The 288358-nt window shown below is 39.6% G+C and overlaps 4 protein-coding genes across 5 annotated transcripts; 2 read left to right on the top strand and 2 right to left on the bottom strand.

Annotated features, from left to right (window-relative positions):
- The first annotated feature begins 66492 nt into the window (after window positions 1–66492).
- On the top strand, window positions 66493–74362 carry hyi (hydroxypyruvate isomerase). Its single transcript, XM_072683945.1, has 8 exons — window positions 66493–66921; window positions 69183–69294; window positions 69912–70026; window positions 70163–70241; window positions 70574–70623; window positions 72084–72153; window positions 72908–73042; window positions 73873–74362. The coding sequence occupies exons 1-8, from the start codon at window positions 66723–66725 to the stop codon at window positions 73974–73976; spliced, it is 864 nt and encodes a 287-aa protein (XP_072540046.1). The 5' UTR covers window positions 66493–66722; the 3' UTR covers window positions 73977–74362.
- A 51-nt stretch (window positions 74363–74413) lies between these two features.
- szt2 (SZT2 subunit of KICSTOR complex) lies at window positions 74414–188154 on the bottom strand. The gene is made up of 77 exons (XM_072683946.1): window positions 188005–188154; window positions 187036–187161; window positions 186330–186503; window positions 185738–185908; window positions 184787–184909; window positions 184346–184502; window positions 183778–183884; window positions 183243–183453; window positions 181612–181782; window positions 180918–181149; window positions 180201–180330; window positions 179480–179625; window positions 179139–179291; window positions 178598–178712; window positions 177501–177706; window positions 176603–176839; window positions 176399–176492; window positions 176174–176262; window positions 175212–175380; window positions 174958–175072; window positions 174743–174862; window positions 174134–174337; window positions 173788–173885; window positions 173316–173454; window positions 172491–172751; window positions 171467–171668; window positions 170330–170377; window positions 167045–167172; window positions 164484–164748; window positions 164014–164185; window positions 156550–156642; window positions 156315–156393; window positions 155603–155911; window positions 154397–154535; window positions 154185–154301; window positions 153836–153905; window positions 152785–152967; window positions 152392–152661; window positions 151911–152205; window positions 151114–151188; window positions 150881–151019; window positions 150129–150252; window positions 149644–149764; window positions 148940–149092; window positions 148645–148747; window positions 147435–147549; window positions 146266–146353; window positions 142702–142820; window positions 140542–140706; window positions 139819–139902; window position 138983; window positions 130670–130720; window positions 127177–127350; window positions 125763–125951; window positions 125101–125312; window positions 123280–123440; window positions 122924–123033; window positions 121620–121752; window positions 120532–120659; window positions 118804–118854; window positions 117165–117286; window positions 116723–116905; window positions 109734–109995; window positions 109322–109401; window positions 104025–104150; window positions 101391–101584; window positions 99724–99829; window positions 98462–98545; window positions 96877–96951; window positions 90499–90561; window positions 87964–88177; window positions 85975–86158; window positions 84711–84833; window positions 83083–83638; window positions 77898–78011; window positions 76922–76990; window positions 74414–76766 (listed from the first exon to the last, which is right to left on the bottom strand). Exons 1-77 carry the CDS (start codon window positions 188026–188028, stop codon window positions 76623–76625), a joined length of 11337 nt encoding a protein of 3778 aa, XP_072540047.1. The 5' UTR covers window positions 188029–188154; the 3' UTR covers window positions 74414–76622.
- A 752-nt stretch (window positions 188155–188906) lies between these two features.
- Window positions 188907–192412, top strand: med8 (mediator complex subunit 8). Its single transcript, XM_072682948.1, has 7 exons — window positions 188907–188972; window positions 189876–189997; window positions 190219–190363; window positions 190447–190587; window positions 191209–191296; window positions 191472–191708; window positions 192211–192412. The coding sequence occupies exons 1-7, from the start codon at window positions 188967–188969 to the stop codon at window positions 192279–192281; spliced, it is 810 nt and encodes a 269-aa protein (XP_072539049.1). The 5' UTR covers window positions 188907–188966; the 3' UTR covers window positions 192282–192412.
- Window positions 192413–206016: 13604 nt separating this feature from the next.
- On the bottom strand, window positions 206017–285294 carry pbx1b (pre-B-cell leukemia homeobox 1b). Of its 2 annotated transcripts, XM_072683943.1 has the most exons (9): window positions 284677–285294; window positions 283297–283370; window positions 221960–222204; window positions 220109–220299; window positions 217445–217580; window positions 214681–214840; window positions 213673–213785; window positions 212985–213074; window positions 206017–209475 (listed from the first exon to the last, which is right to left on the bottom strand). In XM_072683943.1, the coding sequence occupies exons 1-9, from the start codon at window positions 284862–284864 to the stop codon at window positions 209383–209385; spliced, it is 1290 nt and encodes a 429-aa protein (XP_072540044.1). In that variant the 5' UTR covers window positions 284865–285294; the 3' UTR covers window positions 206017–209382. The 2 variants fall into 2 exon arrangements, with proteins under 2 accessions (XP_072540044.1, XP_072540045.1); XM_072683944.1 differs by lacking the exon at window positions 213673–213785 and having other exon boundaries at window positions 209386–209475.
- Window positions 285295–288358: the final 3064 nt, after the last annotated feature.

Below are 288358 nucleotides of genomic sequence, written 5' to 3'. Positions count from 1 at the left end.
ATAGCTCCTAACCATAAAGCTCTTTCAATCCTATCCAAGTGAAAAAAGTCAACTCAAGAATACTAATTTCAATGGTGCTACAGAGCACTATAGTGTCATTTTTGACAAACTAATGATTATTGCGCTCAAAAAGTACTAAGAAGCTACAGCTATTTGTGGAGTTATAATACTCTAATTGGCCATAAATTGTGAAAAATTATAACTTTGAGTTAAGTGTGCTTAACTGTACTAAACTGAAGTATGCTTAAGTAGACTTTAAAAATACTTCTGCATATATCTGTAAACAAACATTCTACACATTGTGAACTGAAATCAAAATGTAATATGCATTACAAATGCTTTTACTATTATACACTGATTAGACTTAAAATATAAAAAAAACATACACTGAATACGTCTTTAATAAAACTCCTAATCCAGTATCCAGTCTTGGATTTAGTTTCCACAAGAAATCACATGTCATATCAACAACTACAATGTTTATAAACACAGTTAGCCTAATTCTGATTTATCTATCACTTTAGGATTCAGCCAAGTTCTTGCCACATTAAAAAACACAGAAAATGGCAACTGGCTTTTATATTTTTGAACACTGAAACCAACCACCTACAATTTTACACAAAATATATTGTGAAAAGTTTGGGGAAGGTAGTTAGGGGCGTCATTCACAATGATGGTGAGTAAAAGGGAGTAGACAAAGCCAATATGCAAATAGGAGGCCTTAAGAACCAATGAGAAAAATGTGAATTTTACTCAAATATGTGGTATTCCCCACACAAACCCATTGTATAGCACTAACCCAATATGGCTGACACAGTTACTGGAATTGTTAAGAAATATCAAAATGGAAGAAATGATGACATACATTTTCTAGTATAAATACTACATACTTAGACAAATATCAGTATGTTTTAAATACATTTAAATGCAGTTTTTGTTAACTATGGTAACCCTATATTTAACCCTCCAGCCCAAATACTAATCTTAAACCTAGCTTCAAACCCTTAGGGTCTCATAAACCTTAGAACAGATCTATACTCCAAAGCTATACTGACCCTTATCCTAGCTCCAAACCCAAAAGCTCCCTCAACACTAACCTCACCTCAATCCCTTAATGCTGTACAAATCCTAGTTCTAGATAAAAATCATGCAACTTCTTAAACCTTACATTTAGCTCCAATCCTTTATCCTCTCCAAACCCCAATCCTAGATATAACCCTTAAGCCTGTTCTAACCATGGAAATAGTCTTAAACTCTAAGGCTCTCCCCACTCTAACCCTGAATCCATACCTTTCACCCCTACAAACACTTACCCTAACTCCAAACCCTAAGACTCTTCTAAACCCAACCCTAGATCTAACACTTAAGCCTATTCTGAACCTAAGTCTAGCTCCACACCATATGGTCTCACAAACCTAAATATACCTCAATGATCCATGGCTGTACTGATACTAAACCAAGCTCCAAACCCTAATGGTCTCACATGCCTAAACCTATTTCCATCACCTAAGACTGTACTAACCCTAACACTACCTGCAAATCCTAAAGCTATCATGACCCTTACCTTAGCTCCAAACTCTAAGGCTAGCCCAGCCATAACCCTAGATACAACTCTTAAACTAATATTAAACCTAACCCTAGCTCCAAAGTCTGAAGCTTTCACATCTCTAACCATAGCTCCTAACCATAAAGCTCTTTCAATCCTATCCAAGTGAAAAAAGTCAACTCAACAATACTAATTTCAATGGTGCTACAGAGCACTATAGTGTCATTTTTGACAAACTAATGATTATTTCGCTCAAAAAGTACTAAGAAGCTACAGCTATTTGTGGAGTTATAATACTCTAATTAGCCAGAAATTGTGCAAAATTATAACTTTGAGTTAAGTGTGCTTAACTGTACTAAACTGAAGTATGCTTAAGTAGACTTTAAAAATACTTCTGCATATATCTGTAAACAAACATTCTACACATTGTGAACTGAAATGAAATCAAAATGTAATATGCATTACAAATGCTTTTACTATTATACACTGAGTAGACTTAAAATATAAAAAAACATACACTGAATACATCTTTATTAAAACTTCCAATCCAGTATCCAGTCTTGGATTTAGTTTCCACAAGAAATCACATGACATATCAACAACTACAATGTTTATGAACACAGTTAGCCTAATTCTGATTTATCTATCACTTTAGGATTCAGCCAAGTTCTTGCCACATTAAAAAACACAGAAAATGGCAACTGGTTTTTAAATTTTGAACACTGAAACCAACCACCTACAGTTTTACACAGAATATATTGTGAAAAGTTTGGGGAAGGTAGTTTGGGGCGTGATTCACAATGATGGTGAGTAAAAGGGAGTAGACAAAGCCAATATGCAAATAGGAGGCCTCAAGAACCAATGAGAAAAATGTGAATTTTACTCAAATATGTGGAATTCCCCACACAAACCCATTGAATAGCACTAACACAATATGGCTGACACAGTTAGTGGAATTGTTAAGAAATATCAAAATGGAAGAAATGATGACATACATTTGCTAGTATAAATACTACATACTTAGACAAATATCAGTATGTTTTAAATACATTTAATTGCAGTTTTTTTTAACTATGGTAACCCTATATTTAACCCTCCAGCCCAAATACTAATCTTAAACCTAGCTATAAACCCTTAGGGTCTCATAAACCTTAGAACAGATCTATACTCCAAAGCTATACTGACCCTTATCCTAGCTCCAAACCCAAAAGCTCCCTCGACACTAACCTCACCTCAATCCCTTAATGCTGTACAAATCCTAGTTCTAGATAAAAATCATGAAACTTCTTAAACCTTACATTTAGCTCCAATCCCTTATCCTCTCCAAACCCCAATCCTAGATATAACCCTTAAGCCTGTTCTAACCATGGAAATAGTCTTAAACTCTAAGGCTCTCCCCACTCTAACCCTGAATCCATACCTTTCACCCCTACAAACACTTACCCTAACTCCAAACCCTAAGACTCTTCTAAGCCCAACCCTAGATCTAACACTTAAGCCTATTCTGAACCTAAGTCTAGCTCCACACCATATGGTCTCACAAACCTAAATATACCTCAATGATCCATGGCTGTACTGATACTCAACCAAGCTCCAAACCCTAAAGGTCTCACATGCCTAAACCTATTTCCATCACCTAAGACTGTACTAACCCTAACACTACCTGCAAATCCTAAAGCTATCATGACCCTTACCTTAGCTCCAAACTCTAAGGCTAGCCCAGCCATAACCCTAGATACAACTCTTAAACTAATATTAAACCTAACCCTAGCTCCAAAGTCTGAAGCTTTCACATCTCTAACCATAGCTCCTAACCATAAAGCTCTTTCAATCCTATCCAAGTGAAAAAAGTCAACTCAAGAATACTAATTTCAATGGTGCTACAGAGCACTATAGCGTCATTTTTGACAAACTAATGATTATTGCGCTCAAAAAGTACTAAGAAGCTACAGCTATTTGTGGAGTTATAATACTCTAATTAGCTAGAAATTGTGCAAAATTATAACTTTGAGTTAAGTGGGCTTAACTGTACTAAACTGAAGTATGCTTAAGTAGACTTTAAAAATACTTCTGCATATATCTGTAAACAAACATTCTACACATTGTGAACTGAAATCAAAATGTAATATGCATTACAAATGCTTTTACTATTATACACTGATTAGACTTAAAATATATAAAAACATACACTGAATACGTCTTTAATAAAACTCCTAATCCAGTATCCAGTCTTGGATTTAGTTTCCACAAGAAATCACGTCATATCAACAACTACAATGTTTATAAACACAGTTAGCCTAATTCTGATTTATCTATCACTTTAGGATTCAGCCAAGTTCTTGCCACATTAAAAAACACAGAAAATGGCAACTGGCTTTTATATTTTAGGATACTAAAACCAACCACCTTCAATTTTACACAAAATATATTGTGAAAAGTTTGGGGAAGGTAGTTAGGGGCGTCATTCACAATGATGGTGAGTAAAAGGGAGTAGACAAAGCCAATATGCAAATAGGAGGCCTTAAGAACCAATGAGAAAAATGTGAATTTTACTCAAATATGTGGTATTCCCCACACAAACCCATTGAATAGCACTAACCCAATATGGCTGACACAGTTAGTGGAATTGTTAAGAAATATCAAAATGGAAGAAATGATGACATACATTTTCTAGTATAAATACTACATACTTAGACAAATATCAGTATGTTTTAAATACATTTAAATGCAGTTTTTGTTAACTATGGTAACCCTATATTTAACCCTCCAGCCCAAATACTAATCTTAAAGCTAGCTTCAAACCCTTAGGGTCTCATAAACCTTAGAACAGATCTATACTCCAAAGCTATACTGACCCTTATCCTAGCTCCAAACCCAAAAGCTCCCTCAACACTAACCTCACCTCAATCCCTTAATGCTGTACAAATCCTAGTTCTAGATAAAAATCATGCAACTTCTTAAACCTTACATTTAGCTCCAATCCTTTATCCTCTCCAAACCCCAATCCTAGATATAACCCTTAAGCCTGTTCTAACCATGGAAATAGTCTTAAACTCTAAGGCTCTCCCCACTCTAACCCTGAATCCATACCTTTCACCCCTACAAACACTTACCCTAACTCCAAACCCTAAGACTCTTCTAAACCCAACCCTAGATCTAACACTTAAGCCTATTCTGAACCTAAGTCTAGCTCCACACCATATGGTCTCACAAACCTAAATATACCTCAATGATCCATGGCTGTACTGATACTAAACCAAGCTCCAAACCCTAATGGTCTCACATGCCTAAACCTATTTCCATCACCTAAGACTGTACTAACCCTAACACTACCTGCAAATCCTAAAGCTATCATGACCCTTACCTTAGCTCCAAACTCTAAGGCTAACCCAGCCATAACCCTAGATACAACTCTTAAACTAATATTAAAGCTAACCCTAGCTCCAAAGTCTGAAGCTTTCACATCTCTAACCATAGCTCCTAACCATAAAGCTCTTTCAATCCTATCCAAGTGAAAAAAGTCAACTCAACAATACTAATTTCAATGGTGCTACAGAGCACTATAGTGTCATTTTTGACAAACTAATGATTATTTCGCTCAAAAAGTACTAAGAAGCTACAGCTATTTGTGGAGTTATAATACTCTAATTAGCCAGAAATTGTGCAAAATTATAACTTTGAGTTAAGTGTGCTTAACTGTACTAAACTGAAGTATGCTTAAGTAGACTTTAAAAATACTTCTGCATATATCTGTAAACAAACATTCTACACATTGTGAACTGAAATGAAATCAAAATGTAATATGCATTACAAATGCTTTTACTATTATACACTGAGTAGACTTAAAATATAAAAAAACATACACTGAATACATCTTTATTAAAACTTCCAATCCAGTATCCAGTCTTAGATTTAGTTTCCACAAGAAATCACATGACATATCAACAACTACAATGTTTATGAACACAGTTAGCCTAATTCTGATTTATCTATCACTTTAGGATTCAGCCAAGTTCTTGCCACATTAAAAAACACAGAAAATGGCAACTGGTTTTTAAATTTTGAACACTGAAACCAACCACCTACAGTTTTACACAGAATATATTGTGAAAAGTTTGGGGAAGGTAGTTTGGGGCGTGATTCACAATGATGGTGAGTAAAAGGGAGTAGACAAAGCCAATATGCAAATAGGAGGCCTCAAGAACCAATGAGAAAAATGTGAATTTTACTCAAATATGTGGAATTCCCCACACAAACCCATTGAATAGCACTAACACAATATGGCTGACACAGTTAGTGGAATTGTTAAGAAATATCAAAATGGAAGAAATGATGACATACATTTGCTAGTATAAATACTACATACTTAGACAAATATCAGTATGTTTTAAATACATTTAATTGCAGTTTTTTTTAACTATGGTAACCCTATATTTAACCCTCCAGCCCAAATACTAATCTTAAACCTAGCTATAAACCCTTAGGGTCTCATAAACCTTAGAACAGATCTATACTCCAAAGCTATACTGACCCTTATCCTAGCTCCAAACCCAAAAGCTCCCTCGACACTAACCTCACCTCAATCCCTTAATGCTGTACAAATCCTAGTTCTAGATAAAAATCATGAAACTTCTTAAACCTTACATTTAGCTCCAATCCCTTATCCTCTCCAAACCCCAATCCTAGATATAACCCTTAAGCCTGTTCTAACCATGGAAATAGTCTTAAACTCTAAGGCTCTCCCCACTCTAACCCTGAATCCATACCTTTCACCCCTACAAACACTTACCCTAACTCCAAACCCTAAGACTCTTCTAAGCCCAACCCTAGATCTAACACTTAAGCCTATTCTGAACCTAAGTCTAGCTCCACACCATATGGTCTCACAAACCTAAATATACCTCAATGATCCATGGCTGTACTGATACTAAACCAAGCTCCAAACCCTAAAGGTCTCACATGCCTAAACCTATTTCCATCACCTAAGACTGTACTAACCCTAACACTACCTGCAAATCCTAAAGCTATCATGACCCTTACCTTAGCTCCAAACTCTAAGGCTAGCCCAGCCATAACCCTAGATACAACTCTTAAACTAATATTTAACCTAACCCTAGCTCCAAAGTCAGAAGCTTTCACATCTCTAACCATAGCTCCTAACCATAAAGTTCTTTCAATCCTATCCAAGTGAAAAAAGTCAACTCAAGAATACTAATTTCAATGGTGCTACAGAGCACTATAGTGTCATTTTTGACAAACTAATGATTATTGCGCTCAAAAAGTACTAAGAAGCTACAGCTATTTGTGGAGTTATAATACTCTAATTGGCCAGAAATTGTGCAAAATTATAACTTTGAGTTAAGTGTGCTTAACTGTACTAAACTGAAGTATGCTTAAGTAGACTTTAAAAATACTTCTGCATATATCTGTAAACAAACATTCTACACATTGTGAACTGAAATGAAATCAAAATGTAATATGCATTACAAATGCTTTTACTATTATACACTGATTAGACTTAAAATATAAAAAAACATACACTGAATACGTCTTTATTAAAACTTCCAATCCAGTATCTAGTCTTGGATTTAGTTTCCACAAGAAATCACATGACATATCAACAACTACAATGTTTATAAACACAGTTAGCCTAATTCTGATTTATCTATCACTTTAGGATTCAGCCAAGTTCTTGCCACATTAAAAAACACAGAAAATGGCAACTGGCTTTTAAATTTTGAACACTGAAACCAACCACCTACAATTTTACACAGAATATATTGTGAAAAGTTTGGGGAAGGTAGTTTGGGGCGTGATTCACAATGATGGTGAGTAAAAGGGAGTAGACAAAGCCAATATGCAAATAGGAGGCCTCAAGAACCAATGAGAAAAATGTGAATTTTACTCAAATATGTGGTATTCCCCACACAAACCCATTGAATAGCACTAACCCAATATGGCTGACACAGTTAGTGGAATTGTTAAGAAATATCAAAATGGAAGAAATGATGACATACATTTGCTAGTATAAATACTACATACTTAGACAAATATCAGTATATTTTAAATACATTTAAATGCAGTTTTTTTTAACTATGGTAACCCTATATTTAACCCTCCAGCCCAAATACTAATCTTAAACCTAGCTTCAAACCCTTAGGGTCTCATAAACCTTAGAACAGATCTATACTCCAAAGCTATACTGACCCTTATCCTAGCTCCAAACCCAAAAGCTCCCTCGACACTAACCTCACCTCAATCCCTTAATGCTGTACAAATCCTAGTTCTAGATAAAAATCATGCAACTTCTTAAACCTTACATTTAGCTCCAATCCCTTATCCTCTCCAAACCCCAATCCTAGATATCACCCTTAAGCCTGTTCTAACCATGGAAATAGTCTTAAACTCTAAGGCTCTCCCCACTCTAACCCTGAATCCATACCTTTCACCCCTACAAACACTTACCCTAACTCCAAACCCTAAGACTCTTCTAAGCCCAACCCTAGATCTAACACTTAAGCCTATTCTGAACCTAAGTCTAGCTCCACACCATATGGTCTCACAAACCTAAATATACCTCAATGATCCATGGCTGTACTGATACTAAACCAAGCTCCAAACCCTAAAGGTCTCACATGCCTAAACCTATTTCCATCACCTAAAACTGTACTAACCCTAACACTACCTGCAAATCCTAAAGCTATCATGACCCTTACCTTAGCTCCAAACTCTAAGGCTAGCCCAGCCATAACCCTAGATACAACTCTTAAACTAATATTTAACCTAACCCTAGCTCCAAAGTCAGAAGCTTTCACATCTCTAACCATAGCTCCTAACCATAAAGTTCTTTCAATCCTATCCAAGTGAAAAAAGTCAACTCAAGAATACTAATTTCAATGGTGCTACAGAGCACTATAGTGTCATTTTTGACAAACTAATGATTATTGCGCTCAAAAAGTACTAAGAAGCTACAGCTATTTGTGGAGTTATAATACTCTAATTGGCCAGAAATTGTGCAAAATTATAACTTTGAGTTAAGTGTGCTTAACTGTACTAAACTGAAGTATGCTTAAGTAGACTTTAAAAATACTTCTGCATATATCTGTAAACAAACATTCTACACATTGTGAACTGAAATGAAATCAAAATGTAATATGCATTACAAATGCTTTTACTATTATACACTGATTAGACTTAAAATATAAAAAAACATACACTGAATACGTCTTTATTAAAACTTCCAATCCAGTATCTAGTCTTGGATTTAGTTTCCACAAGAAATCACATGACATATCAACAACTACAATGTTTATAAACACAGTTAGCCTAATTCTGATTTATCTATCACTTTAGGATTCAGCCAAGTTCTTGCCACATTTAAAAACACAGAAAATGGCAACTGGCTTTTAAATTTTGAACACTGAAACCAACCACCTACAATTTTACACAGAATATATTGTGAAGAGTTTGGGGAAGGTAGTTTGGGGCGTGATTCACAATGATGGTGAATAAAAGGGAGTAGACAAAGCCAATATGCAAATAGGAGGCCTCAAGAACCAATGAGAAAAATGTGAATTTTACTCAAATATGTGGTATTCCCCACACAAACCCATTGTATAGCACTAACCCAATATGGCTGACACAGTTACTGGAATTGTTAAGAAATATCAAAATGGAAGAAATGATGACATACATTTTCTAGTATAAATACTACATACTTAGACAAATATCAGTATGTTTTAAATACATTTAAATGCAGTTTTTGTTAACTATGATAACCCTATATTTAACCCTCCAGCCCAAATACTAATCTTAAACCTAGCTTCAAACCCTTAGGGTCTCATGAACCTTAGAACAGATCTATACTCCAAAGCTATACTGACCCTTATCCTAGCTCCAAACCCAAAAGCTCCCTCAACACTAACCTCACCTCAATCCCTTAATGCTGTACAAATCCTAGTTCTAGATAAAAATCATGAAACTTCTTCAACCTTACATTTAGCTCCAATCCTTTATCCTCTCCAATCCCCAATCCTAGATATAACCCTTAAGCCTGTTCTAACCATGGAAATAGTCTTAAACTCTAAGGCTCTCCCCACTCTAACCCTGAATCCATACCTTTCACCCCTACAAACACTTACCCTAACTCCAAACCCTAAGACTCTTCTGAACCCAACCCTAGATCTAACACTTAAGCCTATATTGAACCTAAGTCTAGCTCCACACCATATGGTCTCACAAACCTAAATATACCTCAATGATCCACGGCTGTACTGATACTCAACCAAGCTCCAAACCCTAAAGGTCTCACATGCCTAAACCTATTTCCATCACCCAAGACTGTACTAACCCTAACACTACCTGCAAATCCTAAAGCTATCATGACCCTTACCTTAGCTCCAAACTCTAAGGCTAGCCCAGCCATAACCCTAGATACAACTCTTAAACTAATATTAAACCTAACCCTATCTCCAAAGTCTGAAGCTTTCACATCTCTAACCATAGCTCCTAACCATAAAGCTCTTTCAATCCTATCCAAGTGAAAAAAGTCAACTCAACAATACTAATTTCAATGGTGCTACAGAGCACTATAGTGTCATTTTTGACAAACTAATGATTATTGCGCTCAAAAAGTACTAAGAAGCTACAGCTATTTGTGGAGTTATAATACTCTAATTGGCCAGAAATTGTGCAAAATTATAACTTTGAGTTAAGTGTGCTTAACTGTACTAAACTGAAGTATGCTTAATAGACTTTAAAAATACTTCTGCATATATCTGTAAACAAACATTCTACACATTGTGAACTGAAATGAAATCAAAATGTAATATGCATTACAAATGCTTTTACTATTATACACTGATTAGACTTAAAATATAAAAAAACATACACTGAATACGTCTTTATTAAAACTCACAATCCAGTATCCAGTCTTGGATTTAGTTTCCACAAGAAATCACATGACATATCAACAACTACAATGTTTATAAACACAGTTAGCCTAATTCTGTTTTATCTATCACTTTAGGATTCAGCCTAGTTCTTGCCACATTAAAAAAAACACAGAAAAAGGCAACTGGCTTTTAGAGTTTTGAACACTAAAACCAACCACCTACAATTTTACACAGAATAAATTGTGAAAAGTTTGGGGAAGGTAGTTTGGGGCGTGATTCACAATGATGGTGAGTAAAAGGGAGTAGACAAAGCCAATATGCAAATAGGAGGCCTCAAGAACCAATGAGAAAAATCTGAATTTTACTCAAATATGTGATATTCCCCACACAAACCCATTGTATAGCACTAACCCAATATGGCTGACACAGTTACTGGAATTGTTAAGAAATATCAAAATGGAAGAAATGATGACATACATTTGCTAGTATAAATAATACATACTTAGACAAATATCAATATGTTTTAAATACATTTATATGCAGTTTTTGTTAACTATGGTAACCATATATTTAACCCTCCAGCCCAAATACTCATCCTAAACCTAGCTTCAAACCCTTAGGGTCTCATAAACCTTGGAACAGATCTATACTCCAAAGCTATACTGACCCTTTTCCTAGCTCCAAACCCAAAAGCTCCCTCAACACTAACCTCACCTCAATCCTTTAATGCTGTACAAATCCTAGTTCTAGATAAAAATCATGAAACTTCTTAAACCTTACATTTAGCTCCAATCCCTTATCCTCTCCAAAACCCAATCCTAGATATAACCCTTAAGCCTGTTCTAACCATGGAAATAGTCTTAAACTCTAAGGCTCTCCCCACTCTAACCCTGAATCCATACCTTTCACCCCTACAAACACTTACCCTAACTCCAAACCCTAAGACTCTTCTAAACCCAACCCCAGATCTAACACTTAAGCCTATTCTGAACCTAAGTCTAGCTCCACACCATATGGTCTCACAAACCTAAATATACCTCAATGATCCATGGCTGTACTGATACTCAACCAAGCTCCAAACCCTAAAGGTCTCACATGCCTAAACCTATTTCCATCACCTAAGACTGTACTAACCCTAACACTACCTGCAAATCCTAAAGCTATCATGACCCTTACCTTAGCTCCAAACTCTAAGGCTAGCCCAGCCATAACCCTAGATACAACTCTTAAACTAATATTAAACCTAACCCTAGCTCCAAAGTCTGAAGCTTTCACATCTCTAACCATAGCTCCTAACCATAAAGCTCTTTCAATCCTATCTAAGTGAAAAAAAAGACAACTCAAGAATACTAATTTCAATGGTGCTACAGAGCACTATAGTGTCATTTTTGACAAATTAATGATTATTGCGCTCAAAAAGTACTAAGAAGCTACAGCTATTTGTGGAGTTATAATACTCTAATTGGCCAGAAATTGTGCAAAATTGTAACTTTGAGTTAAGTGTGCTTAAATGTACTAAACTGAAGTATGCTTAAGTAGACTTTAAAAATACTTCTGCATATATCTGTAAACAAACATTCTACACATTGTGAACTGAAATGAAATCAAAATGTAATATGCATTACAAATGATTTTACTATTATACACTGAGTAGACCTAAAATATAATATAACATACACTGAATACGTCTTTATTAAAACACACAATCCAGTATTCAGTCTTGGATTTAGTTTCCACAAGAAATAACATGACATATCAACAACTACAATCTTTATAAATACAGACAGCTTAATTCTGATTTACCTATTTGACCCATACCTTAGCTCCAAACTCTAAGGCTAGCCCGGCCATAACCGTAGTGTTCATGTCATGTTTAGTTATGTTCTGGACTTTTATGTTGAAAAGGACTCTTGTGTTGACACCCATCGTCGCCATCTTGGTTTTAGGTTGTGTTTGTCATGTGTCTGTTCATTGTTTGGTTTATGTGTTACACCTGTGGGCTGGTGTATTTAAGGAGGGCTAGTGTCAGCTGCCGGTTGCCAAGAATTACTCTTAGTGCACCGCCTGCGCCCAGGTTATTGAGTTCACGGTAGAGGCTCAGGATTCATCGGTCTAGTCTGTAAAGTCCATCCTTGTACGGAGGACTCTTTCAACCTAGCTAGCTTAGCAGGGAAAGCTAATTAGCTAGGCAGCTCTCGTCTCAAGGTCCATTAGGGAGCTACTGCAGGTCTGCGGCGATCTCTCGCCAAGCTTCATAGGTTCACTCTCCAGCTCGCTTCAGCAGTTAGCTCTCCTCATCGTCGGACCGGAACAGTCGTCTAGGTTTGGCGGCTGACTCCTCACGCTCTCAAGTCTAGTAAGTTCAATGCGCCTGACTAGCGCTACTCTTTATGTCCTAGTTCTTAGTTTTCCCAAGCTCGACTTGGAAGTTTATGTTTCTGAGTAGCGGTATTGGCTCAGCCCCGGCAGCTAGCACAGCCCTAGTGCCTCACCAGCCCCAGGTGTGTTCTTTTGGTTTGCCCAGTATTGGTTGTCACGGTTGTTGTTTCTGTTCCTCCTTATCCCTGGTAATCATTGCTGCATTTCTGTTTTGTTTACGTTTTATTGTGATCAATAAACTCTCTCGCCTTGGTCCATCCCCTGTGAGTGTTCACCCATTCTTGTCAGACCGTGTGGATCATGACAGAATCCTTGGCCGAATACCCCCGAACAGCGGGGATGGATGCCAGAGATCTAGCTGCTCGCACCCAAGGACCAGTCTTGGGGCAGCAGCAGCACTCTCTACAGAGTGTTTCTGAGGCTGTGGTCGCCTGAGGCAGCAACATGCGAACCAACGGCAGCTAGTCGCCCAACTAGTGGGTGACATCCAGAGGCTCACGAATCGTTTACAGATTTCGTTGGAGCCTGCTAGTCTTCCCAGCCAAGTCACCAGTCTGTATCCGATGGACATTCCGGATACGTATTCAGGCGATCCAGAGCTTTGCGAGGGGTTCTTGTTTCAGTGCTCGGTTTATTTATGTAGTCAAGGAACCAGCACTGACCAGGCGAAGGTCGTCTTTCTTGTATCCCGTCTCACTGAAGAAGCTCTGGATTGGGCCATAGCCACCTGGGAGGAGCTTAGCGTGGAGCCCTTCTCGTAGTACCTGAAGCACTTCAAGGCAGTGTTTCAGCGTCCTCGAGGGGGGGCTCACGCCGGGCGAGCTGTTGCTGTGGCTGGAGCAGGGCAGCAGGTTGGTAGCCCACTATGCGCTGGAGTTCCGCTCCTTGGCTGCGCATAGTGGGTGGAGTCACGCCATGCTGGCTGCCCAGTTCCGCAACGGGCTTACCCCCTGTTTGCAGCAGGAGTTGGCGTGGGTGAGGTGAGTCGCTTGAGCTGGATGAGCTCATAACGCTCGCTATCAGGCTCGACAAGCTCCCAGGTCACCCTACCCCCACCATGTCACAGCCCAAGTCACAGAGAGCTGGGGGTTTAGCTGCTGGGCCTGGAAGGCAGACCGGTCCGGTTATGCAGTGTCGGGGTGGGTTTACGGGTCCAGAGTCGTTGGCGTCGTGGTCTGCGGTACCTGTCAGCGAGCCCATGGAGGTCGGTATGTGCCACCTCAACCCGACGTCTGCTTCCGAGGTACATGGCATGGCATGCCCAGCCCGCCAGTCAAGCCACGGAGGCGCCCATCGCGCCGTCCAAACTCAAGGCGGCGCTTCCCAGTAAAATCGAGGAGGCGCCCAGCGCGCCCTTACAGTTCAAGGAGGCGCCCAGCGCGCCCTCACGGTTCAAGGAGGCGGCCCCGTCCACCTCTCGCGTCACGTCAGCGGCCCCGTCTGCCTCTGTTCCTGTCTGGGCAGTGGCTTCTGCATCCCCAGTGCCTCATCAGCCCCAGGTGTGTTCTTTTGGTTTGCCCAGTATTGGTTGTCACGGTTGTTGTTTCTGTTCCTCCTTATCCCTGGTAATCATTGCTGCATTTCTGTTTTGTTTACGTTTTATTGTGATCAATAAACTCTCTCGCCTTGGTCCATCCCCTGTGAGTGTTCACCCATTCTTGTCAGACCGTGTGGATCATGACAGAATCCTCGGCCGAATACCCCCGAACAGCGGGGATGGATGCCACAGATCTAGCTGCTCGCACCCAAGGACAAGTCTTGGGGCAGCAGCAGCACTCTCTACAGAGTGTTTCTGAGGCTGTGGTCGCCTGAGGCAGCAACAGGCGAACCAACGGCAGCTAGTCGCCCAACTAGTGGGTGACATCCAGAGGCTCACGAATCGTTTACAGATTTCGTTGGAGCCTGCTAGTCTTCCCAGCCAAGTCACCAGTCTGTATCCGATGGACATTCCGGATACGTATTCAGGCGATCCAGAGCTTTGCGAGGGGTTCTTGTTTCAGTGCTCGGTTTATTTATGTAGTCAAGGAACCAGCACTGACCAGGCGAAGGTCGTCTTTCTTGTATCCCGTCTCACTGAAGAAGCTCTGGATTGGGCCATAGCCACCTGGGAGGAGCTTAGCGTGGAGCCCTTCTCGTAGTACCTGAAGCACTTCAAGGCAGTGTTTCAGCGTCCTCGAGGGGGGGCTCACGCCGGGCGAGCTGTTGCTGTGGCTGGAGCAGGGCAGCAGGTTGGTAGCCCACTATGCGCTGGAGTTCCGCTCCTTGGCTGCGCATAGTGGGTGGAGTCACGCCATGCTGGCTGCCCAGTTCCGCAACGGGCTTACCCCCTGTTTGCAGCAGGAGTTGGCGTGGGTGAGGTGAGTCGCTTGAGCTGGATGAGCTCATAACGCTCGCTATCAGGCTCGACAAGCTCCCAGGTCACCCTACCCCCACCATGTCACAGCCCAAGTCACAGAGAGCTGGGGGTTTAGCTGCTGGGCCTGGAAGGCAGACCGGTCCGGTTATGCAGTGTCGGGGTGGGTTTACGGGTCCAGAGTCGTTGGCGTCGTGGTCTGCGGTACCTGTCAGCGAGCCCATGGAGGTCGGTATGTGCCACCTCAACCCGACGTCTGCTTCCGAGGTACATGGCATGGCATGCCCAGCCCGCCAGTCAAGCCACGGAGGCGCCCATCGTGCCGTCCAAACTCAAGGCGGCGCTTCCCAGTAAAATCGAGGAGGCGCCCAGCGCGCCCTTACAGTTCAAGGAGGCGCCCAGCGCGCCCTCACGGTTCAAGGAGGCGGCCCCGTCCACCTCTCGCGTCACGTCAGCGGCCCCGTCTGCCTCTGTTCCTGTCTGGGCAGTGGCTTCTGCATCCCCAGCTGTCCCAGGTTCAAGGTCTGGTCTGGCAGTGGTACCCAGGACTGCCCCAAAGCGAGTGGTACCAGCTGCCCAAAGCCCATCGACGTCTACGCCGGCCCCTTCGAAGACTGCGTCCTCCGCCTCGGCTCCGGCGTCTGCCAAAGCGTCCTCCGCGGCAGTGCGTGCGGTGACGGCGCCCACCGCGTCAGTTGTAGAGCCTGCAGCCCCCAGGATTGCGCCTGCCTGGGGCACTGATCATCATCAGCGAAATCTTCTAAGGCTTAACCCCCTTAAATCAACACTAACTCTACAAACAATAAAATCTCCCTAACCCTAATCTTTCCCAAGACACTTCTTGTTTGGGGGGTTCACCATGGTCATTCTTGTCTTTCGGCTGTCCTGGACTGATTTTGACTCTAGCTCAAGTTTTGATTCTTGATTCTGACTTTGCCTAGCCAATATCTGTCCTGTTACCTCAGTTGTTTTGGTTAGCTTCTTTTTTTGTTACTTTTATTCAAGCTCCTTGTATTTAAGTATTCCCCTTTATTTTACATCCACGAGGATGTGGTTTGTTTTCCCAGCCTCACAGAGCGTATGAAAGCGAAAATATGGATGAGCATTTGTGAAGCATTACTCCACTAGGAAGTTGAAACTCTACCCCGCCCTGGGGTGAATACTGCATTTATCTGGGGCTCTAAACATGCCTACCATTTATACCACAGCTTGAATTCACTATGCTATTACTGTTCTGCTTAATTTCTGTTATAATTCAAATGAACCCAAACTTAAACAAAATGCTTAACTAATTTTGGCTCTGTAATGAAATGGAAAGAAAAGGAAAGCCAAACTTACCTACAACATGAACATCAACAGTGCCAGACGAGGAACAGAGCAAACACGGGTATAAAATCAAAAGACACAAAACAGGAACAGCTGGTGAGGATAACAAGAAGGCAGGCTACTGTAAGGGTCTTTTATTGATTGGTATTAACCTAATTTTACATTTTTTTATTATTATTACTTAATTTATGAATCAGTTATTTAATTAAAATTGACATGCTTTCATTAATTAAAAAAAAAACATGTAAAAGTGCATGTAAAGTTTTGAGCTCTACTCACAAACCCACAATCTTTCGTCCTGACAAAATAGTGGCCTAGCTTCATTTTCTGCATTACTAATACTTCAGACCACATGGAGACCAGGAAAAGAGACTCCCCTAAGAAGAAAAAAAAATTCATCTGTCTAAGAAATAACATACGGTTAGTGGGTCTACTAGAAGTAGTTGAAGGTTCAGATGCTACAGGCTATGTTCGTGCCAATATTTCCAACTGGATTCCAACACTAAAAGGCTGGGACATTGAAATCGTACGAACGCTGCTGTATTTCCCCGACTTCAGCCCAGCAACAACAGTGAAGAGAAAGTAATACAGTCATTAAGCACAATGGCACAATTATGATGTTGGACAGCCCACAAAAAGCGGAGAACTGTTAAAGCGCTGTCATGGCGGGAAATCCGACACAACGCTGCACCAATTATTAGCAACAAGATTTAACCTAGAGTGCGACCGGATCGCAGACAGCAGCTGACAAACACGTGGGGGACATGGATGAAAGTTAAGTGTCTGTCAGTCGACCTTTTTGCTGTTTTGTTGGTTCACCTCTCTCTGAAAACTTTTTTTTCTTTTAAACTTGTTTACTTACTTTTATAAGGTGAACTATGAAGGCACTTTTGTGTTTGATTACATGCTGGTTAAAATGGAAGCAAGACTGGTTATTGGTGTTGAATCTTCTTTTTTGTGGGATGTGCGAGTTGATCTCAGCTACTGTGGGTTACAGCGGACATGCTATGGATCAGTAAACATTTTTGGTTTTCACAGACCTGTAGAATTTCTTTCTGTGCGGCCTGTGCTCTTTTTGAATATAGTTTTCCTCCTTCCTCTAGCAACAGACTTCAAACTCTTTTAGAATGCGACAGCTGTGATTGTGGGTGCATTAATATGACTTTACCCTTCTTGTCTATTTATGTTTCTATTTCTTTCTAAATTACAGAATCAGCACCTTAATGATTTAGAAAACAAGATTAAATCATTAGAAAAAAAATAATGGTCATCCTGATATCTTTAAAGGAAGAACATAAGCTCTCAGATCAATTTCAATTTCCAAGGCTGAATTTATTTTGAAAAGAACAAGACATAAGTATTACCTTGATGCAGAGAGGCCTAGCCATTTACTAGCTCTCAGATTAAAGGAATTTGAAACTAAGACTTACATCAATGGAGTTACGAATTCAGATGAATTCACTGATCCTTGAGGTATTAACTGGGTGTTCAAAGCATTTTATACCAATTTATACAAATCTGAAACACTTTTAGATGCTTCTCAATGTAAATCTAAATGAGTTACAGCTTCCAGTTATTTTGCATTCGGATAAGGACCTCCTTGATGTTTTCTGGATTTACTGCAGCTAAAAGTGCATCCCTACAAAACTGGATTATTCCTGGACTTTGCTTAGCAAAACTTGAATGTACGGCTGCACGACTTAACCATGCTAAGCATATGACTTAAAACATTGCACATTTTTATATTACGTATTTTGGATTTCCTGCAAGGTATATGTTGAATATGGACATTTCATCCCTTTTTTAATTTTGTGAGTTGTACCTATGATCATTGTAACTGTCCATGTCTCTGGTGTGTGTTTTTTGTTGTCTGTTGCCCCCTATCCCCTTATTTTTTGTTGTTTTGTGAAAAAAAAATCTTGATCACAAATAAAAGAGACCTGACTGAAGTAAACAAAGGCTCTTGCTGTTCACATGGACTGAGGAGTCACAACTTCAACAAGGACACACTGATCACCCTGAGGCCTGGTGCGGGTTCCTGATAGTCCATCCCTCTTCCAGTCAGTCTGGGAAGAGGGATCTAGCTCTGTCCCTTGACATTTTCTACTAGCATGGGTTCCAAGAGTTCCAAGTTTAATTAAAGATAAAAAGCCCCCTTCAGCGTGTTGTTCAATGTTGTACCAAATTTGCTGCTTGGCAGAAAAACAAACAGAGAAGCTGCTGTCAAAATACCCACCCAATTCAGAGTAAATGAATAACAAAGCTTAAAGTAAATGTTCTTCAATTTAACAAATGCATTAAAAAGAAATCAGAGGGAAATACAATGTATTCTTAATACAAAAATACAAAATCTGGGTTTGTTTGTTTTTTTTTTTGTTGCATTATTTATGATATTACTGTGGCTTGTACAGACAGCCACCTCTATTTCCATTTTAATGAGTCCAACCACACTGAGCTCCAATGGCACACCCCTGGATCCAATTCAATTCCACCCAGTTGGTTATTAGTCTCCAGGAGCACCAGATGTGCATCCTTGTAAGGCAAAGAAGTCACATCTGTGTTTTGCATGTAGAGTACATTGAACAATTCCATCAGGTAGAAAGATTAAAAAAAAATTAACACAAATTACAATGCCGACTGACAAGGACACTATTTCCGTTTTTCATTTTAATCTTTTGAGATTTAGAGACTTTAACCTGAGATATTTCAGTGCTTGTTTTTACCTTCTTGTTTAACTTCCATCACAGCAATGTCTTATATAATAATAATAATAATAATAATAATAATAATATTGTGTTGTTGGTATGGTATGTAACAATGTAATATTCACATCATTGTGGAAGTCTTTATTCTTTACAGCGTTGAGAGGGTGCATCCCAAGTTATCTTGGTTGCACAAACTGAGGTCACTAGTAAGTTCAGCGCAAATATGTTGTTCCAAAGTTGAGTAAGGGATCCATTAAACAGTAACTGTTTGTTGTTCCATTAGCTGTACTTAGCAGAATGGTGTCTTGCTAAGTGTGCCTTCAGATTTATTGTGTACTTGGAGAAGAAGTTTTGTACATTGCAGGAACCTAACTTTCAAATTCAGTGGGAACATTGGTGGAAAGTTTACTAGTCACCCAGGTTTGCTAATGCTAACATTAGCAGTGCAGCCTTATGGTACTTACTGTGTCCGTTTATGCTGTTACACTGGAGTGGAAGAGGCAAATAGGTAAAGATAGATTACAACACTGCAACTGGGGTTACAAGTTGGAAACCACTGCCGGCCATGAATCTTTACATGTAAACTGTTAATTAAAAATTGATAGTATTTATAAGAATCAAAAAATAACAACATAATCTAACAATAATCAAAACAAGCCAAACATATAGCCATTTGCAAACTCAAATGGAAAAGGGAATGTTCATGAGAAAACTAAGTTGGCTTAAGTGTTTTTAGATTAGTGTTTTAGTTTTAATTTAGTGTCAAAAACAGTAAAAATTTAGAAAATTTTACATTGTTGTTAAACAGGTTAAGAGTTTCAAGGTTTTTCTTTTGAACTGTTCATTTTAACTGTAATGTTGTAAATATTGAAAACATTATATAATACTGTTAAACATTTAATATAGTTGAATGTTATTTAAAAGTTTGAACAAGAATGTTAAAAATGATGAACATATTGAAAATATTAAATGGCAGGGGTGTCATGTGACCCAGGAGCCAGAATGCTGCATAAAGATCTGCTATGCTCATTTCAGTCTACCTTCTTAGAAGGGCACTTGAGTTAGGTGATTATGTCTGACACTCTGAAAGACAAAGAGTTTTCGACTTTTACCACCAGCTGCTCTCAAAAAAGAAAAAAAAAAAAAAAAAGAGAAAGCCCAAACAGCTAATTTTCAGGTTACAGAATTCATTTTAATTAATCTATGGCAATGGGTTTAAACACTCCCCTAACATTCTATTGAATTGTCTATTTCAGTCAGATTCTCTTAAATATCTGAAAATTCCCATTACACCCAATCTCAACCAGCTCTTTAAAAAAATATTCCCTTGTGATGAAAATAATTAAACACGATTTGGCTAATTGGTCAGCATTACTTCTTTTTTTTTTTTTTTGGTAAATTTAAGGGCATCAAATAAACTAGACTTCTTCGGTTGACTTACTTTTTTCAGAATCATCCTTGTTATTTGTCATCTGATTTTTTAAAGAGACTCAAGGTCTCAAAAGCCATTAATTAAACTACTTAATTAAAACACACGGGTTGATTTCAGGACAGACATGATTCACTTTTATATGCCTGCCAAGATTGCTTGCCACACTGCTGTTTATTCAGGTACAATATATTTCAGGTAATTTCATTTTAAATACGCTTCTAGTCTGGAGAGATGTTAGACAATATCTAGGCACTCCACCTAATCTATCTTTTTGGTCCCCATTTGCCCTCAATCCAGATCTTCCCTCTCAGACACATTGGTCTCTTGGTATGGATGTGAAAAGGAATTAAAGTTTATTTAGTTTAACTTACAAACATAGAGGAGCAGTTAATGTCTCCTGGCAGTCTTATGGGCCAGATCTCAGATTTTTATAGAATCCTGTCAAGTACAGTGAAGTACATCATGAAGAATGCATCATAAAGAATGCAGTGCTTTCCTTTCTCCAAACATAATGCTTCTCATTTAAACCAAAAAGCTATATTTTGATGTAATCCGTCCATTAAACATTATAGCCGCCTGACTTGTCCATGTGATCTTTAGCAAACTGCTGACAGGCAGCAATGTTCTTTTTGGAGAGCAGCGCCTTTCTCTTTGCAACACTGCCATGCACACCATAGCTGTTCAGTCTTCTCCTGATGGTAGACTGGTAATGACCATTAACATTAACCAACAAAACCAAAAGCCATAACTGAATTTCAGAAATTCTATCATGCTGTTATGAGCTAATTAATTACATACTCTGGTTTCTTATTTACAGCAGCTACATTCTAGCAATAGTACATGTCTGATACTTGAACAGAAATTCATATATGAAGCCAACATTTCTCTCGTACATAGAGTAGCCTCCAATATGTGCTGTGCTGTTCACCTTCAACTCGCTCTGCGATCCCACCCACAATCTCATCAGATCGTTTTTCACTTTTTTTTTTCATTTTAAGTCAGCACGAATGGCTGCACAAATCTGTGTCTGCTAGGTAATACAAGCTTCAGGGAGGGTTGAAATGTGATACAGTAATGGGAGCTCACTGCCTACCTTTGCTAATTTCTTTTATATGAACTCTTCTAAAAACATGCATTATTGATTGAAATGGACAGTATCTTCTGTAATATCACTTAGAAGCATATATTGTATTTGCATTATAGTTAAAGAAATACAACTGTTCACATTAGCATCATGCATGATACTCTCTAGTTAACCATTTTCCTGCCTCTGTTCTGCTTACTGTACCACACCCCATTATCCAAATCTGTGAAAAAGTTAGGACACCCCATTAAATATATCTTTTTAAATATGTTTAAACATATGGACTTGAATTGATCTACATTTGAACAATATTGTGAGATGGAGGCAATATAAATAAAAACTAAACCAATAAAATGAAACAAATGTTTTTTCTTAAAATCATTTGTAAAATGTAATTAATAAAAATATCAGATGTGCAGCATATTAGCTGCGGATGATTTAGACATCATCAGAGGGGATTTTATAGATGCCTGTCTTCTTTAAAGCTCAGATATTTAGTTTGGTTTGGGCTTAATTGGTAAAATGAGTGTCCAAAGATCTTTGAGGCCTTTAGAAAGAAGGTTGTAAATGCAGATGAGACTGCAGCAACTGCCAACATGGCCAGCCCAGGCCGTCCTAGCACGTTCAGTCTAACAGCAGACCATAAAAAAGTAAAGAAGTCTCCAACAATCCTAAAAGGTCATGATGGGATCAATAGGTAAATCTCAAGATCTGATGAAGCTTTGGGTCAGATTTATGCAGAAATATAGAACATTTTAAAACATTAACATACATTGAGTTCAGCATTCAACACCACCATCTGATTGAAAAACATTTAAGGCATTTAGCAGATGCTTTTATCCAGAGTGACATACAAAAGTGCTTCACTATTTACTCAAGAATTACCTCAGCTAGTTTGTATAGACTAAAAATCAAAGATACCTCTAAGTTTAGATACTACTAAACACTATATATAGATACCATAATACAATATATGGTCAATATAGAGACCATAATACTCTACTCTTCACCCAAGTACTCTCAGAAGAGGTGGGTCTTCAGTCTTCAGGCGAGAGAGTTTATTGATCACAATAAAACGTAAACAAAACAGAAATGCAGCAATGATTACCAGGGATAAGGAGGAACAGAAACAACAACCGTGACAACCAATACCGGGCAAACCAAAAGAACACACCTGGGGCTGGTGAGGCACTAGGGCTGTGCTAGCTGCCGGGGCTGAGCCAATACCGCTACTCAGAAACATAAACTTCCAAGTCGAGCTTGGGAAAACTAAGAACTAGGACATAAAGAGTAGCGCTAGTCAGGCGCATTGAACTTACTAGACTTGCGAGCATGAGGAGTCAGCCGCCGAACCTAGACGACTGATCCGGTCCGACGATGAGGAGAGCTAACTGCTGAAGCGAGCTGGAGAGTCGCTCACTCCCCGGGCTCCTGGACCCAAGCTCGCTGAACCTATGAAGCTTGGCGAGAGATCGCCGCAGACCTGCAGTAGCTCCCTAATGGACCCTGAGACGAGAGCTGCCTAGCTAGTTAGCTTTCCCTGCTAAGCTAGCTAGGTTGAAAGAGTCCTCTGTATGAGGATGGACTCTACAGACTAGACCGATGAATCCTGAGCCTCTACCCTGAACTCAATAACTTGGGTGCATGTGGTGCACTAAGAGTAATTCTCGGCAACCGGCAGCTGACACTAGCCCTCCTTAAATTCACCAGCCCACAGGTGTAACACATAAACCAAACAATGAACAGACACATGACAAACACAACCTAAAACCAAGATGGCGACAATGGGTGTCAACACAAGAGTCCTTTTCAACATAAAAGTCCAGAACATAACTAAACATGACATGAACATGACAAGACTTTGAAGGGGGGGTTCTAGATTGCCTGTGAGCCGCGGCCCGAGACTGCCCCTGGGGCGGGCACGGCGGCGCGGGCGTGACAAGAAGTCTGTTACATCCTTCAGATATTAAGAAAATAATAACTATTTCTATTTTGTAACCTAATGTCTCCTTAGTGTTAACATCATGAAGATTACTCCTTCATTTTACCCATGAACTGGTGCCCTCTTTTTAAAAATGCAATAATAATTAATAATAATAATAATAATAATTATTATTATTATTATTATTATTATTATTATTATTGTTGTTGTTGTTATATTGTTGTTGTTGTTAATATTATTATTATAAATGTTTATGTCAACTAATGGTAATAACCTGCCCACTTTTGGTGCCCATGGGAGTACAACCAAAATGTATTTGCAAAAGCAATTGCATGAGGTCTCCTACAGTCATGTCAATGAAACACAAAGCTAAAAACCAACATATATTTCAGAACAACAGCAAGCTGCAGGCTAACAAAACCACAACTCCAGAGTATGAGCTTTACAAGGATCCAGCAAGTAAAATGTAAGCTAGCTGACACCCAGAAAGCATGAATCATAGGTGACTTTTTAAAAAGCTGTTGAGGAAAAGCTGTAGATTGGCAGGTGTCTGCCACTGACACTGACTAGAAATAGCTCACCTCACATATCGGCAGCAGCCATCACTCTTGACAGACTGATATATCTCTTTATACCCTCACTGCCACTGCCGATGTCAGACAGCTGATATGTAAAGCAAAAAAGCTCTGGTACAAAAGCAAACATGCCACAAATTTGTTTGTTATAATCCACTGTAGATGCTTTGAAGATGCTCACCCTGATGCATATCTAACATTTTGTGTCATTACAAATCCTTTTTGCTATTAAAAACCGACAGTCCTCATTTGCAATCCCTTGCTTCAGGATTTGTTGCAATTGCCCTTAAAAATCACTCCTTTTCTTAAAGGAAAAAATTTGTAAACTCCTTTTTTAGTCAAGCTTCCAGAAACAGTTGTAACTTCTCAACTGCAGTGTACCTCAAGTACTCCCAGATGTCTCCGAACAGACCTCTTCTTCCAATACTCTAACCACCCAATGCCACGCACACCTTTCACAGGTAAGCACTTTCTTTTGTTAATATTTTGCTGAATAAGGCTCAACAGTGAGGTCTGTCATCCCAGGTGACTAAGGCCATACCTAGCCCCACTGGTACTGGTAATGCATGCTCAGCGCCATCAGCACTGTGAGTAATGCTATGTTCAAATAGTGTCAGAAAATGAGAAATACCATTTATACCACCTTTAAATTGCACTCAAAGAGTCAATGAAGTGGTACTCACAAGTGAGAAAGTTAGTAGTAGGTAAAGAGCAAATTGGTGGTTGTGGCTGTGTTGAGCTTTTGCCTCATAGCATTTAGTTTTCCTAACAGACACACAATACAGTTACACTCCAAGTGCTATAGCCAATACCCCAATAACCCAACCAAACCAAAATACAGTTACATAAGATACATTTTTTTTGTATCTGGATAGCAGAAGGAGAATCAAAAGAACACAATGGAACAGCAAAGCACAACTGAAAGATTTAGTGAAGAAAGAAGATATAAAATAAATAAATAAATAAATAAATAAACTACACACTGTGATCAAAAGCATTCTGTTACAAAAACCTTATCGCCTTATACCACATTACATTGTTTTATGGATCTCAAGGTACAATGATACTGGCTGTTCAAAAGCTTCTTCTGATCCTTCATTGCTCTAAACATTTTAGTGATTAGTGTAAGGCTGATCAAGCCCAAATTTCTCCACTGAAAATGTCAGAGTGGAAAACTAGAGTCGACTTAATATGCTAGTCAGTGGACTCCACTAAGCCTTCAATCATGTCTGATTTGTCAGCAGTTCCACATCTTGAACAACTGGCCTGCCCATTATCAACAAAGCAGATGGTGCATGAACAGAAGAGAGCTGTGAGGGCCTTTCTATTGCAGTTTCAATAGTACACAGTAGAGGTCGACCGTTATATTGGTTGGACGATATATCGGGCCGATATTTGGCATTTTTTTTATAAATAATCGGCATTTCGTGCCTCACTTTAAATCAGCAGCATATCTGTGTTTAGTAGCGCTGATTTAAAGTGAGACACGTCCACGAGCAGCCCAGTTTTATTGGTGCAGTGGTGTGAAGCACCCCAACAAGAACAATAGTCCTGAAAGATAAAGGTAAGGAAAGGGCAAGAGTAAAACTGAACAAAACCACAAAGCTGAGCTTTGGACAGATTAAGGCCAAATCAAAACAAAATCAACAGGGAAGCTGACGATTTCCCTTAGAGCAGACCAAATGCACTGAACAATGTGGTTGACAGGCCTAATTCAAATAACAAGGTTTAGTGTATTTATTTATCAATAACCAAGCAACTACCCAAGTCCCATAGCAACCGCCTTGAATAAAACACAGAAACACCCTGGTAACCATTATACTGAATTGGAAATAGCTAGCAAACTACCAAACACCTACACCAACAACAATACGGGACACCATACCAAATGCTTAGCAACAGCATAGCAAACATGCAGAACAGCACAGCATTTACCTGGAATACCATAGCAACTAATAATTGAATAATCGATTCAATCGATTATTGAGCACATTGAGTAAACATCCACAGTGCATGCCAGAAAAAGTAGACGAACCGCTGTATAAACTACTTCCTAGAGCTAACTGGCAAACTGATTTTCAATTTAGACAGGTCTATCCTTTTCAAGGAAGATTTGTTATTATGAACTATGCCTTGATACGAACAACTGTGAGACATTTTAGTAATAAGGATTTGGAAAACAGTTGGTTGGAGGTTGGCCTGTGACTGTAGTGCCAGGATGTTAAAAAAATGTCAACACCCATTGCACACTAGGTATATTAGCATTATATGTAATCATTTTATGTCGGTAACATCTTCCTTGTATAATGACTGCGTTTTAACCGCCAAACTATAACTAGGTAAAACCAACACAGTGCTTCTAGCAGGTTGTCAGAACGGTCAGAAGAGCACATCTAGGTAAACTGTTAAGTAGGTCAGACCAGCTTAGCACTGCTAGTATAAAGAAAACCACAGAAGTTGCACACAAGCAAGTTATCACTGGTTATGAGCAACAATAGCCTAAACAAGCGAATGTTTGCTATTCTGAATGTAATTCACAGAAAATAACAGTAACATTTCAGGTTATGAATTTGAAACTCGCTCACCTTGAATTCTTTGTACAGATCTGGATGTCTGTCATCATTCAATGTGCTTAGATAAATTTGAGGTGTTTCCTCCGTGGGTTCCAAACGCCTTTGTGACATCGTTCCTGATCATCTGACTCAACTCCCAATACCCAATATGTTGTTGTTATGGTTACCTTTCTTCTGTAGGCTTATTATGCTGCCCATGTCAGTTTCGGAGAAATTATAAAGGGACATGTGGTGGCTGCAGTAGTTTTGGTCCTCTCTGTACCATTGAAAACTAGTACAGCCACATGTTTGTATCGACTTGGTTCCGAAGTGCCGGGATCTTGAGACATCCATAGTTTGCAACAGACCAATCCAACAGGAACAATTGCATTAACTCAACACAACTAATAACAAATGGTTTCTCTAAATTCAACACAAAATGCCACTTTTTGTGATTACTGCAGTTTCAGAATGATTTAACCCCTCTGAATAGAATCCCTTATCCACACGTTTGCTAATCAGGTATTCATTCCTAAGTTCATTAGTTGCATCAGAGAAAAACTTTTTGGTTACCAAAACACAACATCAGAACTGTTGCATCACTTAACGTGGAGCGAAAAGTTCATATGCTTAGCTTAGCACAGAGCCTTGTTGTAAACGTGATGCAAACAAACAGTACACAGAATAACAGTTAAAAGCAAATGTTAGTTAATGTTAGAAAAGGATGACTACTCTTGAATTCCCATGTGCTTGCTAAGGTGTTTCTAAGTGGTTGCTGTTGTGTGTGTGGTGTACTGTGTGGTGTGCAGTGTGAGTAGTGTAAAATGTAGTGTGGACCAGTTGTAGCCAAAATATGAGGTGCCAAAACTTTTGCCCACAAGCTCACTCGCTACATTTACAACAGTCCACATTACACACCACACAGTGCACACCCCACCCCATACACAGCACACTCTACACCACACACACACACAGTAGATACTCCACATGATAAGGTCACTCTCCCACAAATGAGCTGAGGCACCCTTTCTCTCCATTAATCTACAGCATTCTCTGTGCTTGGAGGAGCTTAGACAAATATCTTTTGGGGAAAAGTTTTGGCACCTTATATTTTGTATTAAGTTGCTAACTGAATAATTTAGCTTATTATGAATATATAAGAGTGTTGTTAACAAGGGTTATTAAATGGAAATATTTAATTATTTTTTTTAAATATTTAATATTTCAGTTCATGGTGACATATTTAGTTACTTATCTGACTTACATTAGATAGACTTCTAACATCACGTTAGAAGTAATTGAATTAAAATATTTATATTATGTTTTAAAACGTTGTCAATGCCTTTAACTTGTTTTATAGATAAAATATTAAAATTCCTGAAATTGCAACAATGGCCAATTATATGTCTAATAAAACACTATACAAAAGTATATTTCCATACTGTCAATATATTATATATGATAATATACATAATATATTATACTTATTATGATTTTGGAAAAGACTGTAAGAGAGGGGGAACTCAGGTATACTTTGGGCTGGATTTTGGGTGGCTTTTGGAAATAGAATAGTTCTAAGGTCCTGGACATTATGTAGGGTACACCTGGACATCGGCACATCATAGTTGGACTGTAATCCAAACGTTCATCGGCTGTGAGACTTACTGATTAGACTGAGGACAAAGAGAACAGTCCCTAGGAAGAGAACTTGACCCGAGAGTCTGTGTAGTTCAGGAGTAAAACACCTAGTAACATCTTAAGGTGGCTGATCGTGCAGTTAACAGTTTACTATGGATGGTGGCTCGGTCATGCAGGTAACAAAAAACTGCTGTGATTGAGTCCCCAAAGAAGTCACAAGAGAACAGATGCAGTGCCGAAAAGGTCCGCAGTCAGCGAGGCAAGCGGCAAGATGCCCGCAGGGTGTCACAGGGTCCAGGGTGAAAGCCATAAGGCACTGCAACCCAACAGTTGTTTGATCCAGGAGAGGGGGAACCAAGATAATTCAGTAGGTAATGCAGTAGGAGAATGTCAAGCCAGCACCCAGGTGCCAGGAAAAGAGATGAGTGAAGGACGAAAGGGAGGGATAAAAGTGGCAAGATCATAAGGGATAGAAGGGGATGAGACCAGCTGAGGACCTGAAAGAGAATGCAGGAAAGAAGCTATTTGAGGTGGAAACAGTTGAAACAGTTGAGGTGGGTTCAGCTAATATATAGCTGTAAAGTGTATCTAAGCCAGATAGAGTGGAGTCAAATTAACCTGAGCTAAGCAGAGGTAAAGGGGACCGAGCTAAGTAGAACAAAGTAGAACTGAAGTGGGGTCGAGGCACTAAACTGAGGTGCACGGTAGATTCAAGCCGAACACTGATGTTCATTGTTGAGTCTAAAAGAGCTAAATTAGGTAGAACTGAGCTAGCAGAGTCCTGTCAAGGCAAGCAGAGCAGAGTTGAGCAAAGATGAACTGGATTGAGTCAAGTCAAGTGGCTTTTATAGTCATTTCAGCTCTGTACAAGTACACAGTGAAGTGAAATTACGTTTTTCCAGAATTAAGCTCAACTATGGATTTGAAATTTGCACTGAGTCGAGGAGAATGAGGCGAGCTGAGTTGAGAAGATGTGAATTGAGCTTGGTTAAGTGAATCTGAAGTGAGTAAAGTGGAGTCAGGTAAGTAAAAGGATCTGTCTTGAGTAGAGTGGAAAGGAGCATAGCCAAGAAAGGAAGGCAGCGGGCAGAGGAGAGAAGTGAACAAGGAAGCAGGATATGCGTGATGAAACTAGGGACGTGGGGAGGTGACTGGAAAAACAGAACCCCCGCTTGGACGGGAAAATGGCAGCAGACTGTTTCCATGCAACAAATCAAGAGAAAGTTTGATGGAGTTGAGTACACAGAGTGAATGGTTGAACGGGGGCTAGCCAGAGATGCAGGCAAAGCTCACAGTCTGGGGTTGGGCAGACCAGCACCTACAGCAGCAGTAGCCGAGGCAACTTGATTGGAGAAACGCAGAAGGCAGACAAACCGTGAGTAGAAGTCCACATAGGGAGGGAGCAGGGGATTGCAGAGGCAGATCCGAACAGAGCAGCAGCAGAAAAGAGAGAAGGTGTGTCTGGTTGGAAGTCAGGCGGAACAAACCCACTAAGAAGCAGACAGAAGGACGACAGCAGGGGTAGACAACACAGAGAACTTTGAAAAGTAAAATATGGTGTTCCACAAGGATCAATACTGGGCCCATTACTCCTTATTCTTTATATTGTACCACTGGGTAAAATAATTCGTAAACACGGTATTAACGTTCTGACAACGTTAACTGTTGCCGATGCCGATGATATCCAAATTTACATATTAGCTAAACCTAAAGACAACCTGTGTCTCAGAAAAATAACAAGACTGTATTAAAGAAATTAAAAACTGGATGACACTCAATTTTCTTTTACTTATTTCCAATAAAACAGAGGTCCTTCTGCTTGGGCCTAATATAGCTAAAAATAAAAATAATGCAGTGGTAAACATAGATGGTCACTTAGTTGTACCTGGTAAAACAGTAAAAAACTTGACATTTTTCTCTAATTTGATGCACATATATGCAGTATAGTTAGACAGCTTTTTTTCATTTACGCAACATTGCTAAACTCCACAGCATACTATCCCAGGGGGATGCTGAGAAGCTGGTGCACTCATTCATAACCTCAAGGCTGGACTACTGCAATGCGCTGTTGGCTGGAAGTTCAGGTAAATAAATTCATTAGCTCCAGCTTGTTCAGAATGATTCGTATAGATTATAAAATACTTCTTCTAAAATCTCTCAATGGTCTGGCCCCACATTATCTGGAGGAACTTCTTACACCTCACAACCCTCCATGTGCACTCTGCTCGCAAGATGCTGGCCAATTATCAGTCCCACGTATTAGAAAAAATGATGCAGAAGGAAGAGCGTTCTTTTATAAAGCCCCCCAACTTTGGAACAACCTCCCTGGTAATATATATGGGAATCAAACACATTCTCAGTCTTTAATGCTTCATTAAAAACTTTTCTCTTTACAAAAGCTTTCGGATAACTCACCAGTTCTACATTACATTACATTACATTTCACCACTGTTCTGTCCCACTCTGATTACAGACTTTTTATTACTATTATTGTTGTTGTCTCTCTAACCATTTCTGCTACAGGTCACTCACTAAACGTAAACCTTGTTTTAATCTTCATCTTTTTGTCTCTCTCCCCCCATGTCCTGAGCTGCCTGCCTGTGTTTGCCCTTTTTTGGTTCAGTTCCAGTTCATATTTATATCAGGCCTGTCCCACTATTTAGCAGAGTTTCAAAACAACCATCCTAACCCCTTTCTTTCTCTCTCTTTTACATGTACTGAGATGCCCTGCCGTCCAGTCTGGAGTCTCCTAATCCTCCCTCCTCTCTCTCTCTCTCTCTCTCTCTCTCTCTCTCTCTCTCACTCACTCACTCACTCACTCACTCACTCACTCACACACACACACTCACATCTGCTGAGGTGCCCTGTTACTCCTGCTGTGCCCTGATGTTCGCTCAGCCCAGCTCTCCACTGCCCTGCTGTGTTACGGTTCTGCTCTGGAGTTCTGCAATGATCCACTCGTACCACACTCCATTGATATACATACACATACTTAATAAGCATGGACCTTAACATTACCACTGAGCATATGTCCAGCACCTACTCACACACATTCTTCATTACCTTCCTACATTAGCTATAGCTCTTCTAGCATTATCTATCTGTCTAGTTCTTTGTGTAATGTTATTTGTTTGTTTGTGCTGTGCGGGTCGACCTAAGGCAGATGGGCATCCACTTATATCAGCATACCAGGGCAAAAAAAAAAGTCTGTGGTGGCATGGTGACTTTTTTATCAATAATTAGTAGTTTTGACCAGAGGAGGATGGGTCCTCCTTGTGTGTCTTGGTTCATCCCAAGGTGTCTCCCTCCAGCCCTGAGGGAGCTTTCCTCATCACTGTTGCCTTCGGCTTGCACACTGGAGATTTTTATGTTTTATGATTTGGTGATCTTTTGTTCTATTACTTGATTCCTGTAGAGCTGCTTTGTGACAAGTCGTAAAAAGCACTAAACAAATAAAATTTAATTGAACAGAATATTTACCTTAGAGGTGCAAATGTTAAGATGCTGTCTCTGGCATTTCTCTGCTACTGTAGCTGAGCTGTTATGTAAAGGTAATTTATTCAGAAAAAACCTGCTTGTTAATCTCAGTAGATTAATGTAGTTTCTGACACTTGGCGGCATACTGTACACTGTATTTAGTGTTTGATTTTGCTAAGCCTAAAAGGGGCTACATTACTTTCATATAGGAGAGATGCACTGTTTGTGGACTCTAGGGACATCACATTTCATGGGCATTGCACAGCTGTTTTATGGAAGAGCACTTCAGACACCATGGATTGAAAAAAAAAAAAAAACTTAAACCAATCAATGTCAAAAGCATTTTTCTATTATATATAAATATAAAAATAAAGCAGACCTTTAAGTGACAGATGTAATTACAGTGCAGCTAGTTGCAGTAGTGATGGAGTATCCTTAACAGTAGGATTTCATGGCTCTAATGACATGCATAAACAAAAGCATTTTTTTGGTTTAGCTTAGTTTTTCAAGCAGTACCACAGTTGCTACTCATCATCAAGGTTTTGACATCTAGCTAATCCAGCCGATGAAAAGTCTTTTTGCAAACGCTTCACATTTTTCATATTCATTAGCAGGGAGAAGAAACTGCCAAAGTCACTTGAAATGTTTTGGCTGATTGACTATAAGACTATGTGACAGGATTCATAAGAATTTCACAAAAAAAACTGTCAAATGGCGTTTTAAAGTCACATGGAAAGTGACTCAACATACAACGTTGAACAAGACAGATCCATAGGAACTATTGCCAGCAGGGTATAAAAATATCCCTGTATGTGGCTCATGGTATGCACAGAAAAAAACAGAAAGTGACATTTTGACATCCTGGAAAAACCTTAAAAGTGGAATTACCATGTATCAGTAAGGCTATGTATTTTTGGTTTCAGAGAGAAAGACAACATACAAGAATGTTTATAATTACCTTCAGCCTTAGTCTCTTAGAAATACCTAAATATTTTTATTTTTGTTGACTTTAAAAGGAAAACTGTTAAGGACGAAAAACAGGGGGGGGGGGGGGGACTTCCCACACCTACAAACGTTTCAGACTGATTCCTTTTTTGGATACTGCTTTCTGAGAGGAAGATACAAACACATCCACTGGGCAAACTGCGCAAAAGTCGAGTTGAGCTAAAGTGCTGAATAGACTGGTGAGGGTTTGAGCAAAGTAGCTAGCACCTTGTAAAAGGTTTGGGACAGGGTTATTCTACAATGTTATATTTTGTACAAATATATATGCAGTATATGTGGTCTGAAATACTGTGTTTAATAAAGTGTTCAGAATGCTTTCCATGTTTTATTGTAAAAGAACAGGCTAGAATAGTGCTTGCTATTAGCCACACGATCATCCAGCTACTATTACAACAACAATATGATTGTGTTTATATAGTGTACACACACAAAATATATATTTTCATTTACAACATTATAGTGGGGAAAATGTACTGAATGAAGACTCTTGACTGGTGACACTTAAACATTAAAGGCAGGACTGAATTAATCTTTTTTTTCAAAAAAACAGATACGTACTTGCCACAGTACTTGTTACTGCTTCCATAGGAATTAAGAGATTAAGCAGCATACATGTGCTGCTTGTCAAATGCCCTTGATTAATTGATCATCAGCAAGTGTGACCACCCCATTAAAGCAGATGTTTTTGGCAGTTTGCTGGTCTGGAGAATTCAGGTATGTGGTACCACGATGCCAAGGAGGAAGGGCATCAGCAATTGTTGCTGCCTATCAGTCTGGGAAGGGTTATATTATAGATATATTTAAAAAATACATATATGCAAAGAAATTCCTTTCTCCCGTCATGTTATGCTTTTCAAAATGAACAGTGCAGAGATAGAAATTTCTAGATATCACATTGGCTGCTTTGCTGCAATACGTCAGCTCGACAGCCATACTAGATTGTAGTAGTATAGTACAATATTCTTCCCTGAATCTAGCCATACCTGCTGGGTCTTCTGGGTCTTTGTTTCCACATTATCTTTACTAAGGTTTGGCCATGGTGCCCCCTAATGGTGTGGATGATTAAAAAAGCACCAAAAAATGCTAGCCCCTGAGAGAAAAAATCCTGCAGCTATCTATAGAGAAGCACAGCTCCTTTCATTTCTACTCGCTTCTGTCGACTAGACCTTGAGATATGGGACAACAATCTTTAATATAAAGCCAAGCCGAGGCTGCTGACAGCCGGCAGACAGCTAACCCCCCCACCCCCTTTCCCCAGGCTGATGAGCCACTGATGGGATGTGAGGATGACTTTCTCTCTTGCTCCTTTTGACAGCCTCCCAATTACTGCTCTCCCAGCTACTTCCTCTGTCATCCCCACTGCCAGCTGGATGTGACGGGAACCCCCTGAAAAACACAATACCTGAATACTGCAGCAAACAAAGCCAGAAAATGACATTTCAATCCATTCTGTGCTCAATTATAAAGGCCAGGCAGGAATAGCTATTAATTAGCAGGCTGGTATGAGTGACACTGATGGATTTAATCACTGTTGTTTGCAATGACTTGTCTCTTGTGGATGGCCCACCTGTGAAAGGGGGACATCAGCCAGCAGTGCTAAAGTGGAGCGCTTGCTTTTCCCGATGACAGGATGCTTAAGGACAGTTCCCTGGTATTTTTCAGGAAAGCACACGATTTGAAATGCACCAGTGAATTAAACTTTTTAAACCTAGTCACCACATAGTTCAATTTGTACTATTAAACTGCACAAGCAAGTGCATAATTATATTTTAATTAATGTTCTACCTGGTTCTACTCTTAATCCAATCCTTAAATGCTGTTGATAATGAGCTGATTTAATCATTTGAGCATTTCTGGATGATCTATTGTGGACTTTTCAAATTAAGTGCAAAGTTTTTCATTCCTTCAAACACCAACGTCATAAGAATTCCACAGCAGAAGAGACAGAAAAAGGCATCAAACCTAGCCATGTCTCATGCCATTATAAAGCATCTTAGTACTGCCTTTTCCACTCTGTAGTGGCTGATTAAAATATTTATTTTCCTGCCCTGTGCTTCTAGCTGTGCCATAACAACTTTTCATTTATCACTCTCTACTCTGTGTCCACAGAGGAGCCAGGGGTGCATGACCAGAGGACAGCAATTACAATTTATAGCCCCCTTTGATCCAGGATTAATTAAAATGATCCGTCAAGGTGGCCTCCCTGTCCACTGCAGTAACTACATTATATTTGTACTGTGACTGCCTTCAAACAGGTCAGCAGAGCGTTACAGAGCCTCCTCCAGCCACTGACCCAACATGAACAGCCAGGAGAAATAGACTAGGCCTCAGGACTGAGGTGTTTATTTATCATGTTCAGTTGAGCATCTTATCTTCTTCAGCAAGAAAATGCACTTACTACACAATCTAGAATACCCAACCCTAAAATACATATTGCATGTATAGCAGACTGTTAAAAAAGGTTTTCAATCAGAACTAGGTTGTACAAACCTTCACAGGAAGATTAAAAACTCTTATTCAGTAGTGCTGAATTATTTGGCTCCATAGAGCATGAAAAAAGTAAATTAATATTTTCTATTTCTTGTTCTGGTCTTACTTCCAAAGCAGTGAGTGAAAGTACAGAGTATTAGAGTAGTTTATGGTTTTGTCACAGTAGTGAATATAAACAGGGGAACAGAAGATTAATCAGTTTACGAAAAGTTACCATCTTCAATCTTATACAGAGGTGCTGTTCATCAGAAGCACACTGTATACACTTTATTACACTGTTCCTTTATAAGCTCCATCTGTTTTAGAAGTCTGCTATATAGATATCACAGTTGTGGCTTTCAGCCAGACCCTTTAATTCAGATATACCAGTAGATAAAGAACATTATCCCAAAAGTTCATTCGCTTTTTTGCAAATGGTAGTAGTGTTTTTATGCCTTGTGGCTGTCATTTAAATGCCACTTTAAATTTACACAAAATAGAAAAGGAATATACAGAGCAGGAAAGAGTTGTCAAGTGCAACAAGTGTAAAGTGGATGCGCCACATAATGTCCTCCTAGGTGTACTCTCGACAGTGCAGGAGTAGAAGTTCCACAGCACCACGGAGGGCAGTCTGAACTGATCGATCAGCCTTCTTCACCAGGGAGTTAATGTGGCAAGACCGTAACAGATCCTGCAAGATGTAACTTCATTGATCCAGATGGGGTGGTAGCTCCTCTCCTGCGTTTGCTGTTGTCTTGCTGACGCTGAGGAGGAGATTATTATCCTGGCACCAGTTCGCCAGGTGTTTAATCTCCTCCTGGTGGGCCCTCTCTTTGTTGTCAGAGATCAGACCCACCACAACAGTGTCATCAGCAAACTTCACAATGGTGGTAGAGCTAGAAGTGGCTACCCAGTCATAAGTGTACAATGAGGGGAGAGAACTTAGGACAACCTTGGGGGAAGCTCCAGTGCTGAGGATAAGACATGTTAGCCTATCCGCACTGCGTGTGGTCTCTCTGTCATGACGTGCCGTCGCCACATAATTAGCATTGCTAAGTGCTTCTGAATGGAGCCTCAATGCCTGCGTAGACATTGCTCAGCTCATACGCCAGAGATGCGTCTGTACCCAACCATTTGTGGGAATGAGCTTTTATGCGTCATTATCCTCTGCCCCTGCCACAGGGTTCTAGAGCCACTCTGCTGGACCTGAGAGTCCGGTTTCCTTCCATAACAGTTTTGCCTTTTTTATCAACCTTCTTAGACCACAGTGTGCAGCCTTGTACTCTGTCATGTCTCAGCTGATCAACCCTTTGTTTTAGGATGTGGTGTGAGCGTTCAGAGTGTCACGGATGCTTTTATCCACCCATGGCTTCTGGATGGGAAACATCCTGATTTTCTATTTTGGGACAGTAGTGTCCACCAGTTTCCCAATAAAACCCACAACCATTTCCGTAACCACGCTGATGTCCTCAGAGCTGCGTAGGAACATGTCCCAATCAGTGTCATCCAGGGCGTTTCTCAGAGCGGCTACTGATTGGTCCGACCAGCCTGTGACCTCCCTTTGTATATTTAGGCATGATAAAAGCAACATTGTCAGACCTGCCAAGGGAAAACCTTGGGCAAGAGATTGAGTCTTGTAGCTGTCTTTTAATAGAGTGTAGCAGTGGTCCAGTGTCCTGTCGCCCCTGGTGGGGAAGGTGACGTGCTGGTAAAAGTTTCGAACCGTACTGTCAGTTTTTTGTGGTTGGTGTGGCGCAACAGATAGCACCACTACCTGCCACTGAGCTACCCCACCATGTTGGAGACTGGGGTTCGATTCCCGGTCTGGGTGACTATGATGCGCTACACCAATAAGAGTCGTTGGGCAAGGTTCTAACACTACACTGGTCCACTTCTGTAATACGAGTAACCTTGTAAGTCGCTCTGGTTAAGAGCGTCAGCTAAATGACATAAATGTAAATGACATAAATGTTTTTATTTCTTGAAGCAGGCAAACATATCTGATGTAATAAGTCAAATCATCAGACAATAGAATATTTTTGCAATGTTGTCACAAGCCTGCTAGTCTCCATGATGTGGCTGGAAACTGAAGTGTGAATGACGCACCGATTAATTACTCACACACAGACTGAACAGTCTAAGAGAAACACACTGAATGGTGGCTATAAATACTCTTTTCACTTGTCTGCACCTCAAGGACTTGCCATTTGTCCTGAAGTTGCAGGGTTAAGCTCTCCATGGCTATTGACCAAATCTCTTCTGCTCCCACAGCCACTTGCACAAGCTCATTTGCTGACGCCAGTTCTAATTGTTTTAAACAAATCACTATGGACCAAGGACATTATCGGCTGCCCAGTCCACGACTCAAAAATCAATAGGGTGAAAGGTCTTTGACATCAATACAACAAACAGCAAGGAACACTGTACACAAGGCCTGAAGGGTTCCCCAGTGCAAGCCTGCCTAATACTAATCATTACTAGTCAATTAAATTAATTCAGTTCACTCTTATTTGTACAGCAAAAACTTTTTACAAAGCAATTAAATGGCAAGCCAGATATTGTGGTCAGAATTTGAATGAAAAAGAGTCTCGCACAATAGTGGGTAAGTCAGCAAAGGCATGCGATATTTAAACAATGTGATAACATTAGTATGCAGTTTTGCAGAATATTAGTCGAGACAAACAAAAGCTAAACAATGGTGCCACATGTACAAAACAGCAAACTATGATAATTTGTTGAAAAAATGTTTGGTAAACATAAATGAATCAAATAAGATAATGGCCTAATGGGCTGCCAGCCAATCAGTCACTTGTTATGATGTAGTTTATGCAGTTACTATGCATTTGTTGTCATTGTAAACAGGCTAACTGGTCTAAAGCTTTTGTTTGTTATTATGATCCATGCAGTTGTCATTCTTTCTAGATGTACAGACAATAACCATTATAATTTCATGAGGGTACTGTGATGTAATTTACCCATTAGTGACATAATTAGACCATATCATTATCATACAAATGAGCTTTTATAGAATATTAGTCACATTTCCTCAACATTGAACAACTGAGAAAAAAAAAAAACAGGAGAAACCAAGACTTTAAAAAAACCTCCTTCGGGACATTTATATAATTTGTTTTACAAAGTACCTTAAGTATCTCCCACATTATTAATTAAAAAGTGGTTTTGGATTGTGTTTTGTAGCTGATAAAAAAAAAGAAATTAATTTTGGTGTAAATGAAGATGTAGGTTTAGGTGTAGGTTAATATGTGGCTTATGGTTAAGTTAAAGTTAGCTTGTAATGTAATGTAAATTAAAGTAATGAAATTAAATGTTACATTTGTTTAGTTTGTAGCTTGGTTACAGTTACATTGGGTTTGATGAGTTGACTCTTAATTGTGAGTCGATTCTTTGTTGTGAGCCTGTAATTTAATCTACTCTCTAACTTATATTAGAGAAGCAAAAATAAGCAAAACCATTTCATTTTGGACCAAGCTAACATGTTCAATTACCGTTCGGGTAGGGGGTTGGGCTGGACTTAGTAATTGTCCCAGCTTTTCCCTTCCACCCCCTATGCGACACACCTGGTAGTAGTGTCTGTTTATCAAGCTGTTTGCTGGATGAGTAGGGGTGCTCTCCTTCATTCCTTCAGAAGTCATTCCTTCAAAAGTATTTTTATGCCAGATGTATTACTTACCCACTTCTTGTTTTAAACAGATCTGTTTTGAGTACAGAATAAACATTATCTATAGAGCTGCCTGCTTAAAAGTTTAGCTCATTTATTCTAGCCTAAATACTGTGAGCAATGAGTGCATATTGAAAAGCTTACCAGGATGTTTGGTGTCCAGTTGATTTGGCTGGAGGTATGGCCAGCTGCAAAATATTTAAAACACATAGATAGCAGCCAGATAGCTTTGTGCTGCAAGAAGAGAAAACCTTCAGCCTAAAGCAGTGTCCTGTGCAAAATAACCCTCTTTTTGAGGGTTTTGACATGGTTTTAGCCAGTGTAACATAGCCAAATGCGCTTTAATGGAGTCTGCTATTGGGTAAACATCTTGTTTCACACTTAAGTGGATAATGAAAAGAGAAAGTAATATCTCCTGAAAATCAGAATCAGGCAGAAATCTTCTTTGGCAGGCTGTGGGAAATGTCACACAAATTTGCCTTCACTTTGTGAGCTTGGATATTGCTAAGCAGACCATTCAGGCTGTCTTGGTGAAGGGGAAAAGCCATTTTCCTACAGTTTTTTCCTACAGTATGCCCATTCAGCTCTCACTCTCACTGCCACCCAGATGTGCACTTCTATGCTCACTGGCTGCTTCTTTAGTAATATAGTTTATTCATCTGCAGGGCACAGCTTAGATGAAGGGACATATAGAATAACCATTCTGCTCTTTACATACATGCACACACACAGGTCACAAATACGCTCACAAAATGCAGACATTCAAATACACATAAAATTGCACATGCACAAACTCACATCGCATTTGCTATGCACATAAATGCAGATATGTATGCAGTACTCAGTATGTACACACAAGCCCTCAAAAACACATTTGCATGTTTACAAACCAGATACACACACACATACTCTATATACAGCATGCAAACACGGTATGGTGTTTGTTTTTACGTAGGAGGAGTTAAAGGTTCAGGAACAAATGTTCATGACAAAGGAAAAAAACTTCATCTGACCACCACAGGGTCCTTGTAGTTAGCAAAATAGTTTATATTTTACCTCCATACATCCTGAACTGAAACTATTCATAAATTATCAACAGCCATCATTAATTATAAGTTTTTATCACATATAAACAATCCTTTGACTGGTTTTAGGGGATGGTTACATCCTCTAAAGACATTTTCTCTTGTATTAACAAGGGTTACACAGACATACCAGCTGGGGTTCAAGTATTAAGCAGTATGATGCGGAAACAGAAGGCAAAAAAAAAAAAAGCAGATTAAAAGAAGGCCAAAATTAGTCCTTCTTTTCCAACATGGGAACCTACAGTGTTTATGTCTAGTGGCTAAAAGATGTTTCTAGTTTGTTTAATGAAAATATGATTTCTACCAGTTGATATTTTGATATTTCAAAACATTCAAAAACATATTTCAAAACATATAGGTAGTTACTGAAAATTGTGTAAATCGAGTATATATTTTTTGGATAACGTTATTCTTAAAGTATTTATCTTTATGCTTCAATTTCATCTGTCAGATGCTACCAGGTGGACAATGTCTGTTTAGCTACTTTTTTGTCCATCCTAGTGCTTAATATCTCAGCACAAGCTGGCGTGTCTGTAATAATCCAGCCCCCATCATTGTTCTGTTCTCTTATCATTAGATGTAATGTTAAAAATGTCATGCCCAAGAACAAGTAATACTTGATGCAATTTTACAAGTACAATCTAAAAATCAACTCAAGTAAAAGTTCAAAAGTAGTTTATTTAAAAGTAAGAGTAAAAATGGTGTAGGAGCAAAAATATATTTTCATGTGAATGTGAGGGTTTCTGGTCCTACCTGTTCTTAAACTGACTGTTGACTGTCTGTACACCCTTTCCAACAATGCACCTGTCAAGCTCTAGCCATCATGCTGTTACCAGATTATCATCACCTAAATACTAATCATGTTTACCTGCTTGTTTGGTAATCTCTTTGCAAAGTATTATCTCCATCTTCAGTGTGGCATTTTTTGTATTTGCCTTATCCATAAATCCACAAATGCCTGATTATGACATATTACAAAATACTTTACAGACACAACTTCATGGTGAGAAACAGAAACAACTGGCTCTCATTGCTAATAGTGTTAGGGAGCCACAGTTCCCAGCTACATATACTCACCAACATAGTTGGGCTCATCCACATAGACCTTAGATGTCAATCCTGCAAAATGTGGTGTTTGTTCCCACAACAGGGCTGGCTTTGTGCTTTTTCAAATGTGATTGACTCATGAGCAGAGGACAACTTTCTTCATGCTCAGCTGGTGAAGATCAGACTTCCTGTGGAACATCTCGTTTGTCTGCTGTGGATCGGGATCCATTTAGAGAGAAGATTATCAACAAGATCATTTAGCATGTTACCATGTACACTAGCTCCCTTGTAATAACATCAACGTATTCAGTTATCGTAGAGTTACCATGGTTATGTAAACATAGTTAGACCATGAGATTCACTCTTTGACGTTGTTCTGTCATGACTTTTATTCAGTGTTTTCAAAGTTAGACCTTCATTAAAACATGTATATGTCCCTATTCTAATAGACCCTTCCCGATTCTGCCCCAATACCAAGATTTCTTGGAAGATTTTAGTAAAGCCAAAGTCACTGCACTTCCTCCTTATGGCTAGGACTGTGCTGCTGGATTTTTTTTTCCATAAAGAAGAAGGTTGGGCTCCTAGGCCTTTTTGGGGCCTCAATGAAATTACTAATAAAAACACCCAACACTCCTTCTGTTAGTCCCTGTAGCCCAATAACAACTGAGGGTAGCTTCTACTTTCAAAAGACTAGGCCTTCATAGTGTGTATAATCTAAATGAAATGTAATGAAATGAAGACAATTCAATTATTTGGTATTATCACAAAGCAGCTTTACAGGAGTTACTAGAGAGCAAAGCGAGAAGTTTATTGATGAACAATAAACCGTGAAACAAACAGAAACAGCAGCAATAACTATGTGGGGCAAAGCAAAACAGAAACAACTGTGACAACCAAAAGGGGCAAAACAAAATAACACACCTGGGGCTGGTGAGGCACTAGGGCTGTACTAGCTGCCGGGGCTGAGCCTGAACCGCTATCTGGCAAACATAAACCACCAAGCCGAGCCTGGGAAAAACCCTGAACAGAGACAAACGAAGTGCGCTAGTCAGGCGTGCTGAACTTACATGACTCGTGGGAGTAGGGGGTCTGCCGCCAAACCTAGATGACCAAACCGGTCCGACGGAGGGGGAAGCTACCTGACAAAACGAGCTAGAGAGTAGCTCACTACCAGAGCTCCTAAACCTGAGCTCGCTAACACTGAAGCATGGCGAGAGATCGCCGCAGACCTGCAGTAGCCCCCAACCGGACCTTGAGAATAATACGGCCTAGCTAGTTACCTACTAAGCTAAACTAGCTACGGCTGGAAGAGTCCTCTTAGATCCAGAAGAACTCAGACAAGACCGGTGAATCTAGAGTATACAAGGTTAGCTGAGTATCCTGAGTGCATGGGATGCAACCAAGAGTAATCCTTGGCAACCGGCAGCTGACACTAGCCCTACTTAAATACACCAGCCCACAGGTGTAACACGTTAACCAAACGAGGAAACGGGCATGAGACACAAATCACAAAACACAAGATGGCGACGGTGAATGTCAAACTAAGAGTCCTTGTCAACACAAAAGTCCAGAACATAACATGGATATGAAGGAGGAGTTCATGATTGCCTGTGAGCCGCGTCCTGGGACCGTCTCTGGGCCGGGCGCGGCGGCGCGGGCGTTACACCAAAGATGACAGTGACAAGGAAAACACCCTTAGAGCTGGAGGAAGAAACCATCTTTCCTTAGTCAAAACTACTTCAGAAGTACTGATAAAAAGTCACAGTTCCACCACATAAGTTCCTCTGCATCCAGACCCATCTCAATTATTTGTTGTAGAAGTTGATGCCTCAGAGGTAGTGGTAGGTGCAGTTCAGGTATTCCTATACCCCAATGCTTATCACTCAACAAGCTTACGTCTGCAGAACGTAATTATGGAATCAGTGATTACGAACTAATTTCCATTAAACTTGGTTTTCAGAGGGAGGACCATTTCTAGTCCTCACTGACACTAATAACCCAGACTATCTTCGGGTTGCTTAATATCTTAAACCTCATCAGGCTTACTGGACCTTGTTTTTTGTCTGTTTTTATTTTATCCTCAATAATCACTCAGGTACCTGTGAGACTAAGGCTAATGCCTTTTCTAAAAGATTCTGAAGATTCTTCTGAAGCTTCTAGAATCAGAATCGTTTCTGTGTATGTATCTGCCACCTCAGTTCCGAGACTACTTTATTACTGGGCTCACAACTGGTCACCCTGGTGAGCCTTGTACGCCCTTTAGGCCAATATTTAAACTTACACACACCTATATACTCTCTCACACTCACTTTCATACTTTAACACACACCATTATACTCTCTCATACTATCAAACCTCTTAACACAGTCATACTCTCTCACACTGACTCACAATTTTTGATTGGCCTAGAGAATAGTCATGTAAATAGCAATTTCTGATTCGTTTATGGCCAAGTATGCCCCTACTCCCATGTGGTTTATTTTCTTACAAATGGAACCAAGAGCTGAGATTTTTTTAGCTAATTAATGAGGCCTCTTAACAAACATATTGAATTTTCAAACCTAATGACGTCAACACTATAACGGCAAATGTGTTGCACAGTTGATAAATAAATGCATTGATTATTCCTTGAGATAATATGATGGTGTGAATGAGAAGAAAGCATAAAGCAAGGAACTCAGACTGACCAGACTGCCTTCTTGGTCTTTATGCTGGCGTGGAAACAGTGGGTGATCAAGACCAGGTGATTCAATCACTGCTTTTCAGCCATGTGTCCTTGGGCTCCTCCTCGCTCTAGCTTTTGAGATGCTGAACTGCCATGTGAGCTATCAGCACCCTGGACAGCACACTTGCCCTGGGAAGGCTTCTCGAACATGCGGCTGCAGTGGCCAGGAAGTCCACCACAGACAACCAATTTTATGTGGATGTAGTTTATGTCACAATAATTATGTTATGAAAAATCAGAGGCTATAGAAGCCATATGCAAAACATTCCCAGGGGGGCCCTCCAACCAGCTTTCATCCCTATTATGTTATAAATAATATGGCACCAACAAAATGAGTTTCAATTAAATTATCAATTCAAAGTGGAATACTGAACTCACAGTTACTATTATCAACACCCATTTATTGTTAACTATTTACATTTCATTTGATAAGGACAATGTATTAGTTTTAATACAGAAGAATAAACGTATGTGCTGGAGCCTGCACTGGCTCCAAATGTACAGTTTTCAATATCAGTTTATAATCAAGTTATCTTGTGGTAAACGTCAAAGTTACAATTTCTTCTTTGTTTTTTCACTCCCAGAAGGACAATTTAACTCCACTGGCAATGGGAGTGAGTATAGTCAGACAGGGCCCCCTTAGGGAGGTCAGGTCTCTCCTACTGTCATAGCATGCGTATAGAATGTGTTATGTGAATTGTGTGGATATGTGATGTTTTTATTTGTTTAATACTACTTGTTATTACTTCTTTCCCACTCTATGCTTTTATTGGTTGACCAGTATACTTGTCCAGAGATTATGTCTATTCTGATTATGTCCAGAGTTGGGTTGGAAAAAATCACATTTCACATTTCATGAAATACATTTCATATACTCTGACTGCTTTGAAATAAGTCTGTGCCTCTCAAAACCATTTCTCCCAACTGTCAACTCTGACTGCCTCAAACTATGTGGAAGAGGCAACCAGACTTATCCAGACTGAGAATTGAGGCTAGAATCAGGCAAAACCCCGGCATTAAGTTTGCAATAAAGACATAAATAATCAATTCCTACCTTGGTCATTGTGGTTGCACATTGCATTTCTATGCTGTAATGAACGATTTCCCAAACAAAAATCAGGGTAAGCAATGTTTTCTAATAATTGTAAACAACTATATATAATTGTACTTATACTTAATAAGGTGGGCAGCACTGTGAAATGTCAGAATCCAAATAGAAAGCAGTTGTCATGATCCACTCGGTCTGACAATGACGGGAGAACACTCGCAGGGGATGGACCAAAGCGAGGAGTTTATTGATAACAATAAACCATAAACAAAACAGAAATGCAGCACCAATTACAAGGTATAAGGAAGAACTAAACACAACTGTGACAAACAATACTGGGCAAACAAAAGGAACACACCTGGGGCTGGTGAGGCACTAGGGTAGTGCTAGCTGCCGGGGCTGAGCCAATACCATTACTCAGAAACATAAACCTCCAAGCCGAGCTTGGGAAAGCTACGAACTAGGACATATGGAGTAGCGCTAGTCAGGCGCATTGAACTTACTAGACTTGAGAGCGTGAGGAGTCAGCCACCAAACCTAGACGACTGTTCCGGTCCGACGGTGAGGAGAGTTAACTGCTGAAGCAAGCTGGAGAGTCGCTCACTTCTGGAGCTCCAGGACCCCAGCTTGCAGAACCGAAGAAGCCTGGAGAGAGATCGCTGCAGACCTGCAGTAGCTCCCTAATGGACCCTGAGATGAGATCTGCCTAGCTAGTTAGCTTCCCCTGCTAAGTTAGCTAGGTAGAGAGAGAGAGAGAGTCCTCTTGTACAAGGATGCACTCTACAGACCAGACCGGTGAATACTGAGTCTATACCGTTTACTGAATAACCTGGGTGCATGTGGTGCACTAAGGGTAATCCTTTGCAACCAGCAGCTGGCACTAGCCCTACTTAAATACACCAGCCCACAGGTGTAACACATTAACCAAACAAAGAATAGTCACCTGACAAACAAAACCAAAATGGCGACGAAAAGTCAACCCGAAAGTCCATTTCAACATAAAAGTCCTTCCATGAATAAACATGACATGGTACATTAACAAATAGTTCATTCTTTCCTGTGAGCCGCGGCCCGGGACCGCCTCTGGGGCGGGCGCGGCGGCGCGGGCGTGACAGTACCCCAAGGTAGCCTAGGTAACACTGGTATGGGGTCAGGCCAGTGGTTGCGCGCCTCAGTGAGTTCTGGGCCATCTCGGCCCAGACCAGATACCGGGACCAGTCTCTGGGGTAGTCATGACAGTACAGCCGTAGGAACTTCCCCAGCTCCTGGTTAGTGCGCTCACACTGGCCGTTAGACTGAGGGTGATAACCCGAGGACAGGCTTACACTCACCCCCAGGTGTTCACAGAAGGCACCCCATACCTTAGACGTGAACTGGGCCCCCCGGTCAGATACTATGTCCTCTGGAATCCCAAAATTCCGGAGGACGTGGTCTACCAAGGTTTGAGCGGTCTGCATTGCTGAGGGCAATGCAGAGAATGGTATGAACCTAACCCCTCGTGAGAAACGATCCACTACCGTCATCACCACCGTGTGCCCCTCAGACTTAGGCAGGTCAGTAATGAAGTCAACAGCCAGGTGAGACCACGGACGTTCAGGAACGGGTAGCGGTATGAGCTTCCCCGACGTGAGCGTCTTCGGGATCTTACATTGAGCACACTCACTGCATGATGCCACTACCCGATGTATATCTGCCCTCATCCCCTCCCACCAATATTTGGGAGAGAGCAGATAGTATGTGCGGGCCTCACCTGGATGACCCGATGCCAGAGAAGCATGAGCCCAACCGATGAGATTCTCCCGGAAAGCCCCTGGTGGGCACGGTGGTGCGTTTGAGGGCCTCGTCTATCTCTGTATCCAGGTCCCACTGAATTGCCGTGACGGTGACACCCGATGGCAGGATGGGTGCTGGAGCGGTCTCTCCCTCATCCACAGACTGGTGAATACGAGAGAGAGCGTCCGCTTTGGTGTTGTGGGAGCCCGGACGATACGAGATCGTAAATCTGAACCTGGCGAAGAACAGGGACCACCTGGCTTGCCGGGGGTTCAGACACTTGGCATTTCTCAAAAACTCTAGATTCTTGTGATCTGTTAATACCAGGAAGGGGTAGGCAGCACCCTCTAACCAATGACGCCACTCTCCGAGCGCCATTTTGACTGCTAGGAGCTCCCTATCCCCTACCCCGTAATTCCGTTCGGCCCCAGTGAGCTTCTTTGAGTAGAACGCCACCGGATGGAGTCTATCGTTCTCCCCGTGACGTTGGGAGAGAACCGCTCCTACCCCGGTGTTGGAGGCATCCACCTCGACCACGAACGGCTTACGGGGATCGGGGTGGCGCAACAGCGGGGCCGATGTGAATGCGCATTTGAGCGCCTGGAAGGAGTCCTCTGCGGCCGACGGCCACGTGAGGAGCTCCTTTGAGTAACGACGTTATCGGGGCTGCCAATCTGCTAAAATCCTGGATAAACCGCCGATAAAAATTAGCGAAACCTAGGAAACCGCTGGACCTCCTTCACGGAGCCAGGTGACGGCCAGTCCAAGACTGCCTGGACTTTGGTCTGATCCATCTGAACCCCCCGCTCGCTAATAATGTACCCCAGAAAAGGGATCTCATGAACATGGAACACGCACTTCTCTAATTTAGCGAATAGCAGGTGGGCCCTAAGCCTCGCCAGGACCAGACGAACTTGACGGATGTGCGTATACAGGTCAGGGGAGTACACTAGAATGTCGTCCAGAAAGACCACCACAAAGCGTAAGAGGTAGTCTTTCAGGACGTCAATTATGAAAGCCTGGAAGACGGAGGGGGCGTTAGCTAACCCATATGGCATAACCCGGTACTGGAAATGCCCCCTGGTGGTCATGAATGCCGTCTTCCATTCGTCCCCCTCCCTGATACGCACCAGGTTGTACGCACTGCGGAGATCCAATTTTGTGAATATCCGGGCTCCCTGCAGCTGCTCAAGAGCGGAAGGCACCAACGGCATAGGAAACGGGTACCTATTGGTGATTGCGTTGAGTGCCCGATAATCTATACATGGCCTTAACCCACCCCCCTTCTTCCTGATGAAAAAAAACCCCGAAGCCACCGGAAACTTGGACGGAGTGATGTATCCCTGAGCTAAAGCCTCTGAAATGTAGTCCTCCATTGCCCTCTCTTCCTCCCCTGTAAGGGGGTAGATCCTGGCTTTAGGTAAAGTGGCCCCTTCAACCAGATCTATGGCGCAATCGTAAGGGCGATGGGGGGGGGGGGGGGGGGGGAGTTTAGCGGCACTGGACTTACTGAACACATCTCGCATATCGTTATACTCCGGTGGCAGGACTACCGTGTTTTCGGGCTCGGGGCTCTCTATGGAGGTAGACATGACCCTAAGGGGGGCTAGGGTAAGGAACTTGTCACGGCAATAAGGGGACCAGGATACAATCTCCCATTCAGGCCAGGAGATATGAGGGTTATGCTGGCTCAACCAGGGCAGACCTAGTATCATCTCATGCTCGGAGACAGGTAGAACCAGCAGGGATGCCACTTCCTGGTGGAGGAAGCTCACGGCGAGACGAAATCCCTCAGTTCGGTGAGTGATGGGCCCAAGACCCATGGGCTGTCCGTCTAGGGCGGTGATGGATGGCTTCGGGAGCGGCACGGTCGGGATCCGCAGACGCTGCACAATGTCAGCTCGCAGCAAGCTGCCCTCCGCTCCACAGTCGATCAGTGCTGAAACGACAAGAGACTGGCTCTGGTAGGAAACCCTGACTGGCAACGTGATCAACCGGGAAACGAGTCCCTGGACGGGCAGACTCACCGCATTGGCGCGAGGGGTCCCTTCCTCGCGCTCCTCGGTGAATAGGCAGGATTTCAATGGGAGTCGTCGAGGACAGGCCTTCTTTCCGTGCCCCACAGCAGTAGCAGAGTCCCTCTCGGCCCCGTCTACTGCGTTCTTCCTGTGTAAGGCCCCGGGAACCCACTTCCATGGGCTCACAGGTCGTTCCTGCCGATGACGTCGGGGCAGTTCGCCCCTCTGAACCAGCGAGTAGGTCTCCACTCTGGACAGCCGGACCGGTCTGCCTTCCCGGCCTGGCCGCTGAACCCCCAGCTTTCGGGAACCTGGGGTTAGTAGGACGACCAAGAAGCTGGTCTAACCTAATAGCGAGCGCGATAAGCTCGTCAAGCTCAAGCGACTCACCCCGGCATGCCATCTCCCGCTGCAGACGTGGATTAAGTCCGTTGCGGAACAGTGCCACCAAGGCCGGCTGGTTCCATCCGCTACCAGCGGCTAGCGTTCGGAACTTGAGCGCATACTGGGCTGCCGGCTTGGAGCCCTGCTCCATCCGCAGCAGGAGATCGCCCTTAGTGAGCCCCTCCCGGGGGTGTTGGAACACTGCCTTGAACTGCTTCAAATAGTCCGAGAAGGGCTTCTCACTGAGGTCCTCCCAGGTGGCTGTGGCCCAGTCCAGAGCTTTTCCAGCGAGTCGGGATAAGAGAAAGGCGATCTTCGCCTGGTCAGTGCCGGTTGGGTGATTATTAAAGAAAACACACACTGTAGCAAGAACCCCTCGCAAAGCTCTGGATCGCCATGGTACGTATCCGGTCTTCCAACCGGATACGGGCTAGGGGAAGTCGTGACAGGGCTGGGAGGACTAGGGGGCTCCAACGAAGTCTGAACCAGATTCGTGAGCCCCTGGATGCCACCCACTAGTTGGGCGACTTGTTGCTGCTGATCAGCCTGTTGCTGCACCAGGCGACCAACCGTCTCTGACACACTCTGTAACGTGTGTTGCTGCTGCCCCAGGAATTGACCCTTGGTCGATTCCTGGTCCATTGATCCACTCGGTCTGACAATGACGGGAGAACACTCGCACGGGATGGACCAAAGCGAGGAGTTTATTGATAACAATAAACCATAAACAAAACAGAAATGCAGCACCAATTACAAGGGATAATGAAGAACTAAACAACTGTGAAAAAACAATACTGGGCAAACAAAAGGAACACACCTGGGGCTGGTAAGGCACTAGGGCAGTGCTAGCTGCCGGGGCTGAGCCAATACCATTACTCAGAAACATAAACCTCCAAGCCGAGCTTGGGAAAGCTATGAACTAGGACATATGGAGTAGCGCTAGTCAGGCGCATTGAACTTACTAGACTTGAGAGCGTGACGAGTCAGCCACCAAACCTAGACGACTGTTCCAGTCCAACGGTGAGGAGAGTTAACTGCTGAAGCAAGCTGGAGAGTCGCTCACTTCTGGAGCTCCAGGACCCCAGCTTGCAGAACCGAAGAAGCCTGGCGAGAGATCGCCGCAGACCTGCAGTAGCTCCCTAATGGACCCTGAGATGAGAGCTGCCTAGCTAGTTAGCTTCCCCTGCTACGTTAGCTAGGTAGAGAGAGAGAGTCCTCTTGTACAAGGATGCACTCTACAGACCAGACCGGTGAATACTGAGTCTATACCGTTTACTGAATAACCTGGGTGCATGTGGTGCACTAAGGGTAATCCTCGGCAACCAGCAGCTGGCACTAGCCCTACTTAAATACACCAGCCCACAGGTGTAACACATTAACCAAACAAAGAATAGTCACCTGACAAACAAAACCAGAAACCAAAATGGCGACGAGGGGCGTCAACCCGAAAGTCCATTTCAACATAAAAGTCCTTCCATGAATAAACATGACATGGTACATTAACAAATAGTTCGTTCTTTCCTGTGAGCCGCGGCCCGGGACCGCCTCTGGGGCGGGCGCGGCGGCGCGGGCGTGACAGCAGTCTAGTAGGGTGCACGGTAGGGGGCTAACTTTTTTACAATAAATGTAATGTGGGTGTGACAGGATTCATAGACCTGTGCTATTTAATTGACCTCTATCAATTCAAGATGAGTGGTCAAATATCCAACTAAATTCTGCCAGAAGTTTGTTGATAGTGATCAAAAGCATTTAATCAGGGTACAACTAAATATTAGATGTGCTCTATGAATATTTCCGAACCTGTATTTTGATCCTGTGTGGATTTTAGACCCCCCCCCCCTTACAAACATAATATTATGAACTAAATTCTTGTTTTCTTTTCTATTACTTATGCTGTACAATCAAACCCAGCTTAAGTTTAAGTGTGCACCAACTGATGGGCTACATCATTAATGTGAAGAAACAAAGAAGGTGTTTCTAATTAAGTGGCTCTAGTCTGAATGCATGGATGAATAACATGGATGCTATGGAAAGAAGACAGTGTAAGAGATGTGTTAAACTACCAAAAAAAGGAAATAATACACACCACATGAAGAGAAGCTTATTTGCATGTATTGGGCCAAATCACAGAACCTGGGCTCCCCTTCATCATCTCTCCCATTATCTGCCCCAACTCTTTATGTTTCACTAACTCTCTCCATCACCCTTTCTCCTTGTGTATACCTTCATCTATCTATCTCTTCCACTGTTTTTTTTTTTTTTTTAGCTCATTTCTCTATAAATTACTTTTTACTTCTTTTTTCATTCATTCACTCCCCCTCCCGCATCTTTTTCTCTCTCTCTTCACATATTCCCCTTGCCATTCCATGTGTATATGTGTGAGGTTTAAGAGGTTAGGCAGGGGTGGGTAATGGGGGGGGGGGGGTGTTGTTAGGATTATTGTAAGTGAGCTAAAATGCATTAGAACATTATTTTGGGGCAGTGGGGTTGTGGGCCCAGCGTTATACATTTGCATGGGGCTTGAAATCACTGGCAGTGCCCCTGGTGTTCGGAGAGTGTTTTTGGCAGGCTGTTTTAGTTTCTGCTGACTGAGCCTCCCTCTGCTGTGACTTGGGAGCAGAAGGCATCACATTAGTTTTCAGCCCAGCCTTCCTTACCTCTCTCTCCAGCTTAACCAATCACGGCACAGCATTCTGTCCCATTCTGCCTACAACACTGTTACACTGACATAACTCTTCAGCAATTTAACCTTTAATACACACATATACACACACAGAGAATGTGTATGCAGACAATCAGACATTAAAAATGCAATAAACACTGGCAATAAAAATAAAACAAAAAAACCTATACAAAACAATATACTATAGGCTATGCAATGTACGATACAATGGTGGGAGAATACTGTTGTACATGTATTTTATTAGTGCACACTGACGCTTGGATCATTATCAATGCAGAGAATGTACAAAATAAAAGCATCTGTGCATATATAAGATTATTTAGTGTTATACCTTTCATGTAAATTGGGTGCATCAGGTAGTGTAATACATGAAGGTAAATAACAAGGATGGGGTAGTTGACTCTGAATGTAATTGAGAACTAGTCAGATAAAGGTCAGGCAGATAAAAAAAAGGAAAAAAGGAAAAAGCAGTTTATTAGGACTTGACCTGAATGTTCTATAGCCTGCATCCAAATGGGAGGGCATGTAAACAGTCCATATGAAGGGTGAAATAGATCCTGTTCTGATGCTGTATTATTATCGTATCCACTGCTCAGCATAGATATTCTTGATAGCAGGAAAATGTGACTTAGTAAAGAACTGGGCAGTCTTCACCATCCTGTGTATTTTTCCTTTTTAGGATGTAGAGTCACTGATGAGCCTTCTTTACTGAAGAGGTTGTGTTAAGGGACCAGGAGAGCAATGCAATGTGCACTCCCTGGAACTTGAAGCTGTGCACTATCATCTCGCTGATGTGCAGAGGAGTGTGAAGTGCTTGAGTCCTTCTGGAGTTCACAATCATCACACACTAGCTAATTCACACACTAGCTTATGTAGCCAGTGACAGATGATGTATATTCTACCAAGTTAGTGTTAGCTCCCACATGCTTTAACATGCTCCAGTTAGTATAACTAAAACAGTTTTGCAGAGCCAAAACTGCTACCTTTGGCAATTTGATGGATTGGGTCAGTGAAAAAACAAAAAGTGAAAACATTTTATAAAATAATGTCAATTAAATAAAAATATTAAATATGTTCACCCTCTATATAGTGACTGAATTCAACAGAGGTTCAGGCAGTTGGTGCTAGTAGTCTCACAATTAATGAAATGAAGATCACCTGAGTGCCACGACGGTCTCAAATGATTGTAGTATAAAGACACCTGTTCAGAAGGTCCAGTCAATGGTTAGTATTCAAGGTTTCTTAAACCTTTAATTCTTTGCCTCTTTCCCATACAGCTTTGTCTGGTGAAGAACACGGGCAACAGTTGCAATGTATGCAGAGTCTCTGCTATGTATATTGGTGGCCTCCCTCAATAGTGTCCTTCTTGCACGGTCACTCAGTTTGTGAGGCCGGCCTGCTCTAGGCAGATTTAGACATGTATCATATTCCCTCTATTTCTTATAAACAATTAATGTATAAACTTTCAGAGTAAAAAAATCCCCCTGGTCTTTTACACAAACTCTTCCCCTGTGATTTTTCAGCCATTGATATTGCCTCTGTCAAGCAGAGTTAGAAGTTCTTTAAACTTGTCTGTTTAATTTAGAGTTAGAGCTTCTCTAATGTACACTCCTCCACGTTTACCCTTCCATCACAGGTGATGGATCAGCTGAGATCACCACAAGTACCAAATCAAGCGACACAGACAATGATCACTGAGCAGAACAGGACAACTCAGATCCACATGAAGGCCGTAATTGTATTCCATCCACTGACCTTGTTTCTTTTGGACACACTCAAAAAAGCATAACCAAATCCTTTTTTCAGTTGGAGAGGCATTATAAATGGATGAGTTTAATTTTTTCCCAGCCAAGCCGCAGGTTGGCGTATAGCTACGTAACAGAAGCCAGTGACACACTCATTATCAGGCGCTGTCAGCAGTCAGCAGTCAGCACTGCGCTTAGCATTAGCATACATTAGAATAAGCATGCCTGCCTGTCGCCTTGCAGATAATAAAATCAGAGCCTTGAGATGGGGCACTTATAAAGGTGGGACAGAGAGCCTGCAAGGAGTCACTTCTCAAAAACATCAGGTCCTAACTGAGTTTATCAGAACTATTTTTCTTACTGCCTGAGCTAGTGGAAGTACCAAGTTCAGTCAGTGCTTCAAAACTAATCCAATAAAAAAAAACTCCACTGCTTTAAACACATGCTGAACTTCTTTCTGGCCACCTTCTTACATCTTACATCTGTCATGAATCTCACAATGTTTATATCTACCATACTGTATGGTGTGTTCCACCATGTTCTTTGTCTACCATCTGGTATAAATACCAACATGTACACTATATTGCCAAGAGTAATCAACTCTTCTAGGAGGGCTTTCTACAAGGTTTAGGAGTGTGTTTATGAGAATTGTTGACCGTTCTTCCAGAAGCGCATTTGTGATTCGTCACTCTAGAGAACATGTCTCCACAGCTCTAGAGTCCAGTGGCGGCGTGCTTTGCACTACTGCATCCGGCTTTTTGCATTGCGCTTGGTGATGTAGGGCTTGGATGCAGCTGCTCATTCCATGAAGCTCTCTGCGCACTGTTCTTGAGCTAACCTGAAGGGCACATGAAGTTTGGCGGTCTGTATCGATTGACTCTGAAGAAAGTTGCTGACCTCTGCGCACAATGCGCCTCAGCATCCCCTGACCCGCTCTGTCATTTTACGTGGCTTGGTTTACTTTGTGGCGGAGTTGCTGTCGTTCCCAATCGCTTCCACTTTGTTATAACACCACTGACAGTTGACTGGAATATTTGTTAGCGAGGAAATTTCACGACTGAACTTGCTGCACAGGTGCCATCCTATCACGGTACCACGCTGGAATTCACTGAGCTCCTGAGAGTGACTCATTCTTTCATGTTTGTAGAAGCAGTCTGCATGCCTAGATGCTTGGTTTTATATACATGTGGCCATGGAATTGATTGGAACACCTGAATTCAATGATTTGGATGAGTGAGTGAATACACTATATTTGGCAATATAGTGTATCTTTCGTTCTGCATGTGTTTCACCATGTTCTATATCTGCACCAACTAAACCCTATATAGGCAACCTACTAATTCCTGCAATTATGTAATTAATATAATCAAATTGATAATCTAAGCCATTAATGTGGCTGCACTTCAATTTAAAAAAAAAAGCAGAGACAGGTCAGCAGCTTCAGGTAATGTTCACATCAACCATCCAAATGGGAAAAATGTGATCTCACAGCTTCAGAGCATTGCATGATTGTTAATACCATAAGGGTTGTTTGGAGCATGTTATAACAGATCTCCTGGGATTTTTTTTTAGCACAACAGTCTAGCATTTACTCATTAAGGGCTAATAAAGAAAATACATCCAGTGAAGGGCAATGATGAGTAATATCAAAAGAGAATGGGAATGGAGTTCATCTTGTTATACCTTTCGTTTACATACACTACATACATACACACACTTTTGGTTCCATAAAGAACCATGGTCATAAAAGAGATTTGTGAGTGTGATGTGCTAAAGACTTACGTTGGTAAAGAAATGTATATTAAGTAAAGATTCTCAATTCTTAAAATGTTCTTTATACTTACATACTTTCTTTTACAAACATGGTTCTTTATGGATTTAAAAGTGCCCAACTGAATGCATTATGAGGTGCAGACCAGCAGATGATGTGCTGCCCAGTTAAGTTATAGTTTCCCTCCATGTTAATTCCTAATGCCATTAGGGAGCAACATTCATTAGGGGGGTTCATCCACAGGGCAATATTGTAAAAAGCACCAAATATATTGAATAGACTTCTACCGCCCATACAAGCCTCCCCTTTAGTCCTACACAAACTCATATATTGAGTTAAGTTCAGTCTTGAGCCCTCTGTTCCAGGATTGGGTAGTAACGGAGTGACTGACGTTACATACATCAGGACACAAAAACAGGTAGATTTAAAAAACTGGATTATATTATAGATTAAGAACATTACAACTTTTACTATGTTTGTTTCTAAAACCAAATGAGCAAGCATGTGTTTGTGGAATGCTGTTGTTTTGGACTTTTTCTTTCCTTTTTAATGACTCACATGGAGCTAGTTGAGAGTCACTGCAGCCCCTGTTGGAGAATCTTGAGCTTGCCTCAACTGTTTAAATGCACTCCCTAATGGACATTTTAAAAAAACATAATTAAAAAATATATATTTAAAAAAATCCTTTCAGCTTCAAAAGACTCCAATTTAGAAAAACAGGTAAGTTAAGAATGCCAGTGAATCCATGTAAACAAGCTTGTACTGCTGTAGAAATAATGACTGCTGAATATCGCTTCTGAATCACAATAACTTAAATCGTATATATCCTCACTGCCATAAGGAAGCCTTTTCAAATTCTCCATTCTGACGGTTTTTAGTTTCTTACATATTCAAAAAAAATAGTTGTTGCCCTTTTGCACAAATACAGTTAACATTTAGAATGTATCATTTGACAAGTAAATCTGGGGATGCTTGCAATGTCACAATCGAACCTCATGAGTGTTCTGACAAAATAGGGAAAAGGACAGTGTGTCTGTACATAATCCACATTCATCAAGCAGTGCTGGTTCCTGTAAAGTGCTTATCAGAGACCTCTAATGAAATCATGATCTGCCTCATCCTGTCTGATATATTTTCGGTGAGAGACTAGGAGATCAGTAAAAGTGGCTTTGCAGGGCCTAACATTTCATAAAACATAGTTATTTCCCCAATAGCACTAAAATTCATTCAGCAAGACATAGGCAGTTCACATACTCTATTAATTTAAAATGTCAGCGTTATCTTCATTCTGATAACATGTCGGCATTATACTAAAATACAGGTACTAACAGGGCTTTTCAAGCATGCTATATTTTAAAGTTTAAAGATAATAATAATAGATAATAATTCTTAAAATTCTTAGACTCAAGACAACTCAGTTGTCATTTTTTTCAGATCACATCATAGTGGGAGAAACAACAAAGCAGTGCATACAGATCTGAATTTTTATCAGCTCTGCCCATATCGGATTCTTAGCATTGCTCTTGTTGAAGCAGTAATTGTCAACGGCATGAATAATTGACATTACATGGGGCAAAGCATTGATGTGCTGCTAAAATGCACGGACTGGTGGAGAGCTGCCTAACAGGATGTACACTGTGAAATGAAGTTGTCCAAAATGTTCTGCTAACAGGAGTTGTTTGTTTGAGCCATAATTCTACAAAGTGGTTTTATCTACATGGTGTTTTATGTATATATATATATATATATATATATATATATATATATATATATACTGATATATTTCAAGTGTTTATTTCTTTTAATTTTGATGGTTATAACTGACAACTAATGAAACCCACAAATTCAGTATCTCAGAAAATTAGAATATTATACACCAATACCAATACAAAAAAAGGATTTTTAGAAATGTTGGCCAAATGAAACGTATGAACATGAAAAGCATGAGCATGTACAGCATTCAATACTTAGTTGGTGCTCCTGAGTAGTTTGTGGCACTGCTCAGGTGTTATGAGAGCCCAGGTTGCTCTGATAGTGGCCCTCAGCTCTTCTGCATTGTTGGGTCTGGCATATGGCATCTTGCCAAGTCCTGTCAGAAAATAAAATCTGCATCTCCATAAAGTTGGTTAGCAGCAGGAAGCATGAAGCATGAAGAAACTTCCTGGTAGATGGCTGCATTGACCTTGGACCTCAGAAAACACAGTGGACCAACACCAGCAGATGACATGGCACCCCAAACCATCACTGACTGTGGAAACTTACACTGGAGTGCAAGCAACGTGTATTCTGTTCATCTCCTCTCTTCCTCCAGACTCTGGGACCTTATTTTCCAAAGGAAATGCAAAATTTACTTTCACCAGAGAACATAAGTTTGGACTACTCAGCAGCAGTCCAGTCCTTTTTGTCTTTAGTCCAGGTGAGACACTTCTGACGCTGTCTCTTGTTCAAGAGTGGCTTAACACAAGGAATGTGACAGCTTAAACCCACGTCTTGCATACACCTGTGCGTGGTGGTTCTTGAAGCACTGACTCCAGCTGCAGTCCACTCTTTGTGAATCTCCCCCCCCACATTTTTGAATGGGTTTTGTTTCACAATCCTCTCTAGGGTGTGGTTATCCCTATTGCTTGTACACTTTTTTCTACCACACTTTTCCTTCCCTTCGCCTCTATTATTGTGCTTGGACACAGAGCTCTGTGAATAGCCAGCTTCTTTAGCAATGACCTTTTGTGTCTTGTCCTGTCAATGGTTGCCTTTTGGACAACTGTCAAGTCAGCAGTCTTCCTCATGATTGTGTAGCCAACAGAACTAGACTGAGAGACCATTTAAAGGCATTTGCAGGTGTTTTAAGTTAATTAGCTGATTAGAGTGTGGCACGAGGTGTCTTCAATATTGAACCTTTTCACAATAGAAAGAAATAAACACTTGAAAGATATCCGTCTGTGTGTAATGAATAACTATAATATACAAGTTTCACTTTTTGAATGGAATTACTGAATAAAGTAAATAAATAATAAACCTTTTCATGATATTCTAATTTTATGACCAGTACCTGTATATATATATATATATATATATATATATATATATATATATATATATATATATATATATGCTCAACCTTACTGGCATAAATATCAAACAGATTAAAATCTAAACAGAACCATTGCATTTGCTTGAAATAAATGGAAATAAGCCCATACTTGAAGCTCCTTCTAACTCCACTCAGATGTTCTATAAATTTCCATCTGTACCCATCTCCTTCCTGTCCCTCAGTCCACTCTCTCCACTAATACACTTACACATACATACAACTTGAAGGCACAATTTTTATGACAATAATGTTTCAACCAGCATTAGCCTTCTCCCTGTACTTTTTCTGTTGAACTATTAAAAATAGAGCCCAGCACAGCTGATCAGCAAACTTTAGGACAAAATGTAATACTATAATTTCATGACCTAACTGCTGCAAAATCCAATTCTTATTTATTATTGTTATGCTGTTTTATTTCATTTTTGATAAAAGTATATCACTTGCTTTTACACTGTTTTCACTTGCTTTTATCACTTGCCCGGTAAATTCATTGTCACCACATTAAGCTTTTTTTAGGTTGTATGGCCGAACCACTTATTACAGTTTACATTTAGACATATGTAAAAGAACAAATTTGTGTTCTTTGCACTAATTACAACCAAAGTGGTTCATTTTTTAAAGAATGTCTTGATGTACATGTCATGAAGCCTTACACAAACTAACTCCTAAAGGACCTCTTTTCAGTGGACAGTAATATTACTCAGATGAACCAGACACTCAAGAATGATTACAGGAATAATAGAAAGTGCTCCAATATCAGATGTTTGAGGACATGCAATGTTTAGCTACAGAGAAGACACAAATCTCATGGCTTTTAACCATCTTCTATATCCAATGAGGAAATTGCTCTATTATTCTGTTCTTTCTGGTGACATTTACTATGTATCAAATATGCCCCCTGATTCGCTGTCTCCCCTGCAGAGCAAATCCATTTCCGCTCATGATTAATTTCATTGTTGCTGTGGATATTATTATTCCCCCTATTCTGCTCAGTCTGCAGCTCTGGCCCAGGTCCTGTTTGTAATTCTGGTTAGGTTCAGCTGTTGTTACAAACCACATGCTCTGCAGGCTTGTGCTGTAATAAGATTCGATACTGAGCACCCAAAGCACCATTACAAAGCCAGCCTATTTGAAAGCACAATTTTCTGCTGTACAACAGATCAGAGTGGATCATTTCACAATAATTGCTGTAAAAATCAGAATGTAACAGTACCAGTGGTGTTGCTGCCCAAAGCACACATGTAATAATCGCTCAGGACCGATTAGGAGTAACTCATTTTCCAAAAAGGTGTTGAGGTAATTCCCCCTATTCATCCGTAACTGCTGCTTAAATGACAAATGAAATCAGCGTGGATTTTTACACTACACCAATTATTCAGTTCCAAACCTCCAATGACACCCTAAGATTTCACATCTGCACATTAAAGACCCCCATGGCATAAAATAGCACCTTTAATCATTTCTTAATTAAAGCAACATTATGTAGCATTTCACACTGAAAATTACAGCTTCAAAATCATGTTAATGTTCCTTTGACCTGTAATAGGGACAGCAGGGCCTCCGTCATTTTTACTTCTATCATTTCTGATTCTAACTACACTGTTAAACTCTGGTGAAGTGGGCAGGAAAATGCTTGCAAGAACCGAAAGAGAAATTACAGTTTGAAGGCTGTGAATATTATTAATAATTTGTTTACATAACAATTACACAACAACAATTACAATAAAAATTTACACACACACACGTTGTAATTTGTTGTTATGCCAATCAAAGGATTAGGATTTTTAAATCCATCAATCTGGCATGTGTTTACATTGTTCACAGACCACAACATACTGTCACTGCCACTATAAAATGCTTATACAAAAGGAAAGTTGTGATCAACTCGGGTCTACACACATTGCCATTTCATTCTTACATTTTGAGCTGCTGTGAACTATTAAGCTGCTTTGCTTTGATCACTGCTGAAAGAGCAAAATTACAAAAACGTTCTGCAATCTATCGATGCAGGGGTGCTTTCTGTCATTCCTAAAACAGACTCCTTAGAGCTCACATCTGACATGCCTAGGAGACTGTTTTCAATTTCCTGCTCCAGTGACCTCCTGTCTTTCTCAGCAGTACTAGCTGTTGCCTCTTTTTTTCCTGTAATTCAGCCCTCTTTAGTGGATCAGAATACCTGTTGAAAGGTGAAAATGTGTAATCAGCATTAATCCTTTGAAGTTGCTTTGCTAACAACAAAAATGTGCTGTGAATTATTCTTTACAAGATTCAAAACTTTCGATCTGAAACAAACACGTGTATTGTAAGTAGAACCATCTTGTTTTGTGGAGAAAAAATATTTTGTCATTTGTCATTCTAAAAGAGTAAAAGGAGCACCTCTTTGCTTTACTTAATATAAAATATGTACAAATGCATCCTAGAAATGTCTCACTTGCAATACCAACAATACTGCCATTGAAAGCAATAAATGAAACTGGAAGAAAGCTCAAAAGGTCATTTTTGTTAAAATTGTAATTAATTTAATTAATTAATTATATTTATTACATGTTAAGTGACACATTTTAAGCCTTTTTTGTTTCACTTTGTTTTATTTTTGATCAGCTCAAAAATCTGAATTTTGTAATGAGAACAAACATAAAAGGATGCACAATACAGAAGCACCCAACTTCTGACAAGTACGTAACTTATATACCCAATGCTTGGTTGAGGCTCCTTTATCACAAATTGCTGCATGAATTGAGGCGGAGATTCTACAGTTATATCAGTTATTATTATAACAGAAACTATTACAGCACTTTACATCACTGACTGTTCATTATAATTTATAACCTGCATATTTACAAACATGATAAATAAGTAATATCTTACCTTTAACATTAAAGAGGGGCTAGCAATAACTGGAAGCTTGCATGAAAAGTACAGTTTATAAGAAATGGGAGTAGCATTACAGCCCATACACCCAAACAGAATATTACTCTTTTAAGCCTGATACAGCTTGTTTGATTGGACTGAGTGGACTGTTTTGCCCTGTTGTCTTTAAAAACCTCTTTCTTAAAAGACTCTTTAGGCTTTTTTATGGCAATGATGTATAAGAATTCAAATTAACAGCTGTAAGTTAGTCAAAACTTTCTGTTTGAACATTTACCTTTTTGACAAATGCTTATGCTCTGTGCCGTTGCACAGTGGTATGCAGAGACTCTAGCGATTAGGAGTAACTCAAGGTGTTGAGGTAATTTCCCCTATTCATCCGTAACTGCTGCTTAAATGACAAATGAAATCAGCGTGGATTTTCACACTACACCAATTATTCAGTTCCAAACCTCCAATGACACCCTAAGATTTCACATCTGCACATTAAAGACCCCCATGGCATAAAATAGCACCTTTAATCATTTCTTAATTAAAGCAACATTATGTAGCATTTCACACTGAAAATTACAGCTTCAAAATCATGTTAATGTTCCTTTGACCTGTAATATTAGTAGTAATATAATAGTAATATATAATAGTAATAGTAATATATACTATTACTATTTGCATACTGCACAGTAGTGCAGTATGCAAATAGTAAGCAGCATAGAACACAGTTTCGTAGTCGGTACCAATACCGTTGGAATTCTACTGAAATACCACTGAGGTTCTCTATGCCATTTTTTACATTTTGAGGTTCTCTATGCCAATTGTCACTCAACTTGGCACAGCATGTCAACAGTGGTATCCAGCCTGGACATTAAAAATAAACAGGTAAAAATGTTGATTAGAACACAAAGACCACTGATCAGGTTCCTTGCAGTTGCATTTAATCATAAGGTGCCAATTAGCAATCTTTATATGCATTAATAGCTTCCTTGAAACTAGTGTCACAGTTCCAGCTAAGTGGCTTTAGAGCCCTTTGGCACAGGGTGTGGACGATAATGGACTACAAAAGCCCTCCCTCCAGACTGATGAGTGTGGATGTGTTTCTGGCAAACAGGCTCAACACTTTCTACAATCGCTTTGAGTCTGCAGCTGGCAGTGCTAGCAATGCTAAACAGTACTGACAGTGTGGTCAGCGTTTTCATGCGCAGAGCTAATCAGAACACAGCGCCCCTTCACCTTAATGGAGTGACAACAGCGTTCAAGGGAGTTAATACCAGGAACAGCAGAACCAGACAGGATCAACTGTCCGAGTTCCAGCTTGCTCTGGGATTTGCAGATATCTTTAAAACCTCCCTGGCGCTTGGCAATGTTCCAACATGCTTTAAACAATCCGTCATCATTCCTGTCCCAAAGAAAACCCAACCAGCCTGCCTATTTCACCCTGTAGACCTAGTCCCCTAGTCCTCATTTCAGTTGTGATAAAGTGCTTTAAAAAGCTGGTCAGAGACTCACAGCCAGACTCCATGGACCCACTACAGTTTGCATACATTTACATTTATGTGTGTCCACTTCTATCACCATTGTAAAGTTAGCTGATGACAGTGGTGGGTCTGATCTCTGACAACAATGAGAGGGCCAACCTGGAGATTAAACACCTGGAGAACTGGTGCCAAGATAATCTACTCCTCAATGTCAGCAAAGGAGCTGATTGTGGACTGCAGCAAGACACAACAAGCTCACCTATCATCAGTATGTTGCATACATCAATATAATATTTACACATTCTGTACAAAAATATCTAGACACACCTTGCAATGATTGAGTTCAGCCTAAAGACCCACAGCACTAGACTGTGGAGCAGTGGAACTGACCTCTCTAGATTGCTGGAGCTCTAGCCAGTACCTCTGGTATAGGTTTGGGAGGCGTGTTTTATCTATAACTAATCATCCATAATCAGTACCTGACATAATGCTTTAATGGATCTTTAATTGGATCTTCACAGAAATATTCTATAAGGCTGGTGTAAGGCCTTTGCAGAAGAGTCTGTCACTGCAACTCTAGAGGAGCTAGTGTCTACTGTATGTGTATCCAGTACTATATATATATATATATATATATATATATATATATATATATATATATATATATATATATATATACACACACAAGGCATTCACAGAGTCACTTTTCACTTTTTCCCATTTTCTTATGTTGCTGCCTTGTGCTAAAATAGAAAATCTCTGCTCTCAGTACCCCTTAATGATATATACTACATTCAGTGTTTTCCATTTTCATGTGGGAAGACCCCATTGTGATTTTGCTTCCAGTCCCAAAGCCCATAAATCAGCATGACTGTAACAACATGCCTGCTTTTCACTCACAGCTGTTTGTTTAACAGTCTGCTTTTCAGTTTTACACACTAACAAACCTGAACCACCTGAGACCTGGCAGCCAAACCGGCTTATTTACATCATGCTGCTGTCTGTATGCTGGGAGAGTAAAATGAACACATCTCTGCAGCTTCAGAAGGATGATGTCACACAGTTCTTTTTCAGATGTTCACTGTGATATACTGCCTTAATTAGATCTTTATAGGTCACTGCTTCAAACAGGTGCCTGCTGAAAACCATAAAGAAAACCATGCAAGTTAACAACTGCATCCATCTAGCCACACACATCCTAAAGAAAAGAAGAACACATCTTCTTTAAAACTTCACATTCTTCAAAGTCACGCCTAAACAATTTAATTTCTCTATAAAACCTTCGTAAATACTTATCTCCAAGGGCTCTGTGGGCTAGATCTTATAAAGGCAGAAAGAAAGCAAAGATTTCAAGGCTAGCTTCGAATACCAAGAGCTTAAGCTTATTTTATATGTGCATATTCTCCTCAAGTTTTGAACCAGCAACTCTGAAATTGGATCACTGGGTTTCCTGCAATGAATTATGTCAATATATCGTGTCAAAGGTACATACGCCAGCCAAGCAAGTAAAAAAAAAAAATCACGCTTATGCTGCTTTCATCTTTCTTTTCAATTATCAACCCTAAACATAAAGGAACATTGCTCTTTGGACAGTGTCGTTTCATATTTCATACTCATTCTTCAAATTCAAAGGATTCTGGGAACAAATTGCATTTTAGCTTGAAATTCAAAGGTAATGACATTTATAAACATTCAGGTAGCTCCGCTAACCCAGTCCAATGGCTCTATTGAGGGAAAGCAAGTGACTACCTGATGTTCATGGTTACGAAAAAGACTGCTGTACTGACTGCTCTTCCACTGTGCCCATGTTGCCAGCAGAAGGAGAGATTATCCAACAGCAGTGTTTCTTTGTCAGATAAATTCACCACTGTCAGATCCACAGCAAGCCTCAGGCAAAGAAATGTACGGATGATGCTCTCTACTGTATGTGCTTGGACCTCTGTTACGCTATCTGTAACAGAATTTTATTTTTTTAATTTAAGAGTTACCAGTTGTCAGACAGAGAAGAATAAAGAAATTCAGGAGGTGAAGATGTTCAGGAAGTGAAATATCTATAGCACTATATCTATTATTCACTGTTCATGCACAAGTCATGCACAAGCCATAAGATGAAATACAAATATAGTGGGTCAACAGCTTTTGAATTTAACCTTTAAGGCCACCTAAGCATAGAAATCTAAATTCTGGAGGGTTGCTTAAAGTAAACTTTAAGAACATGACATTGTATTATATCTATTTATCCATGAAATGGACATTCAAATACAAATTCAGGTATGTGGAATACTGCAGAAATCACCGTTCACTGGATGGCATTGCAGCAAACTTATCCACCCTGTTAAACATTGGGTTTACCAGTCGTAGTTTTAACTATAGCTATAGGTTAAACAGAATAGCAACAAGGCTGCTCCTTTCTTTCATGATTTCTATGAATTACTATTACAGACTATTAAGTTAGCTGTGGTTTTTTGACTGAAATCCTGATCCTTTTGGCATTGTTTAAGCAGCTCAAAAGCTTATTAAAGTATTTAAAAAATAGTTGTAAAGTAGCATGGTTTTTGTGTTTCTGAGCTGTAAGATGCTGAGGCTCCTCTCCTATGTTAAAAAGGGAAAAGATCTCTTCTAGAACAGCTTAGATGAATCTTGTGTTGTTGGGCCTTGCAGTCTTCTCTCAAAGTCTTCTTCAAATGATGGACTGTAATACCTTCAGCCTTACCCTGTGGATTAACCCCCTTTTCTCAGCTGCAGCCAGAGAATGAGGAGTTATGATGAAAATTGAAGGACACCATTTTTTTTATTGATACTTAAAATGTCTACGATTAGAATCAGGTGCACCACATCAGCTGCAAATGATTGGAACAACGTTCCATCCAGAATTCTGGATGAAGGGATTCAGATCTCAGACTAATTCAAAAGCACAACCACACAAGCACAAATCACAACCATTCAAATAATAAATACCTTTAAAGCACACCCAAACCTCAATTTTAGTATAAAGATATAATGTTGCAATTTTACAATAAATAAATAAATAATGATAGAATGTTTGGAATAATTATGGAATAATTTAAGATATTTCTAAATCTATTCAAATAACCCTCAGAACTAGTTGTTGATGAATCAAGAATAGCTAGTTTTTTTTTTTTTTTTTTTACATTTTCTGTCAGCTAGTTTTTTGTTGGTTGTACAGATAAAAGCAACAACGGAAGACAAGCATCAAGGCCTTTTTTCTGTCCTGGCACTGAAGTGGTGGAACGAACTTCCCCTGGGTGTCCGAACGGCAGAGGAGCTCGCTGTCTTCAAACGCAGACTGAAGACCCACCTCTTCCGAGAGTACTTGGGTGAAGAGTAGAGCATCATGGTGTCCTGATTGACTTGTGTTTAGTAGTGTCTAAGCTTAGAGGTATCTTTGAATTTTTAGCCTATTCAAACTAGCTGAGGTTTTCTTCGGATAAATAGCAAAGCACTTTTGTAAGTCGCTCTGGATAAGAGCGTCTGCTAAATGCCTTAAATGTAAATGTAAGGCAAAGATTTCGCCCCAAATACATTTTTTAAGTACAATTCTTCTCCCTTCAGACAATGCTTTTTTGAGAGGCTGAAATTGGATCTATCTGAATCTCACTTTAATTCTTTATATTTCATCAGTTGTCATTGTGGCCTGCCTATAATGTTAGGCTTTCGGTTTTTGTCTGAGACGTGCTCGCTTGCGCAGTGCGCACGCGCGGTCTATGCATGAGCCTTGGACTTTGTAAACAGTTTTTTTCCTGTTTGTATTTAAATTCTCCAAAGAAATGAAACCTTAACTGCCTTATAAGAAAGGGACATGACATCAGCTGGATAAGGTTGCTATTCGAATATCAGATCCGAGTTAATGATTGATTAGCGTGGTTGGTTCGTGTTGACAAAACGCCGGTTAACTTCAGTCAGTTTTGTCAGACACAACGCGAAAGAGGAGAAACATGACCGCGCTGAAATTCTGTGCCAACATCTCGTGGCTGTTCGCTGAACTGCCAGAGTTTAGCCAGCGAGCCCAGGCTGCCGCCCGCGCGGGATTCCAGGCGGTGGAAGCGGCGTGGCTGTACGATTCGGACCCGCGAGAGCTGCAAAGGGTTGCGGCGCAAACAGGGCTAGAGGTGGCCCTAATAAACACTCCCCCGGGTAAGAGTTAGGAGAGTTTTTAGCTAGCTGTTTAAGTAGGATTCCGATTGACTTTGTTCAGTTATTAACGTGCACAATTCGCTTTCCCTATAGCCTTCTTAGCTAGCTAGTGTGCTTTGCATTTGTTTTATTTGTAGTTTGAGGAAGTGAGACATTTCAACGCAGTCTGTTCAGAGGAGGCGGCGCAAAAAATACATTTCCCATGATGTATTGCGAGCAGCAGGCTGGCTTGCTTACGAAACAAGGGGATACAATTATCCGAGTTTTACATATATAAACGGACTGTATGTGATACAGTATCTATGTTATACGTTGCAATTTACGGAGTGTATGGCTGTCTAGTGCAGATATTATTGAGCTACGCTATAGTTTAGCTACGTGTTGGACAAGTGCCTTCTGAACAGTGGTCAATGTTTCACCGTATATTTAAGTAATCGATTTTTGTCTTACAACAACTGAATGAAAACTACGCTGCAAATCACTGTATGATTGATGACTGATACATTTAAATTCTCACAACATCATATTTCAACACAACGTGACACAAAAGACACTTAAAAAAACCCTCAGAGTTGCACCTGCTAGCGGACGTACATAAATGACATTTTTTACTTTAAATAGCATCACGGCCTGTATAAGAGAGCTGACCAACTTGAACTAAAACTCTGTTTTATAAATTAGTTTTCTCACCAAACTTGCCTACTTAATAAGCCCTTTCCTCACTGCCTCCTGGATTTTACTATCGGCCACGATTTTGTGGTACCCTATGTGAGGTTCACCCAGATCTGAAGCTCTGCCTTGACACTATCCACCTCAAGACAATTTCTCTAATTTCTCCATGCTGTGCTCATCATGGAAAAATGCACTGTGCATAGAATGGAGAATACCTAGGATCTCACAATCCTGAGGTTCTTGAGGGGCATCTCAGACTTTGTGAACTGTTTCACCTACCTCTGCTCACTGTTGCAGTTCTTTACCTTTGAGAACTGAGAGATGCCTCAACATATTCTCCATACAGTCCGTTTCCATCAGTGTCTTTTAGATAGCAGCTTTGAACCCCTTCACAAAATGTTTCAAATGATACACGACTGAATTTAGGTACTTAACTATGAAAGCTCTTATTACCATATTTTTTTGCCCTTTCATAGAAAAGGATGAAGTCAGCCTCATATTTTCTTGCTAGATCTCACACTTCTGTAAGAGTAGTAGTCCTTTGCAGCTTTATATACATTGCAGTTCAGCCGCAGACATCTTCTTGTTTAGTGGTGACCGACTAGTATTACAAAACGATTCCAGAGATGATGTACCTGTACTCTGCATGTTTTCATCAGGTTTGTCTGTATCAGCATGGTGTTTAATAGCACCATTTTCATTTGGGTATGAAATTCATCTTTACTTCTTTGCAAGATCACAGGATGTTGTGCTGACTGTTTCGTTTTCCTTTTCTGCATTTTATTTTTCTGCACACAGTTATGAGAATTTGTTTAGCATATACAGCTGTGAGCTATGAGATCACATGACAATGCTGTTAAACCAATGGAAGCAGAAAGCAAGTTCAACAGCAAAAAGAGGACTTTTATGTGTATTAGCACAGGGTCCGGCCACCCTACTGAAAATGTCAGCAAACGCTATGAAACAGTAAAATCATACATGCAGAGTGGTGTCTAAGGAAGAAGAAAACCACAAGGTGCTAAAAAAAGTGCATCTTGGCATAGATTATTTAAGTCTCAGCAACAGTACAGAAGGGATTCTTTTAGACCACAATCCTTCAGTTTGTGTTTTGATGGTGGTGGTGTAGAGCACTATGAACCTGTGAAGGTTCTAAATCTTATATTGGTGTTCATTTGGGTTGCAGGCCATAGTTTTTACATGCAAGGAGTTCAGTAACCCCTCATGTCCCATTGAAGGGGACATTGTTAAACTGGTAGATCATAATTTTTTTTATTATTACTTTAACTTTAATTACGTAGCAAAAGAGGTATATAGTCACAATAATCCATTGGACTGTGGTTTTCAGGAGTGATGGGGGATATCTTTTTGGTAATGTTAGAATGATGTGTGTGATCCACAACAAATGTTCTACCATGAGTACCTGATCTCACTAATGCACTTGTGGATGAATGCAGTCAAATCCTTATAACTGTTCAGATGACTACAAACATAATTAAACAGCCAGCATAATTGTCTAATTTATCATAATTTATTTTAAAATATATGACTAATTATGAGAAATGATGAGTAACTTGTGTGATATTTTTCAGGTGATTTAAAGAATGGAGATTTGGGGCTGGGTGCTGTCCCTGGGAGGGAGCAAGACTTCAGGCAGGGTTTGGCTCAGGCAATTGAGTATGCTAAAGCATTGGACTGCAAGAGGTATTGCTGTTTTGCAAAACATAAGCTAGCATTAAAATATGCCAGCTTGCAAAATGTGTAATGTAAAAGGGTGAGCAGACAGAGTTTGTTGTGACAGTGTATTTATTTAATTTTAAATATTTTAAGTATTTTATTTTTTAATTTTTATATATTTATTTTTCTTTTACTTTGCTGTTTGTAAGACTTCAGTAATTGCAGAATGAATCTGCTGATGGATTAGAAAGAGCATCTAAGATTGGCTTGTGTGAACTTAATGTAGCACCAAGGAAGAATCATCTTGTAAAGTTGTTAATTAATTAATGTTATTGACTTATTTAATTAATGTAATTTTTTTTTTTTGTCTGACAAAACTCTTAAACTGTTCTATATCTGTCGTGCTGTACCGGTATGGATGACCAGATTTTTTGCAAATGTTTTTTTGGAGTAATCATTCTGAGGGGGTTGATATGAAATCTAGAAACTGATCAACTCAAAGGTGTTCACATTGGTAATAGGAATGCTTTAATTCTACATCATAGAAAAATAACATGACATTAAATGGCCATGTATTTTTATTTTTTTTTATCCATTCATAGTTGAGAGGTAGATCAAATCTAATATCTAATATTTTGGTCCAGAATTCACCTGATGGCTGGGAGAGTACCTGCAGGGATGCCACGTTCTGCCATTGCTGTGGAAATGGAGGCTACATTTGTGCAAAACCTAAAATATGCTGCAGATGTCCTTGCAAAGGTGAACCACCAATCTAATTCACAACCTCCACTGCCTTTGGTAGAATAACACTGTCCTCTGCTTTGTTAATGTTTTTATATTGTATTTTATATGATTGAAACAACAGGGACTGCAGCATTTGTTGATGTTCTTTTAGGAGGGAATTCTTGGCTTGATTGAGCCAATAAACACAAGGATAACTGATCCCCAGTATTTCCTGGACACCCCACATCAGGGTAAAACTGAGAATTCTCTAGAGATGCCTAGCTTTGATTTGTGTGGAGTATGCTGTTAGTTTTAGAATATACAGTGCAAACACATCAAAAAAGTAATTTCAGCATTGTGAAACAGAAACATATGCAAATGTATTTAAAGTAAATAAAATGTGTACATGTCTGATTGATTTGATTTGATAACTTTGAAACAGTGCAGCTAAGGGGCATATCAAGGAAAATATTTTATTTGTCTTAAACAATATAGAGGACAATGTATGTCTCAAAGTCAAAGACTTTGCACGCCGATTGGTATTTTAATGCAGGCTTATTCTTTGGTGATGTGTTTCTTATAGCGGCTGAAATACTTCAGAAGGTTGACCGCCCAAACATCAAGTTACAAATGGTGAGTATATTTTGTCTGGTTTAGGGTTGGAGTATCTCTTCACAGAGTGTTTTGTGACACTGATGTGCACATTGGTGCTATGGCTTTTCAATTCAGGCCTTTTGTCAGAATTTGGGCTAAATTACACAGATTCTTTATCCTCAACAAATCTGCACCATTACATTATGTAACCAACTTCAGTAGGATGGTATTGACCGTATTACCACAATCTGCAGCATTCTGCAGTATTTAGTGAACTTTATTCCAATCATGTATTTTCAATAAGACCTACACTGGGAAGCAGAAAGAACATGAAGCCACCACTCTGCTCTTGTCTGGTCTTTTGTAGATGATTAATAAACTCTTAACAGTGTATCAGTAATGCATTAACAACATATCAGTGCAGTAGCATCTGGATACATTGAGTTAAATATCTTGAAGATGCTTTGTCAATGCCCTAATTCTAACCTTAACCTCAATCCAAAATTTAATCCTAACCCTAACCTTAAAACAAAACCTATAATTAACCCCCATCCTGATCCTAATCCTAACCCCAACCCAAAACATAATCCTGTCCCTCATCCTGGCCCTAATCCTAACCTTAAATGACCCGAATGATATGTTGTTGAGATGTTACTGAGAGTCTGATGTGTTTATTTCATCTAAAAAGGACCACTCCAAATAAAGTGACAGAATTTCCCCCCATATAGAGATGCTTAGCAATGTATGTTGTTATTCTGTTGTTTGTTTTTGAACTGGAGATACAAGGTGAAAAACTTAACAAGTACAAAACCTGAACCCAACCAGACAGCATCGTGCTCACTGCATGCCTAAATCGTCACACACTTGTTATTAGGTAAGCTCAGATAGACTTGTTCATATGCGACTGTATGCATTTTGCACAGTGTTTATTGGTGGGGTGTAAGCTTTCATTAATTGTTAGCTACATCAGCTTAATAAGTTTCTCTCATTAAAACCTTAAGAATGTTTTCCTTTGGGAATGGTAGTGTTAATGGCTGTGCCATGTCAAACATTTCAAAATCAGAATTTAGTGTCGTAAGCAGTTAATATATAATGGATATTTGTAAGACGGTCCAGACTGTCTTTTTCTTTTTTCAGAGTAATGAACTCCCATTTCGGTGTGTTTTCCTGTTTTGATTTCTCAGCTAAATAAATCATATATTGGGGACTTTGTTCTGTGTGTAGCTGAAGGGAGGCTGAGGGCACAAGCAGCATTGCAGCTGCTATGCCTGCATCCAGGCAGGAAAGAAAAGACTTTAATGTTTCTCTGTTGGCACTCTATTGTCAGCTTTACTTCGTCTAAGGAGACATAAAAGCAAGGGACTGCAGCAAAGTATGATTAAAGGCAGTGAAGAAATAACACCAGTTGAGAAACATGAGAGTTCCTCTAAATCACACGACTCTGTAGAGGTTGGTGTGTGTGCTTTTGACAGTGGCCATCTTTTTCTCCCCCTGCACAGGACATTTACCACTGGCAGATAATGGATGGGAACCTGACCCAGAACATCCAAAAATATTTCCCCCTTATAGGTAAGTAACACACTCCATATCAAGGTTTGACATCACCAGTTCACTAACATGGGAACATCATTTCAGGCTATAAAATGCATGCCTGGTACACAATGTCACGTTTATTAAGATCTAAATATAAACGGACAGCACAATGGGTTAGGTAGTGCCAGTCTGTCAGTCTACTGTTATCATGGGGAAACACAGGAGAGTCTTGACTGTTGACTTGAACTGTTGCAATAAAGTAGAAAAGATATGTAGGCACCAATTTTCATAGTTAATGTAAACATGGTACGTATTAGCGTAATGTTCATAGTTTAAAAAAGGACAAACTTCTCTTTTGATGGAGATATTTTTGAAATACATATTGTTTTTCTGTCAGTACCATTCAGATGTCAGCAGTAATGCAGATGTCTATATTATTAAAGACACAACACCCTAGTGTTGCTTTTCCAGTACTACAAAATGATAGCAATTATATCAAATGGGTAGTTATGGATTATATTAGGCTACATACAATTAACAGTTTTTTCATGTTCAGTTTGCTGTAGGAATGTTAAGTTGGGGAATGGAAAATTGTTTTGTGACAACCTTCACTACAGGTCAGACTTACCTTATCCTAATGGAGTAATTACTTGGTGCAAGAAAAAGTCATTCTGAGGGGTTTGATATGAAATCTAGAAACTAATCAACTCAAAGGTGTTCACATTGGTAATAGTAGACTTACCTTTTCTGGAAACTTAACAGCACTTCTAATTACCTCTCAACTTCACAGGTCATGTCCAGGTCGCACAGGTTCCTGATCGCCATGAACCAGACAGTCCAGGAGAGGTCAACTTCCACTATCTCTTTGACCTGCTGGAAAAGTTGGGTTACCAGGGATATGTTGGCTGTGAATACAAACCGAAAGGTGAGGTTGCAACTTCTGGCATTAGTCATTCAGTCACTCAAGTTGTTTTAAAGGAATCATAAAAGCAAAAGTAAAAATGACACAAAACAGGCACAGATAACTGTGTCTACTATATTTAGCGAAGTCCTGTACCATTATAAATAACAAGTCAAGTCAAATTAATTTGTATAACGTTTTTTACAACTGTTGTCACAAAGCAGCTTTACAGAATCGGTCATTACTAAAAGACAGAAAAAAAAGAAAAATAAATAACATAAAAAGACTAAGACCCGCAGTAAGCGACAGTGGCAAGGAAAAACTCCCTCAGAGCTGGAGGAAGAAACCTTGGGTGGAACCAAGACTCACAAGGGGGACACGACCCATCCTCCTCTGGTCAGAACTATTTAAACATTATTGATAAATGTTACCAAACCATCTATACTGTTGAGCTGTTCTGATCATAATATATTAATCATGCTGCAGTATAACTTAATATAGTCATGGCAGTGATGGTAAGAGTAATGCAAGTAATGATGGTTAATAATACCGGATAAAAAGACCAATAAAAATGATTTGAAATAAACTATTATTTAACATTGACTTCCATGCAAAGTTCAACATATTTTGGAGTCACAATTTTGGAGCTGCATGTTACTCATTGGACAGTGAAGTTATGCAAATAATACGCATATAATATGCATACAATGCAGTTGCACCTGTTCAGATGTTTTTCTTTGCGTTTATACTCTGTGTACATCTCATTTTGTATTTTGTTTATACTTTGTCTACTATAGAAACAATGAATCTTATTGTTAAACAGGTTTAGAGACTATGTTTTCCTTTCTTTTCAGGTTCTACAGAAGCAGGCCTGGGGTGGGTGAGAAAATACTGGGAGGGAAACTGTGAGAGAAACTGCAGTGTGTCAGGACCAGAATTGAGCTTTAGTAGGACATAATGGAACGACACTTCCCTGTCCTCTACTCCATCAGCAACATTTAATCATGGAAGAAAACTCTTAGCCACATAACTGGGTAAGAGGCACTGGGGGGATTGGGGCCCTTCAGCGTGTGCCAGAGTGTGTTTGCTTGCAGAAATCAAGACCAACAAATGCACGCATGTTTGGAGAAATTGGGCCAGTAATTACACACACATTTACAGATAGGCTTGGTTAGATGGAGCCCCTTGTCTGGTGGAGATAAGCCTGGAACTGAATGCTTCAGCAAGGGCTTCCTTTGCCAACAGCGTCATAAATACTCTAGATAAATACTAGGATGTTATATATGGAGTCCTTACTTGGACCTACTGGAACAATATAAAAACATAAAAAACAAAAAAACCTTCTATTGTGTCTCTCTTTCAACACGCTGCACTAAAACACCATCAGTTATTAACTTAAGGTTTGATGTTGCATTTTATTTTACATACAAACAGTTCAGTATATACATAATGTACAAGTCTCAGACATTTAAATCACTCTGATTATAATATTGCCTACATACACACCACAATTGCTAATGATTAGCATCTTGCATTTTTAAGCGCAGGTGTCCAGTGTCCTCATTTTAAAAAAACAAACAGAAAAACATGAACACACCGTCTCATTCAACAGCAGTTTTCAAAATCAGAAAAAAGCTCAATGACCCAATATTTGGTTTCCTTCTATGAAAAACACAAACATAAGGCTGTCAATGAACCACAGGGTGATGTAGACATCTCAGTGCTCCTGACAAGTGTGCATGTGTTAGTAGTAATTGTTTTCCTGCTGCACAGTCTGTAAACCAAGACATTAAATTATGATGACAAAATTCAATTACAACAAAAATGTAATATTTAAGGTTCTCCTCACAACGTTGATACAACAGCCATTCATTCACCTCTCTTTAGCAAATAAAGCAAAGAAAAAAGATCAGGCACTTCTGGGTTGAGCATAATGGCAGTAGGGGACGTAAAAAAAAAAAAACATGAAAGAAAAAAACGTTATTAGCCAACAATGCTAACAGTAATGCTAGCAGTGTAGCATCACACCTACCCACCCACAGTAATGTACAGTAGTCATCTGCTTAAAGCCCAACACACCACTGCACTCACTGAAAGGCTTTTTTTTTGTGTGCGCGTCACATAACCTGACCTGAATAATTCATTGAATAAATGGCAATATCAAGTCAAAATCTCTCTCACTCACATCCCTGACCAGACGTCTTGTAGCCACTTTTTTTTTTTTTTTTACTTATTTTAACTTTAATTTGTCATATTTAACATTAGAAAAATCAACTACTGCAACATACTGCTTGCTAATCTTTACTGTGATTAACATTTGCAGTACTGACGTTGCAAAGAAACTGCAATATGCAAATGTTTTTACTCAAATGATTCTGGATTCAGATGTAAAAGAATAATAATGGGAATATTCAGTGTTGAAATCTATTGTGCATGTTATCATCCAGCAAAACAAAAAAGGGAAAAGGGGAAAAACCAACACCTAGGGAACAATTTAAGATGAACAGTATGGCTTTGGCAAAACCAGCAAGGTGTGATTGACCGGTGCTGCTGGCTAAGCTTCCAAACTTTACAATTTGAAAAACACTCAGGCCAACAGAATTAGCACTTTTCACCTAAGCGTCATTCAGTTTGAGTCACTTCACTGTGAGGTAGTTTTCCTCTCAGTTCAGCCATAGTTGATCCATTCTGGAGTCACTCACTTGAATTTTCTGCATAATTTGAAAGCTGAAATGTAAACAAGGACATTCAGAGTGGGTTGGTTTAAAGCGACCATGTCAAATTGCTTTACAAGAGTAATGACGAAAAGTACAATTCAAAACTACAAATGAATATTTGCGTGTCTTCTGAGGTTCAGATGTATTGTTGATTATGGTAAAATGGTGGTAAATCTGAAAGATGGCCTGCATGCAGCTCTGTGCTCATATTTATGCTTTAAGCTAAAATCTTATGACAGAACGATTGTTAAACTCAGGCATCAGGCAGTGTATTTGTAACCATTTCATGTCATTTCTGTGGTGTAGATTATAGAAGAATTACACACTTTAAATGTCTGGTTTCTGTGAGCAGCAGTGTGAACAATTCTGACTCTGTCTCTGTTCTGACTCTGTCTCAGTTTCTCTAGAACAGAGTATTTTATACGAAATCACTCGGAATGACTGTTTACATCTTAACCATTTAATTATGTAGAATGTTAGAAAAATCGATGGAATACCCATCCTGACCACACATTTCCTAGCCAACATCAGCAGAGTCAGACACTGGGTTTAGTGTACTGTACCTTTGTATGATTGTTGAGAGTCTACACAACGTGGTCTTCCCTTAATATTATATAAATTAATTTGGCTTGTCAATTAGTTTTCTGCACCATTTTAAAGCCAAATGCTAGTTTTATGTGCATGCTGTTGAGTTGGGGTGTGTGTTGGGATTTATAGTTTGTAGCACTAAAAAGCACAGCTACAAGGCTTTTTTTTATGCAGATGTAGTCCAGATGTCTCCAATCTGCAGAACAACTTTTTGATTTAATAGTATACACACGTTTCACATCCTACACACAGAGGCAGCAAGCTTGTGTGCACGTTCTAGATAGTGTCTTTTTGCGGTGCTACAGCAAACCAGTCCAGAGGTTGTAGCAGGCTGTGTTGATCACAGACTCTAGGTGATGGTACATGGAAACCAGCTGGGGTGGGGGGCTGTTGCTAGGCTGCGGTTGTGAAGGCAGCGGCTCCCTGAAAACAACCTTGAGACTCTGGAGGAAAAGCAGGAGACGGAGGGGTTAAGGAGAGATCAGTATGAAATTTTATGCCGCAGTAAAAGTCCTGCCACTTTTACACATGGAAATGAATGTTATCAACAAGATTCAGGCTGGGATAAGAATAAAAAAAAAAAAACATAATGGCTCACCGTTTTCCCCGCTTGGGCGTCCAGGAAGACCAGCACAAAGCAATCTGTGAACTTCTGGTTTAGGACGGCCTGCAAAGAAGAAGAAAAAAAGAAGAGTGAGTTAATGACATTCAGAAAGAGCGGCATTTAAATTTCCTAATTCTTCAGCCCATTTTCCTTTTCATGTTCAAATTTAACCTCCAGTGTGCATGATCCATTTAATGTCAGCTAGCATTAAGGCATTGAAAAATGCACAGCTTTGCAGCCCAGACGCACAGAGAAGTTCTGTTTGAGACACGTGGAAGGAAAAAATTACAGTGCGTGTGAGCCGGCTGCTTTCACAGCATCAGCACGAAAATCTCTGAGAGTGCAAGTCCTTTTGATGTGGAGTCTCTCAATTACAGAATTAAGCAGGGAGTAACCTCCTGACACTCTGGAGGAGCGGACAATTACTCCCCATAAAATTCCCCTAATCCCCTGCAAGACTTCAATTTAACATTTTAACACCACATAGGCAGGCGTACACTGTGAACCACAAAGGTCTGAAAATGTTGAACAGATTACCTCCCCCTCCATCTTTTCTTCCCTTTTTCATTTAATAAGTGCTCAAAGTAAGTGTAATAATCTATCTCTAAGTAAGTTTAATTCTTGAATATGACAAAAAGTGGCTGCTGAGTGGATTTCAGAGCAAAGCTGTATACAACAAGGTGTTAAAAATGTAAATTAAAAGCGGCTCTTAAAAAAAAATCAGGCAAAAGAAAAGCAAGGTAGTGTAATTAAAGAGCAGTGCTGCCCTTGTGTTCCCGTCAAATGTTCAGATGTAAATAGTTTTTTTTTACTGTAAAGCAGAAACAATATTGTTGCCAGGTGGCGTGGGATGCTGGAGGTGGAAGTTAATATTTCTATGCAACTCCATGGTGCAGCACTGAAGTCTGTATAGAAGGACAACAAAATAAATCAACATACACAATCCACACACAAACTGTGAAGCTCTTACCAGGTACTGAATGCCGCTGTCATCCACAAAGTGCCGGCAGCTTTGAGGGAAGCGCGAGAGCAGCACTTTTATCAGACTCTGATACCAGGCTGGGCTCATGGTCAGGAAGCAATCCTGTCAATCAACACACAATCAGCTACATCAGAATTCTATGATTATATTTTTGTACTTAGTAAACACACTTATCCATAATGACTAATTGGGTCAGTGCACACACAGAGTTGCAATTTTTTTACATATTACTACAGTGTACTTACAATTGGCCTTTTTGAAAATCCACTCTTATAACCCACTCCTATAGTAAGCCTATTATAGGAGTGGGTTATAAGCGTGGGTTCTCAAAAACTGTAACAGTAACTGTTACTGACTGTGCTCCCTCTGTTTCTGCACCTATTAACTGCTCCTCACTATCCCTCAATGGGAAGGGACCAGCATAAGACCACTGCTAATCAGCTATTATGGGGCTGACCGACAAGGTACAGGAATGGACGTCTGCACAGCACAACCTTGTGGGGATTTTACACACTTACATAGGTGGGCACTATTCATGACATTTCACAGTGCTATATTTATTCTGGGTAATTCTGGGTGGTTGGCCACTGTGTAAAAAGCACAGCAACACTGTCTTACACCCTACCATGAAGTATTTAAAGCAGTGCAGTCCACCTGCAGTGCACAGGTGTTTTCCAGCTTGAACGCACCCGATTCAGCTCCAGAAGGACTTCATTATTAGCTCATGATGAGACTCAGATGTTGGAAAATACTGGCTTAAAGCCCTAGAAAATATAAATATGAGCTAATTAGGCTAATCTTAATCTTCTGGGCACCCAACATACAAAGAAATTATGCACAAAAAAGAATGTTCTGCTGTGCAAAAAAGCATTAATTCATTTAACCTAGTTTATCCCCTTTCAATGAACTGTGGACGGTCATAACCTTAGGTAAAGGAAGAAGGAAGAAAGAAGAACCATTCACCATTTGTGTTGCACAATTTTAAACTCATCGGTGTTGTGAACACACGTGCTGAGAGCGGTGGGCAACCCAAGCTGCGGCGCCTGAGAACCAGTTGGGGTTCAGGTGCCTTGCTCCAGAGCACAAGTCCTGTCAGTTTAGGAGATTGAACTGGCAAGCTTCTGGTCTCAAGGCCAAAGCTTGTGTAAACAGTACTCTCACACATCATTGAGCTAGTGCTTGGTTATGTCTCATTAGAATATTATTAATAATATATCTTGCTTTTTATGATTAACTTTGCTGCATGGGTAATATAAAACTGTAGTTTATATAGTTTAGTTTTGCAGAACAATATCTAAAGACATATTTAAGCATTGCAGCTCTACTATGCTATCCCTCTCTGTGTTGTTGTGGATGGACTGGTTTTGCCAACATATTCTGATCACATCCTGCATTAGTATTCTCATTCACCTGTTCCAGAACAGTTGGAACAGATTTTTTTCTCCGTATTTCACTAATGTATGAGCCTCAGGCTCACTGACTGAATTCTTGGTACTGATGTCTATAACACAGATCTAAGTGCAAAGGGCAGTTCCTAGACACTGTTCCCCTAGTCAACCCTAGTCAGTGGAGCCGTCTTTGTGACTGCAGCTCCTGCCATTCGTGTCCCAATAATGAACCCCCTTTACTTAAAGAACATTTTTTTTCCTCTCACTTAAACCATTTCCTCATCCCACTTTGAAAGTCCTTTTTCTGGGCACTTGCAGACTATTCGGGGTTATAAAATATATAACTGAAACAGCATGAGACACTTCAGCTAGAAAACAGAACCATTTAGCAGTTCTGAACATTCTGCTTGTGATCTAAATTTGATTCCATTTAAAAGAAATCTAATTTGCAGCAAGTTGCCCCTGATCTGCTATCACATGTGCGCAGAAACACCTCCGGAGGCTACGTCTATCCTTCTATTGTGAACCTGCCGACATTTGACAGCTGCGTATATCATCCAAATGAAGAGATTAGCATTAGCTCTCCCACTGCAGAGCTGCACATCTTGGTGAAACAGAGCTTAAATTTGCATGTGAAAAAGAAGCCTCACCAACATGTTCTCAGCCGTGCTGGATGTAGGAGGGTAATAAACACCGCGTTCACAATACAGGGTTACAGAGGCACAAATCTGATCATTTTGCTATGTAGGCAAAATATCTGATTTTTAGCCTCTTAAATTCATTGAATGAGAAATTCTGTGATTTTCAAATCTTTATATCATTTATGTATATAGTGGTGGCTCAATGGTTAGAGAGCTGGGTTACTGATGGTTACTGATGACAGAGTTGTGGGTTCAATACCCGGGTTCGCTACACTGCACACTGTGTGCTTACTGTTTCACTGTGTGCATGTGTGTTCACTCCATGTATGGGTTAAAGGCAAATTGCCTCTGTGTCCAAAACACATGGTGAATGTGGTTGTCTTTGTCTCAGAGATAAGACACATATCTGACACTTGGCACCGCAATCTAGTAAATAGAACAATCAAATCAGAATGTAAGCTATCTTCCCAATCACACTTCACAGCACATGCGCATATATGCAAATCTTATGCAAAAATCTGGTCACCCCTAATTATGTGCTACTTTGTGTTGGTCAACCACTTAAAATATCAATAAAATACATGGTGTTTTGTGGTTGTAAGGTGACAAAATGAAAATAAGTTAAAGGGGTATAGATACTTCTGCAAGCCACTGTGCGTTTTCAATGCAAACAAAGGGAAGATTGGGCCGTTTTCATTCCCTGTCTGCGTTTTGTTAACAAGAGACATTTGTCAGTACAAGTTAAAAGCCATTGCCCTGAACCTGTAGGAATGAAAGTGCTGCTGGGTCTCTGGGTCTGCACACAGATGATGGTGGGGGTTATGGAGCTAGGGGCAAATGTACAAAAGATGAAGATGATCAGGAGAAGAAGCAGGAACCCCCTGACCCTCTGCACTGCCAAAGAATAAAGCCTTTGGAAACTACATTCACCTGCTGGGGATCCAGAGCAAAGCCTACAGCAGCAGCTGTGTGATCAGATCACAGAGCAGTTACATGAACTGAGATGAGTGTGCGCGTGTGTGTGTGTGTGTGTGTGTGTGTGTGTGTGTGTGTAAAAAACCCAACAACACCCACAGCATCAACAAAACGCTCCAGAGTTTATAAAGGGCTCTTTACATCCTGAAAGAGGACAACTCACGTCTTTTTGTTACTGAAGAAAGGATTAGATTTGGGTTTAGGCTTTTGGTACATATGGAATGTATTGCATACAGAGCTGTGCAGAGTCCACCATTAATTTAATTTCTAATCAAAATAGCCATTAAATTTTACATTTTTCAGTGTTCAATTTCATACATGTAATATCCCCGGAAATATCTTCTAGAAAAATAATTTTAAGAAATAAGAGCTTACACTATGCCAGCTCTGACTGGAAATTAGATCAGAGACTGATGGTCTATATGACCTTTTGTCCTGTCAACATATAAAAACATGTAAAAATGTGTGTCAGGAGGTCATTGCAGGTGATGCCCTACTGGTGAAGATTACGCCCTTATCACTTTTAATGCCACACTCAAGGGTCTGTTCACTCACTGTGAAATCTCTGCACTCTTTCTGCTTGATGGACAGCATTTCAACCCTTCCTCTGCTACTCATGGCATAGCTACAGCATGCTTAATCAGACACACACACCTCCAGCAAGCCTCAGCGCTACTTAAATGCATAACATGGAATAAAGTGCATGAATCTGAGTGTAATGAGGAAAAAGTAGCATTACTGTGCTCACACTTATTAATACATGCATTACATCAATAATTTAGAGTAACAACTACATAACTGCTTTATATACTAAATGCATTAAAAGTTATTAAATATGCAAAAATCCAGTAATAAAAATTTGGATTTTCGCCCATGAGGAACCTTTGTTCTACACCTAAGAGACACATTGCTTAATTCACTGCTACATAACAAAACAAGTGTCTTAAAGTAGTATGCAGCTGTGGTGATTATTAAGTGACTGAAATGTAAGCATGAGCTGTATGAAATAAATCAGGGCCCTGCTGTGATATTATAGGGTTGATTATTGCAGCAATATTATAGGGTTGAGTTGCTGTCTGTGATTTGCTGGTTGTGTACTGCTATACTGCTGTGTGTGATGAACGTAGCACATGTTCCCCCCACCACCCCCAACAGTGCCGTGGGCTACGATTGCTGCTGCTGTCAGCTACCTGTGAAAACCAGTGTTCTGCTCAAAACACACTAAGACGAAACGGGAGAACCATGTCATTTTTCAGCCGTGTCCTAAAGACCAACTTCCTTGCATATGTGTGTGTAGTGAAAGACACAGACCAAGTGTCTCAATTCAGCCACTACATTTTTAAAACATAAACTGAACTGCCAATGGCCCCTATCTTACACTCAAAAACAAGTCTGTTATCAGCATGCTTTTACAGTTTGTCAGTTTGTTAAAGCCTTTTAACGATGTTTTATCTGAAAATGTGTGTTCACATTTCCCACGGAGGTGTTGTTAAACAGGATGTGACCTCTTTTGTATCAAGGGCCAATAGCTCATTCAATTCTGAAGCATGTACAATAAGAAGAAGATGATGCCAGAAGAAGAAGAAGAAGAAAAACCCTAAAATAGGCTTCTACACACTGCTTCAACTCTAAAAACTGACTGCAGTTACAATGCTGTGTCAAATGTGCAGTGGAAATGTATGTGTGCAGTGGCCATTCTAGATATATGGGACCCTTGGTGAACCCCAACCCCTTCAATCCCTCCATCAATCCAAAACAATGAGGACTGAGGAGAAGGTGGGAGACTAGGTACAGACAGAACACTTGGCCAGGTAACGTTAATAGAGAGATGAGGTCCAGAGAGGTCCATTACTGACACCCTCCCTTCATCTCCTACCTCTCAGTGGGAGAGGTCCATTACTGACACCCTCCCTTCATCTCCTACCTCTCAGTGGGAAGACGCCCACTCCGACCATATACACTGACCCACGCGTTGACATGATATTGCTGATGTCTTGTGCAAATTTAACCATTCCGATTTTTCGTGAGGACTTTGCCCCAGACAAGATGCCATTCCTGAGTGGCTGCCCATGTCGTTTATAGCTAATAGGGTTAGTTGCAAAGAAGGTACAACCTAATAAACTGGCATATCTATTTACTTTAAAAAATATATATATACTGTAACCATACCAGCTGCGGGTCAATCTCTCCAACAGATCGGCTCTGCACTGCATCCAGCAGCTCCTCTAGTTCAACGAAGGCCAGCTTGCTGAGTTTGAGCTTGTCCAGGGCGAGGTGCTCACCATGGAAGAGCCGTCTCCACAGGTTGTCCCTGCGACAATGGCCCATGGCCTGCTCCACGCTGCTTTGGATCTGCCTGCGAGCTGAACTGACCTCAGAGTTCAGGAGGGGGAACAGAGGGGATGGGTAAAAAAGGCTCGAGGAGTCCAGACCTTCTGACAGTGCAGCCTGAGCTCCAAGCAGGTGGGGCTCTGTAGCTTCAGGATCAGGGCTAGTTGTGGGCGTCGGTGTTGAACTGGTAGTTTCCTCCCACAGATCATTTTCAGACTCTCTGCCCATAGCGCTGCCTGACTCAGCCCGCTCCAGAGGGGCCCGTCCACTAAGGTCACGGTAGGGGTCATTTGGGTCACGGTAAATTTGAGGGAGCTTCTTGAAGCGCCGCATGTCTGCTGTCAGCCGTGGGAAAAGTTCTCTTTGGCTGGTCATGATCACATAGTAACGTAACCTGTGTGCATACAAATGCAAAAGAAAACAAAAATCACTACCATTCATTTTAATCACCATAGCAGCTGTATTAGTTCATTATAATTTGTTAGGATTTGACTGGTTAACTGGTATGCAACTTCCTCAAATTCCCACAAATATTGCAGATGTTCTTGTCAGCATAACACCACACAATACAATATAAACAATAAAAAAAACTGCTGTCAATTAAGTTTTAAAATTTCTTTAGCATTAAGGGACTGGAATAGCATATTGTTAAGGGTTTTCAAGGTACAGTCAATTACAGAATCAATCACGTTCACTGACTGACTATTAAAAAAACTACACACTGCAGATTCATGGTAGATTAAAGTCTCTGTGCAGTCCAAACTGTCAGACAACTACACAAACTGCAGATTCAAAGTCTGCACAATCAGTATAAGTCGTCTGTAAAAGCTACACACACTGCAGATACATACTGGTCTAAATCACTATTCAATCATTAGTAGGGGGTTTAACGAATCACAAAACTCGGATCAGACCACAGTCTTTAAGTCAAGGATCAGATCATTTTTGAGTCAGCAAAAAAGGAGACAAACCTGGCTTTCCACTGAAACACCAAAATGATGTTGCTTCTAATGTACCACGCTCAATGTATTCCCATTTTCATATACTCATTGTATCTAAAACAACAGCATGACTGCACTCCAAGGTCAGTTTTACAGTTTTACACAGCCATGGCTAATAGACAACTTAGATTAATGGCAGTCCGGAAACATTTAGTTTATTACTTATTTCATTATGACTTCCAAATAAGCAAACAAGCACCTCAAAGGCTGCAAAAGGAGTGAGAAGCTAAACAGGTGTGCTTTTGTGTTATAAGGAATAAGGGATGTAAGCATTAGCTAAACAAAATACATAAGGCCCTGCTGTGATATTATATAGCTGATTGTTACAGTAGTATTAGTTTCTCACTCACTACAGCCATTCATTAAAAACACCAAAAAACCTGTAACAAGTAGATTAGCACAGCACTCTTTCGTCTTTGCTAATTCATCTTTGTTCTTTCTAATCCCTCTGTCTGATGTATGTACCTCAGCAGGTGTCTCTCCCCTTCAGATTGCTCCTCGAATGGAGCTGCATTGTGACACACCAGCAGAGAAACGTCAAAGTCATCATGGTGACGCAGTCCCTCTAGGTCTTTATATGTGCCAGAGCTGAAAGAATACATGCAGTGTTTGTTCAGAGAAAGAGAGGAACATGAAAGCGCATCTCAAAAAACAGGGTTAATAAAAGTGTTTTTTAAACAGTGATGAACAAAAATGCTGTCAAATCAAGAAATGCTTGCTATGTAAAGTTTGTTTCTTTAGTTTTGCACTGGAGCTACAAGGGTAATGTAGCTATGCAATGGAAGCCTAATTTGTACATATTAACAACAGTCCAGTTACTCTTTATCCTATGCAGCTTGCGATGAGGCGGTACTATTCTACAGAAAGTGATTTTTTTTAAATGTATGCATACAAATCAGTAAACCAACATCCAGATACCTAGATTATCAGGTTGGTGTCAAGGGTCAATTCTGGGTCCATTGTCAGTTCATATGTTAATGGTATGCCACACTGTCCTCCTAGTATTATTTGTCAAATGTATGCAGATGACAGTTATATACATGTTTGCAAATGATAAGCAGCAGGCTGTTCAGAGCTTTCAGGTGCAGTAATACTCAGCAAATCTTTTTTACACCTTGTGTATGTTTTTCATAAAAAAGCTGATTGTGATCCAGAAGTATTTCTACAAGGAAAAATAGGTATTTCATAAAGCATGAAAAAACAAAAACATTTAAGAAACATGTCAATTTAATTTAGCAAACTTTAGATTCAGTAATAGTATGACTAGAGACTAGAGGCAGCAAAATTGTTTATGAATGCTTTAATTGTTTGTTACATTTTATCAAACAAGGTGGACACAGACATGTACGACAACTCTTTGAGACTGTGTATGAACAGGCTTTGAAAGTTTTAGATAAATAGTCAGATCACTGTAATAGTTTAGTTAAGACAGGTCGACTAAGGCTGTTGTAAGAGGTGACTGCATTATGTCAATAAGAAAGTGTTTTAGTCAGTCTGCATTTCCTTCCCACACTTTAAGTGACTGGAACTCCGTCAAGCAACTCCCCATTTGAATTGCTTGACGACCATTCCTTTACTCTGTAAATTACCATTTATTTAGTCTGTATCTTTGCAAGCTTGCTTACTTGTTGCCTTCATATTGATAAATGTGTATTGTCCCTGTTAAATAAATAATACAAATTCTAAGAGACTACAGTTTTATAAAAAAAAAAAAAAGAGCTGGTAGTACCTGTTCCACAGTGCCACTAAGGCATACTCATGCAGGTCTGTGCTAGGCGCTCCCTTCTTGTTATCAGAGGTCACTGCCGCTTTTGACATGCGGAGAGGCTTCATGCCATATGTACCAGCATGATCGGTGATGTAATTATAAAGCTGGTGGGCAGTTATCATTCCTGTCGAAATAGAGAAACTCCCTACGTGCACACACAAAAACACACACACACACACGTTTTTTTATGCAATCAGAATACACGGTCATACATATACATAAGCACCAATACATTATAATATTTCTAAACCCAACTTTTGGTTCCCCTGGTAAGAAATAGGTTTTGCAACATGTAAAAAAAATCACCATTGCTGTCACCAACACTTTGGAATGACCTGCATTTCTGCATTGATTACTAATAAATTGTGGTCTGATCCTTCTCTCTCATAATTATGGCCAAAACCCAATCTCAGTAAACTAATAACACAAATAGTTGTACTGTTTATGTCTTTATTGAGAACAAGAAGATGGGGAAGTGTGAATTTCACAGGTTTGCCCAAGAATAAAGACACACAAAGTCTGGTTATTGACAAATTGGTTCTTCTTAAAAAAAACAAAAAAAAAAACAAACAAACAAAAAACTGGTCAGTGTGAAACATGCCTTGATACTGGCAACTTTCTGAAGACCTAAGAAGACGTGTAGAAGGCAAGAAACTGGAAAAGGTTACAAAAGCATTGCTAAAGTCCTGGCATTGCTAAGGACACTCTCTAATAATGTGTTTAATAAAAGACATGAACAGCATCGTGTTTGTATATAATTGTAACTTTCTAATAATTGTAATAATGATCAGACCACATTTTATAAGCAAATGCAGAAGTCCAATGCATAATTCCAAAGAGTTCACTTACTTTTTCTTGTAAGAACCCTGAAAACTATGACAATGGTATTTCTAGCATCCCAGGTAAGAAGCAGCAGGCATTACAGGCATCTATTTGAAAAGTTTACAGAAACACTGAAGGAGAAAGAGGCAAAGAATTTGCATAGAAACTGAACTGTAATTGAATCAACTCTGCCTGGCAAAGCAGATATCAAATATAACCACATTTCTGCCCTGAAATCAAAACCAATTCCCAAGAACACTTGAACGAAAGTTCTAAAACAGACTTTTTTTTTGGTCCTGTTTGATATTAAGAATGCCTTCTTTGGCTATCTGAGGACAAAGAATGCTTGTAGCATTTAACACTGTTACTCTTCCACACTTTTCACAGCGTTATACACAGCTTGTGCAGTTTTATTTTTTAGACAACATAAAATTGTAACTGTTTATCATAAATGGAAACAGCACAAATAACAGACTTGTGTACTGCCTGGTTCACATATTGACAATCTAGGTTTGTTTTTTTGCAAGAGTAAATTAAAGTGCTAATATTGGTGGAGAGGATCTTTATTTCTTTTTTCTATGTTTGTGCCTTTGCTGTCCATGTTCCTTTAATCTCATCAATATTTTATATTAATATCTTTGCTGTGTTATTTATACAATATGGAACACTCTGAGGTGTACAAATACAGCAATGTATCTTGATGCATCAGGCTAATGGTTCAACTTTGTTGGTTATACAATTTTACAATCATTTTTAATTTTTTAAAATAATATTCAATAAAGGAGTGGTTATCAAACCAGTCTTTGCATATTTTATTTCTACAATTCAGTGATCATAAACTTTTTAAAATGTATGTTTTAAAGACTGCAGTAATGGCAGCTTTATCTACTTATTCTTTAGTGCTGTTTTGCACAATAAAAATATTTGATATATACTACGTGCATTAGTAGTAAAATAAGTCACTGGTAGCTGTACACATTCTGTGAACTCTTAAAAGCAGAAAAAGAAATAGAAGTCTCTGTCATGTAAAAATAAATAAATACAAAAACCCCAAAAAAACACAAATCACATTTTTGGTCATTTTGCCCAGCCCTAATGTCATCGATTCACAGCTAATATAGCTCTCACCCTGGAAGACGTGGTTGCGGCCAAACTTGGGGATGTCGGGATGATGGGAAATGAAGTCTTCCAGAAAGCTGGTGAGCTGGTAGCCCTGCCGTAGGGTCATGTGACAGCCCAGCAAGTACTGGTGCACCACACGCAGGTGAAAGTCATAGCTAAAGGAGTGGACATGCATCAGGTCCCGCACTTTATCACACTCCTCTGTGAACAGCATTGACAGCTGTGAGGCAGAAGCAGAAGCAGAAAAACACACAAACACACACAGGTTCAGACACAGCTTCGGACACATGTCTATGGTGTAAGAATTCAACTAGAACCAATAGGTAGAGTGTTTAGAAGTAGTAGCCAAAACAGAGACAAAGACAGAAACCAAGCATTAACCAAGCCCCATAATGCTTTAGGGAATCCTTAATTGTTATCCGTTCGGTTATACAGTCATGACTCATGGAAATCGACAATAACCATAAAACATACAACCATAAGATTAAATTAGAACATCAACATCACTTTATCTGGTGTCACATTGCAGTACTCAACAAGCCTTTCTTGAGCTGAGGTGAGGGTGTTAGAGCAGTACAAACACAACTGTGCAGGGCAGGGGTGCTCCAGAACCACTCATTAAGTCTCCCAAAGAGCCCCCTATTGACTTCGCATTGCTGCAACAAACTAAATCTGGCAAGAACCAAATGATTATCTGAAGTTTTCAACAGTTTTTAACACAAACAACTTCAACAACCATCTATGCCAAAAACCATCCTCTTGCACACTCCTTTGTTGAGATCCACGACATCAATCAACTGTACCTTATATAATTAGATCCAATATCAAAGACAGGCTTACAAAAGCTTTAATGACTAATGCAAATGACAGCAGGGAGGCATGAACTAGGAGTAATTACAGCACAATAGACTGGGGGAGGGGAGCTAAATGCTATTTCTGATGCTGCTTTGATATTGACCATTACCCTGGAAAAAAATGCAAATAGGTTTTTATCAAATCAAAGGCTTTGAGACTACACATTCACCACTACTGTAAATGATTGTGCTTGTGTGTGCATAGGAAACAGAGCATTTTTTCCACTGGCGGTCCTAGTTTTTACCAGACTTCAAGCGTAACACTGATAAATGATACGTTTTGTCTGTTTTTTTTTCTTCTTTGTTCATGAGAGTCTGTGCAAGTGGTTGAACTTTTGAAGCTAATCACAGAGAGTGTAGCCCAGATTGTAACGTGTTAAGAGAGGCTAAATGATAGCTGCTGTTAAACTTTCAGCACCCTTGCAGGTCCCACTAAACATCTGGAGTTTAATTAAAGCAAACCTTCTGATCCAGTCACACAATATACTATTTGTAAAACACAGAAAAAACATACTTCACAACTCCGTAGCTGATTCTGCTGTGACTAGGTTATTCACTTTAAGAGGGGAACGTAGCTTTTAAATGAAATTCAGTACACAGCTTTGATATATTTTCTAACACCTTGCATTAGTCAAAAAATAATGCGATGAGGACAATTGCTCAATGCATGAGGGACAAGCCCCAGAAAAAGGGGCAACCTACATTATTTAAAGAGATAAAAGTTGCTATTGTGCTACTAAATTGCTACTAAACACACTGAATGGGGTGGGTAATTTCTGGCCTTGCGGGCCAGATTCCTGCACAAGTTTGTACTTTTCCTGCTGAATTATACCTGCTGAATTCAACCTGTTAATCTGGTAACTGCCAGGTTTAGTTAGGTATGAGCAGGGAATTCAACAAACTGTGTCGGACTCTGGCTCCCATTGCCCACCCCTGCCCTAGAATCAAGGATCCCAATTCTAATCTTGTTTTGTGCTTTCTGTTATTTTGCTAAGATTAGCTCAAGCTAAATTGGTGTCAGAAATGGGAAAAAAACCAAAACAAAACAAAACAAAACAGAAATTATGCATTTGGGGGGTTTGCTGCTTTTTGTCCCACTTATCACAGTATTTTATCAAATTTCAATTCAAATATCAGTCAAATCTAAACATCTGGCTAATGTTAATAGTTTTCAAAACGTAAACATCTACAGATATGATGACATTATTCTGTATCAATATTTTTTGCAGATTCATTTTGTGTAGAAAAAACATGACGAGATGCAAATGAAGAAGAAGCAGAATTAATTACAAGCCGTCGTAAAATCCACTTCAGCAGAAATAAGTAGTATTCTTAGAAATAAGAAGTATGTGAAAAATGTTTGTTAGGACGCTTCAATCGCTTATCTGAGTTTGCAGAAAAGCGGAAACCTCTCAGCCCCTGTATCCCAGCTGGCATCACCATGGCATCCTTGAGAAAACGAGAGTGAAGTATCGCCCGAGAGACACGCAACAGGCAGACACACGATCACAGAAAGCTCTCTCATACCTAAAGCCATCTCAAAAACTCGCAAAAAAGGGAATTCGCAAAAGGGGCAGGGCTGCAGGCAGAAGGAAAGTGCCAATCATTATGAGGAGGGGGAAAAAAGACTGAAGCCTGATTGGTGAGAGGCGAGCCTGAGCCTGCCACTGAGGACTGTGGGACATACCGCAGAGTCTGAGGAGGCCTCAGGGGGATACGGCTTACTGCGAGGCCGCGAGAGCAGTGGGTCCTGATGAAGAGAGAGGATCAGATGGGACTGTACATACGCATGGAAACAAACACAAACACACACACACACACACACACACACACACACACACACACACACACACACACACACACACTCCAACACAATAGACACAGAATGCACTAAGAAAATAAATAGAGCACTCACACACGCACACACACACACAAAGATAAACAGAGAAGAAATGACACTGTGCAGAGTAGTTCAATATCACAGGAGAGAACAAACACACAAGGGCCCAACCAGTTACCACGAGTCTGTTACTGCAATTCAAGCTAAACTGGTCAATTTAAACACAACATACCATCACGGTTGCATCCAAGTTTAATCTTCACCATGGTAATGACATTTTAAAACAAGTATGAAAACAAGTAAGAATGAGATCAGACCAACAGTGCCTCCAAGTAGTATTTAACCCTTTGCAGATTTTGCAGGTGTACACAATAACTTAACATTGTAAAATTTCGAAAGTAGATGTGTAGTTAGGTTCCCTCAAGTATTAAGAACAATGAGCTTCACATGCTTGGATAAATTATCTGTTTACTGTCTTTTCTGACTATAAAAGCCCCTCCCCAAACAAGTCAACAGCACTCGGAAGTAGAAGGTTAATGGAACTACTTGTCTGAACGGTCAAGGATGACCTAACGAGAACAAGGGGGGAGCTCAGGAAAGATCTTATTGCGGTGGGGACATTGGTTTCAATAAATACCATAAGTAACATACTCCACCGCAAAGGTCTCCATTCCAGACAAGCCCGTAAGGTACTGTTACTTTCAAAGCGCCATGTTAAAGCACGTCTAAACTTTGCTTATGATCACTTGGAGGACTCTGAGGCAAGACTGGTTAAAGATTCTCTGATCTGATGAGATGAAGATTGATAATTTGGTGCCAGCCACACCTGGATTTGGCGAGAGAATGGCACTGCATACCATCCCAAGAATACCATCCCTACAGTCAAGCATTGTGGAGGCAGCATCATGCTGTTGGACTGCTTCTCAGCCAAGGGGCCTGGCCGTCTGGTCCGCATCCACAGGAAGAAGGATGGCACAGCCTACCTGGAGATTTTAGCCAAAAACCTCCGCTCTTCCATTTTAAGATGGGTCATAATTTTATGTTCCAACAGGACAATGACCCCAAGCACACAGCCAAGAAAACCAAGGCCAGGTTTAAGAGGGGAAAGATCAAGGTGTTGCAGTGGCCTAGTCAGTCTCCTGACCTTAACCCAATTAAAAACCTGTGGAAGGAGCTCAAATCCACAAGAAATGCTTAACGACCTGCGCTGACCTGATCAGGTCTTAAGCAGAAAAGCAGAAAGGGTTATTCCACAAAACATTAAACCTAGGGGTTGAATGATAATTAACCCTCATGTTTATGTTTAGATGCATTATATTTTAATTGAGCAACCTATATTTTTTGTTTGCAATATTTAGGCATCTGTTAATAAATGCTGCTCTTGTTCAAAGTTTTAAAGTTCAAACTCATTTGCAACGTGTTGCATTTGCAAAATCTACAGGGGGTTGAATACTACTTGGAGACACTGTAACTAACATTAACCAACAAACTGCAACATTGTATTGAAACTGCTGCATTCCTAGTTCATATTATTTAAGATTTCACTTTATGCCATTTGTTTATTTATTTAAGGTATTTTTATTGTCATGATATTCGTGCAGTACAACAAAATAGTTGTCTTCACATATCCTAGCTTGAAAAGCCAAGGCACAGAGCAAAGGTTAGCTGTGCTACTATCCTGTGATCCCAATAAACACTTAGTTAAGAAAATGTCAACTGATAATGGATCATTACAGGCAGCAGGTCATCAGCCAATTTTACTGCATTCCCTCAATAAAGCAATTCTCACTTAAAGCCCAGAAAAACTGAAATGTTCACAATGATCAGGCCCTGAAACACACACAAACACAGAGACACAAACACACACTACAGCTTACAGTAACATGAGAGTATATAGGCTCACCAGAATAGCAACAGGGTGCATCTATTTTTCCATATTCACACAACAGCCATCTTGCTCTCAGGGTGAAAAGAATGTCCTATTGCTATGTGTCAATGCAGACCTAAAACATCTTTCCATTGGCTATAGGTGGATATACAAGATAAAACTTTCAGTAGCCTAAACGTAATCTTCTAAAGGCTACAGGCTACAGGCAACCTTCTGTCTAATATATTCCCCTTACAGGTACCTCTATCCACCACAAATACAGCATAGCTGCTGTTCTGGTTCAGTGCATGTGTGAGGTTATTTAATCTGTTCTGTCATCACAGCCGTGTTCACTGTGGAAACTTTTATTGCAAAAATTATATATATATATATATATATATATATATATATATATATATATATATATATATATATATATATATATATATAAAAAAAAGCATTTGTTGATTGTGCAGCCCCCTAAAAACTTTCAATTGCCACTGTATTTCAGTCCGTCAAACTTTTCTGAACTCTGGCCTACACGTTGGTTTTGTTCCTCTAAAACTGACACTTTTTGTTTGCTCCGCAAGACAACACTAACTGCCAGTACCATCAAAAAAATATTTTTTTGCATCTAGCCCCATTCAAAGGGGATTCCAATAAAGTTGACCCCCAGTGGTTTCTGTCAGTGATAATTATTACCACAATTAATACTGCATACAACTTGCTGAATGAAGTTTCAGTCACTAATCCTCACTGAGAACATGTGTAACAATGACTGGCACATTCACACATGTAGAATATCTTTACACAATGTATGCTAATTTACTGGCATCCTTATTTGACTCACTTGAGCAATATGGCTCCCCTGATTACATTGTAGCCCACTGGGCTTACAGAGGTTAGCCTCGTTCCACCCTAGGGGCATTTCTCTCGGTTGCTTCATCTCTGCCACAAGAGACTTCAGAAAAAAAGCCAAAACATTCCCACGCAGTCATGGCTTAATTGTTCACTTTGAGCAGCTGTGATTGTAAGGCACCTTATGGAGCTTCTACACCGCAGGAGAAACACAGAAAACCTCCTGCTGAGCAACATCTGGAGAAGCTGGGTAAAGACGGCAGCCGTTTACAAATATTTACACCTAATTACTCCTCATTTGTAACCAACCTGGACCCACTTCACACTAAAAACTCAAAAGACAGGGGTGGGCAATTTGTTAAAAATTAAATACCCCAATATTCAATGACATTAGATATTTGGTTGTCCTGATGTTTTCTAACAGGTTGGCAAAATAAAAGGTGCCAGAAAAAGAACTACTCTAAATTAAGGAAAAGAACATTCTTGAATAGGATAAAAACTACATATCAGAGTATATATATATATATATATATATATATATATATATATATATATATATATATAGGACACTCTGGAGCAGATAACATGAACCTACTCACACCACACCTTATGCCAGGCATGGACTATAGGGGTATAAACCCCTTAGCATTGAGCTGTGGAGCTCTGGAATGATGGTGCTCTCAGATGGGGAATAACAAAACAGCAACAAAAGTTAAACTTAAAACAATGAATGAGCAGGTGTCACAATTATTATGGAGTTGGTCCTCCCTATGCAGCTCTAATAGCAGTTTTGTAACTCAATTACTGAGTCAGCAGAGCATACGTGCCTCTTATCCACTATGTATCTCAGTGCTAGGGGACCCCACTCTGTAACTTAACTTCATACACCTGTGGCAATGGAACTGAAGACTGAATGGAACACCTAAATTCAATGATTGACCCTTAAATCATGGTCCACCGGTGGGCCGAAAGAGTTATTACAAACATCTATTACCAAAGAAAAGCCCCACAAGTTTGTATAGATATCCCTGGAGTTAATGAGTAATAAGCCTTAGTGTGTAATAAGCCTTGATGGTATATATATATATATATATATATATATATATATATATATATATATATATATATATACACATATTGTGTGTGTGTGTGTGTGTGTATGTATATACAGTGCCCTCCATAATTATTGGCACCCCAGGTTAAGATGTGTTCTTTAGCTTCTAATAAATTGAGTTTTTTTCTAAATAATATAGAACCACGATGGAAAAAAGAGTAAAATCCAACCTTTAACTCAAGTGAATTTATTCAGTAGGAAATCCCACATTAAGAAATAATTGTTTAACATCAAATCATGTGTGCCACAATTACTGGTACCCCTGATGTTAATACTTTGTACAACCCCCTTTTGCCAACAAAACAGCACCTAATCTTCTCTTATAATGTTTCACAAGATGGGAGAATACAGATAGAGGGATCTTTGACCATTCCTCTTTGCACAATCTCTCTAAATCATCCAGCGACCTGGGTCCTCTCCTCTGCACTCTCCTCTGCAGCTCACCCCACAGGTTTTCAATGGGGTTGAGGTCTGGGGACTGAGATGGCCATGGGATGAGCTTGATTCTGTGTGTGGTGAACCATTTCTGTGTAGATTTGGCCATATGTTTTGGGTCATTATCTTGCTGAAAGACCCAGTGACGACCCATCTTCAGCTTTTGGGCAGAAGCCACCAGATTTAGTTTTAAAATGTCCTGGTATTTCAAAGCATTCATGATGCCATGCACCCTAACAAGGTTCCCAGGGCCTTTGGAAGAGAAACAGGCCCATAGCATTACTGATCCTCCCCCATATTTCACAGTGGGCATGAGGTGCTTTTCTGCATACTCAGCTCTTGTGTTACGCCAGACCCACTTAGAGCATTTGTTGCCAAAAAGCTCTATCTTAGTTTCATCTGACCAAAGCACAGGGTCCCAGTTGAAGTTCCAGTACTGCTTAGCAAACTCGTTTATGCGTTTGCGTTTATGACTGTGAGTGAGAAAAGGTTTTTTCTGTGCATGCCTCCCAATCAGCTTGTTGGCATGCAGATAGCGCCTGATGGTTGTTTTGGAGACTTTGTGACCCCAAGAAGCTACCACTTGTTGCAATTCTGTAACAGTGAGCTTTGGAGACCTTTTTATTTCTCTTATCATCCTCCTCACTGTGCGTGGTGGCAAAATAAACTTGCGTCCTCGTCCAGGCTTGTTTACCACTGTTCCAGTTGTTTTAAACTTCTTAATAATTCCTCTGACAGTGGATATTGACAGGTGTAGGTGAGTGGCTATTTTCTTGTAGCCATTGCCTGACTTGTGGAGGTCAACACACATCTGCCTTACTTGAATGGTATGTTCCTTTGTCTTTCCCATGTTGAAGAGAAATGGCCTCTGTGTCACGTCATATTTATACCCCAGGGAAACAGGAAGTTGTGAATTACTAATTAAATGTTCCTACATACTCTGATCAACTTCGTAAACTACTGTAGAACTGACAGAAATACTTTAATTACATTTATTTCCTAAGAAATGTTAGGGGTGCCAATAATTGTGGAACAGTTGATTTTATGAAGAATAATTATTTCTTAGTCAGGGATTTTTTTTCCCCTTAAAATTCACTTCAGTTAAAGGTTGGATTTTACTCTTTTTTTCCATCGTGGTCCTATATTATTTAGAAAAAAACTATATATATATAGTATTAATAAATAATATATATCATATAATATATATCATAGTGTGGACAATGAGTGGACAGAGTGTTTAAACACTCCAGCAACACTGCTGTGTCTGATTGACTCGTACCAGTGCAGCACACACTGGCCACCACTAGGTCAGTGTCACTGATGTGCAGAGAATGAGCCACCACCCAAATATTACCTGCTTTGTGGTGGTCCTGTGGGGTCCTGACCATTGAAGAACAGGGTGAAAGGAGACTAACAAAGTATGCAGAGAAACAGATGGACTACAGTCTGCAATTATAGAACTATACAGTGATATGGAGCCTTGTTTTGGTAGTGTAAAACTACTAGAACTTGTTTACATGTTATCAACCTATATATGCTCCGCTGACAAATGCATTAAATGGGATTAATGGGTTAAATGGGACTTTTGTCAATATTCTGTAAAACTTGTTTCTAAGAAATGAAAAACAAAACAAACATACATACTTACAGACAATATCTGTGTTTAGAAAGAGCATCATGATGTAATTTTACTGCATTAACAATATCATACTGTCATAGAGAAAGAGAAAGCAAGAGAGAGAGAGAGAGAGAGACAGAGAGAGAGCGAGAGAGAGAGATGCTGATATGAAGGCTTGTGACCCTTGTTAGCAAGGCAAGTGTTGATACTGATGAAGTGTGTGGAAACTGGCCTCATTTGAAACGCCTACTATGGCTTCATAAACAGAAGGGAAGACAGAAATAACAGAAGCATGAATGGCTTCTGCAAAAAAAACTAACTAGGAGGAGTTACCTGGGAATTAACTGTCTGGCCCATGGGAATCCGTGAGCACTCCAATGCATACTGCTTCACACAGAAGTAAAATCCCTGTGAGAGAGACAGAGACAGAGAAAGAGAGAGACAAAGAGAAAAAAGGAGATTTGATCAATGAATTAAAATTAATATTCAGTCAAATTAGAAACTTGAATTAGTCACGTGAAAAAGTTAGGACACCCCATAAAAACCCTTTTAACATATTTAAACATATGGACATTTTATCTTTATTTGAACAATATTAAGTGATACTCCAATGTCTCCAACGATCCTAAAATGTCATCACAGGATCTACAGGTAGCTCATGTCACAGCTGAGGTCAAAGTTCAGCATCTACCATCAGAAAGAGACCACACATGTTTGACTGTCATGGGAGGAGTGCAAGGAAGAAAGCTTTGCTGTCAAGAAAGAAATCTTACAGACACCTAACTGATGTTATTTGAGTTTTATTAGTTTAGTTAACTAAGTAACTTAATCTTGTAATGAAGAACAAATGTCTGTATATTAAAATACATTAACATTGACATTAACATGACTTTTTTTCATTGGGTGTCCTAACTTTTTCACATGACTATACATACACGTGTTGTGCAAAAGCCAGAGACAACCAATCATTTAATTTCCAGTCCAAATAGATCTTTTTATTATTTTATTATTAGCCAATTATTTTTACACAAGCCTCAACAACTACAGGTAATGTCAGATGGGAAGTGTCAAGTGTCTAAATATATGACATGCTGAAACAGGCAGCTTTACCCTGAATACCCTGAGTTGTTCTATTTGGGTGGAGAACCTACTTCCATAACTCATGTTGGGTGCCCTTTGAGACTGACTCATAGTGTGTACAAAATGCTATAAAAGTGTCCAGATGTCATACATATTCAAGAAAACAAAGATCATCAGGTAGTGTACATCATCATTCACACCTTGTACACCTTGTTTGGACCTCACAAGAAGAAAAAAAAACATCCAAAATGTTACTAGAAATTAGATTTCTTTTTAGTTTTTAATTTTCATTAACTTGCTAAAAACTTAAAATGACTCTTCTTTTGTTCTATATTTAGCTCTCCTCTTCAGTAATGTTTTATATAGATTTGGTTAAAAAATATATATAGCAATTTTTTAATGCTACAAAGCTGTTGAAAAATTGTGCTATTTATCTAATAGCTCTTACTATCGGCCAAAAAACAGCCACTGTAGAACTGTCAGTTCTTGAAGGTGTTGAAAGCAGGACCTGTGATGGTTAGACCACTGGGTCACATCTTGTGTGGTAGTGTGTGTGTGTGTGAGAGAGAGAGAGAGAGAGAGAGAGTGAGAGAGAGACCAAAGATCAAATGGGGTTTGGAGTTTGCTGCTCTTTCAGTCGATCTAGTGTGCTGAAATATTAATCGCCATAAATAGCAGCAAGGTCACTGGGCGATAAACACTCCTTTCTCCCAGCAGATCCAAGACTGGGGGCGTCTGGGGTAAAAATCTGACTTTAGCACCAGGCTAAAGTGCTAACTGCATGACTCTGCACCCCGTTGAGCAAGGGATGTGGGAGGAATTTTCAGAAAGCTTGTACCTGAAAGGCCAGCTCCATTAGCATGATTCCTCCTGGAAGTGCCCTCTGGAGGTGGTATGCTGTAGTGCCTGATCCACTGCTCTGCTGCAAAAACACAGAAATATTTTATTTTATTGTTATCAATAAACATATGATTAATTGATTATTGTTTATATACTACTTCAGATTTGGCCAAGTTGTGTTGTATCACTTTTAAAGAACAAAAGGCATTATACAGATTACATTTTGAAACATTTGATCACTATCTAGTGCTGTATGATATTCTGTTTCTTAGTAATGCAATATTAGTCTGTTAGATACTGACATTTAAGAAGGGTGTGGTACGCAAATGAGTCTCAAGCTAATTTCTGTATTCTCTACTGTATTGTGAGTACCCTGTCCAATCATAGACATGCAGAATGAATGTAGATGTTTGTAAGATCGAACAGGAATACATAAATTAATCATTAATATTTGTAAAGATCTTAAACTGCATTTTCAATGTCTCTCTCATGATCTCCCAGAACATACACATTCGTTTGATAGTTTTGTACATTTTATAATTACACAGATTACAACTGCAAGATTTTAAACAGATTACAACTGCAATTTTTTGGCAACAATCATAATGTGTGATTTTGTTTATAATAGCAACTCTAGCACAGCCCCTCATCTTAAATTATATCCAGGCTGCAACAGGTTTAGTGGCACACATTTACAACTGATAGGCTGATGAGTTTAATTCTTTAGTGCTTGAAAACAGTATGTACACCAAATGTGCAGCACCTGGCCCTCCAGCATCTGAATCTCACACACACACACACACACTCTCAAAGGTTGGCAGGCAGGCAGGCAGGCAGGCAGGCAGGCAGGCAGGCAGGCACAAGCTTGCAAGCACAAATGCTCACGTGTGTGTGTGTGTGTGTGTGTGTGTGTGGAAAAAAGGCAGAGAAAGAGTGTTTTTGATTGTAAATGTTTAATAAAGAGTGTAATTTATTTTAGCTCTAGTCTGTGTGTTTTAGTCCAAATTTACACATTAATTTAATAGTGTTTGCAAAATCATTTATAATAGTTACTGAACAATTTATAGCAGTGATTATCTATAATATAGCATTACTATGTAATTAGTTATAAGATGAATGAATAATAAACTGGTTAATAAACAGGGCAAATAATTGATTAGGCTACAGTTTAACCTCTTTAAACAATACATATTATTCAGTCAAGGTTTGTTATCAAGCATTAAGTTCTTAATTACAAGAGTGAACTGTGTGTGTTGGTACCTTTGGGCTTTCCTCACTCTTCTGCTTGTTGTAGCAAATGGAAGAAAACGAGGCCCTGCCTTCTGTGGAGAGAGAGTTCAGCATGGCAGCTCGAGCACGAGCAATACTGCAGAAAGAGAGGGGAGGGGGTGTAGCATACGGTTAAATCATCTACATACAGTCAGTGCATGTGTGTGTGCATAATTATATATATGTATAAAGACCTGTGCCGGTTTGACTATATAACACGTATGACAACAACAGAGACATAAGCACTATAGGCAACGCTTAATATAATAAAAACAACAAAAAAACTGTTGTGTCTGATTAACATTTTATCTGGCTTTTGTTAAATTTGACAGTTCTGTTGCTGAAACAGCACATGTTTTTTATTCTGTGAACAAAACTGTCGAGACAACTCTCATAGCACAATGTCAAAACAATTAACAAGCAGCTCTATTTTAAGATTAACAATTTTATTTGGACTGCTGTATTTGCAACCACTCATCTTAATATGATGTCTAATTATAAGTCCTTTCACAGAACAATGATAAATCATTTAGCAAGCTAACTACGTTTTTACTAACTAGCTGTTGACACGGCAGATTAAACAGAGCAGCACAACCATTATATTTGTCAAAGAGAGGAGAGAAACAAGTACAGACTTAGTGCACATGGCCTGGACATAGGAAGTCCTAACTGCTCAAAGAGCAAAGACAACTAAACACAACAGATCTGCACTTTACACCTATACAGCACACATTCTCCCCACTCTAATTTACTACATTACAATCATGATTATCATCATTATTATAAGAATTATTATTCTGTTAATACCCTAAAGGATACGCATTATACATTCCTGGAGGTGCTGAGAGATACAGAACGGTCAGTGAAAGAAGCATGTAGACTGAGGGGATAGAGTACTTTTACAGTATTTTACACCAATGTGACTTGCAGCATTATGCAGTTCTTGTAAGTGGCACCCTTCCTGCTCCAAGAGTTACATAGTGCAGTGAGCAGCGTGCCAAGACTAGCAAGGTTTGAAGCTTAAACTTTTTAGGTAAAATGCTTCATAATGTTACTTTAATATTTGTCATATCAGACAAAGAGAGAAAGAAAGAAAGAAACAGGAGAGAGGCAGAAAGAGAGACAGTGTGGGAGACAGAAGAGAGAGATAGAGAGAGAGAAGGGAGGGAGAGAGAGGGATTTTATGTGGGCTCATGGTCTGTTGACCCTGCGAGTAATGCTGCTGGTCAGCCTGAATCACACACACACACATTACCATACACAGTCAGCATCTGCACTGTGTCCACCAGCATTACATTTCACACACACTCAGGGAAATCCTCAGATCTAAACACAGCTGGTCAAGAGAAGTTCACTACAGTTCCATGAGTTCCTCTGAACTTTAGCATTTCCTGACAAAAAAAAGAAAAATTTAACTCTGTCAGAACAGCTTCAATACTGCAGCACACGCTTAACATACCAGACCCACTAACACACTTCCAGCCTGGCCAGCTCCCTAAGCAGTGTGTACTCAAGTGTTAGAAAGCAAATGTAAAATGGATGATGATGAGGGTGATGAGGGTGTGATGACTGAAGGCTGAACTGTTTCTTTAAGCAAACTGGATTGAATTCTGAGCTCACAGGTTACATCCCTTGTGTGTTTATGTGTGTATGTGTACCTGCGTGCAGGGGACTGAGGCCTGATTTGCACTAGTATGAAGCCCAGGCTCTGCAGGTATTGGACGTATTGCTGCAGGAATGTGTGTGAGAGTTCCTGCAGCCAAGGCTCCTCTCTCAGCCGCACATCTGCAGAGTCTGTGCTCAAACTGCGTTCTCTGACTGAGGCAGCAGAGTCACTGGAGCGATGACGCTTCTGAGAGAGAGAGAGAGAGAGAGAGAGAGAGAGAGAGAGAGGGAAAGAGACAGAGTGAGAGTCAACACATTTTTACAAACAAAAACACCTCATAGCAAATGTTGAGCTGACAGTTTGAAAGCACAGCCACTCATGCTGAAAAAGACATAACTATGCAAAATCCAGAGAGGCTGTGAGATAGCGGGTAAAAATCTCCCCACTATGCAGTTACATTTTTCTACATTCTACAGGAGTTGTTCTTTACGTTAAACATTTTTAAGGCTCCAAAATTAAATCGTTCTAACTAAATAAAACTTTCACATCAACTCACATTAAAAACTAATATTAAAACTTACAGTCAATCATACAGTACCCTGCATTAGTTTTTCATTATTTAAAATGTTTGTCTCTGCAGTGGAATTTTTGCATGTAAAAAAACCCCACAAGATCCCGTTAGAACAGATGCAAGTAAACAGGAGTAACAGGAGTTTCTTCTTTGTTGAGATTTTGTGGACTAGGCTGTAGGTTAATAAGGCTTGGTTCCAGATTTATATATATATATATATATATATATATATATATATATATATATATACACAGTCATGCCCGAAAGTATTCATACCCCTGTCAAAGTTTGACTTAAATTTACTTTTATTTAACCAGAAATTATATTTTTGCCTGGAAATGACACAGGCATCTACCAGGAGATAACACGATGATGTACAAGAGGCATCATTGTGGGAAAAAATATTTCTCAGCTTTTATACACATTTGAACAAAAAGTGGCATGTCCAAAATTATTCATACCCTTCTCAATAATTAATAGAAAAGCCTTTATTGGCTATTACAGCAATCAAACGCTTCCTGTAATTGCTGACCAGCTTTTTGCATGTCTCCACTGGTATTTTTGCCCATTCATCTTTAGTGATGAGCTCCAACTCTTTGAGGTTCGAGGGTCTCCTTGCCATCACCCTGATCTTTAGCTCCCTCCACAGATTCTCAATTGGATTCAAGTCAGGACTCTGGCTGGGCCACTGCAAAACATTAATGTTTTTGTCTCCTAACCATTTCTTCACCACTTTGGCTGTGTGTTTTGGGTCGTTGTCGTGCTGAAATGTCCACCGGTTCCCAAGGCCAAGTTTCTCTGCAGACTGCCTGATGTTGTTGTTGAGAATCTTGATGTATTGCTCTTTTTTCATGGTGCCATTTACTGCGATCAAGATCCCTGGTCCATTGGCTGAAAAACACCCCCAAAACATTAGGTTCCCACCACCATGTTTGACAGTGGTGATGGTGTTCTTAGGGTTGAAGGCTTCTCCTTTTTTACGCCAAATGGTGCACACATCATTGTGGCCAAACAATTCAATTTTTGTTTCATCTGACCATAAAACAGAACACCAGAAGTCTTCTTCTTTGTCCAGATGAGCATTTGCAAAGGTCAAGCGGGCTTTTGTGTGCCTTTTCTGGAGAAGTGGTGTCCTCCTTGGCCTGCGTCCGTGGAACCCAGCAGTGTGCAGTGTCCGTTGAACTGTCTGCCTTGAGATGTCGCCACCAGCAGAGTCCAGATTCACCAGGATGGCCTTGGTGGTGATCCTTGGATTTTTCTTCACCTCTCTCACTATTCTCCTGGCCAGCACAGGTGTCACTTTTGGCTTCCGACCACATCTTCTGAGATTTTCCACAGTGCGGAACTTGTATTTTTTAATAATACTTTGCACTGTAGCCACTGGAACTTGAAAACATTTTGATATGGCTTTATAGCCCTTTCCTGACTTGTGAGCGGCCACAATGCACAGCCGCAGGTCCTTAGTGAGCTCCTTTGTCTTAGCCATGACTGTCCACAAACCAACTGCAGAGAGCTGCTGTTTTTTCTCCTGTTGAGTTGATTAAAACAGCTGTTCCCAATGAATCAGGGTAATTAGGATGCTTTAAAACAGCTTGGACTATTTGGAATGCTATAGAACTTTGGATTTTCCCATATACTGTGACAGTTTTCAAAGGGTATGAATAATTTTGGACATGCCACTTTTTGTTCAAATGTGTATAAAAGCTGAGAAATACTTTTTCCCACAATGATGCCTCTTGTACATCATCGTGTTATCTCCTGGGAGATGCCTGTGTCGTTTCAAGGCAAAAATATAACTTCTGGTTAAATAAAAGTAAATTTAAGTCAAACTTTGCCAGGGGTATGAATACTTTCGGGCATGACTGTATATATATATATATATATATTTGCTGTTGCTTGTTTGTTACTCTTATTGCTATACTTTGGCAATATTGCCCATGATACTGCTGTGCACATCTTCAATTTTAATTTCTCCAACTTAATCTCCATGTTATTTTACAACTATATTACACTAGTGGAAATAAATAAGAAAGGGGGAAAAAAGAGAGGAAAAAGATAAATAGCGCAACTGACAATGAATGGGGAGGAGAAAGAGAGACAGAGCTGGCGGTAGACCTTTATTTGTGGCTGTACTATGAGCTCCTCTTGGATCTGCTTCCTGAAGACGGGGTCAAAGAGCAGTGGAGTAGCACAGTAATGAACTAGCCGAGATGACTGCTTCAGAGTGTCCAGATCAGCCACCTGCAAACAAATGCACACAAACAATATTACTAATGATTTTAGAAAAACAACACAACAACAATAATAATAAAACTTGTATTGCACTAGTAATATTTCCTAGTGTTGTAATTATATATTTTTTCCTTTTTAAGATTGACGCACTTGGGATATACAATATATAATCAGATTGTTATTGTTATCAAAACATGGAATTTAGAAAAGAACACATTCTTAAGGTCTCTTAATTCTTAATTCTCATAATTCTTTCATTTGAAAGATATTTATATATAAAAAGTGCTGCACCATGTCAGAACCATGGTGTCACACAGGCACAGAATCCAATTGCTTTGTCAAACATTCTATTTAATGCCCATAGTCATCATAATTGTATCTGTAAAGATTAAGTGTAGCTAGCAGAGGATCGCAAGAGGCAGAGGATACAACATGCGCAGCCCAAAAATCTAGTCAAAAACAAACCGATAACAATCTATCTGAAGAGACTCAATCTCCGTCTTTGTCATACAAACGTCTAGAGGATACACTTCAACCATAGCTAGCACTTAATAAACACAGTGGACACAGGAGTTAAATCCCTATTAGAATGTAATGTGATACTGGGTGAATCTGAAATTGCAGTGTGTTTATTAGGGGGGAGTTGCTGGGTGGGTTTTCAGGTGTTTGCTAAAGTGTTCCAGGACATTAAGAGAACACAGCATTGCAGGAACTTAGTACATTACTTATTCATAAACAAAGGTTGCCAGCCTGGTTTACTCGTTGCACAGTATGCAACACTACAGACTCTTCCTTCATTTATATGTATGACATTTACCATCCATAACAGAAAGCAAAATGGAAAATATCACGTAGATAAATTTGACAGTACATTTCTCACAGAGAAGCTGAAGTGGATTTAATAATAATTTTTTTATAACATTCTAAACTATGTCACACATGCAAGTCATTCATAAATTCTGCATGTACACATACTCAACTGATTAATTTTTTTAAAAGGCAATTTGTGATCTGGCTGAACACAGCATCATTACAACTGCACTTGAGATAAACTTGACTTTCATGAGGAGAAATTTAAAATCCAGCATACCTGAATCAATACAGAATTTGGGTATATTTACTATGAAGAAATCACCTCAGTCAAGCAGAAAATTCAAATATCGTTGGTAATGTTTATTTTCTGTATTTCCCAAAACAGTACTTTGTCTTTTTTTAGACTCTGTAGCTCTGTTTCAGAGATTGCCAGTCCATTCCACTCTCTTCCAATTGCCACTCTATTAATGCTTGGCCTATTGAAGACAAGCATTAAAATACAGAGTAAGAAGTCCTGCCATGGCTAATTTTTGACTAGGCACATTTTTCATTAAATTAATCCAGGCTATTGCTTCCATATTGTATCCTGTCATGTTTAAAGCCAAAACGAAGGCTGAAATGGTTGCATGTTCATGTACTGTGCTGTATGTTCTCTGAGGATGTGTTACTGCAGTATTAGTTTCTTTCCTTTGTGCAAATAACATGCAGAATTCCATAGTTTTTTTATAACATCTAACATATATCTGGAGTATTTGTGTATGCCAAGGAGCAAATTATGTATTTTGTTAGCAGGCATTTAACCTGGACTCTATATGTGTCTCTGGAGGAAGCAAGTTAACCGTTCAAGGCTGGTAAATGTGTGAAACTAAAGTATTCTAGTTTTACTAGTGATGAATTCCAGGGTTTAGAATGTATGAAAATGAGGAGGAATATGGTAGTGGACCAGTGAGCTGTCCAACTCTCCTCGCCCTTAGAGCTGCTGTGGGGATCTAAAATGAAGAGCTAGGACCTTCAATGATAGGTGCTACACCACATTGCTAATGCAGACTTGAAAGCTGAAATTCTCTTTGTCTCAGTCAAGACTTTCAGGAACATCCTTTGAACTTACAGGCATCAAGATCCACTCAGTTTTGATGTGCTCTGTTCGGTAGCCCTATTTCATTTCATTGTAAACTGATTCCATTCTGGCTGTGTGCATGGGTAAAAAATACACTATGAACTAGGAAATACCTAGATAAGGTTTTTTTTTTTTAAAACAGCTAGACAATTGTGAGTGACGCTAATTACCAAACTCTGTGAACATCAGGCAGGAGTGGTTTCCTCTCTATCAAAGTCCTTAAGGATCTTTACACCTTTTCTAGTGTGACTGCTTTCCAATGTCTGACTTCCAACCAAAAAGAACAGGTCTTGCATTGCCTAATCAAACCCTACAGGGCATTGACTGTTTTGATTTCAGCCACTTCTCTAAGAAATAAATTGGCCATATTAGGCCTGCAAAGACTGAACTGGTACTCAGCGTAATTAATACGCTGTTGTAACTTTACCAAATGATTGCCACATCAGCAGTTTTAATTTTCTCAGTATTATAAAACCATGATTGTTAGATGGAGACTAATAGGAATAAATGCTGTAATTCAATGTAGCGCCTATTAAACCTTGAGCCACAATTTTACCATTAAATTAAGGGTGTCCCTTGATTACATGTTTTTTTTTTAAATCTACTACAATTTCCTGCTAAAATGAGTATTCAACAGAGCCTAATTTACACAGCCATTTATATAAATTGTTTTTAAGAAGTCTTTCTAAAAAAGTATTACATTTGTGTTGCTTCCCATAAGTCTAGTTACATTAAAGTCATGCATTTAATGTTTACTTTATACCTTTTAACGTTTTTATCTTCATACAGTACTTAATAAACAACCCTTCAGAACTACTCTCATATATATTTACACACCTGGACAAAATTTGCTGCTACTTTGTGTGGAAGATGAACTGATCTCCAAAACTGATCTCCATGAACCTCAATAAACTAGAAACTGAAAGGAAGAATAGATAAAAAAATTAAAAGTCTCTGGCTACAAAACATGTTCACACTTGGCTATTCATAGAAACAGAACTTATGATCAGGTATGCCCATAAACCTCTGCATTACACTGTTTATTTAAACTACAGGCAAGGATTTTATCATTTCAGTTTTTTTATCATTTTACTTCTGTTCCATAGTGTTCTCTGGATTCAGAAAATTATTTCAACTGCTGTACTGAGGAAAGTCAGTCTTGCTGACTGTGTGCACCATGTGTGAATGAAGAAAGCATAAATCCTTGTCATGTCTATATAGTTATTTTGATTTGATTTGATTGCATACATACATTTCCACAAAGGGTACTTTGGGTCTAATGCTCAATAACTATTCTTTCCATACAGCTATCAGCCAAGGCTTTATAAGTCATGTAAATGAGACGTGTCTGACGTGTATATGCGGGAAAGGCTGTGAAGGACGGTGTATGTATGTGTCAATGTCATGGTTCTAATGCACAGCCTGCAACAGATCTGCCCTGTAACATCTATCCTGCCTGCAGAATGTGCCATTGATCACTCATGACCTATGGGCATAGAAATGGCTGGAAGACGGCAGCCTGAGGCCAGCAAGCGTACAGTGTAGCTGCAAAAGCTGAAGCACCGCTGACACTGCTATACTCGGCTTACAGAAAAGCGAATAGTTGCATACAGTGCCATTAAAAAGTGTTTGCCCCCTTTCTGGATTCAAGTATTTGTGCACATTTCAAACTGAATGATATTACACATTACAACAAAAGCTAATAATAAAAAGCAGCTATTTAAAGGAATGGGGCAATCACACACTGTTTTTCACACAGGAGGATTTTGTGGTTGTTGAGTATATTTTCTTAATAAACATGTCATGCACGTTGTGTTTTTGTTCCCTCATGGTCCCTTTTATGTATATAAAGGTTTTTCCTTAAGATGTAATGTCATGTAGTGTAAATCAATTATATCTTAAACCAAAACCTAATAATCCATAAAAGGGACCATGAGGGAAAAAAGACAACAATGTGATAGACATTTTAATGTAATGTGCACAAATTCAGGAATTCAGACAGGGGAAAACTTTTTTTAAGACACTGTATTTATAAACAATAGGAAAGCCAGTGTTAATTATAGTTGAGTGAGCTGCTTGTGCAATACTATGAATGTTTACTTGAATTTATGTACATTTCATATACAGCTATTATTGGCAAAAGTAATTATCTTAGGTGTCTAAAGCACTGTTAATTTTACATGGGGGAGCTGGGGGCGCATCACAGATGAATCTCTGTGATTTTAGTCCCATCCAAATCTGCCATGCTAGCCTTTCCAGCTTCCAAGTCTTCTTTTATTAAAAAAGCTTTAAAAACAAACCCAGGTTATATTATCATGTACAAAACTGACCTGTTAATAACTATTCTATTCCATCCTGTGGAAAAGTTTTTTGGAAGGTTTGCTCCAACATTGAACATTGTCCAACACTGCTCGAGCAGGCATTTAGTGGTGTCGCGTTTGAGCATTAAAGTAAAAGTCAAACCTTTGAAACCTGCAACATTAGACACAAATCAAGCAGGTTGTACAAGTCTGTTGCAAATCTGGAAGACCTTAAGCATTGTTCGAGCAAGATTTTCCAAAGCGCTTCTGACAGCTTTATTGAAGGTTTAGGAAAATGGTGACATGAATTTTTTTTTTGTGTGTGACAGTGATGAATAAATCAAGTCATTTATACTGAGATTTCATATCCTGTGTGGATCAGCTGTTAACAGTACAGACAACTACATTACCCTATCTCTCAACATAAAGCTAATTAAATCCAAATAGAGCTCATAACACATAAGTGTATGAACACACAGAGAACTTATGTATGGCACATGTCCTAATAAGGTACAAAAACAAACCGGTGTGTTTGTGTGCAAGAAGGGACAGTGTTATGTGAGCATGAAGAGCCGTTGCAGTAGCACCAAAGAAAATCATGCTGGAGGTGTGATGGAGAATACTGATCACAGATTATCACTCCACCACTACCCCCCCACACACATATCACACACCCTCACTCACGTGCACACACAGTCACACAATCTCTCACACTTTCTATCCAGCTAGTCTTCAGCAGATCTTTAGTGCTGGGTCATTTCTCTTGACACTGCGAAGTGTGTGATGTGAGTTTGACTGTGACAGAAAGTGAGTTTCCCTGGAGCTCACAGGCTCTGCAGAAGGGATTAACAGCCAGAGCCCCAAAGGTCTAAAGCCTTTTGGGGGTGCTCTGCTAAATGAAGAGCACAGAACCACACTGAGTGGCTAACGTGTCACTACAGGCCACTTACAGAGATTGGCATGTTGGACTGGGCCGACCTCTGCTGCCACGTCACAAACAGGTTTTCAATCTTCATTTGTTTCTCCAACTCTGCAATAATAATAATAATAATATGAATAATAAGAATACAAATAATATCAGTAGTGAAATGCATAATAAAGTTACTGACTTTGTGGATTTAGGCCAAACACTACAGCACCATTTTACAGGTCTCTACAACACACTTCAGTATGGCAAGCTGCAACCTAAATGGGTTGCTTTTCCTGCAGAAAAGTACCCACTCTGCAGTTAAAAGTAGTGTTGAGGGACTAAAAATCACCCTTGGTTCCAAAGATGAAAACCCGGCTTCAAGTTTTTGTGTCTGAGGAGGATAGGGCAGCGGAAACAGGCCTTATGAGATGTGTGGACACACAAAGCCTCACCTCTACGCTCTGCAGCTTTGACCTCCAGTAGCTGTGCCCCGTGTCGGGCCACAATGTCGGCTCCCTCCTGATTGGCCAGCAGTCGCCCAGTGCTCACATCCCTCAGAGCCTCATCGAAGGGCATTAGGTCAGCAGGAAAGGGCAGTGGGGGCAAAGCGCGGACACTGCTCAAACGTGCAGGGTCTTTATTGGGCACCGGGGGCACCGAAACACGCAGAAGAGCTTCTGCCTCCATTGAAGAGTTCAGGAAAGGGTTAGGCTCCTGCAGAAGGGGAGAGAAAGAAAGAGAGAGCGAGAGAGAGAGAAAAAGAGAGAGAGAGAGAGAGAGAGAGAGAGAGAGAGAGAGAAAAAAAAGAGAGAGAGAGAGAGAGAGAGAGAGAGAGAGAGAGAGAGAGAGAGAGGTGTTTAGAACAGTTTTAAAACGTCGTTCCTGTCTACTGCCTAATCCAGTGTGAAAGACCATGGCTGAAAACAAACGACATACAAGTATACAAGAGAAAGACAAACAGCAAAAGAAGAAAGAGAGAGCACGAGAACGCGAAATAGACAGAAAAAGAAACAGGGAGAGATTCCCTCATTAAAACACAGTTCAGATCACATGGTTCTACAGAGTGAGTTGCTTAACTAAATGAATTATATAATCCCGATGCGGGTTGCTAAAAGTGCTGCAGAGCGCAGGAGTGTAGAATATTTGCTTTGGCCTCTCTTCTTACACTTTCGTGTAAAAGATTGAAGTCTCTCTTTCAAAGAGCATTGCTGAAACACACTGCTTTTTCATGGTTAACCCTTCAGCAGCCAACTACTAAGGGAGTTCTTCACTCAGTTTAACTTTAGGAGAGAGAAGCACTACATCCCTCCACACAAAAGTATGTACATTAAACATGTACATAAAACCTGCTAGCTGGCAAATGTTCTCGAAAAAAACAGTATTCAGTGATCTCAAATGCTGTTTTTGTACAGACAGTAGGCCAGATTTAAGGGATATATATACATATAAAAAAAAAACTCTGAAATCCAACCCTGACAATAAAACATAGCATAATTTAGGTGTGCAGTTAAGACAAACAACTTTTTAAATGTAACTCATTAGTGCTCATCAATTTTTATATTGTGTCGCTGTCACACAAAAACACTATATCTTCATTTTTGACAGGCCACATGGCTTGGCAGACCGGCCTACAACTGCAGTCTGAGGACTACATATTTCCACAAAGCCAACAATATATGTCCGAGAAGAGATTTAATCTTAGGTAAGCTAAAGATAGGTTTCTTTGCATGAAATGTTGTAAAGAGAAGTGGTGTGAAAGCTATGGCTTTAATGTATGTGTCAAATGTTTCAAAGTCTATAGCTATAACAAGTTGACTCAACAAATCTACTGCAGCATTAGCAGCACGATGGCCCCCGGCCTCGTCCAGCATCGCTACAACAGTGTTAGCATCGTTAAAGGTTCAGAGTCCTCGGTCTTAAATCTAGTAAATATGTGGTCTGGATCTTAAAGCTCTGAGGGTAAGACTTAAGAACATTACCAGACATGTCACATGAAATGGTACATGAAACATAATAGGTCCCAAACGCTCCATAATTGAAATGCTATCGACGATTTTATGTGGCCTGGCAAAACCAGGCTTGCCTGATTTTTCTTAACTAATTGACATAATGTGAATTTTAAGCTGCTCTTTATATTGTTATATTTCATAATGAATGGACAAATAAAAATGACACAAAATGAAATAATGTTGCCCTGCACTGCTGCCTTCTCCATCTGTATTTTTATTTAAATGATGGAATGTTACATGGGGATTATGTGTGTTTTAAAGGTTTTTATACCCTTAGTCACAGTAATAGTCTTTTACAGCATTCAGCTTTAGGAGCATTAATGAGATGATGTTAGATGAACCGTCCTGGATCACAAACGCCCCTCATGCAACTCATGGTATTTTATGGTTTTCTATTACTTGGCATTAATGTTAAAGGTCCATATACAGCTGCTCCGGAGTGTTCTATTTTTTTGGCACTGCTCTGCAAGCTATGTGCGCTGTTGAACGTCTGTGTCCGAAATTGATGTATCAAAGTAGCTGAATTCACTGCTTAGAAGGAATGTGTTGTTAGTTTTCTGGACAAAGATTAAGTAAATTTCTATTCAGAGTGCTCTATAGTCCCTGCCTATAGTGCCTATTACCTGTCTGGGAAAATCCATAGTTTCACTTTTGAATAGGAGATCCACAGAAATAGAGATATATAGAGAGAGGGAGAGACACAGAGAGAGAGAGCACATCATGCTAGACAGACGGTTCATTATCTCTGTTCATCAGGCCTAAGCACCACAGAGTTCAACTGAAGCCAACATGGCGGCTTTCATTAAGGTGTCCAATTAAGAAGCTCTGTGTCTCCGACCTAGAACCACTTCAGAATACAATTACATGCTTCATGGTGAAATAGAACAGAACAACAGGCAGCTTTCAGGCTCTTATGGCTTAGGGGATGCCTGCTATGCCACCCCAGTATGGTCTTAATACTCCAACTGCGCCACTTGTGGGAACTTTTGGGCAAGTTAGCATTCGGCTCAGTGGCCAAAGCACTGCAGGGCAAACTGGACCTCAGAGGATGCATGAAGGTTGGAGAAATCCTGGATACGGGCCGTCCAGATGCCACAGAAAAGCAGAGCTTTAAACCCATGCACCAATGCATGGGGTTGGTTGAGTTAAGGGTTAGCTGGAAGCTACCTAGCACATGGACGTTCCCTCCCGGGAGTCTAGCAGATGATTGGCAGCAAGGGCAAATTTTCTGCAGCGTTGGATCTGCCTTCTGTCACTGCTTGTTAGCGGAAGAGTGATTAAATTAACTAAGTGGAACCATTGACGAGGGGGAAAAAAAATAACAGACTAAAAACAGAAAGGTCTGTGCTCATTTTCTTTAGGCATGGTACGGATGTTCCCATTTCATTTCTCTTCCACTGGCAGTGTTAGAAGTGTTCATCATCACAGCTCATTACGCTAAGATGATCATTGTGACAGACAAGAAAAAAAAAAAAAAAAAAAAAAAAAAAATGTATATATATATATATATATATATATATATATATATATATATATATATATATAAACATACACATACACATACATGATGAGAGATTTATTGTTTGTACTAGTATAAAAACATCAAGATTTTATCCATGTCAGCTTTAAATTTCCATAACATAGCAGTGTCTCTGTTGCCACACTCTGTTGCCTTTTCTTTGATGAAACATACAGTGAAAACAAGCAATGCTAGAACAGAACGAAAAAAACTTAAAAATGTTTTTAAAAAAAAAAAAACACTGTGGCACTACTGTTTTGGTTGGAGGTGATGCTTTTACATGATAAACATGGGCTCAGACATGGGAAAGCAATAGCTAATTGTACAAAACAAGCTTAAATGTACAAAACAAATCAGAGCAGAATACTGAAAATTCAGTATTTTTAGCCAGGAATGTCAGTTGTATTTTCTGTCAAACTGGGCTGTTTTGGTGTCATGGTGTGTGAATGAATATTGACTTAAATGAATGATCTGACCTAAATACAGATTAAAATTCATTTCCGCTCTGTTGACTTATTCTCGTGTAGAAGTTACAGCTTGTAACATGAGTGATTCTCCAGTCTATTTTTGCTGCAGTCAAATTTGACAAACTGAAACAAACGAGAACAGCCATCTTCACATTTTGCATTTGAGCAGTGCTCCTGCCAAATAGCTTAGTGACAAGGTACCAAGACCCACTTCCCCCTGCCTTCAACTTTTTCATTACACCCTCAGACTACATAAATTCTTAGACTGCTGAGATTATTCCTATTTGTTTCTGTTTGCACTAGGTTGCTAATATTTACTTTACCTCGAGTTCACATCACTCTCTTTCTCTCGCTTCACTCTCCCTACACTCTCTTTTTATTTTGCCTTTAAAGTGTTAGTTTGAAGAAAAAAAAAACTCTCAAAAATATAAAACCCTAAATGCAGTTAATTGGGTGGTTTGGTGTCTAGAGTCTCTTCTTTAGTTTTTCACTCACAATATGAGGCTAATGTAGCTAACACGCAATGGAAGACTCCAGCCACTAGCATTGTGCCTGACTTAATTCTCATGTGTGGAATAATGTTTTCTCTAAAAAATGGACAAAAACATTTTTTAAGGCATTAGAAAAATTGGAATTGTACAATTTTATTGTTGCGCTAAAAGCTTTAATACTTGTTAGCTACATAAGTGTTGGTGGCCAATCACTTATACTTTCTGCAAGGGCGAAATTAAATATAAAATATATATAAAATTATATAAAATAAAATATTGCGTAAATTATTATTTTTTTTCAAACTATCATTTTAATACGTTTCAATATTGTGGAAGTCAATATCAACAATGAGTGATCAGATCTGTAACAACACTCACTCCCTCTGTCACTTTCACACACAAGCAAAAATGCCTAGAGAACAAAAGGTACCGAAAAGGAGACATGACTGAAAGGGTTCATAGAGGAGTTGAGAACGAAGGCCTTGGTGCAGGAAGCGGAGCAAAAGATAACGAACAAGGAGAAAACAGATAGAGAGGGGGAACTAAACTAGGTCATAGCGTTTGTTATCAAAGGCCACAGAGCAGTCTATCTGACACTACTCTACACACTTGATCCAACACCGTGCAGCACACACAGTCCAGAGAACAAAATGCATCAAAACGCACCATCTGACACATTCGATGTGAAACATCCTCCGGTCTTTGATACACCAGACCCAGGATCTCGTAAAAAGCTCACCCTAAAATGCACCCTATATTAAGGACAAGTCTGTGTACTATCTTTGGCAGGAAAGATGCTGTGTGTTTATCCCAGGTTATACACAGCACAACATCCCAATAAACAACTCCAACTTCTGGACATTTTATATAATATAGAATAAATATTGAATACTGAATATGACCTGATATTTATACTTAATATGGCATGAAGATGATGAAGAGGTACATGTTTATAGAACCACACCTTTCCTTCCCTCACACAGGATTACAATGCTGTCTCTTTCGGAGAGAACACACAATAAAAACTGTGCACATGAGAGTGTTTTTTTTTTCTTCTGAAAGAGCATGTTACTGTCAGATGAAAAATAAATTAAAACCTATATGTGGGACACTTCATCCTAAAAACTCCCAATAAAAACCCATCTGGCTCCAGAAATACATCCTGACATTTTGGTGCGCAATCTTAAAAAACACCTGACATCTGAATTAATAAAAAAAGAAACAGGACACAGTGACAGATGCTGCTGAGCTGAAACTATTTCTGTTCAGCTGCTTTGCTGGGATGCGTAAACAGGTTCAAGGGGCTTCTATAAAAGACAACTACAACACCTTGATTTGATCATTGTGGATATGCTTAAAGGCTGAATAGTCGCTTGGTTTTAGGCCAGCTTTTTGATCATCCTGCTGGAGAGGAGAATGGACAGCTGTTCGGTAGGCTGTGTGTGTGTGTGTGTGTGTGTGTGTGTGTGTGTGTGTGTGTGTGTGTGTGTGTGTGTGTGTATATAGTGTGTCCTGCTGGTGTGGTTTAGTTTTTTAGTGACCAAACCCTTGGAGCAATGACAGCTGTCCATCACACTGATGTCAGGGAGCCTAAGGCACTGCCAGGGTTCAATGTGCAGAATACACTTCTATCACTTCTATACACACTATCTCTGTCTTTCAGTCTCTCTCTTTCTCTCTCTTTCTCTCTTGGCAATCAAAACACGAGTTTTCCTGTCCTACCATCTCGTTTTTTTATTTGTACCTTGTTTTTTTACCTTCTACGTAAATTACAAAGTGTAATGGACTCTCACGTCTTATAGTGTGAGGTGCTGGTAGCATAGAAAGCAGCCAATTTGATGCTTTTCTGCTTCAGACTTTACCTTGGCGACCAGCGGTACCAGTACATTCAGAAGGTTGTCACCCACCACTACACAATGCAGGGGAAATTCCCTTATATTTCCATTAACTGACTTACAGATGCAGCATAACTGAGTTTAAACTGAGAGTAACTGCTACTTCTACACAAAAGTAATATTTTTTGTTGGACAAATCATTTGTTTTACCCAAATGCTACAAACAGTCTACCAGTCACGATATTTGTAGACAAAAAATATCGAGTTCACTCTCTCTTTAATATAAAGCCTTAATTTGATGGACGAGTAGTTGCAAAGCACTAACAGCATGGGGAGACAACATCAAGACTGATTTTAATTGTGACTGCAATTATGTAGTGTGTGCAAAGTCATGATTTAAATCTGGTGTAAAACTTCTTAACTAAAAAGGGAAGGGAAAAAAAACTTATTACTATTTAAATTAAAATTAAATTATAATTATTATTAATATTTAAATTAAAAACTATTTAATTTATTTAAATTAATGTATTTCAATGGATTTAATTAATAATTTATGTAATATTTATTAGCATCAAAAACTTTGCATTTTTAGGCAAAAAATGTTTGTGGCTTATAAAAGAGGATGCTACCGAATACTAAATAGAGATTAAATACAAATATAACAAAAGAATACTAGAGTATTTCATTTATTTGAGCCAGCCCTGAGGACACTCTGTAATGGTTTTTACTTTTTGACCTTGTTTACAATCGCAGCAGTCCAGTTCCAAAACGATACAAAGGGCTCATCAGTAAAACCATTATAATACAGTAAAAATTAAGAGTTTTGTGCAGTAAACATTTCTCTTAATATGGTCATATCATTAGGCCCACAGTAGCCACAACAGTCCTGCTGGTTTGCATTTTGATGTAGTCCAACACCAGAGTATGTATATGTGCTATTCTGTGTGTGGGTGTGTGTGTGTGAAAAGCTCACTTTGAAATCAAGGCCATCACAGCAAAATTATAAACTTTTCAGAAGGACAGTTTTTTTATATGATAAAAAAAGGGAAAGAGCAAAAAGAATTCCTATTTTGGTCACTGAGTGTGTGTTTGTGTGTATGTACACGTGCATAACACAGACCTGTTTGAGGTCCTCCTGTGCGGGTGCATCAGTGAAGCAGTAGTGGTGAAACAGGCCCATTTTCTGGCTCAGCAGGCAGTTCACCACGTGGGCTCGAGCATTCTGCCACTGCACCAGCCGCACCAGGTCACGATTCAGAGATGCACCCAGATCCACAGACCAGTTATAGGTGTACAGGGTCAACTATAGCCAAGAGAGAAACAACTATCTAATGTTATCTTCCCAAAAGCTGCAAGTGTTTCTACATTCTAGCCCTCTCTGATTTTATTCCAAGTATTACTGTTTGTATATGCCTGTTGATAAAAAAAAAAACAGTACAAAAGTGAATATAGTGCAAAACGGTGTCCAATATCAGTTCCCCCTGATTTTCTACTGTTAAACATGCTTCATTTCCCAAACTCTACTGAGAATGTGCCAAACAATGCTCCACCCTTGCACTCACCTTTTTATCCACAATATGGATGTGTAGAAACCTCTGGCGTGGGGCCACACCCCTCCAGGACTGACCAGGACTCAGCCAATCACTGTGCTCCAACGCTTCAAACCGCTGAAGCCCTTTATGAGCTACAGAGAGAGAGACAGAGAAAAGAGATAGATACAGAGAGAGATACAGAGAGGGAGAGAGAAGAAGAAGAAGAAGAAGAAGAAAAACAGAGATACAATAAACAACAGCATCACACCCAAATCCCTCCAATCATATTAAGCAGTGAGGCTGATTAAAGGAAGAGCACCCTATGGTGAGAAAGAGATTTTGAGAATATTGTTGCTGAGATTAGATCATAACTAGGCCTCATTAAGTACACATAAAGAAAATTCTCAGCAGGGTTGCTTAATCCCCTGAGGCATCTCTGCTCCACGGGCGCTGGAGTTGGCTGCCCACCGCTCTGGGTGTGTGTGTGTGTACTCACTGCCCCTAGCTCACTAGTGTGTGTGAGAGTGTGTTTACTACCACAGATGGGTTAAATGTGGAGGACCCATTTCGCTGTACAGTGCACACTGTACAGTGACAAATACGTGCACCTTTGCCTTTTACCTTTTAAATATATCTATAATGTATCTACATTGGTATGTCTAAATCTATACCACCCAAAAACATTGCGCTTTTCGCCTTTTGTGGACGACAAACGCAGCCACATGGCAAGGGGACGGGGCCGCTCAAGGGTACAAGGCTGGTACCTTCTAAGGAGAGCACCTGCGCTCCATTCCCGGTTGCAGTCGCAGCCCTAAAAAAACCACCACCTCCACAGCAGTCAGGTGAGTAGCTAACTCCATGCTCAGCCTGAGAGCCTAATGCTGGTGTTTGTTTTCTCCCCACCTCTGTTTCTTTTGGCTCTCTATTCTGTAACCAACTGGCTCACACAGACCTGCCTCCTGCTCTCACTGCCGTCCTGTTTTCGGGCTGCCCGGTCCAGTTTACTGTGGACCCAACAGGAACCCCGCCTCTCGCTCTTTGATTGTTGTTTTGTTGAGTTAACCTAAATCCCTGATTTTCTTTGGAGAAAAAAATAATATTTCTGTTATATTGTACTCTTTTCCCCCTTTGCGTCCCCCTGCACCCCCTGGCGGCCACAATATCTATAATTGATGTATATTTATCCATATTTGTCTACATTTATCTATAATGAATGTATATTTATTTATAACCAATCTATATTTATCTAAATATATCTACAATTTATTTTGTCTACATTTACCTTTAATGTTTGTATATTTATCTATAACTTATCTAAACGTATTTAAATATATCTATAACTTATCTATGATTTACACACAGTCCCAGCTGCTACAATAACACTACATAAAGTGATTACATGTCTTGCAATACGCTGAAGGACAAATTTGGAGATTAATTATGCAAATTAATATACTTGTTTACATGACCAAGAAATTGCTTCAGACAAAATGACCTTGCATTCGTACTTGATGCTTTTGATTACTTTGGTTACTAGTATTTATAACTGAAAGTGTGTCATGTATGAGTAAGTGACTTTGTCTGTTTATTTGTGTGTAAGAAAGAAAGAGAGAAAAAAAGAGAGATGCCAGGCGGAACATGCTGGCTCTGCTCAGGGGGCCAAACTTACGTGTGAATTTTAAACAAAGCACAGGAGGGCTTTCCTCATCTGAACGCTCTTCTGTGGGCAAACAGAGATAAGCACACACTGCATGGCAACTCTACACACATACACACACACACTCATTGCTAATGTGACACACAAAGACACACAGTCGAATACACAACCAGGATGGTAACTCTAAACACACTGCTAATGTTAGACACATACACACAGACAAACAGCAAGGAACCTCAACACACACACACACACACACACACAAACAGAGAGCCAATCTGCATGTCATGGATCACTGACCCTAACTCCTTATTTTCAACTTCTATTTGTAATATCGTCTTTTAAAAGAGAGTGAGAAAGTGAGTGAGAGAGAGCAGTAAAGATGTGGTGAACATACATGTCGCCTCAGTAGGTTGCAAGTAAGTAGCAACTAAAAGCATTAATCAGGTTTTTTGGGGGGGGACATTAAGTGACTAGGATGCACCTAGACAGACAAAAAACTAAAACAAAACAACAAACAAAAACAAACAAAAGTCTGTATAAAGTGGCTGTAAAGTACTCACTATATATATATATATATATGTGTGTGTGTTCTACTACGAACAAGATGAACTTTTCTGCCGCCATCTTGATTTGGTTGGTCTGCAACCATGACAATGGAGCTCTGATTGGTCAACCTTACTTTAACAAATCCATAAATAACAGCAGTGTCGCAGTCTGTCAGTTTCAGACTCGGTGTGAAAGACATTATTAATATACATGTGTTTTTCCATGTGTGAGTTCCCAAAAAAATTATGAAGTATTAAGTATATCACAACTGAAAGCTTATTTTCTGTGCACTTTCATGGGCCTAATAAGGTTAAATAGTTTAAGCAGTATGGCTTATAACATATATAAATGAGTATATATAGAGAGAGGTTTAAAAACGCATTAGCTCTTTATAGCTCTATTAGTTCTTTTTTCCAACATAATTTTTGCTTTTGAAGCACCAGAATCACATTATTTGCCGATCATTGTCAAAGTCTGATTACACCATTCAGGACTAACACATCCACACGGAAACTCTATACCCTACACACAGTGAATGACAACACACACACACACACACACAATCCCACACACACACATATTGTGCACATATACACTCATACAGGAAACAGGAGACATTAGCAAAAAAATGAACATATGTTAGCAAGATCAGAAGAAAACAAGCAGAAAATCAAGCAAGCACAGAAGCAGCAGAGCAAATAAAGACATGGAAGGGGCAGAGTAGAAAGCAGGCAGGCTCGGGTCTAAACAGCTGCTGTTTAAAACTGAAATAATGAGCTGATTGAGAATAAATGTGGGCCTGTAAGGGGTTTGTTAATCCTTTCATCATTTATTGACTGCCTGATGAAAATGTGTTTCTTTTCTTTTCCTTTTTTAGCTCGATTACTGCAGAAGCAGCAGAGAGAGAGAGCTTAGTGAGGCATGCCATTCTACAGCAAGACCCACTCATCATCACGCAGCACAGCAGTCTCCATCTCAGAAAAAAAAGTATTTCAGACTCTCTCTGATAAGGCCTGTGCACTTCTAAAGATCACATTAAAAATCACAGCAGAGATAAACTTTCCTCATTCTTCACCCACATGTCTGAGCATGTCTGATTGAATTCAACGAAATTAATTCACAGAACAGGCGAAGGCCGCTCTGATTTGAGCTCAGGATAGATACGGAGATGACCTGGTTGGCCAAGCCTACCTTGTTCAGTGCTGTAGTGCCACTGCTGGAAGTTTCGGCCAATAACAATGAAGCTCCTGGAAGTGGCTGGCGGCTGGCTGACATGCTGGACATGCGACAGAGGGACAAAAATGTCTCCCTGCGGACAGCTACAGAGAGAAACAAGCAAAACGTAGCTGATCACAATTAAAAAACAATACATGATTGTTAGGGGTGTTTTATTTCTTGTCTAAATTTATGAATGAATGAATTAACATGAATGCAAATGTTGCAGTGGTAGACAACTGGTGTTTTTTTCTTTTTAGCTATAGTTCTTAATGCTTATACAGATACATTACACACAGAAAACATCCTCACAGGCAAATCTTGGACCACATTCATTTAAATCAATTACTGTTCCTTAGGAAACAGATGGGTTGATGGATCATGAAATTGCACATTTAGAACCAGTCCAATTAGATTTAACTAATTTTTTTGAAGATAATATTATTCCACAAATTATTCTACTAGATTGTTCTGTATGTAATAATTTATAATGATAACTATATTCAGCACAAATAACACTGCTAACCACTGTTACATGTAACCTCCAATGCTTTGTGTTTGATTGAAAACCCAAACTTCTGCCATACACCCACCCGTATTCTAGACAACTCTGTCCATTTTACTCTCTACCAGAGAGCAGATCTCATGTGCTGGAACTTCTTTACTTCATTTCAACATGGACTACAGAGCATTCTTTTTGAGAGAGAAAAAATAATTTTTCCCAGTAAAATATTTTCCTTGTCTCATTAAGTATGTACTATATGTGTGTAGTTAATATTATTATTTTAAGATTTATTTTTTATTTAATGATTTATTTTTAATAAATTGATTGTAGAAAGAGAACAGTTAAGTAACACTGAAGCACTAACAAGTGTCCTTTCAATGAGAAGATAAGAACAATACTTTTTAATAAATAAAATAATGTACAATAATAATGTTGAACATGAACATGAAGCAGTTAAATCCTGATTCTCAGACTGGTGTATTACACAACGTTTGCTTTTTCACATCCCTTTCCACTGCAATGAAGAAAAACGGGGCTGGATTGTTCTTCTAGAACATACCTGGTTCTCTCAAAAATCTTGACTGTGGTGTCTGGGGCCAAAGAGGTGACCAAATGCATGACTTCTGTTACAATGGAGGGCAGGAGGAAGAGTGAAGAAATTTCAGCTGTGCAGTGCTGAATGGATGGACAACCTGGAAGAAATGGAAAGAGATACAATATTGAAATGAGGATATGTCTCAAATTATTGTAGGAAAGATGATAAACCAATGAGTATTAATTCATCAGCAAAGTATGTAGATCAGCAAAGTATATAGATTTATCATCAATTTATCAGCAAAGTATATAGAACTGTTAGATTCTTAGAGTAAAGAGAACGGAACAGAATTGTAATCAAAAAGTATGTGAATGAAATGAAGAACTATTACATAAACAAAAATTATCAGTAAAACATGGCAATAAAACTGACTCAAACCCTGCAAAGCACTACTAAACTAACTCAATTACAAATAGAAGGTTTGTGTAAGTGTAGGCCTAACATACTCTTGTGCTTATTTAACACTAAGAAAAGCAGACCTCTTCTAAGTGAAATTATAATCTAATTTGGATTTAATTTAGTTTGAGAACACGCTGGTTTCTGATGAAAAGCAACTGGTGAGTTATGATCATACTTCTGGTTCTGGTCAGTATATACAAAGAATAAAAACATTCTGGAGAGTTTTTTTTAACAGTGCATAGTTTCCCAGTTATACAAAATATGTAAATCACACCCACACTCTGAACATGCTAAACCTAAATGAAAAACAAACATCAAATAAATAAATAAATAAACTATATCTATAACCCTAACTAAAACAAATACAAAAACTATTAAAACCTAATGCAAATGTAGCAAACTAAAATAACTGTAGGTATGGGCTCATTATGACATGTATATGTGAGATATTAGGGCTGTTAATCCTTGTTTTAACAGTTCATGTGTTTTTGTAACATCAGAGGCTTTTGAGGGATACTGGAGCTCCACTTTGCTGTTGCTTTTATTAGTTCCCTGCTTGTTGGTTCACAGGCCTCTGTGCACTGTGTAGCATAGTCTTGGCTGAAAGTAGTGCTTTCAATCATCTTTTTAAAAAGAACTGCAACATACAACCTAGAAGCAGCTGAGCTTCAGCCTGCACGGCTTGAAGGGTCAAACTAGGAAAATGTGTTAATATCATTTACCAAACATAACCATACATCAAATGTACCAACGTTGTGTATGAGAAATGTGTGTGAACAGATGTATTCAGTATTACTATCATCAATATTATGACATTAAATTAAATGAGTCACAGCTAACCCTTTGAAATGAGGGAGTCACAAACCTACCCAGTCTGGCCATAAAAATAACCCAGGGCTGAAAAGTAGACTGATAAAGCGGATGTAGAGAGCCAGCATCACCCTCCTCTAACTGAGTCACATGCCGTCTGTACAGTGGCCTAGAGTGAGAGAGAGAGAGAGAGAGAGACAGAGAAAGAGAGAGTGAGTGCTTCAGGATCAGGTCACATACACTTGCTAATATTTGATGCGTGTGTGATGTATTGTTGTGTCTTAGTATGCAAATGTATGCATTTGAGCAATTTTTTTTAACATATGTCAGTATGTATCTATGATTGTTGCCCTTGGGCTTGATCTAGCTCCGGTGCTGTAAATCTTTGTGTAAATGTGTGTGTGTGTGTGTTGACCTTTGCTCTAGCTCCACTGTTGCTGCTCTCTCGTGGCTCCACTGCTGTTTAACACTCTCAGTTTTGTGTCTCCTCCGGGCCAGCCGGCTGTCCTCCGCTTTTTCCTGCACAATGTCATCTGTAGTCTTTGGACTGCCCAGCTCAGACGAGTCTGGCTTACTCTAAACACACACACATACACAAATAAAGAATAAAGTTGCACTTAGCAGAGAAAATTGGTCATGCCCAAAAACAAATACTTCATTATTAGCATTAGCATCTGCTAATTAAAGGTTTACAAGTTTATACAAACATACACACACACACACACACACACACACACTTGCATCCTGTTTCCAGCTTGATCGGAGACCGGGTCCTCCAAGAACAGAAAGCTGAGGATGCAGTGGCCACTGGCTCACCAAAACTGAACAGTTGAAGACTAGAAAAAGGTAGCCTTTTCTGATCAATCTTAATTTCATACAGGGCATGTTTACATCTGGCATTAACATGTGCTTTTGGTGACCGGATCACATTCTGATTTCACTTATCCTCATGAAAAGCCAGATGTAAACACCACCAAGACGCATTATGATCGGATTAGGATCACTCAAGGTGATCTCTGTGGCTAGAGACAGACCTCATCCACATTCGACAAACGCTAGTTTGGACTGTGGTAGAATGAAAGATATGCAGCCTGAAAGTGCTCCTGAAACATCTGCAGATATTTTGTGATGCAATCATGTCAACATGGACAAGAAACTCAAAGGAATTTTCAACATCTTGTAAAATCCATGCCACAGACAACTGAGGCTGTTTATGAGAGCGAGGCAGGCTGTACCCAGCATTAGTAGTAGTACTCAATAAAGTGCTCAGTAAGTGTATACGTATGCACTCACACACTAAATACTTATGCTCATTTGCTTATGCCAGCTCCCTGGTCTGTTTGCGCACTGTCTCTGTAAATGGTATATGAACACAGTGGCTCAGCTTGAGTCACACAACGGCATTTTAGCCAATCAGCAACAGGGGGCGTTTGTATTCATACACATCTGTTGCGTTCTAGCTAGCTATGTGTTGAACTCCATGTACTGTAAAGGAGAGATGGCTGGAAAACCAAAAGGAAAGATCTTAGACCCGGTGAGAGGAGTGTAAACATACACCTACAAAGGCTGGCAGCTGGCGTCCTGACTCTCGCTAGTTTTTACTCTGTTGGGTTTTGGTTGCTGTGTTTGGACGTTGAGTTTTAGATGCTGTGTTTGTGTTTACTGTCGTTTGGTCCGCACGCCACATGTTGTTACCTTGGCAATGCATGTGCAGAAACCTGAGGGGTGAAACTTCTGAAGAAGCCCTGAAGGGAGGGGTGTTTTTGTTTTGCTGTTGAGTTCAAATATCAATCACTGTTCTCCAGAATAGTGTATACTGCCTTCAAGTTATTGTTTAATTAGGTCCATTAAAAAATTCGTACTACTTGATTAACCAGTAAAATGATCTGTAGATTACTTGAAAGCTAATAAAGTCGAAAGCGCAAGTCCAAGTGCACACTTGTGTTGAAATACATATAAACAAACACTCGTACACATTCACACACATCAATAAAAGTCCTAATTATCACAGAAAATTATCACAGAAAATTGGCAATTGCTAAAAACGGACGCCTCATTACGGGTTTCGCATTAGCGTCTGTTTGGGCCCAGAGCAGCAGGGCCATGCTGACCATCAGCAGTGTTTTGTAAAGTGAAGGAAAGCCATGCTGACAGCTTTAATTAATGACAGTCATTTGCTGCTAATGAAGACGCTCCATGCTGACTGGGCGTGTGTGTGAGTGTGTAACAGACGCACCAGGATTTCCCAGAAGCTGCGGCGGATGGTTTTGCCTGTGGGTGTGGTGGACTCCGGTGTGTTTGAGCCAGTTGCGGGGGTGGAGCTGGGGGCAGGGATGAGTGTGATGGGAGAGGGTCCAGTTTTAACCCCATGAGCACTGACCAGTCTCCGAGGGCTTTCCTTCACATCCTTCACTTCTTTCGCCTCCGGCTGCAGAAGACTCAGTGCAACTACGGCAACGACACACCATGTTTAAGGAAGCAGTCCAATGCCTAAATCACACTTTTCATCAGCAATGACATTGACAAGTGTTTCTCATGCACAGCTTTTATTTTTGTGTCCAATTTGTGTTTGTTAGAGAATGGCCATTTGATGTATAGTTATGGCAAATGTGAACGATGATCAATTCTTAGTACAGTTTGACATTTTATTTTATTACCCTTTTTTTACCGTTTGTACATTTGTAAGTATTATAAATGTTTGCTGTTTAGCAATAAGACATATCTTACTTTACTTTTCTGTCACATGTGAACTTATGTAATATAATCTAAATGTAGAGTAAACCAACAATAACAACGACTTCTAAGGACTAAAAAAAATGAAATGTTTATTATTTAAAGTGTTGAAAAAATGAAGCTGAATGGAAATGAGTTGAACAAAGCAGGGCATCGTCTTCTCACCATTTGCTTCGTCTCTTTTGGCGGATCCCGGCAGGCAGAAGGTCTCTAAGCACAGGGGGTTGGGCAGAACTTTCATCTCCATGATGACATCACAGAGTGCATGGCGCAGCGCTCCACGCAATTTGTCCATGAGCTGCAGGGGGCTAATGTTCCCTTGCTCCCAAATATCAAACCTCACACACACTGCACCTGCACACAGAGACATATTACAGAGTTGTGTGTGGTTGTACTTTACTCTATAGTCTAGTCTCAGCGCCTCTGTGATAATCTGAAAATATGCCACGTCTGTAACATTAATTATTAAGTACTGAATATGAAATATGTGAGTAATGTAATTATGTAGTGTTTAGTCAGGAACTGCAAACCAGAACTGTCAGATCAAGCAAATACATCGTCCAAGAATTTCAAACCAATGTTGATCAATGTCAGTGTCATCTTACTGTTACTAATACACTAAGAGCCATTATATTTAGAAACAGAGCATAAAATGAACATGCAGATCATCTACTGGTGCTCTTACTGGGACACATTGTATTTGCGCTACACTTTGAGAGATGCCACAGAACCTTTAAAAGGTTTATCAAACTCACACATCTCTATCACAAAGGTTTTTTTTCTTATTTATATATTTTTTTATTGAAAGCAATGAGCAAAAAATGGTTGTGCTATGGCATCACTCAAAGAACCTTTAGAAGCACATTTTGTGACATTACCTGGTATCATTTCCGATTATTGTACAGTAGCAGGTAAATAATGGGAAGTATACGTATTTTGTTGCAGTCAGCCAAACAATTCACCTCCAAAATGGTAACTTTACAAAAGGAAAGAGCATCTTATTTATAATTTAGTGTTTAACTTTAATTTTACTTTACCAATGTGCCTTTAGTTTTGTAATTTCCTACATCAAATTAAGACTAATGTAAGGGCACTGAACAGATGACCACGGTTGGAGAAGAAAACCAACTGATAAATGTCAGCTAACAGAGGTCTGCAATGAACAGCACTGCACTGAGTGAGGGGGGGAGCAGGAGGGGCAACCCCAGAGAGAGCAAGGCTAATGGTACTCTCATGGACTCCCAGCTCACATTTGGCTATCAATCAAACTTAAAGACTTCTGTTGTTTGAGCAAACATGTAGACAGTTGTGCCACTTGGGAGCACAAAACATTTTCTTTCCCAATTAAAAATGAACAAATATGTAGGAAAAGTTTTAACGGAGCAACAGCAATGGCAACCATAGTGATCAAAATGAAGACATTAACAGCACACAGTCAATATTTAATATTAGTCTTAGTGCATAAATTAGGTCCACAGATGCCCTGAAAAATCCAAAAATTCAATCACCCCAAAAATCTGAAAACATATTATTATGAAACTGCAACATATATATATATACACATATATGTAGTGCATACCTGTGCTCTGGCTGGGTGAATCTATTTTGACCACAGTGGTCAGGGCCTCAAACTGGTCAGGTTGGAGGGAGATGGTGGATGAATCACCTTTCAGGGCATTGTTGCCATCCTGAGCAGAAATCTGCAGGGGATAACCGTGAGCATCCATAAAAGACAGAGCGATGCACGCAATGCCTGCAAAAAAAGAAAAAAAGACAGGACACATGCACGGCTGTTAGAAAAAGAATAATGTGAGCTCTAAAAAATGAGATAACATTTCATTAAAATACACAATGCGAAATCCATTCACCTGCCAGCAGAGGCTTTCTACACACAAAAAAGAAATAAACTGAAACAAATTGATTTTGCTTATAAAAGAACACCAAGGTTTACAGAAATGCAGAGGAACAGCACAATCCATAAATCTGCACTTAAATAATAGAAATACAGCACAGAAAATAATTGAGAAGGCAGCACCTGTCATATTGAGTCTGAATTCTCATACATTGCGAGGTGGTTTTCATTCTGTTGTGTTAGATTCAATTCAGACTAGAGCTGAAGACCACATCACTTAGAAAAAGTGAAAAACCTTCTTCTAGAAAGGAGATAAGGAGGGATTCTCCTTCATTAAAATGGAAAATCATTTATCCTTGCTGTGCTTAAATGTAACAGTATGGTTGCTGGTTTTATTAATGTGACAGTTAAACCTCATAAATGTGACATAATGTAACCTAATTTTACAATTTTCCTCTTACTACGAATGTAGTTGATCAGTTAAGCCACAGTTTGTTGTCTGACGTTTGCTTCTTTTCTTTTTGCTTATTTTTTAGATAATGGATGAAATTATTCCTGTGTAAGTACTCTCTACATACTTTTCACCACTTATACAAATAACTGGACTTCGAGATCTTGGACTACTGGAGCTTCACTAGTCAACAGTAACCTCATATATTTAGTCTAAAACACTTTTCATTACTAACATTGTGGCTCCATATATCTTACTTACCTACCTACTTCATCCTTACAAACCCCTCATTCCACTTTGGTCATGTATTCTTAGACCATCAATCAAATGACCATCAAATGGCACTGCATTGAGTCATGGCAACTTTGTAGAGTCTACAAGTCTACTAGAAAAGACTAATCTGAGTGTCAATTTCAAAATTAACAAACTAATAGACTAATATCAACTAATATCTTCAATCACAACTCTGTAGTGTTCTAGCAATGTTACCTATTTAAAAAGTAAATCCATTGTTAAAGTTTAAGATATTTTACTATATCTATTTTACACTATTAAAAGTATGAGATTCTCAAGAGACTTTTGGAGGTTCTTCGGTATGAAACTGTGGAAAAAAATTTGTTTGGTTCCTCAAAGCACCTTAAGAGTTTCCTCCATAGTTTCAACTAAAGACCCTCTATAGGTTCCTCAAGGATCTTATACTTTTACCAGTGTTCATTTTTATCATTAGTTTAACTAACTGAAATGTGATACTGGTACTACTGGTAGTACTATTCTCCCTGCTAAAAAAAAACAAACAACCTGCTCTGCTCAAGCTGGTTGAATTGAATTGATTGAATTTAATGCTTTAGCTGGTCTACAACAATGACCTACTTGATTAAGCAAGACAACCAGCATGACCAGCTTTACCAAGCTGGTTGATCAGCATGACCAAGCTTGAGCAAATGTTACACATACTATGCTGGTCAAGAGCTGGTTAACCAACTAGCTTACCAGTATAGGGTATGTTTTTGCCTGGATGGCTAGTTTTTCAACCACCTTGACAATCAAAGACCAACATAGCCCATCAGAAACCAACTGCCAGCAATAGCTGGCTAGCTGTACCATTTCTATATAAAAACAGCTTCAAAAAGATCCTAATGCTCCACTGACTTAGGTTCTATCGTTGCTACCCCAGGCTCTGCACGCTGGTTTCTGCTCTATGCAACTTTCATAAAGTGTGTAGGACAATGCATGAGAACTGTGTAATGCTGTGTAACCAGTGTCATATCTACAGATGATAAGGCAAGCATATAAACAGTTAAATTTTCATACATACATTTTCCTGATTAACAAAATCCAGTTGTATCTGATGAACTACATTTTTAGTCAAGAGGAAAACTGAGTAAATGTCATTTTCTAAAATATATCTTCCAAAATATAGCTTTACCACCATACATCTCAGGGCATGTGTGTGTGTGGATTTATCTAGCTGCTGGAATAAGTACACAACATTAGCTCTATGAGCCATGATCCTTGTATGATGAATGTGTGAGAGGCACACACCGAATGCAGACAGACACAGACACACACACACACACGCCTATTTCACTTTGTGTCTTTCTCATATTGCAGAGGGACATGCTACAACGCTCCCGCCCCACACACACAACTAACAGCCAGCCACTGCTCATCCTTAAAGCATGAACATAAGTTCTGTATTTGTGATGTATGTGTGTATGTGTTTGTGTGTGTTCGTGTGTTCAGTACAATCACTCTGATGATGGAGTAGTCATCTCGACTCTGCGCTTTTGCCCTTTGTTGGGAAAAACTCCATTTACTCCAGAACATTAGAGGGGGCGTGATGAGGCCTATCCATGTCCTCAGCGACCTCTAGTAGTAGTAAGAGACTCTGGAACACTCATTTTCTGTCTGTTTGGACTGGTTTTAATGTCATACAAAGCTTATTAGGTACTTCTACCACATAGATGTACTCTGCTTGTACAATTACAAAGTGTAGTTCATCTATTGCTACACAATTTATCAGCCCCTCTTGTTTAACTTGCAAATGTTCTTTTTCTCTGCTTTCTTTTCTCATTAAGGGTGTCTGGATGAGCTGCACATCCTTTCAGACTCACAGGGTTGAATTTCCTATTCACAATGTAAGGATGAACAGAAACACCTGTGGATTTCTTCAGATGTGAAGTGAGAGTAGAGCTGGATATTCGCTCTCTCTCTAAATTTTAATTTAGTGTTTGTGCCCACTAGGTCTCAACGGTTGTCCCAACTTTGGAACAGTGTAGAATCTCCCCAGTACTTTTTACTATAATTTTGCAGGATTTTCCCAGTATTTCTCCAAATACTACAAACACAAAAAACCCACTGTATTTACTTTCTGAACAAACTGCTGAGAATGCTACACATATCAAAATTGATATTGAAATTATGCCCCTCTACATTTGCACATTCTCCTTAGACTTGTGCCTGATTTTTATAAAGTGGCATGATATGGTAATGTGATTAACGAAGCAAAAAATACCCCCAAATAATACAAATAAATAAATAAACAACACAAACACACACACACACACACAGATCTCCATGCAGACTGTTTCATGCAGGACTGAGCGTGAGACTGGCATTAAGAGAAGCTCATTGCTAAGGCCAAATGTTAAAATAAAGTGCTGCAAATGAACGCATGAACGCAAGTGCAGAAGAACGCATGAGCGATGTCAGAACAACACACAGCCACCAAGGGACGCCACAGCGCACAGGTAAAAAGGGGTCTGGTACCTTGGAACTGTGAGGGTGGGAAGAGGTTCTGAACAAGCTCCGACATTGTACCTGAGTCACAACACACACAGCCACGCAATGAGTGAGCACAGGACACAATAACACAAAGTCAATGAGAAGAGAGAAAGTAGAGTAGGGAGACATGGTCAATAAAACCACCAAAATCTTTTCAGGTTTTATTCTTTTCTATCAAGCTGTTTTCCTCAAACCACTGACCGCAGCACTGACAACAGCTAACTGTCTCTGTGATTTGTGCTGTTGTGAAACTAGTGAATGGCTGGACAACGTCTCCCTTAATGCCTAATGAGTAAACAGGGCACAGCACCACTTATTGTACTGAAGAAGCAACTGCTGAAAAATCAAGATCTCAATCTGCTGTTCCTCAAATATATCTCACTGACATTCAGATTTAGATTATTATCATAATTAAAATAACCAAACTGTGCTGGACACCAGATTTCAAGGACCAAAGCTGGACACCACTGCAAAGAACCATCTGGCTCACTTCTGCGGACATCCTAGGAAAAGTGAGCTTACATGGTTACCCCATATTTAAATGACTGCAGCTTGACGCTATTTATTCATTTATTTTTTTGTTAAAGCACCACACATCAGCCTATCACAGCAGAACCGGAGGAGAAAAGAGCAAAAGAGCAAGACTGGAGGACAGAGAGAAGAGGGATGTTAGTGAAGTGGATGAGAGGATCAGGGGAAAGATAAAGAGACAGAATGTGGAAAGGGCAAAGAACGAATCCACCTGATAGACAAGGTTTTTTGCAAGGTAAGGAGTGGTTGGTCGGTCAATCATGGATGTTCAGCTCAGTCTGATGTGTGAGGGTTTGTAGAAGATACTGTGGGCAGTGGTCTACTTCAAAACACCTAGATATCCTATCTACACTACACATATCATGAAGAAAAACACTGATCACATTACTAACCACATTACTTTACTAGTAAGTTAAAAATCAAATTGTCTCCCCAAATTCAGTCAACACATTTGCTCCTTGTCCTTAAATATTAGCCATCTTGATGATTCAGGCACTCAATTTGCATGATGTTAATGTTTATGGCTTTTAAATACACTTTGAAAGATTTTTATAACAGTTTTAGGTTAGGTCTGCCCAATTTATGTCTGGAAATGTTTAGTTACACTATATTGTATGTATTTAAGGATATTGTACTTAGTAAGATGCTCAAGAAAAATGGAGGAATAAAAATGAGTGCACATTTGTTACAGTAACTGTAAAAGTACAAACTACAAACATAGCTGCATGTGGGGACAAAGCATGTATCAGCCCCATGAGAGTTAATGCATTATAGTATTAATAACTGGAAATATTGTTTCTGTGTCTTCTATTGATATATATCTATCAAACCTTGTGGGCAATTTAAAGGTAAAAAAAGGTAAAGGTGCACGTATTTGTCACTGTACAGTGTACACTGTACAGCGAAATGTGTCCTCCGCATTTAACCCATCTGGTAGTGAACACACACACACACACACACACACACACACACACACACACACACACACACACACACACACACCTGTGTGTTAGGGGCAGTGAGTACACACACACACCCAGAGTGGTGGGCAGCCAACTCCAGCGCCCGGGGAGCAGAGAGGGTAAAGGGCCTTGCTCAAGGACCCAACAGTGGCAGCTTGCCGAGCCCGGGAATCGAACCCACAACCCTGTTATCGACACTCTAACCGCTGAGCCACCACTGCCCCCAAGGTGCACGTATTTGTCACTGTAGAGTGTGCAGTGCACAGCGAAATGTGTCCTCCGCATTTAACCCATCTGTGGTAGTGAACACACACTCACGAACCCACAACCCTGTTATCGATAACCCGGCGCTCTAACCGCTGAGCCACCACTGCCCACAGTGCAGCACTACATTTAGCCAAAGGACACCAATTTTGGTAACTATCAGTAAATGTATGTTTTCTGTTTTAGTACTGTGTTAAAAATATATACAAATTTACAACATTAAATTATTTGTGAAAGAGTTATTAAGAATGATTGTAGAAATTAGGTAAGTCAGTGTATGCTTGTTGTTGCTGCAAAACAGCTCTGCCCACATAGTTACATTATTTGACAGACGTTATAGTTATAGTGTTAAACAGTCATTTTTTTAAAATAATTATTTGCACCCACCTATTGTTTCATGGTCAATATGATTTTGAAATGACTATATGTTAATCCAGTGTTTACATTGAAATATGTGTTTTTCAAATAATGAGCAAATGTAATAAAATATAAAAATAACAACATGACTTCTATTGAAACGTTGCCAGACTTAAAAGGTAGTACTGTCTAAACTAGACTGCGTGAACATTTATTTAATGGCATTAAATACAGTATTTACGTGTGTTGTGCTTTGTTGTGGTTTGTGGTGTTTGCCTACTTCTAAAGGTCTAGAGTTAATTGTATTTTAAAGTGTTACATTTGCATTTGGTAGATTTAAGGCAACCCATCATTATACAGATACTTTAAAGGTGAAGCCAAATGGTTGATTTAGATTTATTAAAGAGTTAATGGAGATACTGCAGGTTGTCGTTGACGTAAAAGACAATTTTTTTTTTGTCACTATTGTCAAATGATTAAACAAGGGAGTCTTGTTGCTTTTTGCAGAACTAATCCTTCAATTAAAGACTGCAGATGAAACCGTCAGCGCAACACATCTTAAAACTGTGAAGTATCAATAGAAAAAGAAATCCACACCATGCTTATTAACAGAACCAACCGTTTGTGTAAACAAGCTTCAGATCTGCCACGTTTGTGACACATTGCTGCTTACTTTTTAAGACCCAAAGCTTGTGTGGCTTACGAGTGGCACCTGAAAGATCTACCTGGCAGGTATTTTAAAAAGCTGTCACTTAATTAGCTGAAAGAACATTTAACAGTAGTTCCAGGCTGGATTTACCTACAAAACTGTGGTCTCTACGAGACAATTATCCTTCAGGAGCCAGAGGTCAAGTCAAATTAGATTCCAATGCTGAGAAGTCAAATAGTTTTGTTTAAAAAAATTTTTATAGAATATACAGAACTGTCAACCTGTTGATATGCCACTATATGTTGTCTGTATTACAATAAGATCTCAAATACAAGTCAAAATTCATTTATTGGTTAGGCTAAGTATCCAGGTTACACACTGTTTAGAAGTGATTTATGTGCACAATTGAAGGTTGTGAGGGTGATGCTTGTGAACTAAAATTGTCAACTAGTGCCACAGGTTATGGACTGGACTGAGATCTGGACTCTGCTTGGAGTGTCACCATCCTGCTGAATGATGCAGACTAAAGCAGGTTGTCTGAAGCAGGACATCATAAACAACATCTGATCTATAAAAGGTTTTAGAAAGAAGTACATATAATCTCAGATGAACACAGAGACAAATTACACTGTGTCATTATTTATTCAATACAAACTAGGCAAAAATGCAAAAGTAGTGCCAGAACCACACCCTTACTGGTTTCATATGAGTACCAAGTAGGTACCATCCAGGTGCTGCTAATCAAATTCCCTTGAATAAATGATCATCAGCAAGTGTGACCACCTCTATAAACGTTTGTGTGTTAACACAATGCCAAGAAAAAAAGACAACAGAAATTACCACAAGATAAGCAATTGTTCACAAGTGGAAAACATTCAAGATAGCTGACATTCTTCCAAGGAGTGGGCGTCTCAGCAAAATCACCCCAACTTCCGACCATGCACTGCTCAGAGAAACTGCAAAAAACCCTGAGATACATCTGTTACTTTACAGGCATCAGTTTTCATGCTAAATATTCAAGTTCATGACAGTACAATTAGAAAAAGACTGAACAAGTATGGCTTGTTTGGAAGGATTGTCAAGAGAAAGCTTCATCTTTCTAAAAAGAACAAGGCAGCACAGCTTAAGTTTGCAAAGCTGCATCTGAACATCAAAAAAAAAAGATTTCTGGAACAATGTGCTTTGGACAGACAAGACCAAAGTGGAGTCAAATGCGCACCATCTACCCAGCAGCTAAAGACATATTTGGGTCATGCAACAGGACAATGATCCCAAGCACACCATCAAATTTACAATGAAATGGCTAAAAAAGAGACAAAGGAATCAAGGTGTTGCAATGGCCCACCCAAAGTTCAGAACTCACCCCAACCAAAACTCTGTGGTGAGACTGTGCAGGAAGGAATGCCCACAAACCTCAACAGACTGAATCAACGCTGTAAAGAAGAGTGGGACAAAATACCTCCAGAAAGATGTAAGAGACTGATAAGTTTATACCCAAAACCAAAAGTTTAAGTTACTGCTGCTAAAGGTGGTTCTACAAGTTATTGGTTTATGGGTGTACTAGTTTTTCACACATGGCTTTTCTATTTTGGCAAAAGTTCTGTTAAATTAATAATAAAATGATTCAATCTGTGTTGTTTGTGATTTTCCAACTTTTAAGATCTTTTAATGACTTGATGTTTCTCATTATTTCCTGATATGTAACACAACATATTTCAAGAGGGTGTACTTTGTTTTTTTACATAACTGTATGTCGATATTTATATATTTATTTCCATCCATCCATCCATCCAGTCCTGCTGAGAAAAATTCTAAGGTTTTATATTTTTATCACATCTGATGCTTTTGGGCAGACCCCAGACGTGCTTTGATACAATAGCTTCTTTCTAGCCACCCTCCCATATAGGCCAGTTGTATGCTCTTGCTTGGATTTTATTATCTTGTGCATGTCTATAACTTTTTATAGAATGCTAGAATTCTTTCTTTTAGATTCACTTTTATAATGATTCACAAGTGGAGGCCAATTGTAAGTCAACTTCCAATATCCTTGCTACTGAAATATGTTTAATCTGTGTAATCTTGGAGCTTGCACAGCACCAGCTGAATACTTTGAGTTGTTTAGCAGATCGGAGCAGGATGGCTTGCATTAATTTTTGTAAGAATATTTGCTTGAAGAAAAAACAATATTACTTAAAATGAACAAATTTTGATGACAGTTTTGAAATATGGTACAGCATTAAATATCACTGTCATTTGAAATCCAGGAAAATCTTTGCATGGAGCTGTTATTGCACAACACATCATTGTCAAGAGTGCAATAACGTAGTGGAAAGAGACCAGTTTGGGCATACATTTCTTACAAATTTATTTCTTCTACCATGAAACAGACGCTGAGTTATCTCCCATGAGGTTATCTTACTACTGTCATAATCTTGGCAAGGCTGTGAAATGTCGCTGCCTTGGAAACCTCACAAAAACCTCCTTTAAAAGAGATTTCGTACAAAGCACTGCTTAAGACACTGACTCATTAGACAGAAAATCTTCCCTCAGCTGTGCACACACACACACACACACACACACACACACACACACACACACACACACACACACACACACACTCACATACTCACATACTCACGCCAAGTTAAAAAGACCCAACCAGTAGAAACCAAGGTTTAAAGCGGTGTGATCAAAGTATGACAAAGGTGAAGTCAGGTTTAAAAGGTTAAGGATGCCCTAAATAAATGAAACTGTCACTGTGAATGTGAATGTCATATCTTAGTAGACAGTGTGTAATGACAGATGTGTCAACCTGCAGGATTATTTAAGAAGTAGAGAAGGTTCTCTTCCATGTTTACACTTTATTAAAATTAATCATAAATCTTCTATTACTCCTACATGAGAGCAATTTATCAGCATCCTATGTCATTAAAACATTTACAATTGCTTCAACAGCAGCTTATCTAAAGTGCAGAATAAAAACAGCAGTATTGTATGCCTGAAAATCCATGATTTACACAAATAGCTGGCAAATCCTGAGAGTTGACATGAGCCATTTTTAAAAGCGAGAATCCCCAAAAAACATTCAATCATTTGCATAAGCAAAGGTGTGTCAAGTTTATTTGTTAAGAATCTCTAATAAATTTAAAGAATACTATTATACCAAAACTATACGTTAAGTTAGTTAAAAGTCTTCAAACAATGTACTAACATCCATCAAACATTGGCTCCTCTAAGCAACTGTCTAAAGATCTGAAAACAAAAGTAACTGATGTCCACAAGGCACGGCAATGCTTTCAGAAGAAGCCAAGCGTTTTCAGATTTTCACGGTGCAGAACGCTATTAAGGAATGGCTGTTCAGAGGAAATATGCAGGTCAAGATGAAATCTGGAAGACTAAGAAGACTTTTGGAGAGAACTGCTTGTTCGCTGGTAAAATCAAAACAAGCAAATGGTTGCTAGAAACCTGCATGAAATCTTAGCTGAATCAAGAGTAATGGTGCAACGTTCCACTGTGCTGAATAGCTTTTACAAACTTAATTTTCATGAAAAAGTCATAAGAAAGAACAAGTCAGATGTCTGTTGGACAACCTGAATATCGCATAACTAGCGAGAAGAAGAATGGGAAAACATTGCTACAAAAACTGAACTACTGTTAGCTGGTTACAAAATGTTGAGAAGCTGTGATATAGGTCAATGGGTCCTAAGTCTGGGTCTAATGTTTTTTTTTGTTATGAAAGTACCTGAGCAGACAATATTATGTTTTATGTTTGATTAGCTACCAGGGCTGTTTACTACTTCACAATAAAACAAAAACGTCTGTAAGTGCGAGGTAGATTAGGTTTTAATGTAGGCTTGACCTACATGGCCCTGTAGTCCATGGTATGTGTAAACAAGTGACTTACTCATTGTTTAATCCTCTGTAAACTCTTTGGATGCCTCAGAAGTTCTTCTAGTTCTACTTATAGTAGAGGTGGCCTGCTCTATGGTGCTTTCTTATCGACAGCTCTTTCTTTCAATAAAACAGCTGCTTATTTGCTGGTCTTCCTTCTCTTAGCTCATGGCCTATTTCTGAGGTCTTTTCTCTGCTTGTGCCGCCTACAACCAATTAAAGGAAAGCAACAGCGCAGGCGGGGGCGTTTTTGTTGCTGCCAGGGAGACTACAGTTGTCAATGAGAGGAGCAACACTGCTGACATTTCATCTTTACTAACCTTTCAGCATCCACATTTCTCTGCAGCTTGCCTATAACACCAATACCTAATTTATTTACTGTAGTGACTGGCCTGTTGCTTTCCTCCTACCTAATCATGCCCTTCTCTCTGTAGAACTACCAGTTCTGGGCCCTATAGCTAATTATGGTCAAAAAGCACTGAACAAGTTTGCTATGGTACTTTCTTGCTGGAATCCTGGACTCCACCATCAGATTTGCCATGATGCTGTTACTGTTTGAGGTCTCCAGCATGGGACAAAGGTCCTAAGTTTAACTTTAAGCCATTTAGGCCCACATTAGGATATAAATATTTTTTATATATACCTCATCATTAAATCAACAACATCCAAGCTTCTAATGCAACTGTTTTAGCTGCATAGCACATACTGTATGAGTAACAGCATGTCAAACAGTTTCAGAAAAGACAGTCTGTTAGAAATGACTTAACATCACATGGTTTGAGGCAGAACTGTGTTGATAAAGGCATGCATTTTGCACAATGCTAATGAAAGGATTACAAGCTTTCTTTACTTCATTAGCTTTTCATTTAATTAAGTGCCATTAGCCTTGTAGGTCCAACACAAAATTCTAGATACCAAGCATGTCTTGACTACAGCAGCAAGCATGTATTGGCTGATTAACTACATTTAGAGTAAGGCAAATTGTGCCTTAATAAGCCCTTTGCATTTTTGTAAAGTGTCTTTTATTCACGACAATACCAAGTCTACACTTTAGAAAAGTATATTTTAGTCCTTACACAATCTTAGTAAACTCTTATATTCTAGAATAGATGGTTTTAGTCCATACAGAACCTGAAGAAACACATCTACACACCAGAAAAATGAAAATTAGTCCATAAACAAAAATAATAATAACATGATTATATCCTACAATAAATTGTCCCTATATAACTATAACACTCTTTTACACAAAAATAAGAGATATTAGTACATACAAACCCTCAATAATGTCTAAATAAGTCTACATTTAGATGAAAGGTAGATGAAAACTGCTCAACATACAAAACAACACAGCAATCAATGCAGCAGGCAGCAGCATTGTGACAAATCTGTGCTTAAAGAAGGAAGGAAATGACAACCTGGGACTTGCTGGTATCCCAGTGTCTCTAGTCTTGGTTGCTATTCCATTAACTGAATGAGGAATTGCAGTGACCTTTGCTTAAAATTGTTCCATTCATTTCAAGCTGCATGTCGCTTGGAATTTGAAAGCAGTGGAACAGTGGCAACAATTTACTTTTTAGTTAGTAGTTTTTAATGTAGAAAATGTAATAAAACAAATGCTTCTTCAGTGACCAGTCAGCAAACCCTTGATCACTGCACAACAGGGAGGGTGAGGGGATGGGGAGAGAGAGTGAGAGAGAGAGAGAGAGAGAGAGAGAGAGAGAGAGAGAGAGAGAGAGAGAGAGAGAGAAAGAGGGACAGTTCTAAAAATGTGTAATGCGGAACCCCAGCACAATTGCCAACAGAGGATACAAATGCAATAAGTGGCCAATTATCCCCACATAATCCTGTTGTCTCACCAATATGAGCGCTATGAATAGATGCGCACCCCACACACTCATGGACATTGCAAATTACTGTTAGCACAGAGTTGCAAACAGCAAAACTTAATAAAGATGTAAAAATCTGTACTCAAACTAGATTTACTATTTTATTCAGCAACTGTAACTGGCCAAAAGTTTGTCTGCAAACTTAATAAATGTAAATAAGATTACCGTTAACCATTTGTAATCACAAAAGTTCTCCCTTTTTTAGTCCCTCTGTTTGCATACCGCAATGTACAGGCACACAAATGTAGTCAGAGACACTGCTATACCAATATGAGCCAAGGTAAGAATGGATAAGTAAATAAATAAATAAATACATACATAAAACCAATAAATTATTGCAACAAGGTAAACAAGCAAGAAGAGTTTATTTACGAAGGGAAGGAATTTCAGGTGGGGAAAAAGATTTAGGGTGTATTCAATATGCCAGAGTGTACAAATTAAACAGAGGGAAACAGAGAGTGAGAGACACAGAGAGAGAGAGAGAGACAGAGAGAGAGAGAGAGAGACAGAGAGAGAGATAAAACGGGGGGGGGGGGGGGGGGGGGGGGGCAAAAAGAAAGCTAGAAGTAGTTGTCGAGAGAATTTCATTACCTTTGCCTCCTGTCCCTGGCCCCCAGGCTTATTGTAGAGGTAGATATCAGAGTCAGGCAGATCACTGTTCAAATGGAAGTAGTGCTACAGACAGAAAGAGAGAGAGAGAGAGAGAGAGAGAGAGAGAGAGAGAGAGAGAGAGAGAGAGAGAGAGAGAGAGAGAGAGAAAGGGGGGGGGTGGAGAAGGAAAAAAGATAGAGAACGATAGAGGAACAAAGATGGAGAGGTGGGTGATTGATTACAAAACATGAACAAAGAGTGGGCACTGGAGTTACCACCATCATTAAGCCGAGCGTTTTCCAGCATGACACATTTAATGATCCTTTTGAAACTCTGAATATTCAATTATTATACTTTTACAGCAGCATCTGTCAAGGACTTCAAAGCTCCATGCTGTCATTAGACATTACATGATGTTCATACTACATCGGACTATAAGCATCAGACTATAATTTGCTCAAGTACTGTATCTGTCCTGTAAATATTATAAAGTTATGTGGATTAAAAACAATTATAGATCTGTTTACTTATATTTACCAATTTAGTCATTTTCATTATATGCCAAAAATCTGCCAATATGAGATTTATTTTTGCAGCCAAAATAGATTAAATAAAATATCTTCTGTCCCTCTGAACTCACAGAAAATGTAAAAATTAAAATGTATTAAAACCAGTATGACAGCATTAGTCAAAACATCAGAATGAGGATCATGCTGAATGTACCTTGAAGTGGTGCTCCATGTTGCTGTCTGTGTATTTGGGGATATGGAGGAAAATGAGGAGATTCTGGCGCAGATAGTGAGCCAGGGCCCGGATCCATGGCAGGCTGTACTGTGGCAAGGAAAACTCCATCACTTCTGTAGCAGCGGAACCAGGAGGCTGAATAAACTGAGAGAGAAAGGGAGATTTAAAGAAAGAAAGAAAGAAAGATGAATAAACAAAATAAACGTGCAATGCAGAAATCCAGCACAGTTGCTAACATAGAAAACAAATGCAGTAAGTAGCCAATTATCATTAGGTAGCTGTCTCACCACTATGAGCTCTATGAATAGACATGCACCCCCCACACACACACTCATTGACACTGTGAATAAACTTTAGCACCAAGTTGCAAACAGCAAAACTTAATAAAGATGTAAAAAACCTGTACTTTTAACTAGATTTACTTGTGTAGTTTATTCAGCAACTCTAACTGGCCAAAGGTTTGTCTGCAGGCTTAATAAATATAAAAAAGCAAACATACATACGCATACAGCAAAGCAGACGTCTAAACAGTATCCGTCATTCAAAGTCAACTTCCATTTACAGTTATAATATAATATTAAAATCCCCACACATGCACAAACACACAATACTGTCTTGACACATTCTGCTCAAACTGTACATAGAAGACTGTAATGCTTTGATAAATACAGCAGAGACCAGCAGACAAAAATGGAGATACATGTTTTTCATTGGAGAGCAGTGATATGAACATTTGACCTTTATTTAAACAATATTAAGAAATGGAGGGAATATAACTAAACAAATAGAACGGAACAATGATTTTTAAAAAGCCTTTGTAAAATGCAATTAATAAAAATAATATTTTTCGAAAATTAGAAATAGGTGCACCACATCAGCTGCAGGTAATCAGATCATCATTGTAGGCGATTTTAATTAATTAAACATCAGACGTTGGCTTGGTTTGATCCTGATTGGTAAAGTGAGTGTTATTACAATGATGAGATCCAAAAAGCTTCCAAAGGCCTTCAGAAAGAAGACTATAGATGCAGAGGAGTCTGAAAAGTGATTTAAAAAGATCTCAGAACACTTAGAAATCAGTTTCACTGTCCGCTAAATAATTTCCATGTGCAATAACTGTCAATATGACCAGGTCAGGCAGTCCTAGCGAGCAGACCACTTCAATCCAACAGCAGACCATAAAGTCTCAACAATCCTAAAAATTCATAAGAGAATCTACAGGTAGCTCTTGCCACAGCTAAAGTCAAAGTACAGCATCTACCATCAGAAAGATACCACACATGTTTGCTTTTCACAGGAAGTGTGCAAGAAGGAAAGCTTTGCTGTCAAAAACATCAGAACAAGACTACAGTTTTCTAGAGAACACCTAGTCCAGGACCAAAACATCTGCAACAAAGTACTTTAGACATGAATGAAAAATGTAATTATTTGAACACAGTGACAGAGGACATGTTTGGCATAAACCATACACAGCATTTGAGCACAAGATATCAACTGTGAAGCATAGGTGAGGAAATGGGGCTTTTTCTCCTGTAGGGCCTGGATAGCTCTCAAACACAGAAATTACTAGGTATTAAATATTAGAAACTAAAGCTGAAAGAATCGTACAGCTGAAAGAATTCTGCATTGAGGAGTGGGGAAAAACTTTCTCTCAGTTAACGTTAGACACTAATAGATCATTACAGGAAACATAACTGTTATTTCAGCCAAGGGGGGAAACAGCTATTAAGACGTAGGGTGTCCTAATTTTTTCCTCTCAATAAAATTACATTTTACAAATGATCTTTAAAAGACATTCCTTCAGTTTTATTGATTTAGCTATTTTATCCCCAATTTTACTTCCATCTTTTAAATCAAGGAAATTTTAATTGCATGCTGCTGTACCAAGAATTCGTTCCATGCAATTACTGAGAAATTCTATCAACCCAATTATAATCTTTGTTTCTAGAATGTATGGGGAAATTCACATTACACAATTAGTGTCCAAATGGTGGACAGATTTTAATATAACCACAAGAATCCATATTCTATTTATTCACTTGTTACTTTATCTCAATGTGAGCTGACAACTCCATTGTAAGTGTTCTCATCAATAAAATCAGTTCTGACTAGAAAGTAAAGGAGAAGATTAAGGTGTACCTCCACATCTGCAGGGGTCAGTTTGCAGTTCCTGACCAGCATCACAGTGATGATGTCAAGAGTAGCCTCATCCAGCCGCTTCCTCAGAACCTTCACCAACTCATCCGTGATCTCTGGACCTGCCAATCAGAATGCAGAAATGTCTGAAGAAGTTGTGCTTATTATACATTCTGTACTGTAACACCTTTGCATGCTAATGTAGCTCAAAGCTATGTTTTACATTAAGATGCTGTGCTAGACTGCAAAGCAATCATAACAGTGCAAACGTGGTAATTCAAAAGACAAACAACTGTTTTCGATAAACTTTATTACATCACTTTGTCATCACTTCCTCCCTCCTTACTGAAAAACAACTAACAAGAATTTGCTTTTAAAACAAAGGATGAAATCACTGTCCATGCTGTGTCCACAATTTGCTACTATTGCTAGGATGGACAAGCTTCATAAAAGGTCAAAAAGTCCTATTCAATCTAATGAACTGTTTTTATATTTACATTAAATTTATATTTACAGTCTATTAAAAGTATTCACCCCCTTCGATATTGTCCCTTTTCAGGGGTGTTCAGTGATTTTTTTATTGTATCTATCCCCTGACATTGTAGACCTTTGTAGAAATCTATTTTGACTTTGACATTCACAAGATTTTTGTAAATTAACAAACACATTAACAATGATTCCATTTATACAAGCAATAAAAGGGGAAACCTCCAAGGGGGTGAATATTTTTTATAGGCAGAAGCTGGTTCAACTCTATTTCCTCTTGGAAGCCTTGTGCTAGCCTTTACCCTCCCAGCACTGGTGGTAGCATGTGATACATGGAGAACAGGTGGGAATCAGCAATGGTGAAAGTGGGGCGTAGCTATGCCATCCCTGCCCAATCAGTCCAAACAGCCCTCCACAGTGGTCTTGGTCTCGTGAAGCTCTTGGGTGAAGCTTATGAACACAGATTTGAGATCAGACTTGGCACTTGTGTTAATCTCTGTTTACACAACAGTAGCAATCACTTTTAAATGAAACACTCTCTGCATTTCTCTTGGTTGAACTGGGCTCTTGTTTTCAGCTCAGTCTATGGAAATCAGCACACTGACAGGTGTCTGGAGCACAGGCAGAAACTGCGATGAAAGACGAGCTTAAGGCGAGGAGGGGGGGGGGGAAGAGACACGAGAAAACTTCAAATCCCTGTAAACAAAAAAAGGCCTCATAAATAAATAAAGTTGTTCTCTGTAGTTACACTTCAGGAATGGAGCAAAAACAGGAGGAGCATAATAAATCACTCTTATTGTTTCAGCTCCCAACTTCCAGATTGAGAAAGAGAGAGAGCGGGCAAGTGAGTGAGAGCAAGTGCAAAGTGGGAGGTAGGGAGAGAGAGCGCAAGCGAGTGAGTGAGAGAGAGAGAGAGAGAGAGAGAGAGAGAGAGAGGGAGAGAGAGAGAGAGAGAGAGAGGGAGAGGGAGAGGGAGAGGGAGAGGGAGAGGGAGAGGGAGAGATGGAGAGAAAAGATGAAGAAAGACATAATGACATCATGGCCCTAGGAGCCAGAATGCTGCAGAAAGAGCAACAGTGCCCTCTATCAGACCATAACTGGTACTGCAGTGGGGAGTGTGGAGCGTGCCAAAATGAATTGGCCTTTTCATCTTTTCTGGGGTGTTCGCACAGTGGGATAGAGAGCAGGTACCTCATCACAGCTTTACTATTACAAAACAACAACCACTGCTCTACACACCCTACCAAACACTCACTCCTGCACACAATCTGCACTAAACACAAAGCAATCTAACACCTTGTGTCAAACACAAGTCCCTCTTATCCTTCATTCCTTCTACTTTTCAGATGTGTGCATGTGTGTGTGAAGATCCTTGGCCAGATTTTAGATTTCATTGTAACACACATCTCCTGTCAACAGCTATTTAAAGTACCTTTTTATAAGTTTTTATAGACTACAGTTTTATTATAGCGTATTCTTTCATGCTGTTCCTCCAGACTGACTACTATTCTTATTAGAACACATGAAATCAGTTGTGCATTAAGGCATGTACAAACAAATGTCTTGTCATGGAAAAAAATCAGCTTATTAAAACTAAACTGGAACGATAATGTATTGTGCAAAGGTTTAGGCATTTGTGGATATTAGAATTAAAAACTGTTGATGCTCAGCAAAACACTAATATTACAATAAATATAAACAACATTCAGTAGTAATTTTATGTCAATGTGTTCATTAAAACATCTTCAAAGTTCTCCAAAATCAATGCTTAATAATGTTAAATCAGATAAGCTTGTGACTGAACTAAATAAATCTGGTTGGCTGGAGGCATCCAGGAGAATCATAGAACCAAGCTTTGTTCTTAAAACTTGCTCTCAACTAAATCTAAATACGTTCTTCAAAATGAGAAATTCCTGTGCCTTTTTTACTGTAGTTGTTACACTCTTGTCAAGATAAATGATTTTTAATAATGTTTGGTGCCTAAAACCTCAAAACAGTACTGTATTAAAATCCTCTACAAGACACTCAGTTACAAAAAAAATGTAGATACATAATTTACACTATATACACAATATAAATAAGAAGTAAAAAAGCAATAAAAATATTATTTACAGATTATTGCAAATGACTCTAATTGCACATGTGGGAGGGGGGGTATTGCACATAGTATTTTTACATTGATGGACCTCTGTTCCCTGAACATGTGTGTGTAGTTTAAGTGTGTGTGTATGTGGTCCGCTGGGAGCAGTGCTGGTTGTGGAGTCTGACGGCAGCAGGAAGGAAGGACCTGTGATACCGCTCCTTCACACACTTGGGGTGAAGCAGCCTGTCACTAAAGGAGCTGCCAAGTGATGCGACTGACATTATTAAATATTGCCCTGCATTAATAACTTCTGACCAAAATAACTAACATACATTAACTAATTTACCCATTGTCTCCCCAATTTGGGTCGTCAATTACTCTGCCCATGCATAATCTCCCCCAAATTACCGGGCAACCATCAAACTAGGTTTGCTGTGTGCTTGGTTCTGACACATCAGTCAACAAGCGCCAGGGTCAGCCAGCTGTGCACTGGAGTGATATGGGGAGAAAGTGCCATCTACCCATCCTGGAGAGAGGCAGGCCAATGCTAGCAGCTTGCCCGGGATTGAATAAGTGCTTTTCTGGTCATAGGCCAGACAGCACTTTATTCTGTTGGACCACTCTGGGCTCTTTTATTTCTTAACTAAATAATAAAAGTTAAAATTAAACTGACAAATTATTTGGGCTATATTAACATCCTGATTCATCAAAACTCACCTGGAAACATGTTCACAGCACACAAAAAACACTGTCCATGGTTGAAAGACTTTTTTGCATAATTCAGCCTTCTGATGTAATAAATACTAATATAATTCAGATATAATTATGCATCCCTGATTAATATGACAAAAGCCAATATTGCTATAGAAATTGCAATTGCAGCCCTTACACACACACACACACACACACACACACACACACACACACACACACACACACACACACACACACAGACACACACAGACACACACAGACACAGCACTTTCTCTTTCTCTTACCTGCCTGACCCACTCCATGAACCAACAACAGGATGTGTTTGTCCACCTGTCCAACTGGCCTTGAGCCTTCCAAAGATGAGCGTGAACCCTGAAATATATATATGTGTGGGGTTATTTATTATTTTTTTTTGGTGTGGGGAGGGTGCATTATTTTTTTATATATATATATATATATATATATATATATATATATATATATATATATATATATATATCTGTGCAACCTCACACACAAATAAAAACACATGTACACTCACATACCAAACACACACACTCACACATAAATCCAATCACAACAACACACATAACCTTGGTTGCACATTTTTCAGTCCATGACGTCTGAATTGCTTGTAGTGTTTTCTGTCGTGGCTACACACCTCAGGAGGAGCAAGTGAGAGGCTCATAAAGCCTTTAAAGCCTCTAAAGCCAAGGACAGGCTGCTATTTGGTAGGCAGCAGGTAAATCAATGGCTCAGCACTGACTGGCCTTTCTCCTGGCAACAGAAGCTGCTGGAGGCATTCTGATTCAGTTTCCTGATGCTTAATGCATGGATTAAAGTAGAAACGATTCAGAATAATAATAATAAATAAAAAAAACATAAAAGAATCCAACACAAACTGAAATTTAAAGGAATATTTTAGCTTCAGTAAACACTCAGATTGACAAAATTTCCCCCTGATCCTACATGTATTGGATCAGCCTCGGCATGTATAATGTAGCTAACAAGTAATACATGCTTTTATCCCATCGATTATCAGGGTGCAATCTGCAAAATCCATGATTCTGAGATTTGTGGTCCATTCTGACACTCAAACGAGTGTTGGCAACTAATATTTGCATGGTCCATTGATTTTGTGGGGGTATTACACATGTAAAAATACTGCAAAATTAAATAAGCAACTGCACGGTTACTCTATGAATGGGAGTTAAATACCATGTCACACATTTTTAGAGGTGCAGCGACCTTACAGAGGAGTTTATGAATCTGGCCCACGGTTATCAATGCCCTTTTGATTTCAGACTCACACTGTAATTAAGCACTTTAAAAATTAAACTTTTACAGGCAACACAAAAGTTCTTACATAGTAGGTAGCTAGCTAACTAATGCAAGGTATATTATGTGAGGGTGGAAAAACTGATATTGAGCAGTGACTGTGTGTGCAAAGTACCGTGAGGTCTTCAGAGCCCAGTGGCTCCTGACTGCGAGCCAAACCAACAGAGTGAGTAACATGGAGGTTCCCATCTAAATCACTGTACTTCCCTGTCTGTGAGGTCTCTGAGAGCCTGAAGGGAGGAGGAGAGAGAGAGATAGCAAGAGAGATGAACAAAGAGAGATAGAGGGAGAGATGGGTTTCTTGTCATTTTGTCATACTGCAACTAAATATGGTAATCTTAGTGAAGTTGACCAAACTGAATCGAAAGTGACAGACAGAGAGAAAGTGTGTAAAAGAGCAACACTTTTCTATGCAGATGACCAGGTGCTGCTGTCACACACAAAGACAAAGTTACTACAACACTAGAGTTTTAGAAAATAAAGTCTGACAGTAAACATAGCTAGGGCAGCAAAAAAAAGCAGTTTGAAGTGGGGTTTTTTTTTGGACTTGAAAATATGAATCATCTTCATTTTACAATAAGATAACAAGAGATAAATACCTTACAGTGAGCAAACATGATGTTTGATTGAGAAATGACTGATTGATTGAGAATCTTATCTAAAGACTCAGATTAATTGTTCATTTTTTCTGTGAATTAGGATTGGAGGTCACATAAAGAATGTTGTATACATTAATGAACTGGCTAAGAAACTTCACTACAACTCATTTCAACAGATAAGCTAAGGTATGGGAATTCTGACAGGGTGAGTAATCAGTAAGCAGTTGTTATTATACTGCAATAGCAGCGGTATCTAAGATGTTTTGTGATGACTGTAAACACACATGCCTTTAAGACATGGTGTGGGTTCATGTTGGTTTCATACAAAAACTACTTGACTGCTAGAAGTTTCCCTTTGTTGAGAATCAGCCTTCTTAAAATGAGTTAAAGAGTGAGCTACAAGTTAAATCTAAGAGGTGTGAATATTTTATAATACTGAACACAGAATAAAAAGTATAGAGCCACCAGCAAGCAGATTAACCTAAATCTATACTTAGAATGTACTTCATGCATGTGTGACCATTCCTGGGTAATACAGAAGACCTCACCACTGATGCTGCAGCATTGTGGTGATAACTGCAGCCATACTGTACATGAGGTGCTTTATATTTCAGAAACATGCATTTAAACTCTAAGATTCCAAAATTCACAATGTTAGTAGATCAAAAGGCCAGAATGTTGGAAAAGGCAGCGTGAAAATAAAACAGTTTTGCATATCAAACTGACCTGAGGTAGAACACTGATTTGGTTGTGCGTTCCTGGTACACAAACATGTTCTTGCGGTTGACTACGCTGAAGGCACTCAACACTGAACGCAGGGCCTGTATTGCTGCCAGAGAAAATAGGAGAAAATGAAAAGAGTCACAATCAGCTACAGTCATGTGTAAAAACAAACTATACCTTTATTGAACCTTATTATATGGTTTTATGTATCAGCACATAATACACACAAAAATTAATTTAAACAGATATTGTACAGATACAAAGGGTATCATTTGGTATTGACCACTGTCAAACTCACCTCGAGCTACCCCCATGTTGGGTCCCATCTTTAAACGCGGGTGAATGTGTATGATGGTGCTCCACACCACATCACAGGCAAAGTGGCCAGGCATGAAGTGCATAGTGGCAGCCAAATAATCTCTTGGCTGATAGCTGTCATCTGCATTATAGTCTACAAGACATTAGAAGAGAGATAGAGAAAGAACATTAGGAAGAATGAGACAGCGACAGAAAGAGAGAGTGGGAAGAGGGGGAGAGATTCTAGCATAAGCCTCTATATAATAAGCAACACTATCTATTCTGGCCTGGCTGATGCAGCCCTGGAGAGCAGCTGAAGTTGCAGGAGCACAATTAGTCTTCTGAAACCAATTCATTTGCGCACACTGAAGCAGAACAATCTGCAGTATTAGGAAACTGGAGAGGTAATTCATCCCCAAACACAACCGTAAAGACACAAAGCCAAAAAGTGTTTAGCTGCGAAATACATTACAATGTCATTTTAATGAATTTCAGAGTGGACATTACAAACATAACCTTCAGTGTAATATGATAACTTATTCTGCTTAAAAAAACACTTATTACAATCAATAACTAAAAACCCTGTGATAGGCTATACAAACTCTTGGAACGAATCTCTTAACATATTCTCAATAGATATTAGCATTCAGAATGTGTGTGTGTGTGTGTTTTAGGAGCATATCAGTGTGTATGAAGAGTCTTTACCATCTGAGTTGGCCAGTCTCTGCCTGTAGAGAGACTCGTTTTTCCAAATGTCCTCTTCACTTTCAGCCACCAGGAGAGAGTTACACACATGACTGTCATGCAGGTCCTGTAACAGGAGGCGCTAGGGACCACAAGAGAGGTTAAATGAGGCTTATGAGGGCTTCTTTTCATAAACATCTCCTTCTAAACTAACAGTTCTGTCAATCTAAATTGAGCTTATTTACTTCATATTCTGGATAACAGTAGTAGAAAAAAAAATCCTCTTATTAGTAAAAGGGTCCTGTAAGGTTGCAAGAATGGGACACTCTCTGACTGCTTACACTTCATCAACATGCATTTCATATCTGGATAGAATCTGGATGTACTTGACTGTATACACTTCAATAAAACATGATGACCAGCCAAAGAAAACACAGGATGCACAATGTGTACAGTGAGGACTAGTATCTACTCAATTGATGAGCTAAAAGTATAGAAGCACTTACTTGATTTACTATCCTGCAGATTTCCCCAATCTTCCTCACAACATTCTGATGAAGACACAGGTACTCTGGGATTTCCTCCTCATCCTCTTCTCTCACTCTTTCCTCTTTCCCCCCATTAAAACTCCTGCCAAGATAAAAAAAAAAGGTACAAAACTGTATGGTGGGAGGGAGGACTTTTACACTAGACTTAAACTGCCACTTCATAAATAAGGACTAAGGTTTAAACACACATACCGACCGGCAGACCGGCAGAAGAAAAACTTTTATCAAAAATCATATTTTTGATAATGCACACTAGCTCAACTTTCCACTTTGATTCTCGAGCAGATTCATATGGAACCTTCTGGAATTCTTTTCCAAGCAGGCCTGACTATGTTACATGTGCTGAGCAATATGTCTCTGTATTGTACTGTGGATTACCATAGACAGTCATTTTGAATTGTGTCTTTGCATTTAGTTAAAAAGCTGTTCATTTGAATCACACTTAAAACAGAAACTATTTTTATATACATAATAACACATTTCTATTACAAATGTGTTTACTATGTTGCAAGTAAATAACTCATGAACCGTGGTAATCACACACTATAGATGAGTCAGAAGGAAAATCACTGGACATTAGGAGTTATTACTATTATGAGAATTATGAGAGAACAAGTTTTTGCACCATCAAACCCATTAAACTCTACTGCAATAGTATCTAAATGGTACCTCAGAGCTATAATGTGTGTATAACGTGTGTTCCAGCAAACCTGGAGTGGGAAAAGACCTCCACCCTGTCCTGGTGTATTCGAACAAAGAGCCAGAATTCCGGCATAAGAGGATTCTGAATCTCTTGCTCATCCATGGTGGGTCCATCACAATCTGAATCACTGCTTCCTCCATCATAACCTAATACACACACACACACACACACACAAACTCTGTTCTGTTAATTGTTTCACATACATAGTTATAGAGTATTTTTTGTGAAAAAAGGTCTCACCCAGCATGTCTGAGTCCAGGCTGCCTTGGCTAGAGACCACACTCTGGACTCGACTGGGCCTGAGCTTCCCACTGCCTGAGGAAAATAAAATCAGTTTAAACTGTTTCGGACAAACCCTGGAAATCTCTTTAACCAAAATAAACCTTACATGCTGTTGTCCACTAATGCCTGCAGAAACAATCAATACTACAATTTCCTGTATCTGTTCTCCACAGTCCAGACCTCCTAAGTCTTTATGCACTGCACATTTGTGTGCTCCCCTGCTCCAACACATCTGATTCAACTCATCAGGTAACTGTTAAGCTCTTCATGGGTTGAGTCAGCTGTTAAAGTAGGGACAACACAAAAAAGGCAGTTCTACTGCCCTGTATTTTCCAAACATGAACAAGTCATTCAGTTCAATGTATTAGCATTGTCACATGCTTATACACAACTTAGCACTTAGCACACTTAGGTGTGAAGTGAGGACAACATTCAACAAGCAGTCTAGCAATGTTATGTGACAGCCATGATGGTCCAATTGCCTTTAGGCCAAAAACGAACCTTAGTGTTTGACCTGAGCTAGGGGTGTCAAACATACAGCTTAGGGGCCCTAGACTTTGTTTTCAGGCGAGGTTGCAGACGCTCTCAAGCTCTTAGTGTTGGTGTATGTACATGGTGTCATCAAAAGGGCTATTATCATTACACAAGTTGTGGATAGTCACTGACTGATTCCACTGTGATGAATATACAGTGATCAGACAAAGTGTTAAACTGCAAGATAGAAAAGCTGTACAGACTTATTAGGAGAGACTTACTGTGTGTCGCAGACTGCACAGACTCAGCCAGGCTGACAGCAGAGGGTGTTTTAGGTGGGGTTGTGTGATCAGATGAGCGGTCAATGCTGCTGCAGGGCTGTTGACTTGCGCTCTGAGATCGAGGTTCGTCTGCATCAGTTGGTCTAACTCTGCTTGTGTCTGAACGCTCAGAGAGAGAGTCACTCACAGATTCAGCTGCCCCAGGCCTCACTTCTTCCTCAGTGATCTCATCCTGCTCTGTCTGCTCCTCCTGCTGGTGAATCTGAGCTCCCCCACCAGGCAGACTTCCTTCTACCTGTTGAAATACATAACCACAAATGACCTGACCATGCTCCACCCACAACTGAGGACAATTAAACTAAAGTGTATTAAAAAATATTAAAATATTTATTCATGAATGTAATTATGGCCATTTTATAACAAACAATAAACAGTAATACTATATATATATATATATTTGTTATTATTTTGATATTAATACCTCCAGCACTTTTTTCTCAGGTTCCACCTCAACATCCAGGCTTTTGGAAGGTGGGGAATGACTTCTTGCTGACTTGTCACAACTGTCAGCTTCAGGACAGTTACTGGCAGGCTGAGAGACAGAACCTGCCCCCTGAGAACAGGCTAAGGTCTGATTGGACTGTTGTGCAGCCTGTATTCTGTGAGAGTGTTGGCGGCTCAGAGAGATGTAGTGAAAATTCTGTTTCTCTGCATTCAGCAAATAACCTGGAAATGACAACCTCCTAAACTCCTGCAGAGACAGAGAATAATAGAATATAACAAGAATGATTATAGTGGAGAAAATAAATAATATAAAAAGAAATTCTGAAATGTATAATTGTTGTAAAAATAAGTCTTTAACAAGTTTTTTAACCTCTTTGAACTTCTCCAGGGACTGTTCAGGTCCGAAGACGAATTGCAGTGGGACGACCTCATGGTGGCAGCCAGGTCGCCCACTGGAGCGGCAAACATGATCAGAAACTTTCAGCAGAGTGGAGGAACTCACACTGGAATGTCTCAAAGCAGAAACGATTTCATCTTCCAACAACCAGCGGATCTGTTGCAGTCGTGAAAAGAGGAATAATAACAATTATACAGAGACAAATATACAGAATATGAACACATCTGAAACAAACAAAATCAGCTGAAACTGTAGCAGAAGCTGATCTATTGTTTGCAGTGAGTTCTTAGCTTTTACATTTCTTTATAAATATGCTAAATATCTTTGTTAGAAAAAGTATGTGAACTTTTGCTTTGAGTAACTAGCATGACTGGTGTGAGCAGTGCTAACCGAATGTTTTCAGCAACTGGTGATCAACCCTGCACAATGTGTTTGTTACCAAACATAATGCTTTCATTTAAACCCAGTCCTACCCAAGCTAAATTTTAGATCTGTACACAGAATATTCTTCCAATAGGCTTAAATAAATTCACACCCAAAGATGTTCAATATTATATTATATATTACTCTTAAATATATGTAAAAATATGTTGTTATTGCATTATTTGCATTATATAGATTTGGGGAATAGATAAAGATCAAATTACACTTCAGGTCAAATTAGCAGAAATCCCAATAAGCAGCACTGCATTTCCATTACACTCTGGCTAAAGTGGCTAAAGTCACAAAAATTCTCAACAAAAAGCCGCCAACAACTGATTAAGCTCCTAGACAACTATTCAACTATTTCACTTTTTACTGAAGCATTAATTCTTCTGTGGTTGGTTCGTAACATTCTTCCTGTTACAGAGCCACTATTAATCAATTACAGAAGATTATAGAGCACTTTAAAATAAAACAACAGAAGACATATAGCTCTCTAAACTTCCTGTAGTTTATTACAATCACAACCAGACACAACCAGTTTTTATTTAAGGCAAACAGCAGAGTTTAGTCTGGTACACTAGGGGTTATTCTGACTCACCTCATCCATGGTTGCTAGAACAGCCTGTTTGTGAAGGACTGGCAGTTTGGACAGAGGATCCCCAGTCATACTGCACATTAAAAAGAAGTTTCAGACTTCACAGTGTTTAAGGGTAGACTATATGTGCACTCTACCAGCAGAACACACAGTAAGCTTTTACACAGTGTGCTGGTAAATAAATACTTTGCCACAAATATCAAAACAAAATGTACACTATACAATACTTTATGATAATTTATGTATGTGTAGATTGAATGGGTTGTTATCGACATCTGATGAGAATTTCACGTCAATAGCACCTTTAGAAATATATTTACTTTGATTTTTTTTTTTAACAAATATAACTCACCCATCCATTCCAAACCCACGCAAGCCATCCAGATTTTCCATGAGTTCCTCATCAGAACGGTAGGAAGATGGCTGGCCGGGAGAACGGTTCATAGACACACTGCTCTCAGAGGTATACCTGCACGCATACACACATACAAACAAACACATCAGAAAACACAGATTTCCCAACTTCACAACAGAAATGTATGTTAAGAACAACAAAATTCTTGCCTGGTATGGTGAGGGTCATGTGGCATTGCCTCTATTTCTAGGGGTAACGTCAACACAAAGATATCCAGAGTAACCGAGAGCTCATTTAGATCCACCGACTGAAGAGACTCTGCATTCTCTAGACAGCTGATCAGCTCACCTGCAACAACATATCAAATCATCTCAGAAAAAAATAGAAATATATATATGTTCACTTTTAGAATTGAATTATTTTCACTTTTCTCTTAAGGGGGGGGTCATTCATGTGCTTGATGTCATACGAGTACATGCAATTATTTATAAAATCAAAGGTTTGCTCAAAAAGTAAGGAATCAAAATGACTATTTTCAAAAACATTTTAAGAATGTGCAAACATTCTTGGGGTATGAACCCAAAATACTGTCACCAAATCTAAATAAAAGTCATTGTTAATGTAAAATTAGCTTTATATAGCAACACTATGTAGCAATGTCATCTTAGAATGACAAAATCATGTTGATGTTCTACTGACTGTAATGGCAAGAATCGCATGTCTGTCATTGTCATGGAATGTCTGTAAATTTATTTCAGAAAAATCCTGTAATGTACTTGTTTCATGTCAGTACACATGCTTCTTTTACTTCAGATGCTGATTCTGTATCTCTCAGTGAACAAATGCTGCATTAATAGCCTGTATTATGTTTTCAATGGTTCTCCATTCACTATTACCTTCACTGTACTGAACAGTATAATAGGGAATAAATCTGTACATGTAAATAAATGAGTTTGTATGTTTGCACTGTGAACTGTGATTCATTCTGATATTATAAAGTTACAGTAACACTAGATATTTGTAGTCATATTTCCCCAAAATTGGTACTGCCAATTAACGCATTCAAAGCCAGCCACTGCCGCTTCCTGTAGCTGCCATACTGGGAGGAAAGCACCGGGTCCCCAGTTTCGTCACACCAGCAACAGATGTCTGTGCCCACCAACTTTGCTTAAGAGTGATGAGGGTGAGTGTGTGCATCTACTCACTCGAAGAGGGCATAGACAATTGTACTCTTTTGGACTCCGGACGCTGACGGCATATCTGCATGACCTAGGATTCGAATTAGTGACCCCCAGCCATAGTGGCAGCACATCAGATTGCTGAGTCACTGAGAGCCCCCTAACATTTTTTCTGTCACTACGAAATGATTTGCATGAAATGTGCAGTGAATATGACATAGTTTCATGGTTTCTTACCTAGGCAGGTGGGCAATGTCCTCATGGGCATGGAGCCATGGCTGCTCTTAACACTGACCGAGCACACCAGGTGCACAAACAGGGGGGGCATTTCCGGCTGAGGTCCAGAAGGCTCCAGCAAGGAATCTCCCTCCAGGATGCTGAAGGAGTCCTCATCTTGGTTCATTGTGTTCGAGTCAGAGAAAGACTCATCCTCCGGCCCTTCCTCCGCTCCTCCTCCTCTTTCTGCTTTTCCATTTCCTAGCTCCTGATACTCCACCTCCAGATCTGTGTCACTCTCTGATACAATACAGCAGCCAGACACATTCTCTGCAAATCGTGGATAACATAAGATATACAGACAGTTTATTTAGGTCCATTAGGTCCAATGTTCAGTTCGAAAAGAGCTAATTCACACAATTTATGCTAATTAAAAGCTTATGACCAGAAAACTAAATAGAAATATATACGTGGATTACCTTTAAAGATGGACAAAAACATGAGGCCCATTTTATTTGTACTTTTATAGATAACAATATGCCTTACAAATAGTGTCAGTTTCTATTCAGAAGAGTTTTAGCATCCTTGTTCACAGCATACTTGTTAACAGCAATAGCCTTGTAGCTTCAGTACAAAATTCAAACAAACAAAGCAAACTTCAGACTTAGCTACAGCATATAAATTAAGACACATTGTAGGTTCTCTCTCTCTGTGTGTGTGTGTGTTCTCTCACCATCTTCTGTGGCTAGTTCAGCCTCAGAGACTTCACACTCTTCACTAAGCCTTCTCTCTCCCTCTCCATCTGAATCCTCCTGGAATGAAGGATGATGGGAAAAAAAAGAAAAACTACTTTTGAGTCGCTGTTTAGACCACTGAAAATCCATAAGCCTTTTTCTGTGGGGATGCTGAGTCATCACCCAAAGAAACTGACAACAAAATAGCCCAGCAAAATGTCCTCCTGAACGTACCTCTTTCTTGAAAGATTGAGGGCAGTAGAAGAAATAATGTGGGTTGGAAGGAACAGTTTTGAAATATTGAGCTCCAATATCCATGAACTTGTCCTGTATAAGGTAGGAAACAAAAATGTTACTCACAATCCAACATATTGATGAGTGAGTTCACAAGCACAAAGTACTTATGTAATAACAAAACATTAGATTTAGGCAATAGTCTGGGCATTTATACATACTTAGAAAATAGTAATAAGTAAGTAATAGTAATAAGCAAGTAAGTAATAAAATACTTTAGTCCACATAAATAATCTTAAAAAAAGTGACATGTTTGTGCAGATGTATTGTACTCAAATGAGAAACATTAAGACTTTTCAGTAAAATGACTACATGCTCAGTATTATTTGACCCCTGTTGCAAATAGCACATTTTCAGACCCCATCATCATCCCCCTTGTGACCCCCATTGAAATACCTCAACACAACCTATATTACAAGTAGTTCCTTCAAATTCAAGACAGGTGGTCAAAAACTCTTGAGTGACTGCAAAAGACCAGCAGCAAGATTTGGTGATCAAAAACATATAATATTAGCTGTGTTGAGCTAATTCAATTCCTTGTTCTTGTTGTCAAGTTCTTGTCCAAGTTTGATTGGTTTATTGCAAATGACTGAAAATTAGTCAAATATGCTAATAAACTAAATAAATTTGCAATTGGGGTGAATAATTTTGATTGAATAAATTTGATTGAATAACAAATAAAAACAAATAAACAATAAAATAACAAAAAAATTAAAAAAATAAAATTAAGAACTAATAAAAAAGTACACTATTAATTGTGTAATTTTCTCAAAACCTAATTAGCTTTTTAGTCCTTAACTTGACTAGTAAGCACTGGTCAGGAAGGTCATGAATTGTCATAAGGAATTGTCAGCTGATGATGTGGGGCTGTGAGGCAGCCTGTGGCCCAAGAAACACATATACAGTGGGGAAAAAAATATTTAGTCAGTCACCAATTGTGCAAGTTCACAATCATACATGCAAGTTGACATCATAGGTAGACCTCAACTATGAGAGACAAAATGAGAAAAAAAATCAGAAAATCACATTGTCAGATTTTTTAAGAATTTATTTGCAAATAATGGTGGAAAATAAGACAAAAGTTCATCTCAAAACTTTGTTATATATCCTTTGTTGGCAATGACAGAGGTCAAACGCATGAAAAAATTATGTTGCCACCCCCATGCTTCACAGTTGATATAGTGTTCTTTGGATGCAACTCAGCATTCACTCTCCCCCCAAAACACAACGAGTTGTCTTTGTACCAAACAGTTCTACTTTGGTTTCATCTGACCATAAGACATTCTTCCAATACTCTTCCGGAACATCCAAATGCTCTCTAGCAAACTTCAGATGCACCCGGATATGTACTGGCTTAAGCAGGGGAACACGTCTAGCACTGCAAGATCTGAGTCCCTGGCGGCGTAGTGTGTTACTGACGGTAGCCTTTGTAACATTGGTCCCAGCTTTCTGCAGGTCATTCATTAGGTCCCCCCGTGTGGTTCTGGGATTTTTGCTCACCGTTCTTGTGATCATTTTGACCCCACGGGCTGAGAACTTGTGTGAAGCCCCTGATCGAGGGAGATTCGCAGTGGTCTTGTAGGTCTCCCATTTTCTGATTATTGCTCCCACAGTAGATTTCTTCACACCAAGCTGCTTGCCTATTGCAGATTCAGTCTTCCCAGCCTGGTGCAGGTCTACAATTTTGTTTCTGGTGTCCTTCGACAGCTCTTTGGTCTGGAGTTTGGAGTGTGACTGTTTGAGGTTGGTGAGGCAGGTGTCTTTTATACTGTTAACGAGTTCAAACAGGTGCCATTAATACAGGTAATGAGTGGAGGACAGAGAAGCCTCTTAAAGAAGGTTAGAGGTCTGTTAAAGTTAAAGTTAAAGGTTAAAGTTACAGGTCTGTGACAGCCAGCAATCTTGCTTGTTTGTAGGTGACCAATTACTTATTTTCCACCATTATTTGCAAATAAATTATTTAAAAATCAGACAATGTGGTTTAAAAAAAAAAAATTCAAATTTTGTCTCTCATAGTTGAGGTCTACCAATGATGTCAATTACAGGCCTCTCTCATTTTTTTAAGTGGGAGAACTTGCATAATTGGTGACTGACTAAAATAGTTAGAACACACTATGCTCTAATAGCTGCCCCCTAACTTAGTATTTCTATTAATTACATTTTTAATATGATTTTAAGGAGTTCTTCATGTTTATTGGTATGGTTATATCAACTCAACCTCTATACTGTTCACTGTGGCATTAATTATGGTATTATTTATATATACACTGCTCAAAAAAAAAAAGGGAACACTTAAACAACACAATATAACTCCAAGTAAATCAAACTTCTGTGAAATCAAACTGTCCACTTAGGAAGCAACACTGATTGACAATCAATTTCACATGCTGTTGTGCAAATGGAATAGACAACAGGTGGAAATTATTGGCAATTAGCAAGACACACTCAATAAAGGAGTGGTTCTGCAGGAGGGGACCACAGACCACTTCTCAGTACCTATGCTTTCTGGCTGATGTTTTGGCCACTTTTGAAATGTTCACACTCGTGGTAGCATGAGACAGACTCTACAACCCACACAAGTGGCTCAGGTAGTGCAGCTCATCCAGGATGGCACATCAATGAGAGCTGTGTCAAGAAGGTTTGTTGTGTCTGTCAGTGTAGTGTCCAGAGGCTGGAGGCGCTACCAGGAGACAGGCCAGTACACCAGGAGACGTGGAGGAGGCCGTAGGAGGGCAAAAACCCAGCAGCAGGACCGCTACCTCCGCCTTTGTGCAAGGAGGAACAGGAGGAGCAGTGCCAGAGCCCTGAAAAATGACCTCCAGCAGGCCACAAATGTGCATGTATCTTCATAAACGGTTTGAAACCGACTCCATGAGGATGGTATGAGGGCCCAACTTCCACAGATGGGGGTTGTGCTCACAGCCCAACACCGTACAGGATGCTTGGCATTTGCCAGAGAACACCAGGATTGGCAAATTCTCCACTGGCGCCCTGTGCTCTTCACAGATGAAAGCAGGTTCACACTGAGCACATGTGACAGACATGACAGACGTGACAGAGTCTGGAGATGCCGTGGAGAGCGATCTGCTGCCTGCAACATCCTTAAGCATGTGGGTCAGTAATGGTGTGGGGTGGCATTTCTTTGGAGGGCCGCACTGCCCTCTATGTGCTTACCAGAGGTAGCCTGACTGCCATTAGGTACCGAGATGAGATCCTCAGACCCCTTGTGAGACCATATGCTGGTGCGGTTGGCCCTGGGTTCCTCCTAATGCAGGACAATGCTAGACCTCATGTGGCTGGAGTGTGTCAGCAGTTCCTGCAAGATAAAGGCATTGAAGCTATGGACTGGCCCGCTCGTTCCCCAGACCTGAATCCGATTGAGCACATCTGGGACATCATATCTCGCTCGATCCACCAACGTCACGTTGCAACTGTCCGGGAGTTGGCGGATGCTTTAGTCCAGGTCTGGGAGGAGATCCCTCAGGAGACCATCCGCCACCTCATCAGGAGCATGCCCAGGCATTGTAGAGAGGTCATACAGGCACGTGGAGGCCACACACAATACTGAGCCTCATTTTGACTTGTTTTAAGGACATTACATCAAAGTTGGATCAGCCTGTAGTGTGTTTTTCCACTTTAATTTTGTGTGACTCCAAATCCAGGCCTCCATTGGTTAATAAATTTGATTTCCATTGATAATTTTTATGTGATTTTGTTGTCAGCACATTCAACTTTATACAGAACAAAGTATTCAATGAGAATATTTCATTCATTCAGATTTAGGATGTGTTATTTGAGTGTTCCCTTCATTTTTTTTTAGCAGTATATATATATATATATATATATATATATATATATATATATATATATATATATATATATATATATATATATGCACACACACACACACACACACACAGACAAAATTGTTGGTACCCCTCTGTTCATAATAGAAAAACCCACAATGGTCACAGAAATAACTTGAATCTGAAAAAAGTAATAATAAATAAAAATTCTATGAAAATTAACAAATAAAAATCAGACACTGATTTTAAACCATGCTTCAACAGAATTAAATAAACTGATTAATGAAACAGTCCTGGACAAAAATGATGGTACCCCTGAAAATAATGTGACCAAAGGGACATGTTAAATCAAGGTGTGTCCACTAATTAGCATCACAGGTGTCTACAATCTTGTAATCAGTCAGTGGGCCTATATAGGGCTACAGGTAGTCATTGTGCTGTTTGGTGACATGGTGTGTAACACACTCAACATGGACCAGAGGAAGTGAAGTAAAGAGCTGTCTCAGGAGATTAGAAAGAAAATTATAGACAAGCATGTTAAAAGTAAAGGTTATAAGATCTTCTCCAAGCAGCTTGATGTTCCTATGACTGCAGTTGCACATATTATTCCGACATTTAAGATCCATGGGACTGTAGCCAACCTCCCTGGACATGGCGGCCGGAGGAAAATTGATGACAAATCAAAGAGACGGACAATACAAATGGTAACAAAAGAGCCCAGAAAAACTTCTAAAGAGATTAATGGTAAACTTCAAGTTTAAGGAACATCAGTGTCAGATCGCACCATCCATAATTTTTTGAGCAAAAATTTACTTTATGGGAGACGACCAAGGAGGACACCATTGTTGAAAACAAATCATAAAAAAGCCAAACTGGAATTTGCCAAACTACATGTTGACAAGCCACAAAGCTTCTGGGAGAATGTCCTATGGACAGATGAGACAAAAGGGAACTTTTTGCCAAGGCACATCAGCTCTATGTTCACAGGCGGAAAAATGAAGCATATCAAGAAAAGAACACTGTCCCTACTGTGAAACATGGAGGAGGCTCTGTTATGTTCTGGGGCTGCTTTGCTGCATCTGGCACAGGATGTCTTGAATCTGAGCAGGGTACAATGAAATCTCAAGACTATCATGGGTCTTGCAACAGAATAATGACCCAAAACACACAGCTAAAAACACCCAAGAGTGGCTAAGAGGAAAACATTGGACTATTCTGAAGTGGCCCTGACCTAAATCCTATTGAGCATCTTTGAAAGGAGCTGAAACATGCCGTCTGGAAAAGGCACCCTTCAAACCTGAGACAACAACTAGAGCAGTTTGCTCATGAGGAGTGGGCCAAAATACCTGCTGAGAGGTGCAGAAGTCTCATTGACAGTTACAGGAATTGTTTGATTGCCTCAAAAGGTTGTGCAACAAAATATTAAGTTAAGGGTACCATAATTTCTGTCCAGGTCCGTTTCATGAATTTAGTTTTTTAAATAATTCTGTTGAAGCATGGTTAAAAAGCAATGTCTGACTTTCATTGGTAAATTTTCATAGCATTTTTATTTATTATTACGAGGGGTTCCAACAATTTTGTGTGTGTATGTATGTGTATATATATATATATATATATATATATATATATATATATATATATATATATATATATATATATACACATACAGTACAGGCCAAAAGTTTGGACACACCTTCTCATTCAATGCATTTTCTGTATTTTCATGACTATTTACATTGTAGATTCTCACTGAAGGCATCAAAACTATGAACACATGTGGAGTTACGTACTTAAAAAAAGGTGAAATAACTGAAAACATGGTTTATATTCTAGTGTCTTCAAAATAGCCACCCTTTGCTCTGATTACTGCTTTGCACACTCTTGGCATTCTCTCAATGAGCTTCAAGAGGTAGTCACCTGAAATGGTTTTCAGGTGTGCCTTATCAGGGTTAATTAGTGGAATTTCTTGCTTTATCAATGGGGTTGGGACCATCAGTTGTGTTGTGCAGAAGTCAGGTTACTACACAGCTGACAGTCCTATTGGACAACTGTTAAAATTCATATTATGGCAAGAACCAATCAGCTAACTAAAGAAAAACGAGTGGCCATCATTACTTTAAGAAATGAAGGTCAGTCAGTCCGGAAAATTGCAAAAACTTTAAATGTGTCCCCAAGTGGAGTCACAAAAACCATCAAGTGCTACAACGAAACTGGCACACACTAGGACCGACCCAGGAAAGGAAGACCAAGAGTCACCTCTGCTTCTCAGGACATGTTCATCTGAGTCACCAGCCTCAGAAATCGCAAGTTAACAGCAGCTCAGATCACAGACCAGTTCTAGCAGCAGACCCATCTCTAGAACAACTGTTAAGAGGAGACTGCACACATCAGGCCTTCATGGTCATAAGGAATGGACATTAGACCAGTGGAAATCTGTGCTTTGGTCTGATCCAAAATTTGAGAGTCTTTGGTTCCAACCGCTGTGTCTCTGTGAGACGCAGAAAAGGTGAACGGATGGATTCCACATGCCTGGTTCCCACTGTGAAGCATGGAGGAGGAGCTGTGATGGTGTGGGGGTGTTTTGCTGGTGACACTGTTGGGGATTTATTCAAAATTGCATGGCTACCACAGCATCCTGCAGCGACATGCCATGCCATCTAGTTTGCGTTTAGTTGGACCATCATTTATTTTTTAACAGGACAATGAACCTAAACACACCTCAAGGCTGTGTAAGGGCTATTTGACCAAGAAGGAGAGTGATGGAGTGTTGTGGCAGATGACTTGGCCTCCACAGTCACCGGACCTGAACCCAATCGAGATGGTTTGGGGTGAGCTGGACCGCAGAGTAAAGGCAAAGGGGCCAACAAGTGCTAAACACCTCTGGGAACTCCTTCAAGACTGTTGGAAAACCATTTCAGGTGACTACCTCTTGAAGCTCATTGAGAAAATGCCAAGAGTGTGCAAAGCAGTAATCAGAAAGAATATAAAATATGTTTTCAGTTATTTTACCTTTTTTTGTTAAGTACATAACTCCACATGTGTTCATTCATAGTTCTGATGCCTTCAGTGTAAATCTACAATGTAAATAGTCGTGCAAATACAGAAAACGCATTGAATGAGAAGGTGTGTCCCTTTACTGTATATATATATATATATATATATATATATATATATATATATATATATATACATACATACATACATACACACACGCACATACAAAAAAAATAATTTAAGTTATGCTGTACCGTGCAATCTTACTGGCCTACATCAAATAAAAATTACTTTTCATTTGCACAAAGCTGAGAAAAGTTTTTGTTGCTCTCTTCACATTATTTGTGCAATCACACCCACATCACACCAGCCTCCTTAGAAATCAATGGTAGGTGGAGCGAAAAATGCTTTGCTTCACTAAAATGGATGCACAGAAATGTTTACGTTATTTAAGTACAAATTTACTTCTTGTTAATGTTTTTGCTCTTACTCTTAACATTTTTGTTAAAAAAAAGTAAAAAAAAAAATTGAGAAAATAAAATCGCTAAAATATGTAATCAGGAGTTCACCGTAGAGCACTGCAGAGCATTTAAGGGCACTCTACCTGTATGATTTTATGTAGGTCAGGGTACACCTCACACTTCTGCTGAGACTGCAGGATAGACAGGGGAAATTCTGGGATTCGGGGCGTCTTGGGTTCATCTAGGGCCAGGGGTGACGCGGGGGCAGAGACATTTCCTCTAGATTCTGCCTCACTCATGTCCTCTAGTTCAATGCTAAACAGAAGACATCAACAGATCGTGGTTACAAACCATAATTATAAAGTGCAGAGTCACTGCTTTACTCTGACCCTTGTATAGTTTAACCAGCTAGATCAAAATTAAAGCTGACATTCTATGAACATCATCCTGCAAAGTGATTTTTACAATGTGCATTTTACATTTTCAATTTTGCAATCCTTTTGCATGATAACTGTGGCCAGAAAGTCATTTATGTTACATTTATGACATTACCTATATGTACAAACAAAATCACTTTTACTAAGTAATGCAGTTTTTTCAGTTCAGTAAATACCTTGATGAGGTGGCTAATGTAGCCCTGTCTGCTCCATCATCGTCACCCTCACCAATAGTGAAGGTAGCCGCCATGCCAGGAGTCTTCCTCAGGTTTTCAGCACCGAGGGGTTCGTGTCGTTCACGGAATGTGCGGATGTGTCCACATAATGTCTGCAGAAAGGAAGTGATGTCGATTTCCTGCAGAGACTCTTCACAGTAATCCATGGCTGTCAAAACATCCTGGGAGCTAATGCTGTACGATTGCTGGAGGCTGCGATACACGCCTGGGGGCAGACCAAAGAAGTACATGCCTTTCACATCTAGTCTGATGTTGATCTTTGGTATCTTTAGAGTTTAGTAACAGAAATGCAGCGAAATAGTCTAGTGTAATATATATATATATATATACGAAAAATACATAGACAAGTAAATAAATAAATAAAATTTATGATTATAGTGCTTTCAATTATAGCTACAAAAATGTTTTACAAAAGTAAATAAGCCCTCCTTGAACTGGGCTGTGGAGCACTGCCACTGCATTCTCCTAGACCTCTACTGAACACATTTGGGATGAGCTGGAGTGAAGTTTGTGATCTAGGTCTAACCAGCCAACACTTACTACCTTACTAACTAACCTTACTAATGCTCTTGTAGTGCAATCAGATCCTCACAGCAATGCTCTAACATCTAGTTTAAAGCCTTCCCTGAAGACTACAGTCTATTGATATCAAAGACAGGGGAGCAAATCACCTATTAATGCCCTTGAAGTTCGGACATATAGTTTACATTCATGTGAAACAATAAAAACACCCCATAAAAACATCCTAAAACATATGGACCATTTAATTTTCAAGAAAAAAAATGAAGAAATGTCTTATTAATTTGCAAAATGTAATTAATTGAAATTACATTTTCTTATGAGACAAAAATTGGGGCATCCCCACATGTATTAATACTTCAAATGACTATTTGAGTCAGCATGAGCTCATTAACTGATTAGAACAAGGTTAAAGGAGGAACCTGTCTTACTTAAACTTTTAGTTTGCTCTTGATGATGGAGTCAAGTGGTATTACCATGATCTAATGAGCTCTCTGAGGTCTTTTGAAAGAAGGCTTTAGATGCATGTTAGACTGGAAAGGCATTTAAAAAGATCTCAGAACAATAAGAAATCAGACATTCCACTGGAAATAATGCAAATAAATTATTAATAAATTACAGAGACAATTCTAGCTAATTCAACCGAAGAGCAGACTGCAAGGTGAATAAAGATGTCTCACAGGACCTACAGATAGCTTTTGCTACAGTTCATTTCAAAGTCAGAAAGAGATGGCACAATTTCATTGATGAAACTGAATTTTTATAGAATTTATATATAAATTACTTCATTTATGAGTATTTTTGGAGGTGAGAGATCCGTTACCCCAAATTGATATCTGACATGATCTTTCACCTCCAAAAATGCTCATAAATGAAGACTTTATATATAAATGTATATATAAATTACACAAACACACACACATACACACCCACACACACAGTGTGCTATACTTCTTGTACCAGCTATAAAATTGGTTTGGTTGTCAATTATGAGTGTCTTTTCTGTTCAAAATGTATAGCAGGCACCTTTTTATTTGTTCTGGCACTGTGAGGTTTCTGCAGAAAGAAAAGTTTGTAAATGCTACTACGATGAAAACGTTACATTTCAATTAAGAGCTGAACTCTGCCCTTTGTTTATTTAATGCTGGTGAGGCATTTACAGATAATCAACAGAAAACCTACTCTCTGGGTTATTCAGTTTTGGTTTACCCCCAATTTTAATATACAGTGATTCTGGCTCCTAAGTCTCAGTAGAATTGTGACTCTTGAAGGCATGACTGCAATGTTAAATAATTCCAAGCTATAAACAATAGAAGCTTGAAATAACATCTGCCATTGAAGACTGTTTAGAAATTAAAAAAAGCATGTACGGTTTCAGTGTGCATGCATGTCTCAATCTATGTTTATGTCTTATGTTTTTTTTGTATTATTTTTTTTTACAAAAGGGTCTATCAATTCCGTTTCCAATACATTGTTTTGTTTATTCTGGCCATTTATCATTGGATAAATAAATAAATAAATATTTAATCAAACAAGCAAATCCCTTTCAGCATTATGTGTAGGCCTTAAAGAGCTCTTGGTGATATCCATGGTGATACCACTCAAATGCACAAACAATCAACAATCAACAGCAAAATCCACTCTAACCATGTTCTAATAATCTGCAGCTGATGTGCTGCACCTAATTCTAATTTTAGACTTTTTAAGTGGTTATAAATGTTGGGGTGTTCAAACCCTTTTAGCACAAGAAAATTGCATTTATATGAATTATATTTTACAAAGACATTGCCTTAGTTTATTTGTTTTGGTAAAATTCCCTTGGTAATATAAAAATCAAATGTTAATATGTTATATATATGTTTATATATACATTTATAAAAACACCATTTTTCATGGGGGTGTCCTATGTTTCATATGACTGTATATACTGAGACTGACTGTTCACAGATACTAGAAGCCAACAGTATGTGTGTGTGTGTTACCTCTGACATAGCTCTGATAGTAGTGTTCCTGCAACAGGCTGCAGTAATTGGCCAGCTCCTTTTGTTTGTGAGGGTGAGCTATCAGGTCTGTCCATGACGAGGAGCTACTGCGATCCTGAGAGAGTGATCTAGAACAAAAACATTACACACAAACCACCAGTTGCTGTTAATGAAACAATAGTTTCACACACTTCAACTCAATGCAAAAAACAGTCAGTGAAACTAAGCAGACTTATATGAGACCCCATATCACAGAGCCACCGTTTTGCTTCACTCTAGGCAGGGGGTTCTTTTCAGCATATGCTTTGTTACAGTTTCCTTTCATCTTTCATCCACAAAACAAAATCCTGAACCTTTTCATGGCCCATGGATCAGATATGTTAGAAGGAAGTAAAAACGAAGCATATGCTGACAAAAAAGCACCCCACCTACAGTGAAGCATGGCAGTGGTTGGGGATGCTCTGGGGCTGCTTTGCTTCCTCTGGCATTGGAAACCTGCAGTGTGTGCAGAGTAAAATGGATTTAATCAAGTATTAGGAAATCCTAGGAGAAAACACCCCGAAGGAAATCTTTGGTGGGATTTGAAGAAGGCGGTTGCAGCACGCAAATTCAAGAACATTAGTGAACTGGAGGCCATTGTCCATGAGGAATGAGCTAAGATTCCTCAGGAGACTAAGTAACATTTTGTGTTGAATTTGGCGAAACCACTTGATCTATTAGTTAAGTTGAGCTATTTAAATAGCTCGTGTTTGATTTGTTAATTGAACACAGCTAAAAGTTGTGTTGAAATAATTTTGATACACTACCAGAATGCATTCAACAGAGTTAAGCTCTGACTAAACCAGTCATATATTCACATGTACATAGGTCATTACAACATTTGGACAATAGCTGGTGTAGAAGACCACACCTATCACCTAAGCATGCTGTGCCATGTCCAACATCACTGTACAATATACAATACAGCAACAAATAGCAATTGAATTTTGCTTTATACACCAAGGATTATTATTATGTAGAAATGGCTTAATGTATAAAGTTGTTTTATAATGCAGAACCATTTGTGCTGCATTGCTTTCATACATTAGTCAAAACTTGCCAGTTGGTCGGTACTATTTTGCATATTTTAACCTACTGACCACAGTATGCTCAAACGTATTATTTACCATGATTCCATTAATAAAAGCATTAAAATTCATCCAAAAGGGTGAATACATTTTATAGGGACTGTCTATCCAAATTTACTTGATATGCATATTGCCATTGTCATTCAAAAACCTTGTATACCCAAAATGGCAACTTTATAGAAGAACAAACATGTAATGTAATGTAATGTAATGTAACATGTAATGTAATGTAAACATGTAAATGTAGAACAACTGCCAGATTATGATTATGTCAAAATGTGAAAAGTGGCAAAAATGTAGATACAAGGTTTTTGTGCATGTATGTGTTCATAAGTTCATTTTGCAGGGTGCTCGGGATCCAAAGCATGTGATGCAATTCTTAAGCCAAAGCAAAGCAATGCCTGAAATGAGAAACAAAATGTCACAATAGAACTGCACATAATGTTTGACCAAGAACAGAAAACATGTGGAAAAAGTGTCTCTGAAAAATGAGCCTGTGTGTCACTGTTTAAAAGCCAAAATGAAACTTTGCACTCCACCAAAACAGTCAGGAAAAGAATCCAAGATTTAAAGTAATAGTTCAGTTAAAATCAAATTTATACCACTTGTCCCTAATGTAGCTGATCACAAAGGGATTTTTGCAGTAAAGCTATGAGGTTAATAAAACAAGTTATGAGAGTGCATTCCCTATCAGTTAGCACTGCATGCCAAAATCACTGCATAACCCCTAAACCTGTGTTAAGATGTTGCGCCTTTTTAAGTACCTGTGTGGTTTCTTACACAGTATGACAGGTGAACTATTGCTTTTAAGCCGCTTTTTGGCTTTGTGCATTTGCTTCCTGCACCCTGCCAGCCCAGTGCAGGGTACCTTATATCTAGCACAGTTTTTTCTTTTGTTTGTGCAGAACTAAAGAAGCAAACCTAAGACTAAATATGTCTTGGCTAATCAACTACATTAGGGGTACTAAGAAACCTGCCTAAATTCCATTTTTAGTTAATCTCAAAACTGCTTCTACAGTCACAGTGCACACCGCACACTCATTAGTTTGCAGTCAGTCCATTCTCCAGATGATCTACAGAGCCGAGGAATTACTGCAGACAGGCAAGCAGACATACAAAGAAGATCATTTTCAACAGGACAGGAGGTCTACAGATGGTTTCCATATACCCTCCGTAATCTTTCCGTAATCTTTAGGACAAGTCCCTCTGCTCCACAGTTCAAAAAATTCAAATAAAACCAATCAGACTTCATTAAAGTACACATTCAAAGTTTTCATTTAACCTCTTGCAGTTTGCATTTGCTTTATGATTACTCAGGTGTGTTCCATTGCTACACTTGTGCAAGAACACAATACCTAGGCTTGCTTCTAAGCTTACAAACACTTTTGGAGATTGTAGCTGGAATGTGTATTTTAGTCATGTATTTTTAATTTGAAACGTTTTAACTGCAGAGCCGAGGGGAATATCAAGCAAAAATGTGTCTCTGTATCGAGGTGAGTTTTATGCTGTATTACACTGTGGACTATAGACCTCATAGCCTATTGTAATGTCCGTAGTCCTTAAAAGCCACACTTTATTGACTGTACTGTCTTTTAAAAAAGACAGAGAGACAGAGACAGAGACAGAGACAGAGAGAGAGAGAGAGAGAGAGAGAGAGAGAGAGAGAGAGAAGAGCAACCTTAAAGTGACACTTAAGCAAAAAATCAAATTCACATACAAAATCTTCATTTACCCCAAATTCTGTTAAATCCATCAACACTGCTTGCTGCCATTTTTGCTTCTAATGGAAACTTACACCCCACTATTTAGCAAGCCTGAACACTTTTTATAGATAACAGTATGTCATATTGTTTCCAAAACCATGTATGCAGGTCTGAGAAGTATGACAAAACTTAACAACATGATGCAGTTAAATGCAGGTTGGAGTATAAGCTTCAATTACCTGCTAGCCTCATAGCTCATATGGAAAAACTAAAGCTTACAAAACATGTCTTGGCTGATGATTTGGGGAAAGGGCTATTTTGTACGTATCTGATTTTTTGCTTCAAGAGTCATTAAAACTCTGTAATGTGTAACCCAGCTCTTTGACCCAGCACTCTGGGAGAAAACAGTGCCCTTTGGCTTTAGGGTAGCAGCTGGAAGCATTAAGCAGTGCTACCTGAACTTCAGCTGCTGATTGAACTCCCACGACTCTGCATCTTGAGGTCTATCCTCATCCAAAGAAAAACAACACATTAGGACACACGTCAGCACTGCACACTGTCACTTTCAGTGACCTAAACCATGCCTGAGGTCAAGGTCCCTGAAGAATGTCTCAATGGGAAGCTAATCTAATGGAAAGAAAAACACCACTTGCTGACAGAATGGCCATGTTTGAGCTGGAATAGTTTCACCAGTGCTGCTTTTGTGATGTAAATTGTAAGGAATTCTGGTCAACTGGATAAAGGGGATAGAGTATCTCTGTAATTTCCGCAAAATCCTGCAGGTAGTCTGGACGGAAAGGTCAAACCAAGGATGTTTGTTAGTAATACCCCATTAGGACACTCAACCACTATAATTACATGGCCATTTCTATAATCAGGTTTTGTTACTGACTATTCCAAATCATCTCAACAAAGCCCTAACTGGCCATGCTAAATTTCTAAATCAAGCTGCAAATAGTTCTTTAGATTTAATTTTTTAGGGTTTGTTCCATCTGCTTAAAAACTGTAAATATTGTGTTTACAAAAAGTAACCACAAGACAGATTAAAACAGGACAAGTTTTACTAAGAGAGGTCAATTTACTTCGTATTGGGGTCAGCATGTAAGCTGTGTATACTGTAGATTCATATGAGATTAAAACATAGGGACACTGACACGTCCCTTATTGCAAACTAAATATGCAATGGCAGGCACTGCATGAGACAAACAGCAGATGGCAGCATACACATAACTGATTGTGAAGATTTATTGGCTTTTAATAGAAATGACTAATGTTTATGTAATGCTACATACAAAAACCAGATATTTACATATTTTTTACATAAGTAGTTTCTGAGGCTGTGTACAATACAAATACTTGCACATAATGCAAATTATAATATCCCATAGAGTAGCAGATAATGGTCTATCTCTTTAATGAACCTAACCTAACCCTAACCCTAACCCCAACCCCTTACTACTGTTGGGAAAGCTCAAGAGCAAGAAATGTGATGCTCACATAATGCTACTTGAAATTACAGAACATCCCCAAAATAAACCTATTCCAGCTCAAGTAGGTCTCATGTGAGTATATGCATGTGAATGCATTGTTACCTCAGAAAGACGTCCCTAGGCTGGCGGCTGGATTGTGGGTGGACAAGCTGATCTTTGAGGGACTCCAGAGAGCAGTTGTAGATGTATACTGGACAGCGTGGCCGGGCTGTGTCTCCAACACTCTGCTGGGACAGCTGCCGACCAAAGCTGATGTGGCAGTCCTGTCTCTGGGGCTCAGCAAACTGCACTCCATTATTCTCCTCTATTGAATATACACCAGAGTACAGACATAGATACGGGCTACACACATAGGAGGATTCAACATGCATTTAAGAATGTCACACAAGGGCCCATCAAACAACAACAACAATCTGCCCACTAAATGTATAATTTGTACACAATTTGTTCAAAGGTATCCAGACACGGGCATGCTCCCAAAATCAAGGGTATTCATAGGGAGCTGGAGCCACATTACATGAACTTCTACTCTTTCTGATGCTGGAGCTACTGCTACATAGCTACTGCATTTTACTTAATTAATCCATGAGACCAAAACTGACTTCAGCACTGATGTTGGCTAATTTTGAGCTGGAGCACATTGCACACCAACACATCTAAACACATTCAATGAAGATTTGTTACTCCAACACACTCCAAAGGTGTTTAATGGATCTTCTTCCCCTCAAAATTTCTACTGCTACACAAATCATAGGACAGTCATGGGATGTTTCCCATTGTACTCTTAATGAATTTCTACACCAACTGTATTTTAACATCTATGTCAGTAATGAATCAAATATAGTAATATAGTAATGTAATAGTGTGTGTCAATTTCTGAGGGGGAACAAAAGAACACATATGCCACTGTGTCAGCAATTCATGACTGAAAATCCTCTTTTCTGCTATGTTTATCACACACACACATGCATCTATTTCACCATCAAAATATCTCTTAGATTATACTACAAATTTAAGTTTTAAGTTGCAGTATTTAAGAAACAAACTATGTACTCTATGTATGTAAAACAAAAATCACACAGACACACACAGGCCTCTTTATACATTTAAACTAATTAATACCTACCTGTATTCCCATTGGTCTCCTCTATGATGCGTCTCTCCTCATTCTCCCCAAGACCTGATGTTGGGGTTTCAGGATTTGAAAGTAAGTGGCTATCTCCTGTTTCAATCATAGACTCTGTCTCTTCAGGACCATTAACCGAGCTGCTGACTGACTCACTCTGTGATTGGTTGTTGCCTGGAGTGAGTGTCTCGTCCTCATCATCACCAGTGCCATTAACATGAGGTTCGATTCCCAAACCAAAGGACATTAGAATTTGTACATCTGACAAAAAGACAACATATATATATATATATATATAAACACACACTTTAAACCTCTGAAAAGATTACTTGTATTATTTAATTATATATGAATTAATAATGAATCACTAATTGTTATTAGACATTACTTAATAAATAAAATCTGTAAACATGTGAAAAAAATGCAGACTTTAATTTGACATAAAATAATGCATTAACAGTTTTGGAATGACAGCCTGCAGTTTAGAACCCACAGACATCACCATCTTCATGTGGTCATTTCAGATACATTGTAGTGGTGTACTGTATCTACATGATAAGGCAAAAGTTTAGACAACCCTGGCCAAATGATGCTCATTAAAAAAAAAATAAACAGTTAACAAATCCTTTACAGGAAACACATTTAAATCATTTTCCTGCACGTTTGTATTAATATTCTAAATTTAACAAAAAACTAATCAACACATTTAATTTGACCTAGGGTGCCCATACATATGCATAAATATTTTAGAGTGTATCTGATTTAATATAAAAAAGCAGGATAGTTGGCCAGTAATTGTACATAAAGGTTGTTGAAAGAGCATACCAGTGAAAGTGGCTGGGAGGAAGACCAGCAGGACTTGCTGAGGGCTGATGGATTTAGCATAGCATTTCCATAAAGGTGACAAGCTTTCCCTATCCACCACAACATGCTCCTCATCCACAAGGTCAGCATTACTGAAACTCTGCCAATACACACACACACATGAAGAGACATAAACATCAGTATCATTTTTACATGAAGAGATAAAGACTATCCCAAATGCAATGGTCTATGCTGTAAAATTAACATGACATATTAAAGCAATAAGCCATACAAGATCAGGTGATTTAATTGTTTGTGTTAGACAAAAGCCTAGTAAACAAACAACAAAACCTGGCTCAGCCAATCAGACTTCAAAAACAAGTAATTGTTTACCAGCACTGTCTAGAAGGATCAGGCATTAGTTTTATAAGTGTGGTTTGCTTTGGCCCAGTTTGTTTTGTGACTAAGGAAGATGAAAATGGTGAAAAAATACCTGGAGAGTGCTGGTGGAGCCAGTGACTTCCTTACTGCTCCCTATTGTGTGTAAGGACAATACTGTATCCTGCCTCTCGGGTGGTTTCAGACACTCTTCTACACACACAGACACACAGAAAGAGACAGAGACAGATAGACACAGACACAGAGGCATGATTAATAACAAAAGCTCAGAATACTTTTTCACTTTATTATTTTTCCAACACCATTTGAGCCTGTCAGCTGTTCTTTATCGTATGTCTCCATTAAGTGATCTTATTTTTCTTCTACTTTAAAGTTTACATTTTTGAAATATGTGTTCCTGTTCTGACAGCAATGTTATATTCATCATCATGCTGCATTACCTTTGATTACAGGTAAAGAGAATGGAGCCATGTGGCCATCTCGCTCTCTCTCGAGAATATGATGCATGAAGGTAACATGGTCTCCATCAGCCAATGGTATCTCCCGGTCACTCAGCTCATTCTGCAGGGAGCTGTGGAAGAGGCTGAGCAGCAGCTCATTGGGCAGCGAGGGGGCACTCTGGAGCGAGTCTTCAAGCATCTCTGCTACAGGGGCAGAAACACATACAAGACACATGATTTCTTTGATGTACACCCGTGCATAAAAGCAACTGAATGGTCTGAGCTACAACATTTCTTAGAAAAGTTTGTGTTGGGGGAAGCCCACACAAGGGATGTGTGTGAGAATGAAGAAGAGGTGAGGTGTGAGGGAAGGCGTGAAGAGTGGTTTTAGGGCCACATGAGAGTGAAAGTGTGTGAGGGATGTAAGAGGGTGAGGGATTTGTGAAGGAGTAAAAGTGTGTGTGGGTTATGGATGTGTTAAGGAGTGAGAGTGTGTTAGGGTGAGGGATGTGTTAAGGAGTGAGAGTGTGTGTGGGTAAGGTATGTGTGAGGGAATGAGTGTGTGTAAGGGATGTATGGGAGAGTAAGTGTGTGAGGGAGTGAAAGTACCTTTGCTGAAGGTGAAAAAAAACAACTCTATCTGCTGGCACTTGGGCAGGAGCTTCATAAGGTCAAACTGAAAAGGCACCATGTGTATTCCATCAGCAGGAGCAACAGCTGGATCCTCGCCTAAACATAGCACACATTTACAGATGTACAAACAACCAAACACACACATGTAATTACGCACTACTCAGTTCTTTATCCCAGTGTGTACTGCTGACCTGGTGCGTCTTTGCTCCCAATGAGAGGGTGCACCTGATCTTTGTTCAGACACAGCTGAATGAGGTACTCAAATGTCATCATAGTGGACATACACGACAGATCACGAGGAAAAATCTACACAGAGGAAACATAAACAACAACAAAAAAAACATCCATCATCTTTCCATCTATAGTCTTCAGCGTATAGCTAAAAACAAGGACATTGGCGTTTTGTGTATATTCATATATATGTAAGGTGTGTAGTGGTACTGACGGCCTGAGGGATTTCCTGGTATGTGAGATTCCTGAAGTGTCTGTGCTGATCAGAAGGACTCCATACAGTTCCACTCTGTGGCTCCACCCAACACTCGGTTACCAGATTTAGCTCTGTGTCCACATCTATGGCCTCCACCTCGGTGTCATTATCATCATCTGTTGAGAAACTGGGGAGGAGGATAAGATTTAGGATTCAATATTTAAAATACACTACCAGTCAAAAGGAACTGCTCAGTTGTACATATAGCATTCCATAAACAGATGTCCACAACTGTTGCAGATGTTTGGATGTGTTCTAGGGATTTATTCCTTCTTTTGGAATAACCACTAAAAATGAGACAAGAACAAGACAATGACAACTTGTGGGAAATGTGCAGAGAAGCGCACAGAAGTGAAGAGTTTGCATGTACAATAATGACTGTTTCTGTTGGCAGACATTAGTCATTAGTCATTAAGAACCTACAGTATACACCATTAGCTGTCTCTTTTGATTTTTGATTTCATTTGATTTTGTTGTGTATCAGTGATCCTTAAACAAAAAACCCTTGAATAATTTCTTTTCACTGCCCGGGCATTATTTATTACAATTTAGTAACATTAGTTTGTACTTCAAAACTGCCTGTCAGATTTCTAGATATTGTTTAACTTTAGCTAGTAAGGATTTATCCTATGCATTTTTATCAGACACTTAACTTCTGACAAACACCATAAAATAAATAATATGGCAAACAAAAATAATGACAAGTGCAAGAGAGTTAAAGTTTCAAAATGCTACCTAAATAATAAATAAGATGTAAAGGTAATATTAGTGCTTGTAAATTAATCACACAAAACAAAGTTTGAACACTTGGGGCTGTAAATATGCAAATAGACTCAGCAGCAATGTTACCATGTTATTAAAGAAATTATTACAAATATAACAAAAAAAAGAAAGATTGGCAGTAGTTTAGGGGCTCTTACCTGTCCTTGGTGGAGGTGGAGTGGGGTGGGAAGAGAATGTACTGGACCATGCAGGTGTGATGCTCAGTGTTCAGAGCTGCAGGGATCCCCTGCACACACATTCATACAATGACATTAATACAGCTGGAAGCTGGAAGGATTGCTATGAGGCAACAAGACAGCAGACTGTTTTTGAAATATCCCCTGAAAATGTGTTCCTGTGTTTCAGTTTTGTTTTAGTACAACCTTGGGTGTTTGGACAGCCATAGGCAGTTCGATCACCATGTTGACGATTCCTTCCCCACTGGCAGCAAAGTGGAAGCCTTCAGACAGACGGATCCTGTACATAAGCAGCATGACACAGAAAACAATGAACCATTCGCACAAACACATGCTTAGATCAATGAATTTTACACCCCTGTGTGTGTGTGTGTGTGTAACTGGACTCACTCTGAAAGCATGGAGAGGATGTGGGCAACAGCCTGCAGTGACACGGCAGCCGATGGCCCACTCTGCACCGTCCACACCCAGCGCTGGTGCAGAAAGTAGCGGGACAGCGAGGCCAGTGTGGAGGAAGCTGTTCGGCTGGCTGCCACACTGAGGGGAGCAGCCATGCTGGGGGGCTGAGCGAAGGGCTCCATGCTTAAAATGAAAGGTATTCGGAAATCCGTTGGCAGCTTCTCATACCTGTCACACGGAAGAAAATTAAGAGTGGAGTTTACAAGACAGCATTTTCGTGCGGCCAGTCATCACTTACTCCTCACATTCATTTTATTAATCTCTTTTTATTCTTTAACAACTAAATAGGCTTTGTTTTTTTCACCTTGCCTTTAAGACTTGCCTTTAACACTGATTGTGGATTTGTTCCTGACCTCTGATTTGATTGGCTTCCTGATATTTAAAATGCATTAATGGCTGAAATATGGAACTGTGTGAGTGGAATCCTCTGATGTGCCTCCACTCCACCCCACTGTAAACATTCTACAGGAACAACACTCATGTTGACCATAAATAAAGGTGTTCAATAAAGGTGTTTTTTTTTGTACATGATCATCATAAACAACTAGTTTGCTTCAACACAATATATATCAACAGCCCAAGATACGTTTTGAGATATTTGTGTTTAAACAACAAGATGATTAACAAATCAAGTGAAGAAGACCATCAGAAAAGAACGTAAAAGACACATGTACTACTGTAATTAAACAGAAATGCCAGTCCGCATGTCGGATGTGCATCAATCATTAATCAATTACATTCTTCCCTTGCCTTCCACAGCATGTTCATAAATTTAATAGTATATTAAAACTGAGAGCTAACTGTAAAAGATTTGCGTTTATGCTCTCACCTGATCAGTAGTTTCTCCAAAGGCTTGTTGAAAATAACAACACATGTCCGGTCGGACAGTGCAGGTTTCGGCACAGGGAGAGGGGGTGACTTGGAGGGAGAGGCATTACCCAGTACTTTCCGCTTGGTTTTTGGCGTGGCTTCTTTATTCTGGACGCGATGAGGAAAACGCAGCCTGAGAATCTGCTCTCGTAAATCATCCACAATCTGGCGATAAGAATAGAGAAGGCTGTAATCTCTGTTATCTCATAGGTCACCCCCTACCCTGCTTTTCACTACCTCAACCAATTTTGAAATCAGGAATTAGGGGTGGGCAAAATTAGAATATGTTTTCATTATGGTTATCAATTACCATGGTACAGACGTAAATCAATCACATGGTAGGAAACATAGCTACTATGTTACACCAATAGTATATAGTTCTTCAGTGCTATCAAAACACTGAATAACGGCTACAGACAGCCGGTCAACAACCAGTATATGGCAACTGAATACAAATGCACAGTAAAAAAGTAGCTGAATGGATGTGAAATTCTGACAACCTTGTATTACTCAACTGTACTGAGGTTCTGGAGAGACTCATTACAATGTGTGGCAAAAAAAATTGAAAGGTTTTCCTTTTTCTAAATGTGAGCATTGATGTTAACAAACTCACTTGTGTCCCTGGATAAACTTGCAAAATGATTTTGTAGAAGGAAAAAGTCTCATACACCAGCTATAGGCCTATTGAGTGATAGTCTAAGAACCTCAGTGTTTTAGAAATAAAAGGTTCTTTGGAGTGATGCCATAAAATAACCACTTTTGTTTCCCTAACAGATCTATATATAACATATCCTGACAATTTATTTGTAGAAAATAAAAATCTACAAAACATATAAATGTGAGTCTTCTTTGTTAGAGGCTATTCTGGGCCTGGTTAGGTGCTTTCCATGATTTAACTCATTAATTCATTACCATGTTTAATTGATTTGCTAGAGGAGAAAAATCCAACATACTTGGCTGGACACTGACCATCCAGTACCAGAACTAATAACCACTGCCTGGTGATCCCTGTTCTACTGGACTGCTGCAAAGAACCATTATTTTGAGTGTGAATACCTTGTTCCTGGTGTGGGCCATCGTTCCTATAGGGAAGCCCAAACGTAGCACCATGCACGGGGCTTTGGAGATAAGACGCACCAGATAGAACGAGACCGGTGTTTGGTCAGCAGCACTGAGAAGAAATTATAACATTCATCAAAACTGCTGAACTTAATTAGATATCACTGTTTATGTGTTATCCCCACCACACACATTCAGTATTGAGTGCTGTGTTGGCTGTGCACCGTCCTGTCTGTTTACTGTGTCTAATGTCTGTTGTATTAATCATATTCCTTGTAGAGTCCATCTTTGCACATTTATGTTTGCATTTTATGTATCTGTACTGTATTGTTTCTGTCCTTTGTTGCACCATGGTCATGGAAGAACACAATTTTGCTCCACTTGCACTCAGATAGAATGAAAAAGCTTTTGGACTTGACTTGAGAAATAGGATAGGATAGTTTTTTCTCTTTAAACTGTTGAATACTCCATGTCCGTGTGTGTGCATCCTGCTTGTGAGCGCTTGAATGTCTTGCCCAGATGTGTGTGAGGGTGTTACCTGTAAATGAGCTTGACATAGGAGTAGCCCTCAACCAGCACAAAGCTGCTCCAGTCCCGCAACAGCGAAGTCAGAGCAGAGTGAGCTATCCGGCACTGAATGGTGCTGAACCTGCCATTACTGCCTGCATTGTGCACATGTTTTGGAACAGGGCTGCAGAATAAAGAAGAAATTAGATAAAATTATAGATATAGTTGTTATCATACAGTGTCTGAAACAACACAAGCAAGTCTCTTTGAGATTACTTAGCTACTCAATTTAGCACAATGCTAATTTGTGGGATATAAGCTTTCATTACCAGTGTCCACATTATCCTTGAAGTAAAAAAAATAATAACTCACATGTCGTGCTCTAGAATTATGGCAATTCGGTGCATATGTAACCAGCGCTGCCAGAAATTGGCGTCCATGGACAGGACAGGCTTCCAGTACGAGGCAAACTGTGACTGGCTGGAGTCTTTCGAGCCACTGTGCTGTAAGGAGAGGACCTGAGAAGGAACAGGTTCATGGTCAGAACTGTTTGAAGAACTAGCTCACAGTAATATTGGTGAGCTAATATATGTGGCACAGTATATTTTAAATATTCAAATCAGTGTTTAAATGCAATGTTACTACAATTCATACACAGTAATCTCACAAATTAATCTCATTACTTAATATACAAACACTAATTATATTTAGGCATTTCTGTTTGTATAAGAATTTATTAGAAATCAAACCTGAAGGTCTGTGTTTAAATCATTTCTGTTTACATGTAAGAAAAAATGGTTACTGCCTCATTGTGTCATTAGAATGTAAGGACTGTTTTTCAGACTGGGTACTGACAAAAATAAACAATAAATAAACTGAAACTTGCTTCAGTACAATAGTCACTGGTCACAATCCAATGTGTCAATGCATTTTTATTTTTTATTAGCCCCATATTACCACCTGGCAAAAGTTAAAGGGTAAGAATATGTAACATACAAACAAAAATAAATTCTGGAGATAATTAACCTTTTAAATTTACATAACCATCCTATCCCAGTAATCCTGAAACAGATAAAAGGATGGGAGAGCTTACCGGGGTGGTAGATCCAGGTGGGATGTAGAAGAGTGGCACACCATTTTTCGTGCTCTCAGGAATGGTGTAGTGTTCTGGGATGGAGTTAAAGGACTGCAGGTGCACCAACATTTGGTCTGTTTGATTAATGCTGCAGGTAAACAGGACAGAGTCACTAACAAACAGATCAAATCAGCAAACCAGCAAAACACTAAAAGTGTAACGATGCACACATTTTCAGGCTTGAGTTGATCAGGTAAAGATGTGAATGGATTTCATTTTGAACCTAAAATATTACACTATGTAATGTAGTTTGCCATGCTGTGCCCCACCCACTTTCCTCTACAGTGGCATTCAACAGTTTGGGCACCCCTGGTCAAAGGTTCTGATGTGGTGAATACTTAAGAGAGTAGTAGATGAACTGCTAAAGATGAAACATTCATTTCAACATTTAAGCAAAATTAGTGTATTTACACCACATTGCTTAGCTATTGACTGTAAGTGGCACTGTCCATGGTGCACCCAGGTGTCACGTTTTCATCACTGATAGTGGTCTCGATAATCAATGGTATATGAGAAATATTGTAGAGCAACATTTTAAATATATATAACTTAAATTGTTATATCAGAGGCTAATCTGAATATTTAAATAAAGTTTTTTTTCAATTCTCTAAAATAAATAAATATATAAATATAAGGCTTGTAATGTGGGTGTAGCCATAGTGTAATGGGACAGACCCCTGCAGTGTGTTCCAGAAGCGCCGTATGACTGAGGTGCGATAGGGGCTAGTGATGGGTTTGCGGAGGGTGCAGCTGATGTCATGCAGGATATCATAACTTCCCTCCATCGTTACTTCCACCCATGTGGTGCGCTTAGCTGGCAGGAGCGGCCAGCAGGCCACTGCAACATACTCTATACGCATGTTGTGTTTCCACAGCAATACCAGCTTCACTTCCAGCTGAGTGCCTCCTGAAGAAAGGGAGAGGGGAAAAAATTATAAAACATAAAATAAAGAAATAATACTAATTATCATCATCATCGTCATTAGTTTATTGTTATTTCTGTATTGTTTTTAATCATTGTTACTATTTTCTTACTGTTGTTATTAACTACAAATTTATGTTATTAATGTTATTACCTTCAATTGAATGTCTTCAGTTACAACCACTTACATTTATACAATACATTCCTCTCTATGCTTCTCTATTGCTCTCTATTCCTCTCTGCAGACAAAACTGTACTAAATACAGACAGTCAATAAAGCTGATCCGGTAAGAAAGACACAGATGAAGAGAAACACAAACACACCCACACATATGGTAATGAACAGACGTTACAGGAGCTGAGTTTTGGAGAGGCAGTAGCAGGTGATTTGGTGTTGTGATGTTTTGATACTGTAGCACTTTGGTAGCACTTTGGGGTGTTGCTTACCCTTGGTAAAATTGATCTCTCGGATGGTGTACCCTTCCCTCAGTCTGACAGACAACACACTGACCAACTCAGCATGAACTTCCTTCTCTGTGTGTTTTTTCCTCCGCAGCACCAGTGCAGGGTTTCCACTGGCTGACACCAGGTGTTCATTAAACAGCTTGTGCTGGGAGACTGGAAGCACACACAAACACATATATAACATAGATAGAGAGACTAACACAGACATGTACACTTATCAATAAAATACACACAGTTCAGTGTTATCACATTTTCATCTCCTATCACAATTTATTTCAAACAAATCTTGATTGAAGTAAGCGGTTGCTGAAATATAAACTCATGTAACTAATTTTCCCCATTACCCAAGACCCTGCTTTACTAATGTGGTTTCTGACATTGTAATCCATTAAAATGACCCTTAAGATTGCTGCTACAACTGGTCTACTGAAGATTACTCAACAGCTTTACATGGTGTGTGTTTGATACTTTAGGTGCACAGTTTTTAGGTGCACAAAACCTTTTGGTGGGGTACACGCTTCTATAACTTTTTAGCTACATTAGCCATATTTCTGTCATATTCCTCCCACTGGGGCCCAGGTGTGCTGACCAATTACTGGATGTGAAAGTAAAAGCAACCTTGGTTAGATAGACAGACATTCTCACTTCCTGCTAGTGTTTTGCAACTTATATGACTTATGGTTCAGAAAAGCACAACAGAACAAAACTTTACAGTCAGCAATTACTAAAAGGCTCATAACATTATGTTGTGATGCCAATTTCGAATCATCAGAATCTTTATCCAAAAGAAACATCTTTTTTTTAAATTTTGTAGCTGGAACTGTTTCCCATTCTTCTTTGCAGAAAGCTTCCTCTTTTAGCTTCAGCCTTTTAACAGATAGTCTAACATTTGTTCTGGTATTTGGTGGAGTCTATTCTCCCCTCCACTTGAGCAATATTGCCAATTCTGGCAACTCAACTCCAAAGCCTGAGATCCATTTTGCTTGCTTTACAATTGAAACACAATTCCTTTTTTCCCCAAATGCAAGTTTTATTTAAACTTCATCAGTGCACAATATCAATCATCTGGCTCCTCACAATGTTTTGTGATGATGTTTTGTAATGAGGTCACAGGTAAAGGTTCTTTTCAGAGCTGTGTATTAGGATTAGGGAAATATTGTGCTTGATTAGCTACAGAGGATGCGTTTTCAACTTCTTGTTAAAAAAAATGAAATAAAAAAAAATGGGATGCACAAGGGTGCACAAACGTTTGCATAAGACTGTATGTTTACGTTAATATTCACAACAATATGCTATTACTTGGATAGAATAATTTATATATTTGATTTTTTTTTTTAAATGTATTCTCGGAAACATTCTAAAACTACCAATTTTAAGCAAATCTTAACATTAGTCTCATAGCACCGGAGGCAAATTTCAGACTCCAAACCTGTCTTGGATACTGATTTAATTTGGGGAAAGGGAAGATTTGATTTAGTTTCAAATCCCATTCATGCCTATTCCTTGTCCTTTTACAACACTCCTAACACCCCCAAAGTCCAGAAGAGAATATATGATCTACCTCACAAAAAAAAAGAAAAAAGGCCAATATGGCTGACCTCATGTGCACTTACAACAGTAATAGTCCGGATTGATTGACTCGCTGGTGCGGAGGAAGGAGTAGGTAAGGAAAGCCCGGTGGTAGGTGTTCATTTCCTGCCCCACCTGAGCCGGCTCTGGGCATGTGGACATGTAGGAACCGAAGGTTGCCATGGAGATGAATTTCATCAGCTCCACATTGGGGATGTAGCCAAAACTGCAGTCGTAAGAGTAAGCTCCACCCACCTAACAAACACAAAATCTCTCTGAAATGATAACTATTCAAGTGCACCAGTCAAAGGTCTAGACTAGGGCTGTTTGTAATGATTATATTAGTAACTGAGTAAAGCCACAGTTGTGTATTATTACACACAGCAGTGTTAACTGCAGAAATCTTTAATGTTTTCAGACCCATTTTGATTTCTTCTACAATCCAAGCAAAAAGGATTCAATACAGTAGTGAGAAAATGGATGTAGTAACAACAGTGAACCCATATTTTTGGAGCTATATAGAAACATTTTTAATGAAAAGGTTTTACTAAGAATCATCTTAATGGATCTACATTCTACCTGAACAAAGGAGCAAGCGATCGTTCCACTTCTGAGCTGGTTTAGTAGAGCTTCACACACAGCCACATCTGGAACACTTGTCACTCCATCTGTGATTATTATTATACCTGTACACAATATTGTTTTTAATGTTCAACTGTTATTTTTTTAGAGATCAAAGAAAGAAGAAGGTTTTAAAATAGTAACCCAGTACAATAGTGTTTACCCATCCAGTTTCATACTACATGTATACTGCATTAGAGAACAGTGGCATTTTCCAACAACTTGCTCCAACAATATTCACTATTAAAACATATTTCCTACTCCAGGCTCCTACTTTACAAAGCCAAAATGCTATCATTTAGCTAGAGAAAAAAATCAAACCTGTCAAATAAGATAAGAGGAGTATCACCATAACTTATCCTGGTAGCCGAGACATTCAGTTTTGTGAAACACTCTCAGGTGAAGTGTAGTTAAATAAATAAATAAATAAATAAATAAGAAAATAAATAAGAAACAAGCTCACAGACCAGAACCTTCCCCAGTCTGATGTGTGGTGTGGTTTCAGTACAAGCGTTTTATTTCTTACCTGCGGTAGAGTTGGGGGGGAGGAGCTGAAGGGCCAGTATCCCCTGCCGGACCATACTGACCAGTCCCACGTCAGCTGTGACCATAGAAACACCCTGCTTCCTCTGCGGCTGCTCCTCCATGGAATCAACACCAATTGAGGGGGAAGAGCCATCACACTGTAAAAACAAAGAGCCATTGCACTTAAGAAAAAAATTCTAATACCCAAAAAAATAATACATATATACATAGCAGTTAATATGTTTATTAATGACAGTAGTAATAACACATTTCACAGTCTTGGATCTTTATTGAGTTGCAATTAAAATCATAATATATAATTATTGTAAGACTATAAATAACTTCAGAAAACAAGACTCTACTGTCTGTAGAGACTCTTAAAGGGAACAACCCAGACATCATCAACAAGACTTGGTTTGGTAAGATTTGGTTTGGTTCTTGCCTGGTTATGCTGCTGCTGTAAAACCTCAGCAATGCTGTTCTCCACAGCTCTGAGCTGCTGGTAGATCAGGTGCAGAAATTGGTCCAGGTCTGTGCAGTCCAGCTGGCTTCCCTGCACCAACACCTGAAGAGCAGAAGCAAAATAACACATTTTTATATTTAAAGATAACATTTATAAAGATATAACCTCAACACACCAGTAAAGACCAAACATACAGGCAGCACTAGTGTAAAACCATTAGTCTGACAACAACTGCAAATGTCGAACTGCTCTGAATCAGGAGAGAGAAGCTGCTTAGAATTAGCTAATTTAGCAGGATAACAGTCCGCTTTCCACAGAAATAATTTCAGTCTGGCTGACAGAAAATCCACTCCTAAACGTTTAGACGAGAATGACACAGATTGAGCGACTGCTGTTGAAGGACAGAAAGCCAAATTCTCACACTCCCAATTAAATCTCTAGAACTCACTTTCAAACCTCACACTCACTTTCAAACCTCTCACGCTCACCATCACCGTCAAACCACTCACACTCCCCATCGCGCCTCTCACACTGACCGTCACCATCAAACCTCTCACACTTACCGTCACCATCAAAACTCACACTCACCGTCACCATCAAACCTCTCACACTCACCGTCAAACCTTTCATACTCCCCATCAAACCTCTCACTTTTGTCACTCTCACCATGTAATTTTTCTCAATACTCATTTTTAGTTTCAAAGTCACTGTTCTTTAACCCAGCTTAATGTAGATTTGGTGCTTTTATCTCTAGTTTGTATCTGCCTGAATAAGTTTGAGAAGGTATTTGACCACTGATTATCTTAACTTTGTGTGTATTAGTATTATTACAGTGACTCTCTGCACTGACTGTCTGATCAAGACAAGACAAATATGACATTTTGAATATTTGACGTCCACATGATTAAAAAGGAAGAGTGATGTAATAACCTGGTGTGAGCTAAGGCCAACAATAGAGGAGTACGCAAGAATAGTGATGAAGATTTCTGGTTGAAATAGGAAGTCTGTGCCAGGAACTTTAAACGGAGCAGCCAGTCCAGCCAGGCATCGAGACAGGGCATGGAAGACTTCATCAAATATCATCTCTCCTGTACTGTCATCCTGCAGAACACAGAGAAAAACATTTGCAAAGTGCTTATTACCACTCAGTTTATTCTCTCCTCAGCCACAATCAGTGGTAATAAACACTGCAGTGACTTAGAAGAGAGTAAAATGAGTGGTAATAAGCCCTGCAGTGACTTAAAAGAGAGTAAAATGAGTGGTAATAAGCCCTGCAGTGACTTAGAAGAGAGTAAAATGAGTAGTAATAAGCACTGCAGTGTTGAAAAAGAGAGTAAATTGGTGGTAATAAGCCCTGCAGTGACTAGGAATAGAGTAAAATGAGTGGTAACAAGCACTGCAGTGTGGAAAGAGAGAGTAAAATGAGTGGTAATAAACACTGCAGTGACTTAGAAGAGAGTGAAATAAGTAGTGTAGAGTGTTCCAGGGTGTCTTTCAAAAGGGCTGTCAAAGGGTATTTTACCACAATCCCAGTGGAGGGGCTGAGGTCCAGCTCGATGATAAAGCGGTACCGCCGGGCCAGGAAGGTGACCCGCGTGGATGGCACCAGCAGGTACGGCATGGAGGTGTGAGGAGAATCAGGTTGCCATCCTTTCGGCAGAATACTAAGAACGTCCAGTTCATTCTCTGATTTGAGCTATAAACACAAAATCAACCCATTTCATACCCACTATGGAGAGCCTGTAAACAATAACCTCTTCTTTAGTATAGTAGCTGCATAGTAACAAGTAGCTAAGATATACAGATATGTTTAAAATGAGTAAATAAACAGCTTTAGAACATGCAGAAGTGTGTCTATGTAGAGAATGTGAACTTCTTTATTAAAGCTCATTGTATTTATTAAAGGTCAACATTATGCAATGTAATGTGACTGGGGTACCCAAACGTGCATAGGAAGTGTCCATAAAATATATATAGCATATATTGTCCATAGCATTACCATGGTTTCAAGATATCTGGAGGTATATTGCAATAAAAAAGGAGTAATAGAACTGCAATGTGATATTTTCTAAATATCATGCAGCCCTAAACAGAAATGAGGCTAATCCCACCCGAGCACACTTTCCAGTGCTATTGCTGTTTGTTTTTCATACTCTGTATTATCTATCACAATAACCTTCAAATATGACAGTGTAGCTTTCTCAATATCATTTAGTCCTATCACATACCAGCTCAGACTTTGGGGACGGCCGGATGACCTGGTTTAGCTTGCCGAGGAACCAGGACAGACGCACATTTCGTGATATGTGGTAGTCTTCTTTCATCAACAGGTACACCTGGTCTGCCTCCTCCACCTGCATGAGAAAACACAGCCCAATTTCTGCAGAAAGATCTATACGTCCCATGTAACAGCCAAGCATCCACAATATTCATGCTGCACTCCATAAATAAAAATGTTATGAGCATAAGCTCTATTTAGATTGCACTACAGCAACAACTAGTAGGACAAAAATAGGCACAAGGTGGAGAGTGCAAAAACAAAGCTCTCTGAAACGACAACTTCACCCTGAAGCGAATCTATAAAGAGACTGACAGTCAGGTGATAAAGAGATGAGGTAAAGGAAAAAGAACAGATAAGCAAGCAGCAGCAGATCTGCACTAAATGATGGATTAAATACCTCTTCTGCCATCACTCTGAGTTTATGGAAAGTAGATTAAATTACGTCTGGGTTCTAAACGCCACCATAACAGACTAACACTCAGCATGTAAAGCGACTTCTTGCTTTGTAAAAATCAAAAAATTGCTGTAAAATGTAGGAACCATTTCAGGGAGGGGCTGGTAAACAACACTATCATGACATGGTCTTTTTTTGTGTGTGTATTGGACCTAATAATATATTCATTTGTGTACACTTGTGCTTTTCTCCTTTTTTTATTATTAGTTTTTTATTCAGCTGAGCACTGATACATATTTAGCATTTGTCAGATAGAGTGAAGTCTGTTTTAGAATAGGAAACCTTATGACTTAAAACTTAAAGCCTTACAGAACAGGCAGATAGAATTGTGCATAGGTGGAGCACTGAAACAGACTTACAGTAAGAAACTAGCAGCTGACTTACGGAATCATTTTATAATCACAAGACTAAGTAAACAAGTTCCAGCAAAACAGAATAAACACAGCATTAGCGCGAATTTACCTCATTGTCCTGTCTTTCTGCCATGCCTTGTTTACCATTACTAGCAGATTCGTTGTATGCACCGTAGCCTCTGTCAACAGAATAGCTCAAATTTAGATGATATTTTTATTTTTATTTACCCCCGCCAACTTCGCCTTGCTGTCTGCAGTTAGCTTAGCCTAAAGCTAACCAACTCCTCCGGAACACTAAAAAGTGAACACAGTGATTTAAAGTATGTCAAAATAAAAGTCCTCGTATTCCAGCTCCCTAAATGATTTAAATGAAATTATTTAAATTAATAAATTAACACCAATAAATTAGACATGTCTCAGCGATAACTATTTACGTGTTGTATATGTAAAACACATATATGTTGGGTGAAGCATTTCTACACGAACTAATCATTTATATTGCACCAGCAACACATTGCATTTTCATAAAGAAGACAACGATATGTTAACATTAAATTATGATATTATAGATCAGCAGATTTGCCAAGTACAATAAACTATGTAGGCCTATTTCCAAGACAGGTATTTAGCCTAGTCTTGGACTACAAAGCACTCTGAATGGCGATTCTCCATTGAAAGTGAAATGTAGTTTGTTAATTAAATAACATATATCAGGTTAAATAATTAAAATATATATATTATATATTTTAATTATATAATTAAAATATATAATAATAATATAATAATTATATATATATATTATTTTTCAATTTTATATAATCTCTTTGAAATCAACTTCAAATCAAATCAATTGTGCAATACATTAATTTAGTTTACATTTCTTAAAACACTGATCAGAATACGTAATTATTTAATAATGCAATTATTTGATATGTAAATAAATTTGATGAACAGTAATATACTTGTTTCATATTTATATCTGAAATATTAAAGACTTCTTCTTGTGTTCCGTGGACCGTCCTGAGTGCTTCCGGCGCGTAGTGTTCGTAAGCTGAGCTGCAGTGAGTAAACATGCAGGTAAAATCGAATTACACTTTCATTTATTTACTTTTTGTTGTTGTTTATGTGATGCCACAGATCGACCCTGCAATAAGTTCTAGCTAGCGCTAACGGTTTGGTGTTCGTGTAAAGTGTATTCAGTGTTGCGGTGTTTGCGGTACCGTGATAAGCGAAACAACTGCCGTTATTTCCCTCAGTTTAATCAAATGTAACTGGTTAGCTAATCACTTTATGGTACAGATAACGTTAGCTGCACTGTAAAACACTGGCACCTGAATGTGAGGTTTGTGCTGACAGTGGAACTAACGATCCTGTTAACCAGTTTAGCGTCTTATGATGTAAAAGTCTCTATTGTTTTATGTAGCTAGCTAGCTAAGTTAGCTAGCCTTAATCAGTAACGTCAACTCAAACATCGATCATATTTATTCAGTAGTAGTAGTAGTAGTAGTAGTATTAAGACATACCTCGAATTTAGGGGTAATTTAGGTCAACTGTGGGCTAAATATAGTGTTAAGAATCTGAACCAAATATTTTGAATACTTAGCTAGTAGCCATGTAGGTTGGTGTAACTGTTGCTGCTATTTCGTCAAGGTGCTTTGCTACGAGGTCATTAAACCATTTAATCCAAATGTATTGAATCAGATAATTCTGCTTCACTAAAATGGCGCTATATTGATCTGAACAGAATAAAAATACATTGAATATTGATGATAATAATGCTGATATGCACAGCGAATGAGGTTCATGTCAGACCTGCACTACAGATAAAAATTATAGCTACATGATATGATTGCAAAAAAAAAAGTAAATGCCACATTTCTAAAGAGACCATTTAGTCAGAAATTCAATAAGTATTATTTTATTTGTTTGTTTGTTTTTTGACATGTTTGAGGCAGTTGTCCACTTGTACTTTTTTTTCAGCAAAGAGAGGAAAAGCTGTTGGAGGCATCTGTCGAGTCTCTGATTTCTCGTGTTGCGCATCTGAAGAATTCTTTGCAGAGCTTCATCTATAAGCTGGAAAATGAATATGACAGATTGACTTGGTGAGTACCAGCTCATGGCTTACATTACCTGTTTACATATTTAGGGGGTTCAGAAGTGTATTTTCAAACAAGGTGTCAAAGTAGGCAATATATTTTAGGAGATACTGTGACACTCAGGAGAGAAAGAAAATGATGGTATAGTGCCATCACTGATGGTTCATGTCTTTATCGCTTGTGTGTACGAGAGAGAGCTGTTGACAGATATATTTTGTTCATCACAGGCCCTCAGTGCTGGACAACTTTGCCCTTTTGTCAGGGCAGTTAAACACAGTGAATAAACTCTTACGAAATGAGAAAACTCCATCTTACCGGAATCAAGTCATCATTCCCCTCCTGCTGTCCCCAGATAGAGATGAAGAGTTAGCGGTTAGTATCAGTATTTCATTCTGATTTCATCACAGCTGGTGAAAAATCAAAATTACATCCAGATACATTTCCCTTCAACTCAGAAACTTACAGAGCAGAGGGTGCCCGTCTTCAGTCATGAGATCGTGCCAGACCACCTCAGAACAAAGCCGGACCCAGAAGTGGAGGAGCAAGAAAAACAGCTAAGCACAGAAGCTGCCAGGATTGGACCTGAAGTAGCTCAGGTACTGTGTTGTTAACCTTCAATGTAAATTCAGGTAAAATTAGTTGTATGAGGAAACCTGCTAAACAGCTTTGATTTGTCTCAGTTGGAAGGAACCATAGCTCCTTAAACTAAAATGAATTTAGTTTAAACCTGTTAACTCTGTTTTTACTGCCGTGTCTGAGTTTCAGATATACTATACGATTCAACTTACTTAAAACCAGCGAAGGTATTGCAGGTAGAATTAGCCAATTCCCACTTGGCTAAGGCAAGATCTCCCTCATTACGTTTACATTTATGGCATTTAGCTGATGCTTTTATCCAGAGCGACTTACAAGGTTACTCGTATTACAGAGGTGGGCCATTGTATGTTAGGAGTCTTGCCCAAGGACTCTTATTCGTGTAGCGTAGCGTAGCCACCCGGACTAGGAATTAAACCCCAGTCTCCCACATGGTGTGGTAGCTCACTGGCAGGTAATGGTGTTATCTGTGCCGCCACACCAACCACTACTACATAATGTACCCAGACTGAGTAGATGTGCTATTGCCAGGATTTTATCTTATGGTCTCCTGATGGTACTTGCGCTAACAGTTGCACTCTACTCTCTCTCTTACTGAAATAAATGTTTTAATGTTTTTATAGAAACAGATCCAGACAATGAATAAACTGTGCTCAAGCCTTTTGGAAAAGCTCAACAATCCTCGTGACGATCGAGAGGCAGAAACTGCAGGTGGGTGTTGTTCTTTTCACCTTATTTTAGGCGATAAAAGTCACCAACACTATCTTATCTAGTATGATGTACGTTTAGTGTGGAAACTATGGTGTTGCTGATTGATCATTAGCCTCAGTTACTGTATACTGTATTTTTTCTGTTTGTTTTTTTTGTTGTTGTTGTTGTTGTTCAGCCATGCGGCAGAACAAACCGTCGTTCAACCCGACAGATACCACTGCCCTGGTGGCAGCGGTGAGCTTTGGCAAGGGACTTTCAAAATGCAGGCCCCCTGGCCCAGTCACCCCTGGCCATCCAGGACAGCCCATGATGACAGGTGGACCCACACTGCAGCAGGTCACCATCGCTGGCAATTCTGGGCACCAAGCAGGCATGGGAGCATCAGTGGCTCAGCAGCAGTCTGGTCAACCTGGTATGTCAGCTAAATGAGTAAAATAAATAAGACTGAAAATAAATAATGTTTAATTTTCAATGCTGTGAAGTAAACCACTAACAAATGCAGCATCTTCATAGACATGCATTAAACAAGCAGCTAAGCATACAGTGAACTATGTTGTGGTATGCAGTGCATGTCTACTGTAATGTTCAAGATTAGAATTAATGTTTTCAATAAAATAAAAATCCTTTAGATTGTAGATAACTGTAGAACATAATTCTAATGACAATGTTGTGTACTATCACAGGCTTATAATGATTAGTAGAAAACTGAAAAAGAAAAAGTAATGATGGGTGTATTGAGAATGCTACATAGTCATAACTGATTCTAAAATCATTCTGACATCAAGAATGCCTTGTATTCCAGAAGTGGTTGACGTATAATGAGAGTAGCATTAATTATAACATTTGAAATCTACATTGTGGAAGTAATCAGTGGTGATAAAATAACCAATTTGTTGTTCTCTTTTTCTTTCCAGGGAAAATGCCGAGTAGCATTAAGACCAATATTAAGTCTGCTTCTGGTTCAATGCATCCTTACAATCGGTGAGGTGGTGGACACCATTAACTGGAAAGGCTTTTTTGTTTGATTGTTTTTGTTTTTTGTTTTTTTGGACATTTTGTTCATATCTGCCTGCTTTATCTAATGGTTTTCAAAATAAAACATTTACTGAAACAAAATTCACTGTTCCTGTCTTGGGTGCAGTCTTGTCCAATTTGTTTTTGGGAGTAGTAGTATACACTGACTCAGTAGCTAAACATTTTAATGAATGAATGTATCTTATTGTCATTCATAAAAAAATTAAAAAAAAATAGAAGTTTGGGGGAACTGTGGAGGTCAAAATAAGGTCTGAGAATATTACACTTCAGCAGATTTTACCCATCCGAAAAGTATGCCCAGGGTTATATACAATCACTTGGGTCAGGGAAGGCCTGTCGTACCTTCTCACTGCAGGACTAGAGCAAGGGCTGAAATGACTCATTTCAGGATCATCAAGGCCAGTTCCAGTGCCTGCTGGGGCTCAGGGTAACCCCTGAGAAGGCATGTGTGGTATTAAACAGCATTTTTCCTTCCGGATGGATCTTGAACAACAGCTCCTTTATAGGCAGCTTGTTCGTATGTTCTTACTGCTCCAAACGGAGCTCTGGAGGTGTATGGTCCCTCATCTATGTGTGATTTGTCAGTCACATTCTGTTGGAGCATAGTCTCACATGCACGTTGTCATGGCAGATTAAATAAAATGCCATGCTTTGTCTTCAAGACAAGAACTAGAGACATTTATGAGAAGACTCTGTTACTGCAACAGCACCATCAATTACTGTGGAGAGATGGCATTACACAAAAAAGGTGTTCAGACTGTATCAATAGATGGAGCAGTCCATAGTGTATGCACTAAAAAAAGGGGATAAAGTAAATTAAATTTCCTGAACCTACCTTGAACATAGGCACTCTGATGAGGTTCCTCCAGGAGTTCCATCAGTTATAACCCGGCCACTGTTCTGTGACAGTGCCAGTTCCTTGGCGTGTGTGGTGGTGGCCCTCCTCCTGTGTCCTCCTGTGCCTCATCCTTCTTCATATTCACTACATAGCCAGAATGAACTGTAAGTCATGCTTAGCTAGGCTACAAATAAGAACATTAAGTAGTGGATAGACCCCCGGCCCAGTCTCAAATCACTGACAAACCAAAACAGGTCTTACTCAAGAATTTCCCTGTATTTAGCACCATCCATCCATCCACCATTCCCCTTGACTTTGTCTGTAAGTAAAGGCTTTTTTTCTGGCCAGCTCTATGAAGTGTATGGCTTACTGTGGTCGTATTGACAGATACTCCAGTCTCTGCTTGGAATCTCTGCAGCTCCTTCAGGATTACCTTTGGTCTCTATGCTGCCTCTCTGCTTAGAGTTTTGGTGGGCGGCCCTCTCTTGGCAGGTTTGTTGTGGTACCATGTTCTTTCTATTTGATGACAATGGATTTGATGGTGCTCCAGTTGTTTATAACCCAGCCCTGACTTGTACTTCTCTACAACTTTGTCCCTGACTAGTTTGGAGATCTCCTTGGTCTTCATGGTGTTGTTTGATTAGTGGTGCCTCTTGCTTATTGGTTTTGCAGCATCTGGGGCTTTTCAGAAAATGTGTGTATATACTGAAATATCATGTGACTCTTAGATTGCACACAGGTGGGCTTAATTTCACTAAGCATGTGACCTCTGAATGTAATTGGTTGCACCAGAACATTTTGGGGCTTCATAGCAAAGGGGGGTGAATACATATGCACATGCCAATTTTCAGTTTTTTAATTTCCAAAATTTTTTATATATATTTTTTTATCATTTCACTTCACCAACTTAGACTGTTTTGTGCAGATGCATTACATACAAGTCAGATTTAAGAAACAGATTGTAATGTAACAAAGTAAGTAAAAAGCCGCAGAGGGTGAATACTTCTGCAAGGCACTGTATGCAACACAGCCCAAGAATGTCACAGAGCTCATCTTTTGCAAAGAACAATAGGTACGAAATTGTCTCTGTGTACACTGGATCTGAGATTCAACAAACAATAAATAACTGAAGTGTAGACTTCACCTTTATTTCAATGGGTTTAACAAATAGTCTTTACAAGTCACAGGCTCAAAGGTAAATGGACAAACTAATGCAATGTAATATTAAATATATGGATTGTTATTTTTAGTATTTGGATGCAAATAAAAACACTAAATCTGAGCAGATAATATACACTTCAAATTCATCCTGACATTTCTGTTCGTTGTGAAATCAACAATAAACACCTTCAGTTCTCTTGGCAACCATACATGTACCCCTGCTGTAACAGTATTTCCACCATGTTTGACAGATGTTGTGGAATCGAATCATGAACCCTTTTCTGCCTTCTTTAAAGGTTAAAGTGGAAAATTAGACTAGGTTTTATCTGTCCAAAGACTTTTTAGTGTTTTATATTACTTTATTCAGATGTCTTGGGTGTTACCAGTGGTTTGCACGGTTTGAAATAAACTCTTTTTATTCGCTTTCATTCAGGCGTGTCTTGGTCGTAGACTGACAATGATACACTTACCTCTTCAGGAGTGTTCCTGACTTGACTAGATGCTTTGACAAGATGTTAATTTGTTATGTGTTAATAAGGGGACAGGGAACTTCTAAGCAGTTAATGAAATATTTTTTATTAAACACCTTAAATAAAAGCTGAAAGCTCACACCTTAATCATACCTTAATTGCTTCAGATCAAATGTGGTAATAAACTGTTAAGCCGGAAAGTCTGCACACTCCTTTCAGCTTCTCCATATTCTACAATAGATGGAGTTCATTTGTTGTCACACAATTCTACATAGCTTACAATCACAAATATGTAAAATGACGAAATGTAAAATATACACAAGTGTGCACACCGTTTGATATGACCAGAGGTGTGAAGAAACAAAGTGAAGTAACCAAATACTTGGTTATATATACTTTACTGGAGTAATTATTTTTCAACTTTTTACTTTTTCTCCTTACATTTTAAAAATAGCCTCGTTACTTCATTTTGGGTTGTCTTCATTCCGGATTGTCCATTGTCCGTGGCAGAGACTCAAGAGAACTTGAGTGAAATGTCCTAGCTAAGCCCCACATTTACATTCCAGTGAAGATTATAAATAACACGTCCCTGAAGTTTGACTTTTTGCACCTTTACAATACTTATACGCAACTACTCATCATATTTTCCCTCCATGAAACACATGTTAATGCTCAGTAGTACACATAGATCCTCCTTTAATATACTGATCTTACTAAAATGCATTCATTTTCAATGCATATATATGCAGCTGACATATATGCAGGTAGCCTAGTGCATCCCAACATTTTTCAGTATTAAAATATTAATGTTAAAAAATTAACATTATAGTCATTATGGCTTTTAGAATAATGTTTTTTGGGGAGATAGTAGTGGACTCTAGGCCCCTGTGGTGCAGCTTGTGGTGCAGCCTGTGGTGCGGTCTAAGCTTCTGGCATTTGTTTTCCTTAACAGCGGGACTGGGGCAACTTGATAGAAGGAAAGCAACTGCAGTTAAGTACACCGAAATCCCTGAAGAAAACTTGCTCAAGAGTGCTCTGAACCTCAGGTTGAGATACACACACAGCCAAGTTATGTAACCCCTAAATAACCTATTTTTGTCAGTAAAATAAAATAGCAGATTTGCAGAACCTTCACCAGCCTGGACTGTACAAAGCAGGTTGGGAATTTTACCTTGTGGTGCCTCTGAGCCTACTGTTTGCATACTCCAGCAGAAATTGGGACTAATCAGACCAGGCAGCCTCAGCCTTCTGTTCTTGGCTGAGAGAATGGAAGTATTCTTCTACTGTTGTCGTCCATCTACCTCAAAGTTTGCCATATGCATTCTTTTCTGCTAACCACAGAGTGGTCATGTAGCCTTTCTGTCAGCTCTAACCATCTGACCCTTGTTCATTGACCTGTTTTATCTATTATTTACCTTTTCTGAGTCTCACAAAGACACGGCGGTTGGAACCAAATTTGGACCCATCAGACCAAAGCACAGATTTCCACTGGTCTAATGTCCATTCCTTGTGTTTTTTGGCCCAAACAAATCTCTTCTGCTTGTTGCCTCTCCTTAGCAGTGGTTTCCTAGCAGCTATTTGACCATGAAGGCCTGATTTGCGCAGTCTCCTCTTAACAGTTGTTCTAGAGATGGGTCTGCTGCTAGAACTCTGTGTGGCATTCAACTGGTCTGTGATCTGAGCTGCTGTTAACTTGCTGGTGACTCGGATGAACTTGTCCTGAGAAGCAGAGGTTACTCTGGGTCTTCCTTTCCTGGGTCGGTCCTCGTGTGTGCCAGTTTCGCTGTAGCGCTTGATGGTTTTTGTGACTCTTGGGGACACATTTAAAGTTTTTGCAATTTTCCGGACTGACTGACCTTCATTTCTTAAAGCAATGATGGCCACTCGTTATTCTTTAGTTAGCTGATTGGTTCTTGCCATAATATGAATTTTAACAGTTGTCCAATAGGGCTGTCGGCTGTGTAGCAACCCGACTTCTGCACAACACAACTGATGGTCCCAACCCCATAGATAAAGCAAGAAATTCCACTAATTAATCCTGATAAGGCACACCATTTCAGGTGACTACCTCTTGAAGCTCATTGAGAGAATGCCAAGAGTGTGCAAAGCAGTAATCAGAGCAAAGGGTGCAAAGAGCAATTTATTATAAAGAGCAATAGTTCCAACAATGTACCACTGGGGGGGGGGGGGGGGGGGGGGGGTATTGCTCTTTATGATAATGTAAAGCATTAAGGAAACATTAAGAGGGGGGAAAAGGTGACCACTGAATAACACATTGTGGGGAAGATGAATATTTATTTGTGAATAAACCAAAAACTTTAAAGAATTGACTGTGAGTTGGAGAACTGTCATTTTGACTGTGTCTCAGGCTCTCTGGCTGCTGAACTGCTGCGTTAGGGGGGCTTGCCAGCCGCAGCATTATCCAAGCACTTAGCAGTGAGGAGTTTGGACTGTGATGGCCTGCAGTTATTTTGAAGCCAGTCTATATTTTTTGCGTTGCCCTTAATGCAGCAGTTCTGAGGGTAACATAGCTGGACACTGCTGTGTCTGGCCTCATAATGTCACTTTAGCTAAAGCAAGGAGGGGGGAGAAAGTTGGTGCTGACCGCGGGGTGGGCGTGCACTGCCTGGGCTGTGTCCACTCTCATTCACATCCTGCCATGCCAACACAACCTGGGACAGCAATTACACACCTATTGACCTACATCCAGCCTCTGTTCTCAAAGACAACTAAGAGCATTGAGTATTAAAACAATAGTTTTGGGCAAAATTAATTTAAACTACTTTCCACTTTACCCTGGACAGAAAGGGTCAAAATTCAGGCTTCAAGATGGCTGCTCCTACTGTTATTGTGACATGATTTTGTCCATTTTAACTACGTAAGCTACCAAGCATGGTATAAAAAATATATCAGCATGTTGTTAATATAAAATAAACATTCTGTTGTTACAAGAAAACTTCTCATGAAATATTTTGTAAATGTTACACATCTTAATTATGACAATTATGACATACAACATATTGTAATTACTATTGTGATTCTGAGAATGTCTGAAAAATATCCCATATTCTGAGAAAATATTGTCGCTGTCCAATGAAAAATATTTTTCCATAATGGTGACTTTACAGGAGAGGGACAAAATGTTCTTAACTTTGAATGGAAGTCAATGTAAATTAAGAGTTTATTACAGGTCATTTAGAGCATTTATATTGGTCTATTCATCATTCAGACTTATTTACACAGTGTACAGAGCAGCTACAGAGTTTAAACCATGGAGAAAACTATAAATAGGCAGACATGGAGAATTTTTTTTTTCATGTTTGTTTTCTTGGCTTAAGTTAGACTGTATTCTCAGTGTCATTACAGCAGCATATGTGGTATTTCCAAGTGTTTCTTAAGGTTTCTTAAATCACAGCGTTTATGCAGATGTAATAATCAATTGAACCTTTTATGCATTGATTTTCCTAACTAAGCATATTAAACCAGAAAGCTTCTGCATAAATAATACCCTGTTCTCACTACAAATACCTTGTATCTCCATTTTTCTTTTTCATATTTTTCAGTTATTAGTGTCTCCCAAATTGCGAACTAATTAGTAATACTAACTGGTTATCGTTGAGTATGTAGCTAGTATATAATATAGATAAAATTGTCAATGTTGAGTATACTCAAATATCCATGATGCACACTCAGAACCTGTCGGACTTGGAGTTTGGTTTCCGCTGCCTTACACAGACAGGCCTCTGAGGCAGGAAAACACTCCGCCATGTCTGAATTGAAGATGAGCAATACTTTATAGTACTTTATATGTGAATTTGGCGGTAGTTGTGTCACACTTTCATGATGAATGGGTCATTACTTACTCCTGTACTTGTAAAGTTGCCATTTTGCAGATTTTTGCGTGACAGACGCTTTATGCTGATTTTATGGCACAAAAACAACGCAGTGCCAACGTAATTAAAAGATGTTGTAAGTTATGATTACATGTTGTATTTATCTCACAATAACAAGATATGATTCTTAGTGTTTATTTCATATCCATGACAGCATCTCAGAATAACGTCATGCTGCAGAAGTTTTTTTTTTAACTTACTTGGCAAAGAACAGGGCACTAAACTCTTAAATCTGAACTGTCGCTGTAAGTTAAGAGGTGGGAAATGGAACGTCTGGGAGCTATGTTACTGTGATAATTGTGAATAATTCTGTAATGTAAAGAACTTAGCCACAGTTCCTGGAGATCACACCAAAGGTTTCACAAGACGTGAGCGTGGGAGAGGGTGGCAAAGGTTTAAGTGAGAATAACGTTTTGACCCCGCTAACCCAATTAGCACATCTGCTCTAGAACATGCCACAGGAACTTTCTCTATACATTTCATTTACATTTAATTTAAAACAATTCTCCAGCCATCTTCTGAAATCCAACAAAATCAATTAGTTATCTCAGACCCTGTAAAGAGAACTCTGTGAAGGCATGCATGCTTTAAAATGGTGTACATATTCAGTACTATTACATTATGATGTAGAAACTGAACCAAACAACAGTGACAAAATCCTTTCACTAGTTGCCCACTGTCATGCTGAGGGTATCATATGGTTGAACTGGACTCTAGCTAAAGCTAGAAAGGCTAAATGGTGTATTTGAGTTAAACTGTGTATAACAGCTCACTGTTTTTCTCTGAATAGACCAGAGAGAGCGAGGTTGGGGAACCACCCTGCTCCTGGAGACCCACAGTACAGCACACCTGTGCCTGCACCTTCACACCTGATCCAGCTCATCGACGGACTACTCAGCTGGATTATAAGGATCAGGATCAGGAGTGATTGGACAGGGAATAGTTAAAACTGCAGTGTTGTGTATGTGTGGCCACGAGCAGGATTACGAAACAATTCATTGTATTTTTAATGGTGTATTGCTCAAATATCTGTATGTGTTAGATTAGGTATCTGAGCTGAGAGTGTTAAACAGAAGCGACATGAGCAAACTGCTGTTGTCTGAAGTGACGGACATTCTGAGGACACATGTGACCACTAGAGGTCACCATTGTTTCAGCCGCAAATAGGTTTTCCTCACATCTCAACCTCGACTCACATCATGGAAAGGAATATAAACCTCTGTGGAATAAAATACAAACAAACACTAAAATAAGGTCTCAATAATGATTCCTTTAACACAAATGTTTTAGGAATTTCTTGCACTGTTGAACTGTCAAATCACACGTTTTACTACATATTCCTGCTTCTCACAGAGTCAGATAAAAATATACATCTAAAGGAACAAACTTAAAACCTAATTATTTATTATTATAATTTATTATCATTTCTAATGAGCCTGAATGAGCTTGGCCACTGTGGCCAAACATTTAGTGCCCTATGGTAAAAAGCTATAAAAAAAAGAAAAGAAAAAGAAAAAGAAAAGAAGGGTAAAAAAGCAAAAAGCAATATTGCCTATGGTCAGAAAGGCCATGATATATAAATCCAGATTTGAAAAAGACTATATAATGCAGGCCTTTTTCTTTGTTCCACTATTCAGAGTAATTCATTTGTGCGATTTTGTGGGGGGCATTTTTTAGTGCCGGGCGGAGGGCTGATGCCACTGATGCCTTTTGGTTGGAGGCGGTTTGGTCGGCCCTGCATTCGGGACGATGGAGAAACTCATAGTGACAGGCACCTCCCGCCCTGAGTCTCAGAGGAGTCCCAGATGCGCCGCCTTCTGAGAAATCATTGCAAGGAGATGCAGAGTTCAGTGATTGACCCTGTATACACCGCCTTTCCTTATAGAAACACAGCAAACATAAACACACATGCACACGCACACACACACAGCATTCAACCATGACTCCAAGTCTCAACCACAACTCCATTGAACCCAACCAAAAATAACTCCTTCAGAATTAAAACTTGCAGGGTTCAGGGTTGGCTCATAAACAAACCCAACCTGACACAACAACACAGGTAAAATCAAAAAGGGGTCAACAATGTGTCATCAAATCCTCAAAATAACCTAAAAAAGTGTCATTGTATTCAGTTTCTCCATCATGTTCTCTTCTTATAAACACATAATACTCTTAGACATGTTGACCTCCAAAACAACAATTTTTTTTCTTCCTTTTCTTTTGAATGCAGTCAGTGCTGGTCTGATTCAAGATGATGTACAAGACAAATTTGGCTTTCATCCTGCACTTTTACAGTCTGGCTCCTTCCACGCAAGCAGATTGTGCCCATACCTTTGATCAACAACGCAACAGCGCTAACCTAAAGCATTCTTCCAATGTGTTTTACATTTTGTGTTTCAAAGAGATAAGTTGGCTTTTTAGTCTTCAGGCACCGTTTTCAAAGATGCTCACTTTGCATGTTAAAATGACTGGTGAGCGGTCCATGTCTGTCTCATCAGCACAAAGAGGCTTTAGGCAAATCACAAAAGCAAAACAACATCTAACTTAGAACACCCACATTGCGAGATTTTTTTTTAAGGTCGTAAGTATTGGCACTAGGAGGAGGGAAAAAGAAAAAAAAGTGGTTCTGTGGTTTGAACAAACATGAAAAGCATCAGTGACACTCATAGATGTGTGGAAATCTTCCTCAAATGGCAGAGAACACGTCGCTTTCATGAAAAAGTTGGTTCTCGTCTGAGATCAGAGGAATTTCTTATGGGTCTGTGGGTGGCAGAGGCAGTGTGACACTCAGAAAAACTCCAGCTCCAGCAGGCCTGGGTGCAGATAGCAATCCTTAACGAATCCATTTACGACTTAAATCTACATCAACTTCCATCTCCTCCTTGGCTGTGGCATAAATTTTCATTAAAGGAGTCTTATTTGCATCCTTTACCAACAGCTTCAGGATGAGTTAGACTTTTCTGCTTCAGCCCAACCGAACCCTGTCCAAAAACACTGATCCCGAATCATAACAAGTCAGGAATTACAAACATCAGGATTAGTTTGGGTGCTTTTCAGTAGGGGTGTAAAAGCTCAGCTTTTAAACGCAGCCCAAAAATCCACCTCTGAAAGAGCACAGGGCAGATATATAAGCCACCATAATGCCAATCACATGAGCCTCCACACACTGATAAAGCTGCTCAATGCTATAAGAACAAAGACTCCAAAATCCTGCATTAACCCCTGCCCTCAGGCACATACACATACAGGTTTGTTTTTCTACTATGTCAGGACAGGGTGTCGCATGTATTTTTGTGTGTTCCTATACTCATCACTGTTTTTTCCTATATCTCATCACTGTTTGAACATTTTTGTAGTTTTTTCACTTTCTGAGATCATTTGAAAGCATCAGCTTAGAAGAATTAGCATCTGAAATGACATCAGTAATAGCTCCATCAATAATAACTACAATGAATATATTCTCTTGATCTGTGGATAGGTAACACGTAGGAGAATATCAAGTGTCTGCTTTCTTATAACCATTACCAGGCCAGAGTAGATTTACATGAAGATAGCCAGCAGAATTACAAATGTCTGCTTCTGTCTAAACACATTTGAACTTTAAAGACTAAATGACATTACTATAACAGTAAACACAGGGGTTTAAGAGAACAAGACACAAGCAGGAACACATGAGGAAGATAATGAGAGGGCAGAGGTACAAAGCAGACACGGGTGGGAACACTAATGACAAGGTGGGGCTAGGGCGGAGACAAGAAACAAACAGAGACGTACTGATGTGTACATGGCAAAGCAAAATAGAGACATACTATTGACTATTTACTACATAGTATTTTAGACATTACAATGTCACGGTGACATGGAGCTTGAAGGCGGCGGTAAACGCAGGAGTTTTATTGTAAAGAAAACAAAAACATAGCTATGAAGAAACACAAACTGGGTTTCTGTGATCTAAATACTGAAACTATCAAAACAAGCAAAACAGAAACAGAACTATCAGGATAAGCTAACATAACCAATAAACTAAAACAAACAAACAAACACCAAACAGGCAGGCCAAGCCAACATACCGCAAACCAACATGAAACCATATACATGGGAACATGCACAACACCAGAAAAGGGAAGGCTGAAATAAAGGGGGTACTCATACACAGACAAACGAGAAACACCTGGGGCTAACAAAGGGGCGTGGCTACAGAGGAGGCACAGGTGGGAACACTAATGAACAGGCAGAGCTAGGAAGGACAAGACACAAACAGAACCATGTGCTAGGAAGCATACATACAAAATCTCTTATGTACATATATATGTACATGTAGCCTGTATTTAGCCTCATTCAAAAAGAAGTCTGGGGCTTTCTGGGAGGCACAACCGTCAATTCTTTAGTCCTATCATCAGAAGATTCTGCATCCAATAGAGCATAATTGGCCCTTCTCTGGATTGTTAGGTTGCCCCAACCTCCATCACACAGTACCACACTAGTCAGTGAAGGCATCTGTTAGCTGACCAAAATTCAACTATTGGTGTCCTCAAAAATTAAAAACAAGCAGACCAGGCTGAAACCCACTAGGCAGAGCTAACTGCTGTGGGCTGAATATGCAGATGTATGTACATGTTTTTACAACATCACAGAAACAGAAATTAATTATTCAGCAGAAATCAAACCGTGCTTTGCAGTTCTCCCCTTCTTGGAAAATATCAAAAACAGACCAGGAGTCCCCAAACTTTGCACAGGCAGTGTGTACTAAACACAGCCACAGATGAACCCTTACTTTCTACTTTAGGGAAGGCTCACGTTTCCCTTCCCTATGATTTGTGACATCCTCTGAGCAGAGATGTGAGTGAAATTCGACACTGCAGTCTGAGTACAATTCTGAAAAGCTTCCTGCTCTGAATTCATTTTCAAAACAAGCCCCCTCGCCGGCAGAGAGTGAAAAATGGACTACAGGGGGGCTCTAAATGGTGGCCATCAATAAACACGGCCCGCTTTGCTTTGCATTCGTCTCCCTCTCACTTAATTTGTTTCGCAGACGCGGGTCCCGCAGCGACTGACCTTTCAGAGAGAGGCTCCTGAAGCAGCAGATAGAGCGCAGGCGCTTTATTCAGAGGGGTCATTTATTTATGAAGCACAGCCGGTTAAAGGAGTGGGTAGAGAGAGAGTGGGGAAATGTCAGAGCACATTTAACCACGGGGGCATTTCATCTACACAGAACACACACGCGCACACACACACACACACACACACACACACACACACACACACACACACACACTCACACACTGCTGCAGGACAGCCACTTTACACACTGCTTCGTCTACTAAACAGCTGCTCTAATTGAAGCTCGCCTACTTCTGAGCCTACTGAGCAGTTCTCACCTTTCTGTGAAGTAGAGCAACATCGATTCTAAATGCTAAACTAGAGTGATAAATAATAAACAACAAAAAACAATGAATACAATTATAAACGACTTGCATTAACAAGCAGTTTAATTTTGGTGTATTCAACTCAAATAATTATCTCATAACAATAATTCATGAGGTATGCAGAGTTACAGCTTTACTCCAGCTGTGAATTCTGTCCATTAATGCAGTGAAGGAAAGTCCAGAGGATGAATACAAAAAAAAAAAACAACAACAACTAAACTTTCCCTAAACACAACTTTTCAGGTTTGAAGTGAAACAAGATGTTTGTTGTGTGATTCTGACATTTTTCACACCAGTGTAAAAAAAACTGCTGTCCATGCCTCTGAGCTTTGGCAAGGAAACAAACCCCAAAGAAATAAACTCTCAACACCCTCTCTCATGCATTGCGGATGAAAAGGGTGAGAAAGTCCCATTCCGGGAAACATTTGACAATAATGTGAGGCGTGTGAGTTTATGGCCTACAGTATCAGACTAGCAGTCTAGCAGACATAAAATAATTACAGTTCACTTAAACAGTAGCTTTACCACTGAGGTTATTGAAGACGTTTTTTATACTGAGGATGATGGAATGTGTTCCTACCTTTTACGTTACGTTTATGGCAAGTTACAATTTATGGCAAGTTACAATTTATTTGTGTGACAGATTAGTAGTGCACCTACTTTTTTAATCTATCACCAATTGTTTTTTATGCACAGTAAAGAAAAATTAACACAAAAATGTGGAAATCTGAACATTAATGTATTATGACTGTGTTAACAGACACTCAATAAAATTAGTTTTATGGCAGCCAGGATGCTTAATTTTTAAATTATATATATATATATATATATATATATATATATATATATATATATATATATATATATATATATAATATCTAATGGAAAAGTGGCCTATTATTTAAGTTTGTCACACACTTCATTTCATGGCATGGATTCCAAAGGATGCTGGAGACATTCTTTTGATATTTTGGTTCATGTAGACATGATTGTATTATGCAGTTTCTGTAGATTGTTCAGATGCACCTTAATGCTCTGAATCTTCCATTCTACCACATCCAAGATGTGTTCTATTAAATTCAGTTTCAGTGAGTAGAAAAGTAGAAAGGCCTCTGAAGATCCTGATTTGTCAAGTTCATGAAACCAGATGCGTTGTGACATGGTGCATTAACAGATGACATAAGATGATAGGTAAATTGTGGCCATGAAGAAAACAGACTTTGGCATTAACAAGTGTCTATGCATTTCATACTAATTTATCATTAATCCAGTCTTCAACTGTCTAGTTGTGGTGACCTTGTGCCCACTGCCCATTGTACAGAGTGGTTATCAGTTACCATTACACTGTCAGCTCCAACCAGTCTGGCCATTCACTGCTGACCTCTCTCAACAACCAGTTTCTGTTCGTAGAACTGCTGCTCACTTGATGTTTTTTTCTGTAATTCGAAGCTGAGAGGAAATTGGTTTGGATGGCCAGGATTGAACTAAACTTAAAGCTGATGGACAGTTTGGCTAAAGATCGCTAAATGGTTGAACTTGGAACATGATCGTCCTACAGGACAATGACCCCAAACACAGGGTATTTGTGGAATGGATAAAGCAGGCTACTATTAAGTCCTGAACTCAACCCCAATCTAAATATGCAGACTGTGTTTAAGTGACAGGTATAACTGTGGTCAAATATCCAACCAGAATTCTGCCAGAAGCTTGTTGATGGCTAGCAAGTGGATAAAATAAAGATGTATGTTGTACACTCATTGTGCCCTAGAAACTTCTCACAGAAATGACTGAAAGGCCAATTTTCCACTCATGTATGTAAACATTATTTAAAAGCACACAATATTTTTTACAAAACCCATTTTAATGGAACAACACAGAAAACGGCAGCCAACCAATCTTGCAACAAAAGAAACTATTTATTCGGAATATGCATTACCAGTACAAATTAAGAGACCAGAAAACCTACACCTTGTAATTTTTTTTTCTCCACAAAACAAGTTGGAATCAAAAAGACAATAATCTGCTGTTCCATTTTATTCCTTTTGTACATATGCAGAGATCTTAAAAGTTAAAACCTGGCAAGAGAAAGTCTCTGCACTTTTTATATATAAAAAAGAAGAAACATTCAAAAACACTGCAGGATTTTTTTAAAGAACGAAAGACATGCAACAAAGTAAACATTTGATGTTTTACAAATTGCTTTAAATGCAAAACCTAAAAGCATCATTACATGAAGCTTTCAACAACAATACGGTGTAAAACTGGACAGGCAATGAAAGAGGGTCTGTTTGAGCAAAAGTAAAACAAAATAAATAAAAAATGAACAGAGCTCACTCCTCCCTTTACTGAAGCTGGCGGGTCACTTTAGGTTCAGGGAGTCCAAGTGAAGTCCTTGACAGCTGGAGCTAAGTGTAGGGCTGCACCAAATTGCAATTATATTGCTACATGTGCCTCACAATATATTTCAAAGACACATTAGTGAATCAGTGATGCGACATGCTTAAAGATATCAAAATCATTTGTTTTCAGGTCATTCAGATCATAGAAACTCATCTGGAAGCATGGTCCGGATACTCATCCTAATATTGAAACCTTTTTGTGGTATATTACTATTGCAAAGGCCAATATCAGGATAATGGGTAACAAATTATATATTGTGCAGCCCCAAAGTGATTTTCATGCTTAAACAAGCCTGATTCAACAAACTGGTTTAGCATGGACATTTGTATATTAGCACACTGTTGCTGGCCAATCAAAACCCAGTTTCTCATTTATTTGTTTATTTATTTATTTATTCTAACATCACTGGAAAACACCAGGCACTTTTTACATTGTGTACATGAAAAGACCAATTTAATGGATCCAAATAAACTTATTAGATTAAAAGTTGTTACTTTCTTTTGCCTTATTCTGTTTCACCATTTCGGAGAAGGTTTTGCTCAGACAGCAACAATATTAAGTCACCAAACCATAGGTGTAGGACCACAGCTGGGTCTCCTCTAATTTAGGACAGAAGAAGCTGGACATTGATCAAACAAAAGCCCTTCACTTTGTGGGCTGTGTTATAAACCACACAATGCTTTCTCGATTAGCTACAAGTAACTTGAAAGGATAAATCATCTTGCAGCTTGATTTGCTGGGATAAGGTCAGTTAGGCTACTTTTTAAAGGAAAGGCCTGTCTGCACTGTCCACATGTGCTGCTCCAGCTGCCAACATCTGGCATCGTCACTTTTCTTCATAATTCTCTTGCCTCTACAAACGCGTGAACGTGCCGAGGACGAGAGCCCCATCCACTCTAACGTGAAGCACAAGCCATTATCTTTACTTCAAGATGGATTCTGCCTTCAAAAAGAGCAAAACAAGAACCAAAAAAGTGCACATCTACTTATATAGCGCATTCGTGGGCTAATTCACATTATGCTAGCGAGGAAAAAAACTTAACCTGAACTTGTCCCGTAACCAAGCAGAAGATGGAGAGAAACGCAGATTTAGGTTATTCACAACATGAAGACGTAAAAAAAGATCCAAACTTTTTCTGCATTTGTGTGTGCCATCTTTTCTTTCAACAAACACTACTGAAGTCTGACTGCATTTTTGGTTTTGAGTACGACATATCAGGCATTCGCTGAGGAATGATCCCAGATACATAAGATAATACATCATTTACAACATGGACATCGCTGATGTGGTGAAGACGAACACAACGGAAGTGTCTGTTGTTTTTGGTATCAAAGTAATGGCAAGGCTGATTTTAATGCTTGACAGCTGAATGTTATGGACCAAGAAAAGCATGAACTAAAAGCAAATCTTGACATTTTTAATTGCTTCACCCCATCTGGTGGACGGAAAAAAAAGAAAACGTGCTTGAATGTGTGATGTATGAATGCTTTCTGAAACTCATTCTGTGAACATTTAAAACACCAAATTATTTGAAGCTCTCACGCGTCCAGCACTGTATGCCTCAGTTTTCACAGCTCTCCGTACTCTACCCAGAGACGAAACGTCATAGCACCAAATCATGACTTTGGAAATCGGTGCAAAATGTGCACGTGGTCACATTTATTTGTAACAATTGAGGACAAACTGAGGAATTTCAAAATGCATTATATTTCAGATGTCTGCACTTACATGAGTGATTTTGGTTACAAGCAGCTTTTGGCTATTCATTAACACCAGCGCTGTTGGTATCAGGCGTCTTTTATCTAGAACTATTTTAGACCATCACCAGATTACTGGCATGAACGTAACAAACTATATTCTTAATTGTGACCTATACTGCATTGCCACTGGTGGAAATCATCAGGGGAAAGAACAACAAAGGTTTGCTGCAAATGATCATAATAAAGGTTTTTCTTTTTTTTTTTCTTTTTTTTTTTTTTTAGGATTCAAAGCAAAGCCTAATTAAAAACCATTTTCAAGTACCCCAAATGCATGAGTAAGAGAGGGAAATATAAAATATGTCTTTATAATACAGTATGTCTCTATATTACAACATGAAGAGTATGAAAAATGTGTAGTCATGTCAAACGAACATGTAAATCAAAAGACTGTCAAAATGTAGAAAAATACTTTGGCACTATGGACACAGAAACATGTTTTAGAGACTGAAGAGCCGTGGTTTATCACCACGATGAAGACATGAAAGGGTCATCTATGGGAAATGGTGCAATATGGCAGTGTGTATTATATTTTGGAAATCAAATGCTTCTATATGTCTTTTTCTTGTTTTGTTGTGTCGTACTTTGTTGTTTTCTTAGGAGGTAGTGTACATTTTGTACATACATATCAATCCAAGATGCAGACTGTTGATGCTCTTCTGTGTTTTTAAAGGTCATTTACACCCAAGAGATATGAAAACAAAGCAGACACTGTACGGACCTGTACAGACACACAAGCAATGCTGTGTTTAGTGGGTGTGTCTCCATGTTAACCTTAAGTCTGTGAGGGAAACCGTGGTCAGTGGACTGCACTAAAAAAAGCAATGCCTTGAATTTGTTTGATTTAAATAGTTGCATCATTTTCACATGAATAAACCACATTACATCAGCACAATCGCAATCACACTGATGTGATATTTTATTCATGTAGAAATTCTGTACACGTCAATCAAGCAAATTCTGTGCAGCTCTTTTGACGGCGTGGGAGACCCTGCTTAGTGAGTGCACCGTTTTTGAATGGTGAGGTGAACGAGTGAAAAAGCAGGAGGAACGGAAAGAGTCCATCTTGTGCAGTATTGAGAGAATGACTGTGATGACGGAGGGATCAGTTAGAAGTGTCAGAGTGGACACTCCCGGGTCCTTCTGTGGGTGAGGTCACTGAGGAAGGGGTAGTAGCATCCTGCCAGCCACCGTTAGCCTGAAAAAGAATAATATTAATACAAACAGAACTTTAGAGAATAGAAAAGCGGTATACTTGCATCACCTCCAAGAATAAACATCTATTTGTTAAGATTTGGCAGACAGTAGTAGTGTTGTCAAAAATACTGATATAACGATACTATTGAAATGATTCCTGCAGTATTGTTACTTATTTAATTGCGCTTTCCTGCTTGTGCTTTCTTTTCACCCACATAGGTTCTGTAACCTCCTTGCTAGGGGTGCAGTTAGCTGTATTAAAATAGTATATGAACGGTGCTTCCGAATGGGGCATAACTGCATAAGGCAAAATGTTAATTTGGATTAAATTATTAATCCTAAATAAAAGTTACTCTTATTATATACATTTTACTATTTTATTTATTTATTTCTAAGTATCGTACTGAAAGAAAAGCTAAAACTGTCAGTACTGTGACAACAGTAGGTGGGTCCACATTTCAGTCGTTAACTGAAATTGCTGGTTATAATGTAGTTGCTGAATACTATGTCTAAATATTAATAACTGAATGGACTATGAACAATGATTTGGTGTGTAGTTTGAAGTAGGTAAACTGTCTGTTTTAAAATTGTAAACTGAAAAAAGATTATTATTTAAAACAATACAAGTTTAAAAGACTCAACAAAAAAAATGTTGATGAACGTACAGTTAATTTTTGAGGTCACAAATATATTCTCTGAATCAGCCGTTAAGCGGCAGTGCACAAGGACATATAAATGAATATACAGTTTGATGCATAGACTTATTCACGCCATACTAACACACAGAGACTCTGTCCCACACACCCTTTATTCGGAGAACATACTGTGTTTTAGCTCCAGCTGTACAAAGACTAGGAGCACTGCCGACATGTAATACAGGACAGAGTTAAATGCCTGTCGCTTTCACTGACACACACATGAATGCTGAGAGGGGATGAAGTGGCCCGAGATTCAAGAAACAAAGAGAGCATCAGTGGAAGAAAATTATGACATTGGGAGATTGAAATGAAAATACAATACGAGACGCAGAAGCCATTTCTAATCTCCCAGACAGGCCTGCTAAAGAGCATTTGGGGATATTAATAGCAAATTTCATGCCATCAGAAAAGGCTGGAAATGGTGGTCGGCAGCCACTCAGCTCCAAGCCTGTTATTTAGAGCCGAGGCAGTCTGTAATCAAACAAAATGGAGGAGCGCAGAAAAAGATCTTAAAGTGTATTCAGCTTCCACAACACTTTTCTATTCTTTTGTACAGGCATAATTACTCTCGAGTCTGCCACAAAATGCCTCTTGAGTCATTATCAACACACTGAACGAGGAAGAAAATCGCTTCAGTGAAAAAGACTCTTTTTCTGAACGGTGTCATCGCCTTTTTATCACAAAGTCACTGCAGTTCTACACGAAATACAGGCGCTGCTTCTCCCGCAAACAAACACATCTATAGGAAATACTAACTGAAAATGTTAAAGAATGAAACACATACTGTCACTGTGACGAGCATAATGAAGCCCTGCATCTCCAAAACGGTACTTTTACTGGATGGGGACAAAACGTTTGTAATGTACGCTAACCCACAAATACATTACATAAGGTTATATTTATTTAAATAAGATAAGTCGAATACAGTAAGTAATTTGGACTGTTATTATTGAACAGTGAGTGTTTTTAAAAAGTGCTAAATATGAATGAATGTGTTTTTTAATGTATGTGTTTAAATTAAATGTATACACACACACACACACACATACACACTTTAATACTACCTTTAATACTGCATTGAAGTAATAAAATTGTTAATATCCTGTTATTATCATTTAATTTGTTTTATTTTTTAATTTCACTTAATTACCAGTCTTGCACTGGTGCTAAACATGAAGAGAGTATATTAAATCTCTTCCACATTAATTAATTGTATAACATCAAGATTGTTTGTCTTGAAGCCTAGCAGCCAGACAAGCTGTCTTGATGTAATACATTCAAGGCAATGTGGAAAATAAGTAAAGTAAACTGCTATTTTGTGTACAGTGTACTATGTAATATATTTTATTCCTGTATAAATGATGTACATATCTTTTCAATGTTCTACCTTTTAAGTGCATCCTTAAAGTTGTGCCCCCCCTTCCCCAAATCAAACCCATACTTGCATCCCTTTGATTCCACTGGAACGGCTTGAAGAGAACAGAGTAAAAGGGAGAGAGGGGCTGGGATTTTAATGTATCCCGTGTTCTTTCTAACGGAACATGTTTGATCTTATTAGCATACAGCAGCGGGCCAAGACATTGCAGCACATGCGCTGACCTTCATCCTACTCATCCTCTTCCCTCTTTTCTCTCTATTTGTCCCTCTGTCTCTCTCTCTCCGTCCCTCGTTCTTGTTCTCTCTCTCCCGCCCAGTCTCCCTGGCTTGCTGTCAGGGCCATTAGCTCGGCAGGAACGTGATCTGAGCAATGTGCTTGGATTGCTGTCCCAAGTCCACACTCTGCTCCCCTCCTGTCTGTCTGATCGATTTTCCTCTTTACCACACGGCTTGTCGCTGTGAATTTTCCTACCGTGCCGAGTCGCCAGCAGCCAGCCCCTCCCCTGGCTCGCTCTGACCCCTCCCGAAAGGAAAATGGAGGGAAGTAAATAAAGCGCTAATTGTTTGCTTCTTTTGCTTTTTAATTTTATTCTTATATATATATAACTTATATTTCCTATATAATCTTAATCTCGTTCTTCAAATATTTAATTATTGTCATTTTGTGAATAATGATAAATGTGTTTTAGTATCATAAAATAAAGAAGCAGGTAAGAATATAATGAAGGATCTGGCAAATGTCTTATTTTTCTTCTTGACTCTAATTATATTATTAACATTAACATAACCTACCGTTTTCATTTTTTTTAATTATTTTACATATTTTATGAATTTTCTTATACCTTTATACCCTACATAAAATAATAAAACAAAAAAATCTTCTTCTTCCTCTTCTTATTATTAGTATTATAATTAAAAAGCATACAAACTAAAGCAAACACACAGTGGGCTTTGCTTACAATGTTTTAGTCACAGGCTTACAGTTTTATTTTTAGTATTTGGCTGTAAGATTTGTCCTTAGGAGCTTGTTTTAGAGGGGTTTTTCTTCTCTAATATTGGCCTGGGGCCAGTTATAAGGACAAAGTGATTTTGGGCAAGTTGCGCCCCATGTCACCTGTCCCCCCCACCAATTTCCCTTCAGTTTTCCCCCTCCTGCTCCCCTCAGCGCGGCTGTGAGACTGCAGGTGCCCTGGAAGACGAGATTGAATGTGACGGGCTCAGACGGACGCTCGGCGTGTGAGGCGGTCGGCCATGTGTCCGAGACTCGCCAGGCATCGTTTCGCCCGTTGGCGTTAGCAACACACAGGCAATCAACTAGGTGACCAATGAAATGCAGACAAGTCCCACTAAGTGGCATTCTGAACCCTATGGCTTTGAAATAATTGGTAGAGGACAAAACATCAAGAAAAAAAATAAGTTTTTTTCCCCTGCTTACATTGATGCCCTGCGGACTGTACATCTGGCTGGCTGTAAGGCCATCACTGTATCCTCCTGTCTGGCTGATAACATGGCGAAGGGTATCCACCTGCAACACACAATGCAGTAAGGTCAGAACAGACACCCAAACAAACAAAGCAAGGTCAAACAAACTCAATGCTCACAAACAGATCAAATAAAGCTAGAAAAGCACAAGGCCAAAGTGAATGCAAGACAAGAAGGACAAAGGAAATTATTGTTGTGGAAAATAATGACAACTAAATACCAGTGGAAAATATGCAGAATTCACAGAATCATTTCAGTGTACAGCTGTTCTATTTAAACTTCACAAATGTGAAAACAGTACATATACAGTATAGAAACAAATCCAGAGACAAAAAATACTAAAATAAATACTGTAACTCCAAATGATCCAAAATCCAAATAATAACCCTTCTAAAGAATACTTTAAATACATTAAAAAGTGTGCATTTATCTACAATGCATATACAGGTTTACTTTCCCCACTCTGCATCATCCCACAGCATGTATCATACCTTCTTTAAGACCAAAGTCATTATATACACTGCAAAGAGTTGGCAATTACAGTTAAACTAATTTAATAAGGTATTAAATAATGAAACAATTACCCATTGAGGGAATCTGTTGAGTCCAAGCTAAAGTAAGGAAGCTGCTGTGTTTCATACCTGTGACTGAACGTTGGCTCCCACTTGAGCCCCCTGGTATGAATCTCCATTCATAGACTGCACACTCATAAACAAATCTCCAGAATTCGACATGTTAAAAGAGCCAGCAGAACCTGAGAAAGGACAGGGACAACGAAAGAGACAGAGAGCAAGACGAAAAAAGAAGCACAATGACCAAAGAGAGAGAGAGAGAGAGAGAGAGAGAGAGAGAGAGAGAGAAAAGAGGAAAACAGCACATGCAGAAGTAGTTAGATAAGCATCACAGAGCAGACAGATTGTACAGAGTGGAACACTAAGGCAAAGCAGGAAAGACAAGAGCAGCCAATGTATAGATAAGCTGTAGTGTTAGCTAGCTAATAGAGGAGTGCACACAGACCATCCATCGTTCCATCAACCCATCCATCGTTCCATCCATCCACCCACCCATCCACAATATATAGACAGATATATAGTGCTTTTTTGTTCCAAGTTCTAACAATCACTGCTCCTATACTGGATTTCACAGGATTTTAAAAACTTGGAGCAATGCCTATGCTGCTGGTTAACCTACAGTATCTATTTTATTATCTATTTCAGTAGTTAAGCAGTTTAATGGCAATATTTCATAATTGTATTTCATTGCATGGCTCCCAGTTTGGCCACTGTTGGGTAGGAAAATAACAAATGGCTGTCATAAAATGAACCAGTAAAGTCTTTCTCAAAGACTTTTGACCTCAACTCTAAGAACAGCAAAATAGATCAGAGGCCAAAAAACACAAAGTAAAAACAGAAAGTAACTAAAGTATCACAAGCTACCTGAAACTAAAATCATACAAATATATAAAAACATTTTTTATATATACTTTTATTACAGTCTGTTGTAACAATAAAACCTGGTCTGAAAACATGGTGCCATTCAAGATGTAATTAATTAAATGATGTAATACTGCAGTCGTATGAGCTGGAAAATGAACATGATTTAGCATATGCAGTTAAGAGGCTGTGCAATGGTCTGTCAGAAAGGCCCACCTGCTGAATTGGGTGTGGAGGGGGAATTGGCCTGGCTACCGTGGGCTGAGACGTTGGCTGCATTGACAGCGGTTCTGGCAGCGTACATGTTGGCTTCTTCCTGGAACTTTCCGATGTTCTTCTTATATCGGATCCGTTTGTTTCCGAACCAGTTGGACACCTGCTCAAGAAAACAAATTGAAGTGTTTATTTAGAAGCATGTGTCCTAAATGTCAACATGGTCAAAATAAACAGAGCTTGGGTCAAAGCTGTTGAATCTAATATGTATGTTTGTGGTAAATATTACAGAGACATCACTGGAGGAGGCACGAAACTGTTCAGTCGAGAAAACTAACGAGCGGTGAAAAAAGTTCAGAGAGCAATTCACTGTAGCAGTACATATCTAGAAGAAATCATGAGTAACTTCTACAGTAACACTTACAGGGCATTTTGGTGCACTCTGGCACTAAACATCAGAAATGAGTGCAGTGAAACAGTTTTCTTCAAAAACAAATACAAAACAAACATTCTTTAATAGATATCTTTATAGCATCATACCAAGGGTAACCAAAAGGTTAATGAGACATTCCATCTATTGTAAGTAGAGGCCACTTCAAAAACACTGCTCATCATTTGTGTTTATTGGCTCCATAGTGACGTGCTGTACTTGCATTTTAATTATGGCCACTTCCAATTTGTGATTAAACTCTCTCAGCATTTACGACAATCCACAGAAATCACTGTGTTCCATGTAGATTTCAGTGAAAACTACATGGGAGCTGGTTGCCTTGCTTGCTACCAATCATAATTTACACATATTTACAAAAATCTGAAAATGCCAAAAATTAACTGTAAGAAACTATACAGCACAAACAGTGTGGCTCTTATTTCACATGTTAATGTTAGCTTAGTTCTGATCGTGCCATAAAAATGAAATACTAGGAAATAATTATTGTGCACTCCTTTTTTGCTGTGTTGGGATTTTGCATCTTCAAAACTGACATATTTAACATTCTGTGAAATTGATATATATATATAGCGCCAGTGTACAGCTGTAGAAGTGAATTTATCTTGGTGGACTATTATATGTACAAATACACAACATTTATACATCAAACTATCAGTAAAATCTGTTGTTTTCTAAGCCCACTACAGAAGCATACAGGCAGACTAAAGTTATTCCTCCACCGGCAAAGTCCCGCCTTTGCGAGGTGAAGGATACACATGCTAACAGAGCAAACTCCACATTACTGTCAGAATAAAAAGATTGCCAATAACAATCTCATTAAGTCACTCCGTCTTCAGCTAGCTATCATCGAGCGGTACGATGGCACGGATCCGTCCTCACACACACTAACACCCATTACCGCTAATACACTCCCAGATGAAGCTGCGCGGATAAAGGCTTGCACTAATGATAAACAACATTAAAATGAAAACCAAATCAATCCTGTAGCAACACTTCCCCCTCCCAGGCAGCGGCTAAACGTGTTTCTTTATTACAAAATGGCACCAGACACGTTCAACCAATCATTCCGCTCCACAGTCCATTTGAGAATGGCACCCAGATGCATCGTCAAATTATGTCACCCCAGATTCATTAAGCGCTTTTAAGTGCATCATCTATTTAGCATAAGCAGGTGCAGAATACTGCTGTACAGTAACACAGGTGTTCATAATTGAGTATCAAATTACACCTGGGTTAACACTCTAGAGCTAAGTCACCACAGGGAACTGATTATGCTTCTTTACTTCTGCTCACACACACACACACACACACACACACACACACACATATATATATAGAGCATGGAAGAGTAATTCTGATGTCTGTAAAGTATACCTGATATATGGTATGTATCCAGACCTCAATTTCTGAGGGAAATAAAGAGAAATTGTAATGCAACAGGGCTGCAGGGACTAATAAGGACTGTAAAAATGTTTTACTTGTCTTTGACAAGTTTATATTAGGGGTGCAACAACTAATTGACTTGGTGGACTAAAATCATATTAGTTGCAAGATAATTTAATTAATCAAAACTCTGAACGTACATGGACTGTGGATTAAAGGCTGATGTTGAACCATGAAGTTTTACTGCCACAATTACTTTTTACAGTAGAAGTTCCCTCAATCTGGACACAGAGCTGCAGTGAAAACATACAGAACATGTGAACAGTCAATTACTCGTATCAGAATAGTAATTTATTGATAAAAGTGCTGTAACCATTCTGGACAGTAATCCACCAAGATTTTATTTATGTATGTATTATCTCTCTGAACATTGTGGCCCTAAATCCAAGCACCAGTGTACTTTATACTGACCAGTATAAAGATTAAACCATCACACTCCTACTAGAAATATTTGTGTATATGTATATAGCATCAGCAGACACACAGGGAACATCCTGGGATTTTCTGTGTTGGCTCACCATGGTGCCATTCTGAGTGCACTACACAGTGGGGTGTAGCAGACAATGTTGTTTATAGTATTTCATTTAAAGAGCATTCTATAACTCTGTGCAATCCATGCACTTGCACTCTACCTTCTACTATGTCAAAAATAACTTTCAATCTATACCACATTTGTGTTTGGAAGTAAACGTATATTATGATTTAAATGTTGTAACCCACAATGTAGTAAAATATGTAATTACACATTCCATTCAAATAGGACAGCAAAATGAAAGTGATAACAGCTCATAAGGATTGAAAATAATCCCTAGGGTAACTAACTAAAGAGACTCATTAGTCGCAGCTCTACAAGAAAGTGGAAGACAAAGTTACCTGGGAGACAGTGATGGAGCATTTCTTGGCCAGCTCTTCTTTGGCCTCCTCGCTGGGATATGGGTTACTGAGGTGGGAATAAAAATACTCGTTCAGGATCTCTGTGGCTTGCTTGTTGAAGTTTCGTCGTTTCCTCCTGTGGAGACAGAACAGGAGTTTAAGTGTTTGGGATTCTTAATCTAGTATAAAACACTCACAAATGAATAACACATTTGTACAGTAATGGTTAACACCATCTAAAGACATTTAGTTCAAGGCTGTTACTGTGTTACTGTTGATGTGCAAGAAAGCCTTCTCTACCATATGCAGTCCTTTATACTGATTTCATGCATTACTCGAACCGTTTATTTGCTTGTTGCCATATTACCACATTTACAGCAGAGTCTTATATACACGATGACTTGATACAATTGTTTCCTTACTCCAAATGTAGCCATTCAGTCATGATATCTTTAAAGTCTTAAGTGTGCTTTGTTAGTCTAACATTGGAGCTGCAAAACAATATAATAATATGCACCCTGTTAACTGCAAACATTAAAAACAGTGGTTTGTGATTCTGAAGTCCCGTCTATAGATGACTGTTGTACAGGGTCAGAAAGCGCATTAGTCTATGTGTCATTATGTAGGTATGAAGTTTGTATGATGCACGTGGGGCATAAGACTTGAGTACTTCTTAGCCTTGTAGTGTATGAAGTGTATGAAAACAAAACAAATGTCAGGCAGCAGACAAGTCTTGATTGACTATGTCTGAGGTAAAGAGGGAAACTGTAAAAATGAGGGTTTTCATCAAACTATCAGTATAACCTGATGTCTTTAAACATACCACAGAAAGACTTTGCGAGGTGAAGCATACACATGCTAACAGAGTGAACTCCACATTACTGTCAGAATAAAAGACTGTCAATAACAACTGCCATTGGCAAGTAGTGCAAGTACTTGTAACATTAGGAGACTTTGTCTACAGCAGTGGCATTCCTGCCTGACTCAGGAACTAAGTGAACCTGTGTGGAGGGCAAGGATGTATCCAATAGCAGTCTGAATGCAAGTTTTATATTCACAGGAAACATGCAGCAGGCCACACACACACACATTCGTACACACACAGGCACTGAAGAATTAAGGTTTAAGGGCTTTAGAAGAGAGGAAAGCAGTGTTGGGCGCCAGTGAATTTGCCCTGCTTTCAGCATTACTCATCTTTTGGGTTAAGAGTGTGTGAATGTGGCATGTCTCAGGGGGGCAAAGCGCAGGGGCTTTGCATATGCAGCACTGAACCCTGGGAGATCCTCCCCGGAACATGGAGCCAGGCGATTTCCTACCCACAAAGCTCTTCACCATATGCAAATGAGCATAGCATGGTTTCAGCCTGCGAAAGAATTAATCTGAAGAGCGCTGAGCGGGCGAGAGAGGGAGAGAGAAAAAGGGAGGTGTGAAAGAAAGAGAGAGATAAAGAGACAGAAAGAGAGAGTAGGAAAGGGGGAGCATTTGAGAGCAAGAGAGAAAGATAGAAAGTAAAGTGGTTGAGAGTAAGAAAGTAGGAATAAAGATTGATGGAGAGAGAGAGAAGGAAAGAGGGGGAAAGAACGAAAGGAGAAAGTATGAGAGAGGGATGGAGAGATGTAGAGAGACTGAGAGAGAGAGAGAGAGAGACAGACAGAGAGAGAGAGAGTAGAAACAGGGAAGTATATGAGAGAGAAAGAAGGGGAAAAAAGAGTAAAGGGGTTGAGAGAGCGAGAGAGGAGGAACAGAAAGAGAGGGAGAGAGAGTGAAAGAGAAAGAGAGAGAGAGAGAGAGAGAGAGACGTTTCCACCATCATTTGCAGCAGAATGGATAGTGCGTGGTGAAAGGGAGCGAGAGGCTCATTTAAATGTTATGCCTCCGACTCAAGGCTTCCAGCATGATTTATCCTCAAAGAAATGTATGCAAATCCCAGGCATGTATCAAAGGGAACAAGCGATTACATTAAAGAAGGGAAGCGCTCCACACTCCGCAGCGTGCGGAGGCTTGCATGTGGTCTAGTGGAAATGCAGAGAGGCGGTCTGGGTCCATGCAGCTTTGGGACCGAATCGGCCAAGATCAGTAACGCTACGGTGTGTCAGGGGACGCAAATCTGCACAATTAAATTGCATGAGTGTTAAGTTTTACATGGATGTGCTTGTCACGGGCTTAAAGCAAAGCAGCTAGCGAGGAGAGAGGACACAATGCGATAAAAACGTGTGCGCATGGATTCAAGCTTGCACGCGCTAACGAAACAAAAGAGTCGAAACAATTGCTACATGTTATCTTTGTATGCAGATACAGACAGAAACACCTACACACACTGAAAACATTCAGACACACATATACAATGCATAAAGACTGGAATACACAGAACACACACAAACATGTTTTGTTTTTATATCATGCCAAGATGTGGGATACCAGTAATATACTGCCACTGTCATGCAAAACCCTCTATCTCCATTTTTGCTGTTTTTCACTTTTTGATGTAAATGCAGAAGTTGTTCAGCATTGTGTCAAAATGTCAAGGTAAGAAACATGGTCTAATCCCAACCCTAACTTTAATAGTTAGGATCACCTCCCTGTCCAGCGATCCTGAAGGTTAGCCTTGTTTTCCTTCACTCTGAAAAGACCTGAGACAATGTGCAAAAACAAGCACACACAGACCTGGCGTCAAGGAAGCGTGAGCGGAGGATCATGACAGCCTCGCAGGTGCTCTGTTTGAGCTGCATCTGGATTGAGCTGAACTTGCGGTGGATGATGCTGACCATGCGCTCGATCTCTTTGGGTGAAATGGGCCGTGTGCGAGACTGCTCTCGTAACAGGTTCATCACGTGAGTGGTGAACTCATTACAGGCCTACGGAGACAGAAAAAACATGTAGAACTGTAAAAAGCACTGTCAGAAAAATGATGTGGTCATAGTTTACAGTGATCAGACTGTGTAAATAGTGAACTAGTCATGTAGAGTCACTGGAGTCAAAGGAATTGTACACAGCCTTTTATAAAAAGATTTATTTGGGAAATCATTGTTAATGTCCCTCATGGCTTCAATTTAGATAAGAACAAACAAACAAACAAACAAATAAACAGTAAACACCAGTTACATCAATCAGCAATACACAGTACATACAATTTGTGCTACAGTAGCTCTTCTGTGGAATTGGACCAGATGAGCTAGCCTTCTGCATACAAAATTGCATATTAAGGAGACTTGGACGGCGGTTGTGCTTACGTGGAGCATATTTGATAGGTACTAACAACTGCATACTGGGGACACCCCATAAGACCTGCTGTATTGGGGATGGTCTGAACCAGTCATCTAACCCTAGCCCTTTTGTCCCCAATTTGGCCCTTGTCAAAGTGTCTCAGATCTTTATTCTTGGCCATTTTCCAGTTTCCAACACATCCACTGGATATAATGTGTATATATATATATATATATATATATATATATATATATATATATATATATATATATAGATAGTGTGTATGTGTTTAGTCAAACTCATCCGAGTCTTTCAGATGCTATATGGCCTCCCTTCTGTTCTTTTCATGATCCCATTGGGCTTGACTATACGGAGTCACTCAAGTAGTTAATCCACTAGCACTGTTGGTGGCTCAATTTAAAAATGGTTTTATTGGCACAAGAGCTTTGTTTGTTCACACAGTGAGCAGAAAGCAAAACAAATGACAGATTATTGACAGTGTCAAGAGACGAGAGGGCAACAGGGGAAGGACAACTCAGGGCAGTGGTGCAGGATGGTCAGTGTTTTAAAAAAAAAAAAGGTAAAAAAGGTGCAAGGGCCCAACAGTGGCAGCTTGCCGAGCCTGGGAATCGAACCCACAACCCTGTTATCAATAGCCCGGTGCTCTAACCGCTATTATTGCTCTAACCGAGTATTATGTATGGGTATGTGTGTGTGTGTGCGTACGCTCAGCAGGACTGTCTGCTGTCCCTGTGTGTGACAGGTATGAATTCCTTCCTCTGAGCAGACACAGAGGACACCTGGCCCCTTTCCAGAATGCACTTCAGCATGCCAGAAATCACTTTGGGAGTTTCACTGCTGTAGGAATGTGAAACAGTCTACAATTCAGCATTTTTATTTACTTCACGCTCAGTTCAAACCTGGCAATGTGATTGCTAATTGCTTGAGTTCCATGAATGCCAAAATACCACTTTTTTGCTAATCTTTTTCTTAAGAGGTACAAATTAATGTTTAGAATAAAAGCGCAGTTCTGGATTGTTGTTATTTTGTGTATGGAGGTTAAAAGAGTCACTTGTTTAGACTAATGTAAGATTAAAATATAAATTTGGGCATTTTCACATGCTGTCTGATCATGACCTTAAAAACATATTGCTAGATGCGCAATGATATCAGAATCATACAGATATCAGCAGATAATTGGTTTAAAAAATGATTTTTAAATTACACATTAATTGTACTCTAGAATGTTGCAATTCCTACATTTTAGAAATAATGGGCAAATGAGTTAAATCATTAATAGTAACTGCTCACCTGTTCGTATTTTTCCAGTTCCGTGTGGTAGATCTGGCGGATTTGAGAAAGTTTAGCTCTGTAGTCAGAGTGTTCAGCAGAGTTATCGGCCCCAGCTCCACCCGAAGCTGCAGCTGCCGCTGCCGCCGCCGCTGACCCACCACCTTTCTCTGGTCCAGAGACTCCCTCCGCGAGCAGCATATTGTCCAGTCGCATCAGCTGGGCATCAGGAGGCTCCTCCTCTTGAGCTCCACGGATACTCAGCACTGTCATAAACCAAACAGAGGACATGGTCAGGGTGGGCAATATGGCAAAAACATGATGATAGTCTTTTAAAACAACAGTAATTGGCTAAAGTAACAAATTCAGTCATTTGTCTAACTGGTCTTTTTATGGTTATTCTGTTATTTTGAATTGATCACAATACAAATGATATAGCATCATATTTGCAACCTTTAGTCATTTAGAAATGTGTAAAACTGTCATTTAGGTTTTTTAAAGCTTGTATGTAAAATAGTTAGTGTATTCTCAGATGCTCTGGTGGAGCTTGACTGGATTTCTTATTTTTTTTCTTTCTCTAAAAAAAGTACAGCAACAGAGTAAAGGCAAAACCTTGATAAGAATAATATGCCAAACATTGGAAGTCATATAGTCTCAATGGATTGGAGCGGATACTGTGGCTCTAACTACATCGATTCACAATAAATCTCTTTGAATTTGATGAATTGTTATTGAAAAAGGCTACAGCTGTGGTCAACTTTGTTGAGCTTTTATGATAATAAAATAAAGCTCCTTTCATCAACTTCTCACTAAATGGCACTGCCCTTTAACTGTAAATCTGCAATGAAAAGCTTTGCTGCAGATTTATACTGCGCCGTTAGAGGTCTCTCTTCCCTCTCTCTATTACATACACAATGACTGAGGTGGCCTGCCATCTTCAATACACACACACGCACACTCCGAGGCTTGTCCCTTTCATCTAGGCTACAGTATGTCCATCCATTTCAGTTAGCCGCCTCCATTCTCAACCCTTATGAAATCAATCTAGCGCGAGTCAAAAGGCTGACAAACATTTCCCCCACAAGTTTTGACACTTTGGCAAAAATATGACTTTGAGACTCCGCAGCTTAAAGCCAGTCGACTGAGCAGTCTCGGGCATTAACACTCATTATGCGTGCCATTGTCTGGCAGTGAAAAGAGAGAGCACTTCATTAATACAGAGACAAAGACAAGCGCTTGGTGCATTAACCCCAGACTGCGGGCCGGGGTTTCGGACGCCGTGGCGTGGGGTCAGTTTGGTGAGAAAAAGTCCTGCTGTACGGCCAGGGGGGTTAGGGGGTCTTTAAAGTGTATCCATGCAAATGCGGAGACTGCTGGCGAGTGGGAGAGGTCAATGGGTCAAGCCTCAGGCCCAGCGTGCGGTCTAAGCCTCATGGGAGAGATGAACTGCACATACATCCTGTTTCATTACAGTTTCATTACAGACTTCATCCAAACCTGATAAGGTAACAGGGATAGAGTTGGGGGTAGGGCTACACTTCCTTCTATACTCTAAATCCACCGATTTTCTTTTTAAAAAGCAAGTAATCTAGAGGTTTCTCAACTTTAAGCTCACTAAACATTTTGTACAGTGATATCTCCCCCTATTATATGCCTGAGCCCCAGGCAAAAAAGTTTAAGTAGTAAGTACTTAAATTTAATATACACTCTGTACTTTTTCAAAGTCAAACAAATCTGCACTTTCTAAAGAATTTGCCTTGTTTCAATGAGCTACATCAAATTACAACATGCTTTTGTCATCAGCAGCAACTTTTAGGGGTTAAAAGAAAAATAAAATCTTAAAAGTTCACTTCGCAAGTCACCGAGCTTCCCCTAACCTTCTTAAAAGAGCCCCTAAAAGAGCAGGGTTTTTCTCCTCAGCGAGGGTATGAATTGATCCCGCCTTTGAGTACAGAGACACAAGCAGGACATGAAACAGTGTGCCTGTGGTAAACAACCCATAAATATCACAGCGTGTGAAAGCATGAGCCAAACCAAAACAAACCAAAAGAACAAAGAGAAAAAAAACAACTTAAGTATGGTTCTAAATGTGAGTAAAATATAGGAAAGCATTTGTAGCATTGCTGGCAATTAATTCTTTATAAAAATAGTGCTGCACAATGTATTTGTTTGCTAATACTTGTCATGATACAAATTGGCCCGCTGAGTTTTTTCTAGGGACGATGAATCGAGGTATTTATGTCTAGCATTGTTACAGCATAGCGGTTAACACTGGTGGCCTCTGCATGGCAGACTGGAGTTCAATTCTCTTCACAGACAAGCATACCATATCACACCAATAGGATCCCTAACCTCCACTAACCTCTGTAGCAGGATAAAAATTGCTACAACTGTAACATGATAACAAAAATAAGAGCTCATGTTAATAATTTTGGTTCAAATAATGCTGGCAATTGTAATATATTGCAGTACATCACTTCTGTAATATGTAACCATATAATCACAGCACTAATATTTAGTCTTTTCTGCAAAGACCTAATATTTATTTTTCAAGAAAAAGATATTCCCATTTTGTCAAGTACTCAATATTAGGAAACTTCAAAAAAGATACCCCAAAACGAGCGCTTTAAGGCTTCTGCCTTCCGAGTGAATATCTCACGCTTTATGTCACGTCAGATGGAGCAGGAAAGGCTGCGAGCACGAGGCCTTCAGCAGAAACCCAAGGCCGATAGAATTCTTCCCAACGTTATAAAATGTCTAGACTGTCAAGTGAAAATGGAACATAAAAACTCCCCCTGTTCATGCAACGATTCAATCCGTGTCTGCCAAGTCTCTGCTCCACTATGCTTTTGCCAGTGTTTATTTTACTTGGCTAGGATTCCTCTCCACCACCGGCCCCTTAAAAAAGAATAGCAGTTTGGCCAGTGGAGGCTAGAGGAACATCAAGTGCAACCCAATACACTCGTTAGAAGAACGCAGAAAGTAAAATACAGGAGGGGATCAAACGAACGAATCAAAGACTTAATGCGAATCATCTTAGAGGCGAAGACAATTTATGAGGTCATATGCAGCCGTGTTTCTGGCACCATAAAAACACCGCTTAGATTTATAGGAGCTCCGTACTTCAAAAACGAAATCCAGCCCACAGTGAACTGGCCCGGGTGACTATATGGAACTCAGTCAGGTTTAATATCTCTACAACATGGCTGTATCTGCCTCTGCCACCGAGAATAGCTCTTTAAGCAGTGCTGCTGTTTATATCTGATTCAGTTCACCTCAACTCGACTTAACTTTCTCATGATTGTCACAACCAGCTTTTTTCTCACCATGTGTGTGATATAAGTACTTTGTACTAGGGATGCATAATGATATTGGAATCATACAGAGGTCAGCAAGAACTTGTGTAAGTAAAACGAATGGCATCAGACGGAAGACCGATTTGACATATTTATTTATTTATTTATGCTGGGGAAAAAAAGCTATTTTAATGATATAATTAAAAAAATACATTTAGCTTTTCAATTACGGTCATGTTTGCTAGGGATTGGCAGCCGGGACCCAAAGAGAGCACGATTGGCCTGGCTCTTTCCAGGATGGGTAGATGGCACTTTCTCCCCATATCACTCCGGTGCAATGCTGGTCGGCACTGGTGTCTGTTGGCTAATGCATCAGAGGGTACACAGCACTTTTACTTAGTGCGCATTGGTTGCCCAGTAACCCTGAATCGGCGGCAGCTTGGAAAAAAGAGGTGCTGGTCTTTACATTCGCTATGTTGGGAGCACTGCATGTGACGGACGGGGTGAAGGACCTTGCTAAAGGTCCCTACAATGGCAGCTTGCCGAGTCTGGGTATTAAACCCACAACCCTACCATCAATATCCAGGTGCTCTAATCGTTGAGCCACCACTCCACCTCTTAATTCAATATATTAAATTAAACAGCTTCTAAACAGTAATTGCACAGAACCGTGGCTCTGTAGAGGATGTGAACATAACCCGGTAAAAGAAATCTACGTACTGCAGCTTCCATGTTTTTTGCAGCTCTACTCTGGACAGTGATGTTTTATTATTGCGAGATTTAGAAATGATTGTCTATCCCAACAGATTATGTGAAGTGACTAAAGCAGGTTGGCCGGTGATTGCAGTGCAAACAGTCTAGTATGGAAGTGCAGCCAAAAAGCTAGTGCTGGACCTGTACTTGACTAGAGGATGCTGGACAGCATCTGTCAGCCACCAACAAAACAAGAGAGCAGGACCATGCCATTTGGGCTCTGCTGTCATTCCTCATTGACAGCTGATTGGTACACAGCACTGTCGTTAGACTGAACAGCGAGAGCACAGCTGCTGCCAAAGCTCCATTTATCCACCAGCTTTCATATCATATTCAACCAAGCATTTAAAGTCATGTTCATTCAGGCCATTGCGTGAATGGGTTTAATATCTCTGTCAACTTTGCAATAACAGAACACTGCCATCCTGTCCTCGGTTAAGAACAATGTACTAATGATGTACGACCAGGACAAGACCAGTTTTTTTTTTCTTCTTCTTCTTTTTTTTTTATAGTTTCACAATTTTCACCTCACTCCCAATACTGTCAGTCAGACAATATTTTGGTGTGTGAAGATGGCTTCTTTAGTTTTGCACTGAAGTTACAGGGATAATGTAACTTACAAATGATGCTTGCATATCAACAGCCATTACCACTGTGCTAGGCTAGCTTCTTTCATCACACACTACAGGCCCCTGAGTGGGGCGACTGTTTAAGTGTTTCCCCCAGTCATAGGTTGGAATCTCTGGTAATGCCACCAGTGGACAGGAACTTAGGATGGCCCATCCACACCCCCCCCCCCCCCACCCAATCACTGTAGGCATCTATTAGCTGATGTTATCTCCCAGTGATGACTGCATTGTGTGATGGGAAAGTCCCAAGCTGAGGGTGAAAACTGAAAGTGACAATTGGGGGTAGGGGGCGGTGGGGGGTTTAATAATAATAATAATAATAATAATAATAATAATAGGCACACATAGGTACTGTTTAGCACTATCAAACATATAAATTAATTATAGGCCTCAATATAGCTACTTGTATTGTTTTCCACCATGTAACACATTTTTGTCCATTTTTATATCAAACATTAAAAGAGTCCAGGGAGTCTTCAATGTGGAAGCAGCTTAAGAAACCACACAGAGGACCATATGCTCTACAACTGTTTGTACATGTGACCTCCCAACCATGTCTAAGCAAGACAAATGATGATTTATTTATCTCTCTCTTAACCTAAAGCACATAATTAAAACCACAGAATGGATTATCTTAAATAAATACAATTAAGCGCAAATGAGGGGGAGAGAAAGAATGAATGAGACTGGGAAGGAGGGAGGGAGAGAGAGAGAGAGGTTTGGGGGGGGGGGGTGTATTCTGCTTCCATAAAACTGGCTTTTGCTGAAGGTCATAATTACACGATTCAGTGAGGGCCACTTTACTCTGTAATGGCAGGCTAATTGATTCCTCCTAATGTTTCCAGCCTTTGCTTTCTACACTTTCTCTCTAACACAACAACACAGCAGAGCTTGTGATGTTGATCTGTCCACATCTTTTCCTGTCCATGTCTTTTACAACTCAACTGCTAGCAATGCACAATATAGCGTTTGTAGATTGTAATCATTACATTGTCTTTCGCAATATTTCAGAAAGCTGAAATATGTAAACAAACCCAAAACTGAGGAACAATCAATAAATGTTTCATTTTGTGCTACTACCTTCAGGCATTCCAGATGAGCTTCTGTGGGTGTATAGAGGACTGTAGTCATTCACACAATGGAACTATTTTGGTTACAAAAAGAGGCCATGAATTTAAACATGTTGCGTCAAGGATAGTGACTGCGTTATTTCAACTAAAATACTATACAAACCACGCAAAACACAGAGATTTGACATATTGCAAATATCGTGCAGCACTAATCACATCTGGACTGCTTCTAGAACAGATTGCTGCTGGGCACCACAAGTGTTTGTTTTCTGGTCATTAATCCAGCTCTGTATAAGGCTGAATTGGTTTTCATCACTGGGCTTGAGAAGGGCACATGAGGCAAAGGCTAAGAGTGTTTTACCCAGATGGATTAGTATATTAGATAAGATAAGATAGTCCTTTATTAGTCCCGCAGTGGGGAAATTCCCAAAGTACAACAATTATTCGGGGGGATGTGTCAATACGAAGGGTTATGAACCACAACAAAATATTTTAAATTTAAATTCAATGTAAAAAAAAAAAAAAAAAACCCACGAACTATATGCAACTAAACTCTAAAAACTCTCTGCAAATAGGAAGAAGAACACTTTAACCACATGCGGAATGGCATCGATAAGGGCAGGTGGAGTTCGTACGTGGCAAAAATGTTTATTTAAACACAAATTGTGGCCCTTTGAACACTCTACACTTTATTAGAATGCCCTGCTTCTCCCTGCAAATTGAATAACACAGCTGATAACACGTTATTCAACCCATACCAAAAGTAAAGGTAAAGTAAAAAAAATAAAAATAATAATAATAATAAATAAATAAAAAGGCCAAAAGTCCTGTACAGACATATTTTGTGATTTAGTCTGATGATTAGGGATGAAAGTCGCATTGGGAATATAAGGAGAAAACACCTCAAACATATAAGCACATCTAGGATTTTTACCAAAACGTAATAACTTGAAGGTGTTACCGGTATTGTTTGCGATTTGCATTCACAAGGGCAAAACAGTGGTTTATTTAGGCTAACTCTGCGATGGCTCATATGTATATTAAAACACACCTCGGCTATTTGCATTAGTTTTGTCACAATTTAGGCAGCTGGGCAAAGAGATGATTCCTTTTGGAATAAATAACAGTTAAGTCTTTTTTTAATGATTATTATTTGACGATAACAAGTTATTAACCAAAGGCTCTGTCCCACTCTTGTTAATTTATTCATTTCAAATAAGCGTTCATGTTAAAATGCATTTATTTAATTGGGTTATTTTTTGCCAAGGTATCGAATAGAATTTCAGTGGCACTGGTACAGACTACCAAGTTCTGGTATCATGACATCCCTTGTACTTATACAGGCAAGGTGTAAATGTGTATCATGTACAATATTTGTCCTTTCATAACAATGGAATTTCTACTTTAAGTTACTGTATTTAAGTTTGCTAGACCCGATCCTACCAGCAGGAGGCAAAAACTGTTTGTTTTTTACATTCTTGAGCAGATAATCCACTGGATAGAATTTTAAAGGACCCAAACCAAAACAAAAGGGAGTCTGTGACATTTGTTCAACCTCCGAGCATCTGGCCTTTTACAAATCAAATCAATATTTAATAAAAACCCGGGGCCACAGGCTTAGCAGACGATGGATTTTTTTGCTGTCCGCTCGTTTATCGGAGGCTATTCATTTAATTTCCGAGAAGCGGCTCCGGAAGCTTTTTTTTTTTTGGAGAAACATGTGAGGAATGGAGGGTGTATGCAGAATTTATGAATCTTTTTTCCCCTTCAGATGATGACTACGTTCCAAAATCCTCACTAGCTTCTTCGCCCCTTAAAACTCCATGTGTTTGTGTGCATGGCTGAATGTGCAGCGCTCAGAGCCTTCTGCATTTCCCATTAACTAAACATCGAACACACCCGCCACTCTCATGGCAGGCTTCCCCTAGATCCTGAAATATTAATTGAAGTGCTATAAACGGAGCTGGCCATCACCACAGCTTAACATTCCTTTTGTGGCCAGTCTTAATTGAACAAGCACGAGAAGCAAATGCCACTAGTGTCTCTTTGTGACTGAACCGTGTCCAAGAGGAGGAAAGGGAAGCCAAATGTACACAAGCACACACAGACACACACACACACGGCTTCAATATCAAGCACATTCGCATGGCTGCACTCACTGTAGTCTCATAACACTCACAGTGAGTAGCCTCGTAAAGCTTAATCAGTATTACCACTGCGTTAAATATTTCGCACTGAGCAAATATTAGCATTTATTTCAAAGTGCTAGCGACAAGCGAAGCACGAACAGTTGAGTTTTTTTAGGCAAGAATGGGAAAGTGCCAGAAAAAAGGCAGCAATTCAGCAATTGGCCATGAACAGTTATTTTACTCAGTGGGTTTAGAGAGCAGGCATGAAAAGGCATTACAACGTTTACTGTAACTGTTACTCTAAAATGTGACATTAGTTCATGTTTTTTTTCACTATTTTTTTTTCTCCAAATGTGTAGTACTAGTACTTTATGCTCCGTGTGTGTGTGTATGTGTGTGTGTGTGTGTGTGTGTGTGTGTGTGTGTGTGTGTATATATATATATATATATATATATATATATATATATATATATATATATATATATACACATTTTACAAATATATATATACATACTCGGCAAGAACACAGTAAGAGAGAAAAGTTTGGTTCTTGCACTAAAAACCATTTTACTGTTTGTGTGACCCTGTAAAAACCAATGCCAGATTTTCTATAATGCAAGTCAATGTAGATACAGACCTTGATTCTGCATCTACCTGTTTACCTGATACATCCGTATCCATAAGTACATGACAAATACTGGACATTGACATCAGCCCACAACTCCCATCTCTAAAACGCGCTGGGACTAATCTTCAGTAGTGTTTGGCAATATATCCTCTTTATCAGGATACTACACTTGCTTTCACAATACTGAATTTTAGTTTTAGCCATTGACAGATTAACATCTACTTCCTCCGCTGACCCAATCTGTCAAAAGCCACAACAACATGTAAACCCCTCCCAATCCCCCCAATCGTGTTCAACAGTGACGGTTGGCATGGTGAGTCGTCATGGTAATGCTTCAGCGGGGAGCTGTTTAGAGAAACCATATTCAAAAACACTGGATCACAATGAGAATTATTTGAAAAATCCTAGAACATATTTTGAAATTGTGAAATATCCACTGTGGGCATATTGTAATAGATCAAGGACCAACCTTTTTTAAGCCTGATCCAGTTCTGATGCCTTTTTTCATCTTTAATCGTTTCAGCAGAACACCCCTAGCATCCTCTCGTCAGCATTATCTGACATGATTCACAGGCCTCAGTGTTCTCAGAAGGTCACAGAACAGTTTGGAATTTGTATTGTGGAGCTATTTAACACTGGAACATAAAAACAATGTGATATCTGCTTTGGCAGCGCTTGAGCTGTTTTTAACCAAACCAGAGATCAGATCAGAGGATTAATCAAAAAGAAAGGATCCAGTATGCAACTGTACATACTGTTCACTCCATTCCTACTGTATATGTCTATAAATACAAATGGTACATTTTTGGAAACTAAACACAGTCTCAGACAAAGTTCTCTAATGCACAAAACGCAGAAAAAATACCCCACTAAACTGACCTCGCTGAAACAGAACATCCATTTCCAGTCTTAGAAATTACTAAAATAAAATATATTTTAGTGGAATGAGAAACAGATAAAAACCTGAAAACAACAGAAAACTAGCTCTGTTTGCATAATTAACCCTTTCAGGTTGGCCCATAGCCGAGCTGTCCACTTTGATTTAGCCCAACAGCTTTGGCCCTGTTTGTTTGCATTGCTGATTCAGTAGGCACACTTCAGTGTGGCTTCAGCAGTTGATAAATCAGGAAGGGTCGGGTGCGTGTGTGTGTGCGTGTGGTGGTGGTCCTGTCAGGACTCAGATGCCAGAGTTGAAGCGACAGCTACATGCTAATTCAACAGCAGCATAATTCATTATACAGTCACGGGTGTAGTGGAACGGAAAAGGAACCAACGCAAACCGAGAGGAGAACGACAGGCTTCTAACTGTTAAATCCAGGCCATCTCGCGCAACTAAGCTGCTGATGCCTTCCTGCTGTGATGCATGCTTAGGGCAGACAAGGAGTGATCAAAACAGTTTAAACCAGAAAAGAAAAAAAAGAAACCTGATGAAAATACATTTATTTTTTGCTGCACAATACATCGTGATACTAATCTGTCTTAGTACTGATATCGCAGGGTGTACAATGGGTGTCTTATCAACCTCAGTATTTCAGAGCATCTTGGCTAGGGCACTTTAACAATTCAGTTGTCGATGGGGTGTTTGGAATGTCCAGACACTGTTACTTTTGGGCAATCACAGGTTTGGATAATAGCATTTGTGGGTGCGTACTGAATTACAGTACTCATGTTAAGGTCAAATATTTAAAATCATCCATCTGACAGGATATAATTTGTGAATATTTGTTACAATATTAAGTGTTTTATTAAGGTATTATGGTGTATGGTGTTATTCACCAAATAAAACAAGACAATTGTGCTTGCTGCTTCACCAGCGCATTTTCAACATAATGTGTATAAGGTGTGTCATGAAGGTGAACAGCATGAAAAATGGTTGAAAAATCAGGGCAAAATCCTTTAACTGAGAAGGATGTGAATATATTAGTAATTTGTAATGTGTTCAAAGATGTGGTTACACATTATTACCCTCTTGTAAATCTCAAACAAGTAATAATGACATGTTTATTTGTGGCCAATAGAGATGACCCATGGAGAGGTATAAAAGCGGCCAGTCAACAGGAACATTGGAGTATTAAAAGGAGAGAGAGATTTGCATACTAAGAAGTAGCATGGCTGATAATAATGAATCAATAATAAAAAATAAATAAAATAACATTTTATAAATGATGATCATTTATACAAATGATGTGAAGTGGAAAAATAGTGACCTTTCAAATGAATGCATTAAAAATGCATTCAAGTAAAACTAAGGAATTTATACACACACACACACACACACATATATATATATATATATATATATATATATATATAAAGTAGCACAGAGGGTCAGTCACAAATAAAACTATTAATTAAAATAATAAGCCCCAGTATTCACAAAAGGTGTGACAAGCGGCTGGAGCGGAGATGACAGGCTCTGCGGTAGTACTGTGTGTGTGTCTGTATAGCTTCTCATCCCGTGCTCGTCCCTCGAGTGTAGAACCAGCAGCTCCCAGAGCAATGGACCAGCACGAGCAGGCTTTTCTTCGTTAGACCACTCTAACCACCCCATCTCCTCTAGAGCCGGCTCTAATAATGCTAATTACAATCATTAGAGGCCAGCCAAGCCCGAGGGCAGCTGGTAATGACACAGACCTGGCTGGAGGATGGAGAGAAAGAGCGAGAGTGAGGGAGAGAGAATGAGAGCAGGAGAAAGAGATGTCCCAGAGTAAAAGCTATTCATTAAGAAAATGGTGCTCCTTATTTCAAAAAGGACAATATACGCAGCCCCAGGCCAGCAGAGTCTCCAGTCTCTCTATCACAAGCACTGGCTTAAATATTACGTGATCTATCTGTGCACTCCAGCTAATCAGGACTTGTGTTCCACATGTATGACTAATAATGCATCTGAAGAAGCCTGGAGGCTCCTTAATACATGCCTGTGCTGAACATCGCAGGGTTATACACCAAGTAATTATATATATATATAAATATAATGTACTATATATATATTTTTTTTTTTTTCTTCTTCTCCTTCTTAGGGGTGTAATTGTACATGTATTCGTACCAAACCATCACAGTACAGGGTCACAAGTATTGCTATTTTAACTGTAGTCTTGTTTGCACCCCCTTCCCTATATACACATATATGCTAGTGTACTTGTGTTCATTTAGTCGACACTGTGTAAGCTTGGCCAATGTGGTCACAAAGAAAAAAAAAATATATAAGTGTATACCTAAAGTGCTCATATAGAATGAACAGCTAGTTTTGCAGAGTGTAATGTGAAATGTATCTGTGTTAGAGTACCGTGCCTGTCTTTCTGGTGCCAGCGTCCACTGCCTCCCCCCAGGCCATGAATGGCTGTGTCAGCCAGGTCATTAAAAGCTCCCCTCTGGCTCTTTGTTAAGGCCATTCCTTCAGGAAGGCTAGTGAGCGTGTCAGTCCCAAAGCAGGACACACAGCAGGGGTCACCAAACACACCACATGCACACGGGACTAGGGTGGTTGAGGGGGGGGGGGGGGGGGGGGGGTGCAGCAGTTTGCATTCAGTAGTTTGGAGAGCGGAGTATTAAATATTAATGCAGCAGTATAGCATTAAATACTCCTGTCGGCCTCTGAATGCAGTGTAGGAGGAGATACAGCTTCTGTTGTTTCACTGCACCATAAAAGGAGAAATCACTTGTTGCTCTGGAGGAGCTCTAAATGATGGTGGCAGCAAAGAGAGAGGAACCCAAAAAGGCAGAATAGTTGCAATAGTCAATTAATGAAATAATGGTGGAATAATCCCTCAATTACAGAAATAGCCGCTAGCTGCAGCCCTACTATGAATACAAAAGGAGTGTGTAAGGCGGTCCAGCGGCCAGCGAAGCAGAGAGTGTGAAGAGATGAAGCGGTTGGTTACTGATGTGCAGAGTGTGTTAGGGTGTAATAAAGAGTGTGTTAGGTGTAATAACCAGTGTTAGTGGTGCTGCAGTAGAAGATTTGGAGCAGCAACTGAGCTCAGAGCTCATGGGAAATTTAACAGATGGAGAGATGCCAGATTTCTCCTTCTCTTGCTCATTCCTCTCTCTTTCCCTGTCTGTCTCTCTCTCCTGTCTTTTTCCTTGCCTCTAACCCCCCCATTTCTCTCTCAGACACTCTCTCTTTCCCGTTCCCCTCTCTCTCCCTCTATCTCGACCTCCCGTCTCTCTCCCTCTTTCTTTCTGTCTCTCTCTCTCTCTTCCTGTCTCCTCACAGCCTTTCCATCTGTGTGTGCTTGTGTGGCACATTTTCATACAGCGCCGCTCTCTCACTGCCAACAAGTTTATGTAAAAGTGATTAACAGTAATTAATCCTTAATTACTCTGATTAGCCAAGTCGCAGTAAATTACAGCACATCTGGAGCAGCTGAGGAGTGGAGAGTGGCAGCAGGGCAGCGAGCGCTAAACACAAATCTGCTGCATTTTGCATTAACTGTGGCAAACTCCGTCCTGCCGAAGACAGAAATGGCACAGGTGCGGAGCAGGGGGCACTGATACCGCACAGCTGAAGTGTTCCATACGTGGTGTCATATCTGATTACAGGATCTGATTACAGATCATACCGTTATCATTCTGCTGACTACTGGTTGCTGAGTAGCAACAATGGTCGCTTTACATTTTTAATGGAACAAACTGCCAATTTTATGAACATTTATTGGAAATGATTTCTTTGCTTTTCTTTTCTCTTCACTTAGAACAGCAATAGAACATTCATGCTATCATGTCATTGTGATTAACGCACATTAGGGGTGGAGGAAAATTCTGATCCTTAGACTCGACTCATGTTAAATGAGAACGTAATGTTGCGAGAATTAATTGAGAATGGAATGCAAAAGGTGGAAATCAGAAGTGCAGCGCCCGGCCTGTCTGAGGCATGCACATAATGATAGACATATGAGAAATCGTGGCACCCTGCAATAAAAACTAGCGTATAGAGGCAGATTGGCTCTGGTTGGCAGTAGCTACAACTAGAAGAAGTTTTCCGTTGTTGCTAACCAGAGGACCATCGATCAAATCTGGCAAAGCTTCCAATCGACTCGGAAACAGCAAAGCGACTTACAAACACTTTTAGAACTTCTCTTGCCAAGGATTTGCATCTGTCTCCAGTTGTTGAGAAACCGGGCTCTCACGCTATGTTGCTCACTTTGGAGCCAAGATGTAGCAACCTCTTAAAGCACCCATCTTAAAGATCTTTTACTGACACCGCAATCCTCACACTCTACAACCAGACCAAAACTGAAGTCATGGAAACACAGACGAAAATGGGTAGGATGGCTGTAACGTGATGCATTGACATTCACTGCCACAGAATCATCACCCTTACTGTGCAATTGATTTTTTATTGCTATTAGTCGGATTATTAACAAATCATCAGGCTGTGTGTAAACGTAGCTACTAAGAGAAAAGCTACTCCTGGAAAAAAGATATCTGTTTTACAATTGCACTGCCCTCTGAATTGCAATCGAATTGTGAGGTGCTTTGAGATTCTCACCCTATCACACACGTTTACCAATACATCATGATGATGACAGATGACATTTTATCTTAAAAACCTCAAAGAGCCTGTTTTGATTGGACGCTTTGGTTTTACTTACAATTACACCTAATGGAACATTTTAAACAATAAAGTAAATGTTAACCAGACATAAAACACATTTCACAAAAAGCACTAGCAATACAGTCCAACACCAAGTGCTCTTGTGTTTTATCCAACTTCAGGGACTGTTCTCCTGGAACTTATTTGAAAAATAAATGTTGTAAATGCTAAACCACCAAACCCTGTGTACTACTCAATGCATAAGTAGTCTGGATGAATGAGTAAATGTTATATTAAATGTTGTATTAATGTAAAATAACATACTGTAGTTGAATAGACTGAAAGGTATTCCCACCCTTACACATAGACATTGCCATGGTCCTACAGCTTAGGCCTACTTGAACTGCACAGAAATCACAGAAAATAAAGCTATTGCAATGGCAGTTTTTCCAATATCGTGCAGCAGTTTTTTAAGTGATGTGCAGCACATATTTAACCATGGACTTTACTATATTGGAAATACTGTGTAACCACACGTAGCCACAACATATGTGAATAATTACTATTATTAGCATCTTTTTATCCTAGAGATCTTATCTTTTTTAAGGCCTAGAGATTGGAAAATACAGTGAAACAATGTACAAAAATCATAAATATCCATAAAGTCCTTTTGAGGTCCCTCAAATGTGCATGCATCTTACATTCCACCGGAAAGGTCAACAAAATAAAGCAAGCTTTAGCATTCTGTATACACCAGACTGTGAGCCAGACGTGTGCTGGCCCTCCATACCATCTCCAGTTCTTGTTCGTCTCCAGTTGGATTCTGTTAATCGAAGAACAAGAGCATGGATTTGCCCGCCAAAACACTGACCTTTACAAACCAACAGTGAGAAGGCACAATGAAACACAGTCTCCCAACATTTATTATTGAAGACACACACACACACACACACACACACACACACACACAAACACTGCACCCTTCCACTTCTGCTGCATTCCTGATTGGCTGCGTTGCCTGCAGAAGTCTCAGAGCATGCCAGCAGTGACTTGGCCTATACAAGAGTGTCTCTCTTTCTCTCTTTCTTTTCATTTTCGGCAAGTTCCTCTCCTCTTGCAGATAGATAAATAATGCATTAGTCGGCGACGTGTGGTGCGATGCAGTTTCTCTCTCTCTTTCGCACTCCCCCTCTCCCTCAGCGGGGATCAGCCCAGCTCCCTGAGCTGCACCCCCCCCCCCCCCCCAACACACACCCCGTTACACCGCTCCCGATTAATTACACACATTAATGAGCTGCATTATTAATGGGCCCCTTACTTGGCAGTTTAAGGAAATGCAGCGGAGCGCTAGGCACAAGCTTCCAACTCTCATTAAAACATCACACAAAAGCCTGAGGGACCGCTCAATGCTTAGTCACAGCAGTCACATGACTTTCAGGCTTTCAGTCTCGACATAAAACAGCACAGAAGAGAAGCTGTAAGCAGAGTGCCCGAAAAAGAAAAAAAATATTAAAAAATCATCAGAAATCAACCGATCTCTCATGAATTGATGCAACGATTGGCCCAACCCCAAGGGGTAGAAGCAGAAGGTCCAAAGGGAGGCCTGTCCCACTCTTCAAAAAAAGCACAGACGCTTCCAGATGGTGCAGTGAATGACAGCAAAGAGCGAAAAAAGTTAGAAGGCTAATGTATCTTAAAATAAAATCTAAAAGTGCTCTTAAATATGTCTTAGAAGTTTCGTTTTCTTGAGCTTTAAAAGATGCATGATGATGGCGGTTCTGAGAGCACAAAAGGGCCATTGCTAATTCCACTCAGCCACCAGCACACATTCTGTTGTCAGCAGAGACTCATTCAGTCCCTAGAGCTCAGAGACGATCCTCTACTGTGGATATTCATGAGATGGAGTGTTCCATATGTGAGGGAGCAGGCAAAACAGGCAGGCAGAGAGGAGACAAGACAAAGAACTGAAATCGCATCACAGTCACTATGATGTACTTAGACTTCTCATACTTCTTAAACTAGCAGGAAAAGCAGAGGACTTCAACAGATGAGAATATTTTTGCATTGCCACTCTTCTTACAAGGTCTTCGGCTGGGACTCAGTCAAGGCGAGAACCTTCATTGGTATAGAATGTGGGGAAGTCTTGAGCCAATACAAATGTTCTGTCTGCTAAACATGATCAATGCTGCGTAAGGCTTGCAGAACACAGCAGTTCAAACTCTAAACAACCTCTATCAGGTTTGGAAGATATTATTTTAGAATACAGCACTAGTACGCAGTAAGCATGGGTTTATTGTTGTAAAAGTAAAAACGTATTTTGCTACTGACGTTTGTCAATATCAGTGTTTAAACTACTGTAAAGCGCATCTAACATTACTTCAGTGACTTGAAACACATTTTGAGGACTTTTGGCATGAGCCGAGTAAACACCTTTGAGACTCCTGTCCTTCTGACACCCACAAGCGACAACATTGCACTTCAATGTGCAGATCGTACTGTGTGCTTTCATTCGGCACTTCAAATACAGGTAGGATTTTAAAGTGCTTGTACCTGATACAACATTTTACAAAAAAGAAACCATTCAGAACCCAAACTGACAGAACAGATAATGCTGGGGCTGGTTTGTTTGATGAATTCCTGTAGAAAAAACACAGAGATTTCAGACCTGTGAGCTTCATTGACCATTTTATCTCAAGTCAAAGAAGTCTCTACTAACTAGGCCTAGAATGTATATAATATATTTAAAAAGTATATATATATTTATATATATGTATATATGTGTATATATATTTTTTTTCTGTGTTAAAACATATTTTCCTGCTGTAGTGTATTCCTCTTTTTTTTTAGGGTAGGACAAAGTATAAAAGCCTTTATGATGAAGTCATTTTGGAGCACTACTGGTCCATTCAAGGACAACTGCCACATTCAAATTCTATGTCAAACTGTTAAAAATGTCAAAATGAAAATACAAGGTTTATGTATGACAGCGACGACATAGGACAACCTAGCCCTTGATACGTATACAGATTTTTAGCCAAATTATCTAATCTGCCCACCTCTGCCTTTTACTCTCCACAGTTATTTAAATGACAATGAACCATATTAAATGTGTATGATCACACATTTAGTCATTTCATGCTGGACTTGTATGATTTGTACATTCAAAAAGCTCAAGTGCACATAATCAGTCTTCTATTGTTACTCTGATGAAGCAGATCGATTAAAAAAAAAAAAGTGTTTCCATAGTGATGCGAGTTGTGTTCTGTAGGAGTGGGAATTTTTTGCTTCTTTTATCCAGAGACAGAAAACACAGTAGCACACAGCTTCAATTCCACACACTGATTTACTTCACTCTGACCAATGTGGACGTGTACTACTCTTGTGGCACATTTTAATGACTTAAGGGGACCAAAGACAAAGACATTAAATGGATCACCCACCATACATTACAGAAGGTAGGGTTAATATCTTTTCCCAGAGATATCAAGGCAGTCTGTATGATGCAGTTTCAGGGAAGTGTTTCACAGCTTGAGGGAGAGAGACAGAGACAGAGAGAGAGAGAGAGAGAGAGAGAGAGAGAGAGAGAGAGAGAGAGAGAGAGAGAGAGAGAGAAAGAGAAACTCCCAGGGGTCTCCACCATTTGGGAAATTTTGTGTACGAGACACTGCAAGCATTGACTATCTTCCTGCTATTGTGAGGAATAAAATGAAACACACAAAAACATGTCAGATTTCATTACTGCACAAGCTCCCAGCACAGGCAGCAGCAGGCAAGACTTAAAAAATTACCACAAATACTTTTTCACCTACATAAAAGAATATAGTGTCGCTGCCGTAGCAAAACCTCACACCCATGAAGTGGTAGCAAAGGGCCTTTTTTTTTACTAAACTGATTTAATTCCAGGTAATTTTGGGTCTTCTACTGGTCCACACACAATGAAAACTGGAATTTGTAACCACGTAAAAGAGAAATATATTATATCAATAAAACATTAAAGTTATTTCTCCTCTCTCTGTCCCACAATTCGATTGAGATTCAGATAGAGCTTGCTTACCCACCATTAGCTCTACATTTAAAAAATATAACCTTGAAAACATAAGCAAAGGGGAACGCACACATTTTAAGGATGGATGAATAGAGGAGGATTTACTCCATCAGATACAGATGCCTACTCCCTCTGTCATGTCAGTCCTATGAATGGTAATGTGGGGTGACCCCCCTGATGTGTCCGGAGTTGCAGCATGGAATATCTGTAGATGGCTGTGGTTATTGGAATACATGGATATATGAATTTCTCTCTGCATGTTTCCATGAAAACAAATAGTCTTCAAACATCCCAACCACAGATATATCCTATACTTCTATAGAAACACAGGCAGAGTTAGCATCTGTTTGCTGTGTGAAGCTAACAGTAGAGGTGACCTGTCCCTGGTGGTTGGTATCTTTGTATTTTAGGTGTGTATGTGTGTGGATGATTTTACCCATATGACGTTCACCTTTAGAATGGTGGCTTGGAGTGAAGTACAAACTTGAGCTGTACAAATGAATGTGTTTTTATAAGTATTTCCATATAAGGCTCTGCTTGTTGTTGCGATGTCAGAGTTGGCTTAGTGTGAGATGCTGTATCAGCTATTTGTATCACTAAGTTCTCTTCAGTTAAAAATGACGAGATAATATGTTCTTATTACCAACTTACACATGCCTTTTTGGGTAACTGTTCAACCTTCAGATTGTAATTCAGTTATGAATATTAATATTCAGTATCTACTATTCATTAGGCGGTATCTTTTATCATTACTAAATAATGCTGAAATTCTTTTTTCTGTCCAACATTAGTAAGTCTTGGGTTTAAAAAAAGGGTAAAATATGGACATTTGAAAAGCATAACTGGTTAAAATGTCCATCTATACTGGGAACAAATGCCCCAGACCGGGCCCTGGGGACACAAACTCTATCAGCGGCCATGAAGGACCCCCCCCATAAAGCGGATGAAGGAGGAAAACGGTGAGACTGGACAAGTCAGTCATTACACAGGCTCTATCTGGGTCACGGAGCAGATGCAAATATGGGTCAGGAGGAACCCCTGATGTCAATCAAAAGACAAAACAGAAAAGGGGAGGAATGGGAGAGGGGGGGGGCAGGAAAAGGACTGGAGAGATCATGCCTGGTGGAGTAGATCATAGCCCATCAGCAAGGGGATGAAAAGAATATTAATACCATATGCAGGGTGAGAAAGGGTCAAGAGGCTTGGAGCGAGGGGAAAGAGAGGGAGAGAACGAGAGAGAGAGGAAAGGAAATGAAGGAGTCAAGGAGAGGGAGGGAGAGAGGGAGATAAAGAGAGAATGCAGGAATGAATGAAGAAGAGGAGGCGAAACACAGAGACAGACAGAGAGAGAATGAAGGTGAAGAAGGGGAAGAAGAAAGGAGGGGGGGGGCAATATCTTTCTAAATTAAATTCTCTGAATGAAGGTCATTAATGACTTTCTTTAATTTGGTGAGTTTGAACTGTGAGACCTGATTTAGTCAAGGTTAGATTTAATGAAAATAGATTTTCAAAAGTCAACAAAGGAAGGCTAACCTTTTGTCCTTTCGAGAGCTCTTTATGCAATAGGGAGAGAGAGAGAGAGAGAGAGAGACGAAGAGAGAGAAAGAGAGAGAGAGAAAATGAAAGCAAAGAGAGTGCAAGGAGAGAGAGAAAGAGAAAAAGAGAGAGACAGACAGAATGTAGGAGCAGAGCGACAGAGCAAGGAGAGAGAGAATGAAAAAGCAGAAAGAGAGAGAGGAGAAGGAGACAGAGAGAATGAAAAAGCAGAGAGACAGACAGCAAGGAGAGAGGGAGACAGTGAGAAAGAATAAAAAAACAGAGACACAGACATCAAAGAGAGAGGGAGACAGTGAGAAGGAATGGAAATGCAGAGACGGACAGCAAGGAGAGAGGGAGACAGTGAGAAGGAATGAAAAAGCAGAGAGGCAGACAGCAAGGAGAGAGGGAGACAGTGAGAAGGAATGAAAAAGCAGAGAGGCAGACAGCAAGGAGAGAGGGAGACAGTGAGAAGGAATGAAAAAGCAGAGAGGCAGACAGCAAGGAGAGAGGGAGACAGTGAGAAGGAATGAAAAAGCAGAGAGGCAGACAGCAAGGAGAGAGGGAGACAGTGAGAAAGAATGAAAACACAGAGAGACAGACAGCAAGGAGAGAGGGAGACAGCGAGAAAAAATGAAAAAGCAGAGACACAGACATCAAAGAGAGAGAGAGACAGTGAGAAGGAATGAAAAAGCAGAGACACAGACATCAAAGAGAGGGGAAGACAGTGAGAAGGAATGAAAAAGCAAGAGAGACAGACAGCAAGGAGAGAGGGACACAGTGAGAAAGAATGAAAAAGCAGAGAGAGAGCAAGGAAAGAAGGAGGCAGAGATAGAGTGCAAGAACGGGGAGGGGGAGAATGTGTGTGTAAAGAGCTAGCAGACAGAGAATGAGAGAGTGAAAGAGAGCAGAGATGTGTGTGAGCATATTTATATATGTGTGTGTGTGTGTGTGTGTGTGTGTGTGTGTGTTTGTGTGAAGGAGAGCAAAGAGACAGAGAAGGAGAAAGAGAAGGAGAGAGAGCAGAGACAGAGAGAATTAAAGAGTGCAGGAGAGCAAAGAGACAGAGACAGAGAGCGCAAGCGAGAGGGAGAGAAAGAGAGAGAGAGAGAGAGAGAGAGAGAGAGAGAGCGCCTAGCGAACCCTACATGAATTCACAAGCTTGAAATAATTCATACTGGGGTAGTAATGCTTTTTTATTCAGAGGAAACCTTCAGCACGTTCGCGAGTACAGAACCCAAAGCAGTCTCAGTAGGTTTGAGTGCGGTGCTGTGGAGCTACTGGCTGAATGATAAAATGACTCTGACCTAGATGCTGTAGACCTCCTGAGACTGCTGCTGGAATCCTGCACAGACTCCCTCTCTCCCTCTCTCTCACACACACACACACACACACACACACACACACTTTCTCTTTCTGTAATTCTCTCGCTCTACTCCCACTTTCTCCTTCTCTCCTACTACAGAGTGAGGCTAGCGTAGTTAAGAAGTTTTAGCTCCAGCCTAAATCATCGCACACCTGCCTCACATGACTGCAAGTTTCTTGAGTAAATGAGAAACAATGAGATTAACTGTGTATGTGGCTTCAGACACTTATTTATAAACAACAGACAAAAGAACTAAAACCGAGGCCAGCGGCCATTGCAAAGGCTGAATCTCGTCTGTTTCTGTGTTTTCACAGACACCACCACGGCAGATGCTAGACATGTCTTAGCTGATTGAAGACATTTGGGGAAAGTGGAAACTTTTGTCATTTTGATTTGTGCCACATGCCATGTTCAGAAAAGAATTAACAGAAGCCTGAGGCTGGAGCTGTGTAGAAATATGTGTTGGTCTTACACACATACACACAGCTACAGACACACAAACACTGTCCTGAGGACCTTACTAGCGCTAACGCCAGATGGGCTGACAGTCGGCTGAATAATTGCACACTAATGCTTCGGGCCAGCTGTATTTACCTCTAAGTGCACCAAAGCACTCTGCTGATTGCAGGAGCAGATTTCTCTGAAGGAGAAAGAGAAAGAAGGGATCGAGTGAACAAGTGAGTGAATGAAAGTGAGAGAGAAATCTCTAGGAGTGTGTTGGTGTGACTGTCTTTGCGATGAGCGAAAAGTAGAGGCAATTTGGAGCTTGGAGGACAATTTCTCCTTTCCCTGTGATGAGAGAAACGAAGAGACTATAGTGCGGTATACTATAGTGCCAGTGCTGAGGAGAAGAGGGGCCATTATGCTAGAAAGAGAGAGACAGAGAGAGACAGAGAAAGAGAGAGAGAGAAAAAAAAAAGGGGGAGATTAGAGAGTAAGAGTAAGAAAAAAAAATGGAAACAGAAAGAGGGAAGAGACAGACAGAGAGAATGAGAAAGAGATGAATATGAAGAGTAAGAAAAAAAGCAAGACAGTCTAACACAATGGGAGAAAAAAGCAGATAACTAGAAATTCAGTAGAATAGTGGAGTAAGAAATTAGACACCATCAACATTTTTGCTTGTGATCTACTGTTCTTCTTTAACAATGTGATTTCTCAGTGCTAATATCAGGTTTATTAGCACTCACCCAGAAACGGCGAGTACAATAATAAAGGCAGCACAGAGCTTTCTTTATACTTAGCTAGAGAACACAGTAACCCAGAAAACTCCAGTTCCACATAGCGATCCAGCTTACTGTGAACATGAACACACTCGCGCCAAACCTCATCGAGTTAGTTTCAAATAGACTTGTTTAAGTGAACTCCAACATTATTTGGAATACAACATCTACAAAGTGGCGTGGTTTGAGACGAGTGAGTTATATGCATGCATATTAGATAGTTAGAATATTAGCCTAGAAGTTGTACGGTCACATAATTATTTTGAGACGCTGTGAATTTACTGGTCCTGATTTAGGTTTTGCACTGGCGCAAAACCGACAGGCCTTCTCCCCACAGTGGAAAAGAGGACAAAGACTCTAAATGGATCACTGATTAAATGTTTGGGTAGTTGTGAGCGTTTTGGATTGGATGACGGGAGTGTTCAAATCGATATGGTGATGCCAGTTGTGGTTTATATTGTCTCACATTTTACATGTGTTTGGAATAAAAGAAATGTCTTAACAGAGCATTACCATCACAGAATCCCTCTGCCTCTTCTATAGGAAATTGAAGCCGTGAGTATCGCTCAACAACTGATACCGACCCGATATTACGTTTTTAAAAACTACTAAGCCTCTAAATGAGCCCTTTAAAGCAGAAGTACTTCACTTAAATTTAACAGTTGGTTATCATGCTCAAACTACTCAAATGCTCCATTACCCCAAAAGGAGGAAACCCAGAGCTAACAACATGACAACACAGTGTGAGTGTGTGCTGTTTCAGGCTTGATGTGTTACGGGATTGAGTCAAACTCATTCTTTTCTCTCCGTAAAGTTTCAATATAGTAAAAGTGAAAGTCACAATGTCACACCTCTCGAAAGGCCTGAAAAGGTGCTGGTCTCGGGTTGGAAGGAGGTTAAAAAATTGAAAGAGGACTAAAGCAGTACATTAGAGCTGGAGTTTTAAAGCAATGAGAGACTGTGTGGTTTCAGTGGTGTGTGTGTGTGTGTGTGTGTGTGTGTGTGTGTGTGTGTGTGTAAATGACACTGCGAGCCCTGTCCCGCGCTGGGAAGGCAGATGTAGAAATTGATTGCTCTTTCCGGGGAGAGTAGAGGGGGGGCAGGACATGCTTTCTAAAAATAAAAACACCCAGCAGAGCGGACTGAGCGCGCACACGTGTGTGCGTGTGTGTGAGGAGAACAGGGTGGTGCAAGGGAGAGTCTATGTCTGAGTGTGAGGGAGTGTGTATGTTGGAGTGAGCATGAGTGTGTGTGTGTGTATAGGTGTGGAAGTGCTTTCATGTGCAGGAGTGTGTGCGTGTCTGTGCAAGTGTGTCCCTATGGGACTGTATGAGGGAGAGTGCGAGCAGGGGGGAGCATGTGTGTATGCATGTGTTACTCTTGGTGTGTCTTGGTGTGCGTCTGTGTGCAAGTGTTGGGGAGTTTACACGTGTGTGTATCTCTGCGTCTTTGTGAGTATGTCCCAGTCTGAGCCGTTGCTGTGTGTGCGCGCATGTGTGTGTGTGTGTGTGTGTGTGTGTGTGTGTGTGTGTGTGAGAAAGAGAGATAAGGCTGATGCAGGCTTTATCAGGTGCTGAGGGGAAATATGCTGCTGCCAGATTAGAGCCCACACTCGGCCAAGGTTATAAACAGAACCTTATCTGCCTCCCAAACACACACATACACACACAGACACATACACTATCAGCACCCAAACATATGGGCCACACACACACACCAAATAGCCTCTGATGGACACAAACAGAACGGAAATCAGAGATACACAAACACATAACCTTACACACACACATACAAACCGATGAGGCAAATGACCACTCACAGATGAAGTGAATAACATTATTATTATAATAATGGTGCATGTTAAGGTCTGGGATACACACCATATGTCCACATGTTTGTGGACACCCCTTCTAATGAATGCATTCAGTTTACACCAATGTGTCAATGCACACACGCATCTTGGTCTAGCCCAATACAAAAAATATTGAACCTATTGGAACCTTGCCTAATGCCAGGCGTGGGCTAGAGTGGTATAAAGCCCCCCCAGCACTGAGCTGTGGAGCAGCGGAACTGTGTTCTTTGGAATGATGTTTTCAATCAAATACTTTTGGAATGAGTTGGGGATGAGGTGGAGTGGTGATCATCATCCAATATCCTGACCTCACTAACGCAATCAAATACTCACAGCAATTCTCCAGAATCCAAGAGAAAGCCTTCCCTGGACAGAAGAGACAGTTACTCCAATGAAACACCCTTGATTTCGGAAGGAACAATAAATGGGCAAGTTTCTTGTTTTAACAATGGTTAGGGGATGAGTGTGTCCACACATTTCATAGCCATAGTAAAAAGGTCAGAATGCCTATGCTGACCCTTGTGCACCATCGGACCTACTGAACGAAACAAAATGCAGGGTCCAGGCATTCGCGTGGATGTCAATTTAGCATGTGCCACCTACCTAAGCTTTGCTGTGAAGCAAGAATCAGAGGTGGTCTCTTCCAACAGGATAATGCACCCTGCCATGCTGCAAATACTGTTTGAGAGTGGTTTGAGAAACATCACCTTAACAGAGGTGGTCCAATTTGACCTAGCTGTTGGGTGTGCCAGAGCAAATTTGGCAGCTTTTACTTACAACTTACCAGACTTACTCGATCTAGCATAATGTCTTTTACTATAATACTATATATGTAAATATACACAAGCCAAAACATTAAAACTATTGTCATTAAGTGAAGTGTATAACACTGTTTAACTTGTTACACAGGTGTCCATCAAGTGGTGGATATACTAGGCAGCACATGAACAATTCGCTCTTGAAGTCAATGTATTGGAAGCAGAAAAAATGGGAATGCAGGATTTGAACGACTTTGACATATATATATATATATATATATATATATATATATATATATATATATATATATATATATATAATATTAATATAGACTTTTCACACAGAAACCAAACACTGTCTCTTTGTATGGCTGTATAAAAGCAAAGAATCGCAGACACACACACACACACACCTTGACCTTTCAGTGTGTGTGCACCTGCTGCCGCTGGCCTGGAGTGTTGGAGCTGTGAGCAGGCTGAGAGCCCACTGCCTATTCATTCCTTTATTCACTTGTTCTTTCTCTGCCTCTCCCTCGTTCTCCTGCCTTTTCTTCTCCGCTCGTGTTGATCTGCATAGCAAATTAGATGAATCCACCACCATGGTGCAGAAAATGAATTTAATGGAAAGGAGAAACTGTCAGCTGGGAGCAAAGAGAGAGAAAAAGACGCTGCTGCCAGATTAAAAAAAAAAAAAGCCACGCAATTCTGTGACACTCCCAGACTAGCTAATCAATAACAACTGAAACACACACTCGCACACATACATACACACACACACACACTGCAGAGTGAGGTTCGCTCGGTGTAAACAAAATCTACTCCAGTATTCACAGACAACAGAGGTAAACAAAAACAAAAACAGCAGCACAGAGGGGTTCAGTCTTGCAGTACCTCAGCGGTGAGAGGGAGTGTACGCAAACAGTGTGCAAAAGGCAGAGAGGAGCGAGTGAGTAAGACAGCATGGGATCGGGGGTTGCGTCAATACTTGAGTATTCAATATTCGAAGTATAAAACTAATCATTTTTTCCACTTATCAGCTATTTGTAGCTAAATGTGTTTGTGTGTGTGTGTGTGTCTGAAACTGTCTTTTTGCACAGGGCCATAGATTCAATTACAGTACACTAAGGCTAGGCGATATGGCAAAAATACTATATCACAATATTTAAAGACATTTTCATGATACACAATATTTATGAAGATACTTGTAATCACAGACTAAACACATCAGTAGCAACAGATTCTTAAACACTATTATTCAGATACTCTCCCGTACTAAGTAAAGTTATTTATATTCAACATCTGCTGCTCTTTGTGTAATTCAACCAGTCTAATCACACTGTTTGTAATGAAACAGTTGATCTGTGTTTATTGCGCACTAACAATATCCTTGATATGCTTAGAAAAGCATATTGTGCTTTCATATTGTGATAAACACAGTTTATCATGACACGATAAAATATTGTCATATTGACTAGCACTACAGTACACTTTTCTGAAAATATCATGGGTACATAATATTTTCAGTACATCTAGCATACTGAACAACTGCATGGATCATAGAGACAGATTTGGATCAATGTCAGCCTACAAACAACAACCATTGACCAACAAAAATCTTCCAATGTGACGAGGAAACCTATTTTACTTTGTATTCTCAATTCACTATAGTTCTAGCATAAATTAATGAGCACTGCTGTCAATGGCTGTCTCAGAGGAGGGGTCAGGATAGAGGGTGTGCTTTGCACAGTGGGAAGGAAGTCAATACGGCTGCCACAGAGACTGAGCATTCGTGTATGACTTTAAACTTGTTTGTGCTAAAATACCAAATACAGTAACTACGTCATTAGCAAAAGTCAGCCAAGCAGGTCATTACATAGCCATGTTTAATACACACACCTAGTCATTTGCTACGTGTTAGCCCTGCTAGGATAATGCTAACTTCCACTAACCTGGTAAGGGGGATTGCTCATCATTATTAGCATCAAGCTAACAATACTGAATTTTCTCCTTTTACAGCAGCTCTTAGATTAAATGCAGACATCTGAAGCTCGTAACAGAAATTTAAGTTACATATTCTTCAAGATTTAAACTTGCAGCCTGTCTCTGATTATCACGAGAGCTTGTTGGCTTAACTAAATGTGCAGAGGACTAAATATGTTCTGCTAAATACAACATCAGTCACTAACACAGACGTTTGCAATGTGGTCTTACATCCTTATTTTCCTGTTTATTTTTAAATGGGTAATTTCTCTGTAGGCTTTTACAATAGTGACATTTTTGCAGGAACAATTTGTCCTATCTAACTTGTTTTGACTTTAGAAAACTCTGATGTTGGATGTCTTTGAGGTGACCCAGGCTCTAATGCACCAGATTTCTGTCCTGTGCTGTGCTGTGCTGTGCTGTGCTGTGGGCTTCAATAGCCATGTGGAAAAAATAGCATCTCCCTCCAGATTAATGACACAAGAGGGGGGACACACTACTGACACTAAGGACAGAAACACACTTGCTTCAGAGCATCTCTCAAGATCAGACTTTTTGAGAAGCTCATTCAACTCACTACAACTTGAATATTAGAGCAGATGTTATAGGAAATGCTGCCCTAAACCAGGGATGGTCTAAAGAGCCTCATGCTGACTATTGTTTACCCTGAGCCAATTCATAAATTTTATATCAACAGTTAAATTCATAACAAGCACATTACAAGTGATCTTACAGCAGCCTTTTTTAAGTAACACATAGCACAGTATATCTTAGCTAATTACTATTTCATATGTTTTCTAATGTACTTTAAGTGTTTTGTGGGGCTGTTTGATCTATACTAAACTGGACTTGGTACTGGCAGATACACAATAAATCAATAAATTACCGAAAAGTGTAATTAACTTACCATTTTTCATGGAGACCCCTGTCACCTGGAGGTGTGAAATATGGCATAAATATTTGAACAATACAAATAATATTTAAAAAGCACAATATCTCAAGATATTGTGTGAAAGTATTATTCATCTGAGGTTACCTCTAAATATAACTGCATGGCTCATTACAAAAACCACAACTGGTCCTAGCACTACAAATGCATTTTGTCTGGGTGTCAAAATAGTATGATACAAGTTGTGTATTGTAAAAAAAAAAGTATTTAAGTATTGTGATTTCCCTTTTTGCCCTATCGCCCACCCATACTTAGAAACTGCCATATTTGTTATGCGTTTTGTTGTAGGGCTAGTGCAACAATGAACAATCTATTTGAGAGCCAAACCAGACCTCTGTAGAATTAAGACACTTTCTACACAGCTTCTCTCAGAATCTGCTAGAACAGACTGACGTAAACTACAGCAAGGTGCATCAACAACTCTTCAATATGATAATCACGATGAAAATTTCATCTGGCTCAAATCCAGCCCGACGGCAGAGGCAGCCGACGGTTTGTTTGTGTGCATTTCTAACAGTGTGTGAATGAAAGGATGTTCTCATAGATGAGTACAGACTGAGGTTGCAGTGAAACCTCTGCAAAGCGTTAATGAGTGGAGCGTGCGGGAAGGGGGAAGGGAAAAAAAAACCTATCGGAGAGATATTGGGGGCTGCGCGCTTCTCTGTCGTGTCTTCTTATATAAGCACAGGGCCGCTCGCTCTGTCAGCCGCTGCTGTGATCAGAATATCTCTGCCTTCATAAAACATTCAGGCTTTATTGACTTCCTCGTTCAGTTTCCCCTGCAGTGTCTCTCCCACCCAGGCTGCTTTCGCATTCCGCTTGCACAGAGCCTTCCCGGCCTCCGCTCAAAACAACACATCCCACTTAACGAGGAGAAAGAGAGGAGAGAGAGAGAGAGAGGGAGAGGGAGGAGGAGGAGAGGGGGGAGGAGGAAGGGAGGAGCGACCATCACCATGTTTTTATTTTGATCTGTTGAGGAAATGTGTCTGTGCATCATAATAGAGCTAAACAAAAGTCCATGTAATGAAAGCCAGGGCCAGATTAAGCATAAGCTTACACCAAGAAGCCCCATCATAAAGATCTATAAACATATGTATCATATGTAATCAAATTCACCAAACACAGCCAAATCAGCCAAGACATGGCTTTGGTGTTCAAAGTTTGCTTCTTTAATTTTGCATGAGTGCTATGTGCCTAATGTAGCTTACAAGAGGGAGTAGTGGTGGCTCGGTGGTTAGAATGCTGGGTTATTGATTGCAGGTGGATTAGATAACCACGTCTGCCTAGCTTTCCCTTTTGGGTCAAGGCTCTTACCCCTCTCTGCTACTGCAATTTCAACTACGTCAACTGATCTAATGTGCTACCAATATGGCCCGGAGGTCGCAAGGTCGAAACCAGAACCATACCGCTTTGCCATCAGCTGCCGGAGTTTGAGAGAGCACAATTGGTCATTGGCCGGCAGACGCGTCTGTGCAGTGGAGCTGGGGACCCGGCGTTTTCCTGCTTGAAAAGACTTTGAAAAGAAGTGGTGGCTTTGCATGTATCGAAGAAGACATGTCCTCCTAGGGAGAGCTAGAAACTGTTCGGTTGATTGGCAGTATTAAGTTGGGAGAAACGGGGAGAAACAAATCAACAAAGTATAATGACAATATAGATTAGATATAGTTTTTTTCTAAACTTTGACAAAAAAAATTGACAGGGTTGACATTCTTAAACCCTATTTCGACAGAATAAGTTTTAAATGGGAAGATGAGGTAATGCTGTTTTACCTCAGGATAGGAAATCTGAGGCAGAGATGGGAGTATCTGTTTGATTTATGCATCAGTGCCACACCCAAAGAGTGCTAACAGTTTAGAGCCTTCATTCCTGAGAGTTAAGAAAACTACATTCTCACTAAAGCTGCCAGAAGTGGCTCCTCTGAGAACTCTACTGGAAAATTTTCACGTTTTACCATTGCGTAATATATCGCTTGAGGTTTTCCACATTTGCTACAGACGTGTACGACCCGCTAGATTTGTGTTTAACAGGTTTGACTTTTACTTTCACAAATATACGTAACGCAATTAAAGGCCTGCTCCAACGCCTCAGTACTTTTTCACGGCTTGTTTTCTACAAGGTGAAAAGGGCCAGAGTCTTTACTGCCCTTGGAGCACGGCAAAAATGAAAAATGGCTGACATGCCGGATTCGCGCGGGACTAAAATCACAGAGATTCACCAGTAATAATTACACAAGCCCACCTCCCCCATGTAAAACTAAAGTCGTTTGGAAATTGCTTTAGTTAACAAAACGAACAGTGGGGCTCCAGGTGGCCCAGCACTCTAATTTGCTACGTGGAGGTTGTTAATTTTGAAAAATTATTATTTGCATAATTATTCAATAGATAAAGCATTCATAGAAATAACATAGCATCCCTATTTTCTTCTTCCATCCTGTTTATCTGTTCCCAATGCTATCCAGGACCAGAGTGAAGTGAATAGATCATACAAGTTAAGCATGGAACCTGGAAAGGGATCGATACCACGATCACTGTCCTAATAAAGTGAAGCGTAAAATCTGCGATGTCAAAAAGCCCAGCACGGTTTATCGCCATCATGAAAAGCCTAGCATATTGCATTCATAAATAAATGATTATGGAAACATAAGCAGGCTAAAAAGATTTAAGGGTGTGGTCCTTTAGAAAGTGGAGTTCTGGCTCCATAACACACCCGGAAGCTCATAAATTCCTCCCTTCTCTCAGATTTGAGGGTCTTGTTCTATAAAAGTTTAAAATGTCACACAGGGGCCGTAACACGGAGACCATGCAACACATCACCGCTTTTTCCACTTATCCAATAAACTTTTATATCTTTGAATCTACTATAAAAAGCTTTGTGAACTGTCATCCTGGGAGTAATTGGTGGCTTTATTGTTATCATTATCTGTCCCTAAAGGCCACTCTGCTGCCGCCAATCTGGCCCAAGTCTGTCACCTTCACATTACGGACAATGCGGTGGCTCTTGCTCTTTTATGTCTCTCTCTCTCTCTCTATCTCTCTCTTGCTCTTTTTCTTTTCGCTTCTTCAATGCTCTAGCTCGCACGCTAGCTCCTTTTCGTCAGCAAGAGCATCATGTCTCTTTAGCTCTGCATTCTCGTCTTTAATCTCAGCCAATGGTTTATATACACACACTCTCTGGGCTCAGATCAGCCTCTAATTACTTAACAGCAACAATTAATCATTGGCACCCAAGAGTCCTTTAGAAATATAACATTTGATTTGATCTGAGCTCATGGAGTAATGGATCTGTACAAGATGACCATGGCATAAAATTAAAAGCACAAACGATCAGAAAACAAGAGATGAAATGAACTGAGGGGTTAATGTACAGAACTGAATAGGGGTCAAATCGTCTGTCAGAGACCCATCAGTGGACTGAGACCGAGCAGTGTTTTTTTTTCTTTTTCCTTCAGTCATTTTACAATAACTGAGTAACCAGATATATAGAATATGATAATTCTAGCAGGGCTAGCTGGTGCAATTGCTAAGAATGCAATTTGATTCTCATTGCACTTAAAACAGATGACTAGATAGCTATAATGTAGTTATCTGGAAAGATTTACTGTGCAAACAATAATTTTAGCATCTACAATTCAAGGTGAAATAAAACACTGCGATATGCCTAACATAATCTCAACCGTTAACGTAAGCAGTGATTCAAATCCTATCATATGAAGTGGCCTTTATGATTTTATACTTAATACTCTAATTGCTATGCTATGAAGTACAGCAGTAGGTCATTTATTGTTACAGGAAAAGGGTCTTAAAAATATGTCATATGTTATTAACCTTTACAAGTTTTTTTATTTTCAGTTTATTAGATCAACAACTTTATAAAAGTAATTTTGAGATTTTCAGTGAGATGGGCCTTAAAATTAAGTTGCAGTTAGAATCAAGAATTATCATCAACAACTAAAATATTAGCTGACTACTGTACTGTACTGTACTGTGAAACACTCACCTGTACTCCCCAGTTTGCCAATGTTCAGATACATGCCATACAGTGTCAGAAATCACATAAGCAGATCTATTTGATTTCACTGTACATGTGTGTTCAAAACTAAAGACTCTGAGGAAGACCTTTTGGTCTGTTTCAGTTCTGGAAATGAAGGGATTTTCAATTCTGTGAGTTGGAGCAAGCTCATACCTTGGAAACAAAACAACCTTGAAAAGAATAAATACTTCATCATAGTGCAATGTGGCTTGTTTTTCTAGCCTTTAGAGCCAGTGTGACTGTCCAAGATTTCTGTAGCAGATAGGGCTGCACAATATATTGTTTGCTAATCGCTACAACAGTATTGCTTGATATCAAAGAGGGCTGCAACAGGTGAAGAAGCCCACTGACCTAAGCAAGTCTACTTCCCCTGTGTTCCGAGCATGCTAAAGTATCACAGTTTTAGATGAGTGTTTCTGTGGGTGTAATGCATATCACACCTGCAGTATGTAGAAATATAGTCTTATAGTCCACTGAAGCCCCATTTGTGATGAAAAACAAATTCACAGATTCCTGGGATAGGAAGCCAAAGAATTGAGCAACCAAGAAGCACACACACACAAGTGACAAAGAGCATTTTATGAGGTTGCTGTGAATTGATTAAGAGCAGCTTGTGTCCATTGGGTCTGCCTGGACATTAATCGTACGCAGCCGATTCCACGTCTGCGTACGTCCACCGCACTCTAAACTGACAAAATAGGAAACGCAACTTCTAGACTTTTCGCTTCAATAAAGACAATGATGCACAGTCCTGGGGCTTCAGCGCTGGCAGCCTGTCTGGAAACATGAGAGCATCCATTTTAATCCAACATTTAAACACTTAAGTCTGTCAGAATAAATCACTGCAGCACAGTAACAGCAGCTCCATTTTCAAAGCAAAAGTTGTGTTTTTCTTCTTGACTTCATCAGGGTAAAAACTCTGTATAGAACAAGTCAAGCTATACAAATCAGGATGACCATGTATGCACATCTCAGTTTCAGAATATCTGCCCATCAGATGAATCAAAAAATAGTAATACTGCAGTTTTGCTGCTACATAGTTCCAAAGCAATTTGATAAATAAAATGTAAAAATATGTTGGTGGACCAATAAGGAATGAAAAGGGATAACATGAACACCCTCATTGAAATGCCTATAGAAACATTCATCTAGAACTGTGATTAGCCAGGAAGTTCCCAGACTTCTCAATCTATTTTCTAGCTATAGCAGAAGTCTGTGATAACGATTTAGCTAAAAAAAATGATTAACAAATGATACATTACACAGCCCTTCCATCAGTGCTGGCTAGCCAGTTTCTTTCACATAGCTAGATACAGTTGCTGTAAATAAGCACAATTTTCAATTCCTCATTCCTCAATAAATTTACAAATATTCTCAACAGTTATATGTTCAATACTACCAACTATGAGAGCATACTGTTAAAAGCATAAGGTCACTGAGGAACCTTTGGAGATTCCTATTTGGAACCTCTTAAGGTGCTTTGAGGAACTTTCAAGGAACCCTTTTCTTCTAAAAATCCTTTCCTGAAGGTTTCTCAAAGCACCTTAAGAGGTCCCTCCACAGATTCAAACTGAAGAACCTCCAAAAGTCCCTCAAGGATCTTACACGTTTACCAGTGTAGAGTGGTGCTGGCTGTGGTCCTGGTTGTGGTTTCTTGTGGTAGTCTGATTAACAGCTCTACTGGCTAAGGACAGGAGTAGCAGCCTGAGTATTCAATACTATACTCAATACTGAATACTACTTCTTAATTCTGGTATGCATAACATGACCGATAACTACCTGCTTAATATAATAGGGGCCATTTGATGTGACATGCAAAACTGCCCACTGTTGATTAATCAATTATTGATTGTTTTCTAAAGTTCAATGATGAAAGACTTTTTAAAAAGGACACGACCCAAACTGAACGTTTCTCTCTTTGAAAGTCCCAAACAAACAAGTGAAATGGCATCTGCAGAGAATTAGCCGTCACTCTACAGCCATTTTAATGAAGGCCTAAAGTCACATTAGAAGCACAGTGAGAGCACTTTTCTTCCACCAGGCTCAAACCAGGCAAACTCATAACTGCCTCCTCTCTCATTACAGATTATGATGGGAATCATTTAGGACGCATCATATTCCGTTTATGAGGCTTTCCATCCGTTCACAGGGCCCTGAAATGTAAAAATGTAGATGACAGGTCTGTTTGAAGTGTGCCTGTTTGGTGTTTATTAAGCCGGGCCAATAGCAAAACGTTTCAGTCAAGAGCATTTGGGCTGAATCGGAGCACGACCACAGAAAGCCACATGTCACTCAAAGTCCACATCAAGTACACATGTGTGCCCTGTATAATTGGTAGCACACAATTCTGACAACATATAAACATTCACACACAAATACACAGAAAATGATGGGAGACTGTAGCTCAGCCCACAAGGCATCATGCTTGGGCCAGGCCAACTTTCCAAAAAACATGGATGGAGTTTTCTACAATTATTAACAGATGCTAAAGCCATTAGATTACTGAGGAAAACTAGTTGTGGTCAAACGGATTTAGCATTGTGTTTATTTGTTTTCATAGCTGAATGTATCTGGTCCTTTGGTCTGAGCTCCACCGGGAAATGGATGGGTTGGACAGATAGACGGACGGACAGAGACAGAGAGAGAGAGAAAGAGAGAGAGAGAGAGAGAGAAAGAGGGCTTTAATAATTGAAGCTCAGGCTGCAGCCCTAGTGTCTAGAGGAATAGTTGTAAAAGATGCATGCAGGTGCCTCAGGAGGGACTTGCTGTACGGCTACTTCAGCAGAGAATAACTCAGAAACACTGCTTTAACGTAACCCGCCGACGCAAATATCCTTCAGCTGAGACGAACGTGTTACTGACGTGGTTTTTGGAAGGTATGAGTGAAGGACTAAATTAAGATATGAAAGTAAAAAGCCAGATGTCAAACTAAAATGAAGCGTTTCATAATTTGATTAGACTATATAATAAACTATATTTCACGCAAATGCAAACGTATCTGAAGAAACTGTTAGAGTACTGTTACACAGTAGTGCGCAACACACACACAAAAGAAGAGTATATATGCTTTTTAGGGGATTTTAACATAAATAACCTAGGAATTGTATTCTCATACTGGAGGGGCGGAGTCAGTGAGGAAAGTACTAAGAAAAAAAAAAACATTAACAGGAGAAAAAAAAAGAATTACCACGGGCAAGATCAAATTGATCAGTCAGTTTTAATTATCTTTCAAAGAAACTGCCCATCCCTACTTTAGTGAGTGTTTGTATTCTGTTTGAAGAGATTGTAATATTCAAAGCATTAGGTCAATATTTAATTAAGAGAATCTGTAGAAGAATAGACAGCCTAAAACAGCCTAAAAACACAAAAAAAACATATGAGTACTTTATTATGTAGTATTACTATATTAATAATCCAGTTCAGAAAAAATAAACTGAAAACAAAAAGTATTTGGACACCTTCTTCCGAAAGTGACATTAGCGAGGACAGGATGTTGAACAATCCTCACCCTACCTTATCCCAAACTCCCAAATGTATTGGGATCCTAAAGGATTGAGAACCCAGTTCCACTGCTTCTACTGGAAGCACAGTTCCCCTGGTCGGTGCTAGGGGCCTTTATGGTGCCAGTAGGAACTTTATTATTCAATTTACAACTTCTTGAAACATTTAACAGCTTAACAGTGTTAAGTTCTCTTGGCAAGTTATTGTTACTGTAGCAAGAGATACTGAAGAAGTTAGTGCTACAGAAAAGTTCCGCAGTAGAATTTCATGAAGTGGTAATGGGTTATGAAGAGGTTTACTGTAAAATCAATCGGATGCTTTAATGTCTAACGAGAGCCAAGGTAAATAAGAGCCTGCCTTAAATCTCTGGGGCGTTGCAGATGTTCACCTGAACAAGAAATAAAATACATTTCGGAATTACCTAATAATGACTGTGAACCACTGTTGGGCTGTTTGAGAGGAGGGATTCTCTCTCAGAACTTTCCAGGCTGGATACAAATCCCAGTCCACTGGCCTTCCCCTCAAAATGAAAAACTCGGATCCTTTGAGATTCAAGCGAAGATTAGCTTTGATACAAGATAATCGATTCAGCTGAATCAGATCGGTACATTTTTACACCCCTAGAGGACACGGTCAGGTCCTGAGCCGCCACACACTGAGGTGCAATGCAGCGTGGGTAGACTGCTGCTGGCTCCGTCTTTAAAGCACAATCTCTGACTCAGACGTATTGCTCTTTCCCCTGGTCCTGCCATTACTGCTCAAGCCTAAATTATTGATCCTGGACCTTCATCAGCATAGCAGTCACGTCCCTGAGCCACAAGCAGCTCTGCTCAGTCCCACCGCTACAGCCACTGAAATAATTAGAAGGATTCTCATTAAGGAGGAATAGGGGGGGGGGGGGGGGGGGTACAGAGAGAGAAAGAATGAGAGACAGAGAGGAAAAAAGAGAGAGACAGAGAGAAAGAGAGATAGGCCACAGCCTGAGGGATTTTTTCAGCGTGTTTAATATCCCCCCATGAGGATTCATATAGTTCTGATCACATCCACTGACTGTGCGTGGAGATGACAAGTCTTACCACAAACACACACACACACACACACACACACACACACACACACACACACACAGACACACACACACACAGACCAACACACATACACATATGTATGGCTAACGGGGGTGGCACAAATAATAGAACCAGACATTGAGGTGTAACAGAAACAAAGACAGACAGACAGATAGCTAGAGAGACATATACATGTGAGTGTGAGAAAGAGAGGGAGAGAGAGGGGGGTGCATAAATAAAGCTGTGCTGCTCTCTGCCAGATTAATAATGAATAGTGAAGGTTGAGATCAATAATATCAGCACTTGGGCTCTAAGTATAAATACAATAAGGAGTCTTCGGTCCACTCTGATTCATTCTCACACTCGGAGAAGTGGCCTGTGCGCACATGTGTGTACGTATGTGTGTGTTGGATTTTGCTGTGTTTTATTATACAGCATTGTGGCCAAATCTCTAAAACCATGCAGCAAGACGGGGGCCGTAGAACAATACATGGCTAAATCCAACACACTATTCAAACCGCATTCAATCAGTCCACAGTGCAGATCCACAGATGTGCACTCCCGCTATTTAAATATCTGTATGTCTGTGTGTTTTCGGTCAGTTCAGCTACAGAATGAGAAGTCACACAATCTTACACTATACAAATACATATCTAGATCAAATGTATTTTAAGACAATCATGCTTTATTGGAATACCCAGTGACATAAACAACTACCAAAGGATGAGTCTGGACACCTGTATTACTACACCCATCTCTGCATTGGATAGTGATTGATCCACTAAAACACAACAGAAACACAAATAGGAACTATACTGGCTTGTTTAGTTGCAGTCTTTGTTGGAGTGGATAACACCACTTTCCCCATGGTAGACTGGGATTTGATTGGCCTGGCAAGACTCCTAACGCTACAGAGGCCTGTATAACAGTGCTGGGATGTGAGTCACATTTATACTCTTTCATAGATTTCAACTAAATTCCCAACTAAAACAGCTTACTGGACAGGACTGAGCTCGGACATCTCACAGGATTGGAGCTGCTCGTTTTTACTGAACGTGCAATGAGAGCTTTCTGTAGCAGTCGCACCCTGTTTTGCACTCACTCACTGAAACAGGCAGTGCTGCGTGGCCACACCCCTCGTTAGTGTGGGGAGGGTTCGTTATGCTAATGATGTAGCTGGAGCAGTATCAACGAGCAGCATGCTGCGTTATCGTTTCCACCGCCGAGTCGCTCTCTCTCCCCGATCGCTCATACGGAATCATGGCCTAATAGCATCCCATTAACATAATTGCCAGCACAACTAGTGTTCCGTGTCTTATACTCTTCAGCTGGCTGAGAGAGAGAGAGAGAGGGAAGAGAGAGAGAGAGAGAGAGAGAGAGAGAGAGAGAAAGAAAGAGAGAGAGAGAGAGAGAGAGAGAGAGAGAAAGAGAGAGAGGCGGTGGATTTAATTAAGCCTAACAACGACCACTCCAGCCAATGGAGGTGTGTATGTGTTTGTGTTTTGTGTGTGTGTGACGAGGGGGTTGTTTTTAGAAGACCTTGAGAGGACCCTCTGCCTTTCTCTCTCTCTTTCTCCAACTCCCCCTCTCTCTCTCTCTCTCTCTCTCTCTCCCTCTCTCTCCCACACCCCCCTCCTGTTCTCGCTCCATATTCTGCTGATGATTTCCGCGGCAGACGCCAGCACTGGATCCAAAAGCCGACGTGCCAAGCAAAATCAAATCCCCATTATTTTTCAATTAATCCTTAATTAAAATATATCATGCCTCCAATCCTGCAAATCTCTCTTAATATGCAAATGCAGCCCATTCAAGGATATTTACATATCGTTAATTAACGCGTGACATTCTTTTAGACTAACAAGCCGTGGGCAGGAGGTGCAGAGGAGATTCACAGTAGCACACATCACTGCATACAGGAGGAGCAGGGGAAAAGCTGAAAAAAAATAAACAAAAACAACAACAGCAACAAAAACAACAGCTTTAGCAGAGCACACTAACCTCTGGCCTGTTCAACTGAGCAGCCAGGTGAAAATTATGTCTCAAATCTTTTGACTAATATTTGATTAATTAGCTAATTATTCTATTCAGCTTTTTTTGGTTCCTCTCTCCTTGCTGCCATGATCACTGAAAGTTCTGTTGTGTTGAACATTGTGGTTCCTTGCCACCACCCTTGTCCGCCTGGTCTCATAGATGCTGTTCCAATGGCTGAATGGATGGTGACCTATGTATTTTACGTGGATGTTAAGAGAGAAAATGCAGAGGAAATGCACTGCAAAGAAACAAAAAAAAAAAAAACGCACAGGTGGGTAAAATGAAGATGCCAATTTTATCGAACTGTAATTAATTGTGTTACTGTGATTTACAGTATGCTTTTCTGAGTAGATCATGTGTAAACACCACTGATCAACTGCATGTTTCATTACAAAGAGAATTATGAGCTATTTATTAGACCAAGTACACCAACTTCTGAAACAAAAGCTCCATCTACTAAGTACGGGACAGTGTCCGGATAGAAGTTTTAAAATTTGCATTTTGCCTGCATGTCAATATTGCAATTTTAAATATTATGATCTAATAATTTTACAGTATCCCCCTTGTGAATAGCCATCGTTAGAGGCTTCGCAGCATACCAACTTGGCACATTTGCAATCAGTGTTACAAGCAATTTCTCCTTTTGCGGTACAGTGAAGCAGTAGAAGCCATATCACACCTTAAAGGTTTAGGTAGTATATGACATTTACATTCATGTTATTTAGCAGACACTCATTTAGAGCAACATACAAAAGTGAGTCACTTTGTGAATCATATGAGCATTATAAAGCATATTGAATTATGCTAATTTACAACATGAATAAACTTCCATTGTTTCTTAGCTACATTAGCCTTAAAGCACCTCCGCAAACTAGGGATGGCTCAATCATGTTACTCTGCCCCCCTGATCAAAGTCTCTTAATGCTGACTATCGGCCAATAGCGATCTGATCCTTGTGTCTGCATAAATAATACTGCCACACAGTGAAGTAAAATCACTTTATTTTCAGTAAAAGTTTCTATAATGAGACATTTTGGACAGATTTATTTAGTTTAGTAGACTTTTCCTAAAAAGTATGTTTACAGTGCGTTTAATATCTTACAATCCAGTCTGACTCACCTGCCTGACCATTCAGCTTACAGATCCTGCAGTCAAATCACTTTGTGTGTGTGTGTGTGTGTGTGTGTGTGTGTGTGTAGTGATTCACACTCTGGACTGATATCTGTTGTTTGTTGGTCTACTAATGTGAAAGAACTGTTTAATAGTGAGGTTAATGTGCGAGGATTTGGGTTTCGATTAGGGCTGAGCGATATGGTAAAAACACTTTATCACAATATTTAAAGCCTTTTTTCACCATACACAATATTTATCACAATACATGTAATCACAGCATCAGTAGCGACAGATTTTTAGAAACTACTATTCAGACACTCTCCCGTACGGAATACAGTGATTTTTGTTCAACATCTGCTGTTCTTTATCTAATTAAACCAGTCTAATTACACAGTCAGTGATGAAACCTGCAGCTGATCACTGTTTGTTAAGCACTAGCAGTATCCTCGATATGCTTAGAAAAGCATATTATCACGATACAATAAAAAATTGTCATATTGCCCAGCTCTAGTTTCGATAGCATGTGAATTAGTATTAGCATTAGACCCCACTTGACTCTGTAGGCGCTCCTCAGTGCTGGTTTAAAAAAATAAAGAAAGATATGCGGTTCTCCCACTGGTAAAACAGAATGTTTTCGTTTTGTTTTATAAAAGGTACAGATATTACTCTCGGCTTTCATGTTCCACTGTTTGTTCCACACTGCCGACTTTTATTCACCTTTTGAGAACGTCCTTACTGCTGCCGGCTGCCGTGCAATAATGTGCTGAGCACTCAGAACTGGATTGGGATTGAAATAGCCGATACCCTATTCATTAAAATATGCCTGAATCGGTTTGGGACGTCTCTATGGCAAACCCAAAGAAGCAAACTTGACTTAGCTGATTAACTCGATTTGGGGAGAGAGGAGACGTGTGTAATTGCTGCTAAACCCTAGCTTGAAGCATGATGTTATTGTGGGATTCATGCCAAATTCATGAGAGGGGAGCTGGAGGAAACCGATTCATAACAAGTGTGTGTACGGATTTCTTGGTGGTCTCAATCATCACCATCAAGCCTGAACCTTTTGCCATAGCCCTTATCAGCACCTCCCCTATCACACACACACACGCGCATGCACACTTCCCTTAGGAGACACACAGCTCAGACGAATTGATTGACACCATTTTCCATCTGCCAGTGCTGTCAGAGAGAGAGGGAGAGAAAATGAGAAAGAGATACACAGGCCATTTCGGCACCGGGTCTACAGGGACACACACACGCATGCTGGAGTTCCAGCCTCATATGCGTTACATTCACCAGCCACTGCAACAGCTACAGTACCTATTAAAAATGGTTCTTATATGCATGTAACTGCTGGTCTAAATCACACTAACAACCACCCTCTACAGTTGGAACAGTTTAGACTATTCATAATAAACATTAGGTAAGTAGCAGAAGCCAGTGGAGTACTGCTGTAATGAGGCTCAGTGGCGGTAGCTGCTAGCCAGACGTCACTGGGTGTATTTGCAGTGGTGAATTTTTCTTTTTTCCCCCCTCTCTCTTCAACTACACAGCGCAGTGAAGCTCTCTTCAGCACACAACTCAATAACACGTCCACCCTCGTCACGCTTCCTTCAGTGACAACTAAATCACTACAAACAGCAATTAGCAGGGCATGCTAAACACTTGCCGACTCCGTATCTTCTGCAGCGATTAGCGAAGCAGCAAGATAGAGCTCAAATCCCATTTCACAGTGATTCAACCTAATCATAAAAAACAACATCCAAAAAGAAGAATAGCGTCAGAAAGAGAAAAGAGAAAACAGTACAGCTGCATACAGAGTGGATGCTAACTGCAACTTTCATGAAGAGAAGCAGTTGGTGAATAGCCTACTAGTGGAATAATAGCAAACATTTCATTTGGTATATTAGTATGTATATTAGTATTAAATTATCATAGCAACCAATAAGATTTATCGTTGGCAACTAGCAAACATTACACAAACTCTCTCAACATTAAACTCCTGCATATGTACACTTCTCCTCCATTCCTTCGCTTTTTGTCCAAGCATTTTAATTTGACGAGGTGGGAATGCTAATGGAAACTTGCATAATAATAATAATCTACAGCATAAGAAACAGGCTAACTGGTAAATGGCTCAATAATTGAATAGAAGCCAATAATTAACTGTCAACAGTAGCTAATCCTTTTCTGTCTACATTCACGCAACATCCTTCTCAACAACCAGAGAGATTTTGTTATTGACCACAATGCTGGACCTTCGCAACCACTGCACACAATCCCCTCTCCCCCTTTCCCCCGCTCCACAATGCACACACCCTCCTCCTCTTCCCTCTCTTTTTCTCCAGCCATTTTAATTTGACACCCTGAGCCGGGGTAACGAGGTGGGGAGAGAGAAGCCGCAGTGGAATTCATTAGGCGCGCCACTGCAGGGTCCTTCTCTCCCAGCGTTAATGACATCGGAGGCTGGAGGGAAACGAGACAGCCCCAGACACGGGATGAAATAAACATGAGGACTGTCAGCTCTGACGGCTCGGGCTGAAGGGACAGAAAGGTTCGGCCCGAGGACCTCCAGACCCCGAAAGATCACACCAGACGCCTTCAGGACCCACGGCATGTTTCTCAGCTGCATGTTATTGCTGGCTGATGAAAACGAAATGAGCTGGAGTGAGTGTGTGTGTGTGTGTGTGTGTGTGTGTGTGTGTGTGTGTGTGTGTGTGTGTGTGCGTGAGTTAGGGCTGCGCGATCCGGACAAAAGACTAGTGCTGCGATTATACTGCTACATACTGCTGCAATATATCACAACTGCATTAATCGATAACTCAATGAGGCTTAAATATTGGTCTAGATATTTTTTTTACCCAAATGACCTGCTACCTTTGAATAACTTCAATATTCATCCAAATCACATCCACAGAAACCGCTAACTGGAACCGTGATTGGTCAGGATGCCCCCATCACAGTGGGATTGGTCGTAAGGCTCATGTCCATACTGCAGCCTCCTGAAATATCAGTATTGCAAAGCCCATACCTTATCACAATAATGATAAACGATCACACTCATGCTGCCCTAGTGCAAATGTGTGTTTGTCACTCATCATTCATGAAACAAGAAATAAATAAAAAATAAATGCAACCATCCATTACAGTGCTTTGCAGCACCATCCAAGTAGACGTTCTCAATTAAATTATTAACGTCAAATCACCTCCATTGAAACGGCAGCGGTAATGCCCCGCTGAAAGACATTAAATATACAGCGATCCCTCTCTGGATCAGCGCAGATCAATTGAAACGTCGACTAAAAGAATGTGCAGGAGAGGTAAAATGGGAAAAGTGTGTGCAGGCCGCAGAGAGAGACGTGAGATGGAGACAGCGTCCGCATTAGTCATTTGGCTCCCACTATTTCATGTCACCTCCTAGTGTAAAAAGCGTCATGTACTGGCAGGTAGAGCAGCAGGAGAGTGGAAACGGAAATTGCCTGTACATTGACGAGATGGACTAAGCATTTTTTTTCCTCAATCCTTATTTATAACGCAAAAAAAACATCTACAAGCATTCTACATACTGTTCAAAACTACCCAGGTAGCCTTTTAGAAAAACTTCCAGATATAAGCTATTTGGACTGAAATCTTAAAGAGCGAGGAAGGTAGGGCTGCACGACTGACAATCTGTAAATCCTTAGCACAATATTGATCAGTCTCAACCTTAATGAACATTAATGTGGCGATCCCTTTCCTAATTATTTAGGAGCTCTTTTTTCAAAGGGGGCGGTTTATCAAAGGTCAGCTGCTATCAAATTTTGTAACACAAAAAAATAAACTAGAAGTTTTTGACAAGGCATAATAACAGAAAAAAACAAAAAAGTCTATCATGTAGCTATGTAACTGCAATACAGTATTTTGTTTGGTTCTCAGGATCTTGAAAAAAGCACCCCGTATGAGACGTCCTCTGTCACAATGTCGGCATCTCAGACCACCATGTGTGTGCTACCAGCGATAGACTGCAGGGAGAAACCCCTAGTGTCTCTTACACACCGAGAAGGAGGTGACCCTTCTTTCCAAATGTCTCAACCTCAAAGTCACGCAGCGGTGGTGACAGGCATCTGGCTGGATGAGTGCTAAGAACAGTGGAAGTGGGATACCTGCTTCTGTCAGGCCACGACAAAAAGGTAATTTAGGGTGTGCATGATCAGCAGCCTGTGGGACTGGGGTGTAGCAATTTCACTGAGAAATCGAGTTCAGGGTCCACGGTTATCAAACAGCTCAAGCAGGAAGTATTATCAACATAAACATGCTCAGGGACTGCACATAAAAATGAGCTAAATTTGGACACATTTGAATCATAGCATAACAATGCAGATTAGTGTGTATTAGTGCTTGGTGTGGAAGGCATAAATGTCCTTCATGTACACTGAACTGTAGCAGTGTTTGGCACACGCAGCAGGTATAAGAGGCAGGAGCATTTGAACGAATATTTGATACACTGTGCACACACATACACACACACACACACACACACAAATGAATAAATAAATATAAAATATGCACAGCGATGAATGCCACAATCGGCCTACTACTGTTGTGGTGATTATTGCAGCTCTAGCTCTAGGATCACATACTGTTCCTAGGTCAGCAGTCTGGCCTTGAAGATTTCCATAGATAGATTTACTGCATTTTCTTCAAGCTAGTAGTTAAACTACTGAGTACACTCTATTTCATACCAAAAATACTTTCAGATGTATTCAGTTAGTCCTTTTCAGTGTGGATTTTAGACACAGAAAGCCACTAAAAGCTTTCCATTTCAGAACAGGTGTAATAAAAAAATATTAATTCTTATTGTTTCATGCATCAAAGCCAGTGTTCAGTGTTGAGAAATCATTCTGCTACCTCTCTATTCAATAAACCATGTCGCTCTTTAGATGCAGTGACTGGTATATCAGCGAAGGGAAGCTGCATCACAGGTATACACTGCATTAGTTTGAATGTTAATGGGTGCAAATCAAAGTAAAACACACATGATTTTAATAAAATAATAGAAATATACTGTACAACACTATAGCAGGGTGTGACAATACAAGTACTTGTACTGACCCGTCACAATGCAGTGAGACTAACCGTGACTTTTGTGTATTGTTACGCCCCTACTCTATAAACATAGAAATAATTGATTTCATAAGACATTACGTCTGGCTTCAATACATATATTTTTGCCAAGCAAAAAAATCAACTAAGACTGGAAAAAAAAGCACCATGCGCACCTGCCCTCGCCCTCATTCTGGGATCTGTTTGACAGCTTTAATGACTGCGCCTGTCTTGACAGCATTTAGGATTTGCTTCTGCATCTAAAACAGAGCGATTAAAAAGAGGAAAGAAAGAGTCACAGATTCCGAAATTGGGCACTGAGTGACTTAAAAAGGAGGGAACTAAAGAGCAAGGGGGGAAAACGACGACGTGCACTGCCACTAAGCCCCACTCTGTCTCTGGCCACATGCAGGAATCTGACAAATTGGCCTAGTTTTGGCTTTAATTAATCACAGCATTCTGACAGCTACCTGAGCCTGGCTACATCATTAGCACACAGGAGAGAAGGGATGAGCCGGGAGGATTCAGTTCATTAACTCAGCCTCCAATGTTTACTGTGCTTCTATACAACAACGGACAATATTATGCAAAAAAAAAGAAAGAAAGAAAGAAATGGAAAAAAAAAACTACTTTGTAATTGTGCATGTTTTTCTTTCTTAAAGAGATAAAGGAACATTACCTATCTTTGCTTTTGTTTCTATACCAAGAAAACAGAACCAATTAATTTCTACAGTACAGAATCACGTAGCAACTTTTTCCCCGGCCCTGAAAGTGCCAGATCAGTTGGAGACAAAAAGAGAGCATTCATATGATTTACTGCTCTTGCCAGCTCACAGACAAGCTGTGATTGATCACAGAGAGAGTCAGCGTCAGTTTGGTGTCAATCAAACACTCCTGTCTGCATTTAGCTATACAAAATGTGCTACTTGTGTATTTTCAACCATAGATCATAAACAGTCATACACGAGTCGGCAACTCGATGCCGTTTCAATTTCTGCCATCTGTCACTACACAGGCGACGCAGGAACAATCAAAACAATGGGACATGTCAGTGGACATGAATAACAATGAAAGGTGTCAGAGCTGATTAATAAACACACTGTCAGCACTCTAGTCCATCTTAAAAGTATAAGTAAAATAAAAAAAATAAATAACTGACATTTTTCCACTTTCAGTAACGTGTAACAATAGATAAAAGTACATATAATAAAGGTGCTACAAATGGTACTTTGAGTGACGCCAGAGAAGAACCACTTTGGATTAAGAACAGACCGTGCTTGTCATAGGGTTGACAAAGGTTTTTTTTAATCAATGTATAGGTCACATCTCCATCACAATAATGGTTCTTTATGGAACCAAAGTTTCAAAGGTTCTTCTACGGCATCGCTCAAATAACCTTTTGTAGCACCTTTATGTTTATTTAAAGTGTAGTCCCAGAGACCAGATAAGCAAGTCTATTTAAGATTAAGCCAAGTATACACACACACAGATCAGACACAACATTTAAACCACCTGCCTAATCTTGTGAAGGTGCCCTAGTGTAAGGACACAGTCCTGCTGGAGTTTTTAAACACCTTAGCATCACCACTGGACTGAAAACAGTCCACCAACCAGAAATATCCAGCCAACAGCATTTTGTGGGCAGTGTCCTTTGACCACTGATGAACCAACACAAACTGCAGTAACAGATGAGCTTCAGTCTCTGACAAGGTGAATTAACTAGGTAGGAGTGTGCAATCGACAGTGAGTGGACACAGTATGCAGAAAAACAGATGGACTACAGTCCAAGGAATTATAGAACTACAAAGCGCCCCTATATGGTCAGTGGAGCTGATATATTGGAATTACCTGGATTTCTGGAATGGTCACTAATAAAGTAAGTAAGCATCATGACATATAATCATTTAAATAATAATTACACCACCATTTGTGTGTGCCTTCAACCCCAAATGGACAGTAAAATCCTGTGACGGTGATGAAGGTTTGTGGAAAATCTGAGGGAAAAAACCTCTAGGTTTGAAAACACTGTTTAAGAAATTTTATAGGCGCAAAGCCAGAAAGGAATAACAGATAGCTGGTGAAAATGGCCTCGTATAACCAGTATTAAAACAGATGAGCATACACAAATAACTGTGCCATGGCTTGTGCTGACATAGTTAAAAATGAAGAGGAATGGAACCGATGTAAAATTCTCTACATGCTGTTAATATTTTATGAGCAGCCATTCTGACACTAGGCTGTATATCTCTAATTTGTGTGTAGCAGGCTGAGGGAAAGGAAAAGGCAGAAAAAAAGACCCGGAGGAAGGGAAAAGTGCTGAAAGATAGAGTGGGATGAATAAGAAGGGAAGAATAAAGATGGGAATAAAAAGGGGAGAGAAAACCAGCAAAAAATGCAGTGTCTGTGCAAGAGAGAGGGGAAATTTGGTAGTCAGTGTGATGCACAAAAGCACTTGAAATGGCCCATTTAACTGCAGCGATATTGTAGCGCTTCCCCGACACCTTATTTGCATACTCCATGATGGCTGAAGATGGATGGAAAAGATCAGCGTCATTGATATGAGCGTTTTATCAAGGTTACGTTATCCTCCAAACTCTTAACCTCTTTTTATCTCTATCCTGCTGTCAGAATATGAAGCTATCTGATCATCTACTCCAAATAGAGAGGCCTGAAAAAAAGAAAACAATTAGAAAACACAGCGGGAGTCTGAATTCTCATTCTCATTACAAACACAGGCTGCACAACAAGGCTAGTCATCACCACGGTCAGAGCAAATGCAAGTGAAAACTGACAGCAGGTAAGACGGTACAATTATGCCAAAGGCTAAATCTATGATCACTCCCCAAATGTTGCAACACTGACATTTCCACACAGCAGGTGAGAGCACATACGCTGGAGAACAGCAGTGTTTTTGTGTGTATGGTGGCGATCAGTGTTAACGCATATACGTTTGCGTGAATGGGTGTGTATAGTGGGGAGGGTAAAAGTGTGTGCGGTGCAGCGTGTGTGCGTTCTCTGATCCTGCACATGCTCCACATGACTCATGCCTGTATTTCAGGCCACCGGTCATAAAAATGTCAGACTTTACCAGAGAGAGAGTGAAAGAGAGAGAATGAAAGAGTGAGTGAGAGAGAGAGAGAGAGAGAGAGAGAGAGAGAGAGAGAAAATAAAAGGTAAAAAATAAGAAAGCAGACAAAAAGAAAGCAGAGAAAAGAAGACTTTCTGAAAGAAAAGGCAGAGAGAAATCAATATGAAATGTAAAAAGTTGAAGCAGTATCAAGGGAGGCGACAGACCCTTAATAATTTTAAAATGATACTGTTTAATAAGAACAATGGTACAGGTTTTGCTTAAACAGCAAAACTTGTGAGAAGCTCTGGGTGGCTCAGTGGTCATATGCCCTGCCACTATGGCCTGAGGGTCACGAGTCTGAATCCTGAACCATGCTGCTCTGCCATCAGCAACCAGAGTCTCATTGGCCATACTCTTTTTCTCTGGATGGTCAGTGGCGCTCTTAAGTTTCTACCTTCCGAGTGTCTGGACCATTGTAAGTGCTAGAGGGAGCTACAAACAGGTGAGTTAACTGGCAGTAACCACTTGGGAGGAAAAAAAGGGGGGGAAAATTCTCACTTTGAGGATTCCTGACAAAATAATTTGTCATTTTTTTTGTCATTCCTGACAAAATAATTATTTAATGCGTTTATAAAATGCACATAATAATCTGGTAATCTAGGGTCCACGTCTTACACTAAACAAGACAAAAAAAAATTTAACATTTTTTTAGGAACTAAAAATAAAATCTATAATAACCTAGTTCGGCATGCACAGCCTTTTCTTCAACCTCAGTCCTGAGGTGACCTTCCAAACTGAAAGCACCTGTTCCTTCTTCCATTACCCACCAGTGCAGAGCCGTTTAGCAGGACAATCACTGCTAAGGTGCTGAGTCGGCACTACAGAGAAGATGGCCACCATTTAGAGAAAACTACCAGGACTTAACTGAGCATAACTATTGCTGGCCCAGACTCTTAAAGAACATTCTGGAAGAGATAGTAGTGCCTCGTCCCGTATTTATGGTGATAGAGGTGCTATGAACAATTCAGTATCTAATATTTATAGCATCACTGACGGGGTCCGAGAATGTGCCAGCTAATGTGCTATTGTAATTTGAGCCAATATAAAGCCAAAAGCGCTAGCAATTCAAGATGGTAAAACCTTTGGTTAAAAACATGTTTTTTTTAAAGGACCTGTTTTACAGAAACCCCTCATTTTCTTGGATGGTTTCAAAATGCAGGTCCTACCTGGTTGATAGAAACTAAGCTGCAAAAACGCCCGTTTTGGTTTTGCTGTGGTGTCACAAAAATGTATATATTTACACACAAAACAGTGTGCACATAGAGAGCAACAGCCTGCTTCGGATAGATTTTGATCATTTGCAGAGAGCCTGTAAACTCCAACCAGTGGTGTCACACACTTCAATTAAAACTGCATATCAACAATGAGTTAATTGGGCGCTAGCCCACTACGGCATTATATGATTTATGTTTAGTGTGTTTTATTAACTTAACAGTTCTGCACTATTGTTTAGCTATAGTGTTGATTTTTTAACCAGGCTTCTGTTCCTTTAGCTCTGCCACTAGCCGAGATGGCACTCCTGTGTATGTGTGTGTGCATGGGCAAGCAGGGATTGCGGCCAAAAATGCCGCACTCTTCTGCTCCCGAACATTTGTTTCCTTTCGGGGGGCCGCATGGCTCCATGCGCTTCCTCGAAAAAACTTTCCCCTGCCACCAGTGCTGCATGCTGAGGGGCTATTTTAGGATCCCCACACAGACACCTGAGATTGGACACTTACAGAGCCAAGCAGGCTGTTAATTGGTGTCAGTTTTGGTAGAAGCTTGTCACAGCAGAAAAATCACAAACCAGTGAGCACTTGATGATATTGCAGTTTGGGGGGGGGGGGGGTGGTATGCATAGCTAGCAAAACTTTGGCAATATCTTGCTTTCTTTTGAAATCTGAATTCTCATTTGTTATTTTCCAGTGAAGAAAAGGCATACATTAAATCTCATCTAGACCTAAACCGGTTTATAGAGTTGAACGGTCTGAGTGCTGACGGTACTGACATCACAACAAGGGAAGAAAAGATATGTGGCCTATATTATTCCCAAAAGTATTATTATACCCAAGGTAGTGCTGTCCCTAATGCCCACACGCATACACAGGCTATGTATTAATACTGTTAAATAATGTGTCCACATTCCTCTGTGCATACTTATATCATATCTTAGACACTATAAATTATGGCTACGACAAATTCGACCAGGTAGTCACTGTATTAATAAGCCAGACATCAAGGCAAACCTACTTAGTTGTGTTTGTGCGCGCTTTGGAAAGTCTGAACAGAGATGACTGACTGCTCTAGTAAAATGTTATTCCTCACAAACAGTTTTCCCCTCAACACAACTGGGAGACAGATATAATGAGAGACAGAGCCTTATTACTGCCATATATTAGCATGTCTAATTATGAGCCATTTGCATAGACAGGCAATTCTTATGGGACAAAAATAGAGAGAGAGAGAGAGAGAGAGAGAGAGAGAGAGAGAGAGAAATAGAGAAAGAGAAGGATGCAGGTAGCAAATAATGAGGGTATGATATAAAGAGGTCAAAAATAAAGAAAGAATTGCCTCAGTCACTTATCCTGTATGATATCGCACAGTATAAACAGACTGAAATGTAACCGTTACTTTCAATTAACCCAGCAGTTCGTAGCTCCCTCTAGTTCTAGCTATGCTCCAGACACTCAGAGGGTAAGGACTTACCACATGTCTCCTTCAATACATGAAAATCCAGCCACCGCCTCTTTCTGAACTGCTGCTGATGCTGCATCGCCAGGCACATCGCCGAAACACTCCCCAGCTCCACCATCCCAGCTAACAGACACCTGCACCAGCCACCATTGTTTTTTTATGAGTTGTTCTCTGTCGGACTCTGGCCACTGATGGCAAAGCAGCATTGCTCGGGATTCGAACTTGCAACCTCCAGGTCACACTGGCAGTGCATTAGTCAGCTGAGCCTCTCAGAGCCCCACACTGAGCAAACTTTTACAGAGAACTGATTGAAGGACTGCAGAGAAGGACACATCGAAACCCTTGTTTGCTCAAAATACTGAAGAAAAATATCTTTATACCAGATGCGCGGTTTTATAGCAATGGTAGTTGCAGTAGCATGTTGGTTCCATGTGTTTTTGACTTTACAGTCCATTTGGCTAACACTTAACCCTAGAACATTCATACAGCATGGGAATGCAATGTAGACGTGATCATGAAGTAGTTCACTATGGATAAAACTTACAAGCATACATAAACACATGCACTGAGCGAGAGGGGGGGGGGCACATGTCAGAGGGAGCGTTTTATCGTGTTAAATATCAGATGCAAATGAAAAGAGAAAATCTATCATAGCTGTAATGTGGCCTGAAGGGAGAGGGGCGCACGCTTAGGAACGAGGGGAGAGAAGGAGTACAGTGATGTATGGAGGAGGTGAATGAGAGGTGAAAAGCGTAGCGAGGCGGAGGGAGGGAGGGAGGGATAAAAGGAGGAGAGGAAAGAAAGGAGGCAGGGGAAGAAAGGAGGGGGTCCTGACAGACTCCTAAAAGCCCAGGGCAAAAGTGGAATAAATGTTGATTAGTGTTGATTTTGTCCAACGAGCACCCGGCAACTGACAGTGCGACTAAGCTGCAGCGAAAGGCGGCCATTAATCTTGGTCTGGTTTAAGTTGTGTATATTAATTTGTGTCATTTCCACTACCTCTCTCTCGCTCTGCCCCCCACCGTGTGTCTCTCGCCCTCCTTCCCTCTCTCTCTCTTTCCCCATCTCTGTCTCTCATATACCCCTTTAGTCTCTCTCTGTTCTCTTCTCATTCTGTCTCTCTCTCCTTTCCTTCTCCTCTTTCTTTTCCGTCTCCATCTCCCCCTCCTTTCCTCCTTCTGTCTCTTTTTGTTCCTACTTCTGTTTCTCTCTCTCTCTCCCTTCCTTCTTTTCTTTCTCTCTGTCCCTTTCTCATTCTGTCAATCCTTTCCTTCTTTTTTCTCTCTGTCTCCACCTCCCTCTCATTTCCTCCTTCTGTCTCTGCTCTATTCTCCTTTTGTCTCTCTTTCCTTTTGTACTTCTGTCTTTCCTTTCCATTTTTGTTCTTTCTTTCTTCTTTCTTTCTTCTTTCTTTCTTTCTTTTAATTCTCTCTCCTTCTCCCTCTCTTTTACCCCTCCTTCTGTCTCTGTCCTTTCCTACTTCTCTCTCCCTCCCTCCCTCCCTCTCTCTCTCCCTCCCTCTCTCCCTCCCTCTCTGTCTCTCCTTCCTTCCTTCCTTCCTTCCTTATCTGTCTCTCTTTCTCTGTGTGCGTGAGGACTTTAGCATGCCTGGTGGTGGTGCGTGCGCGTAGCAGTGGGGATAAGAGAGGAAATGAGATTCCAAAACCTTGCATTAAAGAAAATGAACTCCTAAGGGGGTTGGTATGGCAACCGCATTCGCACATTCGCAGAAGAGCAAACGGCAAACGTTTGTTTTTTTTTATGCACGTTACAAATTTGCAGATTTGATTAAAGTCGCAGTGCATTAAGGATGCGGGGGTTAAAAAGCAGGGAAGGCGTGCATCTTACAAGGGGAAAAAAAGCGAGAAGCTGCTTGTGGAGGTTTTATGAAAAGGAGCAGAGAGCAGAAGCAAGTGGAGTGATAACATCTCCACTGTGTCGGTGTCTGATGTGCTGAACACTGTGTCTTGCTAATATGGAGGCAGAGTCAGCGGCAGCAGCGGCTACGCTGATAACAAACCCATCCTGCCACTGATCCACAGCCAATCACAGCTCTATATATGTGGCAGGTCACTGCACCAGAATGGTTTTTAATATAATCTATGTGACAAAGGAGCAGAGGGCATTCAGAATGGGTTTATAATATACAGTCTGCAGCAGCCTGAAGAAAAAAGGCTGAATTTCCACTAATAAATAAATAACATGGAATCGGAAACAACTGAGCAACGCCACCTAAAAGCTGTGCATCTTTCACAACAGCTTTCATAGAATTACACATTCCTAAAAACAACCAACAACTATGTAGCATGCATCTCACTAGACATCTGCTGAACTACTCTACAACAACCAATTCCATAACTTACTGCATTTACCACGTATGACCCTGTTACTGTCCCATTTTTAATCCAACAAGCTGCAGTTTTATCTGAGCTGCTTTATTATACACAAAGCAGCTACAGTTGTCACATTCTGAGCCTATGCTTTACATGACATTTGTACTTGCTTTAGGGTTGGGTTACACTGTTAGAGTACATTTTCAGAAAACATTTTCAGACATTCAGGACAATACACGTGAGTAGATGTATTGTTTGTGTTATGATAATTTTATAAAAATTATATTAAAAGGTATTACTAAACCATGCTCACACCTCATTTGCTTACGTTTTTACGTAGTTTACATTTGCACGTTCCTATGTTCCTTGTTCTTCAATGCCCAGTACGTTCGCAACTGATGCACCAACAGCACAACTTTTATTTGCAAATAGAATATTGATATTTTTATGCCTAATTTACTTGTCAACATTGCAAAGATGTAAATACATAAACAAAGAATCCAACAACTGACAGAAATATAGTTTATGAAGAATGTTCAGACTTCATCAACTAGGAGGGAACAGTCCACGTTATTTCAGCACTCCATTTACACTACCACAGGATGCAAATGTGTATGTGGAGAGGAAACGCATCATGGTCCCTCTTGTGCCTACACGCGGGGACACGCTCACACCGACAGCTTCGTCCATGTGCAGCCTGTACAGCTCGATCAATCGCACTGAAAACTTGATGTCATAGTTAATTACCAAATAGCATCACAGTTAAATTTCAGCAATTAAGCTTCATAATATGATTAACACATCTCAATTAGGCCACTGACAATTTGCATAATTCATAAGGTACCATGATTGCGCTCTGGTGTACGCTCAGAGATAACAATACGCTAAATACGCTCCGTCTCTCCTGACATCTATCTCTGTGACTGCTGCTACATGCTAAGCTAAACAGATTTCACACAAACAGCAATATTTTGTAGAGAGTTTGAGAGTGAGAACACTGATCTGAGTGATAAGACATAAGATTCCAGATCAGCATGTGTACTAAAAGTCAGAATAATGTGGGACACTATAACAAAAATACTTGTTGAGCCATTTGTTACAGTGTCTCTGTTTTGCACTATTATTAAGCAGTAAAGAATGAGCACTAGCATGGTCAATGGGGTTTCCACACACACACCCCAAAAAAACATATCCACATCATCCTCGTTCAGTCCAGCTTGATTTAGGTGAAATGCTTGTCTTTTCACTTGAAAACAGAACAGTGAAAGACAAAGGTTAAAAAAAGTAAATACCGACCATGTGAGTCACTCTCTCTACATGCAGCTGCGAGAGGGCGACAGAGGGGAGGCAGGTGTGGGATGAACAGGACCACAGTTACCACAGCAGTCCTACTCCTAAACCACTGCAGTTCCCACAGTACCATGCAAATCCAGTAACCTACAGGTTAAAGTTTCTAGGTGGCACATGCGCTAATAAAATTACTGTATACCTGAACAGTATATATATATATATATATATATATATATATATATATATATATATACATATATGTATTTGCCGTATGTGTGTGTGGTGTATGTGTTGGTCTATTATGCGCAGAATTAGGCTTTAGTGTTTCCGCTGGGAGGATAATTAGCAAGTGAGACTGAGGAAACAGCTGTGATGCCCAGCTCTCTTGCTTTTTTCTTTCTTTCCTCTGAGGGCTTGCTGCATCAGCATGGTGGATGATGCAGAGAAGAAAGACAAAAGCACATTCACGTTAGCATGGGTTCTGGCCCGGCTGTGTGTGTGTCTTGTGAGAGAGAGAGAGAAACCTAGGCAATGCTCATGTTTCTGACCAGACACAAACACGCTCGGTATTGACAGAATGTAAAATAAATGGTTGCGGGCCACCAGTTTACAGCACTGTGGCTCCGACCCAGAGAAATCAAACAGCTGAACTGACAGCAGGAGTTTACGTGAAAAGGGCAGGTCAGACTGCAAGAGCACTGGACCTCTTCCAGAATTGTGCTGCATGGGTGTATTTGCAAAATGGAAAAAACATACATTTTTTTAACCCCATAAGAGTTGCTTACATTGGTGCGCATGTGGACCCACATTTCAATTACTCACCCAATAACAGCAGAACTAATACACACTGCCACTGCCACAACAATGCAGTCATATCTAAGGAAATAGACGAATCTGAGAATGGAAAAAACTTGTGCAAAGCTATTTTGGCCCATTTGTGTTGGTCCAATCATTATAGCACATAGATGGTTCATATTTGTTCCTCACTAAATAATTTTGTGAATAGTGGAAGGGAGGACCAGGACTAGGATTTACTTTGCTCCAGCATCAAGCTCACAAAATGTGCATCATGTTGCATTTCAGTGTGCATAAATACTTGTTGGGGTTGTTACAAATAACTTGTAACATGTTAGCCTCATAATCATGTGATCTAAATCGGTGGATGTTAAGGCAGAGTGTTACAATACGGAATATGGTCGGCTCGTCTTGAGGGCAAAGTTGAGCAGCTTTGTACTGGTGCTGACCGACAAGGGCTGGCTAAAATGATTTACTCCAGTTGTAATGAGCTATAGAGCAATAACTGTATACTGTGACTGCTGCTGTGTTTAGCAAAGAGAGCAGGACAGGGATCCCAATGGACCGCCACAGCTACACACACACACACACACACACACACACACACACACACACACACACACACACACACACTGCAGGCATACACAGTCTCGCGGTAATCATATCTCTGGCTCGTTTCACTCTTGTCAAATATTCCTTGCTTGCCCTCTCCTCACCCCATTCTCACCTTTCAAAAAATAACATTACATCACCCCACAATTCAACTTTTATAAATGGGTCGCCCCCCTAGAACTCCACCCCACCCACCCCAGGCGTGAAACCTAACGCTAGTCAAACACACAGCGCAAGAAAAGTGGCCCTTTGTTGAATGAGGAAAGGGGGGGAAAGGCAGCAAGTCAATGTGTCTCGTTTAGTGTGAAGTAAGCTAAACACTGGCGGATTGGCGAGTCTGAGACAGGTTTAGACCATTTAGATTTATAATGATTGTAAGATAATTATGGTCAAAAATAACCTCCTTTTTATGTTCAATCTCTTTCCTTTTAACATTTGTTTACATTCCATTTGTAAAAGCTACAGGAATGACAGGAGTTTGCTGCTTAATTTTTTTTTTAACTAAACCAAACAAACAATTATGTTTGTGGACAAAAAAAATGAATAAGTGGGAAAAATGTGCATACATGCACACATGCATATGCAAAAGCCATAATGGCTTCACTCAGGGAGAAAAACGTTTAGTGAAATAATAATTTCCCAAACTTTCATAATAAACAGACTCGAGAACATGAGATATCAACAAGATAATAACAAGCCTAATAATAACAACAACAACAAACAAACAACTACTGATGAAATAACCCTGCAGTGGTAACAATATAGTCAAAACTGCACACATGTAGAGAACCATTTATAATCTGGAAATAACCAAAAGAAGTGGTTCTGTATACTGTATATATAACTGCCATTACACAGTCCTGCCCCATTTGTAAGAGGCCCTCTTTTTTAAGGGTGTATATGAACTGCACTAACCCTCTGCAGTATAGTGGGAGCAGATGCTGACAGAACTATTGCACTTCTACTGTTCTGTTTTTTTTTTTCTTTCATAGCTTCAAAAGGTTCAAGGTAGTGTCAGAGACTAGCCGATGACATTAGGCAATCGGATGCCATGACACCATTCTTAGGTGCCTGGAGATTCAAGTGCTTGTCTCTTCAAGACTAGTTTCCACGTGTCAAATGCCAAGATGAAACCAACAACACACACACACACTAGATATCTATACTACAAGTACAAACAAGGGTTATGTCATTGCCTTGCTTTGTGCAGAGTAATGAAAGTTGTGCGGGTTCTGAGAGGTGTTTGTGAGAGATGTTAAGTCTCGTATTACTGTTTCTGTATGTGTGTGTGTGTTTGTGCCTTATAACATTAACAGCGCAAAAAACTGAATAACCAGCAGGACCAATACAAAGGTGCTTTTCTGTTCTTTTATTTTTAATTGGTAAAACACACACACAAACACACACGCGCACACACACACACACACACACATATATATCTCAAATAAAATACATAATTAGACGTATCACACGTATGAACCCATGTCCTGACATTGTATGTGTTTGTGTGTGCGAGGTGTGTATGTATAGGGGTGGAATTGTTTGTGTATTTTTGGAAGCTATGCTGGGCCAGCTCCTCTGCAGCTCTACTCGGAGCCGCACGCTCCAGGGATTAGAAACACTCTGACAAGACACGGCCATTGTTTTCACCACTGAGTTTTTACCAGCTGACCTTTCTCTTCCCCTTCATAACACTGTTCCCACAGTGTGCCGCGAGGAGATGGCATTCAGCGCAAGGTTTAAACAGGGCTAATATAATAACAACTGTACTTCTCTAACAGACTTTTCATTTTAATGGACACATCCAAGTCCATTTTGCATGTGAAGAAATTTGTTTAACAAAAAAAAAAGTGAGGAAGTAGCTTTGCACTAGCACAAAGAAAAAAAAATACTGCCCTGCCGCATTATGGAACATTTCCTACTACTTTATTTATTAAGTCAAAGAACCATTTAGTAAATTAGTATTTAGTAAACTCCAAAGAATTCCTGCATAGTGAAGGAAAGGGAGAAGATAGAGAGAGGAATCTCTGTGAAATAACCTCTCTTCATTGGGATGAGAGTGGAAATATGTAAGGAATGAAAGTATGTGGTGAAGAAAGAGCAAAAAAAAGTAAGTGTCCAAGCGAGAGGAAAAAAAATTATATCACCCAGACTAAAATAAAGAGTTCCTTCCTGTGTCTGTCCTCCCTGTGAATATACTTTTCTGGACCTCTACATCACTCACTTTCTACACTCAGTTAAGAAGGAAAAAATAAAAGAAAGAAGGAAAGAAAGAAAAACAAAGTAGGGATCAAAAGGTCAAGTCATGCCCCTAGTGCAGTACTCCTCTGCAGGTGTTAAAACCTACAAACAAAATACATACTTATAATTTAATAACACAACGAAGTACATTCTGTCTTGATGTTTTCTTAATTATGATGTTGAAGACTAAACATTTTAGAGCACTGCAATCCAGGCCATTAATAATAAATTTGCAGAAATGTCCAAACATCTTTAAACAGCGTCATTCATAGATTTACAGTATAGTATGGCATGTTTAAATCAGGCGCTGAAAGTTTTAACACCTGTAGTCTGCACATATACAGTGACATTTACATGCAGTCAAGGATGGGACCAGTAATTTGCTCTAGACTGTAATGCACTAGTTTATTACAACAGTGCAGTTAAAACAGGAAAATCTAATGGAGAAAAAGAACAATCCCACATCCTGGCATTCGCATTACAGTCCGAGTACTCACATAACGGTACCAACACAGCGGCATACTAAGCGACAGTGACGTGAACACAGTTACCAGTCAACCTTCCTCATAATTTACATACACTTATGTACATGAGAAAAAGAACAGACAGCTTACCAAAGAATGTACCACTTTTGATCACTGCAAGGTAAGCGTCCTTCTACACAAGCGTAAGAATGAAAGGCAGAGTGTGTTACGAAAATATGCTGCTGTTTCACATTCTGTTTCCTACTTTTTTAATGATGGAGCTGCTTTTGCTCCAACTGATCAGAACTGAACTAGTATCAGTGTGGATGTGTCAACCCAAAAAAAGGAAATAAAAATCATTATTATGTGTTCATCCTTTATATATTTGTATGCAGATCATATTCTGAAGGCTTCACTACATGTATAAACAGAGAAAGCTCAGTAAGAAAATTGTGCAGAAATATCAGAAATGTTCTAGTGGTCATATATAAAACAAAATCTGAATAATAATAATAATAATAATAATAGTATAAAATAATAGTAGAATATAATAATTCTAACATTCTAACAATTTTCTCAGTTGTAATGATTGTCTTGATTCAAGAAGCAGAAAATAAGTTTTAATGTAATGCTGGAATTACGTAGACGGTTTAATAAGATAAGACAGGATAAAATAAGATAATCCTTTATTAGTCCCACAGTGGGGAAATTCTCAGTGTCACAGCAGAAAGGGATAGCACCCAGTTACAAAAAATGTAGATAAATAATTTACATTATATACACAATATAAATAAGAATAAAAAAAGTAATAGCAATATTATTTACAGGTTATTGCAAATGACTCTTAATTGCACATGTTGGGGGGGGGGGGGTATTGCACATAGTATTTTTAAATGTTTAATGTTGTAAATTCAGCTACACTACCAGCCTCCATAAGGCCACAGTTCAGTAAACCATACCAATACCAACTCAAATTCTTTTAAACATCCACTTTTCCTAGAATTCATCAAGACCAGAACATGAAAGAGAAACAGGCATTTTGCTCTCCTTTAAATTAAGTGCTCAAGAATTTCCACTCCTAATAAACCTCAACGCTAAGCGCGTCATCAATGGTGGATACAGACAGTAGATGTGTTTTTCAAAACTCAAGCAAACTGGTAAAAAAAAAACAAAGTTACCGAAAAAAACACAGCTACTTATTTGTCCCTCCTCAAGAGTCTGCCCGACAAAGTCAAAGCTAGACGAGGTATTAACTAAATATTTTAGCCAGCCTAAGCTTCACAGAAGAGCAGAGGCAGCGGGATTTTTCAGCCAGTTATACATTGAGCGGCCAAACTAAACACACTCCACTTTCCGCAGAGAGAGCAAAACAAACACACCTCAAAATCTAATCCTTCTTAAAACCTTGCTCCATCACTGTGTGTACCTGTACTGTCTTCTTGTGTATGGGGGAGGAGGTAGCTTTTACATACAGACTTTGAGATATAGCTACTATGTTATATCTATGCTAATATGCTAATTCTAACATAATTATAATCTGTAACTGCAGATGACAGGTGTACTATTTGATTATGCATTTACTATAACATCTTCGGTTTACTGCACATTTATAACACCCTACAAATGAATGTTGCACTTTTCAATATGATGCACGTTTAAGTAAGTGTAATCACAACTTGAATAATTTCTGGCGAGCCGTTTCCAAATCTGTGTGCGCTTAGTTTTAAGTAAATCAAACTTAATTCATTTAGTTCATTTCTTTCCACCGTACACATGGGCCTTCGCAGGATTGCTGAAAAAGCAAGGTAGGCTTAAGCTTAAAGCAAAGCAGCCTGGAAAGGGTCCATGTCACCGTGTGCTCTGCATGAGCTCGAACTCTGAGTGAACCCGAAGAAACGTCAGGGAGTAAAAGCTCCACGCATAACTGCATCCCTCCCACCCCCGGCACCTTTACCCCAGACGATAAGAGAAGAAGGGAGAAAGTCAACAGGCCACAAAAGCCCCCCGCTCTCTTGCGGCCATGGCCGTTTCAGCACCATGTGGATGGGGGCTGCAGAGGGGTCCGACTTCAATGAAAACATCCTGCCAGGGTGGCATGGCAGAGAAGGAGAGAAAGAAGAAACGGAGGTGCAAAAGCCACCCACAGCTTCACAGCTGGAAAGAGAGCAGTCAGAGACACTCTGGAGATTATGAAAGAAAAAAGATATCTCCTTTATCCTTCATCTATTCCGTTTTATTTCATGCACTAATGACTGTGAAACACGCCAGAACCGTTTCCACACCCAACCGCGGGGAGATAGCGTCTCAATATCTCAGTCGCTGAATTCAGTGTTCCAGTGTTTCCTTTTCTCAATGCTTCATGAGGTGAAAATAGAAGGAGAAATGCACAGCTCATGAGTCAAAATAACTCTAAATCTTATCTAGGAATATGGGAGGACACACAAAGAAAATGTCTCAATTTAACTGTCCACTCCGTTTGTTTGAGAATGCAAACACGACAAGCCACATGAAAACAAAAATTCATTCAATTTTTCCCCCTCATTTGTAGTCTCTAAAATGGTTAAACACAAGTGCATATACATACAACAGTGAGGCACATGGTCATGCAAGTCCACCAACCTCCACTTTGTTAAGCACATAAAATCATGCAAGGAAATTTCACAGCAGTCAGTGACCACAGCATTCTGTTCAGTTCAACACTCTCTGCCAGCAACATATGCCATAATGCACTGATGTTTAAAGCAGCAAAAGGGAAATGAAGCCAGCACAGCCTCGAAGACCCAGAGAGAGGTCGACAGAGGAGCAAGTCAGGAAAGCCTGAGCATAAGGCGACACTTTCAGAAAGAGATGGAATTTCTACAGGGTTCTCAGCGTACAAGTGGTCATGGTGGTACACATGGGGTAAAGCAGACTTGCATTTCCAAACTAGGTGGACTTAAAGAAAAACAGTAATATGGCTACTAACTGAAGACTACAAAGGAAAATGCAGAGTGTAGTAGCCTCAGGCATTAAAGACAGAAAGTAATAGATTATTATATATTATATATATATATATATATATATATATATATATATATATATATATATATATATACACACACACACTCTTAAGTAAGCCTTGGTGTCAATGGTGCACATGGTGTAAACTGTGAAAAATGTTTACTCTGACCTCTGACTGCTTATAAACACAGGCAGAGTAATCTGATTGCAATGAAATATAAATGATAGAAACGATGAAACATGACTGACCTGTCTTTTCCTTTATTTCACACAGAACGTTAAAGAGCGCCGGCTTCATCCTGTGGCAGTTCAGCGCGTGCTTCCTACAAGAGAAAGGGGCGGGGTTAGAAGGCCGATTTTTCGCCGTTTAAGTGTTACTAGCTAGCGAACACCTTTACAGCTGTTCCTCATTTTATTATTATTATTATTGACGTCATTGTTATTACATGTTACTGGTGGAAGTGACGTCTGTTAATGTTATGCTATTTTTCTATCTTTGACAGGAATGTTTTAAAAAAACACTAAAGAATAGTTTATTTTGCTAATCAATATTAGCTGACAATCTAGAAAGACATTCCTAATTCCATTAGCTATTCTAATAATAATAATAATAATAATAATAATAATAATATAAATAATAAAATATTATTATTATTATTATTATTACTACTACGACTACTACTATTATTATTATTATTAGGCGAGACAATTATGGCTTGACATTGCCACTGACGGACTCTTAACCTAAAATATAGCACATATTGTGTTAAATGTCAGCTTTTGATTAAATGTTAGTATCCCCTGGACAACCTAGTATTTCTCTTCTGGACACTATAGTCCAGCCTGGGCTGTGAAGGACCTCCTGTGTGTGTGTGTGTGTGTGATGAGTGAGCTTGTTGCTCAGTTTCAGCGTTGTCAGTTAAATCACGTCTTGGCTGAACTGTTCGTCTCCGTCGGTGAGGAGTTGGGGATTAAATGTCAGAAAATACAACGCTGTTGTCTATCGCCTGCCATTGCTGCACACAGTAAACCTTCCTGACAACATGGACAAGAGAAATTATGTTACAGGTCAATTTGTGGTCGGATGCCTTGTCAATAAATTGCCACGCCGAAAAACAAGACTTCACCCAGTAGCAACCCAATAACTTTCGCACTAGCTTTTGTTCATAAATTAAAATCTAAATAACACTAACAAATCCACATTATACACCACTACCATACTATATTACTGTCAGGTATATAAATAAACAACACTAAAAAGGGGGAGCCGTGTCAACCTATAGCTACATTAACCACCCCTTATGTGTTCTGGGTTATCATTCATTAACTCCAACCTGACTGGCATCTAACTTTTAAATTCGAATAGTGGAAAACACATCCCATTACATTAGTTCAAGTACTTACATCAGTCAGATAACATGAATACGAAAAGGAAAATGAATAATCTATACCCCTGAATTTTCTTGGTCAAGTCAAGAAAGCATAAACTTTACATCACCGACTTCTATTTGCTATCTGATGCATAATTTGCTAGCAATGCATATTGATTTAAATTACAAACAGCAGTGTGCAATTACGATGCAACAGCATATTTTGTGTGAATATCAAACATGCAGTCTTTAAGCTTACCTGGCCTGTGCTTCGTCCAGACTTTGGTCTGTAATGGTCATAATTTGCTGTAAAATGTCTCCAATGTCCTGTTTTCTTCCATCGCCATCGGTTCCCCCTGTTCCCTCCTGCATGTGCTGGGGCAGGCCGGGGTGCCCTGCCATCCCTACGCCCGCATGAGAGTGCATCAACCGCGGCTGCTCGTCCATTCTCCTCTCGGTTCTCGATTCTAGTCGATTTTATGTGTTATGTTGCACCACCGCTTTTTTTCAGAAAGACAAGAACCAAAGCCGAAAAAAAGCACAAAAATGTTCGACTACTGTCACTTGTTATGTCTGCCTTTACCAGAGCCAAGAAGGGAGAATATCAGCACGAATATGTTCTCTTCTCTCTCCTTCTCCTCCAGCTGGAGCTCGATGTGAAACCTGAGCTGAATGTTCTACTGTTCTGACCCGCTCTAGCCAAGCGCAGGGGGAGATAAATCAGAGCAACACTTCCAACTCTAAAACAGCGTATTTATGTCTCCCCAGACTCTTTCTGTGGGTTGTCCCCCCGGCGAAATGTAGTGTTAGGCGGCGTGTTGTGGGTCTAGAGTCCCTTCAGCAGCAGCAGCTTTTCCCCACCCGCTCCATCCTCCAGCTTTTGTTAGCAGCGGCTAACGGTGCATTAGCAGTGACTACGAAGCGCAGGCACCGCCCACGCCTCCTCTGATTGGACAGCTGTTAGTTGTTTCCTCCTACAGGTGTTAACAGAGCAAGCCACGCCCATATTGGGCACGATTGGTGCGTTCCAATTAAACTGGGATATCGGAATTCCCGAGTTCCAGGTGAATTTTTCACCTGGAACAGCCCCACAAGTCGAACTTTCTACCAACCCCGAGTTCAAAATTCAAGATGGCAGCACCTCACATTAACAGTAATGAAAGCAGTTGTATTTTTACGAAAGTATAGTCTTATTTTATTTTGTTTTCTTCATGTGTGATTATGTTCGACTCAGGATCAATTTATCTTTTTTGTTATTATATGTAATTTATTCACTTATTACTTTGTCAACTGACATGATCTGATTGTGGAATTTGATCAGCTAGATCAAGTATGCCAACAGGTGTTAAATGTGCAAGAATTGGGTGCACTGTGTGAAGATCAAAGTCTTTTGTCATTCATCATATAAACACACCAACTTAAAGGTGCATGGTAAAGTTATCTAACTGCTATATGGCAAGGCTTCTCAAGGCATTTTGACCTAACTGTAGGCTTTGGTCTCTGTCCTCATCCTTGTAGCACTGTTGGGCTGCCAAGAGATCAAGATACAGGATGTATGTGCTTTGAAGCTTATAGGTCAAACTGATCAATTAATATTTTCAAATATTCTCAAATATTTTAAAGTTCTCACAATAACTTGAGAATGCAATGTATAACTGCTTTCGCGCTTGCTGTTGTAAAAGAGGTGGATGCAAGTTGGATGCAATCCTATGCCCCATGGAAGTCTACACTTAAAAAGGTTCTTTATAAAGGCAATAATTATTCATAGAACTACTCAAAGAACCATTTGAATGTTCAAAGAGGGAGGTATTCTTTTTTTCCTCGTCTCACTTTAGAAACATGAATTTCACAAAAAAGCTTCACAAAATTTCTTCCTTTTATTTTTGAAGTTGGTGCAAAAGCGTATATGTCTCCGGTGACAGAAGTCCATAGTATACTGACTCAAATGTGAAGTAATTGTTTGAGATGTTTGAGTGACATTAATAGGAAACCTAAGTTAAGATGGCTTAAATACTGTGGATAAATGACCATGTTCATAGGTGCTATATGCCGAAGAACACTTCTGGGGAGGCAACTGGCGCTGATGGATCGAAGCTGAACTCAAAATAAATAATGGTGTTTGACAAGTGAGGTCTGCTTTAGTTTCCCTTCTGACCAGGAGAAGCCTCCATTTTCTCTCCAAGACTCCATTTCATTTTCCAGTCCAGGCCAAGAAGCAGATTTATTCCACAACAGCGGGAGTCCTATCAAAACAATCGACTTTTTCCTTCAGTCATTTAAGTTAAAATTAGAAAAGTGTTTACTTCAGGATTAATGACAGAACTGTTGGTTCCATTGTATTAATGAAGAAAAAAGAAAAGTCGCGGCTCTGTCTTTAAAAATATGTGAAACACAAAGCAGCAAAATGTGCAATACACAAAAAGTGTTTATTGAATTGCCATTTTGGCCAGCATGGACTTGATGAGAAATGAGACAAACACTGCTAAAGAAATGTCATAATAACTGAGTTAATCTCAACCCACAGGCAATCCAGGAATTTATACAATAAGGGAAAGGTAAAGACAGTATATATAAACATATTTGTAAAAACATATAAGTGTCAAATCAGAAAAGAGAGCAAAAAAATATATATAGAGCAAAAGAAAAGTATAAATAAAGAGTATATATAAAGAGTTTAATTCCAAATTCCGGTGTAGTTAATCCATTCATAAAAAGTGTAGTTAGGCTAATTACTTTATTAGACTCAAATAGTTACAATCAACATTACATTACATTTCAAAAAGTAGTTTTAATGGCGCAACACATACAATGAGCAGCAGGGTTTTTTTACTGATACAATACAGAAACAGAATACACTGTCCTTATATTTTTGACTCCTGTTTAATTCCAGACATCAAATCTTATTTGAGCACACAGTCTATCTCCAGACACTGCAAGCCCATTTTTATAAATTCTGCTACATGGTGCGTGAGATTGTTGTTTTATTCTGGCGCACAATGCAGTGGCTTGGCTGTTTTTCGTCCTTTTTTCCAGGTATGTTGGAAAGGCATGCTTGGCTGGCTTTGGCTGGGTCGTCCTAATGTAAGCCGGTGACCCATGGTGCGCAGCCAAGCAGCAGGGCCTGAGTGTGTGTGGCCAGGCTGAAAAGTGCCCTTCAGGCCCAGAGACTCCTCCACTCCGCTGCTCCTGCCACAGGGGGCTACAGGAGGGGGCGGGGTAGGCTGGCACACACACACAGCACATTCAGCTCATCCTACATGATTGAAACACGTCTATTTTGTTGAGCTGACTAGCTTGGCTTATGGAGCAGCTATGGCCCGTAACACAATGTTCACCACAGTATTAAAAAGTGATGCATTGAATTTACTTGATTCAAACATAAACAAGATTTTCATATGAGTAAAATATATTGCATTAAGTGAGACCTATTTTACGTTCCATTCCCAACTGACTACAGTACCCTATGTTCTGTAAAAGTCAATCAGGTTTTACCCTGTCCTGTACTTCTCATGTACACCTCATTTTGAGGAGTATTGTATATTAATGACCACTGATGTTGATGGTTTGTCTCAGGAGAGGGGCGGAATAGGGCTGTGGCATTGTATGACAGAGAGAGAAAGTCAACAATGGCTGATGCTGAGACTGACCATATATGTTCAGATTTTTAAGCTAGTTTGTGCGTAGAGACCAAGAACACTCTGAGTAGGATAACATGGCTATGCTTAACACAGAAACTTTGTAAATATCTTTGAAACTAGCATTCATTCACATTTTAGCCTAAACTTTACGATACAGTCGGATTGTGTTAGTGTTAAACTAACAGTGGTCAATTCTGAATTTTGATTCCATCAGTAAAGTTGATACATAAAAACCCTTTATAAAACATTGGAATTATTTCAGTGCATTGTTCATTGTAAGGGTTAAACAGAGGTTGGAAACGG

The sequence above is a fragment of the Salminus brasiliensis genome, chromosome 7 (assembly GCF_030463535.1).
Source record: "Salminus brasiliensis chromosome 7, fSalBra1.hap2, whole genome shotgun sequence".
In the NCBI taxonomy this organism is placed as follows: Eukaryota; Metazoa; Chordata; class Actinopteri; order Characiformes; family Bryconidae; genus Salminus; species Salminus brasiliensis.
The sequence above is the reverse complement of the archived record's forward strand: the minus strand, read 5'-3'. Positions and strand labels throughout refer to the sequence as shown.

Coding starts and splice junctions, on each gene's coding strand:
- szt2 (XM_072683946.1), bottom strand. CDS start 188,028: ATGGCAGAAAGACAGGACAATGAG. Junction 171,669..172,490: donor GGAGACCAATGGGAATACAG/GTAGGTATTAAT, acceptor TATATTCAATAG/AGGAGAATAATGGAGTGCAG. Junction 164,186..164,483: donor ACATTAGCCACCTCATCAAG/GTATTTACTGAA, acceptor TCTTCTGTTTAG/CATTGAACTAGAGGACATGA.
- med8 (XM_072682948.1), top strand. Junction 190,364..190,446: donor ATAGAGATGAAGAGTTAGCG/GTTAGTATCAGT, acceptor CCTTCAACTCAG/AAACTTACAGAGCAGAGGGT. Junction 190,588..191,208: donor TTGGACCTGAAGTAGCTCAG/GTACTGTGTTGT, acceptor ATGTTTTTATAG/AAACAGATCCAGACAATGAA.
- hyi (XM_072683945.1), top strand. CDS start 66,723: ATGACCGCGCTGAAATTCTGTGCCAACATCTCGTGGCTGTTCGCTGAA. Junction 69,295..69,911: donor AAAGCATTGGACTGCAAGAG/GTATTGCTGTTT, acceptor ATTTTGGTCCAG/AATTCACCTGATGGCTGGGA. Junction 70,624..72,083: donor CAAACATCAAGTTACAAATG/GTGAGTATATTT, acceptor CCCCCTGCACAG/GACATTTACCACTGGCAGAT.
- pbx1b (XM_072683943.1), bottom strand. CDS start 284,864: ATGGACGAGCAGCCGCGGTTGATGCACTCTCATGCGGGCGTAGGGATG. Junction 222,205..283,296: donor TGAAATAAAGGAAAAGACAG/GTCAGTCATGTT, acceptor GGTTTATGACAG/TGCTGAGTATCCGTGGAGCT. Junction 217,581..220,108: donor TCACGCTTCCTTGACGCCAG/GTCTGTGTGTGC, acceptor CTGTCTCCACAG/GAGGAAACGACGAAACTTCA.